The sequence below is a fragment of the Schistocerca serialis genome, chromosome 2 (genome assembly GCF_023864345.2).
Source record: "Schistocerca serialis cubense isolate TAMUIC-IGC-003099 chromosome 2, iqSchSeri2.2, whole genome shotgun sequence".
NCBI lineage: Eukaryota > Metazoa > Arthropoda > Insecta > Orthoptera > Acrididae > Schistocerca > Schistocerca serialis.
In genome coordinates this window covers 688,365,180-688,638,065 of record NC_064639.1, presented here as the reverse complement: position 1 = coordinate 688,638,065, position 272,886 = coordinate 688,365,180, and the positions used below count along the sequence as shown (strand labels likewise).

Sequence of the window (272,886 nt, the reverse complement as noted above, 5' to 3'; positions counted from 1 at the left end):
ACTCCTTGCCGACCTATTTCAAATTGCTGCCAACCTCAGCGGCGCCAAAGCTGTGACACTGTACCTGCCAGACGAAGTGCTCCTGTATTGTCTCTGTGAGCGGAAGATTAATTGATTAACAATAGTAATTGTGCTTATACAGGGTGATTCAAAAATAAAGAATAGAGTTTAATTGTTTATTACAGACAAACTATAAAAGGTAGGAGAAACACATAACGCGTGTCACAGGATAGGGGAAGATTTAAAGTATACGTTCGCACAGAAGCTATATCACACATTCAACATGAACATCATGCATTACTCGGGAAACATCGAAACGATAGTCCATTTAATTCCACACACAAAGCGTCGGGTCCCTGTTTATTGAATCAACAGCTTCAACAGTTCGATTTCTCACCTCTTGAAGACTAGCTCCCTTAGGTGGAACAAAGACTCTGTCTTTTATGTACCGTTACAGGGAAAAAAAGCTCACGGTTTGAGGTCTGGTGAGGTCAAATGCAGTGAACAAGGTCCTGTTGTCCATCTCTTCCAGACCAACGTTATGAGATGGTCTTGTTCAGCTAAGGCCGTACCTCGAGGTGAAAGTGATGGGGATTAAGGGGAGGGGGGGGGGGGGGCGGAAGCGGTCGGGTCGTTGTCATGCATAAAAATGAAATCATTGGAATCTTCGTGAAGTTGAGGAAACAACCAATTTTGCGGAATGTCCAGGTACAGCATTCCTGTGCCAGTTTCCTCTGCAGAGAAGGAAAGTCCATAAACTTCGTGAACAGAAACGGCACAAAATACATCCAATTTCGGTGAGTCTCTTTCACGTTCGACGATGACAGCAGGATTTTGTGACCCCCAAATTCTTACATTATACCGGTTTACTTTACCTGATAGTTTGATGACGATGTTTGATTTGTGATGATGATGATGATGTTTAGTTTGTAGGGCGCTCAACTGCGCGGTCATCAGCGCCCGTTCGAGGTTCCAATTGTTTACACAGTCCAATTTATTTCACAGTCCAATATAGCCACTGTCGCGAATGATGATGATGAAATGATGAGGACAACACACAGACCTAGTCCACGGGCAGTGAAAATCCCCAACCCTGCCGGGAATCGAACTCTGGACCACGTGATCCAGAGACGGCAACGCTAGCCACTGGATCACGAGCTGCGGACTGTTTGCTTGTGGGGCGCTCAATTCCGCGGTTATCAGCACCCGTACAAATTCCCAATCTTTACACAGTCCAATCTCAACACTTTCACGAATGATGATGAAATGAGGAAGACAAGGCAAACACACATACCACGAGCGGAGAAAATCTCCAACCCGGCAGGGAATCGAACCCGGGACCCCGTGATCCAAACCGATAGTTGAAACTTCGATTCGTTCGAAAACAGGAGTCGTTCATAAGAAGTATGCTATGCCATATTCTGGAGAACTGAAACGGAGAATTCCTACCTTCTGTTAGGGTCGCCGGAACGGAGTTGCTGCAGTTACAGCAACTTGGTCGGCTTAATATGCAGACGTAATTTCAGAACACGTCACGCCGTTGTCTGAAGAAGTTAAAGTTCCTGGCCCCCCGTCTTGTGGACTTTCGAGGGGCTCCATATGAACGCACCGAGGAATGTGCTCGACGTTTTCATCAGACATGCACGACTGATCAGTGCTCTTCCATTTGCATATGCAGTCAACGCCCAAGAATTTCGTATGCCAGTCATAAAACTGCTTATGCAGAGGCGGCTTCTCGCTGAATCGACGGCGGAATGCAGGTTGCACTTGAACGATCGATTGACTTCGCGCAAATTCCGGCACACAGAATTATTTCTCTTGTGGCGTAGTCGCGGTGTTGCTACAAAGAAACAACAGCGCAGTTGTGTCAAAACTCTGAATTTTCCTCTGTCCAATGACGCGCGCGATGTGTTTCTATCTTTCACAGTTTGCGCTAAATAAACAACTGAAATCTGTACTTTCTTTTTGAATCATACGGTATTTAAATGAACTGTGCAATATGAGACACGATCACAAATGCTTGTTAATTGTTCTGAATGCCAGTTTTCTACTACTCATTGCATCGTGTTACAGTTTCATGTCCCTGCCTACAAATATGTACTGCATTTGAAGATGACCGTCTCTGTAAAGCGCGTTCACGAATCCTAAAAATTTAAATCGAAGTAGCCAGCTGATCGCTACGAGTGGCGCACGCGTTTGACTTGTCAATGCTGAAGGGCAATTCAAAAAGCATCGTCACCGTGGCCGTGTTACTTACCCATCAGTCCCTGAACTAAGCGGCGAACTTACCCATGAGCTGTGCCCGCCCGGTTAGCCGTGACGTCTAACGCACGGCTTTCCAGATTGGAAAGGAGCGCCTGGTCCCCGGCACGAATCCACGCGGAGGACTTGTGTCGAGGTCCGGTGGCCGGCCAGTCTGTGGGTGGTTTTTAGGCGGTTTTCCATCTGCCCCGGCGAATGCGGGCTGGTTCCCCTTATTCCGCCTCAGTTACACTATATCGGCGATTGCTGCGCAACCAATTTCTCCATGTTCGCGTACACCACCATTACTCTACCACGCAAACATAGGGGTTACACTCGTCTGGTATGAGACGTTCCCTGGGGGGCTCCATCGGGGGCCGAACTACACAATAACACTGGAAGAGTGGTTCGGTGTGGGGCGGTGGAGACGTGAAGTGGACTGCGGTAGTCGTCGTGGGGTTGTGGACCACTGCGGCTGTGGCGGGGACGGAGCCTCTCCGTCGTTTCTAGGTCCCCGGTTAACATACAATACAATACAATACCTATGGGCCGAATTCACCAACGTCGGTTAAAATTAAGCACGTCTTAGTTTATTACTGTCTCTGTAAGTGTTTTTGTTTGTTACTGAGCAGGAAAGTTACGCACTTAAGAATTTCTTAAAGTTAGTTGTTCTTCCTTGATTCAGATGTTGGTTTCTAAATGCATATTATTATATTATATGGCTGAGCATCGAGGGCCACATAAATTACTTTCGTGCTGCAACAGTGGTCAACAGGGGGTATCGTAACTAGTAGCGAAGATTGACACCGTTGGAACTACATACGATAAAAGAATCAAAAAACGTCCCAGCAAACATAGAACCGCAAATGTGCCGTTTAATAGCGTCCTCTAACCAAATTGCGTGCCTATGGGTATAGCCTCAGTTGTGTGACTGGTTTCATGAGTTCCTATTAGAAAGGTCACAGTTCGCAGTAACTGATGGAAAGTCATCGGGTGAAATAGAAGCAATATCTGGCATTCCCCAGGGAACTGTTGTACGCCCTCTCCTGTTCCTGATCTTTATTAACGACGTAGGAAACAGTCTAAGCAGCCCTTTCAAACTGTTTGCAGATGATGCTGTAATTTGCCGTCTTGTAAAGTCATCAGATGATCAAAACCAACTGCAAAACGTTTTAGACAAGATGTCTGTATGGTGTGAAAAGCGACAGTTGACTCCAAATATCGAAAAGTGTGAAGTCATCCGCATTAGAAATAAAAGAAATCCGCTAAACTGCGGTTACACGATAAAACACGCAAATCTAAAGGCTGTAAATTCAGGTAACTACTTAGGGATTAGAATTACGAATAAATTAAACTGGAATGATGACATAGATTACGTTGTGGGCAAAGAAAAACAAAAACTGCGATGTATTGGCAGAACATTTATAAAGTGCAAGAACTCTACTAAAGAGACTGCTTACCGTGCACTACGCTTGTCTGTCTCGTCTTCAGGAGTATTGCTGTGCAGTGTGAGATTCTCATGAGATGGAACTGACGCAGGTTATCGAACAAGTTTAAAGAAGGGCAGCTCGTTTTGCATTATCGCGAAATAGGGGAGAGAGTGCCACGGACATGATATTTGAATTGGGGTGACAGTCATTAAAACAAAGGCGTTTTTCGTTGTGGTAGCATCTTGTCGTGCAACTTCAATCACCAACTTGTCCTCCGATTGCGAAAATACTCTGTTGGCGCCCACTCAGGTAGGGAGAAACGATCGTCATGATAACATAAGAGAAATCAGAACGCGCACAGAAAGAATTAAGTTCTCGTTTTTCCCTTGCGCCGTTCGAGAATGGAGCGGTAGAGAAACAACTTGAAGGTGGTTCGATTAACCCTTCTCTCAGACACTTAACTGTGAACTGCAGAGTAATAATGTAGATGTAGAATTGTGTATGTGAGGTTACGAAACGCCACTGACTTCACTGTGAAATATTCTCCCGTTAGAACAGATTTCACCTGAGGCCTGCCTTAACAAGAAGTACAATACCGCTTCGCATGTGACCATGCTATAATTTACTGTACACTCTTACCTGTTAGTGAAGGTGTTCCACGTGTCATCTTCACAGTTGTGTGCTATATTGCACTTATCTCTCCAGCGAGCTACAAATTATTTAACCACCGTCGACAACCCCCCCACCCTTCCACATCAAGACCATCTGGTAAATCTTGACAACACTGAACACTGTGTAATTCGCTGCTCCAGTTCTTCAACAATATCGTAAACGGCTGTTGTTACCGGAAGGTACGGACGAGCGGTTAACTGCTGGAGGTGCCGACGATGTAGACTGTCAGTCGATTGTCAGAACTCTTCATCAACGATCATACATGAGCGTAGATCAGTGCTTCTGCAGCAGGCAGACAGTAGACGACCGGCGGCAACGAGCCAGGTACTAGCCACAGCTGGGCAGGCGAGCCCAGAAGGACTATCCGGGCCATGAACACTGGACTGTCGGCGAGTGGGCGGCAGCGGGCGGCGGCCGTTGCTGGGCTGGCCGGAAGTCGCGGCTCGGCCTGGAGGTGGAGCCACGTGCCGGCAGCGCCGGGCTAAGGCGGCAGAGGCGGCGGTCGTTGCTTCCTGACCCGGAGCTGTCGTCGTAAGTAAGGAGACGACTGGCACGGGCTGTACGTCACAGAAGGGCCAAACTTTAGCGCTGAGTTTGCGGAAGAGTCGTGTTTTTGTGTCGTAGGGAAACTTCTGGAGCGGGGGCGGAAGACCAGTGTCCTGCTGTTGTTTTGCATCAGTCGGTCAAACGCGGCGGTACGGAAATGACGGCATCTGCTGAATTGGGGTATCGGCAGGGACAATGTCCGACGGATATAGTGCGTCCAAAATGTCGTGGCCGCTAGATGCGCTGTCGGCTGGGGTAGCTTGGGGAGCGCGGCAATGCTAGGGGGTCGCTCAGAAAAAAATGTTCAAATGTTTGTGAAATCTTATGGGACTTAACTGCTAACGTCATCACTCCCTAAGCTTACACACTACTTAAACCTAACTAACCTAAGGACATCACACACATCCAAGCCCGAGGCAGGATTCGAACCTGCGACCGTAAAGGTCGCCTAGAACCGCTCGGCCACATGGGCAGGCCATTAAGTTTAGTGAATGAGGAACTGAGAAAAGTAACATCAGCAGTTTATAAAAAAAGCACGTCTTCGATACAAAAAAAAACGTCTAATGTCTTCACTTATGTTGCAAAGTCCATAACACTTCTCGTTTCATCAGCTATCGATGGCCCTTAAAAATTACATTGTTCCATCAAAAAGTTTGTAGTTAGCGGAATAACATTGTAGACAATAAAGTTTTACCTAATAGTGATATGGCAAAATACTCTCCTCCTTGCGTGCTATCATTTGGCAAAATCTCTTTTCGATATCACAAACCGGTTATGAAATATGAGGAATGTTGTGGATATTTCACTCTAGCTTTATTGCTGACCCGGCACAACGCAAATGAGTGTGCTATGCCAGATCAAGTTTTTCGAGGCTGGTGACAGATGGATAACTCTACCCAAGTCTAAAGAAAAATTCAATACGTTAGCTGAATTTTATATGCAACAACGTATTATGTAATATGCACCAAATGCAAATCATAGCGACCTCTATTTTTCGTTACAAGCTTTTCCGAATTTCGTGTAGCTTCTTACTTCCACACAAATATGACAAAAACTACGACCATCAACGAAATGATGCGCACATCATCGTGAACCTGATATATACAGCTATAAGTAAAGCAAAAATAAAAAATTTTCACCGAATAGTTTCTGTAATATCATTTGAGAAAGATTGTAGGGCGTGCGCCTCGATTTTGTCGTAGCTGACGGGCGAAAGGTGGAAAACCCTTATCGGCCTGCCCTTCCGAACAAACGAATGAACTCGCGCAGCACTTTGGACGCTTTGGCCACTGCGCATCGGCCACCCTGTGCTGCGCGAGCTGTAGCACTTGGTTGCGCCCCTATTGCGGGTCTGGGCTGTTTTCTGTGCTGCTAAAGCTCTATTCTGCTACATGTCCTCTTTCCTTAGATTAATCCACTCACACGGATTACTGCTTGAGAATCCGGCTGCAGCAGAGACACTGATTTTTCCATCATCATTTCTACACTTGACGTTCTACTACAGCAAATCAGACTGAAACAGTTTTTCGTAACTTTTGATCTTTGCCAAGTGGAGACCAAGTGATACGTCGCTTGTGCGGGAAAATGTTCTCAAACCAGCCCTGCAGGTAACGTCACTGTTACCATACAGCTGGTGTTACGGTCTTGCTGGCTGATAGCGCTTGCGTGAGTTTCTACGATTTCAACCTCAATTTTCTTCACACACGTAGCAGTGTGTTGTGAAGCAGTTACTCTTCTACCATAATTTCACAAATTTAAAGTGGCAACGATACATATTTCCTTAATTTCTTACGTTTTTGAAAGTTAATAACTAGCGAAACATAAATCCCATAATCACAATCCTTCCAATCATACAATGAAGATTTGTACAACCAGTTGTTTCGGTTGCTGGTGAATCTTCCGAGCTGTTAAGTCGTCATCCATTAAGCATTTCCAGATTTAGCAGAACGAGGAGCACCTTTGAAGGTGTTCAACACAGCTCTCACAAAACGTCAGGAACGAAAAGCTTCACGGAATATGATGAAACAACCACAGATACGTCAGCAACATCGTCCTTCTGCCCGCAAACTCAGACTTGGAGCCAGGGGTTGTTCCTGCGGCGGTAACGGTTTGTCACTGCCTGCCCCCCCCCCCCCCCCCCTCAAATATCACTTTGTCTGCTACTTTCAATTTGCAAGAGACGCCTACCACTTTATTAATAATAAAAACAAAATAAATAAACCATTTAATTTCAGTACAGTGTATGAGATGTTTTAATGTGATAATAATAATATCTTTACATCAGTTCTTAGTACATCCCTTTGGTATAACTTCCAAAAAATTTCAGTTCAGATAAATAATGCATCTGAAAAGCATTCTTCTAAAAATTTGAATGTCTCAATGCAATTGATTTAAAAAGTATAATAAATTTGTTTATTGTGTATTGAACTGGCGACCTAGAAACGACGGAGAGGCTTCATCCTGCCGTAGCCCTCAGTGGTACACAATAGGCCACAGCAGTCCACCCACCCCATCGCCGCTCCACACCGAACCCAGGGTTATTGTGCGGTTCGGCTCCCGGTGGACCCCCCCTCCCTTCCCCCCCTCCCGCTTAACCCGGGAACGTCTAATACCAAACGAGTGTAACACAAAATGTTTGCGTGGTAGATTAGTTATGGTGTACACGTACGTGGAGACAATGTTTGTGCAGCAATTGCGGACTTAGTGTAACTGAGGCGGAATAAGGGGAACCAGCCGGCATTTGCCGAGGCAGATGGAAAACCGCCTTAAAAACCATCCACAGACTGGACGGCATAGCGGACGTCGACGCTAATCCGCCGGGAGGATTCGTGCCAGGGACTGCCTTCCCGCTCAGGAAGTAGTGTGTCAGACTGCGCGGCTAGCCGGGCGGACATACTAACTCTGACTAAGTCATGATTTACGCATTTTAAAATAAAATAGAAGTGAGCATTCACTGCTTTCAATATTTGATTTGGCACTACGACTGTGAACAGAATTCGCAGACAGTGGTTGTGTTATCGTGAATATGAGGAGAGAATATTGTTTCATTCAGTAAGTTCCACCTAAAGTCCGAAAAGTCAGTCTTCATTGTTTTTTGTTTCTTATTGGAGGGTTTTTCCTTTCCGTCTAGCCTTATCCTACTTCCTGTGGTTTGCCAGTTCTGCCTCTGACCTATTTTATTTACTTATCTGGCTTCATGTGTAAGGTTTATTCTCTAGTGCCTGTGGCAAACCTAGCTTACTACTACACAAAACAGAAAGGTACACAGTCTCAATTCTTACACAAATTGCAGCATATGATATAATACTGATAGACTTCAAGATATGCGTTATAAATTGTTTTTATGAAGTTAAGTTAAAACTACATACAATGTTTAATCATATTTCTTGTCTCTAACCGGTATCAGCACTCTCAGATGCTTACATCCAGAGCAGTCACAGCTGAACTGTTCCAGTTAACTGGATCATCTGTCACTGGTTCTCTGAAGCACAACAAAAAATCATAATCTGCATTGTCTAATGGTTCCAATTTCTAATAATCTAATAATATCGTGAAATATGTCAAATAATATGATCTATTAAATTTTTAAAAACACATTTATAAATGTAGCACTACAATTATAACTCTCTTTTCTATTCTCATAGCTAACGACAATTTTTTTGATTAACTATTCTACATTTGGGTGCCACATCACGATATCATCAATGTGTAACCCAATAGCAACCCTGTATAGGCACTTGTTCTCCACAGCTCCCCTAAGGTGCTTCCTCGCAACACTGCTACGTAAAATTATCTTTCAGGTGACTACAACGATGGACCATCCCCCTCGACGCGTAGATATCACCCATCAGAAATCTTTCCTCTATGTTAAGAAATATTTCGTAAACACGTCTTCGACTATCGCTGCTATCCCACACTTCCTGCCACTCTTTCCTTAACATGTTTCTTATTACTAATTTACTACAAGCATAATCGCCCACGATCTCAAGGACCTTCGCCCTGTGACGCATGCAGAGTCAATGCATCGCTCACCTACAAAGTGTGACTATAACTGTTTACAATGCACCTCAGCTGTGTAGAAGTCGAGGCGAAGAAAATGATGCAGAACGTTTTTGGTCTATCAACCAGGACACAATCTCAACTAGCGTACAGAAGCCGCCTAAGGTACAGCACATGTGCGTCGCGCATGATTTTGTATAAAATCGTCCTTTAATATCAAACAATAGCTGTTCTTGCACTTAACAAAATGTGACATCGACGACGCATGCGTAAATTTTATTTCAAGATGTAGTGAATATTATAGCATAAAATTAACAGTTAAACCGAAACTTCCTGGCAGATCAAAATTGTGTGCCGGACCGAGACTCGAACTCGGGACCTATGCCTTTCGCGGGCAAGTGCTCTACCAACTGAGCTACCCAAGCACGACTCACGCGCCGTCCTCACAGCTTTAATTCCTCCAGTACCTCGTTTCCTACCTTCCAAACTTCACAGGAGAACTTCTGTTAAGTTCGGAAGGTAGGAGACGAGGTACTGGAGGAATTAAAGCTGTGAGGACGGGGCGTGAGTCGTGCTTGGGTAGCTCAGTTGGTAGAGCATTTGCCCGCGAAAGGCATAGGTCCCGAGTTCGAGTCTCGGTCCGGCACACAATTTTGATCTGCCAGGAAGTTTCATATCAGCGCACACTCCGCTGTAGAGCGAAAATTTCATTCTAGAAACAACCCCCAGGCTGTGGCTAAGCCATGTCTCCGCAATATCCTTTCTTCCAAAATGGTTCAAATGGCTCTGAGCACTATGCGACTTAACTTCTGAGGTCATCAGTCGCCTAGAACTTAGAACTAATTAAACCTAACTAACCTAAGGACATCACACACATCCATGCCCGAGGCAGGATTCGAACCTGCGACCGAAGCGGTCGCGCGGTTCCAGACTGAAGCGCCTAGAGCCGCTCGGCCACCCCAGCCGGCCCCTTTCTTCCAGGAGTGCTAGTTCTGCAAGGTTCGCAGGAGAGCTTCTGTGAAGTTTGGAAGGTCGGAGACGAGGTACTGGCGGAATTAAAGCTGTGAGGACGGGGCGTGAGTCGTGCTTGGGTAGCTCAGTTAGTAGAGCACTTGCCCGCGAAAGGCAAAGGTCCCGAGTTCGAGTATCGCTCCGGCACACAATTTTGATCTGCCAGGAAGTTCAATATCAGCGCACACTCCGCTGTAGAGTGAAAAATTTCTTTCTAGGAACAGTTAAACCGTTTTGGTTGTCCAGCCTTCTTACTATGAATCCACTGTGCTTGGAAGAGATAAGTTTTGATCAAACTGTAAACGTAATTAGTTTTTGCTCAACGTTTACAAAAGGCATTTTTTCCTTCATAACCTTTACGGCGTATTAATGAAATAGCTGACTAAGCCGGTGGCGTAGACAGAAAGAGGATATTGAAAATATTGGGTAGCGTGCATGCACTGTAGCTTAGGTGGCTGTTGTAGACCAAATTAATATTGTTAGGTTGGTGCACAAGCTCGTAGAGTTTTTGTTTTCCATGTTGGTATTCCGATTGCTGTAAATTTATTTGTCGATTGTCATATTTTATTTTTAGTTCACTGTTGCTATCTAAGATTACTTTCTGTCATTTTGTCATTTGGAGATAGTGAGTGGAGCTGTGGACTCTAGAAAATGGAGAGCCAGTTGGAGAAATCGGAACATTTCCGACATATTCTTCTATTTGAGTTTAGTAGATAGGAGACTAGCAGCGGAAGCAGCCAGAAACACTTGCGGTATGTATCAGGATAATGCCAATGGACAGAGCACGGCAAGAAAATGGTTTTCTTGTTTTAAGGAAGATCGTTTTGACATTAGTGACTCCCCACGTTCAAAAAGACGTTCAGGGTTTGAAGAAGGTCGTTTGAAAGCATTAATCCACCATGATCCACGTCAGTGTCTTCGAGAAATCTGCGGGTAGCCATATGTGCATCCCTGCTTGCTGAATTGGCTCGTTAACAACACCGAACATTCCTATCCGGCATCGTTACTGGTGACGAGAAGTGGTGTCTTCATGCTGACATGAGGTAAAGAAAAGGATTGTTGAGCCCAAACAAAGCACCAACTCCCTGTACAAAGACCTGCGCGCGCATTCACAAAAGATCATGCATCTGGTGGATCAGAGACGGTGTGGTGTACTATGAATTGCTTCCACGCGGTGTAACCATTACTGCTAATGTTTATTGTCGACCACTGAGACGTCTTGCAGACGCAATACAAGAACAGTGACCAGGATGATTGGGTGAAGTGATGCTCTTCCACAATAACGCCCGCCCGCCTTCTGCTAGACTGACGAAAGACACTACTAAACAGGAGTTAGTTTGAGCTGTCATTCGGCAACCACCTCATTCACCTGATCTTGCACCGCAGACTTCCACCTTTGCAGCTCTGTATCGAACAGCCTTCAAGGAACTTCCTTTCCGGCTGAAAATGTGCTCCGAACACGACTCGACGAGTTCTTCGCCCCAAAACCGCAGAATTTCTACAGTCGCGGAATTGAAAAGTTACCCCACCTTTGTCAGACTGTTGTAGATAGTGAAGGAGATTGTGTTATTGATAACTAATGCCTCTGTTATGTGTACCTGTAGTGTTTATTAAACTCAGGGAAAACTATGAACTTATGCACCAACCCAATATGTCCCAGTTTGATAGATCGCAAGTGTCCTATAGCAAACTGTTTGTTTCGATTTCCCTATACCACTGTAGAACGTTTAAACAGTTACAGTTTACACCCTGTGTATAGTACGATGTAGTGTGTATGTGTGAAATCGTATGGGACTTAACTGCTAAGGTCATCAGTCCCTAAGCTTACACACCACTTAACCTAAATTATCCTAAGGACAAACACACACATCCATGCCCGAGGGCGGACCCGAACCTCCGCCGGGACAACAGCACAGTCCATGACTGCAGCGCCAAGACCGCTCGGCTAATCCCGCGCGGCAGTACGATGTAGTCAATTGGCTGGAACTGAATTACGAACGGTGTCGGATTTTTGTTGTTGGCAGCAGGAGCAGCAGCAACCTGCGAATGCGAATCTTTTCCTGGCTGAAATGTTCTCTGCAGACAGCCAGGCCGCTACCAATTCGTGTATGCCACGGCTCAGACAAGCAGTGGGAAAGTATCTCGTTTTAAAAAAGTACCCTAGTTTGTAGTTTCTAGAACTGCTTGCCACATTTGAAAGTCTTAGTTCTCAAGCTACCTTATTCTTCCAAAGTTAGCCGAAAAAATTGCAAGTTGTTATCTGTAAAAAATAAAGGCTTTTACTGAAAAAGTCTGTTCTTTATGTGGGGGCTGTGATCCATACTTGCATGGGCTAGTCGCCGACACTCGGATAGATTGTGACGGTCAGTAATGTAGGTGCACTGCACAGATGAAAAAAGTCATACATTTTACTCCATACATGCACTCTATACGTACACTTATAAACGGAATAGCCTTCCACATTTTTGGCTGAGACATACTGTCCCACAATTAAATTAAAAATTGTTTCCATTCCACAGTTCTTAATATGGTTCTTACTAACTTTCTCTTCGTTGTAAGGCAAACACTGGAACTGGAAATTCACTCCTAAATATTTCCGTACTGTCCCACAATTAAATTAAAAATTGTTTCCATTCCACAGTTCTTAATATGGTTCTTACTAACTTTCTCTTCGTTGTACGGCAAACACTGGAACTGGAAATTCACTCCTAAATATTTCCGATAATTACTCCCTCTGCCCCACCCATAAGCTCGTCTGCTATTTGGCTACTAAGACCCTTACTCTACAACAGGCCACAGTTTAAATAGTCTGCACTGCCTGTAGCGATATAGTATAAAAAGTATTAATAACAAAATATCCCTCCACGAATGACTGGCTTCTAAACCTCATCTGTTCTTATCTCAGTACCTGAACAACGATTTTCTTCTCTAGATCTAGTAAGCGCCTCCAACCACGATTCTGATCTTCAGCTTAAACTTCAAACATAAGCAGTACCAACCACGAATCTGTGTCACTGCCTCCTTCCCATCCCATCGCACTTCATACGCCACTGAGATCCACGTCTAATTCGGCATATTCCATCTATCTGCAGGAGTGTCCCAAGGATCAGTTCTATTCCCATAAATATACCTTCTTTACACAGCTGATATGTTCAAGTCACATACTGCAGTCCACCTACTCCAGAATGCAGACGTCATTGCCTTCTTGTCCTCTATTAAACAAACTTTTCTCTTCACAAAACATATATTCGTCTCCCCTTCAGCAGTTTCGCGGAATGATGGAAAAACAACCTGCCAACTCTGTCTTCCTGGCTTTTACCTCACGCCATAAAATTTGAACATTTATTTTATTATTTTATGTATTGTGTTTTCTTATAAAGTTTTGACATTTAGGCTAAGTTTATACGTTATATAGATCTGTAGCTGCTCCTCTTTTTCTCCAGCCCTTATAGTAAATCTTTCAAAAACTCCAATAAATATCGATCATCAAAATTTAGTACTGATGTCAACCATTGTATATTTCTCTTCTTCGAGAATTACTTTTTTTTTTTTTTACCGTACAGTTGATATGACTTCTTTACAGTAAATCTGACATCTAAGTATCGATGAATTTATGTTGTATCAGGTCTGTTTAGACTGTAAAGAGAGATGGGGCGCGAAATGGAAACTACAGTGAACACACAATTAAGCTTTGTGCAGACGTTTTGGGCAGAGACTCTAGTATCCCTGTCGTTCTCATCACATTGCTCTTTTCAGTTGTAAGCGCACACTGAGCATTGAAGGTGTCTAGAACAATATAGTCTCCCGCCAAATTTTAGGATCTTATGAGAGATTTTGCCTGATGCCATGCAGCCCGCATAAAACTGTCATGTTGTTTCTTCTTCATGACAATTCTCGCCTGCACTCTGCAGGGACAATGAAAATGCTCATGCAGCATTTTTGATGAGAAGTGTTTGATCACCACAACACAGCCCATCATTAGCTACTATGAGTTTCATGTCTGCTCACATGAACTGCTCACTATGAAGACAACGTTGTGGCACAGAAAACGAGCTGTAGCCTAGCAAAGAGAAATGGCAGAAAGCCCAGGCAGCTGCCTTCTATGACAAAGGTATTGGAAAGTTGGTACAATGCTATGACAATGTTTAAGTCAGAGTAGAGACTACGCAGGGAAGTAGCTGTAAGGTGTAGCTAACTGTTGCACATAAAACGTTTTTGATTTTCACAGTTGTTTCCATTTCACAACCGATCAGACCTTACTTTCTGAATAGACCCCATTTATGTAAAGCAGCATGTTTGTCAATTTGTATGACCGGAATTTCCTCAACCAAACTTGGCATAGAAACAACAGGCCTCACGAGTATCATCACCATAGAGTTTATATTTTCCTAGCTCTAATAGGATCTCGCATATAAGCCTTCCAAATCAGTCTCCTTTGCTGGCCAACCTACACGTCAGGGGCAAGAAACAGTTTTTCAGGCCCCAACATGTAGGTTGCCATGCTGACAGGCATATTGCGTTGGAGCAGTATCGGCCTGCTTTATCAAACCTGCTTTGCGTGGTGGCCTGTATTGTCAGTGCCAAATAAATGATTTTGAAGCCCCTGATGTCTAGCCTGCCCTGCATGACAGGTGTGCTGTGGAAATAATATTCGCCTGCTTTAATTAACTATATTGCTGGCGCTACATGTGCTGATGAGCACAGTTGGCGACAGGTTGAGATGGATAGAGGGTGGGTTTGACAGAGCAAGGCAGAGGAGGAAATGAATGGAAGAGGGGAGGATGGAGAGATGTATGAGACAGGTGGAGGTGGAGAGAGGTGCTGGGCAGGTGGAAAAGGAAGAGGGGAGACAGAGATGGAAAGAGAGACGTGGAGGTGCATCTGGTCAGAGGGAGAGCGAGGAAGATATGGTCAAAGAGAGGGATATGGTCAGAGAGAGGGGCTGGAAGAAATTATCAAAGAGAGGGTAGGAGGAGATGAAGAGGCAGAGATAGTGGGGAGGAAATGATAGACAGGTAGAGGTGGGAGGATGAGGTGGATAGACAGAAGGAGGAAGAAGTGGACACAGAGAGGGGGAGGAGATGTGTTCAATACATGTGTTGAATGACATGAAAATTATAATAAAACATAATCACTAGGGTATTTCTTAATGCTCTTCTTTCAAGGGCAGTTGTCAGCACACCTTACGGACACTGCTATTCAGCGACCAGCCCTCTGGTCTGACAGCTTCTGATGGTATGGCTGGCGCCTGGCCCAGGTCATGTGTCTTGGTTCAGCACCTAGAAGTTTCCAAAAGAAAAATAAACAAATATCAAGACAACAAAAATTACGCTAAATACATTTTAGTGCACACATTTGTGCCCCCAAGGATCCGTCCTGTCCTAGAACTATAACTTCTTTTGTCTCGTGGGGTGTGCAACTAACATATCGCAGTCCACCTACCGGTGTCATTGCCTTCCATCAAACCACAAATGACTCATTCACTTAATTGTGACGAAATTTTACTGTTTAAAATCTTTTACCGTCATTCATACTTGCGGCTAACCTCTGACCACAAAGTAACCTAGGAATCACCTGACCAGATGTCCACTAAAAATTCGTTAACATCTAAATCTATACTCTGCAAACCACCTTATGGTGTGTGCCGGTGAGTCCTTCTCGTAACACTGTAATTCTCTGCATCTTCAACACCACTCACTACAGTTGCGCGTGAGGAATGAGTACCAGTAGGCCTTTGTATGTATTCTAACTTATCTAAAGTTCTCTTCGTAATCATTTCACGAAAAATATGTCAGAGGAAATAATATGTTGCATTACTCTTCATATAACATACGCGCTACAAATTTCAAGATTATAGTTCTCCTCAAGAGCCTCTCTTGTAGCGTCTGCCAGTGGAGTGTGCAACTCTTTGTTGGATCTTTATCTGGCTTTGCTACTAATTCTAGCTGGTAAGAATCTCATACTGATGAGAAATACTCAATCAAGTATTGATCGAGCGAGTATTTTGTAAGTCACTTCTTTCATGGATGAACCACATTTCCTCAAGATTCTTCCAGTGAATCTCAGCCTGGCATCTGATTTTCCTACAACGTAAAGAGGCGTAAGATTTAAGTGAAATTCAATCTATAATTCAATGATAAACTAAGAATAATCGCATTTGTGTGAGCTCTAGGACATAAGCCATGCTGCCGTACCTTTAACGTTTATCTTTTAACAGAGCGAAGGGTATCGGGTAGCAACTGTCTGATGACCTTGAAACGTTTGCACTTGCACTCGAAATCAAAACCCGAGGAAAAACATCGTTATCTAGATCACCTCTAAAATCTGTCTAGACAGATGCAGCACGTGGTCTTTTTTTTCGATACACTGCGGTAAACACGACAGTGATTAGAGATCTGAGATACGTTATCTTAGTAAATGACAGCGGCGAAGACAAAACTTTCTTTCTCCCTGCGCTGAAGTGAACGAGTGCTTGGGTAGCATACTGCCTTCACAATGTCGTTTTCCACCCGAGGCTATCGAAACTCCACTACTGCCAACTTTTGTCATTTCCAGCAACGAGACTACAGTGCAGACACTTGCGTGAAGTACAGGTTTAGCAGTGTAAAGCTACATTCAAAACCAAGAAAATCAGTCGTAGATAAGTAATGGAACTCATTGTGACCACTGAAAGCAATCTAAAGCAACAGGACGAATTTATTCTGTCCTTCTCTTCGAAGAAAATGTGTCCCTCTATAGACGTTTCACTAGAGACTTAATTGTAAAAGAAGAGATATCAGGACATGTACCGAAGAACATGGCCAGGGTGCTTTCCCGCACACCAAACGCGAAAGGAATTTCTTTTTCTGCCGGTGTGCACTGAGGTAGTGTCAGGCTTAATGACGTCTATTAGCGTGCGTTTGTGTTCTTAACAAGCTTGGTAGTGCAGATTCTTGTCTAAAGGAGAACACGGCTCCTTTTTAGCGTTACGTGCCTCAAACGGTAGAAACGGAATACTTACAGGATCAGTTTGTTGTTCGTCTGCTTGTCCGACTGTTAAAAAACCCTTTTCTATGGAACACACAGACATTTCAGTTTGAAATTTATGCCACATTCTAAGGTCTACGGTCCCTTGGCGCTGTAAAAAAACACTAAAGCGTCCAAGTCAATGTAATGCAATGGCCATTTATGTCACATATTTTGATACTTGCAAACTCACTCATCAAAACGTTTAGGGTAGGCTACTTCCCGTTGACCTAGTATCATAAAATTTGGCAAGAAGCGAGATTTCGGAGTACAAGTGGAGGGAAAAAATCGTAAAACTGCCAATTTGTAATTGTATCACACAAAAATTTTTGTAATTTGTTATTCGAATTCAAACTTACAAAGTTCTCGAATGTTTTGGAATTCCTGGGACTGATGTCTTGCTAATATATATGTCGATAATAGGTAAAATTCTCGAGATGGATGGACTGTCTGTACACATAATTTAAGCTTGCACTGAACCATCGGAGCGCTAGTCCTACTTGCACTTGGCCATTTTTTTTATTATTTTTTCATTTCCATAGCTTGCAGTGTAGCTTAGCGGCGCATGCAGCGCCACGGGCGCGCAGTTTTGAATATAGTAATGTAAACACCCATACTTGCAGCCCTCGTCTTCCATGCGCAGCGTAGGCAGCTCGTGGTCGTGCGGTAGCGTTCTCGCTTCCCGCGCCTGGGTTCCCGGGTTCGATTCCTGGCGGGGTCAGGGATTTTCTCTGCCTCGTGATGACTAGGTGTTGTGTGAGGTCCTTAGGTTAGTTTGGTTTAAGTAGTTCGAAGTTCTAGGGGACTGATGACCATTGATGTTAAGTCCCATAGTGCTCACAAGGGAACCTCCCCATCGCAACCCCCCTCAGATTTAGTTATAAGTTGGCACAATGGATAGGCCCTGAAAAACTGAACACAGATCAATCTAGAAAACAGGAAGAAGTTGTGTGGAACTATGAATAAATAAGCAAAATATTCAAACTGAGTAATCCATTCGAAAGACAAGCAACATCAGGGATACTGGGAGTTCAGCAGTGCCGTGGTCCCTTGGTTAGCGTGAGCAGCTGCGGAATGAGAGGTCCTTGGTTCAAGTCTTCCCTCGAGTGAAAAATTTAATTTCTTATTTTCAGTTTATGTGACAAACTCTTATGTTTTCATCACTTTTTTGGGAGTGATTATCACATCCACAAGTAAACCTAAATCGGGCAAGGTAGAAGAATCTTTTTACCCATTCGCCAAGTGTACAAGTTAGGTGGGTGGACAACATATTCCTGTCATGTGACGCACATGCCGTCACCAGTGCCGTATAGAATATATCAGACGTGTTTTCCTGTGGAGGAATCGGTTGACCTATGACCTTGCGGTCAAATGTTTTCTTTTCCCTCTGGAGAGGCGCGTCCTTTCGTCTACTAATTGCACGGTTTTGCAGTGCCGCCGCAAAACACAGACGCTAAACTTATTACAGTGAACAGAGACGTCAATGAACGAGCGGGCAGATCATAACTTTGCGAAAATAAAGAAAGTAAACATTTCACTCGAGGGAAGGCTTGAACCAAGGACCTCACGTTCCGCAGCTGCTCACGCTAACCACGGGACCACGGCACTCCTAAGCTCACCCTATCCTTGACGTTGCCTATCTTGCGCATGGTCTACTCAGTTTGTATATTTTGCTTATTTTTTTTCATAGTTCCACAAAACTTCTTCCTGTTTTCTCGATAGATCTGTGTTCAGTTTTTCAAGGCCTATCCACTGCGCCAACTTATAACTAAATCTGAGGGGGGTGCGATGGGGAGGTTCCCTTGTCAGAGCCATTCCATGCGCAGCGGAGTACTGTCAGTGACAGGCTCAATATTTTCTAGTAGCTTGCGTATTTGATCTTAAGATGTCTGGTAGTGCTAATCAGCTTATAAAAGACAAAGGGCTCGTTTTTGTTTCCTTTCGAATCTTACTTCTCTTTTAGGACGCACAGGGAGTGTGTTTGCTATATGCGGACGCGGGAGGAGCTAGCCACACTTGGCGAACAGCTGAGGATGCTGTTGGCTAGTCAGCCGCTGCAGGCTGCTGCCTCAGAATGTAGCGGCAGCTGTTTAGCAACCTCTAGTGTTGCTTGTTTCGCCCATGGACTCTGCTGCAAAGGTGTACCTGACACAGGAAAACCAAGCCCACCTCAGGAAGAGTGGCAGGTTGTAAGACGTTTGTGTCGCTCGAGATTGAGAGTGAACTGAGGAAACTGGCTGTCTGGCCTCACATGTTCGAGGGTGGAGGGTGCAGTTGTCCGTAAGTTGTGGCTCACGTCGGCACCAATGACGTCTGTCACTTGGGTCCTGAGGTTATTCTCAGTTTGTACAAGCGACTGGCGAAAGGTGTGAAAACTGGAGGCATCTCTCACAGGGTGCAAGCAGAGCTCACAGTTTGCAGTGTCGTACTCAGAACTATATGGTGTGCTTTGGTTTGGAGCAGAGTGAAGTGTCTCAAGCAGAGGCTCCATCGATTCTGTCATGGATTTTGTTGCTGATATCTGAACCTGTGTTATGTGAATGGAGAGTTGTAGAATTCTCGTTGATAGGTCAGGGGTACATTATACAAAGAAAGCAACTACTTGGGTAGCAGAGTGCTTGTGGAATACGTATGGTGTTTTTCTTTAGGCTAGACTACAGTCCGCAATCCTCTGATGAACAGCAACCACTTGATACACAGCGAGCGAAATCAGACCGCGTAGAAAGTAAAGAGACATCAAGTGTCGAAATTTTAACTGTAAATTGCCGAAGTATTCGTGACAGAGTCCCTGGATTTACCAGCCTTCTGAAAAACTGTGGCGCTCAAATTATACCCTGAATCAATAGCTGGATGAAACCCGAAGTAGAAAGCTCCGAAATTTTTGATGTGGAATGTATAACAAAAAGACGGGTTAGGCGCCATAGAAGGGCAAGTGTTCACTGCAGTCGACAAAAATGTTATGTTTATCGAGGTCGAAATTTAGTCTGGCTACGAAGTTATGTGGATGTGATAATCGGCCTATGTGACCTACAGTTAATCATCGGATGCTTGTACTGACTGCTTGATACCAATGCAACAGTTGTTGAATCATACAAAGAAATTCTACGCTCAGTAGGGAGTGTATACCCCAATCATGCAACATTAGACGAAGGCAACTTTAACCTAACGAGTATAGACTGAGATGTCTATGGATTAATTGCAGATGGCACAGACAGACAGTCTTGTGAAGTAGTACTGAACGTATTCCTCGAAAACCGTATCGAGCAGCTAATTTGATAACCCACTCACAATGGAAATGTTTTAGACCTTGTAGCTACAAACAGGCATGACCTTATTGAATATGGTGCCAGTATATAGATAAGGATTAGTGACCATGTCAACACAGCAAAGATGGTTGCTGAAGTTAAGAAATCCATCAAAAAGGCTGGGAGAGTTTTTATGCTGGAAAGGGCAGATAAGCAGTTGTTAACATCCTGCTTAGAAAGTGAATAGACATCATTTAGTTCCAATGTGATGGACGTAGAGGAATTATGGGCAACATTTGAAATGACTGCAAATCACGCTCTGGAGAAAGAAGTGCCAAGTAAGTGGATTAAGAATGGAAAAGACCCATCGTGATTTATACCAAAATTTGGAAAATGCTGAGGAAATGATTACTGCGACGAGGCTATGGTTGTTTTGGTTGCGTATGAAGTACTACTGGGCTGTGCCCGTCTGACTTCAGAAAACGGTTGCTGCAGCTCATTTGGTTCGAAAAAGAAATGCAGAAATGTCAACAGGAATATGTTTGTAGAAGTCAAAAGTCTGTGCGTCAATAAAAAGATTGATGCGCAAAGCAACAGCAGCATCCACTGCCATAGCTGAGCGACAGATCTTACCGAGAACCCCTAAAAATGCTGGTCCTACGTTAACTCGCTAAGCAGATTGAAGACTTCTAATCAGTCAGTAGTCAGCCAGTCTGGTGTGGCAATAGAACAAAGCTAGAAGAAAGCTGAAGTTTTAAATATCGCTTTCTATAAATCATTCACTCATGAGAATTGTACAAATATACCATCGGTTTCCCATGGCTCAGACACTCATATGGAGGACATGGAAAAAGGTTTCTCTGGCGTTGACAAGCAGCTGAAGGAGTTGAAGATAAATTAATCGCCAGCTTCAGATGAAATCCCAATTTGATTTTGCAGAGTGTTTTCCTCATCATTAATTAACTAGCATTTACAGTGAATCTCTTGCCCTGCATAAACTCCCAAGCTACTGCAAAAAAGTGCAGGAGATTCCCATATATAAGAAGAGGAAAGAAGGACCTGCACAATCAGAGACTAATATCCTTAATGTCAGATTGCTGCAGAATTCTTGAGCACATTCTAAGTTCAAATACAAAAATTTCTTCATGACAGAAAAGGTTCTGTCAATAAACCAAGACAGATGTAAAAAAGCATATTTCATGTGGAACTACCTTGCTGTCACAATATCTTGCAAACCATGAATGAAAAGCAACAGGCAGATTTCATGTTCCTAGATTTCCAGAAAGCGTTTGGCATGGTGCCCCACTGAAAACTGTAAATGAAGGTCCAAGTGTACGAAATAGGGTCTATAATTAGGAAGTGACCAAGGAAAATATGATAGGATTGCTCTTGTTCTCCATATACATAAACGATCTGATGGATAGCGTGAGCAGTAATCTACAACTGTTTGCTGATGAGGCATCAGTGTACAGAAAAGTGTCATTATTCAGTGATTATAGGAAATGTAGGACTTAAACAGAAGTTCAATTTGGTATGATGAATGGCAGCTTGTTTTAAAGTAGGATAATCTAAGCTAGTGAATATAAGCAGGAAAAATAACCCTGTAATTTTCAAACACAGTATCAGTGGTATGATGCGATTAAATATGTAGGTGAAATGCTGCAAAATGATATAAAATGGAATGAGCACATAAGGCCAGTTGTAGGCAAGATGAGGGTCAACTTTGGTTTATTGGGGCTAAGGAAAGAGTAGCTCGTCTATAAAGGAGACCACATATAGAACACTTTTGCGATGCATTCTTGATTACCACCAGAGTGTTTGAGATCAGAGGTGAGCCCCTAGATTTGTTACCAGTTGGGTGGATCAACATGACAGTTTTACAGGAATGCTCCATGATTTGACACGGGAGTCCCTCAAGGGAAGAGAACATTATTTTCATGAAACACTATGTGTGTTGTTCTTATAACAATCACCCTAAGCATGTTGTGTTTTAAACATCTGGCAACAGAGGATCCTTGGCACCTGTACCATAAAACAAAACACGAGACTAAACAGAATTATCTCGGAAAATATAGAAATTATCCAGATATCCGTCACATAGTTATTATCTCTACTGATCTATGATAAATGTGACAAGTATGAAGGAAGCTAAGCTACATTATCTTGATAATGGACAGCAATAAAGCAAAATTTTTTGTTCTTGTATTTATGAGATCCAGACCAGAACAGGTAGAGTAGAAACATTGCCAAACTTGGAGCAGGAGCTATGCCCTTTAAGATGCATTCATTTTGTTGGTGGTCTGCATTACAAAGATATACTATAAAAGCCAAATGAATACTTACAAGAAAGACATCATACAGCATAATTTTGGAGGCTTGCTGTTAAAATTTCAAACATATCTCTTGGCAGTACATTCTACTTATACATTACGTCTGCACGCGTTTCACATGGAGACTGTGATGGTAAAAGTAGAGAGATTTGAGCAAGCATAGAGATGTATAGGGAGGCTATTCTTTGGGACACCAAACATGAACAGAAGATAAAGAGAGATAACTAATACCATAGGAAGTATCCATTGTCTTATAGTATTAATGATAAGATGTGCCTACCACAAAACACTACACAGTCACTTGTGAAGTATGAATCTAGATGTAAGTTCCAATGATATACCAAACCCTTACCAAGAAGTCATACTTCCTACTGTCCCAGGTCTCCAACTTTCTGTTAGATGTTCAGAGATGGGTGCCAAACGATAAATAAATCCTTAGCGAAATTGTTATCTCACCTAAACAGAAGTGCTCTACTTAGAGAGAAAACACCTACTTTCAAACTTTCAAAAGAGCTAATGATTTTTCAGTGGTATTAAATAGCTGCTATTTATCTTCAGCACGAGGAAGGAAGGGAGCAATATTTGAGTTCAACATCGTGACTGCAGCGAGATCATTAAAAGCAGAGCAATGGAGTATAAGCTTGCAAGAGCACCCCCATATAATAGTTTATAGGGGGAAGGGGGATGGCAAACTGGGTCAGGGTATTAAGCATTTTTAATGTTTAGGAAGACAAATGGCAACTTATAAGCATCCACAAAAAAGTTCCTGTTCTTGACCTGTGTAATACTGACATTTAAATCACTTTCCTGAAAGAAGAAAACCTAGGTACAGCACATTTTTTCTTTTCCTTGAAAGCTAGGGGGAAAGAAATTGGCCATGCCCTTTTTAAAGGAAACCATTCTGCCATTTACCTGGAATGATTTAGAGAAATCAGGGAAAACTTGAATCTGTATCTTCAGACAGGGATCTGAATCGTTATCCTCCTGAATGAACTCCATTGTGTTAATAACTTCATCACCTCACTATAACACGAGGGGCATATACCATATAATTGTAAGAATTCATGATTACATTTGCAGGTGATATGGGGTATACAGCATACAAAATTTACTCCACATATCTGCCTCACGTGGCAACAACAATGGCTGTTACCCACCTGGTCATCAAATCAAACTGAGCTCGCTCCTATAACACGCTGTTTCAACTCTATATCACAGTATATCAATCATAGTAGCTGGTAAGTGTTGTTTGGCAGTTTTGTGACAATTCATGACCAGATGTTTTGAGAGATATGCAGAACACCCTCTAGATCAACATAGGTCAAGAAAGTATTGGCAACAAGTAGTCTATGTTATGTTGTTGAAAAATAACATCATGAAGATGTCGAAGTTAGGCACAACACATCAAAAATGTAACAGCTACTGTCCACATTACCTGTTATATGAACCACATGTTATTGTGTTGTGTACCCAAATGCAGACCATACTGTCATGCCAGGTGCTGGGACTGTAGACAATGACATCTTCAGTCCAGCAATGTTCATTCACCTCTCACAGATGCATGTATAGTGATGCTGTGTGCAGGACTGGGACTCATCTTAAAAGATGAGGTCATGCCACTCCTGTAACCAATGTTGTACTTGGGTGCATTACATCAGTGCATCTGTCGCTGCTGTCTCATTAAAGAGAACAGCGACAGTGGTCACCATACTGACAATTTTTAGTGCCAGAGATGTATGTGTGCTGATAGTTGCCTTGCTGAAAAGAAGCTCATTTCCTGCTTCAAGATGCTTGATATAGCTGTGCGAGCCTACACAGCCAAGGGATCAATGTGTCTGTCCTCTCGAATGCCAACTGCATGGTGCAGTTGAAATTCTGCATGGCGTTGAATATGGTCCTCCTGAATAAACTGATTCCACGTCACAGGAAACTTGTGGGAACCTGACCAATGTGGGCTACAATATAGTGGAACAATAAATTGCAGTCTCAGCAGCCCACACTCCTGCTGTTTCCGAATTCCAACACATGGCTGTAGACATTTCTTCTGCTTACACAAGGCATAACATGATCTTCTCACAAACAATCATCTATCAAATGTGAACTCAGACTGAGAAACCTATTATGTAATCTTTCCTTATATGCAGAAAGTAGATGGTGTTACTCCTACCTACCATGAGAGACTGCACTGAAATGCTGATCATTAGCATATCCAAACATGTGTTACTACACTTCATGCCAATTTGCCATTTGCTGCACATCATCTTCACAGTGTTCTAACTGTATTGGCCACAAGTGCTTTTTCTTGATTGCATTGGTATTTTTCAAAGAAAACACCTGTAGTTTCCTGACAACAGAGACCTTGTATTAACAATTTAGGAAAAATAAAAATATAATCATTTTAATCTTGAGTCTGATGGACATAAAAATCGCAGTTGTCTATGGGCAAGAAGATGAAAAGTGCTAAAGTATTATTTCCTAGATGCAGAGATTCCCTGCAAACTCTGTCAAGAAAAAATGTCAAGCACAAATGTGCTAGGATAATAATTCAACATTCTAAGAAATTTTAGAGTATTAAAACTGTTTCAGTTGAAGAGTATTGTGAAGGAAAGAAACACTGAAAAAATAAAACAGATATTATAGAGAGGAGGAAAGAGAGCGGCAGTGAAAAAACCTCAGGAAAACCCAAACATTACAAAATGTCACTCGACTCCTTTGTCGACAGGGCAGTGCTGAGGGGACAGTACAAGGGAAAGCAAAAAATTGGGCAATGTTCATGTATAATCTATGAGGCAATGAATCACAGGCAGAGGAGAATCTATCTATAGTTTTGTTGTAATGTAGTGCTCACTAATATTTGTTCATATCATTAGGTCAGCATGAATTTGGAAGAATTTTCTCTATGACAAAGAAGTGATTACCAGAACAAAAGTCAAACCTTCGTCTCCTCAAGTCTAAAGAACAGAAAGAAATGTTATGACTAAAGTGATTCTGTAATGAATGATTACAGAGTTGTCCGAGTGTGTACATTAGGAAATATACACTAGAAACACGTAAGACGTCAGTCACAGATGTTATACAAGTAAACATGTTGCAAATCAGAGTGATATGGTGCTGAATATTTTGAAGCCACTTGTAGAACTATTAGTTCATCCACAATTACGACTGGTGTAAATCTGTTACCTTTGCTTAGCAACACTTGTTGTGGAGTCTCCTGCAAAATGACATGTACAAGAGTGGTTTGATAAGTCTGGTAAATTTCCATGAATGAATGGAACATTTTTGTTTCACCTTCATGCCTGGTAAGCTTGATTGTTCCACGGATTGCACAAAGTTCATTGTTGGTGTGAATCAAAGAGATTGCAAGCATGTGTTGCATATATCGACTGATAGGTGGAATGCTTTGGAGATGTGACACTAGTGTCAGAAATGCTAGCAAACAGACATACTGCCAGGCTGCAAGACATTGAAGGGATACGTGGCCATGTATGCCAACACTGGAGTTCCATATGTTTTACAGACACTAAGAAGTGCAGGATGGTTCTAAAAGATTAATTTGATTTTGCAGCACTATGTCTTCTACATGAATGAAGGTAGAAATTTGAGGTGATTTTTAACTTACACAGTGAAACTAAAAGTTTACATAAGTTCCAGGTGTAAGTAACTGGTTCATGTAGTTGCCAGTAGCTGGTGCAGCTGGCCCCCTAGCACACTTGTTTATCACACAATGTGAGTTGGTTGTTGAGTCAAAATGGTTACACATGGTGTTTTGCATTCTCCGTCTCAAGAGGTGCAATTCAGTTGTAACTGTGCTTCACCTTCTACAGCTCAAAGCATGCAATAAAGGCCACAGCAATTTAAAGACACTAGTTGTTCATGTAAGGGAAAATTCACAGGTGTCCTCGAGTACTCATTCAAGATGTAGAGTACACTTGACAAAGTTTTTCATATAGTCCACAGAGGTATACTGATCATACCAGTCGAGAGATAACTATTCCTTATGTGTCTGTCTAGTATGTTTTTCCACTACATTTGTGTTTCAAAATTTACAGGATTCAATTGCTGTGAGCCCTTAATGATACAGATAAAAACAATGTGTACAGTTTTGTGAATTCTTTCTGGTCTTGGAGTTGGAAGATAACAAATTCCTTTAATGTTCAGTGTTCAGTGATGAGGCTGCATTCCAAAACACAAGAACATGTGGAACTCAGCAGCCATGCACCTTAGTGAAGCACAAGAGACGCTCTCCAAAACTTCATGCATTTTGTGTTGACTAAGAAATAAGTTAATAACTCATTAATTAGAGCCAAATAGCCACTCAAATTCAAAATTCAATTAGACTTATACAATAAAGTAGAAATTTTACATACTGTGGTCTGCATCACTTATTTACTGGGTCCTTTTATTGCACATTTTTGTATGGCAATGTTTCCATATTCAGTTACACAGTTTACACTAACACATTGTGTTTGGTTCATGATATGTGTGTTGTTGCAGATAAGATGGATGAACCAATGGGCTGCCATTATGGTAATCACATGTCTCATGTGGAGGTAGACATACAAGTTTTCCATTGCCTATGTTTGGTCAATCAAGTTGCCTGTGCTGTAAAATTCTATAGGTATATATTCCCTTTTTTCCTTCAATATCTTCAGTAGTTTTCTGAAATGTTGTTGTTGGGTAGCATCAGGTTTTGAATAAGGATTCCCTCACCAGTGGGTATATCAGTCTGGATTACATAGTTTTTATAAAGATTGCCTTTGCTCTTTCTAGTCATGTCAGGATTTGCACTGTGAGATGTGGTCCAATGATTTATACGGGGTGTTACAAAGGGTATGGCCAAACTTTCAGGAAATATTCCTCACACACAAAGAAGGAAAATATGTTATGTGGACATGTGTCCGGAAACGCTTACTTTCCATGTTAGAGCTCATTTTATTACTTCTCTTCAAATCACATTAAACATGGGATGGGAACACACAGCAACAGAACGTACCAGCGTGACTTCAAACACTTTGTTACAGGAAATGTTCAAAATGTCCTCCGTTAGTGAGGATACATGCATCCAGCCTCCGTCGCATGGAATCCCTGATGCGCTGATGCAGCCCTGGAGAATGGCGTATTGTATCACAGCCGTCCACAATATGAGCACGAAGAGTCTCTACATTTGGTACCGGGGTTGCGTAGACAAGAGCTTTCAAATGCCCCCATAAATGAAAGTCAAGAGGGTTGAGGTCAGGAGAGCGTGGAGGCCATGGAATTGGTCCACCTCTACCAATCCATCGGTCACCGAATCTGTTGTTGAGAAGCGTACGAACACTTCGACTGAAATGTGCAGGAGCTGCATCGTGCATGAACCACATGTTGTGTCGTATTTGTAAAGGCACATATTCTAGCAGCACAGGTAGAGTATCCCGTATGAAATCATGATAACATGCTCCATTGAGCGTAGGTGGACGAAACTAAAATGAGCTCTAACATGGAAATTAAGCGTTTTCAGACACATGTCCACATAACATCTTTTCTTTATTTGTGTGTGAGGAATGTTTCCTGAAAGTTTGGCCATACCTTTTTGTAACACCCTGTATGATGTACATTAGTGGTGGCGAAATTTTGGCTGTGAATAGTGCCATTACATGGTGATGAATCTGATGTGTTCTACTTTGTGAATAGCCATTATTGCTATCTCTGTTACATGTTTAGTGAAACATTTTGCACTTGTTTGCATCATGGTGCCAATGTATTTAATGTCCAGCATGATTTTCATCTTTTTTTCTACAGTATGAAGACCTCTGCTGAGCCAGATGCGTTTCCTCCATTTCTGAACACTATCATGTTTGACACAAAAATTTTTCACTTCGTTTATTGTTTCTTGCAACTCTGTAGTGTCTTTTGAGTCTATTACAATACAGGGTGTACATAAAGTCCGTGAACACTTTCAATTATTTATTGCACAAGAACTAAACATTATACAGATATCATACATATGTCATTTTGAAGAGAAACCCTGAAAGTTTTTTTTCATGTGTACTGCCAGCAGCGTAGTTTGGTAATTTGCCGATAGTCAGCTCTAGTCACAAGCATGGCGAGTTCAGGTGTGGAGTGAGCTTTCTGTGTGTTGGAGTTCAACAAAAACAAGTGTGCTGCAGCTTTTCAATGGATGTTTAGAACCAAGGATGATAAGAAGCCACCAAGGAAAGCCATTTACAACTGCCACAACAAATTTGTTACAACAGGTTGCTTGTGCCCATCAAAGAGAAGCAGACATCCCAGTGTGAGTGACGTGAATGTGGAGTGCATATGAGAGATATTCATAAGGAATCCAAAGAAATTGGTGCATCATGCATCCCGCATATCAAATGTTTGTGAAAAAAACTTTCAGAGTCTCTCTTCAAAATGCAATATGTATGACATCTGTACAATGTTTAGTTCTTGTGCAATAAATAATTGAAAGTGTTCCTGGACTTTATGTACACCCTGTACGAATAGCATATGCATATGAGATTACACCCTACCTTTGAGGTGTTCTTCCACTTTCTTCCATAACAAGGATAAATGATAATGAACTTAATGGGTCTAGCTGAAGTATTCTGTTTGATTGGAGTATCAGCACTGATAGAGAGAGGATGTCTGAAATTCTTATTTTGCTCCACTGCAGTTTTGCACTGATAATTTGTGTCCATATGTTGTTCATGTTTGGGATTTTCTCTAGGTTTTTTTTTCCTGCTAGCTTTCTTTTTATAAAGTCGAATGCTTTAATGAAGTCTATAATCACTGCATAAAATTTTTCTCACTGTTCAATGGCTTCCCATATGCTCTTTAGCAGGAGTTCTTTTTCAATTAGAGTTTATCTTCCTTCTCCAAATGCAATTTGGTTTTCAGAGAGGTGTTAGTCAGTTGTTTCTTTACTCTTTCCTTTTATTATTATTATTATTGTGCATATTTTGAAAGGTATGTTTGTTAATGCTATGCCTCTGTATTTGGCGGGATGTCCTTGGAGATCTCGTTTTCCTTTATACAGCACTTTTATTATTGGTTGTTGCCACTGTTCTGGAACAGTGGCAGTTTCTATTCACTTACTGTAAAGTTTTGTCCACTCTCGTATTAGTACTTGGGTTGTGACTTATGTATTAACTATACAGTCTGTGAGGGCCTAACACTGTTTTGTTCTTGGTGCCGCTAATGATGTATTTGCAGGGCCAATTGAAGGCCCAAGTGACACAAGCCACTGTTTGGGGCACCAAGCTGAAAGGTATGCCAGAAGCATTAAAATTGTAAGATTTCTATACAGAAAATATCCAAATTAGCAGCTTCGGGAGCCAAGTTGAGAGTGATGCCAGAACACCTAAGTGCAAGAATTTTATACAGGGGATATCATGATCAGTAGTGAAAACTGCCAGTGGTGAAATTAAATGAGGGAAAAGGAGGGCTCTGGGGATGGGAAGAGAAAGGGGCAGGTGTGTCAGCTGATGAGCTGATTGTGTGGAAAAATTCTCAATCTGGCCCTTAATATTTGACCCCTTCTATAGTCAATGGGCCCCATTCCACAGTTATTTGCAGCATTGTCTCCTATTTGCTTTCTGGTTTGCCCTTTAGCCCCCCCTCATTGTGTATGTTGTTGACATTTGTCTGCCATTCTTTCATATTGATGTGATGTATTTCAGCTCATTTTCTGGAGAATAACACAATGTATCTTGTGCACCTTCCACTAGTTTCTTTCAGTGAATCACCACAACATGAGAATATGAAGAAAGCACACACATACCTCAATCAAGCATGAGAGATACTCTCCCAAAGTTCATGTATTCTGTGTCATTTACTGAGAAATGATTAATGCCCTGTTGTTTTTTGTGGTAAAGATGGTTACAGGAGTCACGTACCTGGGTATGTTAGTGAAGTCATTTCCTCAATTGCAAGAACACGCTGAACATTTCATTTACGAACAGCATGGAGCACTACCACACTGTTAACTGTATGTAAGAGCATTTCTTAATGATGATCTGCCTCAAGAACATATCGAGCATAATGTGCACATGGATCTTGCGCTGCACTCTGGGCCTCCGTTGTCGCCTGATCTCACAGTGTGAGGATATTTGTTTGTGGAATTTGTGAAAGACTCTGTCTACATGCCTCACCTTCCATTAATTTCATGTGAACTGTGACACTGCACAGCAACCAGTGATTGCAGTCTCTCCAGACATGCTTGCAAAAGTATGGGACGAGTCTGATCATCATATAGACATTCATCATATTGTATATCCAGTGGAGGTATGTTAAATAATTGTGAAAGGTAAATAAAAATTTTGAAGAGGGAAACTTTTGGTCTCTTATTAAGTATGTCAGCACTCCAATGTCACTTACAATATATTGCAGCAGGTTTCTTTCTTATGTAATTCTAATAATAAATACAGCCATGCAGATTTTAAACAAGTTTATGTTGCCTACCATAACTTCCATACTGAGTAGATGTAATGGTGCATTGACTTCAGTCAATTATTCACCTGCTTATTAAATAGAAGTGTATGTTATATTAATGAATTAACAGCACTTGTGACCCAGATGCCTCCTCTTTAGCCAAACAACAACAAACAAATAACAAAATGCACATAAGTTGTAACTTCCCTCCTGAATTGATATAGGGTGACAAAATTAGCAAATCTGAGGTAGGGACCTATTCTACTAGAATTCTGGGAAAGATCCATGGCAGTTTTTGCAAATAATGAAGTCAAAAATTACAGTAACAAATACTTATATTTAATGACAAGACATATCATCTAATTAGCAAGTATAATTCACAACTACACACTTAGTACAAAAGCTTTATAATCTTGTTCTGCTGTTAGAACATTCTCCCCTATTCCTATGCATTATTAAGCTTCTGGACTGATAAAAACTAAAAGACTCGCAGTCAATTTGGCTGACAATGGAGGAACAGTGTTCACCTGCACCTCTGTGAGCATTAATAAGGGCCATTGTTGTGGGTGCAAATATTAGTTGTCGATTCTCTCAAGTGCCTGGTATCATTTAAACTAAGTTACATACCTTCAAAGAACATATAAGTGTCAAATATCTCACAAGAACTATTTTGCTGTCAGGCATCACTTGTGGTGAAGTGCAGAAACAACCTTCAAATTGGCTTCTGGTAAGTGTTGTACATACAGTTTTACAGACAAATGCAGCTTCTCTTCCCTGGAGAGAAATACTGTTGCGTAATAGATTTAATGCCTCTAGATAATGAAGTTATTGGTACCAGAGAAATCCAGTCTACATTTTGTATGATGCTCAAATCACATAGTAGCTTTCACCGGGGCTACTTTAATGTAGCATATCTGTAATCCAATTATGATCCCTGATACATATAGTCACAGAGTCCAGTTGATTAATATGACAGTCACAGAAATATGCGTTGATGGCAACTGTTAATTATTTGTCCATCATTTAACAATTATGTTCATTTTACATTCATTATTTCCTTGAACACAACAGTAACAAACCACATGATTGGTATCAATTATTTATGCTGTTTGACAGTTAACATAACCGTATTTGTGGTCTTCATGCAACAGTCCTTTTAGTGTCCACGTATTACCTCCTGATGCATAATGGCTGGCACTCACATACTGTATCAAGATCTCACAATCTGCTTGCTACAAAGACCATGGTATTTACATTTATTCAGACAGCTTAATAGCTCTGGAATCTCTGTCTGCTACCGTAATGATGTCAAAGTTGATTGTAGAATACCACAATAGGTCTGGAATCTCAATAGCTCTAGAATCTCTGTCTGTTACTTAATGATGTCAAAGTTGATTGTAGAATACTACAAAGCCCTTTGAGGGCTAGGGGAAAGCAGCAGAGTAAACCTTCTGTGGGACCCTGGTCACACAGGAATCAGTGGCAATGAACAAGCTGATAGGCTGGCCAGGACAGGTGTGACAACTCCATTTGTTGGGCTAGAACCTATCCTAACCATGACAAAGACAATAGTACCAGAAACCTCATAGTTGTATTAGGAGACAACATGCAGAATATTGGACTAAGATCTAAAAAGAGAAACATTGGCAGCTAATGATGCCAAAGCCATGTTTCAAGAGAAGTTCTGCAATCCTGGGATTCAACAGGAGACAGATTAAACTTATGGTAGGACTGATGACTTGCCAACGGAACTTTAAAAAACACCTACACACAATGAGTATTAAGAAGGAAATCCCTAAATGCAGACTGTGTGGTAAGGGGGACAAAATCGCACCACATTTAATCTTACAATGCAGTGTTGGAGGCCAAAAGCCACAGAATAATTGGAAACCTTAACTGCTGAAGAAACTGTGCTTATTAAAGAACAACTAAAACTCCTCTTACTACTACTCTTTGAAGGTACTGGCTGACTTTACTAGGGAGAGAAACTGCAGAATAAACTCAATTTTGGTGGGAACAACAGCGTGCTAAGACCTCTGTTTTTTGCCTTCTTATGTAAATCAACCAATCAGTCAAGCAGTCACACTCTTTTGCTTCTCCAGAAACTGACTGAGCAACAATCATGCTTTTGTAATGCAGAAGGTGGACACATATACATCTGTTTACTGGAAGTGTGAACTTGTACCTAACTTGACAACCCAGCAAGTATCTCCCTCTCATATTTTACCATCTGATTGATTAGTGTTCTCACATTTTTTCATGGGAGATGAACATACAATATCTGGTTGGATTCCTTTTAAAATTTTATCATGTCTACAATGTTTCAGATTGATCATCAGTTATCTACATAATTTGTATCTTGTGAATTTCTACTTTCTTTCAGCAATCCTCTAGCCATGGTTAGAATAAATGAAATTATTCACACTAACATTCATTCTCTACTGCTTGCAACTTATCTTTGCTCCTTTTTATTTTAAATGTAAAATTGTTCAGTGATGGGGCAACAGATTGCGTACACTCAGAAGGTTCGGAGAATTGAATTTCAAACAGCCCCATCAGCACACACTCTGCTGCGGAGTGAAAATTTCTTTCTGGAAACATCCCCCAGGCTGTGGCTAAGCCATGTCTCCGCAATGTCCTTTCTTCCAGGAGTGCTACCTCTGCAAGATTCACAGGAGAGCTTCTGTGAAGTTTGGAAGGTAGTAGACGAGGTACTGGCAAAATTGAAGCTGCGGAGATGGGTTGTGAGTTGAGCTTGGGTAGCTCAGATGGTATAGCACTTGCCCGTGAAAGGCAAAAGTCCTGAGTTCTAGTCTCGATCCAGCATGCAGTTTCAATCTGAAAATTTCATTCTGGAAACATCCCCCAGGCTGTGGCTACCATATCCTTTCTGTCAGGAGTGAAAGTTCTACAAGATTTGCAGGAGAGCTGCTGTGAAGTTTGGAAAGTAAGAGATGAGGTACTGGTGGAACTGAAGCTGTGGGGACGGGTCTTGAGTCATGCCTTGGTAGCTCAGTTGGTAGAGCACTTGCCCGTGAAGGCAAAAGTCCCAAGTTTGAGTCTCAGTACAGCACACAGTTTTAATCTGCCAGGAAGTTTCAGCCCCAATCATGTCACCACTCACCAACCCAACGTCACTGTGCAAAACGAAATTTTTTTTTTCAATATTTAGTAGCTTATATTTACATTTGAATTAAATACTGATAATGATAACTAACACCTTAATTCTAATAGCAATAATGTTACATTTCCTGTTTTATTATTTCTCAGAAGTAGATATTTGAAATTACTATAGTATGAATTAAAACCTTCAGTAGCTTAGCATTCCCTAATCTGACTGGAAGCATACCACATATGCACTTTAGAAAGGGCAGTATACCCTTCCTTTTCTTTCAAGCACTTTCTTTGGGTACTACATTGTTGATAGGAGTCTAGGGCATTGTTTTGTGGAATGCCAATGCAGATTTTGAGTTATGTATGTGGTCATGCTGGAAGAAATACTCAGCAGCTACCGATCATACTGCAGAGTTAACACATGAAACTTATTTAATGATAATGCTGGTTATTGTATAGTAGTTTGCATTTAGATGAGGACAGAAGTACTGTGGAGATACACATTTACTGGAATCACTTGAGGTTTTGCTGAGCCATAAGCATGCAAAAGTAATAAACTTGATTGTTGAACATAGTCTGTTTTGCAACCACGAGCAGACTATTAAGGGGATTAAAGTTTATATCAGTCAATCCAGATTGTTACCCAAATTCACAGTTTTAGTAATGGACTAATTTGTGTGATAGAATTATAATTTTCAAATCAAGTGGGTGTGGTATCAGTCTGTTAGAAGTATTCAGCTTAAGTTTTGATAATGAATACAAAAAGTGACATTTGACTTACAAAATTTTCTCATTTCAAATCCCACTGTGTAAAGTTCTCATTGGTTGTTCTCAAAGTATATTATTCTCAAACTTTTGGTATATCTTGAGCATATTATTCTGCTAACCTTTAATCAACCATGGAGGCTTCTATTGTAAACTTCTTTACTGAATTATGCAGCCTATGCTGGAAGACAATAATATCAATTTTCTTTTTCCAAAAAATATGATGACTCTTCTCATAAAGATATGTTCCACGTATTCTTCAAGTCTTCTCGTGACAAACGTTGACTGTATGGGAGTATTACCAATAAGATTATAACACAATATTTGAATGTGAATCTCAACTCAATAGTACTGACTGACGGCACGAAATACTATTACCAAAGTCAGTCCGAACATTGTTTGACTTTAGTTCCTATTCCTGGACTGATGCATTACTCCAAACTGGGCTGGCAATACAAGGAGCATGCACAAATGCCTGTACTACTTCCTCTTGTTAAGTTGCTGCAATCACCACCCTGTTTTGAAGAAATGCATCATCCTTCGACATGACTCGGCACATGAAAATAAATAATAATTTCACACAGTAGTTGTGCTATCCTATTTAATAGTTTATTAAACTGTTGTATTGTTTTCAAGTATCATTCAAGTATTCATCAGAAACATCAGATTACATATCACTCTTCCATGTAACACCACACCAGTAGCATAGCACAGTATTTTATTCTCAGGTGTTAAATATTATTGTATTTGTTTAGGGTACAATGTATATTGTCAAATCCAATACAATTAACAGAGATGACAATCTTCCCGTAAATTGCAGATGCCTAATTTTTATAAACTCTAAATCAAGAGTTGATCAGAAAAACAGAAACACCAAAAACATAACACATTCCCATGCCTAAAATGGTATAGGAACCTGCCGCCATTCAAAACATCTTCCAGTCATCTCATAATGGGTACATACAGGTCCTATATAGCTTTCAAGGAGCTATACCATTCTTCCTGCAAAATAGAGGCAAGTTCAGTTAACAATGATGTAGGTGGATAGCAGTCACACACCCTTCTCTCCAAAATGGACCACAAAGGTTCAGTAACCATGATTTTGACAATGACTGACACTTGTAACATACTGAGAACATTGCACAGGTGCCATACATGGTCAAATACAACAGTGCAACCTGCAGGCTTGGCTAGCATCAGCATTTATGTTCAAGCATGCATTTCTTTCAGTGTTTCCAATTCTTGTCCAGCCCCTGTGGAATGTTTGACATATCAGGGAAAAGACAAAAGTGTATGTTAATGGTCTAATAATCTTTTGGCTGCATATCTTTGGTGTCTTTTGTGGCTTCAATTTCTCTATTCTATACATAATACATGCACTGTAAATATATGTAATTTCCAACCTCTTACCTGAACTGTATTTTTTAAAGCTTTATTATTCAGTATATAATTTACAGTTGGCTGATTACAATAGCGTAGATAATTCCCATAGAAACATTGTACTTAGTAAAATATTCATTTGCAATTCGTGGAAACAAGGTGCACTGCTAAAACTCATTTGTTCTAATATTTGCTGGTTTTAGGTTTTGGATACATCATTTTAAAGCCATCAGTCCCATATTTCTAAAGGCGTGTACTTCAAAAGTTATCTTTACTCAAAATTGTCTGTTTATAAAATGTTCTAATGTTTGATTTACTAGAAAAATCTCATCAGGCTGCACAAATGCAAGTGCATGCTCATACTTCTATCCCACAAAATAGAATCATTGTTTGTAGCAACTTAATGACATTCAGCCTGTCGGCACAGCTGAGATTAAGGCTGCTCGACTTTGTTAAGTGTGCTTCTTCAAGCCATCAGGCCATATAAAAATAATCCACCTCAATTAACTCAGAACAATAATTTTATTTATTAAGAGGTAAAATAATCCTATGAAATCTGTTTTATTAGTGAAAGGGCATCTTAAATTAGTGTAATATCATCCTTAAAACACTGGAAAGACTTATGGCAAATAGACAGTACAGCTTAAGTTGTCACTATGTATGATTACACAGAGTGAAAGAAAAGCAAAGAATAAAAGCACTATCACTGTAGCTCCATCTGAGGCAGTGCGTGCAATTTCACTTGACTGTGTGATGACCGCCCACAGGATATTGTGCTGGATAATAATGACATGTTGCCCCAGTGGTGGAAGTGGAGCATCACCTCTGAAACGTGCAGAGAAATGCACATGCCATGCAGAGTGGGTCATGCATACTGGCTGTGGAACTAAGTTGGACAGTTGCTGAGTTTGTAGTTGTGCTTGAGTCTGAGGTCATGGTTGTAGTTGTGGTGCTGGCATGGAGGGAGGAAGCTATCTTCTCAAAGCATCTGCTGGTGATATGTCTTGAAGTTGTATGCCACCTTGACACAGTCAGTGGATACAGCCATGGTCCTGCTGTCAATAGGAATGTCTACTGTTCATGCATCTCTTTGTACCACCCAGTGTGAGGCTGAGCTTGCAGAGAAGGCTCTAAACCATCTGCAAGACGTAGCATCACATGTGAACAGCTGGCTACATCATGATACACTTCAAAGGATGGTGTCCCATGTCTACACACTTGATGCCAAAGAAACCAAGTTGTGCATTCCATGCAATGAGTTAGAGAATTTGGCTGATCTCACACGGCAGACTTTACATTAGTGAGAAGACGCCTTACATGAGCATAATATCATCCTTAACACATTGGGATGGCTGATGGAGAATACATAGTAGAGCTAAAGTTGTAACTATGTACGATTACACAAAGAATGAAGAAGGGCAAAGAGTAAAACACTGTCACCATGACATAATCTATGGTTATGCATGTAATTTCACTTGAGTGTGCATAACAAATGATGATAATGTGTCACTACAAGCCAACTGTTATTCAAAATAGCATATTTACCTAATGCGGATCTATATTCTATGCTTTTTCTGTCTTTCATATTATGATTTTATTTATGTTTATATTAAAATTCACCTTATTACATTTACAGTGCCAGTAACTGTCACTGATTATGTTGACTTTAATGTAATACTTCAATATGAGTTTCTATTCGTGTCATCTGCTTTCCTGGAAGTCTCCATAAAGCTTTTACATAATTTGTTCAAGTGAATATCTTCTCCACTGTGAAATTTTTCTTAAAGAATTCTATCAGTCTATATGTGGCTAAGCAGTGACTACATACACTTCAGACCAAAACTATAATGCCAATATATGCCGCAGTGGCGTGGAGTAAGTCACATTTTCACTTTATCATATATTAATGACCAGTTTTGCAAGGCAATAACTATTTGAAACTTGGTAATGGATGCTTTTCATCTGAAATAAGTTTTTAATAAATTGTAATGTGCAAGTAAGACAGTATGGTACATAAGTTACTACAAAATTAATGATTCAAGGTTCCATTTCTGACTGATTCAAGGATTTTTTATTTTATTTATTAGCTTGACTATCATGACTGGCAATGCTCTGTGCATATGAAAAATTTCAAATTGTTCCATGATGCTGATTCTTTGTGACAGTGTAGGTTACCTTACAATTGGTTGGGTGAAACATTTTCCAGGTCAGAGGAAAGAGAAAGACATGCCACCTGCAAAATGATTTTGGGTTACAACTGCTAGCTTTTGAATCCAGAGTCACCTTCTCCTGGCAGAAAAAAAGGAAAGTGGTGATGGGTCAAGGGACTAACTGAACAGACTGAAAGGAAAACTTTAACATAGACATGTCATTGTGGACAAGCTGCAACTGATATTTACACATATGTTGATCTATTCTAATATATTTTATAGCAGAGAGTTGTCCAACTATAATCTGTATCAGCATGTTGATAGTTCATGATACTGAGCAAAGTTTCGTATGTTTGTGGCACGAGTCCATTTCACATGAGCTTTGTACGTTTTGCAACCATTTCATACAACAAAAAATCATTTGTAACACACGAGTATTTTTTGCTTCTCTTGTAAAATCTAGCTTTTGCAATTTATATGCTTTCCCATATCACGACCTTAATTATCTTGACATAATTTACAAGTAGTAAGTTCATGTGTCACTAAGTACTATCACTGAGGGAATCAGTGTTAATGTCACCACTAATTATGGCACACCATTGACATTTATTTTGTCAAGAAACAATTCTTGCTTAATTGCTTGAAGTTGTCCTGTGGCAAATTGACAACTACTTTTAACGATGAGATATGTTATGAAACTTCATTGCTTCCCCACTGGGTCAGAGACTTTCTCTGCTCAGGGGCTGGGTGTTGTGTTGTCCTTATGTTTTTATCATCGTAACTGATAAGAAACTTGTATCCAATACACTATCGTATCTTATTTCCATTACTGAGATGACTGAATGGACATGAACCAAATACCAATAAACTGAGACATAGAGAGAAAAAAAAGCTTCATTGACATTATTTCTTGCTAATTGATTACTGGCTGACTATATCGCATGATAATGACATAAATATTTTTCTTCTTTTTTCTGTTCAGCTGGGAATATTCCTGTATTATTTTTAAAAACAAAGATGATGTGACTTACCACACGAAAGGGCTGGCAGGTCGATAGAAACACAAACAGACACATACATACACACAAAATTCAAGCTTTCGCAACAAACTGTTGCCTCATCAGGAAAGAGGGAAGGAGAGGGAAAGACGAAAGGAAGTGGGTTTTAAGGGAGAGGGTAAGGAGTCATTCCAATCCCGGGAGCGGAAAGACTTACCTTAGAGGGACTTACCTAAGGTAAGTCTTTCCACTCCCGGGATTGGAATGACTCCTTACCCTCTCCCTTAAAACCCACTTCCTTTCGTCTTTCCCTCTCCTTCCCTCTTTCCTGATGAGGCAACAGTTTGTTGCGAAAGCTTGAATTTTGTGTGTATGTATGCGTCTGTTTGTGTTTCTATCGACCTGCCAGTGCTTTCGTATGGTAAGTCACATCATCTTTGTTTTTAAATATATTTTTCCCGCGTGGAATGTTTCCCTCTATTACATTGATTTCATTTTATAATTATATCTAAAAACAAAGATGATGTGACTTACCAAATGAAAGTGCTGGCAGGTCGACAGACACACAAACAAACACAAACATACACACAAAATTCAAGCTTTCGCAACAAACTGTTGCCTCATCAGGAAAGAAGGAAGGAGAGGGAAAGACGAAAGGATGTGGGTTTTAAGGGAGAGGGTAAGGAGTCATTCCAATCCCGGGAGTGGAAAGACTTACCTTAGGGGGAAAAAAGGACGGGTATACACTCGCACACACACATATCCATCCACACATATACAGACACAAGCAGACATATTTAAAGACATAATCATTTTATAATTATGTATTCTAATGTTACATCCGTATGCTTTGTAGTTAGTTACTTCGTATGACGAAACGATTTCACCTGACCCACGTTAGTAGTAATTTAGTTTGGGTCTGTCTTAAAGATGCACTTAATTTCTTAGTAGTTCACTGTTCAGTTTCAGTGCTTTTACACTTTGTGAGGAGATTTTTAGGCAGATGTGCTCAGTTTAGAGCTTATAATCATTTGATTCATTTTACAGTATGTTACGACAATTCATTTACATGCTAAATGTGCTAATTTCAGTTTGATAATATTATGAAAAGGAGCAAGACCTTTGTCAAAACACACACACACACACACACACACACACACACACACACACACACACACACACAAATGCAATTCATGACGCACACATGACCACAGTCCCTGGCAGCTGAAGCCAGGTGACCAGGTAGTCTGGCATCAGCTAACAGCGACTGTGATTGTGTGTGTGTGTGTGTGTGTGTGTGTGTGTGTGTGTGTGTGTTTTTTTGTTCCATAGACCCAAAAGATGAGATGATTCTAATAGGTGTGGAACATGTCAGAAAGTACGAGTATAACAAAAAAACATAAAACATTTGAATATAATACTTACTACCCTGATCATTTGTCAGGAGATTGTCGAAATAGGTGAGTACAATGCGGTAATCTTGAACAGCTAATATTTACAGAATTAACATGCTGCCACAATGAAACATTGCTATGCACTATTAATACATTTATCATACAAAAAAATACCTAATCTTGAGTGTTGTGACCAAGTGCTGTCAAAACTGAAATCTAAAAGACATTTTTATGTAAGCTGGCTTAACAGTCTCTGTTAAGATATTCATCTATAGAGTAGAAGGAGTTGCCTATCAAAAAGTCTTCCAAACTCTGTTTAAACTGTGCTTTAACTGAAACGAAGTTTTTAATGGTTGCTGGCAATTTATTGAAAATGTGTGTTCCTGAATATTGGACTGCTTTTTGGACAAAGGTACATGATTTTAGGTCTTTATGCAGATTGTTTCTTATTCCTAGTATTGATACTATGTATTGAGCTATTGGCTGGAAATAAAGATATATTACTTACAACAAATTTCATTAAGGAATAAATATACTGAGAAGCAGTGGTTAGAATACCAAGTTCCTTGAACAGGTTTCTACATAATGTTCATGAATTTACACCACAAATGATTCTTATTACCCGTTTTTTTACGCTAAAAAGTTTTCCTGAGTTTGATGAGTTACCCCAGAATAGGACCCCATATGACATAAAAGAATGAAACTAAGCAAAGTATGCAAGTTTTTTATATTTATATCGCCTACATCTGACATCATTCTCACTGCAAATAGAGACTTGTTTAGGCACTTAAGCAATTGTGTGGTATGCCCTTCCCAAATGAATTTATTATCGAGTTGCAATCCCAGAAATTTAACACTGTCATCCTCTTCGATCTGCATGTCTTCATATGTTATACACATGAAGGAAATCTCTTACAGGCTCTGGACTGCATATAGTGGGTCTTCTCAAATTTTAATGACAGTTCAAATGGTTCAAATGGCACTGAGAACTACAGGACTTAACTGCTGAGGTCATCGGTCCCCTAGAACTACTTAAACCTAACTAACTAAGGGAATCACACACATCCATCCCTGAGGCAAGATTTGAACTTGTGACTGCAGCGGTCGCGCGGTTCCAGACTGTAGCACCTAGAACCGCTCGGCCACTCCGGTGGCTTTAATGACCGTGAATTAGCTTTAAACCAATTATTATTGTCACTGAAAATTTGATTAGCAGCTATTTCTAAATCTGTACTTGACTTGCTACTTATTGCAATGTTTGTATCGCCTGAAAGCAACTTATAATCTGGCAATGTAACAGACAAGAGGTCATTAATATACACAAGAAAAAGCAATGGACCCAAGACAGAATCTTGAGGTACACAACATGTAATTAATTCCCAATCAGATGAAGACTAACTGCTTACTGTACAGGTATTTTGCAATGACACCCTTTGTTTCCTGGTAGATAGATAAGACTGAAGCCATTTTGCAGCATTGTCGGTGCCACCATAATATTCTAATGCTGTGTTTCTCACAGTCAAAGGCTTTTAACGGGTCACAGAAAATGCCACTAGCCTCTAATTTATTATCTAATGAATTAAGTACATTCTCACTGTAAATAGCTTTCTCTATTCCAGAACCCTTAATAAATCCAAACTGTGACTTGGACAATATATTATTTTTAGTCAGATGCTTAGAAGATGCTTGAACACACCCTTTTCAGATATTTTTGAGAAAGCCAGCAAAAGTGAAATTGGTCAATAGTTTGATGGTATCTCTTTGACAGCAGTAATGCTTAAACTAGAGAGACTAGAAGGAGAAAGGTAGCTATAAAGCTAGTAATATCTCTCTGCTATTACATGTGCCTAGATGCAACATCAATCAGCTACAGGTGAGTGGCTGTCTTATCTTATTTTTGTTTATTTTATAAAAAAATGTAATGCATTTCATTATTTATGCCAAAATACATATTTCCAAATTTAAAAAGTCTGCTGTTTTATTTTAAAGAATGAATTTTACATTTTAATAGGTAAACGGTCTAATGGTGTTTAAATAAATAAAAAGCATTTGCCTGATATATGATGAAACAGATCAATGAGTGAGACGAAACTGATGATAATTGCACACCATTCAATTTGCATACTTGAGGCAAGGAAGACTGTTTTATTTAATAACCAGTACTGACAAAAATAAAATAAAAAATTGTCAACCAGCACATAAAAAACATAAAATTAACTTATCTTTCAGTACACATTCTTTGTTATAACATGTAACAAAATTTTAAATATGGTTTAGACAGTTATGTTTATTTCTTTGTACAGCTTCTGGATCAAATGGTCTTTCTCCTTATCAGGCAAGAAACATGAGTGGGCTGCATTGAAATTCTGAAAAAACAAAGACATTACATTATTACACAAGCAGATATTTAGAGAGTAACAAACATTTTGGAAGAGTCTATGCACATAAAAATTTACTTGGTTACTTCAGAATGATTATTACTCTATCTTCCACAGAAGAGGTACTGTTACTTACTAACTAATTAACTTGGGGGAACTGGAGACAAACTGACAAACAAAGTAATTTAAAAATATAATTGAACTGAAGAAACAGTTCAAACACAAGTGGCGCAAAGTATAAGAAACAATTAGCGAGTAGCTACTAGCACACAACCAATGAAAATGACTTGGTTTACTCCTTATAAGACATAGTGAGCAAGCACTGCAAACAATTTAATAGAAGCTGTGTCCCAAAAATCCTAGTCAGCCAGTTTTTTACCATATAGCTCAAGTACTGTGGTATGAATGGGACAGTGGTTTAAATCATACCTAACTGGAAAAGTGCAGAAAATTGAAATAAACAGTTCACATAATGTGCAAAAAACTGGTGATTTCTCAAACTGGGGAACAATCAAGAATGGCGTGCTGCAAGGTTCGGTCTTGGATCCTCTGCTGTTCTTGATATATATTAATGACTTGCCATTCTATATTCACGAAGATGCAAAGCTGGTACTTTATGCCGATGATACAAGTATAGCTATCATACCCGACAGACAAGAATTGACTGGTGAAATTGTAAACGATGCTTTTCGGAAAATCATTAAGTGGTTCTCTGTAAATGGGCTCTCATTAAACTTTGACAAAACACAGTATATACAGTTCCATTCAGTAAATGGAATGACCCCATTAATAAATATAGACTTCGATCACAAATCGGTAGCTAAGGTAGAATATACAAAATTTCTAGGTGTATGCATTGATTAGGGGTTGAACTGGAAAAAACACACTGAGGATCTGCTGAAACGTTTGAGTTCAGCTACTTATGCTATTAGGGTCATTACAAATTTTGGCGATATAAATCTGAGTAAATTAGCTTACCACGCCTATTTTCGTTCTCTGCTCTCATGTGGCATCATATTCTGGGGTAACTCATCATTGAGTAAAAGAGTGTTCATTGCACAAAAGCGTGTAATCAGAATAATTGCTGGAGCTCATCCAAGATCATCCTGCAGACACTTATTTAAAGAGCTAGAAATCTTCACTGTAGCCTCACAATATATATATTCACTTATGAAATTTGTTATTAACAATCCGAACGAATTCAAAAGTAATAGCAGGGTACATGGCTACAACACTAGTAGAAAGGATGATCTTCACTACTCAAAGTTAAATCAAACTTTGGCACAGAAGGGGGTAAATTATGCTGCCACAAAAGCCTTCGGTCATTACCTAATAGCATCAAAAGTCTAGCATTTAAAAGGAAATTAAAAGAATTTCTTAATGGCAACTCCTACTCATTAGATGACTTTTTGGATATAGTAAGTGGGTAATCCCCCCCCAAAAAAAAGGAAATTGAGTGTCATGTAATATTTTGTCTAATGTAATATCTTGTATAGACATCTTTTATTAACCTGACATGTTCCACATCATTACAAAGTGTCGTATTCATGATCTATGGAACAAGTACTAATCTAATCTAATCTGATCTAATACCACATGGAACAATACTGATTGCATCGTTTGATGATTGGTAGCCTACATCCATGGCTTCAAACACATTAATTTATCTGAATTTGCAACTGAGGCACAAGAAATAGTCTGGGGGACATCATCTATTCCCTTCTTGGACATAAACGAAAAACTTCAAGCATTTATTAATAAACGTACCCGACTATATTCCCCAACATACTGGAAAAGTACAAAGGAAACCTGCACCTCAGCTAACTGAAGAACTTAAGCACCTCATGAATCTCAGAGATGCTGCATATTCAGCTTACAAACTATGTGCTATACCCGAAAATAATGTTGCTCACAAGCAGAAACAGAACAGAGTCAGTCACACTGTGATAAATACCAAACTCAAACATTCCCATACATTAACTGATTACAGAGATAGACCAGCTGCCTGTGAAAAAACTGCACAATCTTGATATAGGAAAAGTATGCCACAGCACCCTCTGATTGCTGTTGTAGTTGCATTCTTCCTGCACAGTCCAAGTCCTTAGAATGTATAGTTCATGACCATCTAACAAACTACCTCTTTACAAACAATGTACTACATGAATACCAACTAGGTTTCCATAAACACCACTGCACAACATCTGCCTTACTGAAGGCACCAGGCAACTAAAGTTAAGAGACAACTAAAGGTAAGGTAAATATCATGTGCTTCTTAGACTTCAGCAAAGCCTTTTACACAACAGATTTTGACATTTTACTTGCCAAACTTAGCAGCCTAAATTTCTTGCCAAGTGGAGTGCAGTGGTTTCAATCATACCTTAAATCTCACCAACAATGTGTTACGTTCAGGACCCTAAAGTCACAATGGAGGCAGGTAGTATCAGATATCCTCCAGGGCATAGTATTAGGTCCTATACTCTTTTCTTTGTATATACATGATGTGTCATCAGTGTTGTCCTACTGCAAATACCACATTAATGCTGATGCCCTCCAGTTGTAGCTAAGTGCAAAAACAATAAAACCTGAAAACAACTATCGAGAATTTCAATACTGACCTATGCGCATTATCATAATGGATGTAGGCTATAGGGTTTAAGCTCAATCCATCCAAAACCCAAGCAGTACAAATTGGTCATTCTATGTTCATTAGCCCAAAATATCAGGAATCCTAGCAATCTTCAACCCTAATTGGGACAAATATAACTTTTCTTCCTCAGAACAAAGTCCAGATGAAAATGTAAATTGGACTGAGCACATAACTGTAATGCGCAAGAAGAGATCAGCATCTCCTGACGCCCTACAAAAATATAAAAAACTATTCTCTCTTGACTTGTAAAAGAAAATTGTTCAAACACTTATACTTCAAATTACTTATTACAGTGATGTTATTGCGCTAGGCCTTTCCTGGTTGTTCATTATATGTATGATGTTTGACTCTTTGGCAATATTTCACTGTAATATGCTTAGCTATCCTGGATGCATGCATAGAAGTGCAGATATTTCCATACCGTCTGTCTCCTCTACTGTCTCATCAACGAATGCTGTCCCTCACATCACTCCTCAACCTTAATGCTCTTAAACATAAAAGAAACATCTGTTCTTATCAGAGCAAAATCCTTTCTCACCCACTCCATCATTCAGCCACTTTGTTGAATTCCTTCTCAGTTGCAGGAACCTGGCTCTAGAATAACCTCACACATTATATTAGAGAACTGAATAACATCTCCAACTTCAGAAGACAGTTAATGACATATCTACTAAAGCAACAATAAGGATTACCATTGTATGCACTCACCTGACCCCCTCACTGCATTACTCTTTCACCATACAGTTTTAATATTTCTAATCATTGATTTTTATTTTTATTATCTGACTTCACATCTTTCTTATTCCAGTTTCTTTTGTCTTTAGGATTCTACTACCTTTTTGATTAATCTTTCATGTGTTCCCATCCTCTCCCTGACAGCAGCTGTCTTTGGGAGCTGTCCCTGTTTTCCCTCTGCTCTGTATTTATTCTCTTTTTTTGAGCTATGTAAACTAAAGCTTCCATTTTCCTCCAACTTATCCTGCCTTCTTAGACTCCTCAGACTAGCCAAAATAGCCCTTCAATGGCATCAGAAGTGCATGCTATTAATTTTTTGTCCTGAATGCGAATAAGATATCACTATAGTAAATAAACAATCCCTTCTAGTTTTTGTTATTACCCAATACTCACAACTTCATCTTCAGGGTGTCTATCCTTTCATCCCTTTATTATCCGCAAAGGCAGTGTACTTTATTTTTAAAGACAAACTATACTGAACAATGAAAAGTACAGGTTAGAATATCAACAATATTATGGAAAGGATAGACTGCTACTCACCATAGAGATAACACAGCACAGTGAGCAATAGACAGGCACAACAAAAAGACTTACACACTGAGCTTTTGGCCAGTGCCTTCTTCAGAAAGGACACACACACACACACACGCACACACACACACACACACACACACACACACACACACACACACACACACACACACACATACATTCACACAAGCAAGCACACACGACTGCTATGATGCAGACATGACTGCTATCTACATTTACACTGGGCAGAGATTCTGGCCCAGAGATATTGGTCATGTGTACGTGAGGTGTGCTTGCTTGTGAGACTGTGTGTGTGTATTTCCTTTCTGAAGAAGGTTTTGGTCAAAAGATCATTGTGCCAAGTCTTTGTGTTGTACCTGTCTGCAGCTCAATGTGTCATCTTTACACTGAGTAGCAACCTATCCTTTTCATAATATTGTAGACAAACTATATTGTAACTTCCTGGCAGATTAAAACTGTGTACCAGACCAGAAGTCGACCTGGGTCCTATGTCTGTCACAGTCAAGCACTTTACCGACGGTGATATTCAAGCATAACACACAACCTATCCCCACAGCTTTATTTGCACCAGTCCCTTATCTCCTACGTTCCAGATTACTCCTGCATACCCTGTGAGACTAGCACTCATGGAAGAGAGGATGTTGCAGGGCTAAGCTACAGCCTGTGAAGGTTGAAAGCTAGGACATGAGGTAATAGTGGAAGTAAAGCAGGTCATCAATCATGCTTGGATAGTTCATTTGGTAAAACACCTGATCATGAAAGGCAAAGGTCCCAGGTTTGAATACCAATCTGAGACACAGTTTTAATCAGCCAGGAAGTTTCATATCAGTCCACACTACATTGCAAAGTAAAAATTCATTCTGGAAACAATCCCCAGGCTGTAGCTAAGCCATGTCTCCACAGTATCCTTTCTTCCTGTGGTGCTAGTTTTGCAAGGTATGCAGGAGACCTTTTATAAAATTTGGAAGGTAGAAGGTGAGGTACTGGTGGATGTAAAGCTGTGAGGGGGGCCATGAGGCATGCTTGGATGTTTGAGTCACGCTTGGGTAGGTCAGTAAGTAGAACACTTGCCCACACAATGCAACGGCCTCACATTCGTGTCCCAGTCCAGGACACAGCTTTAATCTGCCAGGAATTTTCAATCAGAGTACAATCTGCCACAGAGTGAAAATTCATTCTGTACATTCATTACATATTTTTCTGGTACAGCTACTCTTGGCAAGTCTCTTTCTTTAGTCTATGTTATCTTTGCACAAGTATTAAATGTCAGCAAGGGAATAAGGGTTATAATGAACGTCTATTCCTGATCATTTTTGTAAGTAAGAAAATGAATGCAATAACAATAGCATTAATATCAGTAGATTAACTTACTGCACGAATTGCATGGGCTTCAGTGAGGCCCCAACTTGCGGCGAGTGCATAATCATCTCTTAGCGTTCTTCCAGTCAGTGTAGTGTCATCAGAATTTAGAGAGAAATTTACACCTTCTTCAGCAAATCTGAAAGCAATGTAGAAAAAACTATTAAATTCTTTTATCACCAGGACCAAGATTCTTTTCTAATTTGTAACCTGAATTCATTCTTGCTGACAAGTTCTAAGCAAGGGCATAGTAGGGTGTTTGGCAAACTCCCTAACACATCCCTTTCCTTGGAGATATTAATTTCACTGTTACATTGGATAGTATTTACAGATTTTGAAGAAAAGAGGAAGATTTTATGACAAGTTGAAGCTCTGAGCTGTTTCATGAGGTGTACTCGTATGGCACAGCTGGTAGCATACTGTTCACAAAAAGCAGAGATCTGAGTATGAGTCCTAATCAAGCACATACATTTAACATTTTGCATACGATCAATTCACCATACACTCATCACAAATTGTATGTGTTGTTTTCAAGAATTTGTCTGTGACCGTGTGTCTCCATTTCTTTTAAACACACTAAAAAATATAGTTAAAGATACCCTTGCTCACATTTCATTATGGTTTAGAGCGAACGGTTTTCTACTAAATGAAAGTAAGACCCAGGCACTTTCCTTTAGCTTAAGAGAGAATCATGACTTAGAAAGTATAAAATTTTTAAGTGTTATAGTAGACAACAAGTTGACATGGGAACCACACGTCAAACATTTATCTGCCAGACTCTCAAGAGTTATCATTTAATTAGAAACTTAAACAGACATGTCTCTAATAGTTATATAAGATCAGCATATTTTACTTTCTTTCAAAGTATTATATCATATGGAATCTTATTGTGGGGCAATAGCAGTCACGTAAAGGGCATTCTACTTTCACAAAAAAATTAGTAAGAATAATAACCGACTCAGATAAGTTAGAACACTGTAAACCCTTGTTTGTTAAATTTCAATGCCTGATGGTGATAAATATATCATTACGAAGGGACAAGAAGGAACAAATCATGTTTAGATGTACCATACCAAAGACTATCCAAGTCACAGAATTCATATTTAGTTCTTGGACTTAAGTTGTACAATAAGTTCAGTATAGATTTAAAAGAGTTACCTGTCAATATCTTCAAAGCTAAGTTGTACAGAATACTAGTAAATAATCCTTTCTACACAGTAGACGAATTTTTTGAAACTGAAAATACTGTCTTTCAACACTGTATCTAGCAGATGACCTTATGTAATCCAAACTAAATTGTATTTAGTAATTAATGTAAAAATGTAAGTTATCTTGACTTCCAGAATGAGATTTTCACTCTGCAGCGGAGTGTGCGCTGATATGAAACTTCCTGGCAGATTAAAACTGTGTGCCCGACCGAGACTCGAACTCGGGAATTTGCCTTTCTCTGGCAAGTGCTCTACCAACTGAGCTACTGAAGCACGACTCACGCCCGGTACTCACAGCTTTACTTCTGCCAGTATCTCGTCTCCTACCTTCCAAACTTTACAGAAGCTCTCCTGCGAACTTGCTTCTGTAAAGTTTGGAAGGTAGGAGACGAGATACTGGCAGAAGTAAAGCTGTGAGTACCGGGCGTGAGTCGTGCTTCGGTAGCTCAGATGGTAGAGCACTTGCCCGTGAAAGGCAAAGTGCTGAGTTCGAGTCTCGGTCGGGCACACAGTTTTAATCTGCCAGGAAGTTTCTTATCTTGACTTGTCTATTGCTTTATGAGCTGAACAACAATAAAATTTGATTGATTGATTGATTGTCTCCTTGGTATTTTTCTTGCAGATGGTTTTCCATTTTACTCTGCCAATCTTCTAATGCTAGCATTTCTAAACACTGATCAAAAGGTCCCTGGTTTGAGTCCAGCTACTGCTTAGATTTTGGGTTAAATACTTCTGGTATAAAGTCACCCTCATTCTGCCAACAACCTTATCAGAAAGAGTGGAGGAGTGGACAGAAGTTCAAGGAACTCTCTTGCCATTGAGAACACAAAATATGTATCCTTAGTAACTGCAGTATGTAATTCTGCCACCAAAAAATTCTAGTTTATTCTTCCGTTCATATCTCTGGAAGGTGATTACCAAAGGGGAGGTGACCACAAGAAAATGATAGTATCTAAGCATTTATTTGGCTTTTCAACTGCCTGAAGTATGTGATATTAGATGTCTGAATGTTTTAAAGCCAGAAAATCTGAAAACAGAAACATGAAGGTTCATTTTAGATATAGTAGGTGTCAGTGACATGAAATGAAAAGAAAATGAAGTTCCTAATCAGGCAAATATTGGGTATTATCAAAGAATCAGAAAAAATTATACTAGGTGTAGGATCCACTATGAATAGAAAGGTAAAGCAAAGGCTGAGGTATTGTGAACAGTTTAGTGATAAGATTATTCTCGTCAGAATCAACTGCTGACCAACACCAATAATAATAGTTCAGATATAGACTTGACATCAAAAACTGAAGCTGTAGATGAAAAGGTGGAGAGAGTATATTTCAGCACTAAATGGGTAACTAAGTATGTAAAGGAAGACAAAAATATACTGATCACCGGGGATTAGAACACCACAGTAGGAGAGGAAATCAAGAACAGAGTTGTTTATTTTTATTCATTTTATTTATTTAGTTTTTAGTTGATCCTTCGTGCAACTGTTTTGATAGTATGTAGAACATGTCAGATTATTACAGTAATAACCATATGTAAATGGTTAACAAACCTTGCAATCTATGTCATATGCAAACAGATACATGAAAATTGAGGTTCATGTGCTCCAATAATAGCACAGATAATAGTAGTAATAATGTTCACATGAACAAATTGTAAGGCTTACATTCAAATTCATATGAAAATTATTCTGTCAACAAGTGATACATCAGTGATACATAGTAAGTTTACATAGTAATGCTTAAAACTAAACACATGAAGTACTACACATTGTCAAAACATTTCTGCAAAGAATAGAAAAAGGTGTATAAAAGATAAAGTTTTAGCTGTCTTTTGAATTTAGTCACATTCGCAATGACTGATTTGACATGAACTGGAAGTTTATAATAAACTTTTACGCTTGAATGATGCATTCCTTTCTGTACCATGTTAAGATTTTTTTATGTTTGTGAAAATCATGTTATCTTCTTGTATCATGAACATTATATGCAGTATTTATTTTTTCAATTGTATGATTCCTGTTCACAAAGCAAATTAGAGAAAAAATGTATTGGCGTGGCAGAGTGATGATCCCCAGTTGTTTAAATAAATTTCTATGAGAGCATCTAGGGCACAATTTACTCATAATTCTGATGACCCTCTTCTGTGCAATTATGACCCTCTTCTGTGCAATAAAGACTTTATTCGCTTGTGGCTGGTTTCTCCAGAATATCACACCATATGTTGTAAGTGAATGGAAATATCGTAGGTAAACAGCTTTGATTGATCCAAGTAACAAACAGATGCAACAGAGCAAATGGCAAATTATGCAAAACTGAATATTTTACACAGGTCGATGATTTGAATTGAACAGTTTAGGTTGTTATTAATATGTAATACCAAGAGTTTGGAAGACTCAACTCCCGATATTTCTTTATCACCACCTTTTATTTCAATGTTTTCTGGTTTTATGTTTGCTGTGTTAAAATGAGTGAAATGAGTTTTGTAATATTGAGGGACAGACTATTTGAAGGGAACCAATCTAGGACTTATTTGACTATAATGGTCACAGCGTTCTCTAAACTGACTTTGTCAGGCAGTTTTTTCTCCCCTACTGTTCAACCTATAGGCTGAACAAGCAATGACTGAAATAAAAGGAAGGTTCAGGAATGGGATTAAGATGCACTGATGACATTGCTACCCTCATTGAAAATGATGAAGAATTACAGGAACAAGCTATAAAAAACATCCAACAAATAACATCAGGCAAAATGTTCGGTGTTCTAAAGAAAAAAAAAAGGTATAAGCTATAGGGAAAGATGTATAATAAACAATATGTATGAGATCCAGTAGGAAACAATAAGAATGGAGAATGATGAGAGAAGAGCTCAGACTAGAAATGGGGGTAAAGTAGGGTTAATTGGGAACCATTTAGTAGAAAAAGTAAAGGAAATCTACTATCATGGGAGCAAAGTAATGCAACAGGCAAAGAAAGAAGAATAATTGAAGTAGTCAAGCAAAGGAAAGGAGGGTGTTCCTCACTAAAAGAAGTCTACTGATGTCAAACATAGGCTTCAATTTGAGAAAGAAATTTGTGATAATGTACATCTGGAGAACAACGTTGTATGGGAGTGAACCATGGATTGCAGGAAAAATGGAAATGAGGAAAACCAAAGCAGTTGGATTGTGGTGTTACATATGGATGTTGAAAATTAGGTGGACTGATAAGAAATGAAGAGGAGAATTTGTGGGAACCAATAACTACAAGAAGGGACAGGATGATAGGATGTATATTAAGACATCAGTAATGGCTTCCATGGTGCTAGTGGCAGCTTTAGAAGAAAAAACTGTATGGTAATGCATGAATTGGATAATATACAACAAATAACTGAGGACCTTGGGTGCAAGTGCTACTCAGAGATGAAGATGTTGGCACAAGAGCCATGGTAGGCCACATCAAACCATACAGACGAACAGAGACAAAAATGCCTTACTTCACTTCTTCTCTTGATATACACTAATGTTTGATAAATAGCAACACTGAGAAAGATATGAGTAACTTAAACAATCTTTATCCTCAATACAAGTCTCCAAACCATCAATTTTTGTTGCTAGGGAACTGTAATTAACAAACTGAGGAACAAGAATGGGAAGTACCTTAGGTTCAAAAATTTCCCAAGTGTAACAGCTGCCATTCAAATTTCCTCAATATTTAATAAGAGTTGGGATGGAATTTTGTGCTGAATAACATTCCAAATCACCACACTTGGTGCTTCCCTTGAATAAAAGTCTGCAGTGCATGACTTTAACGCAGTAGAGAGTGACACTCATAATGGGGAACCCCCCACCCATTTGCATATTCTTCCATTATATTCTATCTAAATCAGTGTGTTATATATGCTATATTATGAAAAGGGAAGTTGCCACTCACCATATAGCAGAGATGCTGAGTCACAGATAGGCACAACAAAAAGATTGTCACAAATAAACCTTTTGGCCTATAAGGCCTTCATCAAAAATCAACGACACACACACACACACACACACACACACACACACACACACACACAAATGGGAGGTTAGACGGTGGGCAGGGGAGAGGTGGGGAAGGGGTTAGGATAGTGGAAAATGATAGAAGTAAAAAGACTGGGTGCAATGGTGGAATGAGGGTTGTATAGTGCTGGAATGGGAACAGGGAGGCTGGATGGGTGAGGGCAATGACTAATGAAGGTTGAGACCAGGAATGTTATGGGAACATAGGATACATTGCAGGGAAAGTTCCCACCTGTGAAGTTCATAAAATCTGGTGTTGATGGGATTGATCCATATGGCACAGGCTATGAAGCAGTCACTCAGATGAAGGATGTCATGTTTGGCTGTGAGCTCAGCAGCGGGGTGGTCCACTTGTTTCTTGGCCACAGTTGGCTGGTGGCCATTCATGTGGACAGACAGCTTGTTGGTTGTCATGCCCACATAGAATGCAGCAGAGTGGTTGCAGCTTAGCTTGTAGATCACATGACTGGTTTCATAGGTATCCCTGCCTTTGATGGGATAGGTGATGTTTGTGTCCGGACTGGAGTAGATGGTGGTGGGAGGATGTATGGGACAGGTCTTCCATCTGGATCTATTACAGGAGTATGAGCCATGAGATGAGGGGCTCGGAGCACGGGTTGTGTAGGGATGGAGAAGTATATTGTGTATGTTCGATGGATGGGGAATACCACTGCAGGAGGGGTGGGGAGGATAGTGGGCAGAACATTTCTCATGTCAGAGTACGAGGAGAGGTAGTCGATAACCTGGTGGAGAATGTAATTTAGTCCTGGGTGGTACTGAGTTACAAGGGGAATGCTCCTCTGTGGCCGGAGGGTGTAACTCCCACCACCTCTCATAGTTCCACATGCAATTTGCACGATTCTACATGAAAATGTGGCTGAACTAAGTTGTTTTAGGAGTTTCAAAATGTGTATTTTCCAATTTAAATTCACATCAGTCCGGGCACGTAAGAACTTTGAAGTTTCCAGTCGTGTTATTATTCACCATGTTTTAAACATACCATTGGTGTAGTGCCCCTAGATGTGCAGAACTGAATATGTCGTGTCTTTTTAAAATTGAGGATGAGACCATTCATAGAAAACCAGTCAGTGATACTTTAAAGAACTTTGTTTACCATTTCTTCTGTCTCTGTACATATGCTTGGGCTTATTAAAATGCTAGTGTCATCTGCAAAAAGAACTAATTCTGCTTGTTGTATAGTAGTTGGAAGATCGTTTACAAATATGAGGGACAATTGTGTACCTAAAATTGAGCCTTGGGGAACCCCATGTGTGAATTATCCCCACTCAGAATTATGTCCCCATACTATATTGGTTGAATTACTAAATACAACTTTCTGCAGTCTTTTGGTTAGATATGACATTATCCACTGGTTGACTGTACCATTAATCCCATCAAAAGTCAATTTATATAGGGGAATACTGTGAGAACAGAGTCAAATGCCTTAGATAGATTGCAGAAAATACTAACCAGTGCTATTTTATTATTTAATGCTTGTAAAATCTGGTGAGTGAACTTGTAAATGGCATTCTCAGCTGAGTAGCACTTCTCAATCCAAACTGTAATTTGCTGAGGGTACTGTTGTTGCTCAGGTGAGATACTGGTATAAAATACATCACCTTGTCAAAAATTTTGGAAAATTATGTCAGCAGTGAAACACGTAAATAGTTAATGACATCTCTCTCTCTCGTATCACCTTTCTTAAAGAGGTGTTTAAGAGTGATGTATTTCAGTCTCTGTGGAAAATTGCCTTGAGTTACTGAACCATTACATATTTTGGATAAGACTGGGCTTGTTATATGGGAAACAAAACTTGAGCACTCTATTGGAAACACCATCAGAACCACATGAGCTTTTTATTTATTTACTGATTTATTTTTGGAGAAAGTGTATAATTTTCTGAATTTCAGCAGCATACAAAACCAATGGTTACTCTGTGACTATGATGAGTATTATACACAGTATATAAATATTATATTCAAGTATATATTATATATAAGTATTATATACAGTATATAAGCACCACCAGTCCCCTGACACAATAAGCTCTGGGCATGCTTCAGCAATCATCGTAAAAACCTCTATAAAAAAAACCTCTGTCTCAAGGTTTGCTGCACACTGGTGAGATGCATGGCTGTTGAGTTGGAACAGCCTTAGCAGGCAATCTCTGGTGAACCTGCCGCACCTCAGTTGTATAAGGCTTACTTAGGCACACGGAGCTCTGTCTAGGTGAACTTTTATTTCCTTAGCTGCTTGTGGAACTGAGGTGCAACCCTCGAAATTATCTCCTTCTCCTTCCAGTGGAAAGGGTGCATCGCTGGATAGTACTAACACCCAACCAAATAAGAAGGCTTGTGTGGCCAGTCGTCCTGAATCAAGAGTAAATTCTGAATGTTTTGGGTCTAGTAAAACAACACATTCTAGCAGTCAGAATGTGTTTTTAATAATAAAAAGGAAAGAGGGCAACTTTGTGAAAGTTCTGCCTTTCTGTATTCAAAATGGGTTGCTGGCAGTTCTAAAACCAGTTAAACGATTGTGTAATGGGGTGCTGTTGGTGGAACATCTAGTTGCCAACAAGTTAAGGACCTACACAAAGCTCAATGTCTCACAGAATATGCCATCAAAACTGAGCTGCACACAACCTTGAATTACAGCAAATGTGTTGTGGTGTGCAGGAATCTGGTGGACATCTCCAAGGAGAAACTAAAAGGTAATTGGGCTCCCAAAAGGTATAGTCGACATGCAAAATATCACAAAGAGGATGGATGGGTTTTTTATAAAGTCTGACTCCTTTATCCTGGCATTTAATAGAATAAAACTTCCTGAGCATGTTAAGACAGATCCCCACACCATCTTCAGTGTGGATTCCAGCATCTTGAAGAAGACATTAAGTCTATGAAGCACATCCCATATGTTGTTGTTGTTGTGGTCTTCAGTCCTGAGACTGGTTTGATGCAGCTCTCCATGCTACTCTATCCTGTGCAAGCTTTTTCATCTCCCAGTACCTACTGCAACCTACATCCTTCTGAATCTGCTTAGTGTATTCATCTCTTGGTCTCCCTCTATGATTTTTACCCTCCACACTGCCCTCCAATACTAAATTGGTGATCCCTTGATGCCTCAGAACATGTCCTACCAACCGATCCCTTCTTCTGGTCAAGTTGTGCCACAAACTTCTCTTCTCCCCAATCCTATTCAATACTTCCTCATTAGTTATGTGATCTACCCATCTAATCTTCAGCATTCTTCTGTAGCACCACATTTCGAAAGCTTCTATTCTCTTCTTGTCCAAACTATTTATCGTCCATGTTTCACTTCCATACATGGCTACACTCCATATGAATACTTTCAGAAATGACTTCCTGACACTTAAATCTATACTGGATGTTAACAAATTTCTCTTCTTCAGAAACGCTTTCCTTGCCATTGCCACCCTACATTTTATATCCTCTCTACCTCGACCATCATCAGTTATTTTGCTCCCCAAATAGCAAAACTCCTTTACTACTTTAAGTGCCTCATCTCCTAATCTAATTCCCTCAGCATCACCCGACTTAATTAGACTACATTCCATTATCCTTGTTTTGCTTTTGTTGATGTTCATCTTATATCCTCCTTTCAAGACACTGTCCATTCCATTCAACTGCTCTTCCAAGTCCTTTGCTGTCTCTGACAGAATTACAATGTCATCGGCGAACCTCAAAGTTTTTATTTCTTCTCCATGAATTTTAATACCTACTCCAAATTTTTCTTTTGTTTCCTTTACTGCTTGCTCAATATACAGATTGAACAACATCGGGGAGAGGCTACAACCCTGTCTTACTCCCTTCCCAACCACTGCTTCCCTTTCATGTCCCTCGACTCTTATAACTGCCATCTGGTTTCTGTACAAATTGTAAATAGCCTTTCGCTCCCTGTATTTTACCCCTGCCACCTTTAGAATTTGAAAGAGAGTATTCCAATCAACATTGTCAAAAGCTTTCTCTAAGTCTACAAATGCTAGAAATGTAGGTTTGCCTTTCCTTAATCTTTCTTCTAAGATAAGTCGTAAGGTCAGCATTGCCTCACGTGTTCCACTGTTTCTACGGAATCCAAACTGATCTTCCCCAAGGTTGGCTTCTACTAGTTTTTCCATTCGTCTGTAAAGAATTTGTGTTAGTATTTTGCAGCTGTGACTTATTAAGCTGATAGTTCGGTAATTTTCACATCTGTCAACACCTCCTTTCTTTGGGATTGGAATTATTATATTCTTCTTGAAGTCTGAGGGTATTTCGCCTGTTTCATATGTCTTGCTCACCAGAAGGTAGAGTTTTGTCAGGACTGGCTCTCCCACGGCCGTCAGTAGTTCCAATGGAATATTGTCTACTCCGGGGGCCTTGTTTCGACTCAGGTCTTTCAGTGCTCTGTCAAACTCTTCACGCAGTAGCATATCTCCCATTTCATCTTCATCTACATCCTCTTCCATTTCCATAATATCGTCCTCAAGTACATCGCCCTTGTATAGACCCTCTATATACTCCTTCCACCTTTCTGCTTTCCCTTCTTTGCTTAGAACTGGGTTTCCATCTGAGCTCTTGATATTCATACAAGTCGTTCTCTTATCTCCAAAGGTCTCTTTAATTTTCCTGTAGGCGGTATCTATCTTACCCCTAGTGAGATAGGCCTCTACATCCTTACATTTGTCCTCTAGCCATCCCTGCTTAGCCATTTTGCACTTCCTGTGGATCTCATTTTTGAGACGTTTGTATTCCTTTTTGCCTGTTTCTCTTACTGCATTTTTATATTTTCTCCTTTCATCAATTAAATTCAATATTTCTTCTGTTACCCAAGGATTTCTACTAGCCCTCGTCTTTTTACCTACTTGATCCTCTGCTGCCTTCACTACTTCATCCCTCAAAGCTACCCATTCTTCTTCTACTGTATTTATTTCCCCCATTCCTGTCAATTGCTCCCTTATGCTCTCCCTGAATCTCTGTACAACCTCTGGTTCTTTTAGTTTATCCAGGTCCCATCTCCTTAAATTCCCACCTTTTTGCAGTTTCTTCAGTTTTAATCTACAGGTCATAACCAATAGATTGTGGTCAGAGTCCACATCTGCCCCTGGAAATGTCTTACAATTTAAAACCTGGTTCCTAAATCTCTGTCTTACCATTATATAATATATCTGATACCTTTTAGTATCTCCAGGGTTCTTCCATGTATACAACCTTCTTTCATGATTCTTAAACCAAGTGTTAGTTATGATTATGTTGTGCTCTGTGCAAAATTCGACTAGGCGGCTTCGTCTTTCATTTCTGTCCCCCAATCCATATTCACCTACTATGTTTCCTTCTCTCCCTTTTCCTACACTCAAATTCCAGTCACCCATGACTATTAAATTTTCGTCTCCCTTCACAATCTGAATAATTTCTTTTATTTCATCATATATTTCTTCAATTTCTTCGTCATCTGCAGAGCTAGTTGGCATATAAACTTGTACTACTGTAGTAGGCGTGGGCTTCGTATCTATCTTGGCCACAATAATGCGTTCACTATGCTGTTTGTAGTAGCTTACCCGCATTCCTATTTTCCTATTCATTATTAAACCTACTCCTGCATTACCCCTATTTGATTTTGTGTTTATAACCCTGTAGTCACCTGACCAGAAGTCTTGTTCCTCCTGCCACCGAACTTCACTAATTCCCACTATATCTAACTTCAACCTATCCATTTCCCTTTTTAAATTTTCTAACCTACCTGCCCGATTAAGGGATCTGACATTCCACGCTCCGATCCGTAGAACTCCAGTTTTCTTTCTCCTGATAATGACATCCTCTTGAGTAGTCCCCCCCCGGAGATCCGAATGGGGGACTGTTTTACCTCCGGAATATTTTACCCAAGAGGACGCCATCATCATGTAATCATACAGTAAAGCTGCATGCCCTCGGGAAAAATTACGGCTGTAGTTTCCCCTTGCTTTCAGCCGTTCGCAGTACCAGCACAGCAAGGCCGTTTTGGTTATTGTTACAAGGCCAGATCAGTCAATCATCCAGACTGTTGCCCTTGCAACTACTGAAAAGGCTGCTGCCCCTCTTCAGGAACCACACGTTTGTCTGGCCTCTCAACAGATACCCCTCCGTTGTGGTTGCACCTACGGTACGGCTATCTGTATCGCTGAGGCACGCAAACCTCCCCACCAACGGCAAGGTCCATGGTTCCCATATAATGAGGCCAAAAAGATGTATAAAGCCATGCTGCCCCAGTGTTCCCCATCTCCTTTGCTTCAGTTCTTGAAAAGCCAGTGCAGAAAGCCGATGCTGCAACACAAATGGAAGTTGCTAGTGTCAGCACTAGTATTTGCATTTGTCCCTGTATTTTTGTTGCTGCAATCATTTCAAAGCCTGTCCCTCCCTCCAAGAACTTCAGAAAAAGCTGTGGTTGCTGACATTGTGGACCTCCCTGCCCCTCCAAAGATTCAGTCTGGGACACAGTCCAGTGCAGCTGTGGTTGTGGCTATGAAGCCTACATAGGGCAAAACTTCATCACTGCTGGAATCAGGAAATGAACAGTCAGAAGATGTCAACATCTTCGTTTCTGACATCTCTCTTAAGACTTTTTTGAGGCGATGGACTCTGATGTTGGCCTGGGGCAATCATCTCATCCAAAAGGCCAAGCCACCCACTGTGTGTTCCCTTGCACAGCAGAAAGTCAGGATGAAAGCGCTACCCCCCATGATAGATGGCTCCCATCCTACAGTCGAACATTAAAAATGAATTCAGGACATATGTGGAGGAACTGAAATTACTAGTACAGGAATACCCCCCGTGCTTGTCCTCACAGGAAATGCATTTTGAAGCATCCGATGCTCCTGTCCTATGGGACTACACACCCTATTGTAAGGATGACCTAACTGGGGAAAGGGCCAATGGAGGGGTCACTTTGTTTGTCAATAATGCACACCAGACCTCTGTTCTCCCCTAGCTATTGACCTGCAAGTGGCTACAGCTGCAGTTCATGTCTGTCAGAGGATCACAGTTTATTCGCTATATTTACCTCCATGTGATGTGATTCACTCTGAGGTTCTAACAGGTCTTAAAGAACAACTCCCCTGACTATTTCTCCTACTGGGAGACTTTGGTGCTTACCATATATTGTGGGTTTTATCTCTACTTGCCAGGGTTTGGAGAACCTCATGACGTCTCATGAGCTGTGCGTTTTCACCATAGGCACTCCCCCTAATTTCTGTGCTGCTACAGAGTTATTCTCAGCCATCACCCTTTCTTTCTTCTCTCCAGCCCTCACAGACTATGTTCAGTCAGAAATTATTCATTCTAGTGATCACTTCCAACTCCACATTCATCTCCTGGATGAAACATTGCCTATACAGAAGTCACTCGAATGGATGGTCAGAAGGTCTAACTAGACTTCAAATAGCACAATTTTGAGTGTTACAACTACCCTTCTCCATGTGGGAGCTGGAATCGGCAATGTCTGAGATTCATAACACTTCACCTAGTCACTACCAAATCCAGAACTGCATGCTTTGACATTTGCCAGCAATGTCAATGGAAATCCTCCAAAAATGTTTTAATCTTATATGGCAGAAAGGCACCTTTTTCAACTAATGGAGAGAGGCAATTCTGATACCTCTTCTCAAATCAGAAAAGGACCATACATGTCCCAGTAGTTGCTAGAGCATCACCTTAATGAGCTATGTAGAAAAGACCCTGGAGCGAAAGGTTAACTGTCATTTGGTCTGGCTGTTAGAGATCAGGCAGCTTCTCAGCTGCTCTCTGAATAGATTTGGAGATTTTGCTCCACTTTCAATGACCTGACCCTACTAGAGGTAGCTATTCAGCAAGCTTTCCTACATAAACATCACTGTCTAAGTATATTCTTCAATATCAGTAAGGCATATGATGTTACTTGGAAGCACATTATTCTCGTGCAACTACATGTATGTAGCTATTGTGACCACCTCCACATCTTATGAGGTCTTTCCACTTTACAGTGCAGAGGTTAGAGGAATGTGCTGTGAAGACAGGTTGTGCGCTGCAAGGATGGGTTTTCAGTTTTCTGCAGAAAAGTGTGTGTTTCATCATATTTTTAATTCGCCTGAGCTGCATATGAGGGATAGTATTCTACATTTTAAAGACTCGGTGAAGTTTCTGGGCCTCATTTTTTACTCCAAACTGTCATGGTTACCACACCTGTGAGATCTGAAAGCCAGAACCCAGAAGGTACTGAATATCTTTAAGTGCCTTAGCTACATGTCGTGGGGAGCAGGCAGGGCTCATCTGCTCCAGTTTTATAGGGCTCTTGTGCATTCGCGACTAGACTATGGATGCCCAGCTTAAGGATCAGCAAGGCCTTCTTATCTGAAAATCATTGATGCTGTCCACCATGAGGGGATTAGGCTGGCCATGGGTGCTCACAGGACCAGCCACATACCCATCTCTGTGCTGAGATTGGTGAACTGCCATTTACAATCTGATGGCAACTCCTCATGGAGTGTCAGGAATGTAAGTTTCTTGCAGCTCCAAAGTCACCAGCATACGATAATGTTATTCATTCACCTCTGGGATGCCTTTTCTCCAGTTGTCCATGAGAAACAGGGCCATTTGGGATCTGCGTGCGGCATGTGCTGGAGTGACTTGGTGTGGAGTAAGTACAACCCCAAATTTTATCGATCTTCTGCCCTTGTTACTGCAGAGGCCCACGGTAACCTTAGATATAGTGTAGTACAGGAGACTCCTGCTTCTGTCTTCAATATGATGTTTTGTGACATTTTAAATGAGCACCATGACTATGTAGCAGTCTTTATGGATGGGTCTAACAGGGGCCCTCTGTTGGTTTCTCTGTTGTTTTCCCAGATCTTGTCCTCCAGGTCCGACTACCTCAAGACTTTACCGTAGTCTTTGATGCAGCCTTAAATGTGATCTTGCAGGCACTGGAGCATATGAAACATTCTTCAATCGCTAATTTCCTTGTCTGTTCCAATTCTCTGAGTGCCCTACGCTCTCCACAATGCTTGCACCCAGCAGATAAGGTAGTCCAGAATATCTAGGATGCCTTCCTCTGACTACAACAACTGGGGAAGATGGTACCTTTCTGCCGAGTACCAGGACACATGGGTATTACAGGGGGAACAAAAGTGCGCATCTGGCAGCCAATGAGGTGTGTCATGATCCTCAGTTATTTCCTTGCTGTTGAGGTACGGAGTCTTGTGTCAATGGGAGGATGAGTGCCTGGAAGTGACAGACAGCAAGCTCCATCTAGTAAAGCCATCTATGTGGCTGTGGCACACCTCCTCCCAGCCATGTTGATCAGACAACGCCTTTGTATAGGCCACAGGCCTATGACACATAACTTCTTGCTTTGGCGAGAAGACAAATCATGTGTGGTGTTTGTAATATGCAGATTACTGTACACCATATTTTATTAGACTGCATTTGATTTTCTGAACAGAAGGCAGCAGTAGGTTTGCCAATAAATCTTCCCTCATTTTAAGTAACATTTAAATGAATGTGGTGAAAGTTTTAAGGTTCTATGATTTGTCAAACTTGTTTCCTAAAATTTTAGGCCAATGTTCTTAATGTGTTAACAGGGAGCCTGACTCACCCAATTGTTTTGTAAGTGGTCAGCCAGTCACATTTCCCTGTGCCATTCTTTTAGCTCTTCTGTGGTTTTATGTCTGCAAAGCACCTTTTACACTTTGTCCATTGTCTTATGGTGTGTGACATGATTGATAGTGTGAATGAATGCAATTGATGTGGGAGTGAGAGAATCCTTGTTATTTTGTGTGCTTTCTCTTTACTGTATAACAACAATTTTAGTCATTTTCTCCACATTTGTTTCTTTTAATATGCATAAGGGTGATGATAACCTTAGAGTTGAGTACCCATAAGCTCCAAACACACACAGAACTTAAACATATGTGTGCTGCAGATCAGTTATATGAGATCAAATTTACCATGTCCTTTATTTATTTTTACATATTTGAAGATGTTCAGTTTAGAATGAAAATTGTGATCAATGTAAAAATAAGTGACACAATAGATTGCATTGAAAGACATTAGTCAAATACTATTGAAACATTTAAATAACTAGGGCTCATATGGTATATAGCAGAGGTGCTTATACCCCTCTCCAACCATTCAGCTTTGCATTTTCCATGGTCTTCTTAAATCATAAGGATGAATGTCCGGACAGTCTCTTTGAATATGATAGGGCCAACTGCAGTCCCAATTCAAAATTGTGCTCCATGTCTTATGATCTTGTCACTGACAAGATACGATACTCTAACTTTTCTTCATTTCATAAAGCACGCGTTAGCACAACTAATAAGCATCATATAATGAAGAGTCTGCAGTAACCATGAAAACAAATTTGCATCTCTATAAGAACAGCAACAACAGAACACATAAAGAGCTTTATAATATAATTCAAGCTTAAGTTCACCCCAAATAAGTAAGTGTAGAGAGAAAAGAGAAGTAATGAACTTATTAAATCAGTGTTACCTGACAATTGGATGCTTCCTTGTACCTAATGGGACAGCTCCAGTTAGATAACTTGACCAAGGGCAAGTTTCAAAATGTATTTTTTTCTCTTTACAGCTGCTGTAAATTGCTTCACTTTCAACCACCCGATAACCATGTCCTACACGCTCTGTGTGATATACTTCCACTGCCTAAAACATAAGTAAGTCCACATGAAACAACCAGGAATTAATTATTCATGAAACAAACAAATTGGGACTTTTCATTTTACGTATTTTCAAAATACTTTTAACTCTCTCCCTTAATGACTATGAATCTTGTCATGAAGATAAAATAGTTATGTTATATGTGTATACATTTATAGAAAAAAATGGACAATAACCAACCACAAATAAGTGTCTTAACCAAAAATTTTACATTTACAGCAAATTAATGAACTGTGTAATAATGCAGTTTCTAACAGCAAATATTGTTTCAAAGTGTATAGCTTGATTCATTACACATTCCAGAAATTTCTGTTTCATCAAAGGATTCATAGAAAATTAATAAATGAACATATGGCCCCCTTAATGAAAGATTTCACATGATGAATGCTACAGATTTACACACCGTAAACACATAGACAGAAAATCAAACAGCAAACAATGGAAAAACAGCTAATAACCACATATTTCTCACTAACAAGGGGAAGGTCTCATACATGGGCAATCAACTTGGCTTATACATGGGAGGTCACTTGTGGACAAGCTAAAATGACAGACTCTAAGAAAGTCTGGCTCAAAACTACATCATTTCTGAGAAAACCACTCCTACAAAGTTCATGGTGAGCAATGGATTAAAAATCGATGGGATTGCTAGATAGTAGAAAATTGATGATTTTTCATCATCATATATGGGGTCCACAAGGTCATATTTTCCCATAAATCAAGGAAAGATTCTGTTACAACTGCAGCTTATCTATCCATAACTGCAGCTTATCTATAAATACAGTAAATGCTGTTCAACAAGAGTGCTGCTGGCATAGCGACCAAGGAATCTGGCTGTGGAGCAAAGAACCTCTGCTTGATTCTCAAATGCATACTGCAATTTTGTCGTTTGTATTTTTTTCCACATCAAAATTTTAGGAATAGGGGTGTTAATAAGGTAAGTAAATTGATAAGGAATAACAAGATGGTAAGCAAATAAATTTCTCATACAATCTGTATACAAATGAAAAAAGCTGCAGAATGCATTTGGGAATCAAACACAGGTTATCTGCTCTCTAACCAGATCCTTTGGTCGCTACACCTGTGGCACTTTCATTTAATAGCTCTTTTATCTCTTGGGTACATACGCAACAATTTCCATAGTTCATTTCTTCAATTTCTAGGAAACTATGTGTTTGTGGTACCCATATATGATGAAAAATGCTAAATTTTCAATAACCCATCAATCCTGTCAATTTTGAGATGACTGCACATCATGAACTTTAGGGGTAACTTTTTCAAGTTTCATTTTAGGTTTTACACAAGTGACCTGCCAAATATGAGATGAATCTGTTGGCCATGTCTGAAGTCTTCCCCTTGGGGGTGAAGTTACAACACTTGGCTGAAGGTAACACAACGGATTTTTAAAAATTGAATTCAGAATGCCTCATTCTAACAAAAAGATCTCATTGTTACTCTTATGCCAGCTGAATTTACTCATTAATACCAGATGTGGCCTGATTATCATCTTCTATTACTGTTAAGAATTCCATAATTTAAGTCTCATCATGCAAACCTTAAAGCTAACTCCTCAGCTATGTTTTATGAGTCACTTCTGATATTGTTATGGTATGGACTGAGTACCATGACACCAAGGAAATTTGGGACATGGTGTTCCAATTATCATCCCAAAGACATGTAGCTGATGACACAGCTAATCTGTAAAATGTCCCATTTGGTTCGTCAACATGTGGCAAGATGATCTTGATGACTTGTTGACATAGGATTGCAACAACTGGCAGTGCATGTCTTATGCTGCCAAACAACAGTCACTGGGGTATTATTTATACATGCTGAGCAAGGCATGAGGCATGTAGAGGCAACCACAACCAGAAGGCTACTATGCTGTTGGACTTCCAGCATTCATAGGACAGCCATCATCATCTCCAGCCAACTAGTCATATAATTAGGTCCTGAGTTCAGTGTGCTGTGTTGCCCTGCTTCTACACTGCTGTCCAGTGCTGTGAATGACACCTGCCAGCACCACCTGAGCCTCAGGTGCCTTGACTATTAGCCCCAATCTCAGCACCAGCAATGAGAAGCACCTACATCTTCTCTAACATATTGGAGCAATAGAGAGTTTTCCTTCACCTCCAATGGATTCCTGCCTCCCTGCTAACTAATTGAACACAGAATGCTCAGGCGGAAGAGCCGAACACCATCCCGGTCAACCTGAGAATGGCTCCTCCACCACCCACTGTTGTGGTCACCATACCCTGGGCCTCTACAAGTTGTGTTGGAAGAGATACTGGCAAAGGTGTTACTATCCTTATCAACAGCTCCGAAAGTGAGTAGCAGCACATGTGCTTTATAACCACTCATGGGTTCCTTGCGTCTATTGTTTCTGGATTTGTTTCCATCCTCATTTTCCAATTCTGTGTGGAAATTGTTAGGGAAGAAGATAAGTGTGTGTTAGAGATGAGCAAACAGACAAGTGTAGACGTAATTTAGAGTTGTCATATAAGTTATCAATTTAAAAGTCCTCAAGGGATCTATACTAGTACATATGTTTTTTGACATTCAGAGAGAATCTGAGTCTTGGGCAGAGCTTTTTTCTTTCTTTCCATTCCTGTGCTGTGCTCTTTCTGCATTATTGGTGATTCTGTTTTCTACTGAGGCATCTGAAAGCTGTGATACAGCACTGATGGGGAAAAAATTCTGTACCATAACAGTGTCCTGTGGTTTACATTATTTTGCCTTTTCATCATGGAATGCTGACTCAAAGAAGTACAGTAGGGTACTGAGATACCTCAAGGATCTGGGGTGAATCAATGACCCTGATGTCATCATTATACAGCTCCTGATCCTCGACATTCAGTCAGCACGACAGTGGAGAATCAATGCAAAAAATAATGGGAGAATGCATCAAGTTTCAAGGATGTATGTTGAGAATAAATTGTTATTTAAGTAGTAGGAGCTGAAATAAGGTTGCGAAGGTTAAGTCTGTGAAACATCTGTGATTGGACAAATAAATCAGTGTTATTGCAGAGTTTATGGAGTTCAGTACACTGAACAGGTCTCTCTCAGATGAGAAGTGAAGATTTGAGTGATAGTTCTGCAGACATTATGATGAGAAATGCAACTTTAGTGATGTTATCACAGATTCCTTTTGTAAACAGTTTAATTTCTTCTTGCCAAATTCTTGTGCTTGTACTTTAAGCAGCAAATTTCATGACATAGTGATAAAATATAATTGGTTAATGTGGTGATATTTAATGTGGGGAACAGAATGAATGTGTTGGTAAGGATGAGTGATATTTTGATGAAGTTTTGTATAGATTTAAGGGGTTAATTCACAGATATAAGTGAGTATTGTAAATTTGTAATTTTAGTTAGGTCAAGCTGAAGTATTATGATCGCATAATTGTAGGAAATCTCTTGGAATTCCAAAATACTGTCCTGATGAGACTGTCAACACTACTGCCAAACTGACAGTTGAATGTCATAAACTATAAGTGTTTAATGGCCAAACTTTGCCTAGAGACTGAGTGAGACAGCCTACAGAGTAATCATGAAGCAGTGAGTGGATTGCATAACAGTGGACTCAAGTGTGAATGGGGTGGACAAATGCAACCATTGGAGTCAAAGTGTAGTAACTTAGATCAACTTTCGTAGTGTGTGTTCACAGGACTTTCGCACACTTTTCTGAAACAGCCACTAACTATTACTATATGAACAATAGAGGGCTTTGTCATTTCTAATTCTGTCTGAATGTCTGCTCTATCTAACTGTCACTGGTGCAGCACCATGCTAAATTCAAGAATTTAGTTTCTACAAAGAGGGGAGTTAACTTGTGGTATGGATGGAGTACAACAAAACCAAGAAAATTTGAGGCATAGAGTTCCAATTAGCACCCCAAAGACATGCAACTGACAATGCAGCTGACTTGCAAAATGTCCCACAAGTTATCTCAACATGTGGAAAGACACTAACAATGATTCACTGACACAGCATTGTACCAACTGGCAGTGCATGCCTTCATTGCCATACAGTCAAACAAACAGTCACTGTGGTGTTATTTATAAGCGGTGAGCTAGTCATCAGGCAGGTTCAAGGCGACAGCCATAACCACATTGCTGCTGTGCTGCTTGACCCTCCAGAATACACTGGACATTGTCATCATCATCAGCTCACCACTGGTATGCCGAGGTCCAGAGTTCAGTGAGCCACACAGCAGCCCAGCAAGTGCCAACTGAGCAAAGGACTCCTTGACCACCAGCTGCTGTCTCAGTAATCATGTTGCTCCCCAGTGGTGTGTGTGGCCTTCAGGCACGTTGACCCCCACTGCACCAAACAAAGACACCATGGGTCAGGGCCAAGCTGTGCCACTGGATGAGGGCATACACTTGCATCTAATCCAGCTTGTAGGAACAATAAAGAGTTCTCCTGAATTCTGTTTCCCTTGCTGTAGCCTCTGTCACCTCCATCAAGTTCCTGTAGCCCCTGCCAACCCATAAGCCCATAATGTCCAGGTGGAAGAGCCAAATGCCATCCTGACCTCAAAGAACAGTTCCTCGACCATCACCCTCAGAGTCACTACACCATGGGTCTCTGCAATGTGCATCTTTTAGAAATTCTATCTTCTTCTGATTCATTTCCTGTTTTTACTGACTTTGCTCTCAACTCCCAGCAATTAGACATCAGTTCTGAATGTTCAAGATCTCAGGTTCTGAAAGTTCAAGATTTCTTATCTTCAGTTATTTTATGTCTTAGTGCTGTACAAAACATAACTGCATAATTAAGCTTTAAAGCAAATTCATCCAAGTTTGCTGGAGAGGAATTATCTTAATACTGCTTCCTCCACTGACTGGTATTTTTAATGTTTTATTTTATATTGGAATCCTATGATTACATTGCTGATCTGCAAACCACAGTAACTCTATAATCAGATCCCTTAAATTTTGAAAACTTATTCTGTATTTGCCCATTTATGTTAAGCATTATCATTAGCCATTATGCTAAAAATTTCATGGTTTAATCATGTTAACTGCATGTCATTAAATGTAAACTCTACTTGACTAATTCCTCTTTTTGTATCAGCAGTACAAAAATTCTGCACAGAGGATTTGTGTATCTGATATCTGAGTCATTATTATGTATCTATCTGCCACATCATTCAGAGAATTCCTTTAAGGGGAACATGCTATGGGTTTCAGGTGTAATAGCTCTCTACTTTTTCTTACACCAGCAGATTTAAGTAGCAAACTTTATCAAAGTACAATGATATCACATATAGGTTTTCATGTGCTCTAATCTAAGGGATATGGTTGACATTCTTGGGAACTGTGTACAGGTTTCATGTAAGTGCATTCTTCAGAAATGATAAGAGAAAGGAAAACCTCTGTTACTTACTCTTTGTACCATATCAGCTCCCCCAGCTTCACCAGCATGCAGTGTTCGGTGAATACCACATTTTCTAGCTTCTTCATATGCAGCAATCTCTTCGGGGTTAAGCGGCACTTCAACTGATTGAAACATTACTTGTAACAGTTATCACATGCTGACATGAATTACCTATCTGATGTAATCACAATTGAACAATGTCTTACTCTTCTCAGGCACTGTACTTTGATTTTGAAATTGTGAAATTGGCTATATAGTCAGATTCTATTATTTATTTTTTAAACCAGAGATTCCACTAATTTCAATGTCAAATAAGAGAAGAAGCATTATGTTTCAAAGCAATCTTTTTCTCCTTTAATTTTCTCTAATGAAAGCAAATAACTTACCATAGGTTTCTGATTTATCATACGCATTCATTGCTATGTCCATTCCAACAACACCTTCACCTTTAAACTTTTTACATAGTTCCAAAACATCCTTTATCATGCCTGTACCATTGAGTGCACAGAGTATAGTCTTTGCTTTGACACCAAAGTCAGTTTCTCCACGTTCAAAGCCACGATTTACAGCATTCACAATCTCCCCTAATTCTGAAATGGAATAAATGATGATTATTATTTGACTTTTACTTTGACATAAAGTGAGGACAGACATTCACTCGCCTGCATATATGTTGTGGGTGAAGCATAAGCAAACCCTAATATGAAAAAATTTTAAATTTCCATTATTCAGACACATGTAACTTAGTTTTGAGTATCAGATACAGGAACTTCTGAACTATGTTCACAAATGGGAAGAAACACAGTATGGCAGATGAAGCAATGGCCAAAGCAGAAGTGTCAAGGATGTACTGAGGAAAATGAAGATCACAGGAAATAAGCAGACACTATTTTATGTAAGATGAAGAGGAGGAGTTGGAAATGAACTTATTTATAACATATTTACAGCTGCTATCACTAAAATATCAGTGAAGAGTTTAAAAATAGCTTCAGTGACAGTGAAATATGATATTAACAGCAACAAAAAGAAAAGAAACAGAATGAAATCAGTAATTGATGTAAAAAGAGAGACAGAACAAGACAAATAAAGAACAGGGAAGAAAAAAGATAATGTAACATAGCATGTCTGGATTTTGTTGTCCACCACTACTGTCAATCATTCACTTCTGTGTGTTACAGTGACATGTATGGTTACTGAAGCAATGCCACTCCAAAAAAGTTACAATTAAATGATTATTGAGATCCCACTGTTTTTTATTCATATTATTATTTCCCAAAAGATTTATGAATACTGGTGAACTCATATAATATTATGAAAAGGATAGACTGCTCCTCACCATATAGTGGAGATATGAAATCACAGACATGCACAACAAAAAAGTGTAACCTTTCAGCCAGAAGGCCACCTTTCACAATAACCAACAAACACACACATATTACCCATATGCACCTCATACATATATGACCACTGTCTCTGGTAGCAGCAGCCAGATTGTGAGCAACTGTGCATGATGCAAGAAGCAATCTGGGTGGTAGGGGTAGCTAGGATTGGGAGGGGAGGGGGAGGGAGAGCAGGGTACAGGTGAGGGACAGTAAAGTAGGAGCATACGGGAATGAGATGGAGAGACGGTAGGGCACTTAGGTGCAGTTGGGAGGTTAGATGGCAGGGTTTAGGAAAGGAGGGAACTAAAAAGACTGAGGATGTGCTTGTGGAATAGAAGGTTGTGGAATGGGAAAAGGAAAGGGAATAGATGGATGAAGGACAATGACTAACAGAGTTTGAGGCCAAGAATGTTGTGGGAAAGTAGGATATATTGCATGGGGAGTTCCCACATATTGGTAGGAAGGATCCAAATGGCACATGCTGTGAAGTAATCATTAAAATGAAGGAAATTGTGTTGGGCAGTGTTCTCAGTAAATGGGTGGTCCAGCTGTTTCTTGGACACAGCTTTTTGGTGACAATTCATGTGAACAGACAACTTGTTGTTTGCCATGCTCACATACAATGAAGCATTGTGGTTGCAGCTTAGCTTGTTAATCATATGGTTGCTTTCAAAGGTAGCACTGCCTTTAATGCTTGTGACCAGACTGGAGTAGGTGGTGGTGGGAGGATATATGGAACAGGTCTTGAATCTAGGTCTATTACAGAGATATGAGCCATGAGGCAAGGGGTTGGGAGCAGGGGCTGTGTAGGGATGGACAAGGATATTTTGTAAGTTTGGTGGACAGTGGAATACCAGTGTGGAAGGGGCGGGGAAGAATAGTGGGTAGGATATTCCTCATTTCAGGCCACAATGAGAAGTAGTCGAAACCCTGGTGGAGAATGTAATTCAGTTGCTGCAGTCCTGGGTGGTACTGAATCACAAGGGGAATGCTCCTATGTGGTCAGATGGTGGAACTTTGGAAGGTGATGGGTGATTGGAGAGATAAGGCACAGATTTGTTTCCGTGCAAAAGAAAGTATTGTCCTTCACTCACCTATTCCTTTCCATTGTCCCACCCCATTGCCTCCTAATCCACAAGTGCATCCACAGTCTGTAACTTTTCCACTCCCTTCACCCAACCTCCCAGCTGCACCTTCATGCCCTACCCTTTCTCCACCTCATCCCTGTATGCTCCCAAAAATAACATTTTACTGTCCCCCAACCATACCCTGTCCTCCTTCCCCCTCAGCTAACCCACCACCCAGACTACTTCTCGCACCATGCACAGCTGTTCACAGTCTGGCCCAGCAGCCAGAGACAGTGGTCGTGTGTGTATGAGCTGAATTTACGCGAATGTGTGTGTGTGTGTGTGTGTGTGTGTGTGTGTGTGTGTGTGTGTGTGTGTGTGTGTGCGTGTGTGTGTGAGTGTGTGTGTGTGTGCGTTGTCTGTTTTGGGAGAAGGCCTCCTGGCTGAAATATTACGCATCTAGTACTCTTTTTGTTGTGCCTGTCTGCAACTCAACATCTCTACTGTACATCTCTGCTATATTATGAGTAAAAATCTCTTCTTTTCATAATACTGTCATTAGTCCATCCTGGATTTTCCACTGTTTGGTGAACTCATACAGTTATGTGTGATAGTAAGAAAGAGAAAAAGTTGTTACGCAAGCAACTCTAGATAAATCGGATTGTCTTTCACTGACTTACATTGGCCCTATTGGTAAATCAAATGCACTGGGTAACTGTTATATCACTTGATTTAGATATCTGCTTTATCAGTTGTACATGTAAATATCTGTCTAAATTGTGTTATACTGTGAACTATTTTATTAATAATTACATTTTAATGAATAAATTGTGAGGAAAACTTAAGATAGGCATAAAAAAACCACAAACAGATTAACAAAAATGAGCAGAAAGTTAATTTGGTGCATACCTCAAAATATAGTTTCTACATAATTTCACACTGCAAATTCACAACAGAAAATTTTAGAACAGAGATTAAAAATACACAGAGAATTGACAGTAAAAGAGAAGTATCCAACTAGCATACAGTTGAATATCTGGTTTTTACAAACTCCTAAAGTTCTTCCCTCTGACTATTGATTGGTAACAAACAATTAAAAAAGAAATATGAATAAAGGGCACAGAAAAATGAGTGGGAAGTAAATTAAGACTAACAGCCAAGGTGCAATTTCCAAAATACTGTGAAAAATGAGCTGCCTGTGGATATTAAGTCTGAAATGAGGTTTGAACTTGTCAAAAAGTGCCATCAAAACTGTAAAGGGAAACAAAATATAGCTAAATACACAGATGATGAAAACAACAAGAAGGACTTTTGGCAGAAAGCATATGCGATTCAATATCTCCTCTATATGGTGAGTGGCAATCTGTCCCTATGTAATAAAAAAAGAAACTGAATGGGAATTTTCATAGGCAATAGATAAGGAAAAGGCCAACAGAAAGCAATAATTAGAGTTAGACCTGAAGCAACGTGCAAAATTAAATGTGAACTATCAAACTGGAAAATGCAGAATGCAACTTACAACATTATATGCATGAACAGATTGGGCAGATCTAAATTATATCATCCACGTTAGTTTCTTCTTTCTCACTAATAATGTGCAGGAGAATATGTGAACAAATTACATCTGCATTATCACTCTGCATTCACAATTCAGTGCCTGGCAGAGGGTTCATCAAACCACCTCAAGCTATTTCTCTACCATTCCACTCATGAAGAGCACATGGGAAAAATGAACACTTCAATCTTTCTATGCAAGCTATGATTTCTCTTATTTTATTAAGTTGTTTCTCTTATTTTATCATATTTTCACACTCTTGAGGAGAAAGTTAGTGATTGAAATTTCATGAGAATCTACTGCAACAAAAGTCCTTGTTTTAATGACTGCTACCCCAATTCGTTTATCATATATATGGCACTCTCCCCCCCATTTCATGACAATACAAAATGAGTTGCCCTTCTTTGAACTATTTTGGTGTCCTCTTGTCAATCCTATCTGATGTGGATTACACACCTCACAGCAGTGCTCCGGAAAAGGGTGCACAAGCATAGTGTAAGCAGTCTCCTTAGTAGACCTGTTGCATTTTCTAAGTGCTCCGTTAATAAACTGCAGTCTTTGGTTTGCTTTCCCCACAACCTTATATAAGCGATTGTTCCAGTTTAAGTTATTTGTGATTGTAAACCCTCAGTATTCACTTGAATTTACAGCCTTTAGGTTTGTGTGATTTATCATGTTATCAAAATTTAGTGGCTTCCTTTTAGTACTCATGTGAATGATTTCACATTTTTCATTAATGAGAATCAATTGCCACTTTTCACATCACACAGATATCATGTCTAAATCATTTTGCAATTCGTTTTGACCACCTGATAATTTTACAAGATGGTAAATGACAGCATCATCTGCAAACAATCTAAGAGGACTGCTCAGATTGTCTCTAAAATCATTTACATAGATCAGGAAGAGCAGAGGTCCTATAACACTTCCTTGGGGAATGCCAGATATTACTTCTGTTTTACTCAATGACTTGCTGACAGATAGTCATGAATCCAGTTGCACTTCTGAAATGATACTTCACATGCACATAATTTGATTATAAGTCACTTGTGAGCAATGGTGTCAAAAGACTTCCGAAAATCTAAAAATATAGAATCAATTTGGTATCTCCTGTTGATAGCACTCATAAGTTTGTAATGACTAAAGAGCTAGCTGTGTTTCACAGGAATGATATTTTTTGAAATCGCATTGGTTGTTGGCAATAAATCATTTACTTCAATGTATTCATAATGTTGAAGCACAGTACATGTACCAAAATCCTACTGTAAATCAGTGTTAGTGATATGGGTCTGTAAATCAAAGAAAGTTCTCCTATTTCCTTTCTTGGGTACTGGTGAGACTTGTGCAACTTTCCAGTCTTTAGGTACAGATCTTATGGTGAGTGAGTGGATATCTTGAATGGAGGCCTTGCCTTTATTAAATGATTTAAGCTGCTTCACTATGCTGAGGATATCTACTCTTAAGTTACTCATGTTGGGAGTTGTTCTTCATTTGAATTTTGGAATATTTACTTCACCTCCTATGGTGAAGAAATTTTGGAAGGTTGTATTTAGTAACTCTAGTCTAGTGGCATTGTCATCAGTAACATCAACATTGTTATCACGCAATAAAGGTAATGATTGCCTCTTGCTGCTAGTGTACTTGATTGATTGATTTATTTATTTTATTTATTTATTTTTTTCCCCCAGATTTCGAGACAAGTTTTCATCATAGAAACTATTAAAAGCATCTCACATTGAAGGTCCTGTTAAATTTTGAGCTTCTGTAAAACTTTGCTGATCTTGGGGGTTCTGCATACATTTTTAGATTTAGCATGCTTGTTTTGTTGCACAATTTTCATAAGATAATTTTGTTCCTTTTGGAAGTGAATTAGTTAGTTCAGAACCTGGATAGTGTTTTATTCAGTTCAGAAACTTCCTCTCACCATTTGAAACTCATCTTTATACTCACTGCTGATGTCTATCTCTTTCAACTACAACCTATTTAAATCTATGCACCTGGAAAAGTTCACCAAGGAGTTGAACCAATAGCACAAAAGTAATTTTCCTAGAGATGTTACATTTTCAAAAGTAAAGACATACTACACTCCCAGATGAAGTTATATCTGTGAATACTTTTGAACAATTAAGAAATGAGCTATCTGACAAAATGCTATAAGAAAAACGAAATACTAAGAAAGAAATCTTCACCATGGTTCTAAAACTATCTTCTAGTAGCCTGTATCAAAACACTGGTAATAAAGCATATACCTATTAAGATAATTTTGTATCTAAATATTAACACAGATTTCTTTGTCAATAGTTCCAACAATTACCTTTCAGTTTCCCATGGTAGTCCTCTGTGCCCAACCAAAAGTGTGGACAGTATCGTGCTTCAACATAAGTTACTCCACTTTTGGCTTCATCTTCACAGAATTCATATGCAATTCTCTCCATGGCATCAAGATCACCACTGTGAACATTATTGTTTGCCTAAGGAGCTACATAAAGTAACAAACATATTTTAACAAGTATGTCTTAGAATTTTCCTGTTTTGTGATAAATGTATTTTCTGTGTCTGTCAAACACAAACTACATAATGCCAAATATAAGCAGAGTCTCATATTTCTGATCTCTTCCCACAGCTTCAGTAATTTCAGATTACATTAGTTAATATAGGCCTCCTCAAATTAAATTCTTCTGGAACTATAACATAAGCATTGAAGTGTTTCTGCTGTGATGCATTTGTTTCATTGCTCACATTTTGTGAATAATTTTGAGTAATGGAGACCACTCACCAAATAGCAGAAGCATTCGGTTATTGATCACACACACACACACACACACACACACACACACACACACACACACGCTCTACAGTGCAATGAATGGATATACACAACGTTGAGATTTCAAACTGACAGGTGGACTAGGTTGGGGTTGTGTCAGATGGGGTGAATAGAGGGAGCAAAAGGCAGGTAGCAGGAGGAGGGGCCTGTTGGCTAGCAGCTCAGAGGAAGGCAGAGGTAATCAGGATAGGAATGAAGAGTAAGACGAAGCAGGAGCATAGTTTAGGTGTGCAAAATGTGGGCACTGGAACCTGTAATTTCATATGACGCATGATTAAGATGACATGGAGTTGTGGACTGGGAGGGGATGACAAAACAAAGGAAGGGAAACTGTTGGGTAAAGAGTGTGGAGGCAGTGGGCTAGCAGAGATTGAGGGCAGGAAGATTATGTGTGTGGTTCAGAAAAGCTGGTGCTGGAAAGAAGGATCCAGATGGTACAAGTTGTAAAGCAGCCACAGAAATTGAGCTTGTTCTCAGTAGTGTGCCACTGGATGGTCAATACTGTTCTTGATCACACATCGATGTTTGCCACTGATTGTGGTGGGCAGCTTGTTGGTGATCAAACTTACATAACATGCTGTGCAGAAATTGCAGCAGAGCTGGAATATGACATGGCAGCTTTCACAGGTGGCCCTGCTCTGATCGGATAGCATAAGTCTGTGACAAAGACAATAGCAGGATGTGCTGGGTAGATGAATGTCTTGCACCTGATTCTTCCGTAGTGATCTGATCCACGGGACAATGTGTTTGCGGAGGGAGTGGCATAATAATGGACCAGGATTTTGCCAGAACTTTCCTTACTGTTCATATTTTCATAACACAGAGTGTCCCGGGAGGAATGGTCAATATTCACAGATATGACGAAACAACCATTCAAAGCAAAAAACTCTAATAAACATGAGCTCTCAAATGTATACCTTAAAAGTTATGAGCACTAATTTAGTAGAAGAGACATGTTTCACAGTACCAAAGATGAAGAAGTGCTCTAAAGGTATGCATTTAAGAGCACATGTTTACTGGACTTCTTTGCTTCGAATGATCATTCCTGTTGTATCCCTGAATATTGACCACTCCTCCTGGGACACCCTGCATACTTTCTGCTGCAACCTATGTTCCATTATGTGCTTGGCAAATTTATAGCTTTCTTTCATCTATTTACTGGTCCTCTGAATAATTTTTTGCGCAAGGTGTGCACATGGTGATGTACAAAAATGCTTTATGATACTGAACAAGTATGATGGACACACAAACAAACACAAACACACACACAAAATTCAAGCTTTCGCAACCAACGGTTGCTTCGTCAGGAAAGAGGGAAGGAGAGGGAAAGATGAAAGGATGTGGGTTTTAAGGGAGAGGGTAAGGAGTCATTCCAATTCCGGGAGTGGAAAGACTTACCTTAGGGGGGAAGAAAGGACGGGTATACACTCGCACACACACACATATCCATCCACACATATACAGACACAGACACAGATGGATATGTGTGTGTGTGCGAGTGTATACCCGTCCTTTTTTCCCCCTAAGGTAAGTCTTTCCACTCCCGGAATTGGAATGACTCCTTAACCTCTCCCTTAAAACCCGCACCCTTTCGTCTTTCCCCCTCCTTCCCTCTTTCCTGACGAAGCAACCGTTGGTTGTGAAAGCTTGAATTTTGTGTGTGTGTTTGTGTTTGTTTGTGTGTCTATCGACCTGCCAGCACTTTCGTTTGGTAAGTCACATCATCTTTGTTTTTAGATATATTTTTCCCACGTGGAATGTTTCCCTCTATTATATTGAACAAGTATGATGTTATACAGGGTGTTTCAAAATGAACACACAGGTTTTAAGGCATTGTAGAATTTATTACGTTCATTACATAGCACCATGTCATCAAATACAGAGTGTTTCAAAATGAATATACAGTTTTTAAGGCTTTGTAGCACATATTACATTCACCTTACAATTATAAATAATACACCAAATAAAAGAACAACTCAAACAGGTTTGTTTGTATAGCTGTGCACAATGGGAAGAGCATGGAATGACAAAGAGTGACTGAAAAATGTGCTGAACGAGTGCGGGTCTTTCACGTTTAGCCCCAAGAAATATTCCCGTGGAAAGTTTATTGAACTTTCTTATATGGTGAATCAACTGTAAATGATGTTTCTTATCTTGATGTGCGACAGCTATGGCCCATTCCTCAATGGGAAGAAGGTGTACAACACATCTTTATTTGGGAGCAAGATGGTGCACTGTCTCACTGTCGTAACTTAGCACGCGACTGGTTAAACAACATTGTATCCGACCGGTGGATTGGGCACAAGGGGCTGGTTGACACAGCAATTTATGCATGATCTCCACGTTCACACATGATCTGACGTGATCATGTGTATGTGCCTCTGATACCAGTTGATCTATCTGGCCTTAGAAACAGTGTTATTGCAACAGTTACTCCTAACACGCTGATCAACTCGATGTGTGATCAGTGTTCACACTGAATAAGTGTAAGAAAAACTGCTTGTTTCTCTTTCATTTGGTGTAGTATTTATAATTGCAAGGAGAATGTGATATGTGCTACAAAGCCTTAAAACCCTGTATATTCGTTTTGAAACACTCTGTATTTGATGTCATGATGCTATGTAATGAAAACTTGCAAATTGCAACACAGTTTACGTAAGTACGCACAGTAAATTTGTTACAGTAATTACATATGTGGCATACATACAAAACTAGTTTGACACAGCTACAGACTGCAATATCCTCTCTCTCTCAGATACACACACACACACACACACACACACACATAGAGGAACTCCAAGCCAAAATGGAGTCTGGTGTCAACACTTAAATGAGCTAATCAGAAGCTCTGTTCAGTATATTATCCCCTTAGACGTACATCTCACTCTTCATGATCGATAACATTTGCTAGAGTTGTAAAAGAAATTATTTTCCAATAAAAGGAAAGCACCTTTTTTGGAAAATAATTGTCTTTACAACTGTAGCAGATGTTATCAGTCATGAATAATGTTCATAACAAATGTGGATGTTCTATTGAGAGAGAGATATCTATCATTGTATTGGACCAAAGACAACAGAACTGCCTTATTTTTCATATTTTCAGTCCCTATTGTCCTGTGGAATTCCATTCTTGGGCAACACATCTAAAGATAGGCACAACAAGAAGGTTATCAAACAAGCCAGCTTTCAGCCAAAAAGGCCTTCTTCTGAATTAGAGAAAGCATGCACACACGCACACACACACGCACACACACACACACACACACACACACACACACACACACACACACACACACACACAAATGCAAGACCTGGTCTGGCCTTGACATCTGGAAACAGTGGTCATTTGCATGAGAGTTGTGTTTGCCTGTATGTGTGTGTGTGTGTGTGCGCGCGCGCACGCGTGTGTGTTTGTGTGTGTGTGTGTGTGTGTGTGTGTGTGTGTGTGTGTGTGTGTGTGTGTGTGTGCGTTTTGTCTAAGTCAGAAAGGGCCTTTTTGGCCAAGAGCTAACTTGCATGACACTCTTTTTGTTGTGCCTATCTGCTACTCTACATATCAAAAATACACCAAAAAATCATTCGAAATATGTGCAGTGCCAATCACAAAGAACCATGTTGACCATTATTCAGAAAATTTAAAATATTAACTCTGCATTCTTATACGTATATGAGATTATTATATTTTTGTACACCAGACATGAATTATTTGAGTGAAACCATTTTGTCCATTCACACAATACTAGAAACAGAGAAAATTTTATGCTTCCCACCCACCACCTCAGATTGTATGCCCAGGGACCTCAATACATGGGAGTGAAAATTTGTGATAAATTAAAAGGGAAAAAGTTGACGCGGATGAGTTTAGGTTCACTTAAAAGAAAGCTATATGAGGCACTGACACTTAAGTGTTATTATTCAGTGGATGAATTCATGCAGGACAAATTGGAAATTTGAGCTGGATGCAATGTGTTACATATTTCAAGACATTTCCTTATAGTGTTATCATTTACTGTAGTGCTATTATTTATTAATGTGCAGATCATTGTAACTGTATTATAAATTTTTGACATGTCTCCTGTAAGCAAACTAAATGGATTGCAAATATATGTCATGAGATTAATAAAACACAATTCACAATAAAGTGGTTATTCAGCAGAAGTGAGCTGTAAGATAACCACCATTTTGCCTTTTTAAGTATCTTGGAATTCTTACACTCACTTCCCAATACATTTACCCCTTAATAATTTTCACAGCTGATGAGAAAGATCAGTTTTAGCTAAATTTTGATCCACACAGCCAACAATCAAGACACAAAAATAATTTTCATGTAGACTTTGCACCATTGTCTAGAGTTCAGGATGGTATTCATGCTTGGATTGTAAAATATTCAACAAGCTCTTATCTAACATTAAGCAAGATATTGGGATATCCTACCAATTTAAAAGATAAAAAGGAAGAGAGACACGTCTCATTAGCCACTCCTTCTTCTTCAGTTTCTCTGAATATCTAGATTCAGAAATTGTAAAGTTCTCTGAGCTACATGGGAAATTGTATTGCCCATTGTAAAGCTGCATTACATGCTGTAGTAACGTGCTTAACTAAGGAGGGAGCAGCTTTTTTTATAGTGAAGTAAGTCTCTTACTTTCTGAATAACTACTGCAACCCACATCCACGTGGAGCTGCTTGCTGTATCAGTATCCTTCTACAATTTTTATCTCCCATTCTTCCCTTCGTTATCAGATTCATGTTTTTGTTGGTGGTTCAGGATGTGGCTTGTGACATAATTTTGTGATCAGTTGCAGGTTAGTGAAGCAGAGATAATTGTGAGAACTAGCAACACATCCTTTGACCTTAACTTAAATTGATACTGTATAAATTCTATTTTTTATTCATGAGACATATTTGAAATAATGGCACAACATTACATGCTGTAGTAACGTGCTTAACTAATGAGGGAACAGCTTTTTTTATAGTGAAGTAAGTCTCTTACTTTCTGAATAACTACTGCAACCTACATCCACGTGGAGCTGCTTGCTGTATCAGTATCCTTCTACAATTTTTATCTCCCATTCTTCCCTTCGTTATCAGATTCATGTTTTTGTTGGTGGTTCAGGATGTGGCTTGTGACATAATTTTGTGATCAGTTGCAGGTTAGTGAAGCAGAGATAACTGTGAGAACTAGCAACACATCCTTTGACCTTAACTTAAATTGATACTGTATAAATTCTATTTTTTATTCATGAGACATATTTGAAATAATGGCACAACACTGCCTAGGGCCATGCAAAATCACTTGGGCACCTACTCCATTCTTCATACTAATAGCAACATTATCAGTAGCTTTATATACTGTAAGGCGTGAAGTCTTCTCCTCCTATAATAATGCAGCAGTTTTCTTAAGACGGCGTCAGCCGTCGAGCAGTCGCACTTGCAGCAGCATTGACACAGACTAGTGATGATGTGTAATTATAGGAGGAGAAGGCATTCCCACCTTACAGTATATACAGCTATTGATAATAATGCAATTAGTGCAAAGATGTAGTAGGTGCGCAAGTGATTTTGCATGGCCCTTCAGTCTTTTGCGGATACTTATTGAATTTTATCACACTTATGAACGCAGACACTAATGGACATGGTAATGGTTGGGTTACTGTGGCTGTAGTACATGGTCCTCAAGAAGACACTGCAGCAGGGCTGGAGACTTATCTGATGAGAAATTATTGCTTATGGACATTTCAGATATATGAAGTCCATGACAGAGTTAGAGATACATCTTGTTATATGCATACAATGCCATTGGTTCTCAGGATGAGGAATTGTCATAAAATAAATGAGTCAGACTCTGTGTCCATATGGCTTACAGGAGCTCTTAATTGTAGCAAGATTAAAGTTATTGGTGCTGTGACATATTATTATAGAAACTGAAATAAACTAGCTACCCTTTCCTTATTCCCGTAGATCCTTTTTCTTTTAAAAACAAAACAGTCTACACATTGATCTTGCCAAATGCCGAGAAGTGATTCTTCTTGGTGTTGTAGCTCTCAGGGGCACCCTGGGATGCTCTCTATGTGAGGCACCTCTGGGCATCTGTGTGAGTCTTGCTGCTGCGACATATTTTGATATACAGGGTGATTATAATTAAAGTTAAACTTTCAAACCACTATAGAAATAACACCACTGGTCAGGATTATGTCAAAATGTAACGGAATATTATCGGAGATGGGGGAAAACATATGGCAGAAGAAAAATAAATAGTTATAAAATGTAGCAATAGATGGATTGTAAGTACCATAATTTAATAGTGGTCAACTACAAATGATAAATGAATCATACAACAAGGTGTGCGTTTGACATTAAACAAACATGGGTGTACAGGTGTGAGACTGTTAGTTACATAAGCCCATCCACCACAGAAGGGTCATATCACATCCGATGGGAAAAATCAGTTTTTAATTGTACTGAGGCCAAAAACAGCATAAAAAGCATCACTCACATCAGTTTTTAATTGTTCTGACGTGCCAAAAACTGCATAAAAAGCAGCAATCAAAATCAAATTGGATTATTAATTTCTGTGTGACTGGCGCAAAACATGTTCAATATGCTGTCTACCATTTTCTGCAACAAGTTGAAATCAAGAAACAGCATGTTCCACAACTGATCAAAGTGTATCCAGGGTCATGTTTAGAATGTGTTGCGAAATGCGTGCTTTCAGTGCAGCTAAGTTTTCAATCAGAACAATGAACACAACATCTTTCAGATAGCTCCACAGCTAGAAGTCACACGGGTTAAGATCAGGTGATTGGGATGCCCAGGCTGTAGGGAAATGGCGGCTTATAATTCTAGCATTTCCAAAATTGAGTTTCAATACCTGTTAACTGGATATGCAATGTGTGGAGGTGTGCCACCTTGCATAAAAATGATCCCATCCACACATCTACGCTGTTGGAGAGCTGCAATGATGTGGTTGTGCAAAAGATACCCATAGCACTTACCAGTGATGGTACAGGTAACAGGACCGAAAGCACCTGTGATAAATGGTGCTGTAAACCAGCACCACACAGTGACCTTTTCAGTATGAAGTGGTACTGGTTGATTTGTGTGTTGATTTTCTGTTGCCCATATTTGACAATTCTGTGTATTGATGTATCCTGTCAGATGGAAGTAGGCTTCATCTGTCCACAAAATCTTCCATGCCCAATCATTGTCCACTTCCATGTGAGCAAGAGATTCTAAAGCAAAGGTCTCTCTTGCTGGCAGGTCTACAGGAAGAAACTTGTGCACATAGGTAATTTTGAATGGATAGCAAAGAAGGATGTTTCGTAGGTTTTTACGCACCATGCTGACAGGTATGTGCAATGTTCGGGCAATTCTCCATGCTCTTTATGTTTACACACCACTACTTGTCTCCTTCTGCATTACAGTGGCCACTGCTTCCACTGATGTCAAATCAATTCATTTTTCCCTCTACCAGGTTGCACACCAAAAGAACACGTCTTTTCTAATTTCCGAATCATTTTCTCTAGACCCATGGCAGTCATCAGACCAACATCTTTTTCCAAACCCTTCAGTGTCCAGAACTTCTGCAGAGCAATGTGTGCACAATCGTCATTCTTGTAATACAGCTTTCCAAAGAAGAGCATGATCCTGCATTGAGACAGTCATGGCGAACGTCTCAGACACGAAAGGAGGAAAAGCTGTGTACCCGGCGTGTTTATGCCAATTTCAATGGGTCATCCACATGACATATGTTTTCATTTACGTGTTCTGACACATACAGTGTCCTCTATTGATCAATTTTCACATTATTTTTTTCTTCTGCCACACATTTTCCCCCTTCTCCGATAATGTTCTGTTGCAATTTGACATCAATCTGGCCAGTGGTGTTATTTTTACAGTGGTTTGAAATGTTAACTTTAATTATAATCACCCTGAATATGTGCCATAGAATAGTGTAATATGCTTATCTCCAATACTTACAAAAGAGCATTAAAGAAGGAGCCCAGCAGGCAGAGCTCTTATCCATATGAAACTGTATTTTAGGATACATGTAAGAAATCCACATTTTGAATGTGGAAACCAGTTAAACCCACCACCTCATATTTTGCTACCTTGAATGGAGGACATATAACATCTACAGAACATAATAGAATAATAGGTTTCGTGAGGGCCACATGGGATTAGCTGAGCGGTCTAAGGTGTTGCAGTCATGGACTGTGCGGCTGGTCCCGGCGGAGGTTCGAGTCCTCCCTCGGGCATGGGTGTGTGCGTTTGTCCTCAGGATAATTTAGGTTAAGTACTGTGTAAGCTTAGGGACTGATGACCTTAGCAGTTAAGTCCCATAAGATTTCACACACATCTGAATATTTTTTTTTTTTTTTTTTTCTCTTTTTGTTTCATGAGGGACCCACTCCTTTGGCTAATTCCAAAATTTGTCATGTATTAACAGAAGAAGTTGTGATGCAATACTGAAATTACATTAAATGACTTTTTTCATAAGTAAATTTCATTAAACCAATACTAGAGGACAAAAGATTGCATTTCACACATACAATTGTAATCCAAATGCATCAGGTGAATTAATATTAATAAAAAACTAATCATAATATGAATTTCTCCATCACTTTGGTAATATTACAGACTAACAAAATCTAAGACCAGTTTTGGAAACAGCACAAAAATTCCTTTAAGATGAGACATTTTACAAGTAATTTTGTGGTCACCCTATATTTAATAAAAATTAAATTTATTTTATTTTGCTAAGATGACAGAACAAGTTGTGGAAGGAACAGTTGACTCAAATATGGTTGCTACCATAGTAATAGATATTACGATTAATATAAAAATGATAAAAAAATTTATCTTAAAACTAAATTTATACTAGCCATCTGGAAGCTTACTTCTACTATGAAGTACAGGGCTATTACAAATAATTGAAGCGATTTCATAAATTCACTGTAGCTCCATTCATTGACATATGGTCACAACATACTACAGATACGTAGAAAAACTCATAAAGTTTTGTTTGGCTGAAGCCGCACTTCAGGTTTCTGCCGCCAGAGCGCTCGAGAGCGCAGTGAGACAAAATGGCGACAGGAGCCGAGAAAGCGTATGTCGTGCTTGAAATGCACTCACATCAGTCAGTCATAACAGTGCAATGACACTTCAGGACGAAGTTCAACAAAGATCCACCAACTGCTAACTCCATTCGGCGATGGTATGCACAGTTTAAAGCTTCTGGACGCCTCCGTAAGGGGAAATCAACGGGTCGGCCTGCAGTGAGTGAAGAAACAGTTGAATGCGTGCGGGCAAGTTTCACGCGTAGCCCACGGAAGTCGATGAATAAAGCAAGCAGGGAGCTAAATGTACCACAGCCGACGGTTTGGAAAATCTTACGGAAAAGGCTAAAGCAGAAGCCTTACCGTTTACAATTGCTACAAGCCCTGACACCCGATGACAAAGTCAAACGCTTTGAATTTTCGGCACGGTTGCAACAGCTCATGGAAGAGGATGTGTTCAGTGCGAAACTTGTTTTCAGTGATGAAGCAACATTTTTTCTTAATGGTGAAGTGAACAGACACAATGTGCGAATCTGGGCGGTAGAGAATCCTCACGCATTTGTGCAGCAAATTCGCAATTCACCAGTCTCACGGTTTAAAGTTTACGGCCCCTTTTTCTTCTGCGAAAAAAATGTTACAGGACACATGTATCTGGACATGCTGGAAAATTGGCTCATGCCACAACTGGAGACCGACAGCGTTGACTTCATCTTTCAACAGGACTTCCATCATGATGTTCGGCATTTCTTAAACAGGAGATTGGAAAACCGATGGATCGGTCGTGGTGGAGATCATGATCAGCAATTCACGTCATGGCCTCCACGCTCTCCCAACTTAACCCCATGCGATTTCTTTCTGAGGGGTTATGTGAAAGATTCAGTGTTTAAACGTCCTCTACCAAGAAACGTGCCAGAACTGCGAGCTCGCATCAACGATGCTTTCGAACTCATTGATGGGGACATGCTGCGCCGAGTGTGGGAGGAACTTGATTATCGGCTTGATGTCTGCCGAATCACTAAAGGGGCACATATCGAACATTTGTGAATGCCTGAAAAAACTTTTTGAGTTTTTGTATGTGTGTGCAAAGCATTGTGAAAATATCTCAAATAATAAAGGTATTGTAGAGCTGTGCAATCGCTTCAATCATTTGTAATAACCCTGTACAAATTTATGCTTTGTTTTTGTGGTCTCACATCCCTTAATGACCTCACATCCTTCAAGTGGTGTGAAGAGGCATGTTTATGCTGGGTGAACATTAATAAAACTGACAAACTGCAGGGACAGATTCCTGACTGGAAATGAAGGAAAAAAGGTCCCATGACCATGTGTCCAGAAATGGACGTTGTGCATGCAATGACGACGTATCATCCTGCAACACAGCATAGAGCTGCATCATATCCACGTCACAACAGACGTTCAAAGTGGCCTCCATGGAAAGCAATGCATGCATTCACACACTGTATAATTGATTGCCCCATTCTTTCGCACATTCTGGCCTCTCTCCAAATAGCGTCACAGGCATCAAAAACAGGCTGCTGTAGGGTCTGCACATCAGGAACTGGTTCACAGGTCCCCACAGGCTCTACTGCATACTGAGACGAAGCCTGGTACAAGCTCCAGCCAAGTGGCCCACCAGTATGGTGTGATACTTTGGCTCACACCATACTGGTGGGCCACTTGGCTGGAGCTTGTACCAGGCTTCGTCTCAGTATGCAGTAGAGCCTGGTCCTTCAAATCTGGAGTATGCACAGTCTGCCACTTCCCTGCATATTTGTCTGAAAGGATATATGATCACACAAACACCCAGAAAGGGCTTGAAATATTGTGTGATGTGGTTGAGGTCTGTGAGAGTACTTGTTTTCATACAGCCATTATGCCTCTTGACCATTTCCTTCTGCTTGGACACACACACAAACATCCTCTCGGCTTTCTTCCAAAATGAATATTGGACCGTTTGACTGCTTACAGTATGCGGCATCAATTACACAGTCTGTGAGAGACAAGGAACACATGGTATGTGGTCAGAGGAACTGTCATTTATCAGTGCCGTCTACCATGACAATGATGCATTCATAGGACCTTTTTTCCTTCTTTTCCAGTCAGGGATCTGTCCCTGCAATTTGTCAGATCACCTTGTATACTGATTTTTGAGAGGTGACAGAGGACCAGTTCAGTGAGAGTTGGTGCTGAGGTAGGCCGATGAGACCAACAACTTCTGTATTTTTTTTAATGTGTTCCAAAAGTAAATTGGCAACAATGAAGAAACATGGGCAAAGGCTGTGGTTATAGAGAACTTTGACTGTGAACTATGTTCACATAATAAACATCATCGTGTGAATACACAGCTCTGACTTAATAATATTCACTTAGTGTTAGTGAACTCTGGGACCAATCTCCTATAATGGACTGCTGGAAGTTTAAAACATCATGTTATTGATGTAATACAAAAGTTGAATTATTAATGTTACTTGTATAGGGATTCATAATTTAATTTTTTATTGTCCTCAAGTTTAGAAAAAGGAAGTCTTACCAACTGACCCCCTTCTTTTAGTCATGGTGTATGAAGTATTATATCAAAAGTGACCAAACAAATCAGTAACTTTGTGTTCAAGAAATTGTGTTTTCTACAACTACCCATTAAATTTAAAAGAAAATTTTTGACCTGATGAAAACCTTGCAAAGAAGAGAATTATATGCTTTAATTCCTGGTACTGTATCATTTTAGCTGCCTGACTGAAGATCATTTTAAGCATAAAATATGAATATATATTGAGTGTGGCTCATTTAGGCCAGAATCTAATGAAGAAAGACTGGTTTGATGAAACCATCACAGTGTCAGTGGATGATATCATATACCTGAAACATGAATACAAAATACTAGTACAGAAACAAACAAGAAGCAAAACAAATTGAAAAATATGTGTAACAAACAAAACATACAAATAATGAATAGAGTCAGCCAACTGTTTGGGAATTTGTACCTCCAAATTAGAAATTTCATCCACCTGTGCTCTTACCTCACAAAATTGACCAACTTTGCTGCTTGTAGAAGCATGCTGATTACACATTTACAGTCCTCTTATCATTAGTGCCTCTAGATGGTGGGATCCCAGGTTTGAAACCTGTCTGGGTTGGAGATTTTCTTCCCATGTCTTCACTCGGGAAATGAGTGTTTGTGTTATCCTACTCATTTCAACTCATCTTCATTATAAAGATGTGCAAGTCGCCAAAGCAGAACAAATAAAAAGACTTTCACCAGGATGCCAGACAAACCCAAATGGGGTCTTTCAGCCAACAATGTCATACAGTCATTTCATTTTCAAACATTTTTAAAGCTTGAGGTTTTTTTTAACAGTTTACTTCTCCAAATCCTTTTCCTGATTCTCAACACAAGAGATGCTGCTCTCAAAATTTTGATGTTGATCTCCAAGATCAACAAAACTGTCAATGATAGTGAACTCTAAGTAGAAGAAAGCTACCTATTATTTGTAAAAGAGTAAAGAAGACAGAATGCAGCATTGTGACACTACGGTCTGTGTAGGAAGTATGTGACAATTCAGAACAAGATTGTAACTTTGTAGGGATTGATGTACTATTACCATGGATCATTGTGTTAGTTCTTGCCAAATTCCACAGAATCCACAATTTGTTGTTTCATATATGTACAAAATGTTGGATGAAATAATGTTCAGCCAGAGTTATCATTTCTTTGTTACTGTAAGTAATGGTCTGTTAGTCAGACAGCATTTAAAATTTTCAATAATTTTTTGAACCATGGAGTACACAAAAGTAAAGCAAACAAGAATTTCTGTACATACATACAAAATATTTCTTTGCAAATACTTACGCAACATATGGAGTAAATATGAGGAAGGGATGTAAGAAATATTTCAGATCAACTGGATCTTTTATCACTAGTGCATCACGTAACTCTTGAAAGGTCCCTTTGCCTGGTAATTGGAGGCCTTTTTTCCTGTAATGACAAATTATAAAAAGCTGAGACCAAAACATTATACAAAATAACATACAAAAATGAGTAATTGACAGAAATATATGATTTGAGGTGTTAAATGTATTCAGTGAAACACCCCTCCCCCTCTGCCCCCCTCCGGCTGAGGGCATGAGTTTTATCTGTGGGACTTACATAATCAGTAATAAGTAAATACAAAAAAATTAAAATATGTATTTGAATATTTGTCCCATTTTGCCTTTTTTTCTGCAGTGGCAGGAACAATCTAAATGACTACCTATAGCCCAAATGCAAGCATGAAATTGTCTTATTAAATTGTGGACTTTGTTCCATCAAATGGTCAAAATGTCTATAAATAAAAGTTTACAAACAAATACATGTTTTGTGCAGAACTATTAGAAATGTTGAGCAGTCTGATAGTCAAAGCATCTCACTTTTTTAAAAAATTTGGGGGCCACTTTGCATTACATTTATTTCTGAGTCTACATGGAACAGATCTATATAGTAGTAACTTACCAGTCTGGATTTTAAATTCCAAAGAGATTTTACATATACTATGTTTAGGAATAGAAATTGTCACAGCGGGGAAACTGCTTTCTTTCCATTTTAGACTAAATTCATTTGAAAGACAGAATTGCAGAATAAATACAATTACAGTTCAGTTCAAAACAGCTACTAGTACAACGAAATATTACAACTTGGACAAATTCAAGGACGTTAAAGAAAATGCATTTAGCGTCTTCTATAAAGACATCAGCCTTATAAATAATAAAGGTTGTATATTGTAAGGTGTAAGGTTGTAGGCAAATTCCCAACTATAAAGTATTTGATACCACACATTATATCACCATCTGATACATAATTGTCTTTGTATTATGCAATACATTTGGCCACAAAGTAAATAGTTCATTTATAATTAGCAGAGATTAACATTCACATTTCATTTAGTTAGTGATTTGCACAGTACACAATAATAATGTTTTCTCAAAAGGTTTTATCATCTGATCATTTATTTAAAACAGAAATGGTTCTCAGAAACAAAAACAAAGCATTATTTAAATGCTTTTCACTCTAAATTTTGTTTTATACTATCTGATAAATGTGCATTATGCAAATTTTATAGTTATAAGCATTTAATTAAAACACTGCCAATGGAAATTTATCATTCAAGAAGTAAAGTGTGGTTACCTGATCAAAATATGGTAATTGGTTTCTGTGAAAAAATTCTTGTTACAAGGAAATTCATTAAAGTTATAAAGCAAACAAATTCATATACTCTACTCTTTTAGACCATAAATTTAAAATCATTTAAGGAATAACAACCTTTATTTTGTAGCATCAAAATAGTCATTAACGAAAGTGTATTATTTTGTCATAATAGAAGCCTTATTTAAAAAGTTGTTGTAGTAAAAAAAAAAATGGTTTTGCTGTGTACAAGGAGTAGTATGACCTTCTGTGATACAGTCATGTCTACAAGGCTGCCCACTTGACAGACATAAAAAACATAACAACAACATAGTTCCAGTCAGGCTCACGGATGGCACCAACTCTGCCTTAGTGTGACAAAGTGGTTGCACTACTTTACAATGCCAGTCACATACAATGAACTAGAGTGCAAAATATTCTTCCACTCATCAGGGAGCTTCACAGACCAATGACAGTGAATCTTCAAGTTATCAGCAAAGTTGTACACAAGTGTCATCAAGAGCTCTACAATTGTCTATGAGTGTCTACTCCCTGGATGATGCACTGGAAGCCAGTGCCCTCTGAATTGGCTTATATTCTGGGATGAAGGAACTACTCTGTTTAGGACTTTTTGTCTAAGTATCATTGGTGGACTTGTGTGTTTTACGTTAATACCCTTCATAACAGAACTGTGTTTACTGTATTTTTAATAAATGTGGTGACTTTGATTCAGTTTCTCACTCAGTAGCTTCATAGGCACATTAAGAAATGCAGATTATGACATAGCATGCAATATAACACATGGTAATAGTCATAATAGTCATCCTAGAAAGTTCTGGCATGAATGTATAGTTTGTATATACAGCTCTCCAATTTCACCTCAGTTGTTCTTGTGTTTACAATGCATTCAGACGTTATGTTAGGCTATGATAAGAAGTTAAGCTGTTATGAAGCTATCAAAACATTATCTCACATGAAGGACAATTGTTTCAGAAAACCACTTTAAAACTGAATCTTTGATTTTATGGTGTACAAAATTATGCAGAATGTTATGCAAGAACATAAACAGGAAACTCAAGAAGCTGAATTTCAATCTAATATAACAAACTGCAGCTTGTGGTGCATGCTGCAGCAAACAAAGCATGTTGTCTGGTCTCCAAGGTCATACTTGGATCATTCCAGTGACTGGAGGAGAATGTTGGGAAGAACAGACTTCGCATGGAGTTTCAATGAAGTTCACAACTTGCAGCATTGTCCCCAGAACTGATCGTCGCCCCTTGGTCCTGAGTCGAGTGGAAGGCCTCAACAAGAGACCTTTAAGATTATGTAACAAACTACGCTGCAATTTCATGGACTTGTGTCATAGAGGTTCAGAACTGTAGGGTGCCCCTAAATGGGTCAGGTGTGCACTACACATCAAAGGCTGCTACTCAGGTAGCTGACTGTGTGCGGAGTGCACACAAGGGTTTTTTTAGATCCAATCCACATAACGGTAGCTGTAGGAAACCCAGAAGTATCAGTGTAAGATTGAAAGAAACGCCTCCCACAGGTTAGAGTATTCCTAATGATTAACTGCCGGGGCAATTATTCACAAATTTCCAATTCTTAAGCACTTCTGAAAAGCAGTGAAGCTCACATAATACCAGTTACAGAAATCTGGCTAAACCTGAAACTGGTACCAGTGAGGTTTTTGGAGAACATCTGAGTGTATATTGAAAGGATTGGCAAATGGGAAATGTAGGTGTCATATTTGTTACAGTACACAAAAAACTCAGATCTGCCATGATAGATACTGGAGCTCCATGTGAGATTGTTTGGGCAAGACTCAGTATGAAGGAAGGGCATGAAATTTACATCTACATCTACATCTACATTTATACTTTGCAAGCCACTCAATGATGTGTGGCGGAGGGCACTTTACGTTCTGTTCCAGTCGCATATGGTTCGCGGGAAGAACGATTGTCTGAAAGCCTCCATACGTGCTCGAATCTCTCTAATTTTACATTCATGATCTCCTCAGGAGGTATAAGTAGGGGGAAGCAATATATTCGATACCTCATCCAGAAACGCACCCTCTCGAAACCTGGACAGCAAGCTACACCGCAATGCAGAGCGCCTCTCTTGCAGAGTCTGCCACTTGAGTTTGCTAAACATCTCCGTAACGCTATCACGGTTATCAAATAACCCTGTGACGAAACGCGCCGCTCTTCTTTGGATCTTCTCTATCTCCTCTGTCAACCCGATCTGGTACGGATCCCACACTGATGAGCAATACTCAAGTATAGGTCGAACGAGTGTTTTGTAAGCCACCTCCTTTGTTGATGGACTACATTTTCTAAGGACTCTCCCAATGAATCTCAACCTGGTACCCGCTTTACCAACAATTAATTTTATATGATCATTCCACTTCAAATCGTTCCGCACGCATACTCCCAGATATTTTACAGAAGTAACTGCTACCAGTGTTTGTTCCGCTATCATATAATCATACAATAAAGGATCCTTCTTTCTATGTATTCGCAATACATTACATTTGTCTATGTTAAGGGTCAGTTGCCACTCCCTGCACCAAGGCCTATCCACTGCAGATCTTCCTGCATTTCGCTACAATTTTCTAATGCTGCAACTTCTCTGTAAACTACAGCATCATCCGCGAAAAGCCGCATGGAACTTCTGACACTATCTACTAGGTCATTCATATATACTGTGAAAAGCAATGGTCCCATAACACTCACCTGTGGCACGCCAGAGGTTGCTTTAACGTCTGTAGACGTCTCTCTTGATAACAACATGCTGTGTTCTGTTTGCTAAAAACTCTTCAATCCAGCCACACAGCTGGTCTGATATTCCGTAGGCTCTTACTTTGTTTATCAGGCGACAGTGTGGAACTGTATCGAACGCCTTCCGGAAGTCAAGGAAAATAGCATCTACCTGGGAGCCTGTATCTAATATTTTCTGGGTCTCATGAACAAATAAAGCGAGTTGGTTCTCACACGATCGCTGTTTCCGGAATCCATGTTGATTCCTACAGAGTAGATTCTGGGTTTCCAAAAATGACATGATACGCGAGCAAAAAACATGTTCTAAAATTCTACAACAGATCGACGTCAGAGATATAGGTCTACAATTTTGCGCATCTGCTCGACGACCCTTCTTGATGACTGGGACTACCTGTGGTCTTTTCCAATCATTTGGAACCTTCCATTACTCTAGAGACTTGCGGTACATGGCTGTTAGAAGGGGGGCAAGTTCTTTCGCGTACTCTATGTAGAATTGAATTGGTATCCCGTCAGGTCCAGTGGACTTTCCTGTTGAGTGATTCCAGTTGCTTTTCTATTCCTTGGACACTAATTTTGATGTGTGGCAGGGGGCGAAAGACATTCCGGAGGGCTGAATGGAAGGCCTCTCCAGTTTGTCTGACGAACCGGTTTCAGGTTCTATCTCAGGCTGATGCTGATCTTCGGTTGGACATGGCTGCTTGTGCTGTTCCAGAGGTTGCCCCTCAGTCTGCAAGATCCGGGCGGTCGCAGAGGGTGGGCTTCGTGGTAGTTGGGAGCTCCAACGTCAGGCGCGTAATGGGGCCCCTTAGGGATATGGCAGCAAGAGAGGGGAAGAAAACCAATGTGCACTCCATGTGCATACAGGGGGGAGTCATTCCAGATGTGGAAAGGGTCCTTCTGGATGCCATGAAGGGTACAGGGTGCACCCACCTGCAGGTGGTCACTCATGTCGGCACCAGTGATGTGTGTCGCTATGGATCGGAGGAAATCCTCTCTGGCTTCTGGCGGCTATCTGATTTGGTGAATACTCCCAGTCTCGCTAGCGGGATGAAAGCAGAGCTCACCATCTGCAGCATCGTCGACAGGACTGACTGCGGACCTTTGCTACAGAGTCAAATGGAGGGTCTGAATCAGAGGCTGAGATGGTTCTGCGACCGCGTGGGCTGCAGATTCCTCGAATTGCGCCATAGGGTGGTGGGGCTTCGGGTTCCGCTGAATAGGTCAGGAGTCCACTACACGCAGCAAGTGGCTACATGGGTAGCAGGGGTTGTGTGGCGTGGACTGGGCGGTTTTTTAGGTTAGATGGCCTCGGGCAAGTACAGAAAGGGCAGAAGCCTCAAAGGGTGCGGGGCCAAGTCAGGACATGTGGGGGCCAAGCAGCAATCGGTATTGTAATTGTTAACTGTCGAAGCTGCATTGGTAAAGTACCAGAACTTCAAGCACTGATAGAAAGCACCGAAGCTGAAATCGTTATCGGTACAGAAAGATGGCTGAAGCCAGAGATAAATTCTGCCGAAATTTTTACAAAGGCACAGACGGTGTTTAGAAAGGATAGATTGCATGCAACTGGTGGTGGCATGTTTGTCGCTGTTAGTAGTAGTTTATTCTGTAGTGAAGTAGAAGTGGATAGTTCCTGTGAATTATTATGGGTGGAGGTTACACTCAACAACCGAGCTAGGTTAATAGTTGGCTCCTTTTACCGACCTCCCGACTCAGCAGCATTAGTGGCAGAACAACTGAGAGAAAATTTGGAATACATTTCACATAAATTTTCTCAGCATGTTATAGTCTTAGGTTGAGATTTCAATTTACCAGATATAGACTGGGACACTCAAATGTTTAGGATGGGTGGTAGGGACAGAGCATCGAGTGACATTATACTGAGTGCACTATCCGAAAATTACCTCGAGCAATTAAACAGAGAACCAACTCGTGGAGATAACATCTTGGACCTACTGATAACAAACAGACCCGAACTTTTCGACTCTGTAAGTGCAGAACAGGGAATCAGTGATCACAAGGCTGTTGCAGCATCCCTGAATATGGAAGTTAATAAGAATATAAAAAAGGGAGGAAGGTTTATCTGTTTAGCAAGAGTAATAGACGGCAGATTTCAGACTACCTAACAGATCAAAACGAAAATTTCTGTTCCGACACTAACAATGTTGAGTGTTTATGGAAAAAGTTCAAGGCAATCGTAAAATGTGTTTTAGACAGGTACATGCTGAGTAAAACTGTGAGGGATGGGAAAAACCCACCGTGGTTCAACAACAAAGTTAGGAAACTACTGTGAAAGCAAAGACAGCTTCACTCCAAGTGTAAATGCAGACAAAACCTCTCAGACAAACAGAAGCTAAATGATCTCAAAGTTAGCATAAGGAGGGCTATGCGTGAAGCATTCAGTGAATTCGAAAGTAAAATTCTATGTACCGACTTGACAGAAAATCCTAGGAAGTTCTGGTCTTACGTTAAATCAGTAAGTGGCTCGAAACAGCATATCCAGACACTCCGGGATGATGATGGCATTGAAACAGAGGATGACATGCGTAAAGCTGAAATACTAAACACCTTTTTCCAAAGCTGTTTCACAGAGGAAGACCGCACTGCAGTTCCTTCTCTGAATCCTCGCACAAATGAAAAAATGGCTGACATCGAAATAAGTGTCCAAGGAATAGAAAAGCAACTGGAATCACTCAACATAAATGGATCCTTCTATAACCCACCAGACTCATCTCCTGATGTAACCGAAAACTTTAGAGAAAACCTCAGTTTCCTTGTACTTAAGTTTCCCAATCATATTGTAATCATCAGTGATGACTTTAATCATTCAACAATCAACTGGGAAAATTACAGTTTTGTTAGTGCTGCATGTGATAAGACATACTGTGAAACATTATTAAATGCCTTTTCTGAAAACCACCTAGAACAGATTGTTCAAAACCCCACTCATGATGCAAATGTATTGGATCTAATGGCAACAAATAGACCTGACCACTTTGAGGATGCCCAGATCAAAACTTATATCAGTGAATGTGAAGCAGTTGCAGCAATAATGATTACCAAAGTACAAAGGACAACTAAAAAAAAGCAGAAAGATATATATGTTCAGTAAACTAGATAAAAAAGGTCAGAAATGTCACATCTCAATGAGGAACTTGAAACTTTCCGCACACATCAGGAGCATGTAGAGAAACTCTGGCTCAACTTTAAGAGAATAGTTGACTATGCACTGGAGAGATATGTAAGAAGTGGTACAATTCACAACGGGAGGGACCTCCAGGTATACAGTCACTGTAAAGAAACTTCGAAAGGAAAAGAAATTACTGGATGATAGATATAAAATTAAGCATAGGGCTGTAGAGAGAGAGAGAGATGCTGAATGAAATGTGTTCATCCATCAAGAGAGTAATGCACAAAGCCTTCAATGATTACTGCAGCAGATTGTTGTCAAATTGTCTTTCACAAAACCCAAAGAAATTCTGGGTGTAGATGGGGGTGCCAGTTGCATGGGAAAATTATTGGTTTCTAGTACCTTCTAGAACAATTTCAGCATTGTAATACTGTTCTGGTATCAGAAAGCATGAGGGATTGTGAATGGTGGAATGTGGAATGCTGGGGGGGGGGGGAGACCCCCTTCCACAACTTTGATGGCAACCCTTCAGGTTAAGAAAAATATCTTTCAAATGTACTGTAAAGCACATAATTGAGTGTGCCAGTGTGCCTTCCCTCTCGAGATGACTCAGAGCCTTCTATACTGATAGTTTGAGTATGCCTGCCCACTGCCTTCTCCATAATCTCATTTACATTTACTTTGGTTAATAACAAAAATTTATTAATTCATGTAGCCTTATGAGTGATGTGAATTATTTTGGTTTAAATTTGGGTAAAGCCCCTATGTTATTATTATATTATTATTATTATTATTCATCTACATCTACATCTATGTGATTACTCTGTTATTCACAATAAAGTGCCTGACAGAGGGTTCAATGAAACACCTTCAAGCTGTCTCTCTACCGTTCCACTCTCGAACGGCACACGGGAAAAACGAGCACTTAAATTTTTACGTGCAAGCCCTGATTTCTCTTATTTTATTGTGATGATCATTTCTCCCTATGTAGGTGGGTGGCAACAGAATGTTTTTGCAATCAGAAGAGAAAACTGGTGATTGATATTTCATGAGAAGATCCCATCGCAACGAAAAATGCCTTTGTTTTAATGATTGCCACTCCAATTCACTATCATGTCTGTGCCCCTATCTCCCCTATTTCACGATAATACAAAACGAGCTGCCCTTCTTTGTACTTTTTCGATGTCATCCGTCAGTCCCACCTGATATGGATGCCACACTGCACAGCAATACTCCAGAATAGGGCGGACAAGCATGGTGCAAGCAGTCTCTTTAGTAGACCTGTTCTACCTTCTAAGTGTTCTGCCAATGAATCACAGTCTTTGGTTTGCTCTACCCACAATATTATCTATGTGATCATTCCAATTTAGGTTATTTATAATTGTAATCCATAAGTATTTATCTGAATTTACAGCCTTCAGATTTGTGTGACTTCCTGCAAAATCGAAATTTAGCTGACTTCTTTTAGTACTCATGTGAATAACTTCACACTTTTCTTTATTCAGGGTCAATTGATACTTTTCCCATCATACATATATCTTATCTAAATCATTTTGCAAGTCGTTTTGATCATCTGATGACTTTACAAGAAGGTAAATGACAGCATCATCTGCAGACAATCTAAGACGGCTACTCAGACTGTCTCCTATGTCGTTAATACAGATCAGAAACAATAGAGGGCCTATAACACTTAATGGGGAATGCCAGATATTACTTCTATTTTATTATTCTGTATTATTACTAAAATGACTACTGAAGCCTTTAAATAAAATTGCAAAATAGGATGGGTATGTTTATAAAGTACTACATAACGTAATTGCTATGTTACAATCCGGCCTTATAGCCTCCCTACAATGGGTCATTCCAAGTGTTAAAAAGTGGCAGCCACACATTCGATATTGATGTCAGTGGCAACCATATGACAGTCTTCATTAACAGAGTAAAACCAGCATGGAGCCTCATCACCATGGTGGATACAAACAATCGCAAGACGACAACAATCCAGATGTCTCACATTCAACCGGATCTCGACCCACTAATCAGAAATGGTCACGGCCAACATCCATGACTTTCAACTTGAAGAAGTTGTGGTCAAACTGATCAACACTGACTTCTGGGTGAAGCAATGCATGCAGCCTTTGATGCAACAACCAAGGCAATCACTACTAGTTCTGTAAGTATCTCTGCCTCCCTGAAACAGTGGATGTCATGGCAGTTTCTTCATGAACCTCCTCAGCAGGTGAACTCAAGATCACTCTACCGGTTACCATTCTGAACAGCCTGTTCTGTGGTGACATTGAGGCAAAGAATATCACTGACTTACACAGCTGAGCAGAGGTGTGAAGTGTCTGTGCTTCAGACAGGCAGTTTGTACTGAGCAATGGAAGACAGAGGTGATTCTGTAGTGCGCAGTCACAAATAACACTTGTAGCCAGTTAAATTTGTGTTCGTGTATTTTTGGTACGTTCTATCCTACTACACAGAGGAAATAATCTACAACTTTCTAAGGATCTAGGAATTCTTACACTTCCTTCCCAACATATTCATTTCTTAATGGATTTTGTTCCCAATAGTAAAAGTCAGTATCAAGTGAACAGTGGTTTACAGTTGCAGAAGAAGACACAAAAATAATTTTCATGTAGACTGCCTCCTTATCCAGGATTCAGAATGCAGTTACGTACTCTGTTGGTACGATAATTCTCATCTAATGTAATGGAAGAAATTGGAAATCCACATCAATTCAAAATAAAATTAAAAACCTACCTCATCAACCACTCTTCCTACAAATTATCTGAATGTCTAGATTCAGGGACTGAAGAGTTTTGTTACCTACATGGCAAGTAGTAATGTACTATAAACAAGATTTAGTGTCTCTAGATATAGAAATATTTCCTTATCAAGTAAGTGAATATTAAGCTACAGACAGCAGATAAACAGCAACTACACAATAAAACTGAGGAGGCAGCAGGTTTTTTTTTCTTTTTTCTTTTTTCTTTTTTTTTTTTTTTTTTAAAAAGCCAAATACTGATAATTTATTGTTAATACAGTATGGAGATTAAGTTTCTATGATGACCTTGATTTGTATTAATGTATACTATGACCCTGAAATGTGCCTACTTCTTTGAGAAAATTGCACAAAGGAAAAAAAAATCCTCCTGTTAAGTGACATAATAAGATGTGAATAAGTCAAAAGGTTTGTGTACACATATTTTGTCATGTCAAGAATGCACATTCCAACAGTGATGGGATTATTTTTCATTCTTATAGTTTCTCTGACTAGCTTCAGTAAGAAAATTCAATTATTCCAATGTAAAAAAAAAAAAAAAAAAAAAAAAAAAAAAAAAAAAAAAAAAAAAAAAAAAAACACATTACTCTTCTCTAATCAATGGATGTTCAGGTCAATGCATTGTGGATGGCTCCTGTCACTGTTCGTTGACTAACTGTAAGATTCTTGCACCACAAAAGTTTAAAAAATTAATAAGCTCAGACATTGTCTCTTATGAAGATAGGTTATTTCTCTAATGAGAGGATGATTAACAAAAGAGTCAACATGAATCTCAGATCGTTTTGTCATTGAACAATGTGGTTGCAATCCTACTGAAGTTGGCCTCCTGTGAAAATATGAGTTTACAGTTCTGCAAAGACATGGAAAGTGGATATTTCAAATGTTTCTACCAAATAAAAAAGTGTTACATAATTTGAGTCAGAAATTATTCAGTAAACCATTTACATTGCAGAACTTACACTGTGCTTCCATCCAACATAAAGATGTAAGAGAGTGGGAGAGTCTCCACAAGACAAGTGAAGTATTCTACCATTTCCTTGTTTTAAAAAGGTAAATGAAAAGAGATGCAAGCAGCAACTTAGAATGAAATAAGAAATTTCTGGCGTTTAACTTTTTTTAAGCACTTTATTTATGAACAGTAAAAAAACAGTAATATTTATTGAATTTGAAAAGGTAATGTTAGAACTTGTTGCACATCCCTATGGGTTCTCCTCCTAATGGAATCTACAGAACATGATGAATGAATGGAAGAATATAATGCTACATAAAGGCCATCATGTATATGAAATCAGAAAAGAGCAATAGCAGCCACAAATAATTAACACAGTGGTAAACAAACATGTTAATCAGTGTAAAAGCAGGTATAGATACTTCCAAAAAGCCTCATTAAAAGATAATAGGTTTCTCTCCAAGTATTGATAAATTATAGGAATGGTCTAGCTTTAACAGTAAGCTAATAAGAAAAGAATGAGACACATTCTCAATAAAGGAACATTGCTAAAATTATAGATTTTACTGGAATCTCAACCAAACTAAATGATTCTGGACAAAAACTGTAATAGTCCTGTATGCAACACACAGTCAGGCAATTTGCCTGGGCTCTGATTACTGACTGTTCAAAGTTTGTTAAATGCTGAATAAAACTGAGAATAGAATTGATGTAATAAGTGTAAAAGTAGATGACAAATAGTAGCAAGTGTCAGCCAAATATAAAACATAAGGAGGGTTGGTTAAAGCAGTTTTATGGCAAAGCACACTATTTCTGTGTAAGAGAAATTATATTCAAGCTTTGGTGAAGTTGTACTGCCTCACATTCCCTATTACTTCCTCAAACCTCACCTGACAAACACTGGGATGACCCTTTCAACAACAAGGTCACATTCAGTTATCCTCCCAGACTTCTTAAACATTAAAATTAACTCAGCTTTCTCACTCTACATTCTCAATGTTAAAGCAATCTTCTTCCCCCGCCCCACTTGACAAGAAAGGTAGATAAATAGAGAGGCAGAAGAATGGGAGTAGAGTTAGACACAATGAAGCAAAACATATAGTTAGTTTAATTTTAATCAGTTTTAGACTACAACAGAAAGAAGGCTGGAGCAAAGCAAATAAGTCCCCACTTCTCTCTTCTAGTGCAGGTAGCATGTATGCAAAACAACCACGTTAATGCACCTACAAAGGAAGCTCCCCCTCCCCCCACTACCACCACACACACACACACACACACACACACACACACACACACACACACAAGACTAGGAACAGTTTCAACCTCATCACCATTTTCAAATAAAATAATAGATAATTATAGACAAAAATAATGTTGTTAACAGAATACAAAAGTATTCAACAAAAATAATAACTTGAAGAAAGAGCTAAAAACAAAATAATTTGAGAGATGCGCATACGACAGGAAAGGTGGTAACATACTGTATTTACTGAATTAATTTGTATATGTAAAAAATAAACCATGAGGACAATAATTTGTGTAGAATAATTTCTTTATAGAGATTGAGGCTGAATTATTAGAGTGCCACAGTACACAGATGACCAAATTAGTACCTTGGCCTCTTATGTTATGGTCTGGCATGATAACAGTGATTATTCTAATGCAGATAACAGAGTATCACAAATAATTATCATACAAACACTTTCACAAGATTCTACATTCTGAATATTAAGGACATTAGCAGAGCTGCTGATGGAATATGCAATGATATACTGACATATACAAGGGTGTACTGAGAAGTAATGCTTTCAAATTTTTTATTCTCTTCTCAACATTGGTTGAGATATTACATGTCATGCATATTACTCAGTCAACTTTCCCACTTTGTTGATGGAAGTTGCAACCCTCTGCCAATACAGAGCTCTGAATTGTAGCATGTAACATGGTGGTGTGTAACAAACTATGTCAGTGTTAGAGAACCTCAGAAAATTGAAATTACAAATTCAAAGAGTTCACCCACACATGCAGCACCCTCTCCTTTTGAATGACAGTGCCAGACCAAACATGAGGGCTGCAACATTTGCAACAATATGATGTCTTAGGTTCACCGTCATCGATCATCCTACATATAGTCTAGGCTTGCCCCAATCTAATTTTCATCTGTTTCCAAGAGTTAAAGAACTTCTTTGAGGACTTCACTTTGATAGTGATGAAGTAGTCCATGCAGAGATGAGGTAGTGCCTCCATCAACAAAGTCAAATATTCTACAATGATTGTACCAGCAAAATACTATTCTGTTGTTGGGTAAAATATGTTTGTTGCCTGGGTGACTATGCTGAGAAACAAATATGTAGACATGCAGAATAAAGTCTATTTCATTTAAACAGCTTTAAGAGCTTCCACATAAAAAATTCAGAGGCATTACTTTTCAGACTTTTTGTGAATACTTGTGATTGTGGACTGAGCTTATAGGTCCACCACTCACAGAAATTTGAACTTTGTGTGGGCTCTATCACTCAGACTGTGACAATTTTTCATGCAGTTTTTCGAACTGTGAACTTTGCTTGTGCACTAGGACTGTGCATTCTTTCATGCAGTGACACCTGGACTGTGAATTATTCTGTGAATTGTGGACCTTGAGTCTCTGTGCTTTGAACTGTGAACCGTGTGTGTTTCTCCTTCTTTCCAGACATCATAGACAAACCGTCTATGGCAGCTACACTTCAGCAGCTAATGGCTCAACAGGTGGAAAGTCAAAAATTTATTTAGGAGCTTCTGGCCAGGGTGTAGCAACAGATGGCTAATCCTTTGCCATTTCCACAACACAAGGAGAATTCAGAAGACTTGGACTAATACGAAAAATGGCTACAGCAGCACTTTATGATGTTTAAGGTAAAGGACAATGATACAGCTAAATCTTTTTTCATACACTCCTGGAAATGGAAAAAAGAACACATTGACACCGGTGTGTCAGACCCACCATACTTGCTCCGGACACTGCGAGAGGGCTGTACAAGCAATGATCACACGCACGGCACAGCGGACACACCAGGAACCGGGGTGTTGGTCGTCGAATGGCGCTAGCTGCGCAGCATTTGTGCACCGCCGCCGTCAGTGTCAGCCAGTTTGCCGTGGCATACGGAGCTCCATCGCAGTCTTTAACACTGGTAGCATGCCGCGACAGCGTGGACGTGAACCGTATGTGCAGTTGACGGACTTTGAGCGAGGGCGTATAGTGGGCATGCGGGAGGCCGGGTGGACGTACCGCCGAATTGCTCAACACGTGGGGCGTGAGGTCTCCACAGTACATCGATGTTGTCGCCAGTGGTCGGCGGAAGGTGCACGTGCCCGTCGATCTGGGACCGGACCGCAGCGACGCACGGATGCACGCCAAGACCGTAGGATCCTACGGAGTGCCGTAGGGGACCGCACCGCCACTTCCCAGCAAATTAGGGACACTGTTGCTCCTGGGGTATCGGCGAGGACCATTCGCAACCGTCTCCATGAAGCTGGGCTACGGTCCCGCACACCGTTAAGCCATCTTCCGCTCACGCCCCAACATCGTGCAGCCCACCTCCAGTGGTGTCGCGACAGGCGTGAATGGAGGGACGAATGGAGACGTGTCGTCTTCAGCGATGAGAGTCGCTTCTGCCTTGGTGCCAATGATGGTCGTATGCGTGTTTGGCGCCGTGCAGGTGAGCGCCACAATCAGGACTGCATACGACCGAGGCACACAGAGCCAACACCCGGCATCATGGTATGGGGAGCGATCTCCTACACTGGCCGTACACCACTGGTGATCATCGAGGGGACACTGAATAGTGCACGGTACATCCAAATCGTCATCGAACCCATCGTTCTACCATTCCTAGACCGGCAAGGGAACTTGCTGTTCCAACAGAACAATGCACGTCCGCATGTATCCCGTGCCACCCAACGTGCTCTAGAAGGTGTAAGTCAACTACCCTGGCCAGCAAGATCTCCGGATCTGTCCCCCACTGAGCATGTTTGGGACTGGATGAAGCGTCTTCTCACGCGGTCTGCACGTCCAGCACGAACGCTGGTCCAACTGAGGCGCTAGGTGGAAATGGCATGGCAAGCCGTTCCACAGGACTACATCCAGCATCTCTACGATCGTCTCCATGGGAGAATAGCAGCCTGCATTGCTGCGAAAGGTGGATATACACTGTAGTAGTGCCGACATTGTGCATGCTCTGTTGCCTGTGTCTATGTGCATGTGGTTCTGTCAGTGTGATCATGTGATGTATCTGACCCCAGGAATGTGTCAATAAAGTTTCCCCTTCCTGGGACAATGAATTCACGGTGTTCTTATTTCAATTTCCAGGAGTGTATATTGGATCCAACCACAGACTTATCAATTGCTGAGCAAGCTAGCCTCTCTGACAGAACCTGATAAACTGACATTTGAGGAAATGTGTTCCTCAGTTAGTGCTCACTACCAAATAAATTGTCATGTGATTTCTGCTCGTCCTGGGTTTTACCAACACTGCAAGCAACCAGGTCAATCCTATCGACCTCAGGCAGCAGAACTAAGTCACAGAGCCAGGTTTTTTTAATGCCAAAAGCAAATAATTGTCTGCAGAGGTCTTGATTAGAGATGCACTTATCGATGCAACATCTGATAGAATTTCACTTATAGTCTTCACAATTTGGAGACCCGTCTTTAGATGATGTGTTGCCTCTAACACAGTCATACTAAGTCACACAAGTGGCAGGCCAACACTTAAGACTCCTGGACAGAAATTGCTGCAGTAAACAGATAGCCCAGCAAACTTTACAATTTGGTGGCCAAAGGGGAAGTGTGGCAGTCCACAAACAGCAGCAGGCCTATCCCCCCGCATGTAAACAGTGGTTTTCAAGATGCCCCAGGTTTAGACAGGCACATCCTTCCTGCCTAGACTGTTTGCAGAAGTAAGCTAGAGACAACAGTCCAAGCAGATCGGCAGTGCACTAGATGTGCAAGACATTGTCAGCTTCCTATTACCTGCAGGGCAGCCATTCCATCTTCACGATCGTGAGATCAAATGGACATAAATGTTATCAATGATAACTCTTCAAATCACAGAAAATCCTCCAATAAAATACACATTTCCCTGCAAGTAGCTGGGAAATCAGTAAACTATGAGGTTAATACAGGTGCCACCACAAGTTTCATTAACTATAAAACATATTTACAATTAGGGGCAACTGCACTAACTCTATCTGCTCAATGACTGGTAAATTCTAGCAAGCAACAAATTTTGTTGAAAGATCAGTTTACCACAGGAGCCACTCACAAAAAATGAGAAGAGAAATGACTTTTTAAATTTTAAACAGTGATTATATGGTGAAACTTTTTGGCCTGAAGGTATTTACATCTTTGGATTGCCCATCAATGACTCAAGCAATCTAGTACTCGAGAATGTACTTACAAACAACTGGAGGAGCTCTGTACAGAAATCCCCAGGATTTTTTCTTCTGATCTGGGAAAGAAAGAATATCGAAGCTCACATTTCACTAAAACCTTTGGCACAACCTTGATTTTTCCACCCCAAGTCAATTCCTTAGGCACTCCATGAACAGGTCACAAATAAATTAGGCAGGCTGCAGGAATTGGATGTGATCGAATATTATCTCATCAAGCCAGTGGGCAACTCTCCTGGTTATCATCAAGAAGCCACGTGGCAGGCTCATGCTTTGTAGGGATTCTGATGTCAGGGTGAATGCTCAAGCTAAAGTGGACATGTACCTGATTCTGAAGCCTGATGAACTATACACAAAGCTGAAAGGTGGCTACTTCTTACCTTAAGTTGACCTCACTGACATGTAATTACAGTTAGGTAAAAGTGCTCAGAAGATTTTAGGAATCTGCACAACACACAGTTCATCATGGAAGTTCTACCAAGCAGCATTTAGTAAACCTGAAGACCCTCATTTTATTTTGCAGGCAGCAGGATTAAAATGCAGTCTCAGCAAATGTGAATTTTTTCAACCTTTAATGGAGTACTTAGGCCAAGTCTTTTCTCAACAAGGTATTTTACCAAAAAAGAATCATGCTGAAGCAACTGCATCAATGCCTCAGCCAGCAATGCTAAAGCAGCTCCAGGCTTTTCTAGTGAAAATTACATACTACATAAAATTAATTCCTGCTGCATCCCAGACAGCTCATCCATTACAAAACTCGTGTAAGAAAGGAGTGGCATTAACTTGATCCACAGCATGGGAAAAGGCATTCCTTAAGCTCAAATGGCACCTCCTCTCAGCACCTTGTTTAGAGATGCTCCAATCCAGAAAGCAGCTAGTGGTGGCAACAGATGCATCAGAATATGGGTTGGGGACTGTCCTTGCTCACAGAGATGATGATGATGATAGATCAGATTTCAGAAACCCTAATCTCAGTGGTAAAAAAACTCTGAAAATAAGAAATGGGCACAATGATTATCGTTTCTGGTAAAAAAACTCTGAAAATAAGAAATGGGCACAATGATTATCATTTCTTTAAAAAAATAATTTATTTCTCTATGGTAGCAGGTTCCAGCTGGTGACAGACCAGAAGCCATTGACCTCATTGCTCAACCCAGCAGCTCATTTACCAGATCATATGGTTATCAGCTCCACCGCTGTGCACTGTTCCGCTCTAGATGTAAGTAAGAGAATCATTTCAGAAACACAGTACAGCACATCAAACGCGACACGTTTTGCTGAGCAACGAGTTCAATCAGGAGGAAATCCTTTGCTTCTTCCTGGACAACAAGGCTCAACAAGCCACGAACAGTTTTCCAGTTACAGGAATCTCAATTGCCAATGCCGTGGGAATGGACACATTCTCCAACAAGTTCACACTTTCATTTTGAGGGGGGTGGCAAGAATAACTGGCCTATCAATAATCTAATCCCCTTCACCATTACTATGTGCTGAGACACAGTTTGAGCCGGGTAGATAATGTGGTCCTTTTAACAATTGACCACAAGTCATCACGAGTGGTAATTCCAACATCACGATGAAGACAAATCATTCAGTTTCTTCATCAAGGACATTGGGGTATATTCAGAACCAAGCTGCTCACCCGGTGGTTCACTTATTGGCCTGTCATCAAATGGAAAACAGAGTGCCTAATCTGTCAATGCAACACACATTCAGAACAGTAAGCAGCCCAGCATCAGGTTTTTTTGTCAATGCCAACAACCAACAAACTTCAGAATCAGTTGCATCTTGATTTTGCCGGACCCTTCCTAAGTACAACATGCCTCATCATAATAGATAGTTTCTCCAGTATACATTGTCAACTGCCGTACTATCATGGCAGAATATACAATAATGGTGCTGTCCAGGATTTTCACCAATGAGGGCCTGCAGCAGGTGATAGTCACTGACAATGGTCTGCAATTTTGGGCATAGGTCTTTGAGAACTTTCCACTAAGAATCGAGCAAAGCACGTCTATTCACCTTCCTTTCACCAGAAACAGCTACAGTTATGCAATTTCAGTCCACATTTCTCTTCTCACTAATTCTTCCCATGCTCCCGAAGTTTCCTGTCCTTCGGTGGAAGACGAGCTCAACCTCGAGTCCATTCTCCCCCCCTCCCATTCCTCCTCCACCCATCCCCTTCTCACCCCAATGTGAACTGTTCTGGGTCACCACAGCAACGGGAAGGCAGAACCCAGCCTCACCTCCTGCTTCTCCACCATGAGGCAGACTGACAATTTGGGTCCAGATACCTTAGTTGGGGACCTCAACAGATGGTGCACCACAGAGATGGCCACAACTCAATAGCCCAAATGTCATCATGGCGTCACCTCTGGCTTCAGCCACCACACCCATGTCGCCACCCTGTGCAGCTATCGCTGTCATGGCCACTTTTGGCCCTACCCTCAAGTGTCTGCAGACCAGGGGCTTCTGCTGCCTGAGGCCTCAGGGAGGGTAGAGGGGAGGGGGGAGAGCAGATGAGATGGAGGTTGCACACCTTGTTCTATGCCCAGCAAGGGGCTGGGCCAATGTTCAGTGTTGTTGCACCTCCCCACCTCCTTTCCAGTAGCGGAAGAGTGTGGTAAATCCCCATTACTCTGTTTCCAGTGCAGTACTCTGCAATGGCCACATGAGCAACACAGCATGTTGGCACACCACTGTCATGGCTCCTCACGCTGATCTAAGGCTCACTAGCCAAGGATTTGGGGTCAACACCAGAGGCTCTACCTTTGCCCCCCAGTGTGAGTCTATAACACTGGATACATGTGCCAACTCAACACTAGCACGAACACCGCTGGTGACCATTATGCTGGCCTATATCTCTGTGGATGCCAGCTTCCAAGATATCTTCATCGTACTGTTCACTGTCATCATACCATGCCACATCTGAGATTTGGAAACGCCTTGCTTTTTGGACTTAACTCTTAGTTACTCTACGGATCTGCAATGCTATGCTGGACTAAACTTTGCTATAGATTTGGTATCGCTTCTGCTGTAGCTTCCCTGTTGTTACACTTTGTACCATGTTGTATTTGGTTCAATAAACGAGTTAACTGTACACTGTTCATTTGTATTGTGAGCCACAATGTAACAAGAGTATCATCTAACTAAATATGGTGCACCACAAGGATCAAAAATGGGACCATTTCTGTTCCTTTTGTACATTAATGATCTAAGGTGAAAGTAAGAAGCATTACGGCAATTAGTAAATAGTGTCACAAAACAACTAGCAACTAAGCACAGAATAAAAAACTTTTAATAAATAGTAAAAAAAATTACTGCAGTATAATTTCATAATGTTCTGAATAAGGATATTCTATTAAAAGGGAAAGTTAGGAAGTATTACAGATATCATTAAACACCCTCATAATACGACTTAGCAGCTGGGCACAGAATAATCAGCTTTTAATAAATTGTAAAAAAATATCGCACTAAAATTTCACAATGCCCTGAAAAAGGACATGTACATCTTATTTCTCTCTAATATGATGAACCAGTTGATAAAAGTACAGAAAGCAAATGCTTAGGATAAAGGGTGCAAAGGGATACAAAATGGAATAAGCTTACTTAATATCCTAATGCAAAACTGAGCAAGCCTTGCTACTTTCTTTGCTCACTAAGATCCTGTTGCTGTGAGAAAACAGTGAAGAGCCATTCCTACTTTCATTCTCATCTGAAATAAAGGGTAACATTTTGAGGAAAAACTGTAAAGCAGTTATCAGCACATTCAAACTGCAAAAAAGAGCTATTATAATTATGCTTGGATGCAAAACTTGATATTCATGTAAAGCTCTGTTGAAAATCTCTAGTAATCCTCTTTTTATCATTTATCTACATTATGGAAAATATTAGATTGCAAAATGACTGTGATATTGATGATCACTTTACAGGCAAAACAAAAACTGTCATATCACTTAAATCAATGCACCTCTACGCCAGATCAGTGCTTTCCCCATGAGCGTTGAACTTTCTAACAAACTTCAAACTTGGAAAAAACTTAAAGACATATTTTGTAAGGGATAGGACATGTGATGCACAAATGCCAGAGCTGACGGGGAGGGATGCACAAAGAAAGTGACATAGAAATGTGGATTGGGAGGGAGTAATACGACAGGTGCAGAGCCACCTAAGAAAGCAGCCATGTCAAAAGAATTTGGAGGGGATGATAGGACAGGTGCAGGGCTACCTGTGAAAGCAACCATGTCATATACCAACTTTGCTGCAATCACTGCACAGCTTTTTATGTCAGTATGACAACTAGTCGGCTGCCCACCAGAATATATGGCCACCACCAAACAGTTGCCATGAACAAAGTTGATGAACCAGTGGTACAAAATGCAGCTGGGCACTAAATGCTCTATTTCAACGGCTGCTTCACAAGCAGGGTCAACTGTATCCTTCCCTCCACTATCAAGTTTTCTGAACCATGTAGGTGGCAGCTATCTCTGGAAAAACACATTCTTCACTCCAAAACCCCCCTGGCCTAAATCTCCATTAAGCCACTTTCCCTACACCCTCCATCCAACAGATCTGTCCTATCCGCCCTCCCAATTCATGTCTCCATGTGACTTCATCATGTGCTGCTCGCCTCTGGCTCTGGAATCCATGTATCACATGTCCAGCCCATACTCCTGCCAACCCTCCCTCCCATATTCCTAGCCAGCAATATTTGAACAAAAGGATAAGAACAAAAACGTTTCAAACTAATTTCTTCACCATACTCAGTCACTTGAATTATTCTGTAAAACTGAAATTTAAGAATATCATGCTGCAGTGGCCCTCAGCCACACATCAACCCTAGCATTCCCACAGGTTACTACATCACTACGGCTGTCTGGTAATGCAGAGATGTTTCTTGGCCAGCCAGAGTGGCCGTGCGGTTCTAGGCGCTACAGTCTGGAGCCGAGCGACCGCTCCGGTCGCAGGTTCGAATCCTGCCTCGGGCATGGATGTGTGTGATGTCCTTAGGTTAGTTAGGTTTAATTAGTTCTAAGTTCTAGGTGACTGATGACCTCAGAAGTTAAATCGCATAGTGCTCAGAGCCATTTAGAGTGTTTCTTCGTGTGCTGACTTCCATCACAAGCTATCAATTTTACCATACGACCAGATACCTGGACACTGTAGCCACTGGCTACCGATTCAAAGAAGGCTTCTGCCAGCCTAGCTTTGATCAGCCTGGCTCTCATGGTTTCAGCATAAGTTCCATCTGATGCTCCTGTCATGACAGACACACTAAATTGTGACACTTGCCACTGAGTTTGAAAGTTCTCCCATGCTGCGCTGCCTACATACCCACTACAAATCCCAGTGAGTGACTGAAAGTTAATGCCACAAACATTCTGACCAGCATGTGTTTGCCCATCTCCTCTGTTAACACGCATGTAATAACTATGCAAACTTTGTTCTTTATCTCATCGTCAATATTTTCCATGTGAGACAATTACTATGTGCTGCTTTACCTAGCTTTGTAGAAATTACCCAGTAACCTCCTCCAAGGACAGTTAATCTACGAGAGTAAATCATGTTCCTTTGGTGTAACAATTTGATTTTATATAAAAGTGTCATTTTCGAACCACATGTAGAACTGTTCTTTATACAGCACCTAGCATGCCGAATTCTGCTACATTGTATTCAGTTTTAGTAAATTAAGTAGAGAAACAATCCCCCACAATGCAAGTAATTAATTGACTTACGTTGTGTTTTACAGAAATGTTTCACATAAAATTGTACATTTGCAGTATGCAAAATATACTAGTGTTTCTTTCTGCAAGTCAATAGCACAAAAAAACCACTCTTCTGAAGGCAAGAACGACAAATGAGAGTGTATTGTCAGATTATGAAGTCAGTTTGTTACCCACCAACACATAAAAGTATATTATATATGTAATTATGGTTTTCACTTGAAATAAACTGTTCTTATGTCTCTGCTGCTGCTTAAGGTATGGTTTTAAGTCATGCTACATATATTTCCTACCAGAGAAACCACATGGAAAGAAGTTACATGTAGATAGGTCTGAGCATTAAGGTAGTCAAGTTACATTCCTGCTGTGCAATAAATCTTCTCAAGACTCTTGTCTTCCTCATTACCACAGAATACATTTTGAGAGAAATATTGATTAATAGAATGGAATCTAATACAATCATTACATTTAATATATCTAGCAAAACAACAGAAACTAAATACACTGATAATAAACTTACTTTGCAAGTTCCCATAATGTTTCATGTCTCACACATCCATCCAAGTGCACATGAAGCTCGACCTGTGGAAAGAGTGACAGTATGTTACCGACAAATTGAAATTTATAATGATTATGCTTTTGAAATCTATACATCTAAATTAAATATATAAAACTTAATTATTAATAGTGCATTGTGTAGAAAATAAAACAAACTGATTTTCAAGATCCCAAAGTACTGTTCATTTAATCAACATCACCATGTAAATTTATCAGCTGTCACTGTGTAAATTTATGAGGCTGAGAAAAAAATGACTTTCTTTTTAACCTCATTTCTATTTCCAATAATTATAATTTCATGTTTATGATATATAGCAGCTGGGTTATAATTGCCTGCACTGTTTATAGTATGAGATGACTGTTGTTGAAATAAATAAAATATTTATGCAATGTAAATAAGAATAAATCATAATCACCACGTAAGAGGAGGTGCTGAGAACCAGACAAGTGAAGCAGAATTTTACATGTCCATTTGATATAGCTGCCCCAAGTTAGTCAAGTGCAATATTAGTTTTATCCAATATGTATTAAGAGGGGCAGTAAAACATGAACAATAACCAGTACTCCAGCAGCAACAGCACCTCTCAGTCTGCACTGACAGCTAACACCATGCAGCAGCACTGTTCAGTTGCTGTTGTCATTTGGCACAAGGCATAATACTTGACACAATAAGGTCTGTGTATGTGAATTTATGTTTGTTGGATAGCTCTTAAACAGACTCTCTGAAAGCTAAGCAATTTTTCATATTTATTTTTAAGGCCTGTCCATCCCTCAGTATCCTCAATACCTAGTGAGTAATCATGGATCCTGTATTTTCGATCAATGTGAAGCATTTTGGTTAAAGAAATAAAAGTTTGCAAAGATACAAAAACATTCGAAGCCTGAGGGTCTGATAAGAATTGAAATTAAAAGAACAGTGTAAAACAGCTAAAATTATAAATTCATAGTTCCAATGGACTGTTGATCACTGAGTAACCAGCCACTCTGACATCCATTAAAATATCCTGCTTAAAAATTTGGGCAGGAATGTGGACAACTCAAAAAAATCTAACATCATCTCCATTCATCTCATTGCTAAATAAAGTAGAGAACAGGTCATCATCAAGTCAAATTACCATCTCCTTATTAGAAAATAAGAGGTAGTTTTCAGCTGCACTGAAACTGATATGCCACATGCACATCACAGCGCTTGGTTCTTCCAGTTGGGGAGGCAGCACATTGCTGGATTGATAATGTTGTGTTAAAACCATTCCTTTCTATATGTATAATTGGAGCTGTTGAGTTTTCAACTTTACTTTATCACAGGAATTACAATTAACATTGATAAACAAAGAAAGAAAATTATCAAATTTTATAGTCATACATTCTCAATACATCAGTGTCAGCCTAGTGACACTACTCCTTCCTCTGAAAGTGACAAAGATAATTGGTATTTAGGGTTAAAATGCATTTAATATCATGAGAGCACAGTCAGTTCACTCTGGTGTTGCTGGTCAAAAGGTATGTGCTAGCTGCATATTTATATAGTCAGGTGCATATAGTCTTGTATGCCCTTCCTGGTCTTGTGAGTATTTTGTACTTTTGCAGTAAAAGCTGGTTCTTACCTATTGATCAAGATTGTGGTAGGCAAATTGTGTATGACAATATAAAATGTCTTTCCCTGATGCATGACAACTTTAAAGAGGCCATCATATGGCGGCTGAGTGAATTACTAATCACATTAAATGCATACATACGCACTCAATTGCTCACTAATCTTGAAAACTGAGTGGACATTTGGCACCGTCTGGGTACTGCAGGATGAAACAGTTTTGTTTCTGTGCATACCTGATAAACATTATTGAGAATGGCATCAAAACATTCTCCTAGTAAATGTAACATTTGTCCATGACCACCTCTATGGTTGTTGCATTCAGGTTCTTTTTGAAGGAGGTTCAGATGATGAGTCAGACAATCAGTAAAGCCTCCATCCAGCATTCAGAAGTGTGGTACCTGAGAGAGGCCTTTAGCCAAAGATATAAGTGCTCTAATTGTCCATTTGCTGAAGGATAGTAAGTTACTGTCCAAATTCTGTGCATTGTTAGGAATTTTTCTAGGTCCTTAAATAAGTTAGACTCAAATTGTCAGCTGTTATCTGCACCTACACACTAAGGTACACCAAGTTGCAAAATCCATCCATGAAAGAGTGTTTTGGATGTGATCTGAGCTGTAGCATTTGCCAACATAAGGGCTTCTGCCCAATGTGAAAAACAGTCAGCTCAGCTGCCATTAGGGGACATTTATAGCCTGTCAATATTTAAACTGAACTGAACCAGGTGTCACAGTGTTTAGCACACCGGACTCAAATTCGAGAGGATGATGATTCAAACCCCCATCTGGCCATTCACATTTAGGTCTTACATTATTTCCTTAAATCACTCCTGGCAAATGCCAGGATGGTTCCTTTGAAAAGGTGTGTCCGATTTCCTTCATTATCCTTGACACAATCCAAGCTTGTGCCTGTCTCTAATGATCTTGATGGAGATGGGACATTAAACCCAGTCTTCCTTTCTTCTTCCCTGTTAAACTACTATGTCTATATCAATGTGTCTGAATTGCTGGTTTGACAGAGCAAAATTGCCAAGGGGGAAGGTGACTTGGCGACTTTACTTTATTCATCTGGCATGTGTTTGAATGCCAGATGAAACTTATGCAGTTCCTGTCTATTCCATGCCTGACAAGTGCTCTCTTGACAGTACACATAGTCACATTAACTTCTAGAGGGGCCAGAGCATAAAGTCAGATGATGGCTTGACATTAAAACTCAGCTGTAACACACAGTCATGCATTCAGTGTTGAGACATTATAATAAAAACTTGGCTTTTAGTTGGATACGCAAATATGTCAAAGTTGCAAGCCAGATGAAGAAACAAGGAGAAATTTTAATTCATGTACTTATGTGTCCTACATGGTTTCTTGTTTATGTAACTTACAGAAAAAATGAACTTACTAGTATTGGTATACAAAATGAAGTTACTAGTGTATGGATACAAAGTTTTCTAACATCTTTACACTATTAAAACCATATTTTGAATACAAACTTCCTCTCCCTAGTCTCTTACAGACATCAAGATTTGCAGGAAACACACATCCAATAAAAACAGGAGAGTATAACAGCAGGTCTGCAGCATTTACTGACAGATGTGAATTTTACCAAAATATCAATTTAATAACCCATGGTTGCAAAATACTGACAAGAATTATTTACAGAAGAATGGAATGATGGTAGAGGCTAGCACTGGTGAAGAACAGTTTGTGTTCTGGAGAAATGTAGGAACATGTGAGGCAATACTCGACTTACAACTCATCTTAGAAGATAGAGTGAACAAAGACAAACCATTTACAGCATTTGTAGATTCATAGAAAGCTTTTGACGTTGCTAACTGGACTACATTCTTTGAAATTCTAAAGGTTGGAAGAATAGAATACAGGGAGAAAAAGGTTGCTTATGACTCACACAGGAACTAGACTGTAGCTACTAAAGTCAAAGGACATGAAAGGGGAACAGCAGTTATAAAGGGAGTGATACAGGGCTGTACACTGAGCAAGCAATAAAGGAAACCAAGGTAGTTGAATTGTTTCATTATTTGGGAAGAAAAATAACTGATGATGGCCAAAATGGAGAGGACATAAAATGCAGACTGGTAACAGCAAAAACTTTGTTTCTGGAAAAGAGAACTTTGTTAACATCAAACATAAATTTAAATGTTAGGAAGTCTTGGCTGAAGGTGTTTGTCTGGAGAGCAGCATTGTATGCAAGTGAAACATGGGTGACAATAATTTTAGTCAATAATAGAATAGAAGCTTTTGAAATGTGTGCTACAAAAAGATTCTGCAGATTAGATGGGTAGATTTAATAACTAATGTGGAGGTACTGAAATGCACTGGAGAAAAAAGAAATTTACAGCATACCTTAACTAAAATGAGAAATCAGTTGATAAGACATGACCTGAGACATCAAGGAATAATCAGTCTGTAATGGAGGGAAGTGTGGAAGGTAAAAATGTAGAGGGAGACCAAAGTTTAAATGCGCTAGGCACACTCAAATGGATGTAGGCTGCAGCAGTACTAGGATGAAGAGGCCTACACAGGATAGACTAGTGTGGAGAGCTACATCAAACCACCAAAATGAAGACCACACCAACAAAAAGAGCTATTAAAAAGTATTCCTACACCATTAAACATTTCAGTTCCATAAGAAAGTTAACAATGTGCCAGAATTCATTAACTTTTATCACTGTCACAAAGATTTACAGTGGTATACTGTGCAATTGTAAGAAACCATATTTAATTCAGCAAATAAAATCAAAGCAGAGTGGAAAGTCATAAAATAGGAACCTTTGTTATTCTGACCTTGTTAATTAATATTTTTATGTATTTTTTTAGAAGTCCACCTGTGATCACATGGTCCACGCAAGTAATTTTGCATCAAGGAACCAAATGATCACATATGGGTATTTTGTTTTTTACTTTAACACGTTTATTTCAATTCCAACTTTGAACTAAAATGGCTAGCAGGTATTTCACAGATTCAGAAATCACTGAAATGCTGGTTAATCTTTCTGAAGATGCCACATGCTCTGTTGCAGATCCGAATGTTTCGCCTGATGGTGGTTCCAGTTTGAGTTCTGAGCATGATGATGATGATGATGAACATAATGCAGGATCAACTGAATCTGAGGCAGATGACATTCCTCTTGTGAATCTTGTAAACTGGAATAAATGGGAACCAGTAGCAGTGGATAATTTTGAACACTTCATAGAAGATAATATTATATTTCTATTAGTTTAAGAGACTAATAGGTTTGCTGTGCAAAACATTGCTGCAACTGGTATTCCAAATCAAAGGCTATCAAAATGGTTTGGCAACAATACTGACAAAATGTGCAAGTTTTTGGGGCTCATTCTCTGAATGGGATTTATGCAGTTTCCCAAACTGAGGCACTACTGGTCCACAAAAAGAATGTATGAAAATGAGATTCCAAAAATGAGCCATAACAGTTCTGAGTTGTTACTTTCACTGTAGCATTTATCAAATAATGAGCAAGAAAGAGATCCAGAGACAGGCTCATCAAATTCTCAGAATTTTTTAATATTCTGGGGAAGAATTCCAAGGAATCCCACACTCCAGAAGAAGTTATCTGCATAGACAAAATCAAAGTAGCATTTTGTGAATGTATTTACTTTTGACACATCACTAATAAAAGATATAAATATGGGTTAAGGTTTTCAAGCTTTTTATTAGTGGACATTATACTTGCTCAAAGTCTAAACTGGCAAAGAAAGAGCAGACAATATATCTGTTACTGAGAGAGTGGTAACACAATGAATCGATGAACTCTTGTGTAGTGGTAGGACATTGTACACCAATAACTGGTATACTAATGTTTCACTATCTAAAATGCTAATCCAGCGAGGAAAATACTTGGAAGCCATGTTACATGCGAACTGAAAGAATAATCCTTCAGATGTGGTCAAGACAAAATTGGAAAAAAGGGATGTTATAGCCCAATAGAATGAAGGCAAAACTGTAGTTTTGAAGTGGAAGGATAAATGAGATGCACTAATTCTTAATACAAAACATGATGACCCAATGGTTCAAGTTACCCAAAAATGAAAAAGAAACAAGTAAACCTGCTATGGTCATCAACTAATCCAGATGACTTTGTTTTAAAAGATGATCAAGGTGTGCTAGTCAGAAATCGTACTTTAGCAAATTACATTAATGGCTACTTCATAAATAGTCCAATCAATCTGCATAAAAATTGTTCTAAGATTAGTAGAACATCAATCCCAGAAGAACAAAGTGTTAATTCATTATTGCTACCTCCCACAAACAAATTGGAAGTTAATCGAATAATAAAAACAATGAAGAATAAAATGTCCTCAGGGATTGACGAGATACCTTGCTCAGTCATGATGAGATGTGCTAAGGTCATATCAGACCCACTCTCACACATCATAAACATATCATTTTCAGAAGGTGTCTTTCCACAACAATTAAAAATTGCAAAAGTAAAACCATTGTATAAAAAGGGCAATATACATGAAGTGGGAAACTATAGACCAGTTGTTTTATTATCGGTATTTTCAAAAGTAATAGAGACAGTCATGAAAAACAGAATTACAAATTACCTCGAGAAATTCAATCTATTGTCTGTAAACCAACACGGCTTTCGCAAAGGAATGAGTACAGAGTCAGTCATCATCCAATTCATTGAAAATATTGTAACGGGGCTAGATAAGAACAACAGTACAACAGGAATAAATCTGGACCTCTCAAAGGCATTCAATACTGTCCAACATGATATCCTGCTAGACAAATTAGAATATGTCGGTATACGAGGAGTAGCTAAAAAGTGGTTTCAGTCATATCTCCATAATAGGAAACAGGTAGTAGAAATTGCAACAAACAGTAAAAACCAAAGTATTGTTTACAGATCGGATATTCAGACTGTGCCAATAGGGGTACCGCAGGGGAGTGTTCTAGGACCTCTCCTATTTCTTCTTTACATAAATGATATCAAGATTCCAGTAAATGGTACTCATATAACCCTGTTTGCGGATGACACAAACATTGTAGTAACTGACATAAACTGGGTATTGCCAACATCTGCAACCAGAGTTATAGAATATTTGCAAAATTGGTTTGAAGTGAACAAATTAACCATAAATATCTCTAAAACTAATTATATCCATTACAGGAAAGCAAAGTCACACTCTGATCTAGATCTCAGAATACAAAATAAAGAAATTGTGAGAGTTGCTACCACAAAATTCTTAGATGTACATATAGATGAAAATTTAGACTGGAAATCCCATATCATGTATCTCTCGCATAAGTTAAGCTCTGCTTGCTTTACTTTACGCGTTATTAGCTTTGTATGTAGTAGGGAATGTAGCAGAGCTGTTTACTTTGCTTATATACATTCTGCTATTACCTATGGCCTCATATTCTGGGGTCATAGTAAAAAAAATCTCAAAACCATCTTCACTCTACAAAAACGAGCTGTTAGAATAATTACCAACAGTTCAAGGCTAACTCCTTCAAAGCAATTATTTAAACAGCTGAATATTCTACCCCTACCGTGCCTCTATATACAGAAAAGCATAATTAATGTAAAACGAAATATTAACAATTTCCAATCCAACTCGGATCTACATACTTACAACACAAGAAAGTGCTATGACATTCATATAAAAAGAGTTAACAGGGCTTTGGCGCAGAAACAAACAAACATACAAGGAAGTAGATTGTATACCAAACTACTGGTAAAGATAAAAGAAATAAAAAAATTGTATTCATTTAAAGAAGCAGTATTCAAATTTTTAATGACCAACTGCTATTATAGTGTAAAAGAATACCTGGAATAGCTTCATACTAAACAATTATATTTATGTACTCTGTGCCAATAGTAATTTGTACCTGACTGTTGCTATGATCTAAATAAATAATATGTACAAAAGTGCTAGAATTGTATGTGTTATATCTAAATATCAACTGTGTATTCCATGTAAAAAGTCTTTCTCATATATCAATGTAAATAATCAAAGTTGTGCATGCTATTTCAATGTGGTCTGATGTTATGTAGTCTACTATGCACATCTGTATTTTGTATAGTATTGTTCACCCTATATGTGTGTATATATATATACCATGTATTTTTTGACGAAATCCATGCAATGTAAATTGCCTCTGGATGAATAAACTACTACTACTATTATAACAAAGGAAAGGCCTTATTGACCTCTCCAACCAGATGGCCTCATATGTCTCATATATGAGAACTAACAAATGGTACAAGAGACTTGTCTTCCATTTCATGAGTTCTACTTCTATTGTAACTGCTCTGTCTTTGTACAATAAGGTAAAAAATAAGAAAATCGGAATCAAAGATTTCAAAGAAACTCTTGTCAAACCACTCATGTATCCTACGTTGGATCCAAACTTGCTAAGACCTTTCAGCTGCTTGCTGAAAGAATATGAGGGGCAGAAAAGGGTTACCAGCAAAAGGTGCAAAAGCATAACACAGTGGCAGAATGCTGCTTATACTTGAAAAATGAGAAAAAAATTAACATCTTCTGTAAAACATTCAACTTGCCAACATGTCTTGAATGTTTCCAAAAACATCACTAAATGTATGTGTAACAGAAGTTTGTTTCACATTTCCAATGACTTTTGTTTTCATCAAGGACATTGCTAAGAAGCAGCATTAGTTTGATTTATGTTTCACATTTTCCTTACATTTTATTTATGTACTTATCTGCTTTTGCAATAACAAAGGAAATGTCACTCATTTTCTCTTATATATTAGAATAAATAATATGTTATTAGTTTAAGGTCTAGTTCACAAATTATATTTTTATTTTATGAGCGTTTTTGTAATCTTCTCTGAAGCATTCATGAAAATAAAATAAAAAAAATTATAATAATACATTTATGTCAGAACATGTTTCATGCTCTTGATCCTTAAAACTCAGTATCAGTACATACATTCTGCCAGACTGCATATGATTTTGTTGTTAACTAGGACCACAAAATCCTCTGGTGTATGCTTGTAACATATAAAACATGCCCACAGGTGAACACACAGGCTTGAAGTATGTCACTCCGAATGACCAAGCGTGAGCACACGGGCCAACAGAGATATTTCAAAGTGCCACCGATGGGCATATAGCATTCAGCATGTTAATCTGACTTGGTGCAGATCCCAAAACCTTGGGCAGTACCGTATTCAAGAATGGGTTAACACTAGTGTCCTACATGTGGTCTCTTTTTAGATATGAACTACACTTCTCGAAAAGTCAGTCACAGTCACTGACAATGATATTGTCACTGACTATGCAGTGTTGGTGGAAAAGATACTGAATTTGTAAATATGGCACCATGCTGCTGTCTATAGTTTTGATGACAGCGGGTTGTAAAACTGATTAACCATGTTGCAGTTATTTTCTGGTAAAATAATAGATGATCAGAAATTTACTGTAAATCTCTCACCATTAACTGTCTTACTTGTTGACCACATAAATCCATTCAGGAATTGCTGGCACCTGTGGAATGGACCACATTGAGTGGAGCCACTTACCGCACATCCAGAGTACGTCTCGCATGGTGGGTGTGAGTGTATTTGATGGAATGAGAGTGATCATGTTCAAGTCTAGAACAGTAATCTGCTGTAATGCATTTCCTTAGATACATTGAAATGTCTGAAGTTGCATAACATCTAAGTGATCTACTTCTATTACAGAGGGAGTCAATTTAAGCTCAGAGACTCTTCAGTTGTCTGGAGCACTGAGGCTGGGGTGATGCATTTGATACCTTCATGTTGTGAAATGTATTCCAGCCATTGTTAGTGGAGACATTGTCGAATGCATATCAACATTATATCATGTTTGGGACAGGCTCTTCAGTGTGGTAGACAGTTGACAGCACCGGATGTTGAGCTTTTTTACACAGTAGCTCATTTAAAAGCTACTATTAAATAGTCAGAGAATAAACTAAAAAATGACTCCACTGTATAAACACAAGCTCAGTAAAGTTATGTTGTCTTCTCAAATGACAGAACTGGACCTCTAATGATGGGAAGGTATCATGTCTGTTAACTGAAAAGCAAACAGCACTTGTGGTGGGGGAAGTTGCCCCTCTAGCAATGTAGAACAGTGTTCAGAGATTTATACAGATTCTGTAAACATGCATTTCTTGCGTTGGTGTTATTGGTATTTCATATGATTATTCCATGAGGTGTTAATATGCTTTGTGGAGAATAAATATCCTCAGCTATGTCTGCGCACTGCATCATAAGTGATTCATAAGGTGAGCTTCTGAAGGGTTAGTATAACTTTGTGAAATGCCTTGTGCTTGCTTTCTGTGGCATATTGGGACAGAATGGAAAGAGCCATGCCACAGCTGGGCACCAGGTTCAGCAGACGGCAGCTTCTTATCTTTCACTTCCAACTATTTTCCTTCCCCTGTTACATGAATCTGTGGCCTGTCAACTCTGTTCACAGAGTGATGGTATACTATGTTATCATAAATGCTGTGCATTGCTCTTTGGCTCCTGTATCTGCTAATTCCTCCATATCTACTAATTCCTCCAGCCTTTGTAACTAGCATTATATCATGTGCTTCCCTACGTGTTGTAGGAAAAATTGTGCCCTGGACTGGTTTCTTCTCCTGGCTACACATGTTGAACAGTTTGTATTTAGAGATCAGCAAAGAGAAGAGAAATGAGATCTTCATCTGCATATGATTGCCCCTGGCTTGAATTTTCATCTGCTGAAGGCAGACCTTGTAATTTACATCCCATTGATTAAGAACACAGAGGCTGATAAAGACCAGATTTTAAAACAACATTGCCTGTCATACTTTTGGTATCCTTAGTAAGTTACAACTTCCTGCCATAATTATGTGCAGCATTTCACCATTCATTGGAAATAAACTGAAGTCATGTTACAAGCAGTCGTCACATACAGCAAACTGTTCAAAATTATTCATATAGTTAGTTTATCAAATGTATAATTCACTGTTAACATCTAGGCGAGGAACTCTTTACCAGTGTTATTTACAAACATTGAAACTTCTTTGACGATGATAGTCAGTTAAAGTCTCATGATGGCCTTGTAAGCCAAAACCCTATTAATTAAACAAATTAATCTTGTAGACCATACACAATATTGCAATTTGATTTTTTATTATGTTGCTCTACCAAGGAGCAATGGAAGAATCAGTTAACACTTTTTTTGTTGTTGTAGGAGGAGTGGTGGTGGTTGGGAGCATGTGAGTAGTTGGACAGATACTTGTCAGTATCACTGTTGACTTGGTAACAATATGCGAGTGAATCTCATTTATTACTGCAGTTGATTTGGAGACATCAGTTGGCACATTATCAACATCACTCATACAACTGCACTTTCACTTACAGTGTGGTAAAGTTTGACATGATTGCACCCTGCAGTATTGAAGTGCTTACTTTAGAAACTGACATATTAAAGGTTGAAGTAAAAGATACATAAAATATGATAAACTGGGGGGTCTTTAAGTGTCTACCTGACCTTTCTGCATAGAAAATTTGTGTACATCCTCCAGTTTCTTGTGTTTTTCTTTCCTCCATTAACACTTTGCACTCCATTCTCCAAGCTCACTGACTGTAAGACCAATTCACACATACTTACAGTAATGGATAATGTTCTGTACAAAATTCTACCATTAGACTCTTTGGTGGTTGCTGAAGCAGTTCATAGCTGATGGTTTCAGATGTATATTGGTATTCACCCTCAAAATGCCATGGTAGCAGTCTCTGTAAAAAACCCATAGTAGTAAAATACCTGACCAAACTTTTAACTGGCAAGCAACTAAGTACTTCTCAAAAGGCCATCACAATGTATGCCTGGACCAAAACCTTCATCAGAATAAGCCACCTCAACACATCATCAAATGCATACAGGGCTAGAAGCAGCAGAAGAAAATAGCGTGCAAGTGGAGAGCTTCTGCAGTTCATTCCAGATTGTATATAAGGCATTCAATATTTTGTTGAAAGTGTCAAAAGTAAGGCGATAACTTCCAGCATCTGTATACCTAGGCATAGTAATGTGTAAGGTAACTGGAATTATGGTGTTTTCTTATCACTTAATATAAGGGGTGATAAAAAGTTTCTGTTAAAGGCCGTACAGTCCAGAATCAGTACACCAATTAGTCAAAACTGCTGTGAGCACTCAGGCAATCATCCCACTGGTGCACAAGGTTGAAGTTACCTATTTGGTAAAACACCACATCCTGCTGCATGAAGAACTCTGTAACTATGTGTTGCACATCCTCATCCGACAGGAATCATTGATCCTTCGGGATCTCTACCATCTTTGTCACTGGGAAGACAAGAAAAGAATAACAGCATGTTTGTCTTGTTTGAACATATTTGGTAATAATGACACCATAGTTCATCTTTCCACATTTACCACACACACGTCAGAAAGACACAAATGCCACACTAACTCCTCATCCACACACCAGTGCTTATACACACACATTGGCATCATGCTGTGTTGCATATATGCTGCAGCAACGCCCTCCAACAGAAACTTTTTGGCCACCCCTTATATTTGCATGAAGAAGATATTACATCTACATCTATCCAGATACCTTGCAATCCACCATACCACGCGAGGCAAAGGGTAGCCCATACCACCACTAGTCATTTTCCTTCCTGTTCCACTCGCAAATAGAGCGAAAGAAAAACAACTGTGTATAAGTCTCCTATGAGCCCTAATTTTTCATATCTTATATCTGTGGTCCTTATGCACAATGTATGTTGGAAGCAACGGAATTGTTCTGCACTCAACTTAAAATGCCATTTATTTCAATTTTTTCAATAGCATTCCTCCAAAAGAATGTTGCCTTATCTCCAGGGATTTCCATTTGAGCTACCAAAGCATCTCTGTAACACTTGCGTGTTGTTTGAACATACCAGTAACATGTGTATCAGCCTGCCTCTGAATTGCTTCGTTGTCTTCCTTTCATCTGACCTGGTACAGATCCCAAACATTCAAGCAGTACTCAAGAATACGTCGCACTAGTGTCCTGTATGTGGACCCCTTTACAGATGGACCACATTTTCCTAGAATTCTCCCAATAAACCGAAGTTGCCCATTTGCCTTTCCGACCACAGCCCCCACAAGCTCGCTCCACTACATATTGCTTTGCAACGCTATGCCCAGATATTTGAAGGATGTGAACGTGTCAAGCAAGATACAACTAATGCTGTATCTGAACATTACAGGTTTGTTTTTGTTACTCATCTGCATTAACTTACATTCATCCACATTTAGAGTTAGATGCCATTCATCACATCAACTAGAAATTTTGTCTAAGTCATTTTGTTTTCCCCTACAGTCACTAAACTTCGATACCTTACCATGCACCACGGCATCATCAGCAAACAAAATGGTTCAAATAGCTCTCAGCACTATGGGACTTAACTTCTGAGGTCATCAGTCCCCTAGAACTTAGAACTAATTAAACCTAACTAAACCACACACACCCATGCCCGAGGTAGGATTTGAACCTGCGACCGTAGCTGTCGCGCGGTTCGAGACTGTAGCGCCTAGAGCCGCTCGACCACTCTGGCCGGCATCAGCAAACAACCCCAGATTGCAGCCCCCCTGTCCACCAAATCATTTATCTATATAGTGAGTAATAACGGTTCTATAACACTTCCCTGAGGCACTTCTGACGATTTTCTTGTCTCTGATTAACACTCACCATCAAGGACAACATACTGGGTCCTATAACTTCCACTCAACACATCTGTGAACCTATTCCATACATCCATACCTTCTTTAACAGCCTGCAATGGGGTGCCATGTCAAATGCTTTACGGAAATCTAGAAAGATGGAATCTGCCTGATGCCCTTCATCTATAGTTCACAATATATCGTGTGTAACGAGCAAGCTGAGTTTCGCATGACCAAAATTTTCTAAAACCATGCTGATTCATGGTCTAAAGACACTCGGTCTAAAGAAAATTTATTATATTCGAACTGAGAATGTGTTCAAGGATTCTGCAGCAAACCGATGTTAGGGATTCTGCAGGTGCGTTCTTCTGACCTTCCTACATGCAGGAGTCACCTGGGCTCTTTTTTCCAGTCGCTTGGGACTTTGCGCCAGGCGACAGAATCGCGATAAATACAAGCTAGGCAAGGAGCCAATGCTGTAGGGCACTTTTTGAAAAACCGAATGGCGATTCCATCCATCGAACTTGGTGATTTATTATTTTCATCTCCCTCGGTTGCTTCTCCCCGCCAGGGACGCTTATTACTACCGTACTTTACGGACTGTAAGACGCACTTTTTTCTTAGAAAATTTGCCTCCAAAATTCAGGTGTGTCTTATACTAGAAATTAATATAAAAATGTCCTGTGCCTGATTTAAAATTTCCGACAGTCTTAAAAATGGCCATGCCACGAGACCTGTCTATCTGGCAACAGCAGCAGCAGCAGCAGCAGTGCACCGATGCGACGAACATGAGTTGCGGGGATTCACAAGCTTACTAATAATGTCTCCCTCCTGCCCTGCGATCACACACCCGGAACACCATGTAACTTATGATGCGTCAGGCGTCACTGCAGTCTAAGGTGCCAGTGAACTTTAATTGAAAGTGGTTTGTGTTACCGGTAACAGTACAATATTTTTGTTAGTAGCTAGTTTCGCAATGGAAAAAATAAGAGGTATTCATATGATTCGGGCTATAAATTGAAAGTAATAGCATATGATAAACAAAGTAAGAGCCTACGGAATATCAGACCAGCTGTGTTGCTGGATTGAAGAGTTTTTAGCAAACAGAACACAGCATGTTGTTATCAATGGAGAGACGTCTACAGACGTTAAAGTAACCTCTGGCGTGCCACAGGGGAGTGTTATGGGACCATTGCTTTTCACAATATATATAAATGACCTAGTAGATAGTGTCGGGAGTTCCATGCGGCTTTTCGCGGATGATGCTGTAGTTCAAATGGTTCAAACGGCTCTGAGCACTATGAGACTTAACTTCTAAGGTCATCAGTCTCCTAGAGCTTAGAACTACTTAAACCTAACTAACCTAAGGACAGAACACACATCCATGCCCGAGGCAGGATTCGAACCTGCGACCGTAGCGGTCGCGCGGTTCCAGACTGTAGCGCCTAGAACTGCTCGGCCACCCCGGCCGGCGATGCTGTAGTATACAGAGAAGTTGCAGCATTAGAAAATTGTAGCGAAATGCAGGAAGATCTGCAGCGGATAGGCACTCGGCGCAGGGAGTGGCAACTGACCCTTAACATAGACAAATGTAATGTATTGCGAGTACATAGAAAGAAGGATCCTTTATTGCATGATTATATGATAGCGGAACAAACACTGGTAGCAGTTACTTCTGTAAAATATCTGGGAGTATGCGCTGCGGAACGATTTGAAGTGGAATGATCATATAAAATCAATTGTTGGTAAGTCGGGTGCCAGGTTGAGATTCATTGGGAAAGTCCTTAGAAAATGTAGTCCATCAACAAAGGAGGTGGCTTACAAAACACTCGTTCGACTTATACTTGAGTATTGCTCATCAGTGTGGGATCCGTACCAGGTCGGGTTGACAGAGGAGATAGAGAAGATCCAAAGAATAGCGGCGCGTTTCGTCACACGGCAATTTGGCAAGCGTGATGGCATTACGGAGATGTTTAGCAAACTCAAGTGGCAGACTCTGCAAGAGAGGCGCTCTGCATCGCGGTGTAGCTTGCTGTCCAGTTTTTGAGAGGGTGCGTTTCTGGATGAGGTATCGAACATATTGCTTCCCCCTACTTATACCTCCCGAGGAATTCACGAGTGTAAAATTAGAGAGATTCGAGCGCGCACGGAGGCTTTCAGACAGTCGTTCTTCCCGCGAACCATACGCGACTGGAACAGAAAAGGGAGGTAATGACAGTGGCACGTAAAGTGCCCTCCGCCACACACCGTTGGGTGGCTTGCGGAGTATAAATGTAGATGTAAATGTAAATGCAGAACAACATGGAAACAGAGCAGCTGAGCGGCATTTCGGTCCTCTAACACTAGAAAAAAATCATTCGCGATTGGCGGGCTAGTAAAGCAGAAGTAAAAAATACGAGGAAGACTAAATGTGCAAATCAAGATGGCCATCTGAATTAATACAAAAATGATTCAAATACACGCTCGTAAACTAGCGTTAAGTGAAACTTAACAGAGTAGTTGGTTGGTGGTACAGGTTTAAGAAGCATCAGGGACTGTGCATGAGGACCAAGACCAAACTATCTCAGAAAATGCCACAAGAGTATGAAGAGAAAATCTTTCCATCACTTTATCATTCAACATTGAAAGAAAATCTGTATGGAGCTAAGCCAGATAGCGAATGTGGACCAACTCCTCTGACATTTGATGTGTCGAGTAACAGAACTGTTTCCATGAAAGGTGCAAAAACTGTAACTATAGAAACAAGGAAACGTGCAAAAATGCACTACACTGTTGAGCTTTCATGTTGTGCTGACATTACTAAACAATCCTATGATCATTTCCGAGCGAAAAACAGTGCCAAAAGCTTCTGAAATACCACCAGATGTTGTTGCTCACGTACATAACAATGGCTGGTCGGACGAGGCTGGTAGTAAGTTATGGATTAACAGAGTGTGGAAGAGAAGGAAAGGTGCTTTACTGAAGAAGAGTTCTCTCCTTGTGTTAGATCAGTTTAGTAGTCATCTGAAAAATTCTGTGAAAGAGAAAATGAGACAGGGAAATACAGAGATTGCTGTTATTCCGGGACGACTTACTTCACAATTGCAACCTCTTGATGTCTCGATAAATAAACTATTTAAAGTGTATATGAGAAAAGAATGTAGCAAATGGATGATGGATGAAACCCAACATGAATTCAAGCCGAAGGGAGCTTTAAAAAGACTTACAACGAAACAAGTGTGTCAGTGGATGAAACAGTCGTGGTCTTGAGTGAGAGAAGATATTATTGTTCAATGTTTGAAGAAGTATGGCATAAGTAACGCTCCTGATGACAGTGAAGACCATCTTACATATGGAGAGGACAACGATGACAAAGAAAAAGAATAACAAAGGGTTCAGATGATGATTTTCAAGGATTTTAAACGTCAGTTCGATTTTATAAATTAAGAATTTTTTTTAGTCTGGCTCTGCAACCTAATAATAAAAATAGTAAAAATTGTTATTTTTTAAAAAAACTGTTTAAAACTGAAGGTGCACCTTGTTGCCATAGCGTCTTATCGTCCATATGGAAGTCCGTTCAGTGATCAAACGACGGTATGTTTGTACAATTCTTCTGCGAGAACGATTTCTTAAACGCGAAATTTACGACAACGGCTTTCTTTTCACTATTTTCAACTGCCACACCAGACTGGTCAACAAGTGACTGGATGGAAGCCTTACAACCACTCTGCGATTTTACACAGGACCAGGATGTTCTCGGGTTCTCTGCCAGACTTTTGATAAAATGTGACGGTGGTAGTTGTATGCTTTGTGCATAGATCTTTTCACAGGCGCACGAACCTCTACTAGCCTTTGCTTGTCGTCAGTTGCGCGTTCTCCTTTGAGCCTCTGCTTCCTCAGCATTTTACGAATCTTGTTATTAAATCATGGTGAGTCTTTTCCGTCCTTAACCCACTTACTAGGCACATCATTCTCCAGACCACGATTTTAAAGCTGCTTAAACTTTGCCCGTAATTCTTCTACGTCCACCTTACTACAAGATCTACGATATTTCCATTGCGTGTGGGCTGCCAATCTAGCTGCTCAATACAGTTTTCAAAAAACATGTTCAAAAGTCATTCGCAAGACTGTCTGTGGCCCTGCAAAGAATCCACTGACCTACCAGTCTATCTATACTCGGTAGGTTAAAGTCGCCTCCAACTAGTATTGCATAATCTGGGTATTTTACGCGCTACTGACCGTAGACTTTCTTTGAATGACTCTAAGACTGTCACAGCAGAATCGAGTGGCCGGTAAAAGCACCCAACAATTAACATGGCTTCCCCTACACCTGTCATACGAGACCAGATAACTTCATTCTCATACTCAACTTCGACCTCAATAGAGACAATACTTTTTTCAACTACAACGAACAGCCCCCCCCCCCCCCCCCCTATGGCCTCTAATGTGTCTTTCCGATGTTCCGTGACTCCGATATACACTCCTGGAAATGGAAAAAAGAACACATTGACACCGGTGTGTCAGACCCACCATACTTGCTCCGGACACTGCGAGAGGGCTGTACAAGCAATGATCACACGCACGGCACAGCGGACACACCAGGAACCGCGGTGTTGGTCGTCGAATGGCGCTAGCTGCGCAGCATTTGTGCACCGCCGCCGTCAGTGTCAGCCAGTTTGCCGTGGCATACGGAGCTCCATCGCAGTCTTTAACACTGGCAGCATGCCGCGACAGCGTGGACGTGAACCGTATGTGCAGTTGACGGACTTTGAGCGAGGGCGTATAGTGGGCATGCGGGAGGCCGGGTGGACGTACCGCCGAATTGCTCAACACGTGGGGCGTGAGGTCTCCACAGTACATCGATGTTGTCGCCAGTGGTCGGCGGAAGGTGCACGTGCCCGTCGATCTGGGACCGGACCGGAGCGACGCACGGATGCACGCCAAGACCGTAGGATCCTACGCAGTGCCGTAGGGGACCGCACCGCCACTTCCCAGCAAATTAGGGACACTGTTGCTCCTGGGGTATTGGCGAGGACCATTCGCAACCGTCTCCATGAAGCTGGGCTACGGTCCCGCACACCGTTAGGCCGTCTTCCGCTCACGCCCCAACATCGTGCAGCCCGCCTCCAGTGGTGTCGCGACAGGCGTGAATGGAGGGACGAATGGAGACGTGTCGTCTTCAGCGATGAGAGTCGCTTCTGCCTTGGTGCCAATGATGGTCGAATGCGTGTTTGGCGCCGTGCAGGTGAGCGCCACAATCAGGACTGCATACGACCGAGGCACACAGGGCCAACACCCGGCATCATGATGTGGGGAGCGATCTCCTACACTGGCCGTACACCACTGTTGATCGTCGAGGGGACACTGAATAGTGCACGGTACATCCAAACCGTCATCGAACCCATCGTTCTACCATTCCTAGACCGGCAAGGGAACTTGCTGTTCCAACAGGACAATACACGTCCGCATGTATCCCGTGCCACCCAACGTGCTCTAGAAGGTGTAAGTCAACTACCCTGGCCAGCAAGATCTCCGGATCTGTCCTCCATTGAGCATGTTTGGGACTGGATGAAGCGTCGTCTCACGCGGTCTGCACGTCCAGCACGAACGCTGGTCCAACTGAGGCGCCAGGTGGAAATGGTATGGCAAGCCGTTCCACAGGACTACATCCAGCATCTCTACGATCGTCTCCATGGGAGAATAGCAGCCTGCATTGCTGCGAAAGGTGGATATACACTGTACTAGTGGCGACATTGTGCATGCTCTGTTGCCTGTGTCTATGTGCCTGTGGTTCTGTCAGTGTGATCATGTGATGTATCTGACCCCAGGAATGTGTCAATAAAGTTTCCCCTTCCTGGGACAATGAATTCACGGTGTTCTTATTTCAATTTCCAGGAGTGTACGTTCCGTGACTCACTAAATAACTCAGAACTTCCCATTTCGGCTTTCAGCCACTTCTCGGTCCCGAGATTAATCTGAGCGCGAGAACGTTCCTGGACGGCAGTAAATTCTGGAACCTTGTTACGAATACTTCGACAATTTACTTACGCAATTTTGACAGTCGAAGTATCTTTACTCTGAACGCAGTCTGACTTCCCTTGCTGCCTATCGACTGACGAGTGTTCATCGGAGTACCTCAAATAATCGCCTAGCCTAAAAAAGCATCATGTGTACTCCACAAGTGCTCTGCTACCCGAGTAGCTGCTTCCTCCGTGTAGTGTGTCCCTGATCTGTCAAGGGGAGTCCTACAAAACCCCAACTGACAATGCAGGTCTAGAAATCTGAGACCGTCAACTCGGCTCCGCCAGCCACTTGCATGAACTGAGGATGGACTCAGAACCCATGCGACAGGCGTTCTTTGTGCCTACGTGAGCCACGACTTGCAGACGACTGTACTTTGCACGCTTGATAGCCACAGGCAAATCCGCCTCCACATCTCGGATGACGCCCTCTGGCAGACATGCTGAGTACACACTGGCTTTCTTTCGGGCCCTGGACGCTGTCTGCCTAAAGGGCTCCATAACGCGACTATCGTTGGAATTCTCAATAACTACTGAGCCCTTCCCCCCGTGTGCCTGCACGGACTTTGCTGAAGGAGCGGCCACCTGTCCACTCACCGGGTGAATGAGCGAAGCCAGACAGCCAGTCTCCACACTGGCCCTCCGCCTCGAGCGGCGCCAACGCATTATCACCCGCCACTCACTCTGCAGATTCATCGCGTCGGGCACACTAGGAGGTGCCTCCGCAGCAGAGCCCTTGGTTGAAACAAGCGACACCTGAGGTGTCCCATGCGATGCACCAGATTCTCTGCCAACGCTACACCCCGAGATAACAGCCTAAAGATGACTGCCCGTAACCAAAATCACATTCTGCTGTTCATGAACCTACTCATCTCACCAAGATTACCAGAAGAAGTAGATTATAAAGGCAGACAGAATCCTAGATATGCCACTTGCTACCCTCCTGATGTGTCACCAATGGCCGCTGATTCCTCAATGAGCTATGAAAACTGTGCTCCAGACTAAATCAATTTACACATACAAAATGCGAACTTACACTTCTTAAATAGAAAAACACGAACGAAATTTAAGAAATATATTACGAGGAAAACACAAGAAACGCCTATTGCAAATTGTGATTCACATAATGTGTTTACTGAACTGAAAACTTTCAGTATTAAAAACTGTGTAATAAAAACGGACTGAAGGACGCCAGTTTAAAAGTTATTATTCAGCAACAGAACACATATGTCAAGAGGAGTCGTAATGTATAGTTTCACTCTTGTCATTACTACTGAGACAACATAGGGGTTTGCCGGCCGGAGTGGCCGAGCGGTTCTAGGCGTTACAGTCGGGAACCGCGCGACCGCAGCGGTCGCAGGTTCGAATCCTGCCTCGGGCATGGATGTGTGTGATGACCTTAGGTTAGTTACGTTTAAGTAGTTCTAAGTTCTAGGGGACTGATGACCTCAGAAGTTAAGTCCCATAGTACCCAGTCATTTGAACCATTTTTGAACCATAGGGGTTTCATGACCCTAGTAGCATTCAGTCCCCATGTATGTACGTTTCTACCGTACACATAATTCATTACGTTATTCCTCTCATTTTTTTATTTGCCTTTGTGTACACAAGTGTAAGGTCCCTCAATTCTCATAAATTAATGTTAGTGTAAGAGAAATAGTGTCATACCCGAATGCGACAATGCGTCTCGCTCTGGTACAGCTACTAGACAGTGGCGTCACGCGGAAACGCCCTATCACTGCTGAATACTTTAATCCAACTGTTTGTATAGTAACCTTGACAGTGGCAATCACCAAATCCGAGGTCGTCAGCTTTGCGTGCGTCAAAGCAGTACCCACCCACGACTGGCCTAGCTCCCTGATGTGCTCGCCATTTAGAACGACCCCGGGGACGCGTTTGGTTTGATCAAAGTACCACCGACAGGGCGGTGTATCTACAAAAGAATTTTAGACATAGGATGTAAGGAGAAGGAGTGACCAATTTGTCATGAACTGAGACTAAAAACGTCTAAACTGATATTTATTTGCAGTTGGCGACTGTTTTGTTTTACATAACGACCTTCAGCCCAAAACACTCAGAGAATTTGCAACGCTGGTAAAATCTTTTACCATGCATCAGTCAAATGTGTGAAGTAAACCTCGAGTTCTGCGAGCAGAAATCTTCTCGAGAGTGGCTTGTATCCGAGGCAACATGTTCCACGTTCGAGGCAGGAGAAAAATTTGTAGACAACAAGCCAACATGTGCGCTGCACTCATCAGTAGAGCACAGCTCTCTTCATGGATACGTCTCTTAACTTTTCAGGCTGATATTCCTTGATTTATTGAAAATTCGGAACCCGTCACCATCCATCAAACACTGGATGTCTTCGGGAATTGTGCGGGGTTTAATGATTGTGCAGATTTAGAGAGACAATATTCTTTGAGTGTCTACGTCCTTGTGTTGGAGCAAGAGGGCATGATTTTGAAAGAGAAAACAATTTTCGACCACACAAGGCTTGTTTTGAGGAGGAATACCTTCAAAAACAAACAATCTAGTCCGTGAAACGGTCAGCTCGATCTTCCAATCTGAATAACAAGAGCAGGCTTGGAATGCTCTCTGTAGGCTTGTGGCTGCTCGCAATCGTCTGACCGTTAGTGCACTAAACACAGGTTTACAACAAGAATGGCCTTCACCTTGTCATAGATTTTAGCATTAACACGATGACATCACTATACTACTATGTGCTACACTGTTGCTTGGAGTAATTAAACTCTACATTGGCGTTAATTAATACTGCGCCAGGCTGACATTCATTTCGTACGTTTGAAACGTATTCCAAGTATGAAATGGTATTTTACTGTTTTATTAAAGATGCATCGCGTGTTGTGCACCACAGCGTTTTGGGTCAATGGCGTTTTTCATCCTCTCTTGATTCATGGAAACCAGTGCTTTTCAGTAGCTTTGCATATTCGACTTACTCATTCTGAATTAGTCTGTTTGCTTTTTCGGTTAGTCTAATTCCTAAGCAAGCTACACAACTGCATTCCTACCTCACACGTAAGATTCGCTCGAGATTTTCTCACGTCATTCTATGCTTCTTATAATTTAATTTCGCTATACCGACGGTATGCTGTCCTGCCTTAATTATTTCCTTCTGTATTATACAGTATTCAACTCTTCATCAGCTGAACTTCTCTCGACGCTTTTGCATACGCCATTGGTCACTGTCTCCTAAAATTTCCATTTCGTCTCACTGTATCATAAATTTTCAATATTCCATTATTTCATTAACTGCTTTTTCCTTATCTCCTTCAATTTCAGCCTGCTGTTCATCTGTGCGCGGTTATGGGCTGAATACCAGGTCTGAATGTGGTCTGTACTGGGTATGCTTTGCAGTCGGTTGTCTCCTGGTCTTTTCCAAGTATAACCTTCTCTCGTCACTCTGAAAGGGGCAGTTTGCTGCAATAGTGATTGTTTGATGCAGCTCTTCGCACAAGCCTATCCTATGCAAGCTTCTTCATCTCTGATTAACTAGTGCAATATACACCCACTGCGATCTGCTTTATCTAGACAAATCTTGGTCTCTCTCTGCGACTTTTACTTCCTACACTCCGTTACCAAATTGAAAATTTCTTGGTGCCTCGTGATGTGTCGTATAAAAGAACCATTCTTCTGGTCAAGCTGCGCCATAAATTTGTTTTGTTCCCTAGTCCATCCAGAATCTCTTCATTAGTTACAGAATGTGTCAGTCTAAACATCAGCATTCTCCTATAGCATCAAGTTCCAAGAACTTCTAATCTCTTCTTATCTCAACTGTTTATTTTACATATTTCTCTTCCGTACTAGACTGCATTTGAATTTACACTGAAGCTTCACAAATTTTTCTTTGGTAAAAAACGATGTTCTTGGTATTGCCAGTCCGCATTGTTCAGCTTACTTCTGCCATTGTCAATTTTCTGCTACTGAAAATAGCAAAACTCATCTACTTCTAGTTTCTCATTTTCTAATCTACGCTACTGGTCATTAAAAATTGCTACACCACGAAGATGACGTGTTACAGACGCGAAATTTAACCGACAGGAAGAAGATGCTGTGATACGCAAATGATTAGCTTTTCAGAGCATTCACACACGGTTGGCGCCGGTGGTGACACCTACAAAGTGCTGACATGAGGAAAGTTTCCAACCGATTTCTCATTCACAAACAGCAGTTGACCGGCGTTGCCTGGTGAAACGGTGTTGTGATGCCTCGTGTAAGGAGGAGAAATGCGTACCATCACGTTTCTGACTTTGATAAAGGTCGGATTGTAGCTTACCGCGATTGCGGTTTATCGTATCGCGACGTTGCTGCTCGCGTTGGTCGAGATCCAATGACTGTTAGCAGAATATGGAATCGGTGGGCTCAGGAGGGTGTTACGGAACGCCGTGCTGGATCCCAACGGCCTCGTATCACTAGCAGTCGAGATGACAGGCATCTTATCCGCATGGCTGTAACGGATCGTGCAGCCACGTCTCGATCCCTGAATCAACAGATGGGGACGTTTGCAAGACAACAACCATCTGCACGAACAGTTCGACGACGTTTGCAGCAGTACGGACTACCAGCTCGGAGACCATGGCTGCGGTTACCCTTGACGCTGCATCACAGACAGAAGCGCCTGCGATGGTGTACTCAACGACGAACCTGGGTGCACGAATGGAAAAACGTCATCGTTTCGGATGAATCCAGGTTCTGTTTACAGCATCATGATGGTCGCATCCGTGTTTGGCGACATCGCGGTACATACATTGGAAGCGTGTATTCGTCATCGCCATACTGGCGTATCATCCGGCGTGATGGTATGGGGTGCTATTGGTTACACGTCTCGGTCACCTCTTGTTCGCATTGACGGCACTTTGAACAGTGGACGTTACATTTCAGATGTGTTACGACTCGGGGCTCTACCCTTCATTCGATCCCTGCGAAACCCTACATTTCAGCAGGATAATGCACGACCGCATGTTGCAGGTCCTGTACGGGCCTTTCTGGATACAGAAAATGTTCGACTGCTGTCCTGGCCAGCACATTCTCCAGATCTCTCACCAATTGAAAACGTTTAGTCAATGGTGGCCGAGCAACTGGCTCGTCACAATAAGCCAGTCACTACTCTTGATGGACTGTGGTATCGTGTTGAAGCAGCATGGGTAGCTGTACTTGTACACGCCATCCAAGCTCTGTTTGCCTCAATGTGCAGGAGTGTCAAGGCCGTTATTACGGCCAGAGGTGGTTGTTTTGGGTACTAATTTGTCAGGTTCTATGCACCCAAATTGCGTGAAAATGTAATCACATGTCAGTTCTAGTATAATATATTTGTCCAATGAATACCCGTTTATCATCTGCATTTCTTCTTGGTGTAGCAATTTTAATGGCTAGTAGTGTAATTCCCTCAGCATCGGTTGATTTATTATCCATTATTCTCGTTTTATTTTTTATGTTCCTCTTATAACTTGCCTTAAAGACACTGTCTATTCTAGGCAACTGGTCTTCCAAGTTCTTTGCGGTCTCTGACAGAATTACCGTGTCATTGGAAGACCTCAAAGTTTTTATTTCTTCTCTCAGAAGTTTAATTTGCTTTCCAAATGCCTCCCGTTGTGCTCTCGTGTTTCACGAGTCCTGGAAGCGGCAGGTTGTAGCGACGCCGCGGCTGGTGCCAGCGCAGTAGAGGCGGCGTGGCCGCGTTCCAGTTGGCCAGCATCGGCTGTCGCCGGTCCACGCCTCGCGGCTCCGCGGCCTTGAATGGTGACCGGTTGGCGAAAGTAGCCCGCTGCCGCATACCGCCGCACCGCTACCGAGAAATCTTCGACTTCGCTAGAGTTCACTGTGGTAAGGCGACGGCTTCCAGACACTCCGCCCACCACTCACAGCTGCTCCTATTGCGTCTTCAGGTGCCCAATAAAATGAAAGTAATCATCCCCCTAAAGTTGGTTCCATACTAACGAGCTTGAAGGAAAAAAGGTCGCGGTTCTCCAACACTAGAATGCTATAGTTGGAGTCGAGGACGATGGCGGTCGAATTTAGAATTGTTCTGCACACCTACGTCAAGCATTCTCCGACAGCCAATAAGCGTTCAGTAGTGTTCTGAGCAGAAAAAATTCCGCTACCAGTCACAATAAATGGTTATTTATTCGTCACACGACCAGTTTCGGGCTTGTGCCCATCCTCAGGTGTTTATACATTCATGTACATGTTTATATTGCTGGAGATCAAGAAAGATGAAACATCATTATTATAGTTACGATGTGGTGACAGTTTTTCCACTTAGTTGCACACTAGTTATCATTTTCACGTCCATATTTCAGTTATATAAAGTTTAGCTGTATATTTCACTATTACAACGTGCACTCGTGAAATACGCTGTGTTTATCTACAAACTGACTGGTAACGGAAATTTTTCTACACCCTATAAAGGAACAGTCACGGAGTTCAACAGTATCCACTATGGATAAAATTCATTTAGTGTTCTGGGCTCCCTGCTGTGAATGTGGTAGCCAATGCGAGCACTAAACGTGGTCGTAGCGAATTATTTCGTAACTTGTTATTCCATTTCTTGTTAGTTGTCATGGCTGATTGTGGTGGTAAGCGACGAAGTCTAGAAAAGCAAGTGAGAGAAATAATTTGCAGGATACTCTCTTTCATGAAGCTCAAAGCACCTGTGTGCTTGTCTTGAGGCAGTACAACTGACGGCATGCAAATACTCGGACTGCATTCGTCTAGTATTTGAGAAGGCGCGCACTCAGTGACTTCCAAGCACACATTATTTAAAACCTTTATGAAACGTTTTCTCGTTAACATCTCCCACAAAATGATAAAAGGAGAAAAACTAAATCATAAAAGGGAAAAATACTTTATCGCTTACTACATTTTCGCTGTTCATGCAGTAAAACTTCAGCATGACGTTTTAATTTATTACTTCTTTTCTGGCAACTTTATTTGCAACACTGTTTTCAAATAGTATCAACATATAGCATTTAATGTATGTGCAAAATCATATCATTGTACGACACATAGTTCAGGAGATATGTCATCACAAACGTTTACACTGAAGCGCCAGATGAATTGGTGTAAGCATGCGTATTCAAATACAGAAATGGCTCTGAGCACTATGGGACTCAACTGCTGTGGTCATTAGTCCCCTAGAACTTAGAACTAGTTAAACCTAACTAACCTAAGGACATCACAAACATCCATGCCCGAGGCAGGATTCGAACCTGCGACCGTAGCGGTCTTGCGGTTCCAGACTGCAGCGCCTTTAACCGCACGGCCACTTCGGCCGGCTCAAATACAGAGATATGTAAACATGCAGAATACGGCGCTGAGGTCGGCAACGCCTACGTTTAAGACTACAAGTGTCTGCCGCAGTTTTAGTTCGGTTACTGCTGCTGCAATGGCGGTTTATCAAGATTTAAGTGAGTTTAAACGTGGTGTTGTAGTCGGCGCACGAGCAATGGGACACAGCATCTCCGAGATGAGATGAAGTACGGATTTTCCCGTACGACCCTTTCACAAGTGTACCGTGAATATCAGGAATCCGATAAAACATCAAATTTCCGACATTGCTGCGGCCGGAGAAAGATCCTGCAAGAAAGGGACCAATGACGACTGAAGATAATCGTTCAATGTTACACAACCGCAGTCCTTCCGCATATTACTGCAGATTTCAATGCTGGGTCATCAACAAGTATCAGTGTGCGAACATTCAACGAAATATCATCGATATGAGCTTTCGGAGCCGAAGGCCAACTCGTGTACGCTTGAAGACTGCACGACACAAAGCTTTACGCCTTGCCTGGGCCCGTCAGCACCAACACTGGACTGTTGATGACTGGAAACATGTCGCGTGGTCGGACGAGTTTCGTTTCAAATTGTATCGAGCGGACGAACGTGTACGGGTACGGATACAATCTCATGAATCCATGGACCCGTCATGTCAGCAGGGGACTGTTCAAGCTGATGGATGCTGTGTAATGGTATGGGGCGTGTGCAGTTGGAGTGATATGGGATCCCTGATACGTCTAGCTACGACTTTGATAGGTAACACGTACGTAAGCATCCTGTCTGATCACCTGCACCCATTCGTGTCCACTGTGCATTCCGACGGACTTGGCAATCCCAGCAGGACACTGCAACACCCCACAAGTCCATAATTGCTACAAAGTGGCTCCAGGAACACTCTTCTGAGTTTAAACACTTCCGCTGGCCGCCAAATTCCCCAGACATGAACATTATTGAGCATATCTGGGATGCCTTGCAACGTGCTATTCAGAAGATATCTTCACCTCCTCGTACTCTTACGGATTTATGGACAGCCCTGCAGGATTCATGGTGTCAATTGCCTCTAGCATTAGTCCAGACACAAGTCGAGTCCATGCCACGTCCTGCTCCGGTACTTCTGAGTGCTCGCGGGGGCCCTATACGATATTAGGCAGGTGTACCAGTTTCTTTGGCTCTTCACTGTAGATGCGTGAAAAACTAGCTTCTGCTTAAAACGGCGCACAGTGAAACTTCAACATCAGGCGTGACGACTTAGAAACTTTTTCTCGTTTACATGCTTAACGCCAAATGTTGAACACATTAACTCATTTGTAAAGTAATGAGACCTTCGAAGCTGTTTTACAAATTTGAGTTTGATTCTTTAACGAATTAGGGCTTGATTGGTACTTACTAACTACGGTCGCATTGCAGGTAATATAGCATCATCTAATTTATTACGATACTAATTTATTACTATGATCAGCTCATTCGAGCCATTATAAGTAGACCTAGAGTTTAATTGGATCGGAGCCGTGGTGTAATTTGACATTTATTCAGGCATATAAAGATTTGTCAGAGACAAAAGACATAAAACAAGAACGTAGGAACTCCAGAAAGTAAGTTGCACATGTCGTCCCACACTAAAATCAGTGGGCAACAAGTGTGGCGTACTGTCGTTGGAGTACGAATAACAGATGCATTACAGTGTGCGACTGAAATGGCACAGCAACCGGACACGTACTCCAAAGTTGAAGTCGCGGGACAGTATGATTTATGTGGAAAAAACTTCTAAACTGCACACAGATTCACCGTGAAATTTCGGCGGTGTATGGACCAAATGCAGTATTGCGTCCAGCGGTAGCGAAATGGTTCCAATAGTTTGACCATCCGATTTCCAGATTTCCAACGAGCTGAAAAGAACATCTGGGAGGAGGGGAGATTTTTTCCAACTCCCAACGATGAGGGGGTCCACAAAGCGGTTCTGGGATGGCTCCGCAACCAAGGAGGGGATTTATATTGTCGAGGAACTGAACGTTTGGTAGAACCATAGCGAGTGGTAGAACGCTGTGACCGTTGTTTATAGATTCTTGGTGACTCTGCTGAAAAACCGTGTCATGGTTCTATGTCTCTTTAAATGCAATGCAACATTCAACGTAACTTACTTGGCCTATCATAACAAAGTGTAATTTACTTTTTAAAGTATTTTCGTAAAAAAATTTTTTATTTGCACTCGCGTCTCATTTAATTTCACTGTTTGCAGCAAGTCTATTCTTCTTTAATTAGCGGTCTTAGTATTTCAATTGGCAAAATTTGATTTTCCATCAAAAAAGTGGTTATCCCGTACGCGTGCTGTAGTAGTACTAGCAGCACGCGCGTACGGTAGTACTACTACAGGACGCGTACGGGATAACCACTTTTTTTTATGGAAAATCAAATTTTGCCAATTGAAATACTAAGACCGCTATTCAGTTCTAGTTTCAACGCGGATTAACCTCTGTCCATTATCGTTTCTCTAAATTAATAATTACTATGCCAAAAACCTATTTTGAACTTTGACCAACTTTGGAACAACTTTAATTCTTTAGGACGCGTAGACATGGGCACTGAGTTCTAGATTGTTTCTACATCCAACACATCACAATGAAACAATCTGAATTATTGTACGTCATCTCACCCAGCGTACTAGCGACTCGGATGGTGTCATCAAAAGGGATGTGCTGATCGTTATTCCACACAGAGAAGACCATAAGTAAGCAACAGTAAGACGTCAAAACACTGTCCAAAAACGCCGTAATGCACCCCAAAAAGTTACATTCTGCGGGGAAATGCTGCAAAAGAACATAGTTGCACTAAAATTATTTTCTCTGTGTAAAAGTAAAGAAAGGCAAGAATTCTACGTATTTAGATATTTCGCATGAGTTTCACAGTTTCATCGCTAAGCAAAATGGCAAGCCTTGACGGTGAGGCCTATTTAAACTGCTGTATACATATAGCCTTCCTCCCTTCAAAGTATCTGTTCTTTATACATCAACTCTCATTCAAATTAAAAATACGTCACTGTTTCTAAATTTGCGGACTGTCGAAACTAACTGCACGGGCATAACTGATACCGTATTTCCGCAAGTAGCAGCAACAGAACAAAGCCGCGCAGAGACTTGTCGCTGGCTGATACTGTGCTACAATCATCAATGAGATTTGAAATGCACGAACAGGCTCAAACATACCCTTCCCCTTGTTCTTTACCCGATCATTGATATTTTAGGGCAAATAAACGGTAGGAAATTGAAAGTATAGAGGAAGTTTAAGGTTTAGCGGCCCTTGGGCAGTGGTATCGCTAGAGAAGAAGTACGTGTGTGTGTTTTGGGATCTTATGAGCACCCAAAGGCGAGTTATCAGCGCCCTGACATTTATTGTAACAAACAAATGTGGATAAGAACTAAAATTGTCATATACGCATGCACTCGAAATGACCAATCACTCTATCGCGCAGGCACTCTCACATGCACTAAAACCAACGAGGGGGGAAGATAGCTAATCAGGAAAGTAAAACAGAGGGAAAACAAAACACGGAAGAGCTAAAAGAACAACATACGGAAATATGACCGGCTGACCACTTACAAAAAACCTGGGTGAGCCAGCCACCCTGTTGACACATTAAAAACATCTCCCCAAACTCTTGTTAAAAACGTGGGACAATTCACAAAACTTTAAAACACGAACCACATTCGTTTGATCGTTACATAAAATAGACTGCAGATCCGCCGGCAAATCCGCTGCAGTCCGCTGGTCGGCAAATAAAATGCAGTCCAATAAAATGTGGCGCACCGTGATCTGCATTCCACAAGCATCACACATCGGAGGGTCCTCTCGCCGGAGTACAAAATCCATGCGTCATAGGGCTGTGGCCGATGCGAAGACGAGTAAGAAGGACCTCGTCCCGTCGACGTGGCTGGGAGGAAGTACGCCACGGCCAAGTTGTGGGCTTGACGACACGGAGATTGTTGTCGATCACTTCTGGCCACTCATTTTCCCATCGACACAGGACTTTATACCTCAAAGGCGAGGTGAGACCATCCAGAGGGATAGCATACCGAATTTCGGATCGGTGGAGTATAGGGAGGGAAACTGGAGGCATAGGGCCTACACTTCAGAGGAACCATCTCGGCGATAGCCATAATCGATTTAAGGAATCACAAAAATCAAATCAAATGGTTCAAATGGCACTGAGCACTATGTGACTTAACATCTGAGGTCATCAGTCCCCTGGAACTCGGAACTACTTAAACCTAACTAACCTAAGGACATCGCACACATACATGCTGAGGAGGGATTCGAACCTGCGACCGTAGCGGTCGCGCGGTTCCAGACTGAAGCGCTTAGAACCGCTCGGCTACTGCTGCCGGCTCACAAAAATCCTAAACCATGATAGACGTAGGGGGTTTTGAATCTCTGTCCTCCGAAGGTGACTCTAGGGTCTTAGACACTTCGCCACCTAGTTAGATTAGAGCAGTAACGTCGGTATTCTCTATACGTCGGTATTCTCTATACCAGAACAGGCGCAGTACACAAAAGTGCTCACGTGCAGCTAGAACAATCTAGGCCCTGAGGAAGACTGGTGCAACACGGTGGAAGCTCTGGTTAGTTCAGCATTTTCCGTAGTTTACATCATAATGCGGTAACATACCTCACGTGATTACGTTTCACTTATGCCAATTAAGGATAGTATAGGACTCCTAAAACTGGATGTGTACCACGTTCTGTGAACATGTAGATGTAATATGAGGGGCAGATCGTTAACATGACACATCTGCATCGTGCACTATGCAGGAGCCAAACAAATCTCATGTCGCAGGGCACTACCTGGAGCTGATATAGACAAGACCAGGATCGTAGTAGAGTTCTAGGACTACGTAAATAATAACATTATTGGAAACGTAATGAACAGTAAGGAAACTTACGGTTTCGGCAATGTTTGAGCTCCAGCATTCGCAGGTCCCTCATTCACCACAATCGAAATCACCGAAGAGATGTACTTTCTAGCAACAATGGCCTGACGCCGGAAAACAAATGCGCGTAGCAGCCGCCTGGAATTGAACTATGGTGTACTGTTGCATAGCAACGGCCGTACTATAGAGGCGCTATTTAAGTTGGCTGCTGCGTTCGAGAACAGGGTCAGCTAAACAATTCGCTTCGAGTCGCAGAAGTGTGTGGACTTGCCTCAAGAAGCGGTAGCCATTAGTACTCACGTTTTATCGATACTACGTCATTTAGTGTTCCCGCCCTATCGATAAACTGTCATGTTTGATGGAAACATTGTACTATGGTTCCAGGTTTCTGCGAATCCTCCTACAGCGCCGCAACTGTCATCAGATGCAACTCTTCGAAACTCACTAGCTGAAAAGTTTGACTAAATCCACAAAGTTCTCAATCAAATGAAGTGCATCGAACAACCGAAAGTCTCACCATCACATAACGACGAACATCGCGAAGGCCGACTGAGCCCAAGACAAACGTGGATATCGCCGAACAATGCAGCACAAAATCACGGTAAGAGAACACTGACGAATTGATTGAACGATCCACCGGTGTACTGCCGGTTCTAACGGGCACAAAATTTTGCGATCAGACATCACCCTGACGAACTCCTGAGTCCCCCCCCCCTGATGTGGGAGAGCGGGCTGTTCGAAGGCTTGCATATGCCCTTTTCAGCTATACGAGGTTTTACATGTATGCAGTTCGTTAGAAAAGTGCATTGTCATTATACGTAAATTACATCTTACACATTGGTGTATTTGGAGGTGCAGGCAGTTGACTTAGTTTTGTGTGTGTGTGTGTGTGTGTGTGTGTGTGTGTGTGTGTGTGTGTGTGTGTGTGGGTGTGTGTGCGTGTGTGTGTGTGTGTGCGTGTGTGTGTGTGTGTGCGCGCGCGCGCGCGCGCTCGTGTGTGTGTGTGTGTGTGTGTGTGTGTGTGTGTGTGTGTGTGTGCGCGCGCGCGCGCCTATGTGTGTTGTTTCATGGCTCTGGTAGTTCGTCTAAATGTGAATGTTGTGCTAAGTTTTGTATAATGTGTTCCATGGTGCGGGCGGTTTCTGGAAATATTTTCGATATGCTATGTGCTACTGTACAAGCTGGCACTGTGTATTTATGTCGGGGTATTCTTTTTGGCGGAGGTCTAGTTGTAATTAGATCTTCCATGTCAGGGCGTCTTTGTAGGATTTCTCTGCCATAATTTGCTCTTAGTCGAGTAAGTCTTATTTGTAGAGACTATTTTTGTGGTGCGATATTCATCACTGAAAGGGGTTAGCGGGGGTAGTCAGTGCTGTAGAGTCGGCTTGCAACTGGTCTTGAGATGCCTCCTAGGGGTACTGTGGCGTACTCTATTAATGGTCTAATGAATGTTTTATACTATGTATTGCCGTTTTGTTTTCGCATTCGTAGAGGTGTCCTTGGATTAGTCCTATTAGGTTTTGTCTGTGTCTTATTTTATCTACTAGGTGAGCCAAATGAGCGCTCCAGTTCATGTATTTGTCCAGGTGCACCCCCAGACATTTTGCTGTCCTGCTTAGTCTTAGTGTTGCGACCGATAGGATTGGTCGTATGTCTTCGTTTTCTTTTCGCATTTCTATGTCTGAAAAGGATTGTTTGTGTTTAGTAGGATTTGGTTTTATTCTCCATTTTGCCATCCTTGTTTCTAATTTTCGGAGGTATGCCCTTGCCGTCCGATGTATTGCTGCTGTTTTTAGTCCGGTGCACCAGTATGCGGTGTCGTCCACACGCATTGCAACCGTCTCGTCTGGTGTCGTGTCATTTGGTATGTCTGTAGTGTACAGAGTGTACAATAATGATGATAGTATTCCTCCTTGGGGGACTCCTTGCTTGTGGGTTTAGTCTCCTATGTATTTTCTGCAGGTTCTGTTAGTTACGTAAGCGTTTATTATCCTTATCATTCTGGTTGGTATTCCTAATTGCGAAAGTTTGAACAGCGATGCCACAGCTTATCAAAAGCACGCTCGATGTCTAGGAGCCGGCGGGTGTGGTCGAGCGGTTCTAGGCGCTTCAGTCTGGAACCGCGCGACCGCTACGGTCACAGGTTCGAATCCTGCCTCGGGTTCGCCTTCTTTGTGCGCGTAATCTATTATTACTCCATTGCTCAGGATGGCGTCTATTATGTCTTTGTTGCGGTGAATGCTCCGTTTCTTTTGTTACAACGCATTCGCCACACTTTATCTACTTTTAAGTCTTGAGTTATTTGTGAGTCTCCTCGTATTCCACGTCAAGTGGTATTCTGTTTATTACTACGCTAAATGCTGGCTGTTGGCATTGTTGGGGCCGGTCCCTTGTATTCTATCTTGGGGGCAATTCCTTAACTATTGTTCTGGTATTCACGAACCTTCGGCGTTTCTGATTGAATTCGGCTTGCGATTCTCCACATTACTATCCTGATGAATGTTTCACCGTATCTCGTCATTCTGATTGATTTGGTGGCGTATCTGATGTGGGTAGTTTGTGTTGCGTGAAGTCTTTCAGAAGTTGTAACACATATGAAGTAACACATGTGGTGGTGACTTATCTCGTCGTGTCCGGTGGTGGGCTCCGAGTGTCGTTGGCTCGTCTTCAGCTGCCTGCTGATGCTGTTGGTGTCTGGAGTGATTCCACTCTATCGTCCGGTTCTGGTATCTAGTGGCGCGGTGGTAGGTTCCGACCGTCGGGCGTAGTCGGTCGCGAAGGTTCACAGTAGATTTTCCCGTTCCGCTCCACTATGTTCCATCCATTCTCCGAGGGTGGATGATGTGTTCTGTTGAGTGCGGTTCCTGAGCTGACGCCGACGCTCCATTGGCGAGCTTTCCTTGGCTTCATTGGCGGGCTTTCCTTGCTCCGCATGTCGAGCAATGTAAAGCATAAAAATGGTGTTCCTGTGGGGAAGAAAAGAAGAATCTTACCCCTATACGAATTGTCCTTGAGTGATGTAGTGATTATATCATGTGTCTTTTGCGAGAAAATTATTCTCGCAACAAGTCAGGCCAACTTGTTGTTGGTCTGTGATAGGGTTGGTGGCCCAGGTCACGGACGAGTCGGTTGCGGGATTTTCCCGCCTTCTCGTAGAAGGACCTGGCATGATCCTAAACCTGTTCTGCAGGAGCGGGAAGCCTGTGCCCCGTACAGCACACGAGTGGAGTATCCACTCGGAAGATGTAGAGCGGTCTTCAGAGATCGGTTCTGGATCCTTTGCAGCGTTGCGTTGCGATGAGCGAATCTGCGCCCTTTCCCCACACCACAGCTGCGTATTCCAACACTGGTCGGGACTGTGTTAGGTACAGCGTGATGCCGTGTTGCGGCAGAGTGCCGACTGCGGGTTCAGTAGCGGGTATGAGGCGCCCAGGAGAGTCTTTAGTTGAGGATGATACCTAGGTACTTCGCCGTCTTGCTGCGTGGTATACAGGGTGGTCACGTCAATTGATCGTGACCGGGCCAAATATCTCGCGAAATAAGCATCGAACGAAAAAACTACAAAGGACGAAACTTGCTTAGCTTGAAGGGGGAAACCAGATGGCGCTATGGTTGGCCCGATAGATGGCGCTGCCATAGGTCAAACGGATATCAACTGCGTTTCTTTAAATACGAACCCCCATTTTTTATTACATATTCGTGTAGTACATAAAGAAATATGCATGTTTTAGTTGGACCACTTTTTTCGCGTTGTGATAGATGGCGCTGTAATAGTCACAAACATATGGCTCACAATTTTAGACGAACAGTTGGTAACAGGTAGGTTTTTTAAACTAAAATACAGAACGTAAGTACGTTTCAACATTTTATTTCGGTTGTTCCAATGTGATACATATACCTTTGTGAACTTATCATTTCTGAGAACGCATGCTGTTGCAGCGTGATTTCCTGTAAATACCACATTAATGCAATAAATGCTCAAAATGATGTCCGTCAACCTCAATGTATTTGGCAATACGTGTAACGACATTCCTCTCAATAGCGAGTAGTTCGCCTTCCGTAATGTTCGCACATGCATTGACAATGCGCTGACACATGTTGTCAGGCGTTGTCGGTGGATCACGATAGCAAATATCCTTCAACTTTCCCCACAGAAAGAAATCCGGGGACGTCAGATCCGGTGAACGTGCGGGCCATTGTATGGTGCTTCGACAACCAATCCACCTGTCATGAAATATGCTATTCAATACCGTTTCAACCGCACGCGAGATATGTGCCGGACATCCATCATGTTGGAAGTACATCGCCATTCTGTCATGCAGTGAAACATCTTGTAGTAACATCGGTAGAACATTAAGTAGGAAATCAGCATACATTGCACCATTTAGATTGCCATCGATAAAATGGGGGCCAATTATCCTTCTACCCATAATGCCGCACCATGCATTAACCCGCCAAGGTTGATGATGTTCCACTTGTCGCAGCCATTGTGGATTTTCCGTTGCCCAATAGTGCATATTATGCCGGTTTACGTTACCGCTGTTAGTGAATGACGTTTCGTCGCTAAATAGAACGCGTGCAAAAAGTCTGTCATCGTCCCGTAATTTCTCTTGTGACCTGTGGCAGAACTGTACACGACTTTCAAAGTCGTCGCCATGCAATTCCTGGTGCATAGAAATATGGTACGGGTGCAATAGATGTTGATGTAGCATTCTCAACACCGACGTTTTTGAAATTCCTGATTCTCGCGCAATTTGTCTGCTACTGATGTGCGGATTAGCCGTGACAGCAGCTAAAACACCTACTTGGGCATCATCATTTGTTGCAGGTCGTGCTTGACGTTTCACGTGTGGTTGAACATTTCCTGTTTCCTTAAATAACGTAACCATCCGGCGAACGGTCCGGACATTTGGATGATGTCGTCCAGGATACCGAGCAGCATACATAGCACACGCCCGTTGGGCATTTTGAGCACAATAGCCATGCAGCAACACGATATCGACCTTTTCCGCAATTGGTAAACGGTCCATTTTAACACGGGTAATGTATCACGAAGCAAATACTGTCCGCACTGGCGGAATGTTACGTGATACCATGTACTTATACGTTTGTGACTATTACAGCGCCATCTATCACAAAGCGAAAAAAGTGGTCCAACTAAAACATTCATATTTCTTTACGTACTACACGAACATGTAATAAAAGTGGGGGTTCCTATTTTAAAAAACGCAGTTGATATCCGTTTGACCTATGGCAGCGCCATCTAGCGGGCCAACCATAGCGCCATCTGGTTTCCCCCTTCGAGCTAGACGAGTTTCGTTCTTTGCAGTTTTTTCGTTTGATGCTAATTTCGTGAGATATTTGGCCCGGTCACTATCAATGAACCACTCTGTAGATGCTCCCAAGATTTCGATGGGCGAGAGATCTGGCTGCAGCATTCTTCGAGTAAAGATCACTGCGTGGCTCTTCACAGCGTTGAATTTCAGCAGCCATATCGTTGACCACGAACCAAGAGTGTCGCACCCGAGTTGGAGGCGGCGTTATATCGTCTGCCCGTTCATGCTGCGGGCACACACCGCTGCGTAAGCGGCGTAGAGTGCCAATTCGACGCGCGCCACTCGCGGTTTGTTGAAAGTGTGCAGTGAGTACAGCAAGGGGCCGAACACCGACCCCTGTGGCACCCCAGCACGTATCTGTCGGTCTGTCCTGACTTGGAAGGATCGCTCCGCTCGGTAGGATCTTAGGAGGTGTCCCGAGTACAAAGTGTATGTATATGAGACCGTTGTGTCAGACGCAATCGAAGGCTCTGGAGATATCGAGGAACACTGCTCCAAGCTATTATTGCCAGTGCTCTCATCGCCGTCTCTACCAGCCTCAGAAACTGCAGAGATGTCGAAAGGCCGCTACGGAAACCAAACTGCTCGTCTGGAATAACACCCTCCCGGGTGACTTGTTCATCAGCCTTTTCGCGTAAAGCATCTAGAAAACTTTCGAGAGCGACGGGAGCAGGTTGATGCGTCGGTAGCTAGTGGATCTTTGACGGTCTTCAGGATGGCTACAACTTCAGCGTGTTTCCACGTGCTAGCTGCCTGTGCGGAGTAACCCGTTGAACACGTCAGCTAAATGCTGGTGGGGTCGGAGGTTCTTCAGCAGTTGGTTGTTTATTCCGTCGCTCCCTCCTGCCTTCCTGGTGTTCAGGGAACGAAGTTGCACCACGACTTGTTCCTCTGTAATCAGCTTGATTATGTCTTCTTCATTTCTAGCTGCTAGGGAGATTGGGAGTTTCTGGTCGATCCCACGGCTGTGTGCCTCGTTCACGACGTCGGCCACTGGCGTGAAGTTTGCGGCGAATGCGCCGGCCAGCACGCTGCCTTTTGCATTTGGCTCGCTGAAGTATTCGTCGCCGATTGGTAGCGTTGGTACCGCTGTCGGCGCCGTAAGAGGTTCTTCGCGATTTTCCAGGCGCTGCCGTCGTCTGGGTTGAGGAGAGAACTGCCATTCACGGAAGAGTCGGTTTCTCTCAGTGATAGCCGCCAGGATGTGTGGCGCTAACTGACGCGGGAAGTCTCGTCGTCGCTGCGTTCGTCTCGGGATGGCTGCATTTGCTGCTCGTAGTATTCCTCGGTTGAGGAACGCTAGGACTGCGTCGGCCCCGAGTACTTCGGCATTAACTGCGTCTTCGAGAGACCCTAGTATTTCCGCGTGGAAACATTCGTAGTCTCAAGTTACTGTAATTCGGACGAGCGGCCGACTAATATCCCCTGCTTCCGCGAGCTGCTCTGTCTAATATCCCCTGTCCCCGCGCCCGCGCCCACGCGTCGGCTGTCGCGGAGACGCTAGCGTGTGACAGTGCTGATGTTATCTGTTCGCCCTGGTCATCAGATCGTTTTGTTTACTGAGAGTCTACTTAATTAAGCTCAGTGCTGGTTCCAAGCCTTGCTAATATTATAGCCGCAATGTCGATTGATGAGATCGCCCCTGCTGCGAATTTCTGTGGCCTCTCTAACGACGCTGTCCCAGTGTTTGGAAGTCTGTGCCAAGATCCTGGTACGTTCATACTCCATCGCGTGATTGTCGTTCAAACAGTGCTCTGCGACCGTTGACTTGGGATACATCAGCCGAGTTTGCCTCTGGTGTTCTCGGCAACGAACTTCGACGGTGCACACTGTCTGTCCAATATATGTCTTCCCACAATGACATGGAATATGGTATATGCCGGCCTTCCGCAAACCGAGATCGTCTTTGACGCTTCCCAGTAATGTTCGTACTTTACTGGGCGGGCAAAAGACAGTTTTTGCTCGATGTTTCTTCAATATGCATCCGATTTTTCCCGATAGTGCGCCAGTATACTTTATAATGGCAGCTGCCTCTTTCTCCGTGACGTCTACCCTCTCCATAGGTTGTGGAGAGGCTCGCGGGGGCAGGAGATATTAGTCGGCCGCGTGCCAAGACGTAAACAGTTCTCTTCTAACACAGACACTGACCTAAAACCGACAACAAGACAATAACGACATTCAACTATCACTATGGGACTCCCCCCTCATACTCAACAACACAGCTAAATACCTACGAGCACACCTCGACCGCCACCTCAATTGGAAAACACACATGAACTACCTACGAAACAAAACACGACTCATACGAAACCTGGTAAGACGAGTACAAGGACGCTTCCACGGCTGTAGCGACGAAACAGCACTACACATACCTGTAAGACCTGGCTAGAGTATGCGGTTGCCCCACTCGGAGGAATACAGGCCCACATTGCTGAAACACTCTACAGAACAGGAAGAAGACTGCTCAGTAGCATCACCAAACTACCACCCACAATTTCCAGCAATGAAGTCTTGAAAGCATTGGGATCGAACCACTGCAAACAAGCGAAGAGCGAGATATATCAGTCACATATGCCACACAAGGCCCAGTATGGGGAATATACTCACGATTAACCACAGAGGAAACAGAAAACCGATATACAAATACATACCACCCTCACGCACAACAGCCCATAACACATCCAAATCACTCCCTGACCTTGCCCCGAGCCTACTGCCCCTAACTGAAAACACAACACCCACAACACAACACCACAAAGAAAGGATAATAGATTAACCTCACATGCACGAGCAAGCAAACAAACACGACACCACGCATTAGCACAAGAAACCAACAGATCGCAAGAACACGACCTCTCGACAACTCTGAACGTACCCCTCTCAAGGGTCAACTAAAAATGGCAAGGAAAGAGGCGCAACACCACCAACGAAACCAATACTATTGTATTAAAACATACTACAATGTTTACTATGTTCACGTTTGCCATATTGTATTAGATAGTCACAAGATACACTATGTGATCAAAAGTATCCGTAGACCCCCAACAACATACGTTTTTCATATTAGGTGCATTGTGCTGCCATCTACTGCCAGGTACTCCATATCAGCGATCTCAGTAGTCATTAGACGTGAGAAAGCAGAATGGGCCGCTTCGCGGAACTCACGGACTTCGAATGTGATCAGGTGATTGGGAGTCACTTGGGTCATACGTCTGTACGCGACATTTCCACACTCATAACATCCCTAGGTCCACTGCTTCCGATGTGATAGTGAAGTTAAAATGTGAAGGGACACGTACAGCACAAAAGCGTACAGGACGACCTCGTCCGTTGACTGCCAGAGACCGCCGACAGTTGAAGAGGGTCGTAATGTGTAATAGGCAGACATCTATCCAGACCATCACACAGGAATTCTAAACTGCATCAGGATCCACTGCAAGTACTATGACAGTTAGGCGGGAGGTGAGAAAACTCGGATTTCATGGTCGAGTGGCTGCTCATAATCCACACATCACGCCGGTAAATGCCACACGGCGCCTCGCTTGGTGTAAGGAGCGTAAACATTGGTCGATTGAACAGTGGAAAAAGTTGTGTCGAGTGACGAATCGCAGTACACGATGTGGCGATCGGATGGCAGGGTGTGGATATGGAGAATGCCCGGTGAACGACATCTGCCAGCGTGTGCAGTGCCAACAGTAAAATTCGGAGGCGGTGATGTTATGTTGTGCTCATGTTTTCCAAGGAGGGGGCTTGCACCCCTTGTTGTTTTGTGTGGCACTATCACAGCACAGACCTACACTGATGATGTTTTAAGCACCTTCTTGTTTCCCACTGTTGAACAGCAATTCAGATAAGGCGATTGCATCTTTCAATACGATCGAGCAGCTGTTCATAATTCACGGCCTGCGGCAGAGTGGTTACACGACAATAACATCCCTGTAATGGACTGGCCTGCACAGAGTCCTGACCTGAATCCTATAGAACAAATTTGGGATGTTTTGGAACGCCGACTTCGTGCCAGGCCACACCGACCGACATCGATACCTCTCCTCAGTGCAGCACTCCGTGAAGAATGGGCTGCCATTCCCCAAGAAACCTTCCAGCACCTGATCGAACGAATGCCTGCGAGAGTGATAGCTGTCATCAAGGCTAAGTAAGGGTGGAACAACACCATACTGAATTCCAGCATTACCGATGGAGGGCGCCACGAACTTGTAAGTCATTTTCAGACAGGTATCCGGATACTTTTGATCACATAATGTATGGACATACACCAAAAAACTACTCTACTGTAACTTCATTATCTTTGTAACGCTTATTATATTCGGTAACTTATTCCTTTTCGTAATTTTATCGTATTCTATTACCTATGTACAAATCCTACTCTTTCAATAGCTAATTTATCATTTACGTACCTTCCACTATTATTTATATATATCCTTCTTGCAACTATAGGATACTAATTTTCTGCGTTTTGTACAATGCACAGTTTTACATCACTGAACATTAAAAACAAGTTGCCAACTTCGCATCACTTTGAAGTCTGATCAACAGCTGACTGGATGTTTGCTTTTCTTTCAGATAGTACTTCATCATAGATAATTGCAATATCTGCAAAAAGTTTGAGGTTACAAATAATATTGCCCTCCAGGCCATTAATATACGAGATGTAATAAAAAAAAATACGGTTTTAGCAGCACCTGCTGACGCTACAACCATTTGATGTAATCTGTCCGATATCTTGTTCCGTTGAGACAGGCAGCGTCAAGTTGGAACAAGTTCTGACTTGTCACTCAGCGTCCAGAGACGCCAGAGTGAGATTGTGTTTACCGTATCTCTCGCGCATCATGGCTTAACGCGTGAGCATTAAGTATTGTTTGAAGTAGCAAAAAGATGCCAAGAAACTCATAACATGTTGAAACAGGTTTATGTCGATATTGCTGTGACTCTAAAGACTGTTTACAAGACATGATTTAAAAACCGAGATAAGTCGGTAGAAGACGAGCAACGTTTCGGACGTTCATTAACCTCAAAAGCAGAAAACGTGCAAAAAGCAGAAAAATTGTTCGTTCAAACTGTCAAATAACGATTCGGGAGCTTATTGAATAACTTAGCATCTCGTATGTGTCAGTGAAAAACATTTTAACTGATAATTTGCAAATGAGACAAGTGAGTTCAAAATTTGTTTGCAGACTATTGAGTGATGGAAGAAAAATCGTGTGTCAGTTTAAAGAGTTGAAGGATCGTCTTTACTCAAATCCGGACATGATGTCCAAAACTGTAAGTTGGGATGAAATTTGGGTCTATGGATATGATACGGGGAGGAAAATTCAGAGTTGCCAATGGAAAATCCATAAATATCCTCGCCCTAAAAAAGCACAACAGTCAAAATCAAATATCAAAGTCATGCTGACTTTTTTTTCCGACAGAGGGCATAGTGCGATAAGAGTTCCTTCCAAGAAGGATAACTATCAACTCTGCATTTTACAAGGGCGTACTACAACTTTTGCGAAACGATGTACGAAAAAAGAGACCGGGAAAATGAGGGAACGGCTACTTTTTTCCTCACAACAACAAGCCATGCCAGATCTTGATTTTGATTCGCTAGTAAAAAGTGTTCCTGTCTGATCGTATCTGATTTACTCGCCAGATTTAGCACCATGCAACTTCTGGCCATTCCCAGAAATTAAAACCGTGCTCGAAGGAAATGTTTTGACACCATTCTGACACAGAGAGGGCCACGACAGAGCAGCTGAACGCCCTTCCAGAAATGTTTCCACTCATGGATTGAACGTTGGGATAACTGCATTGAAGTGCATTTCTAGCCAAGGACAGTACTTTGAAAGAGATTAAATCAAATTCCATGTAAACTTATTATTTTGTTTCTAGAAAAATTATTTATCGTGTTTTTTGATCATGCCGCGTACTACATTTAAGAAGATTTCCGACACACTTCTCTGGCGCACGCATGAAGCTGTTTCTGCTGTTGTTGATGACTCTCCATCCAGGATAAAATACTGTGGCCTTCCTAACAAGAAATACTCAATCCACTCATATGTTTTGTTTGCTACACCACACAACAGTACTTTTATAAAGAAAGGTTGGTGACCATGCAAATTAACGGAGCTTTGCGTTCTAAGAATTGCAGATACATTCATCACAGGTATAGACGGCCCTCTTCACAATCGGCGGTCGTACATTCAGGTGAGAAATAATACGGCAGGCTTACGCAGGACATCCTAATTTTTTTCCTCAAAAGGCGTCCAACAGTCCGATAATGTACACCATAAATACTATTGATACTGAAATATACTATTATCTCCAGCTGTTATACTATTCACATATGCCGACGATATATGTCTCTATTCAAACGGTAGCGTCTCTCCATCATATCTGCTACAGAATAGATCGTTCTGTCATAGTACTTGACAACTGGCTGATAAAAAATGAGTTAGCAATATCACTAGGCAAACGACAAGTCGTGGTATTTACTTGCTGAAGTATTTCTAGGCAGATGGGTTTGAGAAACCATTAATTAGATATTGATAACTTCGACTGAACCATTCCTGGGACTAATTTATAACTCATAGATGACGTGGTAGATTTACGTCAGACGTCTTCTTCCGAGGCTAGCACTCCGCCTTCAGGCCACAAGTGGCCAATCGGGGCCATCCAACCGCCGTGTCATCCTCAGTGGAGGATGCGGATAGGAGGGGCGTGTGGTCAGCACACCGCTCTCCCGGTCGTTACGATGGTTTTCTTTGACCGGAGCCGCTACTATTCGGTCGGGTCTTCCGAGGCTTGAACAAGCAATAAACATTCCCCGAGCGTTAACGCATACTTGGTGGGGCACACATCCCACCACAGTGCTCAACCTGTATCGACTGCTGGTGTAGTCCCTGGTGCGATCTCTCATCACAGTAGCGTCAAGTTAGCACTCGTCAAATTAAACAAAATATATTACCGCTGCGATGCCTTCAACATCAACCAATGCTCTGCTTCTCAAAGAAGAGGAAATGACACTTCACAACCGGTGCCGGTTTCTGTGGGGAATCCATTCTCTGGAGACACCACGATTTTAATAATTTGGCCGACATTCCTATGCTCATACAGTCTAGCTTTCATCTCTATTGAAACAAAAAGTGCGTTGCACAGTAGTATTCGCTGTTTAATATGAACGGTTCCTTACTACTCAGTTTCTCCAGACAAACCAGTACATCAAAAATTCCTTTCTCTCAGCTGTTGACTCCGTCTGCTTCTCACACGTGAAACTTCTAACGCCGACAAAATGTTCACGACAGTCGTGCAGATACAGTAGGTAGATACGATTAATGTTCACCGCCGGGTCGAAAATGTCTAACAACCATATATGAGCAGCGCTTTCTTTTTTCCTGAATTCCAAGCAGAGCTGTCACTCTCCCTTCTACAGGAACACGGCGTATTTACAGCGGAAAATTCTCCAGTGCATCGGACTGCTAAACTGAACTTGGTCATGCTCATAGCTGTGTACTTTCAGTTCTAAACATATCAGAAATACAGAGAGACAGAAACATTCTCTTACGAATGTACAGAAACAGATGGTTGAGCTGCGGCGGTATGAAATTTTCTGTGGACACCGGCGCAGCGATGTATCCAACAAAATGAGTATGCGAAGCTCCTCATAAAGGACACACAGCACCGCACACTTTTGCTTGTTCCCTGTTTCGATACATTCGGCCACATCCTTGAATATACATCGACGGTATATAATGCGTGCGGATAGAGTGGGAAGAAACAGAACGGCACAGAGACCGCTGGTAGGCAGTAGATCACGGCTCAGACACATTAATGTGACCACCGCCTATATTCGACAACTACGTGCAATAACCACTCACCGACAGCAAGTGGCAGCACTAGCAGTGGAGGGTATATAAAGCATTCAGTGGACGCGGAAAACAGTGCAGCCGTTGTCCTAATGTGAATTACTGAACTGAACAGAAGTTAATCTTGAATGACATATCGGTGTGTGTGTGTTGTAGGGAGAAACAATTAACTACCGAAAGAACAATAAAATCGGAGTGAAAAGAGAAACCTTACGTGTCGCCTAACTCTTTAAACATTTTAAGTGACTAAGTGAGTACATGAATAATGGACAGTGAAGTGTGATTAGTTTAAACCAGTATTACGGCGTATTAAAAAAAGAAAACAAACATTTACTCCAACATGAGTTATCTCTGGAGTTACGTCAATATAAGTTATCTCTGGAGTTACGTCGGACCGTAGTTAATAACTGGGCGTAGTAACGGCATAGCAACGGAATAGTATACAGAAAATTCCATCCTCCCTATGTATGATGTGAAAAATGACCGTACTGATAAAATCAAGAATCAAGATTTTATTTCATCACGGAAATAACTGGGCATAAAAATAAAAATATACGATTGCAGTTTATCAGTTCGCACAAGCTGAGAAGACTGATGCGAACAGATAACAGAGTATTTCTAAACCACGCGAGGAGTTCTGTTCTTACGAAAGTTACAGGTGCTGTTCCACGTCACACCGACGGTGACGAACATCGCTACGAGTCGTGTCTCTTCCCGGCGAGTGAAGAAGGGGGCAAGGGACGTCACAAAACGGAGCGATTTATTAGATCTCAGTAACGACATAATCACTGGCTTTCGAGCCACGGGTACAATCATTTCCGAAACGATTAAGTTTGTAAACCGTTCGCGTGTTGCTGTGGGTAAAGTACAGTGTATGGCAAAATGGCGCTATCCAAAACCTGTGCCGTGGCAACTGTGGTACACACGACAGACAGTAGCTAAAATCGGTACATGACAGTTGAGAAGAGGTGTGCGGGCGAATAAACGTGCAACTGTTGAGCAACTGACCGCCCAGATGAACCAAGGGTATAAAAAGTCTCCTCAACGACCTTTCAGCGAATGTTACTGAGTAAGAGTCTCCACAGCAAGCGCGTAGCTGATGCACCCATGCCTACGCCAATACCGCAGCTGGACGTCCACTGAGTGGCGACAGGTGGCTTTTTCAAATTAATCACGTTTTATGCACTATCGAGCAGATGACCGTTGCCGTGTACAGCCCTACAATCATCGGAAGGGTCCAGGCCGGAGGAGGGAGCATTATGATCTGAGGAATATATTCGTGGCATTTCCTTGGCGATATTGTCATTATGGAAGACACAGTGGATCAATACACGCATGCATATATCTTTTGGGACCATGTCCACCCCTGTATTCAGTTTGTTTTTCCTCGGTGCCATTTGTTTTTCCTCGGTGCAATGGCATCTACCGGCAGGACAATGCAACGCGTCACACAGCTCGTGGAGTACGTGCGTGGTTCGAAGAGCACAAGTATGAGCTTACCGCCGTGCGGGATTAGCCGAGCGGTTCAGGCGCTGCCATCATGGACTGTGCGGCTGGTCCCGGCGGAGGTTCGAGTCCTCCCTCGGGCATGGGTGTGTGTGTGTTTGTCCTTAGGATAATTTAGGTTAAGTAGTGTGTAAGCTTAGGGACTGATGACCTTAGCAGTTAAGTCCCATTAGATTTCACACACATTTGAACATTTTTATGAGCTTACCGGGCTCCTCTGGCCACAAAACTCCCCAAATTTAAACCCAATTGAGAATCTGCGGGATCACCTCGATCGGGCTGTTCGCGGCATGGATTCGGCCGAGAAACCTAGTACGGCTCGCCACGGCAATGGGGTTGGCATGGCTCCACATCCCTTTGGGTACCTTCCCGAACCTCAATGAATCTCTTCCTGCACATCTAGCAGCGGCCCGCGCTGCAAAAGGTGGTTATTCAGGATTCTGACAGGTGGTCACATTAATGTGACTGAGCCATGTATAGTTAGCAACTTGCTCCATTCCTGAAGATCGTGGTTTACCGATTGTATTTTCTGTAGACGGTGCCCCAACTTCATTATAAGAATGAGCTTCCGTCACGGATACTTCCTCTGTCACCTCTGTAAAGTAGGTTGCAAAAACTATCCAATTTGTTCTTGTGCCTGAATATCAAAAGGTGTTGTAAATCAGTTATTCTTTTCGTGTGAGTGATGTGGCGATTAGTAAGTCACTTTGCGCGAGAGACTAAGAAAGCTGAAACAACAATTTCCCAGAAGAAACACCATTATCTTCACAACTGAAGTGTAGCTCCAAGAAGAGTTTCTGTACGACCCCGTGAAGTGTCAGCCAATATCCTACGGAAGGTCAGCTGATAGTGCAACTATATCTTCGTATTGTTTGGTACGTAGGAACTTCAGAAAGCAGGTTACACGTGTCGTTCCACACTAAGACCTTTTCGTAACACATGTGTCACATTGTCACAAGAGAAAACGTGGTATTTAAATGGCGTGGCAACTGAAAATATAGGTTGACAATTACTGAACTATATGAAATAAAATCGTCATAGCTTCTGAACGGTTGCGTCAGGACGTTCAAACTGCACGGTTGACCGCGGGGCATAATGGGAATTAGTATGCGCATGCTTGGTTTAGATTGGCGACGGAGCCCACTTTCATTTGGATGGGATCGTCAATAAGCAAAATTAGCGCATTTGGGGAACAGAGAATCAGCATTTCGCGATCAAGAAGTCTGTTCACTCTCAATGGGCGACTGTGTGGTGTGCGATGTCCAGACACGGAGTGATCAGTGCGATATTCCTTGATGGCACGGTGCCTACCGAACGGTAAGTGAAGGTTTTGGAAGATGATTTCATCCCCATCATCCAAAGTGATGCTGATTTCGACAAGATGTGATTCAGGGAAGACGGAGCTCGACCCCATAGAGGGAGGAGAGTGTTTGATGTCCTGAAGGAGCACTTTGGGCGCCGCATTTTGGCTCTGGGGTACCCAGGGGCCACTGGTATGGGCCTCGACTGGCCGTCATATTCTCCGAATCTAAACACATTCGACTCCTTTTTGTGGGATTACTTTCGTTTTTTTCATATAGTTCAATAATTATCACCCTGTACACACCAAAGCTAATGAACGCGGTACAGTAGAATTCTTGTGAGCGGAACGTCTAAATTACACAAAGATTCATCGTGAAATTCTGGTGGTGTGTGGACCAAATGCAATGACAGGTCCAACTGAGGTGAAATGTAGCATGCATTGGATCACGCTGATCTGGAAGTACAGATTTTTCACCACGCGATTTCCATTTTTTTTCGGCAAGCTGAAAGAAAGTCTGAGGAGAAAGAGATTTTCAGCGATGAGGACGTTCGCACAGCGTTTCTCAAATGTCTCCGTGACAAAGGACAGGATTTCTATCACCTAGGAATTTAATAATTGGTTAGAACGTTCCTATTGTTGCTTACAGCGACTTGGTGACTAGGTTGAAAAATAGTGTCATCTATCTGTGTGACTTTGAAGTGTAGTGCAACATTCAATAAAAGTTACTTTGCAATAGTACACTGATAAGCCAAAACCTTACAACCACTGCCAACCGCGACTTTGAATGCCGCCGGGTGGCGTTGCGGCCATGTGACGCGGTAACAAAAATATGCAAGCGGAGCAGACACGGATGGGGGATCACACTAGCGAAAATATGGGCTGCAAGTGGGAAAATCCATTGAGAAAAGCGACTTTGACAAAGGGCGGGTTATTATTACGCAGAGCCTGTGTACGAGTATCTCGAAAACGGCGAAGCTGGTCGAATGTTCAAGTGATATTGTCGTGAGCATCTACGGGAAGAGGTAACTAACACTAGGCGCTAAATGGTTGGACGTCCACGACTCGCCACAAAACGTGGAGTTCGGAGGCTTATCTGCCCTGTAAAGTAGTATAGATGGTGGTCTGTGACATCTCTGCCGAAAGAGCACAATGTTGGTGCACGCGCAAGTGTTTCGGAGCACATTGTTGAACATAGAGCTCCGCAGCAGACCACCACTACGTGTTCACATTTTGGTACAATGACATCATCAACTACGATTGCAGTGGGCGCGGGACTATCGGATTCGACCGTCGATCAGTGGGAACATGTCGGCTCCTCGGGTGAATCACATTTTCGCTACACTAGGTCTCCACGAACTCCACCAACGCCGTCATCGAGGTGAACGGCGGCTCGAAACGTGTAGCGCGCCATGGACACAGGATGGTGGAAGCAGTGTCGTGCAATAGGAGATGTTCTCCTGCGCTTGCTCGGGACCTGTCGCAGTAATCGAACCATCTGAATCCCCCTCCATGACTGATGTCTTCCCCAACGGCGATGTCATCTTTCAGCAGCATAATTGTCCGTTCCTCGGAGCCAGAACAGCGCTACAGTGGTTTGAAGAGCATTGTAGTGAACTCAGTTGATGTCTTGGCAACCAAATTCGCCTGACGCACATCCTATGGAACCCATCTGGGTCACTATCGGGCGCCATCACCCGGTACGCAAATCTGCGGCCCGTTATTTACGCGAATTACATGACCTGTGCGTAGACATCTAACGCCACATACCTCCACAAAACCAACAACAAGCTATCGGATTCGTGATACGCAGAATCCGCGTTGTTTTCATTCCAAAGGCAAACAAACAAGCTATTAAGCAGGTGCTCATAATGTTTTTGCTCAACACTGTAATGCGTAACACACGTCTCGAAGTCGCTTGGCGTTTACTCTATGGAAAACATGGACGGTTATAATATTACGATATTCCAGAGCATGTGTCATTTCGAATACGATGCACTGCGACGACTACAGCCGTTATGAAATACATTAAATGTATTCGCAATTGCGAATATGGGCAATCATCAGCGAATACGGGCAATCGTCAGCTGTAGAATGGAATGACGACAGTGAAAATTTGAGCTAGACCGGGACTCGAGCCCGTATTTCCAGCTTATCCGGTCGCCTTACTATTTAGCCATCCGTGTACGACTCATGGCTACATCCAAACTTTCATATGTCATTAACCAGGTGTCGACGACCTGTACTCGTACATCCATTATGTATATGCCCATACAGGCGAGACATTTTACTTGAAAGTCACTTGTCTGGTGTCGGCGGAAAAATACGATATTACAGTACCTGTGTTATTCCGAATACGATGCAACTGCGAATATGGACAACCATCAGCTCGAGAAAAGCGGGAAACCCGACTTCGAGTCCCAGGCCGGACCAAATTTTCATTTCATCATTCCATACTACAGCTTACGTTTGTCCATTTAATACATTTAATGGATTATAACATCATGTCTCAATGTCACTTCAGAAAAAATAGTTTTATTCCTCAAAAATCGAAAAGAAGAGCACTTGTTCCTAGCTATCATGCTGTGTTATCAGCTACAAGTGCTCTGATAGGACCTAGCTACTAAATGCTATGGTTGTCCTTACACACAGTTAATCATTATATATACCACTTGAGTAATAAGGTACTGGGTACATGTTACGAAACGAAACGTTGATGGAAGCACTAAAAGAAACGTGATGTTAATAGGAACATGGCAAGTTCAGGCAGCGAGCACCCGCTAGTGCATGATTCACAGCACTTGTCGAAACAATGAATAATGGAACAGTGAACTTTGAATGGCAGAAAATACAGCGTCTGATACAGAAGGCGCCCAAAACTTTAGTATCAAAGTTATAGACCCGGTAGAAGGCCTAAGCTTAGTGCACTGAGATAAGGAAGTAATGGTCGGAAATGAATATTTAGTTTTCTACTGATGTTTGAACTACTAGTCGTTACAGCGACAACTTAGCGCCAAAGCAACTGTTTGAAGTGACGAGCGCGATTCTCAGTGCATTTATTACCACAAGATCCACTCACAGAAGTTACCTCTGTGTTCAAAATTATTTGGCCGAATATTTGCACTCTTTGTTTCTGACTGCTGCTCCACCAGTGTTCTCCACCCTGTATTACTCAAAGTGTAAATTTCATGGATGGGTTGACGTTTTCTTATCGATGAATCTTTTTCCACTCAATTCAACGCCTTCTCCTCAAGTTATACTGTAAGAGTAAACGTTTCACGAGAATCTCTGACCAGCTCTCTTTGGTTCGAATGACTTACATTCTGTTCGCAGTTATAAAGGTCTTTCAATAAGGTGGCCGCGCGGGGTAGCCGTGCGGTTTAAGACGTCTTGCCACGGTTCGCGCGGCTCCCCCGTCGGAGGTTTGACTCCTCCCTTGGGCATGGATGTGTGTTGTCCTTAGCGTATGTTAGTTTAACTTAGATTAAGTAGTGTGTAAGCCTAGGGTTCGATGACACCAGCAGTTAGGTCCCATAGAAACTACCACAGATTTCCAATTTCCAATTACGGTGACACGTGTTGCGGTAACATTCCTGTATACTGTCATTCGGCTATACGGTCACAGCATCCTCCGCGCTACACATTAAATGCATGTCTGAAAAAGTTCTCGCAACGAGTAATGCTCTGTCTTCGGCAACCAGTCACGTTCTGTAAAAAGGGATAAAATCACAGACACCTCACGAGCTAGTGCATATTGTTTTTTCAAGTGGTTCAAATGGCTCTGAGCACTATGCGACTTAACATCTGAGGTCATCAGTCCCCTAGAACTTAGAACTACTTAAACCTAACTAACCTAAGGACATCGCACACATCCATGCCCGAGGCAGGATTCGAACCTGCGACCGTAGAGGTCGCGCGATTCCAGGCTGAAGCGCCTAGAACCGCTCGGCCACTCCGGCCGGCGCATATTGTTTTTCAGGTGTGCTACTAAAGCTGATGTGGCCAGGTAGGTGATCGTTATGAAACATCTGCAGTTTTTAAACACGTGCCGCACATACAATGAAACCATTACACGACCATGATTTTATTTGTTTTTCTCTGATGGTCATTGACTCCAAGCTCTCAAGCGAGTGTAACTGTACGGAGAAAAAGGGCCATCTGCTTCCCTAGTTAGTTAGGGATAGGAGTGGCGTGTGATGCTTATTAAGCCAAGAACAATTCAACAGGGTGATGGCTGCACACTAAATGAGCAGAGGACGTTCCTGTGTAATTTACAAACAGGTTTTTGCTTGTGAAGTGTTACTATTAATCCAAAATCGATCCCACATGCCGAGTACGTGTTGCTGCCATTGTCTTCTTCCAATCGTTCGCATAGTGTTAAATACACGGTCACTGCAAATGCAGATTGATTGACCCTGTAGAATTTCAAGTAGGATACACATGTGATCTTGTGTAGAAATTACTAGCATATACTGATGATATATATGTATTTTATCACGTGTGTTTTTGCCTGCTTAATCTCCATCTGCCCAATTTTATAATATCTTGGAGTTATGCATTGATTATTACAGCCAAAACTATTCACCACCTCCCCCTCAACAGCCATGTTGTGTAGATCATCATTAGAAACAGCAGCTACTGGACAGTACATGCATGGCATGAGTATGGAAATTACGTGTCAGAACCACTTTAATAAGCAACATAATTTTCCTGCCAGTCCCATGCATAATAACATACAAGACCGCTTAGGTTTATATATTATACACACATCTAAAAAAATTTTGCATCACCCCATTTCCCAGAACTCCTGAAGACAGATGTTGTATCACAGACCCAGTCCCTTTGACTGTTCAGAGATATCACTAAACACGCCCAAAGATGTAAAAAACCATGCAGGAGCAGCGCCTATTAGACGGAGGGGGTCCGACAGTTCCAGTCATTCCACCAGGAAGAGGTACATGGCTCGTGTTGTCTGTAATTCAGCCATACCTAGACGGTCAATACCGCGGTTCGATCGCGTCCGCATTGTTACTTTGTACCAGGAAGGGCTCTCAACAACGGAAGTATCCAGGCATCTCGGAGTGAACCAAAGCGATGTTGTTCGGACAACGAGGAGATACAGAGAGACAGGAACTGTCGATGACATGCCTCGCTCAAGCCGCCCAAGGGCTACTACTACTGCAGGGGATGAACGCTACCTACGGATTATGGCTCGGAGGAACCCTGACAGCAACGTCACCATGTTGAATAATGCTTTTCGTGCAGTGCGCAATAGGCTGCATGATGTGCCACTTCACTCCATCTTCGCAACCACGACGCCATGCAGCGCGGTACAGATGGGCCCAACAACATGCCGAATGACCACTCAGGATTGGCATCACGTTCTCTTCACCGATGTGTGTCACAAATGCCTACAACCAGACAATCGTCGGAGGCGTGTTTGGAGGCAACACGGCCAGGCTGAACGCCTTACACACACTGTCCAGCGAGTGCAGCAAGGTGGAGGTTCCTTGCTGTTTTGGGGTGGCATTATGTGAGGACGACTTACGCCGCTGGTCATGGAAGGCGCCGTAACGGCTGTACGATACGTGAATGCCATCCTCCGACCGATAGTGCAACCATATCGGCAGCGTACTGGCGAGGCATTCGTCTTCATGGTCGACAATTGGCGCCTCCATCGTGCACATCTTGTGAATGACTTCCTTCAGGATAACGACATCGCTCGTTTTAGAGTGGCCAGCATGTTTTCCAGACATGAACCCTATCGAACATGCCTGGGATAGGTCGAAAAGGGCTGTTTCTGGACGACGTGACTCACCAACCACTCTGAGGGATCTACGCCGAATCGCCGCTGAGAGTGGGACAATCTGGACCAACAGTGCCTTGATGAACTTGTGGATAGTATGCCACGACGAACACGGGCATGCATCAATGCAAGAGGACGTGCTACTGGGTATTAGAGGTACCGATGTGTACAGCAATCTGGACCACCACCTCTGAATGTCTCGCTGTATGGTGGTACAACATGCAATGTGCGGTTTTCATAAGCAACAAAAAGGGAGGAAATGATGTTTATGTTGATCTCTATTCCAATTTTCTGTACAGGTTCCGGAACCGAGATGGTGCAATTATATTTTATTTTATTTTTTTTTTTTTTGATGCGTGTATATTCTTTGATCTCTACTGACACCGGGGCCAAGTGATAAAATAAATTGTGTCTTTAATGAGAATCAACGTTATTGTTCACGGTAATAATTTCAGTCTCCTGAACCCATCTAATAATTCAAACCTGAATAGTTTTACCTCCAGATAATGTTGAAGCAGTCATTCTTTAAATGATAAACCCATGTGGTTATTGATCGTGCCAGACAGAGGTGTAAATACCTTCGTTTACCTGCCTCTTTTGGTTGCTTGCTCCCTCCCACTGCATTAATCGTTATGCTTAGTTGTTCAGCTCAAGATTTAGCTAGTTAATTTAGTAAATAAATATTCGGAGCGTCCCCTCTGTATTATCAATAACAAGCATAGAATCAAAGTGGGTAGCACGCCTGGAATATTCAATTCCTACGAGTTGTTCTTTATCTCAAAATGAACTGCTCGTATTGCTTTGAACACAACGCTCCTACGCCTGTCAGCGTAAGTGTGTTGCAGTTTTGTACACTCATTTGTGCAAATGTTGGGGTGGCCCCAAAAAATAAGATACGAAAGCGGATGAAATATGACAACACAGAACACAGTTCAATCCTCTACAAACACTTACAAACTCAGTCTAATAAGGTTCACCAGCCTCGTTTTGATCCGCGCAAAAGGGTTAAACTTCCTACCATTCAAAGTTCAGCGAATAAAGTCTTGCACTTACGTAACTTGATAAAAAAGACTGGAATATACTGTATATAACGGCAACAGTTCACACACCGCTTCCAGTTGGCTGCAAGCTGCTTCCGCCATGATCTCCGTAGCAACAAAACAGGAATACAGTTCAAAACAAGCACGCCAAAAGGGACTCAGATTTTCACGGAAACAAAAGGAATTTATTTGGTTCGATTAAACCTCGCGAAGTTCGCTTCTTTCATTGAATACTGCCTCCATATATACAATGACTCCACACACGGACTAAAGACGCCTCTACCTTCCGTGCCCTTGCACGTCTACTGAACTCAAAGAGGTTCAAATGGCTCTGAGCACTATGGGACTTAACATCTGAGGTCATCAGTCCCTTAGAACTTAGAACTACTTAAACCTAACTAATCTAAGGACATCACACACATCCATGTCCACTCGCGCCAGGACCAGAAGTCCTGCTCTGATACCAGCAACTCACTTTTTAGAAAACTTCTCGCAAAAGGGATAATTCAGTGCTATTACCAACGCAACTCGGAATGCCCAACGGTGTAACCGCATCCGGCCATCGTGATTTAGTTTTTCCGTTATTTTCCTACGTCGCTTCAGGCGAATGCTGGGGTTGTTCCTTTGAAAGGGCACGGCCGACTTCCTTCCGCATCCTTCTCTAATCCGATGGGACCGATGACTTCGCTGTTTGGTCCCCTCCCCCAAATCAACCAACCAACCCAAAGATACCTTCCGACCTGCGTGTCACCCTCAGCTGCAAGTATCACTGAATGCGTATATGAAGGGTATGTGGTCGGCATACCGCTCTACCACCCGTTGTCTGTTTACGTGACCAGAGTTGCTACTCCTCAGTCACGCAGCTCCTCAACTGGCCTCACGAGGGCTGAGTGCAACCCGCCTGCGAAAAGCGCTCTGCAGACCCGGACGGTCACCCATCCAGGTGCTAGCCGAGCCCGACAGAGCTTAACTTCGGTGATCTGGCTAGAACTGGTGCTACCACTGTGGCACGGCCGTTGGCCACTGCCAATGTGCCTACCGAAATATTTCTTTTTATCGTGAATACAGGGGAACGGCGCAGAAATTTCCCATTCTCGGCTTACAGAATGCATCTTGTAGCAAGAGGTTGGTATCTATCGACTGCTAGCTAAGTTCCCCTCATTGGTCGATCACATCGCACTAAGGGGACAATACGCATTTGTTTGGATGACAAAATCTGGAGTGTAAGGTTACGAATTTTCTCATGGTGGTCAAGCAGACCCCCACCAGACCGTTGTTAACTCTGTGTGTAGAGAGGTGAATTCGTAACGCCAATGATACACTACGGACATGCAGTGGTTTAGCGGCGGACTGCTTTCAAAGGAGAAAACCGCATTTGCCGACAAAGTGCGGGGCAGGGGCTTCACAGCAACCGACTCCTGCAAACTACAGTGCCCTGGGAACCAGTGTTCCTTCTCTAGAGCCTCTGTGACTGATCTCCTGTGGTCAAGCCAGACCGCAGTACGAAAACCTGGACCCATTCGTTTCTAGCAAGAAAATGTGAAGCCTTCTTCCTGAGTTAGCAAGCCACGTACTCTTCTAAAAAATAGTCAGCAAATAATCTGAAAAATAATCAAATATCGCACAGCGATATGTGACTGTCATGCCACACGTTCCACATGTATTAAAGAAAATTTTGCTATCATCTTACGAACTTAACATAGTTAATTCGACAATGTAAATGGGAAATGATTCGAAGCTTAATACATTCCATTGTGACTGGGTGCTAGTAGCAGGGGTTGTGTCGTTCATCCGTGTGCCATTGCGTCTTGATGTTGATAAGAGCCTGCCTGTTTCTTGTTGGTAACAGTTTCTTACCTGCTTCGTAGCCGACGTTCACTACAATTTTTTTGAAGGTTGTGTCTAATGCCATGATTTTAAAAAAAATTAAAAAAAAAACAAAAATTTCTTCTTATTTTGGTATATTACTTGTTTCCTCATGTTGCTACCAAACACTGTAATTCATCATTGTGTCGCAGGTGACAGATGGGACGCGCTGTGTGAGCGAACGTCTACTTGATGACAGATCTCTTGCAGGCAGGGAATGGATTAAATTCTGGTGCCATGACTGTTGTTGGGGCAAGATGACTTGGCACGAACGTCTGCGACCGTTCAAAACAAAATCCTATGCCTCAGAGTGACTGGTTTGTTGCACACGTCGCAGACGTCTGCTCTGATCCAGTGTATGCTTGGTAGTTTTACACTGGTACATATCGTTCTGTTAAGATCTTTGCACTACGTGTTGCGGACTTCTGGAGACAAAAATCGGACACAGACATTTTGCGGTACTACACTGAAGCGCCAAAGATATTAGTATTCAGATACAAAGATATGTCAACAGGCAGAATACGGTGCTGCTGTCGGTATCGCCTATATAAGACAAGTGTCTGGCGCAGTTGTTAGTCGGTTATTGCTGCTACAATGGCAGGTTACCAAGATTTAAGTGAGTTTGACGTGGTATCATAGTCAGTGCACAAACGATGGGACACAGCATCTCCGAGGTAGCGATGAAGTGGGGATTTTCCCGTTCGACCAGTTCACTAGTGTACCGTAAATATCAGGAATCCGGTAAAACATCAAATCTCCGACATCGCTGCGACCGCAAAAAGATCCTGTAAGGACGGGACCATCGAAGACTGAAGAAAATCGTTCAACGTGACTAAAGTGCAATCCTTCCGCAAAATGCTACAGATTTCAATGCTGGACCATCAACAAATGTCAGCATGTGAACCACTCAACGGCACATCATAGATACGGGCTTCCGGAGCCCAAGGCCTACTTGATGACTGTACATCACTAAGCTTTACGCCTCGCCTGGGCCCGTCAACACCGACATTGGACTGTTGATGGCTGGAAACATGTTGCCTTGTCGGACGAGTCTCGTTTCAAATTGTATCGAGCGGATGGCCGTGAACGGGTATGGAGACACCCTCATGAATCCATGGAACCTGCATGTCAGCAGGGGACTGTTCAAGCTAGTGGAGACTCTATAATGGTGTGGAGCGTGTGCAGTTGGAGTGATATGGGACCCCTGATACGTCTAGATACGACTCTGATAGGTGACACATACGTAAGCATCCTGTCTGATCACCTGCATCCATTCACGTCCATTGTGAATTCCAACAGACTTGAGCAATTCCAGCAGGACAATGCGATACCCCAAACGCCCAAAATTGCTCCAGCAACACCCTGAGTTTAAACACTTCCACTGGACAACAAACTCCCCACACATGAAGATTATTGATAATATCTGGGATGCCTTGTAACGTACTGTTCAGAAGAGATCTCCATCCCCTCGTACTCTTACGGATTTATGGGCAGTCCTGCAGAATTCATGGTGTCAATTCCCTCCAGCACTACTTCAGACATTAGTCGAATCCATGCCACGTTGTGGTGCAGCACTTCTGCGAGCTCGTGGGGGTTCTACACGACATCAGGCAGGTGTACCATTTCTCTGGCTCTTCAGTGTATGTTCCACCGCTATAGCAGAAGTTTGGCGCAATGGCATTCTTGAGTGGACTGCCTCCAACTGCGTCATATATTTTCCTTGCAGTCTTCTCTCTGGGACTGAGGGCGCTTCCTATTATGTAGCTCTGATGCGTGTAGTATTATCGCATGTAGCCGAGTGTAAAAAGAATCTTTTTGAGGTCCACTGGCGCTGTTTTGGACCCTGGCCAATATTCATGGATTAAGACCGCTGTCGGGCTGGCCGAGTTGATTTCTATAATTCTGAATGTCCTGTCGTTAAAAAGAGAAGTGAACCTCTAAATGAGATCAGTTGGGCCAACGCCTCCTTCTTCTGGTTTTAGAGTGCAAGTGGACATTCTCTCTCCTGCGCCCTCTAATGGAATTAATCTAGAAGGGCTGCTCCCATCCAGGAACTGCAGGAGTTTATTTGCCCCATTTGCTGTAAAGCACTGATCGTCACGAGAAAATTACTCGCAGGGCAAGGTCGAGTTCGATCAATTGTACACGATGCTTTACAGGGAGTCTGGCTTGAACCAGACGCTAAGAGGTAAATAGTACTGGAGCTGGGTGGTAGTCAACCGGTACAACAACGAGGCTGAAGTAGCGAGCGGCGCAGGAACAACGCCTACGGAGTGAGTGGTTAGCGAAACCAGATAAGACGAGGCGGCGGAACTGAGCAAGCATCCCGTCAGCGCACACAGGAGCGGAAGGATGCTGCGGCGGGAGCATCACTAACACAGTCGCATAAGCGCGCAAAGACCATTGTGCTTAACTCACAATGGAATTCCACTGACACGACTAGTTTGCGGACCTCCTGATGAAAATCATTACGAAACTTTATGGTATGAACGGGCTAGGAACCAAGGGCGGCGTTTCGCAGTCACCGACGTCATTACACACAATGGACCACCAGTAGTCCTCATCCGACCGTCTCCAATTTGAATGATATTTGCACAAATGTTCTCTACGGAATAAAAAAGAGCTGTGTAAAATTTGAGCTCGATATAAAGAAGTCATAGTTTTACGAAGTTTTCAATAGTAACGCTGTAAAATGTTGTGAAATTAAAACTGGAACTACCAAGGATTTATTCGTATTAGATTCACAATGTTCAATGTTCTGAGCTAAGTATGCTGTTAAAATTTCAAGGTAATGTCATTCACTACCGTTGTGCTATATGAGGTCAAGTTTGGGAAAAATCAACTGCATTCGTTTTTCTACAATTTTGTGACTGCAATTAATTTTTGGACTACAAGTGGATATTGAGTACTCTTTAATAGTTCCACAGAGAAGTTGTTTCTTATCGATTCTACAGAAATGCAGCAGTTGTCACAAATCATAAATATGTAATCATGCCAACGACTCTATTTATCAGTTTTATGCGTATGTCATATGCAAAATAATATCACTTCCTATTTTTTTATTTTTGTTTGAAGGGACAATTCAAGTGTTTTGTCCAAGAAAAGAATTTTTTGTGGGCGAGAAGCGAGAACGCTACCGCACGACCACGAGCTGCGGACAGTTGAAATATTGTCGCGACTGAATTGCCCCCAGCTTTGACCTTAATTAGCATACAAATACTTAATGGGAGAACCTTGAAATTTTAACAGGTAGTTTAGCATGAAGAATTGTGTAACTGATTCGGCTATCTCGTTTGGATTACATCTAGTTTCAATTTTAAGTCCTACTGGCTCTGACCACAATGTTCGCAGATCTCACACTACATTTTGCAGCCCCTTCCTGAAATCCTTGTAAAATCTTGAACATCGATGCAAAACTTTATTCAAATTGGAGATGGTCAGGTGGGGATAATTTCTAAAATCGGTTCACTTGTGGAATGATTCATCTGTAAATCTTGAAACAAGGCATTCATAAGTTGCCCACAACGGTATACCTGTGAAATGTGAAACATGTAAACAGCGGGGGTACGCACATCACTTGTTTTGTTAAGTTCCACATGCCGGGGAGAAGATCCTCCGAACCATGACGTAATAGTGTTTTTGCGTGTAACGTCTTAAATACGCAAACAGAGATATATACGATCCCAGAATGACATTTTCACTCTGCAGCGGAGTGTGCGCTGATATGAAACTTCCTGGCAGATTAAAATTGTGTGCCCGACCGAGACTCGAACTCGGGACCTTTGCCTTTCGCGGGCAAGTGCTCTATCATCTGAGCTACCGAAGCACGACTCACGCCCGGTACTCACAGCTTTACTTCTAGCAGTATCTCGTCACCTACCTTCCAAACTTTACAGAAGCTCTCCTGCGAGCAATTGACAGGAATGGGGGAAAGAAATACAGTAGAAGAAGAATGGGTAGCTATGAGGGATGAAGTAGTGAAGGCAGCAGAGGATCAAGTAGGTAAAAAGATGAGGGCTAGTAGAAATCCTTGGGTGACAGAAGAAATACTGAATTTAATTGATGAAAGGAGAAAATATAAAAATGCAGTAAATGAAGCAGGCAAAAAGGAATACAAACGTCTCAAAAATGAGATCGACAGGAAGTGCAAAATGGCTAAGCAGGCATGGCTAGAGGACAAATGTAAGGATGTAGAGGCTTATCTCATTAGGGGTAAGACAGATACAGCCTACAGGAAAATTAAAGAGACCTTTGTCGAAAAGAGAACCACTTGTATGAATATCAAAAGCTCAGATGGAAACCCAGTTCTAAGCAAAGAAGGGAAAGCAGAAAGGTGGAAGGAGTGTATAGAGGGTCTATACAAGGGCGATGTACTTGAGGACAATATTATGGAAATGGAAGAGGATGTAGATGAAGATGAATGAAAGACCTAAGTCGAAACAAGGCCCCGGAGTAGACAACATTCCATTAGAACTACTGACAGCCTTGGGAGAGCCAGTCCTGACGAAACTCTACCATCTGGTGAGCAAGATGTATGAAACAGGCGAAATACCCTCAGACTTCAAGAAGAATATAATAATTCCAATCCCACAGAAAGCAGGTGTTGACAAATGTGACAAAATACTAACGCGCATTCTTTACAGACGAATGAAAAAACTAGTAGAAGCCGACCTCGGGGTAGATCAGTTTGGATTCCGTAGAAATGTTGGAACACGTGAGGCAATACTGTCTCTACGACTTATCTTAGAAGAAAGATTAAGGAAAGGCAAACCTACATTTCTAGCATTTGTAGACTTAGAAAAAGCTTTTGACAGTGTTGATTGGAATATTCTCTTTCAAATTCTAAAGGTGGCAGGGGTAAAATACAGGGAGCGAAAGGCTATTTACAATTTGTACAGAAACCAGATGGCAGTTATAAGAGTCGAGGGGTATGAAAGGGAAGCAGTGGTTGGGAAGGGAGTGAGACAGGGCTGTAGTCTCTCCCCGATGTTATTCAATCTGTATAATGAGCAAGCAGTGAAGGAAACAAAAGAAAAATTCGGAGTAGGTATTAAAATCCATGGAGAAGAAATAAAAACTTTGAGGTTCGCCGATGACATTGTAATTCTGTCAGAGACAGCAAAGGACTTGGAAGAGCAGCTGAATGGAATGGATAGTGTCTTGAAAGCAAAACAAGGATAATGGAATGTAGTCGAATTAAGTCGGGTGATGCTGAGGGAATTAGATTAGGAAATGAGAGAATTAAAGTAGTAAAGGAATTTTGCTATTTGGGGAGCAAAATAACTGATGATGGTCGAAGTAGAGAGGATATATAATGTAGACTGGCAATGGCAAGGAAAGCGTTTCTGAAGAAGAGAAATTTGTTAACATCGAGTATAGATTTAAGTGTCAGGAAGTCATTTCTGAAAGTATTTGTATGGAGTGTAGCCATGTATGGAAGTGAAACATGGACGATAAATAGTTTGGACAAGAAGAGAATAGAAGCTTTTGAAATGTGGTGCTACAGAAGAATGCTGAAGATTAGATGGGTAGATCACATAACTAATGAGGAAGTATTGAATAGGATTGGGGAGAAGAGAAGTTTGTGGCACAACTTGACTAGAAGAAGGGATCGGTTGGTAGGACATGTGTTGAGGCATCAAGGGATCACCAATTTAGTAATGGAGGGCAGTGTGGAGGGTAAAAATCGTAGAGGGAGACCAAGAGACGAATACACTAAACAAATTCAGAAGGACGTAGGCTGCAGCAGGTACTGGGAGATGAAGAAGCTTGCACAGGATAGAGTAGCATGGAGAACTGCATCAAACCAGTCTCAGGACTGAAGACCACAACAACAACAACATTGCACAAGGACTAAACATTGTACAAAACATTGTACAGTTGTCATACATATTGATCTTTTGAAGAGAAACTCTGAAAGTTTTTATTTTTTATTTTTTTTTTTTTTTTTTTTTTTTTTTTTTACAAACATTCAATATGCGAACCGTGAGTGACCCGGCAGATGTCACTACAGCAATCGAATTCTTGCCATACCCATCTTAGCAAGGCATCGTTGACTGGCAGTCGCTTCCCGTTTTCTCTCCCGGAGCTCTGCTACATCACGTGGTAGAGGCGGTACATACACCAGATTTTTAATGTGTCCCCACAGGAAAAATTCACACGGAGTGAGATCTGGTGATCGGGGAGGCCATTTCTTGAAACAGCTGTCCCCTTCTGCAGCACGGCCGATTCATCGATGCTCCAGCTCCATATTCAGGTACCCACGAACTTCGCTATGAAAATGGGGTGGAGCCCCATACTGCTGAAAGATGAACGGAGAGTCCGATTGCATTTGAAGCATCAGCCATTGCTGCAACATGTCCAAGTAAGAATATCAAGTGACAGTGGTCGTGGCGAAGAATAATGGCTCGTACAGTTTTCGACGTGACAAGCCACAAAAAACATTTACCTTTGGGGAATCACGCACAAATTCAATGCATTAGTGTGGATGCTTTGCACCTCAGATTCGACAATTATGCCTTATCACTTTCCCATTAGTGTGAAAAGTGGTTTCGTCGCTAAAAATTAATCGATCAACAATGCCATCCCCATCCTCATTCATTTGTTGCAACTGCGAACAGAACTCAAAACACTTGTCTTTGTCGTCATTGAGCTTCTGCACTAGCACCAATTTGATTGGTTTCATAGACAGCTTCTGTCGCAAGACTTTCCACACTGTCATTTGAGCTAATTCGAGTTCACGGGATGCACGACGCACCGATTTCTTTGGACTCCTTATGAATGTCTCTCGTACGCGCTTCACATTCGCTTCACTCACACTGGGACGTCCGCTTCTCTTTGCCGGGCACAAGCAACCCGTCGTAACGAATTTGTTGTGCTAGTGGTAAATGGCCTTCCTTGTTGGTGGCTTCTTACCGTACTTGGTTCTAAACATCCGTTGAGCAGCTGTAACACGCCGGCCGGTGTGACCGACCGGTTCTAGGCGCTTCAGTCTGGAACCGCGCGACCGCTATGGTCGCAGGTTCGAATCCTGCCTCGGGCATGGATGTGTGTGACGTCCTTAGGTTAGTTAGGTTTAAGTAGTTCTAAGTCTAGGGGATTGATTACCTCAGATGTTAAGTCCCATAGTGCTTGGAGCCATTTGAACCATTTATTTGAGCTGTAGCACACTTGTTTTAGTCTAACTCTAACAGACAGGAAGCTCGCTCCGCTCCTGAACTCGCCATGTTTGCGACTAGCGCTATCGGCAAATTACCAAACTATGCTGTGGCGGTATACATGAAAAAAAAAAAAAAACTTTCGGAGTTTCTCTTCAAAATGACATATGTATGATATCTGTAGAATGTTTAGTTCTTGTCCAATAAGTAATTGAAAGTGTTCCCAGACTTAATGTACATCCTGTATAGAGGACACACAAAGGAGGTAGCTTACAAAACCCTCCTTCGACCAATAGATGAATACCGTTTGTCAGTCCGGGATCTGTACCAGATAGGCTGATAGAGGGAATAGAGGAGGTCAGAAGCAGCGCAGCACTTATCGTTACTCGTTCATTTAGCAAGTGCGAAAGAGTCACGAAGATGCTCAGCCAAATCCAGGGACAGACGCTACAAGATGGTTCAAATGTCTCTGAGCACTATGGGACTTGACATCTGTGGTCATCAGTCCCCTAGAACTTAGAACTACTTAAACCTAACTAACCTAAGGACATCACACACATCCATGCCGGAGGCAGGATTTGAACCTGCGACCGTAGCAGTCGCGCGGTTCCGGACTGAAGCGCCTAGAACCGCTTGGCCACCGCGGCCTGCAGACGCTACAAGAGAAGCGTTCTGCGCCGCACTGTGGTTTACTGTTAAAGTTAAGAGCGCGTACGTTCCTGGAAGAGTCAACCAATATACTGCTTCCTCCTACGTATACCTCACGAAAAGACCATGAAGATAAAATTGGAGTGGCTTGCAGGACATGTAAACAAGAACTAGAAACACAGTAAGTAATGAGCTGTGCGCTGTCGCTTCGCGGGAAGAGTAGTGCCTCCCTGGTTATCGATGGTCGTCCAAGGTTTAGTCTTCCCATCAATCACGCTGGTCTGAGGGTCTTTGGCTGGAAGACTACTTAAGGGCAGACGTAAGGCAAAATGCATTCTTGTACGTAAACATACAGAGGGGTCCAAAAAAATGTATCCACTGTTTAAAAGTTCATAACCGGCAAACTAATTGACGGAGTTGTCTCATCTTTGGTAGTGTGATAGTCTGCAGTTCCGGCAATCGCCACACAAGCGTTGTATTGCGTTGTTCTGTTTTGTCAGATGACAGTCGTCAGATAGTCAAGTGTTTTGTTCTTAGTTGCACCTAGTTACTAGAGAAACATGGCTGGCGCAAGGCTGACATTCGATGAAAGGAAGTCAGTTTTGAAGTGGTATTTTAAGTACGAAAACATTAATGAGGTTCAACGGCAATGGCGAAATGAGTATCAAACAGAGCCACCGACACGTTTAACGATTCGTCGCATTCGAGACAAATTTGAAGCCGAAGGCTGTGTGGAAGATGAACACAAACAACTATCTGGATGACCTGTAACAAGTCCAGCTAACTCCCGTCGTGTATTACAACAATTCATTCGCTCACCACAGAAGTCTGTGAGACAATGTGCCCGTAAAACTGGAGTGAGTCGCTCAAGTGTTCGGCGAATTTTAAAGACAGCAAACTGGAAGTGCTACATCCCACGATTGCTACACGTAATGAACGAGGACGACCCAGATCGTAGAATGGAGTACTACGAGTGGTTTACTTACATGGTGCGCAACGATGAAGAGTTTGCAGAGATGATTGTGTGGTCTGATGAGGCACAGTTCAAACTCAATGGTACAGTAAATCGCCGCAATTGCATCTACTGGGCCGCCGAAAATCCGGGCGTTCATGTAGACAAAGTCGTGAATTTGCCAGGAGTAAATGTGTGGTGTGGGTTGTCTTACCGTGGCTTGATTGGGCTATTCTTCTTCGACGGCACTGTTACTGGTGAGGTGTACCTTCAGAAGCTTCAGACATCCATTTTACCTGCCATCCGAGACTTGTATGGAGACGGAAGAGTTTACTTTCAACTATGTGGTGCCCCAGCCCACTACCAGCATCGTGTTAGGACGGATCTCGACGAAAATCTACCAGGAAGATGGATAGGCCGTTGAGGTGCTATGGAGTATCCATCAAGTTCCCCAGACCTAACTCCTCTGGACTTTTACCTGTGGGGAACACTAAAGGAGGTCGTTTATCGACAAAAGCCACGCACATTGGATGAACTTCGAGAATCCATCGTACATTCATGTGCAAATATCCAATTGAACACGTTGCAGTCAGTATTTCGTGCTGCAGTTCGGCGGCATCGTTTGCGTTTGGATGTTAATGGTGACCACTTCGAACACCTACAGTGATATCTTTAAGTTGGACTTTAAGCTACACTTTCACCGAAAATGAGGCAACTCCGTCAATTAGTTTGCAAGTTATGGACTTTTAAACAGTGGATACATTTTTTTGGACTCCTCTGTATATATCTCCAAAACTATTACAGTTAAACTTGAGACTTAACGTACAGAATAATGCTTGATATTCTGCGCAATTTTTGTTTGAAAATGCTCGTCGACGTACACTTTATAAGGATTTGAATATTTAACTACCATTGTTTGTATGACGTACCTTTTTTCGTAAACTAATCAAGCAACAAATTTTTTGTCCAGTGTGGTACCTTTTTTCGTAAACTAATCAAGCAACAAATTTTTTGTCCAGTGTGCTAAGTTTTCACCTGGTGCTGCGGATTCTTAGGGTGTGGGTCATCTCCGGACACGTGAGAAAGATATATTGTTGATTTTATTGTTAATCGCAGCTTAAAGTTTGTTTAATATGAACATCGGAGTTCTCGAGGAGATGCTGTAGTGCCAGATTTGTACCTAGTGGCCAAAATCGGTACCAAATTTTTTCAGCATAAATCGGTTCCGCATTAACGCATTAGCATATCTACTAGGTTTCGATGCGTATTATAATTACAGTCCACAATGGACCTTCGTGAGTGGCTGCACTCTAATTATAACCACTCGGTATAACGTCCCTATAGTTTCACTGTTTTTAAGTCAAGTCTTTTCAGTAAGTCTACGGGAACGGCGCTGCTCTTCGTTACCAGACGAAAACTCCCGAGCAGGATGGCGGTGTGGGCTGAGAGGTGGCTTCACATGTCTGATAATGAGTTCATTAACACCGCCGCAGAACCGCAGCGGGCCGCTCGCTCTAATCAGGAAAAGGCGACTCGACGGCACACCTCATGTACGACCACATTCACACCCCTACTCTCTCTCTCTCTCTCTCTTCAGAAAATAACGGAACAGTCGTAATTTCGCGCCACTGATGTGTTGGAGCGAAATCCAGTTGGCATACCTGCACACGCCTGTGTTTAATGTGTAACTGCTAGAAGTTTCATTGTTGTATGTCTGTTAGTTATTGTTCAGTGCTGTATTGCTTAAGAGAACCTTTACAAAGACACACCAAATGATGTAGGAACCACGGTGATGAGTGCTCATACCGCACTCGGTGTTACGAATGGTTCACACGGTTTAAAAATGACGGGACGGAAGTTGAAGATGACCATCGCCCGTCGACGTCTACCATAGACGCTCATGTCAGGATCGTCAACGAAATTGTGCGTGCCAATCGAAGGCCTGACTGTCCGAGGGATTGCAGAAGAATGCAAAATTCCAGTTGGATCATGTCATGATATCCTGACACAGCATTTTGGAATGCATCGTGTTGCCGCCAAAGTTCGCCCCACGGCTTATGAGTCAAGAACAGAAAGACCTTCGCCTCGCAATCTGTGAAGAGCTTTTCGATGGCGCAAATGAGAACGAGATGTTCCTTAAGGAAATCATAACTGGTGATGAGACGTGGGTCTACGGTTATGATGTTGAGACCAATGTTCAATCTTCACAATGGGTCGAGAAACGTTCTCTAAGACCAAAAAAAGCTCGTCAGGTCAGGTCAAATGTCGAGGCCATACTGGTAGTTTTGTCTGACTTTGAAGGATTAGTTCATCAAGAATTCATGCCACAGGGACAAACTGTTAATCGATGGTACTATCGGGACGTGTTGCGACGCCTGCAAGAAAATGTGAGAAGGAAACGGCCAGATAATTCATGGCTCTTGCATTTACGATAACGCACCCGCACATTCATCCCTGTTGGTGCGTGACTAGTGCACAAAAATGAAATCACTGTGCTGCTTCACCCTCCTTACTCTCCAGACCTGCCCCCTGCGGACTTTTATTTATTTACGAAGTTGGAGAACCCATTGAAAGGACGAAGATTCGCAACGACAGACGAAATAAAAGAAAACTCACAGACGGCGCTTCGCGCGATCCAGCAAGAGGCGTACCAAGACTGCATAGCAAGCCACACGTAAGCACAGAAGTGGACAAAGTTCAGGAATTATCTGAGCAGACCTTGTACATATAAAATTTTGTTTTTTCTCTGGGACAATGAACAACGTTGACCCACACAATGCCTCTGTTCCAACCAAGGTTTTTGGGAGATTTACCTTTGCTGTCAGGCAAATGTTGGAATTTGTAGTCCTCTCCCAAATATTCCCAGCTTGGTTTCCTTCCGGCCCATTCCTAGCCTAGTGGGATCTTTGGCTGAAGCCAGTCGTGACCCTATAACGGACAGGAACTCAAAAGCCCAAACTGCTCCTAGGATTGGGAAAAATAAGATACGGTCAGCAGGCAGTGGTCGTCACGTGTCGCATCGCTCGACGGCATCCGCTGGCCGAGTTTCGCAATTTCTTAGTACTCACCAGTCTATCTATTACAAGAAAGCTTCTCAGTGCAATTAATTCTGCGCCTCCTTCCGGTTCACATCGCGCTTGCGTATAACAAGACTGTTTCACATTCTTCCTGAAAATGACAACACATGCATTGATGGTCTATAAATATATATGTTCATAGTGACCACGTTGGTGAAGTATTTAATCAAGGTGTATGTTACAAAGATTGGCATATTAAGCACCCAGTCAAAAAATCAGACTCCATGAATAAAAAATTAGCTGACTCCAACGACTCAAGTGAAGTTTTAAATAGAGACCTGTAAACAGCTCTAGGTGTCCAGTCTACAAACCTCAGAGCTGTAGTGTTACATAAGACCGCAGTGATGGAGGACCTGTACTTTAAAGCTATGCGTGTTGTCCCTGTACAAATTAGGTCGAACGGGATAGCGTACAAGATGTTACAGAAAAAGGCTAACTGGTTGTTGCTGATAATTTCTCGACGTTGTTGTTGTTGTTGTGGTCTTCAGTCCTGAGACTGGTTTGATGCAGCTCTCCATGCTACTCTATCCTGTGCAAGCTTCTTCATCTCCCAGTACCTCCTGCAGCCTACATCCTTCTGAATCTGCTTAGTTTATTCATCTCTTGGTCTCCCTCTACGATTTTTAACCTCCACACTGCCCTCCAATACTAAATCGGTGATCCCTCGATGTCTCAGAACATGTCCTACCAACCGATCTCTTCTTCTAGTCAAGTTGTGCCACAAACTTCTCTTCTCCCTAATTCTATTCAATACCACCTCGTTAGTTATGTGATCTACCCATCTAATCTTCAGCATTCTTCTGTAGCGCCACATTTCAAAAGCTTCTATTCTCTTCTTGTCTAAACTATTTATCGTCCACGTTTCACTTCCATACATGGCTACACTCCAAACAAATACTTTCAGAAACGACTTCATGACATTTAAATCTATACTCAATGTTAACAAATTTTTCTTCTTCAGAAACGCTTTCCTTGCCATTGCTAGTCTACATTTTATATCCTCTCTACTTCGACCATCATCAGTTATTTTGCTACCCAAATAGCAAAACTCCTTTAGTACTTTAAGTGTCTCATTTCCTAATCTAATTCCCTCAGCATCACCCGACTTAATTCGACTACATTCCATTGTCCTCGTTTTGCTTTTGTTGATGTTCATCTTATACCCTCCTTTCAAGACACCGTCCATTCCGTTCAACTGCTCTTCCAAGTCCTTTGCTGTCTCTGACAGAATTACAATGTCATCGGCGAATCTTAAAGTTTTTATTTCTTCTCCATGGATTTTAATACCTATTCCGAAATTTTACTTTTGTTTCCTTTATTGCTTGCTCAATATACAGATTGAATAGCGTCGGGGATAGGCTACAACCCTGTCTCACTCCTTTCCCAATCACTGCTTCCCTTTCATACCCCTCGACTCTTATAACTGCCATCTGGTTTCTGTACAAATTGTAAATACCCTTTCGCTCCCTGTATTTTACCCCTGCCACCTTTAGAATTTGAAAGAGAGTATTCCAATCAACACTGTCAAAAACTTTTTCTAAGTCTACAAATGCTATAAATGTAGGTTTGCCTTTCCTTACTCTTTCTTCTAAGATAAGTCGTAGAGACAGTATTGCCTCACGTGTTCCAACATTTCTACGGAATCCAAACTGATCTTCCCCGAGGTCGGCTTGTATCAGTTTTTCCATTCGTCTGTAAAGAATTGGTGTTAGTATTTTGCAGCTGTGACTTATTAAACTGATAGTTCGGTAATTTTCACATCTGTCTACAACTGCTTTCTTTGGGATTGGAATTATTATATTCTTCTTGAAGTCTGAGGGTATTTCGCCTGTTTCATACATCTTGCTCACCAGATTGTAGAGTTTTGTCAGGACTGGCTCTCCCAAGGCCGTCAGTAGTTCTAATGGAATGTTGTCTACTCCGGGGGCCTTGCTCCGGCTTAGGTCTTTCAATCCTCTGTCAAACTCTTCACGCAGTATCATATCTCCCATTTCATCTTCATCTACATCCGCTTCCATTTCCATAATACTGTCCTCAAGTACATCGCCCTTGTATAGACCCTCTATATACTCCTTCCACCTTTCTGCTTTCCATTCTTTGCTTAGAACTGGTTTTCCATCTGAGCTCTTGATATTCATGCAAGTGGTTCTCTTTTCTTCAAAGGTCTCTTTAATTTTTCTGTAGGCAGTATCTATCTTACCCCTAGTAAGATAAGCCTCTACATCCTTACATTTGTCCTCTAGCCATCCCTGCTTAGCCATTTTGCACTTCCTGTCGATCTCATTTTTGAGACGTTTGTATTCCTTTTTGCCTGCTTCATTTACTGCATTTTTGTATTTTCTCGTTTCATCAATTAAATTCAATATTTCTTCTGTTACCCAAGGGTTTCTACTAGCCCTCGTCTTTTTACCTATTAGATCCTCTGCTGCCTTCACTATTTCATCCCTCAAAGCTACCCAAACTTCTTCTACTGTATTTCTTTCCTTCATTTCTGTCAATTCTTCCCTTATGCTCTCCCTGAAACACTGTACAACCTCTGGTTCTTTCAGTTTATCCAGGTCCCATCTCCTTAAATTCCCACCCTTTTGCAGTTTCTTCAGTTTTAATCTACAGTTCATAACCAATAGATTGGGGTCAGAGTCCACATCTGCGCCTGGAAATGTCTTACAATTTAAAACCTGGTTCCTAAATCTCTGTCTTACCATTATATAATCTATCTGATACCTTTTAGTATCTCCAGGGTTCTTCCATGTATACAAGTATTAGCTATGATTAAGTTATGCTCTGCGCAAAATTCTACCAGGCGGCTTCCTCTTTCATTTCTTAGCCCCAATCCATATTCACCTACTATGTTTCCTTCTCTCCCTTTTCCTACTCTCGAATTCCAGTCACCCATGACTATTAAATTTTCGTCTACCTTCACAATCTGAATAATTTCTTTTACCTCATCATACATTTCATCAATTTCTTCGTCATCTGCAGAGCTAGTTGGCATATAAACTTGTACTACTGTAGTAGGTGTGGGCTTCGTGTCTATCTTGGCCACAATAATGCGTTCACTATGCTGTTTGTAGTAGCTTACGCGTACTCCTATTTTTTATTCATTATTAAACCTACTCCTGCATTACCCCTATTTGATTTTGTATTTATAACCCTGTATTCACCTGACCAAAAGTCTTGTTCCTCCTGCCACCGAACTTCACTAATTCCCACTATATCTAACTTCAACCTATCCATTTCCCTTTTTAAACTTTCTAACCTACCTGCCCGATTAAGGGATCTGACATTCCACGCTCCGATGCGTAGAACGCCAGTTTTCTTTCTCCTGATAACGACGTCCTCTTGAGTAGTCCGCGCCCGGAGATCCGAATGGGGGACTATTTTACCTCCGGAATATTTTACCCAAGAGGACGCCATCATCATTTAATCATACAGTAAAGCTGCATGCCCTCGGGAAAAATTGCGGCTTTCAGCCGTTCGCAGTACCAGAACAGCAAGGCCATTTTGGTTTGTGTTACAAGGCCAGATAAGTCAATCATCCAGACTGTTGCCCCTGCAACTACTGAAAAGGCTGCTGCCCCTCTTCAGGAACCACACGTTTGTCTGGCCTCTCAACAGATACCCCTCCGTTGTGGTTGCACCTACGGTATGGCTATCTGTATCGTTGAGGCACGCAAGCCTCCCCACCAACGGCAAGGTCCATGGTTCAGTGGGGAGACGTATCGCTACTAAATTCATATCGTTCGTCACTTGGCCTTGACTTCTGTCCAGAATCCGAAAGAAACTCTATACAGAGGCACTTCTGTTCCAGGACGAAAGCTGTTAAGTCCACTGAGCCAGGACGTGACAGCAATGGGCTAAAATGGCTCTGAGCACTATGGGACTTAACTTCTGAGGTCATAAGTCCCCTAGAACTTGGAACTACTTAAACCTAACTAACCTAAGGACATCACACACGCCCATGCCCGAGGCAGGATTCGAGCCTGCGATCGTAGGGGCCGCGCGGTTCCAGACTGTAGCGCCTAGAACCGCTCGGCCATTCTGGCCGGCCGGCAGCAATGGGTTCGAGATCGAAATTCACTGCAAGAATCGTCAGGAAATGTAGTCTACTTACGAAAGAGTTAGCCTTAAAAACACTCGATCGACCGATACTTCGCTGTTCATCGTCATTACGTCATCCGTGACAGATAGGGCGGATAAAGGAAATGGAGAATATCCAAAGAAGAGCGGCACGTTTCGTTACAAATCGTTCACTATGCGTGAAAGCGTCAAGAGATGAGCAACAAACTCCAGTGGCAGGCGCCACTAGAGAGGCATTATGTATCATGGCGTAGTTTACCGTTAAAATTACGTGAGCATACTTTCCTAGAAGAGGCAACCAATATATTGTTTCCTCCAACGTACATCTCGCGAAAACCATGAAGATAAAATTAGAGAAATTCGACCTCGCAGGGGTTTTTTTTACTAAGAATCGTTTTTCCTGTGCACCTCTGACGACAGGAACAAAAAAGAGGGGAAGCGATGGTGATACATAAAGCATTCTCCATCAAACACCATAAACTGGGTTGCAGGGCATAGATGTAGATCTAGAGGAGTGTACGTGGACCTTCTCACAGATCCAGCCGTAGGATATAGCCACTGACTTGTGTTTTAGAGCGAATGAACGGGATTATCTCGAACAAGTTTCGCAGAAACATAGCAGTCCACGAAACTTTTTGAAACCATAGGAGGAACTGGTGTTCTAGCGTATTTGCATTGAGAATAGTCTGTCTAGACTCGATGAATCTATGCAATTCTGAATTTCTGCTGTTAATCACTCCAAAAGCAGAGAAACAGAATATTAAGATACGATTTCATGGGACATAATGGTCTGTTCACGGTGTTACCTGAAGTAATAGGAGGTGCGGCCTTCATGAGAGGATATAGAAGCAGCCCCGATTATTACACAAAAATGAGGACTGCCAAATACGCAAGTCAACTATAGAAATGAATCGCTGAACCACTTCAGAGCAGATACAATAAAAAATAATAATTTCTTCAAGAAATTCTAAAAATCAACGATTGCGGTGGAGCTGCAATGCCGTTCCCGAATCCGTTTTTACAAAAGATAACAGTTCGGAACAGAAAGTTATGGCGCGTCAAATATAAGACATGGAGCGGTGACCTTTGAAGACAAACTGTTGAATTACCTTTGGCACGGCTTTGACATATATGAAAAACTTTAGAAACTTCGCCTAAAGAGCATTTTTGTCCTACTGTAAAGGACGTGGATCCATGCTCTTTTGAGCAGCACTTCTGATCATCATTATTACTCTTAAAAGGCAAATTGCTGCCAGTGATCAGGCCAGTACTTCGATATAGATTTTGCAGTCTTACAATGGTATAGTTTTTCACGCTGACAATTACCAACGCACGAAGGTAAAATTTGTGAGTTATTGTTTGATGAAAAGGAACTTGAGCATCCTCCCTAAAACAGTGCGTTAGCCTGAGCGAGGTACTGTTGGGTTTCTGTTACTCGTATTAGGAATTAAGTTAAAAACCATTTCTTTTCGCCCCTCTACTCTGCGACAAATAAATGATACACAGTATTTCGCGAAAATAGTACTAAATTTCACTCTAGATTATTGTTCATGATTTAAATGATTCTGTACTAAAACGAATAAAATCTGTAATAAATAAATCATATGGTAAAACATGACTGATAAATATCTAACAGTTGTGTACCCCAGCAAACGTTCTATACCTTGGTCACAACAAGTTCGAATGTTTTCTGTTAATCAGTAACAAAAGCTAAAGTAGAGGGCTTTTAAATCTGTATTGAATTAAAATGGGTAGGCATGAAATAATGTCAGTTCTGGCATGAAAGAAAGTATTAATGAATAATGCTGACTCACTTGTAATCTTTGACAAAGGTATAGCCCACTACCATCAATAGTAAGAGTAAACCTTGTGCCTGGCGAAGAAAATTAAATATGGGTACTAGCGAGGAAAAGCTAAGGTTTCCAGTCGGGTGACAGCGCTTAAGTTCCTCGTCGTTTCTACGACTATCATACCTTATTCATTGCCAGTATACAACGGAAAAATCTATAGTCATACATATGGAAACACTAAGTTATCTTTTTATAGAAGAATCTCTGAGAAGAAGAGATTCATAAGAAGAAACAACAAGAAGAAGAAAACCTATGCATAATATGGCTAAAATATTTTCAAATTTATCGTAGTCGTTCCCAGAACAGATTTCGCTTTGCTGGGCTAAAAATATCACAGTAAACTTACTAGTGGTATTGCGTTACTACCCCTATTATGTACGTTAGCCTGCATCTTTGTTAATGGTCAGCATTATTTTCTACGGTATGAGAACTAAAAAATCATAATCAGTTTTATCCAGGCTATTGGGCCTGATCTGCATAATCCCACACAATAGTTTTCACTGCCTTTAGGATTAAATGGACACAATAGGCCTCCTGTCAAATTCTGATTAATTTCATGGATTTTAAAATTATCGATATCCAATTTCATGGCTATTAATGTTATCTATGTCCGAATTTAGACCTATGCATCGGTTGCGCCTTATGCGCTCGGCCTTCCTGTAACGTCAGCTTCATCAATAGTTATGCACTTTGGCTGTTCTTTAACTGTCAGATATATTGCCCAATTGGTAAAGATGAAGGGCAAGCGTATAGTGGCATCTCCAGCGTACTGCTTCCTTCCATTCCTGGATACTGCAGCTGCAGAATCGTCCAAAACAAATCATACGGACACCATATCCCACTCCACAGTGCGACTGTTCCTCATTTGCTGCCGACCTTAAAAGGAGACCGGAAAGTCGCTTCATCACTGAACACAAAGCGTTGTGCGAAAGTATTATCACTGTGAATAGCAATAAGAATCTCATTACAGAATGCCACACGTTTGCGTTTGTCATCAGGACGCAGAGCTTGTAACAGCTGTAACCGACGTATCAAAACACGCCAAATTGTTGTTGTAGGCAGTTGTAGCTCCCGACTGGCAAGACGAGTTGATTTTGAAGGACTACGTTGGAAAGCAGTCTGAATTCGTGCAACATTTTCTTCAGGAACACGAGAGCGGCCAGGACTCTTTCCTTTACATACACATCTGCGTCTAGAAACTGTCGATACCATCTGCGAATGTTCCACCCATTCGGAGAACTAATTTGGTACCTCAACCTGAAACGTCTTTGCACTGTAATCACGGAATTGGACTTCTCAAACTCGAGAACAAAAAATGATTTATGCGTCGGAGCAACCATTTTAAACATGTGACGGTTACCAACCAAAACAGAAGACAACTGGCACCTAGCGGCTACTAATATAAACTAGACTATGTATTCGTTTCTCCAATAACCGAACCGAGGTGCAGCGATCGATAGTTTGGACAAAATAATATTTTGTCATACGTATATTCTTTTTGAAACAGCCTGTATATTGAAGCCGCCCGCACCGTAGTTGCATACGCGCGAGTTCTTTGGATGGTTCTAACAACAAATTACCACGACTGTGAAAATTAGCAATACTTCATGATTAATTTGTTCTTTACATAACACTTATCTTGAAAAAAAGGAGGAAAAATTTTTTTCGTAAAGAGGTTGGAAATAAAAAAAGGGACGTACCGGTACGAGAACTTTCAGTTAGATCAGTATAGTCGTTTCATTTATATTATTGTATCCACATTTGTGACAAGTATAATTTGTAGCCTTTGGAGCAGTCCACGAATCAGGATGATACTCATCGTAGAAATATGAAAACCAATAATTATTGCGACATACAGCATGTGTGAGGTACGCCGAATTTTTGCATGTAGGCTACACATCCCAATTCAAAAATAACAGCGAAGTGCATAGCTACAACAATAGAAGAAAGAATGGTCTACGCTATTCTGGGTTAAATCTGACTTTGACAAAATGTTTTAACGTTTGCCAAATAGCGTTAAAAGTTTGACAGACAGCCAACCAACATTTAAAAACAAATTAAAAGATTTTCTGAATTACAACTCCTTCTACTCAAAAGATGAATTTTTAGGTATGAAGTAGTAGCTGTAAAAAAATAATAAGTGCTATTATTAGACAATTTTTGTTAAAGCGACACGTCCCACATCATTACGTTAATGTATGTATGCATAATCTTTCAGTGTCTCTACTGAAAACCAAACTTGGGTAACGTGCGTAAACGGTCCTAGATCTTCACACAATTTAGCGGCTTACCACGCATATCGAAGCATTTCACCGAATATTAATACAGACGACTGATGGCGTACGACTGACTGAATTTTTATGCATTCTTCTCTAGAAACTATCCCTCTGTTCTTTTCAATGAAGTGCGAGCAATATATAGTCGTTTTAAAAGTTCTTCGCCTGCATGTAAAAATAAACGTCGCAAGGCTGCACCAGCGTAGTACATTTGGGAGGGATTAATTTAGCACTGCACGTTGGCAAAATAATGTGGGAATGGATGAAAATGTATCTATCTACCTGTTGCCAGATTCGATCCAGGTACCGCTTACTCACTCCGCTGCGGTCTAGCGACCATACTAAGTATATCGAGAGGTCTAAAATTAAAGCTCGATTTTCTCGAAAACGGTTGGGAGTTGCATCCTCCTATTTACAAACGTTTAAGTCCTAGTCGTGCCCTATACAGGGAGTTACAAAAAGGTACGGCCAAACTTTCAGGAAACATTCCTCACACACAAAGAAAGAAAATATGTTATGTGGACATGTGTCCGGAAACGCTTACTTTCCATGTTACAGCTCATCTTATTACTTCTCTTCAAATCACATTAATCATGGAATGGAAACACACAGCAACAGAACGTACCAGCGTGACTTCAAACACTTTGTTACAGGAAATGTTCAAAATGTCCTCCGTTAGCGAGGATACAAGCATCCACCCTCCGTCGCATGGAATCCCTGATGCGCTGATGCAGCCCTGGAGAATGGCGTATTTTATCACAGCCGTCCACAATACGAGCACGAAGAGTCTCTACATTTGGTACCGAGGTTGCGTACACAAGAGCTTTCAAATGTCCCCATAAATGAAAGTCAAGAGAGTTGAGGTCAGGAGAGCGTGGAGGCCATGGAATTGGTCCGCTTCTACCAATCCATCGGTCATCGAATCTGTTGTTGAGAAGCGTACGAACACTTCGACTGAAATGTGCAGGAGCTCCATAGCGCATGAACCACATGTTGTGTCGTACTTGTAAAGGCACATGTTCTAGCAGCACAGGTAGAGTATCCCGTATGAAATCATGATAATGTGCTCCATTGAGCGTAGGTGGACGAAACTAAAATGAGCTCTAACATGGAAATTACGCGTTTCCGAACACATGTCCACATAACATATTTTCTTTATTTGTGTGTAAGGAATGTTTCCAGAAAGTTTGGCCGTACCTCTTTGTAGCACCCTGTATACCATGTCATTATGAATCATATCGGTGAGTAGTAGTTCGTAAGTTCTCCTTGCTATCTCGGAATATCTTGGCATAGAGCTATTTCCGCTACTGTTTGTTCAGGTGTTCCCGCACTGCCACAAGCGGAAGTAATGTTTGCCTGTTCTTGATTCTGTACTGCTACTCTGCGTACAAAAGACATCTACTACTTTGTGTCTAATTTCCTAACCTAATTCCCTCAGCGCCACTTTATTTAACTCTACAACATTCCCCGTCTCGGGCATGGATGTGTGTGATGTCCTTAGGTTAGTTAGGTTTAAGTAGTTCTAAGTTCTAGGCGACTGATGACCTCAGAAGTTAAGTCGCATAGTGCTCAGAGCCATTTTACAACATTCCATTATCCTTGTTCTAATTTTGTTGATATTTGCTTACAACGCTATTTTAAGACACTAAACATCCCGTTGAACTAACATTCCAAGTCATTTTTCGTCTCTGACAGAATTACATGCCGTCGGCAAAACCTCAAAAAATTTTTTCTCCTCCGTGAACTTTAATTCCCTTTCCAAATTTCTCCTATGTTCGCAGCTTGGTATATATATAGATTGAGTAACATCTAGGAGAACCTACAATCCTGTCTCCTCTCATCTCAACTACTGTCTTCCTTTACTGCTCTTTTACTTTTATATATAGCTTTTTGCTTCTTGTTATTTGATTCCCGCTACCTTCAAAATTTCAAAGAGCGCAAACTAGTCAACAGTGTCAAAAGCTTTCTCTAAATCTATGAATGTTGTAAACGTGGCTGTTCCTTTCTTCAGTCTATCTTACAGGATAAGTCTTAGCGTCAATACTGCCTCATGTGTCCTTAGATTTCTCCGGAACCCAAAAGAATCTTCTGCAGTTTGGGTTTCTACCATTCTTCTGTAAATGAGGAGGACTAAATCGAATCGGGGAGAGAAGAAATATCTCGCACAACTTGAACTTGACTAAAACAAAGGTTCATTTTGCAGCACAGTTCCTGAGGCATCATGGGATCATTAGTCTGGTAATAGTGGGCACTGCGAGGGTTAACAATTGTAGAGGGAGAGCAAGGCTTGACTAAACTACGCAGGTACAAATATGTGTAGTTTGCTGTAGTTACGTAGAGGCGACGGGACATGCATAGGATAGGTTACCTTGGACAGCTGCACCAAACCAGCCTTTGGACCGATGACCACTATAACAAAAACTTAAACAGATATCGCACACGAATTTCGTCCCAAAAGGTAATTGACATTTTTGGGTATGGGAAGGGCATACGACAAGAGCATCGAAACAAAACTAACTTGCGTAATGCTTGCTGACTTTCATCTCTGGATCTTCGGATGAGCGAGTGGTTGGCATTGTCAAGATTCGTCCTCCATTACCACCAGCAGTCGAGAGTGAACCTTTGACAAGGACAGCCCCTTGTGCTTGCGAAAGGCCAGTAAAATCATTAAACAAAGGTCAGCCGCAGATCCCGAGACGAAACTATTTACGACTATATGCCAACAAGCGGCCTCGAAAACCTCAACAATGAAAATAAGTGTTCAGTTGTCGATCTTTCGCAGATCCTACATTAAGAGGAACAACTATTGAGAGAGAGAGCGGGGGAAGGGGCGGGAGGTGGGAGGGGGAAACCCGGGAAGGTACTTTTGCCACACGACTTTAACCTCTTCATATAAAAACCATATCAAAATCACAGTACCTCAGAACTGGACTTGGAAAGCTTCCGAAAAGAGCACTAGGCAAATATTATGGTCCGGCTTTCGTGAGCAGCCTGTTCGTGTTGCAGTTAAGCAAAACTGATTTTATAAGTTTTTATTTCCTCAGTTCTCTTTGGGCGTACGTCGTAATGCTCTCTCCGCAAAGACGAAACCAATTTTTGTTCAGGCCTTGTCCAGTTGCAGCAGTCATCCGTCACTGTACTACCCTGATTACAATACGATTCAGAAACAAACAAACAAAATATCTTATACTCTATGCAGAATTGCCGGGATGTGGACTCATAAGGTTCCCGGCCCAACCTAAGCCATTGGTCCATGATGCCACTTACGGAGGATTCGCTCATGCCACAGTCTCATTTACCGTGAGTTCCTATTACTTGGCAGTGGTGTGTGTGGCGCAGGCTTCAAGGATTCCAAAAAACTGAAGAAAACCAACGGAAGTGACTACCGCAGCGCGAGGGGACTTGTATTGCTGCCTACTGCGTGTTCACCTACTTGGCGCTGCGTCTAGTATGCCAAGCAAACTAGTTTGTTCGCGAGGAACGTGTATGTAGATGCCAAGGTCAAGGAAGCCCGGTGCACTAAAAGTTACGTAAGTATGGGATGGCAGAGGCCAACATTTTTCGTACTATTACTTTGGTGTTTGACAAATGATTTGTGTATAGGTATACAGTATGGAACGGTATAAACATATGGAAACATCAAAAACACAACACATTGCCATGTCTGACACGGAGTAGGATACCCACAGGCATTTAAAACAGCTTCCAGGCGTGTCGAAATGGATAAATACAGGTCCTGTGTCTTTTTCAAGGGAATCTTGTACCAGTCCTCCAGCAAAATATTGACAGGTTCAGATGCCGAAGATGGAAGCGGAAGGCGACCACACACCCTTCTCTACAGATGAGATCACAAAGGCTAAATAACATTGAGATCTGGTGACTTGTGGCTAGGGAGATGCGACGCTGCATCCTCGTGCTCACGAGATCAGTCCCGGATAACGCGAGCCGTGTGAACAGGGGTCCTGTCATCTTGGAATGCAGCATCACCATTGGGGAACAAATTTGGTACAATGGGATGGACCTAACCAGCCAAAATGGTCTCATAAACCTTGGGAGTAATGTGACCTTGCAGAGTAATCATGAGACACATGGAATATCACGATATACTCCGAAACGCCAAAGAAGCCGGTACAGGCATGCGTATCCAGACACAGAAATATGTAAGCAGGCAGAATACGGCGCTGCAGTCGGCAACGCCTATACAGGGTGGTCCAATGATCGTGACCGGGCCAAATATCTCACGAAATAAGCGTCAAACGAAAAAACTACAAAGAACGAAACTTGTCTACCTTGAAGGGGGAAACCAGATGGCGCTGTGGCTGGCCCGCTAGATGACACTGCCATAGGTAAAACGGATATCAACTGCGTTTTTTTAAAAATAGGAACCCCCATTTTTTTTATTACATATTCGTGTTAGTACGCAAAGAAATATGAATGTTTTAGTTGGACCACTTTTTTCGCTTTGTGATAGATGGCGCTGTAATAGTCACACAACAATTTTAGACGAACGGTTGGTAACAGGTAGGTTTTGTAAATTAAAATACAGAACGTAGGTTTGAACATTTTATTTCAGTTGTTGCAATGTGATACATGAACCTTTGGGAACTTATCATTTCTGCGAACGCATGCTGTTACAGCGTAATTACCTGTAAATACCACATTAATGCAATAAATGCTCAAAATGATGTCCGCCAACCTCAATGCATTTGGCAATACGTGTAACGGCATTCCTGTCAACAGCGAGTAGTTCGCCTTCCGTAATGTTCGCACATGCATTGACAATGCGCTGACGCATGTTGTCAGGCGTTGTCGGTGGATCACGATAGCAAATATCCTTCAACTTTCCCCACAGAAAGAAATCCGGGGACGTCAGATCCGGTGAACGTGAGGGCCATGGTATGGTGCTTCGACGACCAATCCACCTGTCACGAAATATGCTATTCAATACCGCTTCAACCGCACGCGAGCTATGTCTCGGACATCCATCATGTTGGAAGTACATCGCCATTCTGTCATGTAGTGAAACATCTTGTAGTAACATCGGTAGAACATTACGTAGGAAATCAGCATACATTGCACCATTTAGATTGTCATCGATAAAATGAGGGCCAATTATCCTTCGCCCCATAAACCCGCACCATACATTAACCCGCCAAGGTCGCTGATGTTCCACTTATCGCAGCCATCGTGGATTTTCCGTTGCCCAATAGTGCATATTATGCCGGTTTACGTTACCGCTGTTGGTGAATGACGCTTCGTCGCTAAATAGAACGCGTGCAAAAAATCTGTCATCGTCCCGTAATTTCTCTTGTGTCCAGTGGCAGAACTGTACACGACGTTCAAAGTCGTCGCCATGCGATTCCTGGTGCATAGAAATATGGTACGGGTGCAATCGATGTTGACGTAGCATTCTCAACACCGACGATCTTGAGATTCCCGATTCTCGCGCAATTTGTCTGCTAGTGATGTGAGGATTAGCCACGACAGCAGCTAAAACACCTACTTGGGCATCAACATTTGTTGCAGGTCATAGTTGACGTTTCACATGTGGCTGAACACTTCCTGTTTGCTTAAATAACGTAACTATCCGGCGAACGCTCCGGACACTTGGATGCTGTCGTCCAGGATACCGAGCATCATGCATAGCACACGTCCGTTGGGCATTTTGATCACAATAGCCATACATCAACACGATATCGATCTTTTCCGCAATTGGTAAACGGTCCATTTTAACACGAGCAATGTATCACGAAGCAAATACCGTCCGCACTGGCGGAATGTTACGTGCTACCACGCACTTGTACGTTTGTGACTATTACAGCGCCATCTATCACAAAGTGAAAAATGTGGTCCAACTAAAACATTCATATTTCTTTACGTACTACACGAATATGTTAAAAAATAAGGGTTCATATTTAAAAAAATATGCAGTTGATATCCGTTTGACCTATGGCAGCGCCATCTGGCGGGCCAACCATAGCGCCATCTGGTTGCCCCCTTCAAGCTAGACGAGTTTCGTTCTTTGTAGTTTTTTCGTTTGATGCTTATTTCATGAGATATTTGGCCCTGTCACTATCAATGGACCACCCTATATAAGACAACAAGTGTCTGGCCGCAGTTCTTAGATCGGTTACTGCTGCTACAATGGCAGGTTATCAAGATAAGTGAGTTTGAACATGGTGTTAAATAGTCGGTGCACGGGCGATGGAACACAGCGTATCCGAGGTAGCAATGAAGTGGGGATTTTCCCGTACGACCATTTCCGAGAGTACCGTGAATATCAGGAATCCGGTAAAACATCAAATCTCCGACATCACCGCGGCCGGAAAAAGATCCTGCAAGAACGGGACCAACGACGACTTATGAGAATCGTTCAACGTGACAGAAGTGCAACCCTTCCGCAAATTGCTGCAGATTTCAATGCTGAGCCATCAACAAGTGTCAGCGTGCGAACCATTCAATGAAACATCATCGATATGGGTTTTCCGAGCCGAGCTCCCACTCGTGTACCCTCGATGACTGCACGACACAAAGCTTTACGCCTCGCCTGGACCAGTCCACGCCGACATTGGACTGTTGAGGACTGGAAGCATGTTGCCTGGACGAACGAGTCTCGTTTCAAATTGTGTCGAGTGAATGGAATCATGAATACATGGACCCTGCATGTCAGCAGGGAAATGTTCAAGCTTGTGGAGGCTCTGTAATGGTGTGGGACGTGGGAAGTTCGAGTGATATGGGACCCCTGACACATCTAGATACGACTCTGACAGGTGCACGTGCGTAAGCATACTGTCTGACCACCTGCGTCCATTCATTTCCATTGTGCATTCCGACGGACTCTGGCAATTCCAGCAGACCAATGCGACCCCAGACGTCCAGAATTGATACAGAGTGGTTCCAGGAACACTCTTCTGAGTTTTAACACTTTCGCTGGCCACCAAACTCCCCAGACGTGAACATTATTGAGCATATCTGGGATGCCTTGCATCGTGCTATTCAGAAGAGATCTCCACTCCCTCGTACTCTTACGGATTTATGGACAGCCCTCCAGGATTAATAGTGTCAATTCCCTCCAGCACCACTTCAGACATTAGTCGGGGCCACTCCACGTCGTTTTGCGGCACTTCTGCGAGCTCGCGGGGGTCTTACACGATATTAGGCAAGTGTACCAGTTTCTTCGGCTCTTCAGTATAGTTGCCCAAACCATCAGCAAACCGCCACCACGAAAATTCGGCCAGAAGTTGGAAACAGTGTGGACCGAGAATCATGCGTCCAAACGACTTTCTCGCATTGCTCCATAGCTTAGGTTTTAGGGCTTCGGCACCACGTTTACCTGTAACGGGCAGCTCGTCCTGCAGTTCCTTGCTTTGTATTGTTTGGATGCTGAAAAGAGTTCACCAGTGCTAAATTCAGTTCTGCGGTGCCTTTCGGGGCTGTCGTCCTCGTACTTTGCGTCACAATTCTCATCAATGACCGTGTGTCACGATCACTCAACACACACATTCGTCCGCGTTATGACTTAGCGGTTGATGTTTTTCTGCTTCCCCTGGATGTGGTATAAGTCTCTGATACGTTGCCTCTTGCCCGCAAACACTTCGGCTACCTCGGTTACGAAAGCTCTCACCATACGAGCTCCAACAATTCGCTTAGCTCCAACATAATGCTTTCACGCCTACACAGAAAACGGTTCTGACGACGACTGATATTTTCAATGTATTGAGGACGCATAGGTGCCGTTCGTGGTCAAATGCTGAATACCAACTTGCAGGCTTGGTTAGTATTTGCATGTATGTTCAAGCATACATTTCTCGTGTGTTTTCATATTTTTGTCCAATCCTTTTATGTTTTCAATAGCAGAGACATTTAAAAATCTTAAATAGAATTAATTCTTAGAAACCTATATAGGAAATATTAATTTTCAAAAGAAAATACAGGAATATTCTGAGCTTGCCCGCTCAGAAATTTTTCACCTGGTCCATTCTTGAGTGGAGTGAGCATCAGAGTATTTAGCTTACAACAATTTCTGTCCCGCAGTACAAAGGTTTTGTGCGGATGTCTGGCGGCAGAGGCCGCGCGGCACGCCTCGTGTAGCCGTTGGCTCAGCTGGCGACCCTGCTGACCGCACCGCTACTGCGTGTACTGACCGAGTTTCTGCAGCGCGTGCTGTGGGCATATCTGCCACTGGATATCACCGACTAATCGCACGGCCAGCTGACGGAACATTTACGGCGCAACACTTTGCTAGGCTTTCTGTCTTTCAAGTCAGTCAGGCGAATCGTTTTTCCTCATTGCAAGTCTTATCCTGTATTTAATTTCCCATTTCCCTGTCGCTTCTGACACGAAACTGAAGCTTACGAACACCGGTTCACCTAGCTTCGTTTTTCCGTATTCTGTGACGACCGCTCGGTAAAAGGCCAACGTCATGCGACAGAAGCATGTTTTCATAGTTGGGATCAGTTATTGAAGAAGGCAGATGATTGGCGTATCCGTAGTTATATGAGTTATTGCAAATAAGTAAGAACATGTTTTCGGATGATTTTATTTACATCACTAACGGGAAAATATACGGGCTGAACCGAATTTCACCGACATGTTTTCTGAGACCGTTCACGGATGTTTTATGAGTATTTTGGTATAAGGGTCTCTAGTAACTCGTTATAGAGTCGTTACTATAATTGCAATTTGAGTTATAAGGAGCATTTAAATGAAACCGAGGCAGGTGGAAAAATGTAAACTGTTTATTGTTTCAGAAGTAATCCCATAACTGTTAATACATTTATCCCACTGTGAAACGCCGGTCGCGGTGGCCGAGCGGCTCTAGGCGCTTCAGTCCGGAACCGCGCGATTGCTACGGTCACAGGTTCGAATCCTGCCTCGGGCATGGATATGTGTAATGTCCTTAGGTTAGTTAAGTTTAAGTAGTTCTAAGTTCTAGGGGACTGATGACCTCAGTCTCATAGTGCTCAGAGCCATTTGAACCATTTTGAACCACTGTGAAAGAAGACAGAGCCTTCATTGAAAAATGTTTGCGGTTGCCTATGGAAACATGATTGTACGCAGGTTTGCACCTTTTCGTCCGAAGGAAGTCGATGGCTACGAATGTCTCTCTCCAAGACGCCAAAACTATAAAAATCGCTTGGGAACTGTGTGGAAGATGTGGAAGGGGTTCCCAGCAAAACTTCTGCAGCGCAATCGAAACAACCTTGGTAACATATGAACCCGCCTCTATATAGTTCCGATCTCTCCCTATGCGTTTTCCATATTTCTGGAGCTCTGAAGAAAGACATTCGTGGCCATAGGTTTGCTTTGGACCAAGAGATCCACGTCTGGCCACAATCATGGTTCCTCAGGCAACCGCAAACATTTTTCCATGTTGGCATGGGCCGCCTTGTCTCACAGCGGGATAAATGTATTAACAGTTATGATGATTGATTTTGAAATAATAAACAGTTTACTTTCTTATTTCCATCTGCCTCGTTTTCAGTTGGTGCCCCTTGTATTTGGTTTGTTACCGCAATTAGCTTAGTTTCCGTGATTTTACAACTGTAAGAAATCCTTTAATATACGATCATCAAACCGCACAACACAAAACACATAGTGAAGCAACAAACCTCAGATGCAAAATTATATTTACGGTATTATCGCTGCGGTAGCAACTCAGCGTAGCGGCGTTGTGCCGCTCTTCAACCACATTCATTGAACTTATCCACGAGATGCATGTCGGCAAACTCTTCACTAATAAACCAATCTGCTCTGCGGTGTATCACTGTTAACGTACAAGTAACCATGACGGAGAACAAAAACAAAAAATGTCCAAATGTGTGTGAGTTCTTAAGGGACCAAACTGCAGAGGTCATCGGTCCCTAGAATTACCCACTACTTAAACTAATTTAAACTAACCTATGGTAAGAACAACTCACACACCCATGCCCGAGGGAGGACTCGAACCTCCGGCGCAACACTGAATGCAAATTTTAGGCGGAACAGTATAGTGGGCAGTACTGTAGTCAATAGAATGGAGTAAATTTGTTTCCCAACAAGACACACAATGCACATTTGTTCTATTGGAATACAGATGCAAAGATAAATGGGTGTAATGAATCAAAGGAATTTCAACTACAGGGTGTCTCAAACCTTTTGGGTAAAATTGAAACACATGATAGTGGATCTTCAACCGATTATGTTGAGATAGGGAATTAATGGTCTAAAATGCATATTTATTGTGTTATGGGCATACGCAGCGCACACCGCAACATAGCTCATACTAACTGTTCGCAACGGCGCATTCTCTCAAAGATCCCCGGTGACTTTTGTACCAGGAGACAGGGAGCTTGGACGCTAGCAAGCAGGTCTTCATCCGTTTCTAAGGGGTTTCATACACCAACAGCTTCACGTAATCCCAGAGGAAAAAGTCCACAGGTGTGAGATCCTGCGATCGTGCTGACCATGCGAGAGGACCTTCCCTTCCAGGCCAACGATGAGGCTACGTGTCATTCAGGACATTAATTTCGGACTGGGCTGGTGCACCGCCCAGTTAAAACCACACCCTTTCACGGACAACAAGGAGTACTGTCTCCGAGGATGGCGCTCGTCGCATGACACGCGTGCTCTGAGCTAAGTTGTGTCAGTATGTCTGTTTGGTGGTCAGTGGCGCACGCTGTTTATCACCAGCTGCCTGTTCCAGTGCACAACAGACAACCGGGATCTCTACAAGAATGCGGCAGAACTGCTTGCCCCATTGCAATACATGCTCTGAGGCGCGGTTGTCGCTTTGAACAATTACTGCCGGCCGGAGTGGCCGAGCGGTTCTAGGCGCTACAGTCTTGAACCGCGTGACCACTACGGTCGCAGGTTCGAATCCTGCCTCGGGCATGGATGTGTGTGATGTCCTTAGGTTAGTTAGGTTTAAGTAGTTCTAAGTTCTAGGGGACTGATGACCTCAGATGTTAAGTCCCATAGTGCTCAGAGCCATTTTAACCATTTGAACAATTACTATGAGCTGCGTTGTTGTTATCCAGCGTTCGCTGTGTATCTCATAACATAATAAATATGCATTTCCGACCCTTGGTTCCCTATCTCAATATAATCGGCTTTGGACCCACTATCACCTGATTCAATTTGACCCAAATGGTTTGGGACACCGTGTTTTCTGTGACGAGCCACTGGAAAGTACATCTACATCTACAGTGCATGGGAAATAGTATGTCCCATCGTACCGGCAATTAAGGCTTTTTCCCGTTCCGTGAACGTATGGAGCGCGGGAAGAATGACCGTTTTTAAATGCCTCGGTGCGTTCTGTAATTAATCTAACCTTCTCCTCACGATCCTTATAGGAGTGATATGAAGGGAGGTCCTTACACCAAAATGCTCGAGAAATATCCCGAAACAACATCAGAAATTGTGTTGGCGATGTTCGACTTCACTCTATGTATGTGGAAATTACTATTGTAGGATGTAAGGTCCGCCAGTTAAGTGGAAATTACTGTTATCTGTAGAGGACTGTTATTTACATTTGAGGATATCTTTCGAAACTACCGTAAGAGCACGAGAAACGCCACTGGTTATAAAATAATTGTACACATATTGAAGAAATTGCACACAATGACCGTAAATATGTTTCATTTCATCGCTAGAGAAAAAAAAATTCTTTTATTTCACGCAACGACCTTGCCACAGGAGACAATATATCCAAATGTATAACTATTCATGTATAAGAAACTATTCGTAAGTTGACTTCAATATATTTACTCAGCTAAATAGAAAACTTATGAGCAACAGTATTAAAATTGTTTCTTGCCCATAATATTTTGTTTTGTATCTTGAGATTATTACAGATAATTGAAATACACCATCAGAAGCAGGATTCTGGAAATAAGATTCTGCCTTGAACAAACAAAAGTCCTCTTTGTTTAACACCTGAACACGGCAAAATTTTACCATCGTCAGTGGGTTCGTTTATTATCTTATTGTCACGTACTGTTGTTTATGTGGCTGTCTGAGATTTGCAGTACATTATATAATAAAATCCAGATTGCTGCCATGGTAGTTAAATGATATATTTATTATGATGTGTCCATTTCGGCTAGAATGCCATCTCCAGACTATCTGCGAAAATGATGATGATGTTTGGTTTGTGGGGCGCTCAACTGCGCGCTCATCAGCGCCTGCACAAAGTTCCAATTTTTACACAGTCCATTTTCTTTTCACAATCCAATCTAGTCACTCTCACAAATGATGATGATGATGATGATGATGAAATGATGAGGACAACACAAACACCCAGACCCTGGGCAGAGAAAATCCCCAACCCGACCGGGATTCGAACCCGGGACCCCGTGATCCATAGGCAGCGACGCTAAGACTATCTGCGAAAGTGACATAATATTTTATATTTTATTGTAATGTTAGTTAACCATATTTTCTGATAAACTGTGCAAATTTGGTAGTTATTTCAATACATCACCAGTAAGCACCGTTATTCTGTATCATATTACAACATGGTGTAGATTTACGACTCCTATGCTATGAGCTGTTTTGCGGTTTGCCCCTATTGTTTGATCTTTTCTTGTAATTTTTTATAATTTGACGCTTTATCATATATGACAGAGGGTCCAACTATCAATCTGTCAAATCCGACGATAAAACTTCATATTTTACAAATTACAGTAAAGGACCATTAACAACGGGAGCAAACCACAGAATCGCTGATGATATATGGACGTAAGCACCTAATTTTTATGTTAGAAAATATGATTAACAAACATAATAATAAAACAAAAAATGATATCTCACTTTCATAGATTGTGTGAAGATGGCATTATAGCCGAAATGTATGCATCACAATAAATACATCATTAAACTACAATAGCAGTTACGTAAATTGTATTACATAATGTCTGTAAGAGATATCTTCTACGCCGCAGGCCAATTTGATGGTAAATTTAATGTTTTGTTCGAGTTTGTCTTTTTTGTTGATTCCGCTTTTTCATGCCTCAACAGGGTATGTAACGAGTGCGAGGTACAAGGCCCAGCTTACACACCCTGTGGAGGCATGAGAAAGCGGAGTTAACAAAAGATGATAAACTGGATCAAAATATCAGCCGCACAGCAAATGTCATTCAGTCACATAAATATCAGAATGTGATACTTAGAAAATAAATGAACCCACTGACGATGATGAAAGTTCACAGAAACATGTTTGGGTTTTAAACAAGAAGAATTTGTGTTCGCTCAAGGAAGAACCGTATTTTAGTTATTACATATTAGAAAGCAAACTTGGAGCAGAAGTCAGCATCAACCACAAGATGAATAGAACTCTATTTTGACATCTTCGGTGCAGCTGAAAGTCCATCACTTCTCACTGAGGGCCTAAACAGCGTCGCGATGCCAAGACTGACAGTCAGTTTATAACTGGAATATTTCGAAATTGCGGTGAATACACAGAAATTAAAGTTGGAGACTCCAGAACTAAATTTCAGAAAGCACTTACCCTAGATTTGGGCAGATTTTTGAGAGCGTTTTGGGATGGATTCATATTGGCAAGCGCAGGTGTGAAGCAGAGTATGTGCGATCCAGTACTTGCGAACGCGCCGAGTGGCAAACTAAGACTGTGAGCATAGATTATAGCGCGATCAGTGCTTCTGGCAGCGTGGTTTTTAACGTCACCTCGTTCCCGTTGCGCCTCTGGTTGCGATCTTTTTAATCCTGGCGCCAATAGTTTTCTCCGTCTCTGACAGGTGGTGACACTGTGCTGAGGGCAGCTAGTACAGCCATCCTGCCGGCAGATGGCGACTGCGACTGTACCTGCAACTCGCGCAGTTACTTCAAGTCGCACTTCTTTTCACTGAGCTTTACAGAATTTACTCTACTACAGTAAAAAAACTATTCAAAACCGAAGTTTGCATTTTGTCGTTTCAGCACTTCATGTTAACTTTAGAAGGAACGATATCTCTGTTGAACATGTACTTCCTTAGACAGACATTAGTAACCTCGTGCTGCAATGATTAATTATTCTGTTTTTGTTCAGTAAATGCTCAGAAGGAATGCACACTTGCAGACAGAAAATCATAAAATAATACAGTTTTTACCGTTTACGTAGTGTCTGTATTTCACCGCACACCGGAGCGCAAGCCGACAAGTGCTTCATGTTTGCAGGAGCCCTCACCAGTCAAATTTCGCTATGTTTTTTTTTTTTTTTTTTTTTTTTTTTAAGTTTCCGGCCATTTTCTGATGAGGTGAAGATTTTCTAACGAAGCGGTCGTCAACGAACCCTTCATGAAGTTTCTTGAGTACAGAATGTTCAACTTCCAATATAATCGGCACAACCGCCTTAATACTAGGTTTTGAGGAACGAGTACTACATACAGCACATAGTTACTGATGGTTGATCAATGAATGTTCCATTCCGCCAAGGTACTACTGAAATTTCCTGAAGGATTAAGAGTATGCCCCAGACAAGGAATCGATGTACTGAACACCATTACATCAGTATTTATTTCATTTGCGGATTAATAATTGTAACTATTACGAGTAATATGTTTTTAGGTTGGTTGGCACCTCCAAGCAGCGTGGCACAAGTAAGCAATCAATGATCATTTTCCCCTAGGCAGCAGGTCAGGTGTTGAAGTGTGGACGCATGGCCGCAAAACCGACAGTCTATACTGAAGGCGTCGTCCACTTCGCGACACTGTTACATCCGTGCAGAAACCTCCAGATAGTAAATTATTTGATGTGTTTATGGGAAGACTCTTAAAACTACAGTACGTCACTGAAGTGGGTATATATTAATCACTACCTACACCCCCAGCATCCTACGTAAATGTACGATCTACAATTAATATACAACAGTAACCAACAAAATTTCACTTTTTTTCTGTGTCTTTAATTTTTATACTTCCGTAGGTGTATACTTCAGTAATTATGAAATGGTCGTTGAGATGCAAACTATGCTCTAGTTTGTTAGCTAGTCCATTTTTGCCGAATTACCCTTAAAATATCCGTATTTAGAGAACGTTATAATGTCGCAGAAAGTAAAATCGATTCTCCTACATTTTTTATAAAGTTACTGGAGATTCTCTTAAGACTGAACAGCAGTAATCAGCCAGTATTGGTGTACAGCGGTAATCAGTCAGCACTGGTATATTCCACTTTACCTTTGTACATTTCTTGCATCTCAGAATTTTCGTGGAGGAAATGTTCTTCATTTTCGTCGCCTGCAGTTTTCGGGGTAGACGTCCTAGTCACAACGCAAGAAGGGTAGCTTTCATGACGAGTTTCACCTTAGATTCCCATATCAGTGCAGAATATTTTCGGATAGATCCTTGTAGTTGGTGCCTTCACACTTCTAAAGAAGTTGGCAGATTTCTTGAACAAAGAAATTAGCTGGTCAACTTCTCATTACCTGTAAAAATGCGTCTGAATTATTAGAATTGTCAGCAGTAGGTGGATTGTTCGTGAGTATTTTGTGTAATATCGATGTAAGTAACTGTCCCGCAGGTCCGTCTGACTGATTCTGTTAAGTAACGGTTCAAACTTGAAAGACTGTTCAGAGAGGATGTGGTGATATTATAGTGGTGCAGTCTAATGTTAGAAGTCGATTTTCGGTGATAAGTACTGTGACACGGAAAAATTACATCTCTTATTGTAGCTGGAGATAAGGATGTAAAAGGCCTATTACGTCATCCCTAAAATCACAAATCTACTCTACTCGTCAAATTGCTGATTGAAAACGAACTGTTGAGATAAAATTAGTAAATAACCTTAAGAAAACTGATCCTTCACCTACATTGTTTATGTGGTTGCAGCAAATGCATAATGGTTCGTTGTTAGTGGGAGACGAAAGCGGTATGTGTGAAGGTTAGCCCGCATCTCGTGGTCGTGCGGTAGCGTTCTCGCTTCCCACGCCCGGGTTCCCGGGTTCGATTCCCGGCGGGGTCAGGGATTTTCTCTGCCTCGTGATGGCTGGGTGTTGTGTGCTGTCCTTAGGTTAGTTAGGTTTAAGTAGTTCTAAGTTCTAGGGGACTTATGACCACAGCAGTTGAGTCCCATAGTGCTCAGAGCCATTTGAACCATTTTTGTGAAGGTTAGTGCGTACATCTGAGCTCCCCGACACTGGCGTCCCGTCCACGCATTAGAGCGACTCTGGGGCGGAAGCTACACGCACGTGGGACATGGCAGGCAGCCCAAAGCCAGCACCACGAAGAGGAAAGAATATTGCACGTTCTTATTGTAATTCGCCTCTGATGTTCCCTGCATGAAAAAAATAAACGGATTGAGGAGGCGTGGAAATATCATGCCAGCAATATGTGGAAGACAAATACCTAAAGGTACTGCTACGCATTCTCTTAGAGCAAGTTCCTCTAATTTATAAATAAGACTCAAAATTAAAGGAAGAAGATTCAAAATACATCTAATGTCTGGCCAAGGGCACTTCAAAAAACAACTGCACATGGTGGTAACATAGAAAGAGGCTCTAAGTGCAGACTATGTGGTGCGGTGGATGAATCAGCACCATATTTAATCTTCCGATGCGAAGCACTGGAGGCCAAAAGAACAAAATACTTCAGACATTAATTGCATGAGAAACTGTGACTAATGGAGATCTAGTAAAGTGACGATTTCTGGTTATTTTTTCTGGAATGTCAGGGAGAGATACCGAAAAATAAACTTAATTTCAGTGTGAACAACAGGGGTCTGAAGACCATTGTTCTTTTGTCTCCCTGGCTAGATCAAATGAAATCAAAAGAAAGAAGAGGGTTAGGAGAAAAATTATGTTTCTCACTAACTGAAACATTTGTGATCATTCATTTGACTATTTTATTGCCTCATGAACTTGTTCCAGCGCTCTACATGTCAATGACGTTATCTGCTTATATCTGATACACTCAAAGTCCTCGGCAATTCGAACAACATATTCTAACATTTCTCCTCTTTTACTACTTGCATCATTACCACATTATTTTTGCTTCTTATCTCTGAATGCAATCAACAAACAGAGCTTGTTTTCCAGATTTTTTCCCAAGTTCCTCTTAGTATGTCTTCTCGTCTGCCCAGCAGTTTGTTACTGTCAGTTTAGTTCCTCTTCAGTAGTTTTCCACCAGTACCTTAATTCTAGGGAATATCCTAGTACAGATCTTCGAATTTTTTCGTGAACTAGAGAGAACCATTTGCGAACCAAGGTACACTATCAGATCAAAAGTATGGAGACAACTTTTAGCTAACATCAATATGGGATGCGTCCACCCTTCTCCACCTTTCTGGTGCTGGAGACACTTTCAATAAAGTGTTCGAATGTCTGTGGAGGAACGGCAGCCCATTCTTCCTCAAGAGCCAAAACCAGAAAAAGGTAGTGATGTTAGACGCTGACGTCTGGAACGAAGACGATGTTCCACCTCATCCCAAAGGTGTTCCATTGAGTGCAAGTGGGGACTAAGGGTAGGCCAGTACTTTTCAGGAATGTTATTGTCCACAAACCACTGTCCCAGAGATGCTACTTCAAGACAGGGTGCATTATCACGCTGATACATTCACAGTATCCGAACATTTCTCTACTGAACGTAGCACACAATATTGTCAAACGTTATCATATTCTCCCGCAAAAAAGTTTTTCTTAAGGTAATAAAGGGACCATGCCACAACGACGAGAAACACTCCAATACCTTAACATCTCCTCCCAAGAAATGTACAGTTAGCATTACACACGATGGCAGGTAACGATGTCCAGGCATTCGCCAAACACTAAGCCTTCCATCGGATTGCCACTGGGTATAGTGTGATTCATCACCCCAACTACACTACTGCCCATTAAAATTGCTGCACCAAGAAGAAATGAAGATGATAAACGGGTATTCATTGGACAAATATATTATACTAGAACTGACATGTGATTACATTTTCACGCAATTTGGGTGCATAGATCCTGAGAAATCACTACCCAGATCAACCACTTCTGCCAGTAATAACGGCCTTGATACGCCTGGGCATTGAGTCAAACAGAGCTTGGATGGCGTGTACAGGTACAACTGCCCATGCAGCTTCAACACCATACCACAGTTAATCAAGAGTAGTGACTGGCGTACAGTGACGGGCCAGTTGCTCGGACACCACTGACCAGACGTTTTCAGTTGGTGAGAGACCTGGAGAATGTGCTGGCCACGGCAGCAGTTGAACATTTTCTGTATCCGGAAAGGCCCACACAGGACCTGCAACATGCGGTCGTGCATTATCCTGCTGAAATGTAGGGTTTCGCAGGGATCGAATAATGGGTAGAGCCACGGGTCGTAACACATCTTAAATGTACGTCCACTGTTCAAAGTGCCGTCAATACGAGCAAAAGGTGACCGAGACGTGTAACCAATGGCACCCCATACCATCACGCCGGGTGATACACCAGTATGGCGATGACGAATACACGCTTCCAATGTGTGTACCGCGATGTCGCCAAACACGGATCCGACCATCATGATGCTGTAAACAGAACCTGGATTCATCCGAAAAAATGACGTTTTGCCATTCGTGCACCCAGGTTCGTCGTTGAATACACCATCGCAGGCGCTCCTGTCTGTGATGCAGCGTCAAGGGTAACCGCAGCCATGGTCTCCGAGCTGATAGTCCATGCTGTTGCAAACGTCGTCGAACTGTTCGTGTAGATGGTAGTTGTCTTGCAAACGTCCCCATCTGTTGACTCAGCGATCGAGACGTGGCTGCATGATCCGTTACAGCCATGCGGATAAGATGCCTGTCATCTCGACTGCTAGTGATACGAGGCCGTTGGGATCCAGCACGGCGTTCCGTATTTACCGTCCTGAACCCACCGATCCCATATTCTGCTAACAGTCAATGGATCTCGACCCACGCGAGCGGCAATGTCGCGATACGATACACCGCAATCGCGCGACCCACGCGAGCGGCAATGTCGCGATACGATACACCGCAATCGCGATAGACTACAATCCGACCTTTATCAAAGTCGGAAACGTGATGGTACGCATTTCTCCTCCTTACACGAGGCATCACAACAACGTTTCACCAGGCAACGCCGGTCAACTGCTGTTTGTGTATGAGAAATCTGTTCGAAACTTCCCTCATGTCAGCACGTTGTAGGTGTCGCCACCGGCGCCAACCTTGTGTGAATGCTCTGAAAAGCTAATCATTTGCATATCACAGCATCTTCTTCCTGTCGGTTAAGTTTCGCGTCTGTAGCACCTCATCTTCGTGGTGTAGCAATTTTAATGGCCAGTAGTGTAAATTGTTTCCAGTCATTCACTGCCCAGTGTCATCGCTCTTTACACTATCCAAGCGTGGCTTAGACTACATGCGTGGCTTATAAGGAGCTGCTCGATCATTGTGCTCCATCCTTTAAACTCTCTACGCGCAGTCACTGTGCTAGCTGGACTGTTGGTAGCATTTTGGAACCTATGGGTAATTCCTTCCGCTGTTTCTATGCGATTTTTACAACCACCCTCCGCAATTAGACTGTTGTTTATTTGCAGTGTTACATTTATACGATCATTATATTTCAAAGTGCCATTATCAAGTGTTTCCTCCAGTGCACGTTTAGCTGGTCTTGAAGTAGCTTTAGTCTTAATGTTAATGTAATTTGGTATCACTTGTTCAGTTGTGCATTTTTTGTTAAATCTAATACACTCAATATCTTTCAATAATTTTATCTTCAGCCGTCGGAAGCGAAGTACATTCCCAAATGCTTGGCTAGGCAGACATTTAATATTTTTTTTCATAACGCGGGGTCACAGTCATAGTATAAAGAAATATATTATGACTGTGGCCCCGCATTATGAAAAAATTATTAAACCCTCCGCAAAGCTCGATAGTCGCTGCCCGTCTGCACATGAGGTATGCCTGTTCTCGGTTTATCTGTGGTTATATCTTCGCGAAGCCGCTGATCACATCACCAACAGTCGACTGGTCAGCTGTAGAATGGTTGGAACGTCCCCAAAGCATTTGTTACTCATGTGGAATCGAATGACTAGTAGGCCTTGACGTCTGAAGCCACTGAGCTCTCCTGATGGCCGCTCTGCTGTTACTGCTTCTCTACCGCCAACACAGTACTCCCTGCCTTCTTTTACACCAGCGAGTCCGCCTCTCTCGCCATCTAGTGGACAATTTCGAATTACATATGACTGTCCGGAAACTTCTAATCAGATACAGCATTTTAACCAATTCTTCTAGCACTATTATTTCTAATAGTGAAACAGTATTAGGACGAACTCAATTAATTCCTTTTTATTTCGGTTCTGCACAGCATTATTTGTTGGACTTACCCTTCCTTCGAGCTGTAAACTGACTAACACATCCAGTTATAGCTTCACGTCTCGCTCGGGCCCGTCAACACCGACATTGGACTGTTGATGACTGGAAACATGTTGCCTGGTCGGGCAACTCTTGTTTCAAATGTATCGAGTGGATGAACGTGTACGGGTATGGAGACAACCTCATGAATCCACGGACCCTGCATGTCAGCAGGGGACTGTTCAACCTGGTGAAAGGTCTGTAAAGGTGTGAGGTGTGTGCAGTTGGACTGATAGGGGACTCCTGATACGTCTAAATGCGACTCTGACAGGTGACACGTACGTAAGCATCCTGTCTAATCACCTGCATCCATTCATGTCCATTGTGCATTCCGACGGACTTGGCCCATTCCAGCAGGACAATACGACACCCCACACGTCCAGAACTGCTACAGAGTGACTCCAGGAACACTCTTCTGAGTTTAAACACTTCCGCTGGACACCAAACTCCCCAGACATGAACATTATTGAGTATATCTGGGATGCCTTGCAACGTGCACTCTTAGGGATTTATGGACAGCCCTGCAGGATTCATGGTGCCAGTTCCCTCCAGCACTACTTCAGACATTAGTCGAGTCCACGCCACGTCGTGTTGCGGTACTTCTGCGTGTTCTGCTGTTCAGCAGGTGTACCAATTTCCTTGGCTCTTCTGTGTGTACTTATACGTAGGAAACAATTTCGTTCTTCTTGTCCCGTGAAATTGCAGTACAAACATACTTTCCGTTGTGTCTGTGTAGTATACTTATTAACGGTGTGTTGTCAGTTTTTACTTATAACACATTTAATGGGAATACCATCAAAAACTGGCGGCTGCTCAGTGGACGAACAACGAATGTATGGTCATAAAATAAACAAACTTGTTATGGAACAGACTGGACTGGAAGACATAACTTCAGTGAATATGAAATGGAGAGGTTGGAACGTGTAGGCCTATGCAGGTGAGTGGATGGTCGTAGCGCCACGGATGTTTCTGGTAGATTCCGAAAGGCAAGAAAAAGGTAAGAGACAACAATTTAATGCGAGGTAGATAGATGGCACTGGAAAATATGCAATAGCACCTTGGTTGTCTATAGTAGTGGATGGAGAAATCGTTGAAAGACTTTCCAACATGGATGACGATTATGATAATGACGTGTGTGGCTGAGTGCTGATGTACAGGATGATCCATAGGTGGGGAACCACGCCTCTAAAACAATAACAGGTGAGATAAACAGAAATTTAAAGTCAATTAATATGAGATGGGAGAGGGGGAAAACCGATGAAGCTATGTTACCAACATAGCGACCATTTTGGAGGCTGCCATCTTTGACTCAACTAGCAATTTTTAAATGTAAGGGGCTTCGTGTGACATATCAAACAGATAGAGAGTTACACGAGGATTACACTGGTGCCTTTCATTTGAGTACTCATTCTCGAGTTACGACAGATGTTTCTTCCTTACGGCTGGTGCGAGAGCTGATGGCGTCAACACAAGCCAAAAGCATTGAGATCGTCCTGATATCAAGAAAGAGGGGCAACCATGTTATCGCAGAGGATTTCAGCTAACGCCATCCACACTGAACACTCATTACCCAAAGCGCGCTGGTGACACTAATCGCAAAATTACGTGAAATTGGCTCTTTTGCAGACAAACGGGCTGCTAGACGATCGAAAATGGTTACGAATGAAATAACATCAACCTCTATTCTGGCATCGTTCTGTAACGGTTCGGAGCGATATTCGCCGCATCTCGCAGAAACTGTGGTCAGTCGAACAAGGTTGCTTTTTTATGCTTTTGTTCAGATTCAGGTACATGTGATGGTCGATGTCGATGAGGAATGGGTGAAGCGGATAACAATAACCTTACAATGAGCTAGACAACGCGACGAGGCCACCATGTAGCATCTGCCTAGCTCTGTGCCAAATGCGACATAACTCGAAAATGAATAAAGCTCTACCCAGACGTTGTCCATAACTCTGATTCCATTTGACAATCACAAGCTGCATCGAAGACGGGAGTTTCCAAAATGGCCACCAGGTTTTCCTCCACTTCTATGTCATATGACTTCATTTTAAATTTCTGTCTATCCACCTGCCTTTATTTTAGATGTATGGTTCTCCACTCACGAAGCATTCTATTAGTGTACTCATAAAATCAAGTTGGGCTGGCTTAATGTATGTACAGTAAAAACCATAGCCCTTTAGAACTGTATGCAACAGAGTTAAAGATGCACAGAGGCTGACCTTGATCGTAACCTTGGTGTACAGACCATTAACGTTTCGAACGGAGTTTCAGAGTGGTTCACGACACAACAAAACCATACACGTCCAGTTCTGTATTCTAGACACTTCTTGATAATGGCCTAATGAGCAGGAAACAGGTTAGTAAGAAACAAATATCAGTGGAACAAAACGCATTTGTTACGCACTATCTTGTATGAGGGACAGCAGCAGTCATAAGTAGACATCTTGAGCAATAACCTCTTGGCTGCTCTTGTAAATAATTTATTAAAGACGGTTTTGTAGCCTAGAAGCTAATCATTAGGTTAAATATGGTGAATCATGACATTATAGTTGCAGCAAGGGCAGGACGGAACGTTTCTTGTCTATGAATAAATAACGCAAGTAACGTTCGTAGTACGCTTGAGGAACCCGAAGATCCGCCAGTTGCATCACTTATTCATATATAGGAATGTTCCATCCCATCCATGTTGCAACTATGCAACTATAATGTCATGATTAACCAGGTGACTTCCATTTTACGAAATTAGTCGTTAAATAAAATATTTACAAGAGGTGCCAAGCGGTTATTGTTCAAGGAGAAAACGATTTTGGTCTGTTTTTCACTCTCAAATCCTCCCAGAACTATACCATTTTGGGTCTCGAGGTTTGAATTACGACCGCCCTCCTCTGTAGCCAGGCGATAGCTTAGCGGAGCGTCCTGACAATTTTACAGTGGTTTCCGCGGACAGACTGCAAAATCCGCATTCGACTCTTGACACTTACCATTATTCTTAAACTCTCAGAGGACAATGACTAGTTGTCCGAGACAGCTGTCCGGATGTGATACAATGTAAGCCCTTAAAACTGAAGTTCACTTAAAGGGGTAGTACTTTCTGAAAATTTAAAAAAAATCTATTTTTGGGGGGATTGAATGTTTTCTGGGATGCCTACATTATTGTAGTGTTCATCCCAAGTTCGCCATAAACTTCGTTGTAGAGTAACAAGACGATTTGCGAAAAAGTGTCTCCTGAAACTATTCAAATATCGACATCGCGACCAATGTGGCAGCATATAATGTCAAAGACGACGTAGCAGGCGTTATGGAAATTATGAACGTTCTCTAACTCGAGATTCGACCATCACGTTACAGCTTCTGCACAAGAGCGGACGAAAAGCGCATTGAACGAGCAGAGCAGCGGATGACAGAAGCTGCCAAAAAGGTCTTCAGGTCCATCATGTCCACGAAGAAGACGAAGGAGGACCTCCTTTTGGATATGGAATGCTCGCTTTATAATCCAAGGATCGCTGAATAGAGACATGTTTAACTTAATAAAAAAATGTAACCCGAACTTTAAACGCGTTTTTCTCGAAACGGTATTTTGTTAAATTGACGAGAAACATAACATGAGAATGTTTCACACGACTTTGATCTGAATTTGGCGCCAGCATTCTAAATTGAGTTCTCTGTCAGCGTACGTAGCCGTTTTTCGATGTCGGTGCACGCTTTCGTTTTGGACGAAAAACATTTTGTTAGAATTTTAAATTTTTCAATTATACTATATATGCTGATAGAAAATATACTGAAAATGAATTACACAAAATTAGTTTGTTAGGTATCCATTAGGAGAGCTTTGTGAATTTCCGTCTATGTCCAACGTTCCGGCTGCAAGTGGTCCATCTACCTGGTGCAGTGGTTAGGGAGAGTGCCAGACTTGGGTATAAAAAGATTTCTTAAATACAAAAGTGTTTAGAAATAAAACTGTATCATCCGATCGATTAAGCATTACTTTTTATTTTACCTGAGAAACATCTCAAATCACCCATTTTTCAAGCTTTCAAAGAGGGCTACCCATTAATCAGTGGTGTCATTTTAAATAACTCCGGGTTTCTACGGAAATTGTCCTTTGAGATCTTTTTAATGCTGGACGTATTTATAGACAAGTTATCGGAATGCTTAACACATGAAGAAGTAATATAATAAATCTAATACTTCTCCAAAAACTTAAAATTTTGTCTGCCTGTAGGTCCTCGTACACAAGCATCGACATATATGTAGTATTTCACTGCTCCTGGCGGGGACAGAAACGTTTTCGCTCAATTTCGTGAGTTAATTAATTATTTTTCTATTAAGTATGTCTGTGAGATTTGATCCGTTCTACTTACGATGATTATAGATCTTTGCTGAACCCACTTAAGACAGAGAACAACAAGATACTCAGCGGAAAGTATGACCTACATTGCGCACGAGTTCTAAGCTAACCCAAGCTGAAGTGCATGTTTTACTGTAAACATGACCTAATAACTGAATATAGGTTTAAATTACCAGAAAAGTTCATTCTTTCGGAGAACAGTTCTTCCTCCAGTTTCTCAACATCGCGTTCGCAAATGCGGTGTTAAACCTGAAACATCAGCATCACCCGAGCTGTTTGCTTGGTATGCACGCAAGAAACTGCGACCGTTATCCGAGATACAACTACGTCCGTCCGTTGTCGGACGAGCTCGGCATTGTTTCTTAATGTCCGCAGTTGTTAGAATGGTGTCCATACTTTGCTTATTGTTTCTCTTTTTGTGTGTAAACTCTTGTGATGGTTCTGATTCTGCAATGGTTGCCTTGATAAGTGATGATCGTAGTTGCTTACGGTAACTGTAAATATAGTCCGCAGAAAATCACGGTTCTGCCCGTTTTAGAGCATGTGCGGTCACTGCTGATTTGTTCATTTCGCCTCTGCAAAGATGCCTTTTGAATTTGCTGTGGTGCTGTTACCCCTTTTTATTGTTTCTGTATGTTCTGTGGGCCAACCACAATAATTCATGTTGGTATTCACTTAGCGCGATGCGCTTTACGTTGTTAACTCAAATAATTTTCGACTAGTTAAATATACCTGTATTCTTTTTCCACCTAGACGAGTAGATCACGAGACGGCGAAACACAGATCAAACCAAATGACTTTCTGGAACGCAGCCGGGTGACGTCGACAACCGTCGATATTTCGATAAGACCACTCAAAAATGGTTCAAATGGCACTAAACACTAAGGTACTTAACATCTGAGGTCATCAGTCCCCTAGATTTAGAACTACTTAAACCTAACGACATCACACACATCCATGCCCGAGGCAGGATTCGAACCTGCGACCGTAGCAGCAGCGCGGTTCCGGACTGAAGCGCCTAGAACCGCTCGGCCACAGCGGCCGGCTAGGATCACTCCCTGCCATTTTCAATGTAAAACTGCAGTAAGTAATCGTTGTGCAAGGGAACTTAAAACCTCGGTTTTCAGAGAAACACCGGAAAGACAATGCACACACACACACACACACACACACACACACACACACACACACACACACACACAGACACACAGACGCGCGCGCGCGCGCGCGCGCACATATACATACACACCAAAGAAATAGTGAAATTAATAATAATGGATGAGGTAACATAAACTTTGTCCTCTGTTTTTTTTTTACAAGGGAGAGATCAGGATACGATGCAGAATTTAAACAAAATTACCATCTCTTTTCATAGGGTTACTTGCTAATTTAATTTCAATAGCTTCCTTAACAACACTATCCCAATAGCTGGAAGTGCATGCCAGAAACTCCGTGTTGTTATATTCCATAGGATGACCGGTGCCAAGACAATGTTCTGCAATGGCGGCTGTTGTAAACGTGTCAGCCACTTATTGTCAGTACATCGGATCCTCCACAGTCCTGATAGTCTGACCACTATATGACAAGCAGTAGCTGCAAGGAATACGGTAGACACCCGCCTTACGCAAACCAAGATCATTCTTTACGGGACCTAAAAGGACCCTTATCATAGATGGTGGTCGAAAAACACACTTCACATCATATTTCCACAAAATACGACCAATCATGTTCGAATTGGTCCTTGCGCAAGGCAATAAGGCCGTAGACTTAGGTGTCACCTCGGTATTATCTTCGCTTACCGGTGCACAGTTAGCCGATGGCGCAACGCACATCTGATCTGTCTTTCACTATAACCATTCTAACAAAAAGGTAACTTCGAGATTGGAATAACTCAGCTGACAAACTCTAAGGATCCGTGATGACATGGGCCCTGTGAACCAAGTTACGAAGTACCCCTTCCCATTGAGCCGGATGGTGACAACTGTAAGCCTGCAGATACAAGTCAGTGGAAGTAGCGTCCCTTGCCCCAGTGTACCATCCACTTTCCTCCTGACCACCACATCAAGGAAGGGCACCACATCAAGGAAGGGAAGACAGCCATCCTTTTCCACTTCCGTCGTGAATCAAACATTTGGGTAGCTCGAATTCAGGTACCCTAAAAACTCCTTCAAATTCTCACTGCCATGAAGCCAAACAACAAAAGTATCGTCCATATATCTGAAAAAATACGCAGGTTTCAAGGCTGCCGAAATCCCATGTTATCAGGAACTTTTCCTCAGGAGGCTGTTATTCTTTCTCTCAACACTTTTTGGCGGTCAGCACAGATCCTGCGATACGCTCAATCAGAGAGTAAACACTGCATCTTTAGAAATTAATCCTGCTTGTCCAAAACAATGGTAGCATTGCCCGTGTCCGCAGGTAAAATAACAATATCCGGATCAGCTCTAACAAGTCAACGTACAGCAGTGCTCTCAGCTATTCGTTTTGCTTAAAAATGGCAGGGAGTGCTGCTGTCGAAATACCGGCAGTTACCGAAGAACTGACCCGGCAACATTCCCGTGAGTTTTCTGAACATTGTACGAGTATACATGGGAGAAATTCAGGCCTCACAGACCAAAACGTTTCCACAATTTCATTTATCATCAAAATACAGCACTAAATTTATTTTAATGGAACTATAGTTCTTTTGCGCCAATATAACAGATCTGTATGAGACGTATTCAGAGATGTAAACTTTTGTGTGTCTGGTAAGAAAACTACTGTGTGAAAATACACAGAAAATAGGGATTTTTGCGCTTGTGTTGCAACTGTTTGAATGTCGTGCTGCACGTAAGTTTTCTCTCCTGTCCCCATCGAGTGCGCCGTTAAAACAACTGCACAAAAATTCCCGTACGGTTTTAAACGTAGTTTTACTGAGTCATTTCTTGGCAAACCAGCAAGACTTGTTATCTCTAAACTAGTTCGATACAGATCTGTTATACTGGTGCTGAAGCACTTGTTCCTTTCACAAAGAATAGCCTGTTCGATAATGTTGCAAAAACGTGTTGTCATTAGTTGATGAGCACTAGTTAACATTCGTGTAGACTAAAAGAATACAAATATCTCTAAGGCGGCAAAACGTGGAGTTAAATAAAATAAGGTTGAAGACTTTGCACCAAGAGAGTACTTCAAACGATTCTTCCTTTAATGGCTTCCATTGCCTTCCTCATATTTTCCTCTGTCCAATACTTTCTTTTCTTCCCAGCCATCTGCTGAAAAGAAATAAAAGACCTGTACCACTTGGCAAACGTTGCCGAACTGCCGAAACACATGTAATGAATTATTGCATTTTTAAATGCTACTCACAATGCTACTCACAAGTTTCATTAAATATGATGTATCACTAATAAAACTAAAATATCAAACTACTTACCATTCAGCTGTGATGCTGAGATTTGGTCACGAGCCAGTCTACAGTCATCGTTGACTGTATTCCTTTGCCTGATCGCTTCTAGGGTTTCAGACGGCAGGGCGTTAAGTCCCTCCGCGTGGCAGCACTGAATAGACCAGCATTTGTTTTATGGCGGTGTTCAAATGGTTAGCGCAGTGCACAGTGACACATATCAAAACTGTCTGATGCAACGAGTAACTGGCGCCAGGGGTAGTGGGTGCGTGAGCTACATGTTTATGCGCCGGTGCGATGCAATGATGTTCCCTGCCAGAGACAACCGTATGCATTTGGTATCGCTTGATAAGGGTTGGTGTCTCCATATAGCTCATAATGCGCCTATCAATTCGTGGTCCTTGGAGATTTCAACGCAGTTACCAGTTTTATCTCTAAGGAATCTCCCACACATGGCGATGAAACATTTGTAAACAGTTTTACACATCGAGCACGGCCTGTGAACCCGGAAGTATTGGATACAATCCTGCACTAATACATAAACTAATCTATACAATAACATTAAACCAACCAATTATTCAATAACCACCCACAAACCCACATTTGTAAGCTTACCTTTCCTAAAGAAGATCTCTTACCAAACTGCCAACCTCTTTAAGGGGGGGGTAGGACGTCAAACGGGCCGACTTGGAGCAGGAGAGGCATCACAGGACATTTTAATTTCCAGTGTCTACACTTCTACAAATAAATTCATAAAACTTTGTCAGCATCACCAGGAAGGATTCAGGATTCACACTCATTGCAGTGGAAGTTCGAAAACATAACAAAATAATTTTTTACGTGTGAAAGTTCATCATTTTTTCACTTACTAATGGCTGCATTTGTTGCTATAGGTACACTTTTCTTCATAAGTTAGAGAGATTCTTCAATGAATTTTGCATAGCATACATACCATACTTACAGATGTATGAAACTCTAGAATTTATTTAATTTATGAAAAAACGAATGATCTGTTGTATTTTAAACTTCATGTTTAGAAAAAACACAAATTTTGTAGTTAATTACCTCAATTTTTTCTATAGTTTTTAATAGATTTGGAAAATTCTAGAGTTTCATACACCTATAAGTATGGTTTGTATGCTGTGCAAAATTCATCGAATCATCTCTCTTACTTATGAAGAAAAGTGTACCTAAAGCAACAAATGCTGCCATTAGTAAGTGAAAAAAAATGATGAAATTTCACATGTAAAAAAAAAAAAAAAATACTTCGTTATGTTTTCAAACTTCCACTGCTATCAGTGTGAATTCTGAATCCTTCCTGGTCATGCTGACAAAGTTTTATGAATTTATTTGTAAAAGTATAGACAGTGGAAATTAAAATGTCCTGTGGTGCCTCTCCTGTTCCAAGTCGGCCCGTTTGACGTCCTACCCCCCTTAACACGAGCTTCTTCACAAAAAAAAAAACACAATATTCGAACTACTATCCAACATTATGAAAAGACAGGTGTGTGCAAACTAAACTCATGTCCAAGGTTCTACAATGGACAAACTGCTAGCAACTTCACAACAAGATCAGAAGAATACATGGATTCAATCCGCCCGAACAATCCAAACGAAGCCTGTTTTGCCACACAGCTTGCCCAACACATTCTGCAAATAGCACATGACAGAACCATAAGGTACTTCATATTCAGTCTAAACAACCTAAGCAAATCCAGGTATGCTGAAAATCTTGCCCATCACAGTCATGCTGCCAGTAGCATAGGACAGAACCTTCAGGTACTTCACGTTGCTAACAAAGGCATAAAACTTGACCTTGTTGAAGAAACTGAAATTTTCTTCAGCACACACACAGCATCCGACGACCTTCTCGATGACCAAACTGAACTGAGAAATAAATTTTTCGTACATATATTCGAAGGCTTACCCAAAAATGGTAAGCATAAAAATTTTAATGTTTAGATGGCATAAAAAAACGCTTTGTTATGTGACAAAAACGTCTCAGGTGCAGCTTTTCTCCTCTAGGAGTGTTTCACGAATAATGGCTGCAGCTTCAACCAAACGGGTAGCCAGATTTTCTGGAGTGTCTATCGGTGTGTCTGGAGAGTCTACACCAAACGTTTCATCTCCAGTCACAAAAAGAAATCCATAGGTCAGCAAAAATTCTAGAACCATATCCATCAACGGCAGTTCGAACACCGTTCGAGGACTTCACTAGTGTCAAAATCTTCATGGAGACGTAGTGGGGGAACGGTGCACCTTTGAAATTTTTGTCACATAAAAAAGTATTTCTTTTTATCGTCACTAAGCACTCTAAAATTTTATACATACAATTTTGTTTATATCCTATTGTTGCAGCCACATCAATTCTATAGTAACCAGTCGAGTATATCGAGAATAGTAACGAAATTAGTTAATGAATTAGTTGATGTCAAAGAATTTCAACTAAAAAACACAGGGAGAAGAGGGGAGTGAATGAAGGGCATGTTTAGGTTTCCTTCGGCAAGTACTGTGACTTGTTGAAGGACAGAATACTAGGATTTAATACACTGTCGTCGAGGTGAGCTGAGACGAAACCAAGAAGAAGTAGTGGAAGAAATTAGCCATGTCCTTTTCTAAGGAGCCATTCCGGCGTTTGCTTAGGACCACTTACGGAAATCGTGGGAAACCTGTATCTGGATAGCTGGACGGTTGTTTGAGTGATGGCACTCTAGAATTCAATTCCCACAAGGTTTGTCAACTTACTAAAGTTTGTCGACCTAAAGCTCTTCTTATTCATTACAACTTTTGTCCTGTCAATGTGTAAAGATAATAAAAAAGCATCTATTCATACTCGTAACAGGGAAAGTTTCACATGAAAAAAATTGCACTGGAAAATGACATTGAAAGGTGAAAGAGGGGGAAAGGCGAAGAACAGTTCGAATAATGAATAGCGCAGTTCCATAAACAGTTATTACAATACGTAGGATAACCACGCAGAGTGACCTTAAACAAAAATAAAAGGTGATCAAACAGTTTCCGTTCGAAAGCCGAACAGTCCAGAATCGGTATGCCCATCAGGCAAAATCGCCGTGAGCACTGAGGAAATCTTCCCACCGGCGCACCAGGTTGAAGATTTCCGTTTGATAAAACACAGTGTGCTGCGTGAAGAAGTCCGTAATTGTCCGCCACACATCCTAGTCCCGACTGGAATCGTCGACTGTTCAACGTATATTTTAAGGGACCGATGGCGTGATAATCGCACAGGGAGAGATAAGGAGCATAGGGCGTGTGTTTGAGTGCCTCCCACTCGAACTGATGTAACTTCTGCGTTAACGATATTTGCGATAAGGGGACGTGCTATCATGAAGCAGCAGCACCCCATGGCGCACCATTCCACAACGGTGGTTTTCGTCAGGCATGTTGCCCCACACACATTCTTCATTCTCCTTTAGATTTCTACCGGCATCTGTCCTTCGACAGCCAAGAAAAGAATAGTAGTACATTGGCCCTGTTTGGACGCATTTGGTAATAACGTCGCCATATATACGCTGCAACTTTTCGATCGCCCGTTACAGAGTGACCACAAAAATAAACTGTAGGAAAAGTAGATGTCAGGAGGAGACTTACTGGGCAAATTTAAGGAAATCTATTTCATCCACAAAAGAAGTGGCTTACAAAACACTTGTTGACCGATTCTTGTGTTCTGCTCGTCCTTACCCCGGCTAATTAATACAACAAATAGAGAGGATCCACCTACGAGCGGGACGATAGCCATGGGATCATTTAGTCGGCGCGGAAGTCTTATGGAGAAGCTCAGTAAAAAACGTTGGCATACAAAAGAAGAGTCGTAGATCACCAAGGGCTTTACTTTTGAAATTCTAAGAGTAAACGTTCCAGGAAGAGTAGCAAGGTAGTACCTCTTCCCACCAACGTCTCATAAAATGACCACGAGGCTAAACTCAGAGAAATTAGATCGCATCCGTTCGTACATTCATTAGGAAAGGTGGGAAAAAATAGGGGTATTAAAGTAACCCTAGTAGAGTAGCTAGTGGAGTATAGATATATTCGAGAACGCATGGAAGCTCATGAACAGGATGAAATGCTTCCATAAGCAGTTGCTGGCTTGAAAAAGGCGAGAAATGAGGAGTCTCGTCCGACGTGCCCTCTAGAATTTATTCAAGGTAGGAGACCTCGTACAAAAATGGAAGACGTGTACAAACTTCTGCCTTGTGGACGAATGATGGACCACACAATTCCAGGGAAGCGGGATAGAGGAAATTCGTCGAAAACAATTTTTTCTCACGTTGCCGCCGACAAGATCCCTTTTTTAGTCGGCTCTGTGAGGTTGTTTGCGACTGTGGGTCCGGCGGCAGTGAGCTCTGCGTGGGAAAAGCCTTTGGAAGTGCGGAGAGCGGGGGCAGAGGGTTGTCGGGTTGTCGTTCCCACGTCGAGGCGGCCACCCTCCCACCACGCTTCCGCTCCCTGCAGTGGCCACTCACCTCTACCTGGAAACAGCGCGGTTGCAATTACTACCTCTTTCGGCAGCCATACTGGCATCTAAGGATCACAATCATAAAACAGCGCTACGCGTTACTGTTCCATTAAAATGCTGCCTCTTGCGTTATTAGTCCAGAAAGTAGACACAAAAAAATACGGTAAAATTTGTAAAGTACTACATGTACAAAATTGTTGTCTCGAGTTCTATTCTCTCAGCCATTTAGTCGCCTTCAACTGCTTTATTCATTCTTTTATGGTCGTTTTCTTAACTATTGTAAAATATTCCTAACTTTCTGAACAGTTTCATTTTATGACAATTGTTCATTTCATGGAATATCTCAGAATCTGCAATTCTCATCTTGTAAGGTTTTAACAGATATGAAATATTCTCTATGTGTCTACATCTGCATGGGTGCTCCGCAAATCACACGTTAAGTGCCTAGCAGACGGTTCATCGACCCCAGCTTCACAATAATTCTCTATTATTCCAATATCGAACAGTGCAGAAAAAATGAACGCCTGTATCTTTCTGTGCGAGTTCTGATTTCCCTTACTTTATTATGATGATCGTTTCTCCATATCCGTGCCAGTGTCAACAAAATATTTTCGCATTCGGAAGGGAAAGATGGTTATTGAAATTTCGTGAGAAGATTCCGCCGCAACGAAAAACGCCTTTGTTTTAATGACGTCCATCCCAAATCCTGTATCATGTCCGTGACACACTCCCCTATTTCGCGACGATACAAAACATGCTGCTCTTCTTTGAACTTTCTCGATGTACTCCGTTACTCCTATCTGGTAAGGATCCCAGACCGCGCAGCAACACTCCAAAAGAGGTTGGACAAGCGTAGTGCAGGTAGTCTGTTTAGTAGGTCTGTTATATTTTTTAAGTGTTCTGCCAATGAAACGCAGTCCTTGGTTTGCCTTCCCACCAACATTTTCTGTGTTCTTTCCAATTTAAATTGTTTCTAATTGTAGTTCCAAGGTATTTAGATGAATCTACGGCCTTTAGATTAGACTGATTTATCGTGTAACAATATTACGGAAATGGAAGAGGATGTAGATGAAGATGCAATGGGAGATACGATACTGCGTGAAGAGTTTGACAGAGCACTGAAAGATCTGAGACGAAACAAGGTCCCGCGAGTAGACAACATTCCATTAGAACTACTAACAGCCTTGGGAGAGACAGTAATGACAAAACTACCATCTGGTGAGCAAGATGTATGAGACAGGCGAAATACCCTCAGACTTCAAGAAGAATATAATAATCCCAATCCCAAAGAAAGCAGGTGTTGACAGATGTGAAAATTGCCGAACTATCAGTTTAATAAGTCACCGCTGCAAAATACTATCACGAATTCCTTATAGACGAATGAAAAAACTAGTAGAAGCCGACCTCGGGGTAGATCAGTTTGGATTCCGTAGAAATGTTGGAACACGTGAGGCAATACTGTCTCTACGACTTATCTTAGAAGAAAGATTAAGGAAAGGCAAACCTACATTTCTAGCATTTGTAGACTTAGAAAAAGCTTTTGACAGTGTTGATTGGAATATTCTCTTTCAAATTCTAAAGGTGGCAGGGGTAAAATACAGGGAGCGAAAGGGTATTTACAATTTGTACAGAAACCAGATGGCAGTTATAAGAGTCGAGGGGTATGAAAGGGAAGCAGTGGTTGGGAAGGGAGTAAGACAGGGTTGTAGCCTCTACCCGATGTTCAAAATGGTTCAAATGGCTCTGAGCACTATGCGACTTAACTTCTGAGGTCACCAGTCGCCTAGAACTTAGAACTAATTAAACCTAACTAACCTAAGGACATCACACACATCCATGCCCGAGGCAGGATTCGAACCTGCAACCGTAGCGGTCACGCGGTTCCAGACTGAAGCGCCTTTAACCGCACGGCCACACCGGCCGGCTGCCCGATGTTATTCAATCTGTATACTGAGCAAGCAGTAAAGGAAACAAAAGAAAAATTCGGAGTAGGTATTAAAATCCATGGAGAATAAATAAAAACTTTGAGGTTCGCCAATGGCATTGTAATTCTGGCAGAGACAGCAAAGGACCTGGAAGAAATGAACGGAATGGTCAGTGTCTTGAAAGAAGGATATAAGATCAACATCAACAAAAGCAAAATGAGGATAATGGAATGTAGTCGAGTTAAGTCGGGTGATGCTGAGGGAATTAGATTAGGAAATGAGACACTTAAAGTAGTAAGGGAGTTTTGCTATTTAGGAAGCAAAATAACTGATGATAGCCGAAGTAGAGAAGATATAAAACGTAGACTCGCAATGGCAATTTAAGTGTCAAGAAGTCGTTTCTGAAAGTATTTGTATGGAGTGTAGTCATGTATGGAAGTGAAACATGGACGATAAATAGTTTGGACAAGAAGAGAATAGAAGCTTTCGAAATGTTGTGCTACAGAAGAATGCTGAAGATTAGATGGGTAGATCACATAACTAATGATGAAGTAATGAATAGAATTGGGGAGAAGAGGAGTTTGTGGCACAACTTGACAAAAAGAAGGGACCGGTTAGTAGGACATGTTCTAAGGCATCAAGGGATCACAAATTTAGCATTGGAGGGCAGCGTGGAGGGTAAAAATCGTAGAGGGAGACCAAGAGATGAATACACAAAGCAGATTCAGAAGGATGTAGGTTGCAGTAAGTACAGGGAGATGAAGAAGCTTGCACAGGATAGGGTAGCATGGAGAGCTGCATCAAACCAGTCTCAGGATGAAGACGACAACAACAACAACATCGTGTAGCCGAAGTTTAGCGGATTTCTCTTAGCACTCATGTGGATGACTTCACACTTTTCATTATTTAGGGTCAATTGCCAATTTCCGCACCATTCAGATATCTTTTCTAAATCGTTCTTCAATATTCTTTGATCTTCTGATGAGTTTATTAGACGATAAACGACAGCCTCATCTGCAAAACAACCTAAGACGACTGTTCAGATTGTTTCCTAAATCGTTTATATAGAAAAGAAACAACAGAGGGCCTATAACACCACCTTGGGGAACGACAGAAATCACTTTTGTTTTACTCGATGGCTTTGACCTGTCGACCTGACTCTGACGAACTGTGGCCACTCTGACAAGAAATCACTAATCTGGTCACATAACTGAGACGATATTCCACAAGCCGCTTGTGTGGTACAGCATCAAAAGCCTTTTGGAAATCTAGAAATACGGAATCAGTTTGATATCCCTTGTCAACGGCATTCAATACTTCGTGTGTGTAAAGAGCTGCGTAGTTGTGTTTTACAAAAACGGTGTTTTCTAAATTCATGTTGACTGTGTGACAATAGACCGTTCTCTACGAGATAATTCATAATGTTAGAACATAATATATGTTCCCAAATCCTGCTGCTATCGACATTAATGATACGGGCCTGTTATTTAGTTGATGCCTCCTAACATCCTTCTTGGATATTGGTGTGAACTGTGTAACTTTTCAGTCTTTTGGCATGGATCTTTCGGCGAGCGAGCGGTTGTATATGATTGTTCAGTATGGAGCTATTGCTATTAACTGGTATACAGTCTTGATCAGAAGACTTGCTTTTATCAAACGATTTAAGTTGCTTCACTACTCCGAGGATATCTACGAGGGTTGGAACTTTAATAGTGGCAACTATTTATTTACAGCTCGTACAAAATAGATACTTGTTTCAAAATTTTACTGACCTTCAGATTAGTCACCAGCATTGTGTCTAACCCGTTGCCAGCGATGTGGAAGCCGTGGGATACTCTTAGCAGTGCCATTTTTGTTGACAGTTCGAGCGGCGCTGTCTGTTGCCCGACGAATTTGTAGCAGTTCTGAAGCGAATGCCGTGAAGTGTTTCCTTCAGTTTAGAAATCGAGTTGAACTTACGAGGGCTTAAGTCAGCAGCGCCATCAGTCAAACAAATCAGTAACAGCTTGCACTGTACATGCTTGAAGATTGTCCTGCAAAATGATGGTCAGGTCCTGCAGAAAGTGTCATCACTTCTGTCTCTATGCTGTTCATTTTTTGAACACAACCTACGACCAGCTTAAAAATCGACGTCAGTGCCAGGTCTGACAATCGACATTCAACATAAACTAATGTAACGTATCACTCACAAAAGGAGGAAAAAACTCGTTTTTGTTTGATTAGAGTATTTGCGATCAAATAATGGAAACAGTATCAACCGCAAAATATCTTTCAATATGAGTTGGTAGCAGCTTTAAATGGTACAATCCAATAAAACTAGTTATAGGGAAATCAGATGGCAAACAGAGATTCTTTAGAAGAATTCTGCGGCAATATCATTCATCTATGAAAGAGTTAGCTTCAAATAAGTCAGTCGGCAAGTTCTTGAATAATGCTCTACATGGCAGCCATACGCACGACAGTTTTCACACACAATGCATTTCTGGCGCGTTGAGATCTCAGGCCCTGACATAAAGAGATAAAGCCCTGATTATGAAACTGCGACTTTCAAACGTACATACACACAGTAAAACCAATATAAAAGACAGCAGTTAGAGTTTTATTAAGTTTTTTATTTACTGCTCTTCAGTCTGTGAGCCGGCCGGAGTGGCCGAGCGGTTCTAGGCGCTACAGTCTGGAACCGCGCGACCGCTACGGTCGCAGGTTCGAATCCTGCCTCGGGCATGGATGTGTGTGACGTCCTTAGGTTAGTGAGGTTTAAGTAGTTCTAAGTTCTAGGGGACTGATGACCTCAGCAGTTAAGTCCCGTAGTGCTCAGACTTTTTTTTCTTCAGTCTGTGATCATTAACTAGAAAGATTAGCAGAGGATATAGAGAAATTTGGAAGAATAGCAGCACGTCTCGTCAGAGGATCGTCTAGTATGCATAAAGGAGTCAGGAAAATGCTAATCAAACTCAGGTAGCAGCTGTTTAGTATCCTGGAGAACTATACCGTTAAAATTACAAGACAGCACGTTTCAAGTAAAGTTAAACATTACATTATTTCCTACCACATAGGCCTACATGTCACAAAATGACCACAACACGATAATTAACATCATACGCAGCAGGTCCACCGTCGGTTGGTCTTCCCACGCACCACTGGCAAATGGAACAAGGAAACGGGCAATTTTTTCTGTTTCTCCAAGTACACGACCGCCACACACAGTTAGATGGGTTACGAAGTATAAATGAAGCGATAAATGTAGAAAGCTTAATGTTCTCCAAGGTCGTGTTTTTAAAGTGTTACGGTGTGTTTTACTGCAGAAAACATACAGTGGACGTAGGTAAGTATACATTATACTGAGCTGTACGTCTTCTGATTACGGTAAGGTTATCATTTTACACTCAACGTTCTAGAATCATAGTAGGCATCAGTGAATGACGTAACCCAGTGTCAAAGATAACGCTTACTATATGCATAATAGGTTTTTAAGTGAGCGCACAATCAACAGAAAAAGTTTTCGTTTCGTCTAGTCATCAGAGCTACCCCATTAGCTGGAAATACAGATTTTATTACCTCCAAAAACGTTCACAACAACGAACACAAACGAATAGCGGCCGTCGTGGCCGTAAATCTGTGATCACTACAAACATCCAAAGTTGCCTTATGAACAAGAACGGGAAAATATATATCCATCTAGAATTATTTCTGAAGTCGTAATAGACACTGATAAAACAAAAAGGAACAAAAAATTCATACGATATTAACTGAGGTGAGGAGGAGAGGGAAAAAATAATTATCTTTCAATAGGAATCATCTGAATCGTACTTCATTTTATGATTCTTATTTTACTCATTAAATATCGCATAACACGGTCAACATTAAAGCTTAGACAAAAATGATGTGCACCCAATACACAAACACCTCATTTCCAGAGTTTCTTTTCTGATATATTTGTAGAATATAGTAGCTGCCTCCTTTTCCTTCTGCTATAATATCTCCAAAAAAATCTTAGAGTGTCAGTACCCCTGCGATCGTCCTATTATTATGTTATTCTATTACCACGTGCGGTATTGCAGACTTCATATTCGTGAAAATTGCCAGAGCACACATTTTTTTGTAACATTCACGAAGCTACAAGGGCTATATAGTGTCATCACAGTACAGAGATTTTATGGAAAATTTCGGCTGCCAAATATAAAGCAGAAGATAAATTACAGTTATCGATGAAGTCGTGAGAGCATTAAAATGATGTTTACACTTAATTAGATGACCATCATTACCTAAGTGACTTCCGAGAGTAAGGCGTCTCGAGTACACAATGCCAACGACAACAGTGTGACGGTTACCTTATGCAGAAAGCATATGTTAGCTTATGCAGAAAGCATATGTTAGAAGTTCTACTGCCACATCTCTCGTAAACTATTTGAAAGAGAAGATCAAAGGCTGGTTCAAAAATGGTTGACTTGGCTCTAAGCACTATGAGACTTAACATCTGTGGTCATCATTCCCCTAGACTTAGAACTACGTAAACCTAAGTAACCTAAGGAAATCACACACATCCATGCCCGAGGCAGGATTCGAACCAGTGACGATAGCAGCCTAGTGGTTCCGGACTGAAGCGCCTAGATCCGCTCGTCCACAGCGGCCGGCTCTGGTGGTTCACTTTTACTCTCTGTCCCACCATATTAGATGTACACGTTTAGAGAAAACATGGGCCAAGGGTACTTTCCAGATTTCCTCCTTCCAAAGGTGAATCACGGTGTAGTCCCTGTAATTGTTTTCCTTCCCTCTTACGATCTCACCGAAGGAAACGCATCTGGCTAGGTCCCTGTAACCATTTTATATGACCACTATCGTTTAGTGTGACTCCGTCCGAATAGGTCTCGGAAGACCCTAACGGTATCGTTCATTGTGGTAGTAATTAATCCCAGTAGGTTGCTGGATGTTCTAAGATGATAATTCCCACTGTTGAAAATTAGCAAGGTAACTGTGATGACCATGAGGATGAAAAGAGACGACTATTATTATCCCCATCATTACACCATTTGAGTTCTATGGAGCTATTTTTTTATATTGCCTCCTCCTGTAAGTATAAAGGACATGGAACAATTTCTTTTCAAGAAATATTATAACATTTCATTAACTACTGCCAGTGTACATCCATATTTTTCGACCACTATTAACAGTATTTCATAAAACTGTATGAGGTTAGGAGAAGAAGCCCACTGCGCCACCCGAAAGCGTCGATGTGAGGGCCACTTTTCTGAGCAATACCCCGTTCAGTATCATCACATCTCACAGCATACCCATTCCATACCACAACCCTGCCATGCCCTGCATTTGTTGCCTCTATACTGGACATTATTCTCTGTGCATTGGATCATAGCAGATGCACGGAACTAGGAGGGCTGAACACACAGGAACAGTGTCTCTACATAACTACCAGTTGTTTCATGTGTTCGTCAGTAGTAGGGTGATTTTACGAGTTTTCACCTTTTTATGTTTCATTGGTACTCCCTATTCAGACCTGTAACATAAACCATGGGGATGGATCTGTGAGCGACAGTGTAGTGAGATGCAGCTTCCGTTACTACTACTATAACGTTATTATTATTATTACTGCAGTAGTTATAAATTTCATTTCGGGACCAATCCCTCTAAGAAATTATGTTTACAGGATTGCGTAATTTACAATGAGCATAGGGGAAAGAATTACGGATAAGAAACAGAAAAGCATTATGCCTGGTAAATATAAGTGTGTCACTGACGAAAAACATTGGGGCATTAGTAAAACTGGTAACTAAAACATTGCTAATAACAATACATGCAGGAAATATGATTAGTATGGTGCTGAAGGACTGCACTGCTACAAATTTCGGGCAATCCAATGCGTAGTCACAATCAGCATCACGGGCTTTTCGATGGATTTTTCTGGAAGTCTTTAGCGACGTATCACCTATTTCATACAATGACTGGAAGGATTTCGACATCAGTAAACTTCCACTTTTCCATTATTTGAAGCCTGCTGACAAAGCAGGCATTGCCCTCGTATTCACTTTGCCAATCTTCTATTAGAAACGAAAACAAGTGAAGTAAGAAAAACACCCATTTCCATGTATTTGTGAAAACATCTTTGAAATTATGAAACAGTCATACAAAGGAAGGGACTGATGACCTTGTAGTTTGGTTCCTTTCTCTCCAAACCAACCAACCAACCATACAAAGAAATATGCATGTCGTGTAAATGTATAAGTACAGTATCAAAATTAAGAAACATGATCCCAGAGGTTCGAGTCCTCCCTCGGGCATGGGTGTGTGTATTGTTGTTAGCGTAAGTTAGTTTAAGTAGAGTGTAAGTCTAGGGACCGATGACCTAAGCAGTTTGGTCCCTTAGGAATTCACACACATTTGAACATTTGATCCCGGATTGTTTCTGTACGCTGTGCGCAGCTGCCTCGCGTGTCTAGAACGCGATTTTGTAAACGTCTAAATAGCAACGCCTCTTCATAACTCTATAGACGGCTATCGTTTTCGCCTACAACCGTTTGAACTTCGCAGTTGAAAGCTGTCAAAAGCGCTGCGATGCGTCGGGCTTTTCCTTTAATTGAGTGTAGGAGTGTCTTAGTAGTAAAGAAGTAATAAATTTAAAAGTCATACACAATGCGACATTTTTTCACGTACCTTCATGTTTATGACGTCATATCTCCTGAACTATGTGTGGTACTGTTAGATACCGGGTGATCAAAAAGACAGTATAAATTTGAAAACTGAATAAATCACGGAATAATGTAGATAGAGAGGTACAAATTGACACATGCTTGGAATGACATGGGATTTTATTAGAACCAAAAAAATACAAAAGTTCCAGAAATTTCCGACAGATGGCGCTTCATCTGATCAGAATACCAATAATTAGCATAACAAAGTACGATAAAGCAAAGATGATGTTCTTTGCAGGAAATGCTCAATATGTCCACCATCATTCCTCAACAACAGCTGTAGTCGAAGAATAATGTTGCGAACTGTAAAGCATGTCCGGAGTTATGGTGAGGCATTGGCGTCGGATGTTGTCTTTCAGCATCGCTACAGATATCGGTCGATCACGATACAATTGCGACTTCAGGTAACCCCAAAGCCAATAATCGCACGGACTGAGGTCTGGGGACCTGGGAGGCCAGGCATGGCGAAAATGGCGGCTGAGCACACGATCGTCACCAAACGACGCGCGCAAGAGATCTTTCACGCGTCTAGCAATATGAGGTGGAGCGCCATCCTGCATAAACATCGTACGTTCCAGCAGGTGTTTATCAGCCAGGCTGGGGATGATGCGATTCTGTAACATATCGGCGTACACCTCACCCGTCACGGTAGCAGTTACAAAACCAGAATCACGCATTTCCTCGAAGAGAAAAGACCCGACAACGGTAGATATGGTAAATCCAACCCATACCGTAACTTTCTCGTCATGCAATGGAGTTTCCACGACAGTTCTAGGATTTTCGGTAGCCCAAATTCTGCCGTTGTGGGCGTTGACAGACCCTCGGAGTGTGGAATGAGCTTCGTCGGTCCACAACACGTTACTCAACCAATCGTCATCTTCCACCATCTTTTGAAACGCCCACACCGCAAATGCCCTCCGCTTCACTAAATCGCCAGGTAACAGTTCATGATGCCGATGGATTTCGTACAGATAGCATCGGAGGGTAGGCCTAAGTGCCAACCAAACAGTAGTGTATGGAATGCCGGTGCGACGTGCCTCTGCACGAACGCTGACTTCCCCGTGCACAGACGTCTCCATTTCTTCCTGAACTGTCTCAGCAGCATTACGCCTTGTGCTCGGTCGGCCACTACGGGGTCTATCGTCTAACAACCTGTGGCTTCGAACTTCGAAATCATTCTCGCCACAGCTGCATTTGTCAACGGACCTTTACCCGTTCGAATCCCCTTCCTATGGCGATAGGATCGTAACGCTGAACTAGCACATTAGCCATTCTGATAATACAGCTTCACTAAAAGCGCCTTTCCAGGTAACGTCAACATGCTGCGACTGCTGGCGCATCTGATTCTCTCTCTCATTACAGCTCCTTTTATACACGATTGTCACGCGCAGTCACTGACATTGTACTGTCCAGCGCCATCTGCCGGACATTTTGTGAACTTCGTTTTTGTTGTTGTTGTTGTTGTTGTTCTAATAAAACCCCATGTCATCCAACCATGTGTGTCAATTTTTACCTCTCTATGTACATTATTCCGTGGTTTATTAAGTTTTCAAATTTATGCTGACTTTTTGATCACCCGGTACTTTTGAAGGTACATTTAGCGCCATATGTTTGCGAAATTTATGGCGAATACGGTAAGTAGCACTGAAATAATACATTTAAACGTCACGCAAAATGCAGCAGTTTTGCACGCATCTCACTGTTTATGACGAAACATCTCTTGAATTTTAATAAGTACCCACACAGTCATTGTTGTCTGACAGTAAGGGATATGTATTCCGCGTTTGGTTGAAGCCGGGCCACTGGTTTAGTAGGAGATGGGTGAAAAACACACACACAAATACATTTTTATAATACGGATCAATGTCTTGTTCGTATTTCTATCTTTTACATTACGTTATCTTCGAGTTTCTAATAACTGAAATCTGAATGAGGAGAGCAGTTCTCCGTTTCTGGTGTACAACAATGATACCTAGTCTCGTTTCTGGTGTACAACAATTATATCTAGTATATTATGTTAGACCACTCTTTCATTCAGAACGATACAATCAGCTTAGACCTAAAAATCTGTGTGGTCATAGCTAGGAGATATCATGTTTTCGAAGTAAGGCATTTTAATTTTTCAATGCACTGTGGCCTCCACGGTCTTTTGATATAACGTGGTGACTATCTGATAGCGTGTTCTGGACGAGTAATTTGCAACTGCCTGTGATGTGAGGAGTTGTTTCGGACAGAGCGCCACGCTTCACAGAAAGAATTCATCTTGTCGGAGCATCTCATCCCGAATCACAGGTCACTATCTTTTGATTTCATTTTATCATATAGAATTTTGCAACAAATAAGGAGGTGACTGACATCGTATGCTAGTTCTATGAATTGGTTCTGATGCCTTTTTTGTTGTGCGTTGTGCTATTAAACAGTGCACACACTCCTTAGAGTCGTCAGGCGCATTTTCACTGACGTTTTTGCAATGTGTAGCTGGAGTAAGCCCAAAGTAACATCGCTCATCGTGTCTTCCATGCGACGCCCAGCGCGATGGAAAGCGTCTGTTTATTTCCCGTTAAAAATAAAATGATTTTTAAAGTGGAATTTTACATTCCAGTTCGGTAGAGATGTCCCAAATTAGTCTATTGCGATATTTGTTTTACCGATATGTATTAATAGGGACAGTAGAACACGAAGAATAACAGCACTTCAGCAACGACGGCCCGCGCTGACTGGTGCCACCATGCAGAAGTCTTGCTCAGTCGCAGCTGGAGTGCCCGTTTTCGTCGTTAACTGTTCCTGTTAATTCTTGTCGATTAAACGAGTAACGCTCCAAGCTAATATGGGACCGACCTATTGAATGGGCACGTAAAACTCCGATTTAAAAATCTTTCTGTTTGTAACGGGGAACAAACCCAAGCTTTCTGTGGACGCTGGCCGTCGAATGAAAGACGTAATGGGCAGGATTTGTTTGCGCTGGCTCCACCTGCACGTTGCAAAAACGAAACTGCAAATATCAGTCGAAACACAAATGCATCTGACAACCCATAGGAGAGAACAGAAGTGATTTCTGGCGTTCCCCAAGGTAGTGTTATAGGCCCTTTGTTGTTCCTTATCTAAAATAAACGATTTGGGAGACGATCTAAGCAACCGTCTTAGGTTGTTTGCAGATGGCGCTGTCGTTTACCGACTAATAAAGTCATCAGAAGATCAAAACAAATTGCAAAACGACTTAGGAAAGATATCTGAATGGTGCGAAAATTGGCAGTTGACCCTAAATAACGATAAGTGTGAGGTCATCCACATGAGTGCTAAAAGGAATTCGTTAAACTACGCTTACACGATAAATCAGTCTAGTCTAAAAGCCGTGAATTCAACTAAATACCTAGGCACTACAATAACGAACAACTTAGATTGAACAGAACACATAGAAAATGTTGTGTGGAAGGCTAACCAAAGACTGCGTTTTATTGGCAAGACACTTGGATAATGTAACAGATCAGATCTACTAAGGAGACTGCCTACACTACGCTTGTCCGTCCTCTTTTAGAATACTGCTGCGCGGCCTGGGATCCTTACAGGATAGGGTTGACGGAGTACATCGAAAAAGTTCAAAAAAGAGCAGCACGTTTTCTATTATTGAGAAATATGGGAGAGAGTGTCACAGAAATGATACAGGATTTGGGCTGGACATCAATAAAAGAAAGGAGTTTTTCGTTGCAACGGAATCTTCTCACGAAATTCCAATCACCAACTTTCTCCTTCGAATACGAAAATATTTCGTTGACATCGACCTACATAAGGAGAAACGATCACCACGATAAAATAAGGGAAATCAGAGCTCGTACGGAAAGATACAGGTGTTCGTTCTTTCCGCGCGCTATACGAGATTGGAATAATAGAAAATTGTGAAAGTGGTTCGATAAATCCTCTGCCAGACACTTAAATGTTATTTGCAGAGTATCCATGTAGATGTAGAATCGCTGTGAATACTTCTCTGGAAAAAGGATTTATGATAATTTGTTGGTTAAAAGAGGACCCAAGTCAGTTAAAAATTCCGTACAAATTATGACACGGAGTCCATCGGGCCGCAGAGTCACGATGAATTTTGATGCTTTCGCCGCTACTCTGTACTGATAGCCGTATAAGCTATCTTTTCAGTAAAACGGCATTAGAGTGGCAGCTATTATCTTAAAGTTATCTCTCTGTGCGAATATTTAACGACAGAACTGAACAATCCGACTTTCAGTTTGCAAACTGCACAAGCAACGACAATATGCAGCGTGAATATTTGGAGAAACAGTGTAACAGTGTAACTCATACGATAGTATGATAGTGAATATTTGGAGAAACAGTGTAACTCATACGATAGTATGTCATACAGTTTCTGATGTGATACACACACTGCAACTCGCTATGAAGTGCGCGGCAGAGGGTACTTAGTATGGCACCACATGTTTGTATTGTTTCCCGTTCCGATCACGCATGGAGCACGGGAAGAACGACTACTTAAAAGGCTGTGCTCAATCTCTAATGCGTCTAATATGGTTTCCGCGGTCTCAATGAGAGCGATATGTATGGAGCTGAAGTGTCTCGTGACCATTCATGCTGCCCTTCTTTGTACACGTTCTATCCCGTCCTATGTGGTATGAATGTCACACACTTGAGTAATACTGTAAGATGGGAAGCACAAGTGATTTGTAAGCAGTCTCAGTTGTAGATTGATTGCATTTTCTCAGAATTCTACTAATGAACAGAAGACCGTTCCTACGACGGGCCTATGTAATCATAACATTTCAAATACATATATATTTTTACACCCACGTATTTGTTTGAGCTGACTGATGGCAGTTTAGATTAGCTGATATTGTAGTCTCAAGAAACTACGTTACTTCGTTTTATAACGTTCACAATTTTACATTTCTGAATATATAAAATCACTTCCCAATCATTGTAACACTTTGGAATCTTGTGAAGATCTGCTTGGATCTTTGTGCTGTCTTTTCTCAGATAAAACGTCACTACAGAAACCAAAATCGTCTACAAAAGTTTATTGTCTGGGAGTCTTCAATATACAGGGTGTCCCAGCTATCTTGTCCACCCAAAATATCTCTGGAACAATAACAGCTATTGGAAAACGACTTTCACCGGTATCAATGTAGGGCTGGGGCCCATGAATGTACATGTTTGGAACATTCTAAAACGAAAGCATATGTGTTTTTTAACACAAACTTATGTTTTTTTAAATGGACCTCCTATATTTTTTCTTCAGCAATCCATAGCATGACAAAGCACATACACAATGGCGTTGATTGCATCGCAATATTCCCATTACATCCCGAGATATTAAGACGCGAAGTTGACGCTTGAAACACCCGACATGCGCTGCTAGCGCACGTCCTGAGGCTCAGGCGTGAACCCCATGCTGCCCGTAATCGCGATGTGATTGACATGCATAATCACACTTCCATACTTATCAAGAGGTCCGAAACGAATAATACGGTCTGCTGCCATCCTGCATTAACGTCGTACATTCCAGCAGGTATTTATCCCATATGCGGTTCTGTAACATATCTGTGTACCGCAACGTTAGTCACAAAGTTAACTTCGCTTATCGTTAATCCGTTACTAAAAAGGTAATGCCGTTCAACGATAAAACTTTACTTTACTGTAGATCTAGCGCAAGTGACAGTTAATCATTCACTCGTAACAGTAAAATTCATGTTGATGGTTTTAGTGAAACGAGCAAGTGGATTAAAAGTTTTACCGTTGTTTAGGTAAAAATGTTTTGATTTGGGAAGTTCAGGTAGGACATAGAAGATGAATGTAAACATGTTTAACCAATTAGTTTTATTATCACATAATTATCAATGTTATGTTTATCTAATGCGTTAAATGACAAATTGTTGCAAGCAAATGTTTCTTAACATCACTGGGTAAAATGGCCCTTTTTAGAAACTTCCACTGTGATACCAGCACTACATACTAACCATAGCGTTCACAACTCATGCTCAAAGTGATGCCGATTGGCTTGCATACATAGGGTCACTCTGCGGATGAAGGATGCCCTACTTCGTGCTACTGTTTCCTCTTTGATGGCTGTACAAGCATCAATAATGCGTTGCTTCATGTCCTCTGGTGTTGTTGGTTCATGTTGGTAAACAGCATCCTTCACTGCTCCCCAAAGAAAATAATCCAGCGGTGTAAGATCCGGAGATCGGGCAGGCCACCTAACTGGGTCATCTCGTCCAATCCACCTACCAAGGAACTTACGGCTCTGAAGTCGTCGTGCTCGTAAGGCGTTATGTGCAGGGCATCCGTCATGCTGATACCACATGACCATTCTCCGGTTCAGAGGTACGGTGTCCAAGAGAACAGGAAGATTGTGTCGTATAAATCTGGAGTATTGTCTGCCATTTTGGATGCCATTTATAAAGAAAGGTCCGATAATGGTATCTCCAATAATCCCACACCAAACATGAACTTTCCACGGAGATTGATGCTCTACCTGACGGAGCCATTTTGGATTGTCTGCGGACCAATAATGCATATTCCTCATATTGACAATTCCTTTGTTGGAGAATGATGCCTCGTCGGTAAAGAGAACATCTGCAAAAAAATTTGGATTAGTCAGAAGTTTTTGCTGAGCCCAACGAAAAAATGTTACCCTATTGCGGAAGTCATTTCCATGAAGATCCTGGTGTAAATGAACATGGTAAGGATGAAATTTAGGACGTTAAGAATACGCTGTGCACTTGATTTCCACACACCAACTTCGTTCAATTTGACGTGTGCTGATTTGAGGATTCACAGCTATGGTAGCGAGCACAGCAACTTCAGCACGTTCATCTGTGCGTGTTCTAGGACATTGTCGAGGTCTTGCATTTAAGCTTCCCGTTTCACGTAGACGAGATGTGAGACGACCAAACATCCGGCGCGAAGGCGATGACTTGTCGGGGAATTGTCTTCTGTACAGTGGATCTGCCTGAACAGCATTTGGTCCACCTACAACAGGGTACAGTACAGGTATGTCGAGCAGGGTAGAAAACAGACATATTAACTTAATAATCATAATGTTCGCTAACAGTACTATCAACAAACAAGCAATCTCATAACGTATTTCCCGACAACGTACATTCTCCATAGATCAGCAGCATTTCTACTATATCTTCATGTGTGTACATTATACTGTACAGTATAAGTTCCACAACACAACGTTTATTCACAATGTGTACTACCTCCGTGCCGTCACTAGATTACTTTGATTCACGACTACACTGGCAAGCGGCGTACTGCACACCAAAGCAACAACAAATGGGGTGCTCGGAGGGTGGTGGAGTACAGGAGTTTGCATGGGTCGCAAATCATAAACAAGGCGAAGTGGTAACTGTGGCAGTAGTGGGACCTACGTTGGACACTTGACTAGGGAGAGCCAGGCCCTGCGCGACAGGCACAATGGGTCATATAACGCATTAGATAAACCTTATTTTGGGTGTGCAGGATAAATAAGACAACCTGACGGGTGTACACCGATCGGTACTGGTTCATATTGTGTACGTAGATACGTAAAACGTGCAAGAGGGAAACCATTATGTGCTTATGAGAGTTGATGGCAGCAGACCGTATTATTCGTTTCGGACCTCTTGATAAGTATGGAGGTCTGATTACACATGTCAATCACATCGCGATTACGGGCAGCATGGGGTTCACGCCTGAGCCTCAGGACGTGCGCTAGCAGCGCATGTCGGGTGTTTCAAGCGTCAACTTCGCGTCTTAATATCTCGGGATGTAATGGGAATATTGCGATGCAATCAACGCCATTGTGTATGTGCTTTGTCATGCTATGGATTGCTGGAAAAAAATTTAGGAGATCCATTTAAAAAAACATAAGTTTGTGTTAAAAAACACATATGCTTTCGTTTTAGAATGTTTCCAAATATGTACATTCATGGGCCCCAGCCCTATATTGATACCGGTGAAAGTCGTTTTCCAATAGCTGTTATTGTTCCAGAGGTACTTTGGGTGGACAAGATAGCTGGGACACCCTGTATAACATCAACTGTCAGCCTCCCCATAGAGTACCTCGGGGCATGCATGAAGTTACCTCTACTTCTGTTGATGATTCTACATCCAAGGTAACTTGCTGCGTCGTTGCTACCAAGAAATCATGCATCGAATCACATATTTTATATGATACGTACTTTTGTTAATAAAGAATTACTTTTTATTCGATTTGTTTAAATACCACAGGGATGATGCAGTTGCTTACAGGATTCCGGAAGCTTACGTGACTTTTGCTAATGATGATGAGACATTTTTAACAGTTACCGAAGCGCGGGATACCTTTCTCAAGCTGTAGGTAGAAACAATAACTTTCGAAATACAAAAGCCGCAAAACATTTACGGAACAACATATGATAAGCAGAAGCGAGCGCTGTGACAGTTTACAGCAAATTACACACACGTATTAGCACAATTATCCTTGTGAAACATTCTTAGAAACGAACATTATCATTATACGTCGAGCCATTGTTCAGCAGCGCGCCAGACGCGCAGAAATATGAATACAAGCTATTGAAACGGTAGCTGCGATACTCTACACTCACAATCAGCGAAAAATGAATAATGAACATACCAGTATCTAAAGATGTGACACAGAAATATCAGATTATTTGCATGGAACACTGACACAGTGCAGTATGGGCGATGATTCAGAGTGCCAAATTGCTGGCAGTGGGAAATTCTAGCTAAACATAAATACGCTAAGCTCATAGTAACTGTACTTCAGTTGATGAAACAACTGTCTACTGTTTTTATTATTAAGCATTTTAGGCGTGCCAGGACAACATCGACGAACACAGCTCATGCAATTAAATGAATCAACAAGGACTTGTAGTTAATGTGCTATGATTGGGTGGTCCAGCCTAAAAAATGCCAAATACGTTGGACGTGGTGACCGCTGGGTATCACTGTAGGTGTCGGTGGTATGAGGAAGGTACACGTGCAATTCTTTGATTCGATACAGCGTCTAATGAGTGTTCCACAGTAGCTCACACCTTTACCTCGCTGCCATCCTAGCCTTACGTAGTTGGCAGACAGCACTGAGTTCAGCGTATGGTCGATGTCTGTAAAACAGACATTACGTGAGATGTTAACGACACACAGGTCAAAACTCAGAACAGCGAAGACCACACAGAATTACGACAACAATGCCTATGAAATTAATATTGAAACATTCGCAACCGATACTTTCGCATTTAATTTATTTATGCAACTAGTTTCTGTGTTCCATCACACAAACTTCAGGCACATTGAAGAATGTAAATTGGGAGGAATCTTCACTCGTGTGCAGTCATAAAATGAGCCAGATTTCTGGTTTACACGACACTGTCCACTCGGCCATCTGTGCGGCTGGTCCCGGCGGAGGTTCGAGTCCCCCCTCGGGCATGGGTGTGTGTGTGTGTTCGTCCTTAGGATAACTTAGGTTAAGTAGTGTGTAAGCTTAGGGACTGATGACCTTAGCAGTTAAGTCCCATAAGATTTCACACACATTTGAACACCACTCGCTCATCACTGTCGATTGATGGACGCAAGGACAGTGTCGTGTAAACCAGAAATCTAAGAACACCCGTTAAAGCTTTCCCTCACTGTCAACCTAGTTTGACTTAATGATAATTAAATCAAGACCCTAAGCTGTCGACAGACGTTGATATACATCAACGGGGACAGTTGAAAATGTGTGCCCCGGCCGGAACTCAAACCTGGGATCTCCTGCTTACATGGCAGACGACACTCTCCATCTGAGCCACCGAGGGCACAGAGGACAGTGTGACTGCAGGGATTTATCCCTTGCACGCTCCCCGTGAGACCCACATTCCCCACTTAATGTATACACACTACATTCGTAGTGCCCCTGCCCATTACACTCGTTACTCGCGGCAGACAATCTTACCGAGTCCCGTTTGGGCAATGCATGTGTATCCAGTACAGAAGGAGGAAGTCAATGGCAGGTTAGCCTTAACTATATGAAGATGGTACCTGTTCTTTCGGACATGTCCGAAAGAACAGATACCATCGGTGACCATGCAGCTCTCTTAGAATGAAATGATAATTAAATCAAGACTCAGATGCGCAGAGTGTCTGCCATGTAAGCAGGAGATCCCGGGTTCGAGTTCCGGTCGGGGCACACATTTTCAACTGTCCCCGTTGATGTATATCAACGCCTGTCGACAGCTTAAGGTCTTGAGTTAATTATCATTGCATTCTAAGAAAGCTGCATGGTCACCGATGTACCATCTTCATATCGTCCGACTTAGTTGGCAGACAGCACTGACTTTACCATGCAGTGTGTTTTTGTACATGAAACCAGACGTGACATGTGGAGTTAACGAAGTACGAAACAAAACTCAACAAAGCGAAGACCACACAGAATTGCGACAATAATGTCTATGAAATGAAAACTGAAAGACCTGCAGCCGCCACTTTTGCATTTAATTTATTTATGCGATCAGTTCCCGTGTTTCATAACGCCATCTTAAAGCTCGTTGTCCAACGTAAATTGGGAGGAATCCTATTTCGTGCAAACATAACAGCAGCCAATTTTAAATAACTAATGTCCGTGGACCTCGACATAATATTGGCTCTTGTTATGACAGCACACGAGATTGAATTCCTCCCAATTTACTTTGGACACGGAGTCCGAAGACAGTGTTAACGGAACACCGAAACTGGTTGCATAAGTAAGTTAAACGTAAAAGTGATGGTTGCAGATGTTTCAATTTTCATTTCATATTGAACAGCTGAAGCATTGGCAACCATCCATTACAAGGATGGATAAAAACAAAAAATTGCCATGTACACTGCACTGTATGCTGCGCTTCTGTCATCTAGTAGCGGTAGGAACCGTTTGCCATACTCCGTCTCACGTCTCACAGCCGCAAATTCGTTCTCCAGTACTGTAGTGACAGACGCAGCTAGAGTGGCGAATGGTTGGGCTTGTGTTTAGTGATCCGAGCAGAGTATGTCTTGACGCCACTGAAGGCCGTTTACTAGAGCGCCGTTCAGCAGAGGAGCGGAGTAGTATCAGACAACATGTAAGTGCGGAAACATGATGTGTCGAATCACGATCTACATTGATCTCACACCTGCAGTGTTGGTTGAGAGAAAAATGATCAACCGGCCACGGTGGCCGAGCGGTTCTAGGCGCTTCAGTCCGGAACCGCGCGACTGCTACGGTAGCAGGTTCGAATCCTGCCTCGGGCATGGATGTGTGTGATGTCCTTAGGTTAGTTAGGTTTAAGTAGCTCTAAGTTATAGGGGACTGATGACCTCAGATGTTAAGTCCCATGGTGCTCAGAGCCATTTGAACCATTTAGAACTATGATCACGATGTACACGGTGTTGGGGAGGAAAGGTCAATATTTTAAACAGTGATAGTATAAGTAATTCTGAACAAAAAATTTTATATGAAGGTAGGTCCGCAAATACTTCATTAGATAGGTATGGGTATTGAAAGGAACTTTAACTCTGCAAAACTGATGTGCACAACGGGAAAATATACGCGATACATCTGAACCGCAATGCGATTTTCTTGCAAACAATGCACGGGTAATATGCCATGTTTACGCTTGCAACCTACCACGTATTATGGTCATGTGGCGTACGTAGTACAATCACCCGTCGTTTGCGCACTTGGGCCGTGTAAGCCGCATTGTGTAGTGTACCGACTACGGATAGGTTAGCTGTGTAGTGTATGGTGTTAACTGTGTTCGTACAAGCGCTGCTAACAATGCCACACTACAGTAATGAGGAATACGCAGATATGGTGTATGTTTATGGCTTCTGCGACGGTAGTGCTATCGCTGCAAGAGAATAATACCACAGCCGCTTTCCGACTAGACGATTACCAGATCACTTTGCGGGCAACAGGCTCTCTTCCAAGTAGACATTTTTCATCCGATCGTGCACGTCATGAAACTTTGCAAGAACAGGAAGAAATTATCGCAAGTGTTGGGCGACGTCTCGGTAGAGCATACGAAGAATGTCCCTGCGTATGAATGTCCCACAGACACGTGTATGAGAAACATTACATGCGGAAAACCTGTATCCATTTCGCATACAGCGTGTCCAAAATCTCCACGTTGGTGACAGTGCCCAATGACTTCAATTCTGTCACTGGGTAATTGAGATTAGTCATTTGCTTCCATACATACTATTCACTGACGGAGCCCAGTTTTCACGACATGAAATAAACAACACACGCAATAAACATCGATGGTCACGGGAAAATATACACGCTTCAGTTGATAGCAATTTTCAAGTTCGTTTTGCCATAAATGTTTGGTAACCTTTTGATAGGTCCATTTATTATCAACCAGCGATTGGTGGAAGAGAGGTACCTGCATTTTTGGAAAATTCAGTTGTGGAACTATTGAAAGAGATTCCTTTAGCCAAGCGAACTGGAATGTATTTTCAACATGACGGTGCCCCTGCACATGTTACCTTACGTGTGAGGGACCATCTCAACAGCATCTACCCTAATCGCTAGACTGGCCGTGGCGGTGCTATTAACTACTGGCCCCCACGATCACCCGAACTTAGACCTTTAGATTTCTGTTTATGGGGTTGGATGAAATCAGAGGTGCACAAAGTGAAGGTAAATACACGAGATGGACTGCTTCGTCGCAGCATGGACGCTGCTGAATTGATTAGGAACCAACCATAGGTAATTGAACAAGCAACACAACATGTTGTCACCAGAATGCAAAAGTGCATTGACGTTCATGGTGCGATATTCGAACTTGTTCTGTGAACTGTACAACATTTGGAACAGTTCAGTGACTGGTAAGCACGGAGTGCTGATGAATGGTGTCGTGTTGTGTTCAGCGGTGAATAGCGGCACTGTACTACCCTGGGTGACCATCGTCAGCGAGTATGCGGCCACCTGGGGAGTCCCACGCTCCGAAAGTTTTGGAGAGGCACAGTGGTATTACTTCTGAAGTCACGAAGTGGCTAGCCATCGGGTATGAATTCAGATCACAGTGGCAGCGACTGAGGGAACTATGAAGGCACAACGATATGCCATGGGCATCCTGCATCTTTATGTTACCTCTCAAGCAACAGCATCGTAGTGCCGTTCTTCATCAAGACAGTGCTCGCCCACACATGGCACGTGCGTCTATGAACTTTCCATGCAATATTGAGGCACTCCCACGGGCATCTATCCAGGATAGGGAGTACCAGTTATAACAGTTGTGGGCCATCTTGCTCAGGAAAGGATACAACGGCTTTGTGACAACCTTCCCAATCGAATCAGTACATGCATCTGGGACACAGCGAATGCAATGTAATACTGACGTGTGGACTCATGCTGCCAAGTGAAGAATTTAGCTCGATTTTGTAATCACTGAAATCACATTATCACACATCCTCACTAACTAGTGAGTTTTCATTTAATTTCCTCCACCCTTTCTGAATGCTTCTCTTCTTTTGTCAGGCATTGTATTTATGTCCGTTTTAACGATGACAGTTTTTTTCTCATCGAATTCCAAAGGGTAATCGTTCCCTTACACTGAAGAGCCAAAGAAACCGGTACACCTGCCTAATATCTTGTAGGGCCCTCGCGAGCACGCAGAAGTGCCACAACACGACGTGGCATTGACTAATGTCTGAAGTAGTGCTGGAGGGAACTGACAGCATGAATCCTGCAGGACTGTCCATAAATCCGTAAGAGTACGAGGAGATGGAGATCTCTTCTGAACAGCACCTTGGAAGGTATCCCAAATGTGCTCAATAATGTTCATGTCTGGGGAGTTTGGTGGCCAGCGGAAGTGTTTAAACTCAGAATAATGTTCCTGGAGCTACTCTGTAGCAATTCTGGACTTGTGGGGTGTCGTATTGTCCTGCTGGAATTGCCAAAGTGCGTCGGAATGTACAACAGATATGAATGGATGCAGGTGATCAGACAGGATGCTTACGTACGTGTCACATGTCAGAGTCGTATCTAATGTATCACGGGCACCATATCACTCCAACTGCACACGCCCCACACCATTACAGAGTATCCAGCAGCTTCAACAGTCCCCTGCTGACAAGCAGGGTCCATGGATTCAAGAGGTTGTCTCCATACCCGCTCGATACAATCTGAAACGAGACTCGTCCGATCAGGTACCGTGTTTCCAGTCATGAACAGCCCAATATGCCGGTGTTGACGGGACCAGGCGACGCGTAAAGCTTTGTGTCGTGCAGTCATCAACGGTACACCGAATTGGCCTTCGGCTCCGAAAGGCACTATAGATGATGTTTCACACGCTGACACTTGTTGATGGTCCAGCATTGAAATCTGCAGCAATTTGCGGAAGGGTTGCACTTCTGTCACGTTGAACGATTCTCTTCCGTCGTAGAATCTTTTTACGGCCACAGCGATGTCGGAAATTTGATGTTTTACCGCATTTCCAATATTCACGATACACTTGTGAAATGGTCGTACGGGAAAATACCCACTACATCGCTACCTGGGAGATGCTGTGTTCCATCGCTCGTGCGCCGACTATAACACCACGTTCAAACTCACTTAATCCTGATAACCTGCCATTGTAGTAGTAGTAACTGATCTAACAACTGCGCCAGACACTTGCCGCCCACAGCGCCTTATTCTTCTTGTTTACATAGCTCTGTATTTGAAATACGTACGGCTACACTAGTTTCTTTGGCGCTTCAGTGTAAGAATACCAAGTTCGCTTCAGCATTACAAATTTCGAATAAAGCTGAGTTCATCAGTTTGATTTTATGTTTATCAAAAGTTCCAGAGAGGACGTCTAGCCTCTTAGCAGCTGTGTGTGCGAGTAAAATCTTTGCCTCGATATATCTCAAAACTTGTGTGAAGAGGCGAATACAATCCCCGTGCAAAAGATAAGAGTCACCAGGGTGTGGCGGGTATCACCCGGACGTCACAGGGATGAAATCGGTGTTGGCGGTCGGCTCCCCTCCAGCTAGCGCGGCGGTGGCGCCTGTCAGTGCGAGTATCGGGACGTGGCGGCGCGTGCGCGGCAGACACGTGGGCGGAAGTCGACCGCCTCCACCTGCCCAGGGCGGCAGCTGCTCGCGGCCGCAGCTTCACTTTTGCAAAAACTGTACATCTCTTCTCTGCAGGCGACAAGAGGGCCGATGGGAAAACGCAGCCACTGCAATAGCAGCAGTATTACCCTACGTGACAAGTATCCTGTGTCCAGAATGAGATTTTCACTCTGTAGCGGAGTGTGCGCTGATGACAGTTTTTTTCTCATCGAATTCCAAAGGGTAATCGTTCCCTTGTATAGATATACACTGAAGAGCCAAAGAAACCGGTACACCTGCGTAATATCTTGTAGGGCCCTTGTATAGATATACAAGATTAGCAGATTAGAACTGTGTGCCGGACCGAGACTCGAACTCGGGACCTTTGCCTTTCTCGGGCAAGTGCTCTACCAACTGAGCTACCCAAGCACGACTCACGCCCCGTCCTCACAGCTTTACTTCTGCCAGTACCTCGTCTCCTACCTTCCGAACTTAACAGAAGCTCTCCTGAAGGCCTTGCAGAACTAGCACTCCTGAAAGAAAGGATATTTCGGAGACATGGCTTAGCCACAGCCTGGGCAAAGGTCCCGAGTTCGAGTCTCGGTCCGGTACACAGTTTTAATCTGCCAGGAAGTTTCGTATCAGCGCACACTCCGCTGCAGAGTGAAAATCTCATTCTGGAAACATCCCACAGGCTGTGGCTAAGCCATGTCTCCGCAATATCCTTTCTTTCAGGAGTGATAGTTCTGCAAGGTCCGCAGGAGAGCTTCTGTTAAGTTTGGAAGGTAGGAGACGAGGTACTGGCAGAAGTAAAGCTGTGAGGACGGGGCGTGAGTCGTGATTGGTTAGTTCAGTTGGTAGAGCACTTGCCCGAGAAAGGCAAAGGTCCCGAGTTCGAGTCTCGGTCCGGCACACAGTTCTAATCTGCCAGGAAGTTTCAAGTCTCCTGTGTGTCAGTTGTGTTCTGGTAGCACGCTTGCAGTTTCAGTGAATACTTCTGAAAGGGACCTGCTCTGTGAACCCTTACCTCGCATCCGAAGCCTGGTGGTGGTGGTGGTTAGTGTTTAACGTCCCTTCGACAACGAAGTCATTAGAGACGGAGCGCAAGCTCGGGTTAGGGAAGGATTGGGAAGGAAATCGGCCGTGCCCTTTCAAAGGAACCATCCCGGCATTTGCCTGAAACGATTTAGGGAAATCATCCGAAGCCTGGGGCGTCACTATTAGATTCAGAGCATCTCCTTTCCTGGCAACACATTATTATTCTTTAGCGTTGAGTACACTACATTATGCATGGCTCTTATTATGACAAGTATGGCAAAAGTTTTTGTGAGACCGTTACCACTCACAAAATGTTGTTGTATTACGTAAGTTATATAATGAAGTAACATGTTTCGAGGTACAAACATATCTTCACGTTACAAAGGCAGTATTTTTGTATTGCCATTGTAGGCTGAAGATCAGTTTTGTACTACGAAACACGTTACTTTATAAAATAACTTATGTTAGGTAACAACATCTTGTGACTGATAGTGGCCTGTGGAAAACTTTTTCATATCTTTTACAGTCACTGTCGATTAATTGTCAATAAAGATACTGTGTAATTAATTATTTTTCTATTGACGGCAAAACAGTAATCAGCTTGTCATAATGCAGAATGCACATCTGATATTTACAGATATTTTGGTGAAATACCTCTATATGGAATTTGATTGTTGGTGACAGTAATGACCATTATTTGTGAAGAGCCCTACTGTTTACATTTTGTTACCGATGCCATCTAACTATTACTGACGATTTCAGATTATTGTATCTGTTGCTATATGCGGTCGAAACAAGTAGTAATTTTTATTATTTTTGGTCAATCAGCCACGTATCTTGGTGAATATGACGTTCTTTGGTTTTTATTAATGAGATGGCCTTAACTCCAAGTAATGCTTTTTTATTTTATTACACTGTTCTGCATGTGTAACGTTACGTAGTTTGAGAAGCTAACCTTCAATTGCTATTGCACTGTACGTAGTCGAGAAAATGTTAATAATGCAAATTCAGTACGTAAAACAGAGCTGTATGAACGTTTGCCCTAATTTACACATGGTGCTGTTATAGCGTTCATTCTTGAATCTCTTCAATTTACAAATGCAATTTCTGATTTTCAAAATTTTTCCCAAATATGCAGTATTTCATTTTCTACTATTTAACATTGAAAATCCAGTCTTTCTTTTAGATTGCATTATATATCACAGCCTTTATATAAAGTTATGTATATATTCTCACTGTTGCTTTATGGTTGAATATTACAGATCTTAAAGACATCGAAACATTAAAGAAATGAATGGTTGCAGTACTAAGCACGAGAATATCATGCCACTGCATAGTTAACAAAACTATCTTTATATTTTCGTTTCTTTAACAGTACATCGCACACTGTTCCTAGTCTATATTTGAATTTCAAGAGTTCTGGGTTGTTCACGCTCATTACTCAATGAACAAATTCACCCGATAGTCATATTGTGTTTATGGATTGGAAATCACTTTACAACTCCCCATAGTACCTGTTCTATATGAATGTGTTGTATAGCCGTTCTTAGCATGATAGCAGTCTTCCTCGAAGCCACTGCCATACTTCTTTGGCTGTGCTGCATGTGTTCACCACGCATCACCCGTTGAGGGTGAAGAGAGTTCTCGATCGCGAAATGCGGATTCACAATACCCCAAATGCACGAATTTTCCTTATTTACGAACCCATCCAAATGAAAGTGGGTTTCGTCGCTAAACCAAACCATATATACCAGTTTGAACGTCCTAACGTAAACCGTTCAGATTTATGACGATTTTATTTCATATAGTTCAGTAATTGTCACCCTGTAAATCTGTGTGGTAATGTGTCTTCCTTCTTACATTTTACACAGTTGGGTGAACCGGTTAGGTGAATAGCATGTAGCTGGCTGCTTATTGGAATGGTTTTGCTGACAACTTTATACCACTTCCGCCTGGTATCTGTTTTTAGTTCATGGATACTAACAGTTTTGCAAATCTCAGCCCAATATAACGGACGGTACTCGTTCTGGATGGTGTCCGAAGATGATGTGGCCGAACCATTTCCTTGCAGTGCGTTCTAGGACCATGGACTTATGACCCCCGTAGTAGAATTGTAAATAAATAAAGAAAACAAACAGAGAAATAACGGCGTTATCTAGAAGATTTAAACACTACTTACACTGCTGTTTGCGACGTACTGTATTCATTTTTCCTCGTCTCCGACGATTAAGAAATCTGAGATAGGTTATCGTCGTAACAGACAAGGGGAGAGCAAAAATTTCTTCCTTGAACGAACTGAAGCGATCGTATCCTCGGGTTCCAGCCCACATTCAAAACCTTACCACAAGTTGCTTCAAATTTCATGGAGGGATGTTCCGTCTTTGCATCTAAATGGAAGACTTATTTGCCATACGCGTTTCGCTACTTTTAATTATGAAGTATCTTCAGTGACCTGTTTGTTTATATATATATATGATAATATAATATGCAGTAGTTACAAGTATGTTGCTATGTTACGTTTTCTTGTGTTATTCTTTGTTTTTCAAGTTAGAAGCAACTTCTGCAGCACATGTTTCGTGTGATCAAATTATCGTTTGGTGTTACGATTTTCGGTGATGCTAGTCCATGTGTGTAGTCCTGGAGATATGTTTACTCGGTCTCCATATTCCAGATGTCCGATTTTCGGCGTCGCTTCACCCATACTGATTACAACACTTCACCTCCACTTTTCGCTGTAAGTTGAACGTGTGTGTGTTTTGCGGTGTAGTGATGCCAACTGTCTCTGTGCGTTTATCTTTCGTCTTTTGCTTCTGCTGTGTTAATGCAAAGTAATATCAATAGTACACACTAAAAGTTTCGAATCATTTATTAATTTAGAGGATACTGACAAACCCCCTAACAATATCAATAGTACTATTCTTTTTTGAAAATATTGACGAACTTTCTAATCAATATCAATAGTGCACACTAATACAGTATATATGCATTTATTAATTTAGGAGATATTGACGAACTTTCTACTCACCGTGTGTTCCTTTGTTTTGTATGTGTGTGGGTGTATTTTGTTACCTGTGAATGTCACCATATCGAAAAAATTACAGTTATGTAATTAATATTTTCTTTGTGATTCTTCAGTTTCTCCCGGCGAATTTGTTGCTCGAACAGTCCACGGGTATACTGCCGGTTCATAGTGTCATAGTGCCCGTTGGACACTATGAACCGGCAGTATACCCGTGGACTGCTCGAGCAATATTTTTTTCTTTTTTTGAGGCAGATGTCTGCAGCCCTGGTAATCCACTCGACACAGTACAGTAAGACGCTGCTGTCTATCGATAATGTGTACCTGGGCTGCGATACTCTATCTTGGGCCCTCTAGCGGTGTCTACGGCACTGGGATTTCAATGGGCACCAAGACTGCAGAATGATCTTTTTCATTCTTCAACGGAGTGTACGCTGATTTGAAACTCCCTGGCAAATTAAAACTGTTTGCCAGACCGACACTCGAAACTGCGATCTTTGTCTTTCGCGAGCGAGTGCTCCACCCGGTTCGGCACACAATTTTAATCCGTCAGTAAGTTTCATATCAGTGTACACCTCGCTACAGAGTGAAAAGTCATTCTGGAAACAGTCTCCCAGGGTGTGGCTAAGCTATGTCTCCATAATATCTTCTTTTTCGAGGAGCGCTCCTTTCGCAAGTTTGGCAGACGTTCTCTGAAGTATAGAAGGTACAAGATGAGGCACTGGCGAAAGAACATCTGTGAAAATCAGTCGTGAGACGAGCTCGGGTAGTTGAGTTGGTAGAGCACTTGTCCGCTAGAGGCAAAAGCCTGCCTGTAAATTTCCAAGAAAATATTAATCATATAACTTCATTCGTTCGAGGTGATAACTAAACCTTTATGACTTGTCTCCTTACATGTCGAAAAACTACCTCATAAGAATTTTCAGCATGCCTGAAGTTCGCTGACTTCTGAATTATAAGTCACATATCCGTAACTGCGGCAAGTGGACTTAATCGCAATGCACAATCGCGCAACACCGCCTTTCCTCACAGTCTGAAAGTCAAAATAAGTTTGGCAATATCCAGCTACTGCGCCGGCCGAAGTGGCCGAGCGGTTAAAGGCGCTACAGTCTGGAACCGCACGACCGCTGCGGTCGCAGGTTCGAATCCTGCCTCGGGCATGGATGTGTGTGATGTCCTTAGGTTAGTTAGGTTTAAGTAGTTCTAAGTTCTAGGGGACTTATGACCACAGCAGTTGAGTCCCATAGTGCTCAGAGCCATTTGAACCATTTGAACCAGCTACGGCAAGGAGCATGTATACTTGTAGGAAATAACATATTCGAGAATGTCTCAGTAACATATTCATATCGTAGAATGTTCAGTTGACGGCCTCCAACAGCAGGATGGAAAGAGCGGCACTTGTACTGGGGTGGAGGATGTGTCGGTTGTGGCGCTACGGGGCTGAGCGAGATATGTGGGCACGGGGAATGTCAGGACGGGACGAGAGAGAGCGGCGCGGCGGTGGAAATAACCCCAGAAGAGTCCCAGAGCGCTGATCTGACGGCGGGGGCTTCTTCCCACAAACGCCAGTCTATTATTATTCACAGAACAGAGATGTATCCCGCAGGCGCACACCTTTGATCCCTCTGTTGTTCTTTCGCTTGTCGCTCCGTAACCGCAGATGGAAGACAGAAGGAGCTTCCAGGCGCATCAGTACACCGAAAACTACTACTAGTACGCCGAATTACAAAACTGTACACAAGCATTAGCACTTTCTTCATACATCGCTAGTCTCGTCCCGTGTTTTATGCTTACAACAGTCATTCTTTCTCAGTTAATTTCTCTGATATAATCTTCTCGGGTCATCAACCTTGAAGCAAGCTTTCAAAAAGTTTTCTACTCGCCAACTGTTGGGGATACTGACATTATTACTGGGATAAATTCCAAATTTATCCAAAGTGATTAACAGCTACCACTGAAAACGTAAACCAGGTTATTCATAATGGAATCTGAAGCCCGATCCTCCTTAGCATAGCACCACAAATGCAGCAAAAGTATTTAAATCGCGAATGAAGGCAATGAATACATAAATAAAACTTAGTCCCAGAAAAGGTTTTTAGAAGTAAAGTGAAGGGGCGAAGTAGCCATAATAACACTTACATTACGCCAAAAGAATTAATTGCAACTATTCAACTGCTACATTAACATAACAAACAGCAAAAGATTTGATAAACGTAATAAGTATCGTGTCGTTCATCATACAAAATTCTCTGAGAATAATAACGAACAAATGAAACAATAATTTCACTTTAGTGGCAAGTTAATTAAAGGATACAGTGCCGTTATGCTATAAATTTCCGACTTTTTCTGCCCTTGTAAGTGTAGTGACATGCAATGTTATGCAGCATTCAGGAATGTGACGAAATTTTTTGTTTCTTTTGTGTTGGACGAAACTACAGCATCAAACAAGATAATGGGTGGATTTTAATACATATCATCGTGCATGCATCGCTGCTAGCTGGAACTGCTACTTGATTGTAATCATGTGGGGAAAAAAAAGCTAGGTGCACGTCGACGTCTTGTTGTAATTTGAAACTGATACCCTTTATTACGTCTGCAATGACAAGGTTACACAGCTAGAATTTTTTTAAATTAAACGCACTTTGACGCTGAAAGTCTCTCTTCATTGATTCCAATTACGTTCTGAATCTCTTTCCGACACGTTGGTTGGTAATTTGAATGTTTTAAGACAAGTAACTATTACATGCATCTATACCTCGTAATTGCTTTACGTCTCGCATTACAATAATACATTGTTGTCGCAATGGTCGTCGGCTGGAAGATTGGTTTCATGAAGCCCTCCAAGCTAGTCTACCCTGTACAAGCCTGTTCATTTCTGCGGAGCTACTACTTTCTTACTGTAGTCAAGCAGTGGTGTGTCTCTATAGTTCTCCCTCTTTCCCCAATACTTATCTCTGTTAATAAACTGACATGGCTGAAACAAGAGGATATAAAATTCAAATTGTACGTAGCAAGAAAAGCTGTTCTGAAAAAGAGTAAGATTAGGTTGGTGCATAAGTTCGCAGCGGTTTTCTTTTGCTTCTTGGCATCCCGATTGCCACGAATTTATTTATCGGCTGTCATTTTTTATATGTAGTTCTCTGTTGTTATTCGCGTTTCATTCGAGTTGTTATTCATTTGGAGATGATGACTGGAGCTGTGGACGCTACGTGGAGAAATCGAAACATTTCCGATATATTCTTCTGTTGAGTTCAATAGAGGGGTGACAGCAGCGGAGGCAACCAGAAACATTTGCGCCATGTATGCCATTGGGCAGAGTACGACAAGAAAATGGTTTCCACGTTTTGAGGAGGATCGTTTTGGCATTAGGGATTCTACACGTTCATGAAGACCTTCGCGGTTTGATGAAGATCGTTAAACGCATTAATCCAAAATGATCCACATCAGTATACTAGAGACCTGGCAGATGTAATGAACTGTGATCATTCTACCATCGTGCGACATTTGTATGCAATGAGGAAGGTTCAAAAATCGGGTGTCACAAAAATCGGTGGGTGGCCATATGTGCATCTCTACTTGCTCGTCATCAATTGGCTCGCGAACAACACCGACCATTCCTATCCTGTATCGTCGCTGGTGACGAGAAATGGTGTCTTTAAGAAAAGAAAGGAATGACTGAGTACAAACAAAGCAACAACTCGCACGCATCTGCAAAACATAACGTTATGCATCTGGTGGAACAGCGACGCTGTGTACTACGATTTGCTGCCCAGAGGCATTTTTGCCAACAACTGCGACGTCTTGCAGACGCAGTCCAAGAACAACGGTCGGAAAGACCGCTTGAAGTGATAGTACTTCACGATAAAGTCCGCACTAAAACACTATACAAGAATTGGGTTGGGATGTCATTCCGGACCTACCTTATGCACTTGATCTTGCGCTCTCAGATTTTCCTCTTTTCCGCTCTCTATCGAACAATCTTCGACGAACTACTTTTCCGGATGAAAATGTGCTCCTAACATGGCTCGGCGAGTTCTTCGCTTCAAACCACCATGTGAGTTCTACAGTCGCAGAATCGAAAACGTACCCCAGCTTTGGTAGATTGTTCTAAATAGTGAAGGAGAACATATTATTAATGACTAAAGTCTCTGTTATAAGTATCTGTTGTGTTTATTAAACTTATGGAAAAACGCTATGAGCTTATGGTTCAAATGAGTCAAACGGTTCTGAGCACTATGGGACTTAACTGCTGAGGTCATCAGTCCCCTAGAACTTAGGACGACTTAAACCTAACTAACCTAAGGACATCACACACATCCATGCCCGAGGCAGGATTCGAACCTGCGATCGTAGCGGTCGCGCGGTTCCAGACTGTAGCGCCTAGAACCGCTCGTCCACTCCGGCCGGCTATGAGCTTATGCACTAACGCAATACGTAACATGTACGATGAGCATAATAGTCAAGAAGCTGATCAAATATGGTGCTCCAGGAGAATGCTAAACATTAGATGGGTATATCGTCGAAATAATCAAAAAGTTCTGCATGCATGGAAATGTTGAGAAATAACCTTATGGTGCAACGTGGCTAAAAAAAGGGATTGTTTGACAGCTCACATCCAGAGGTATCAGTGTGTAAGATGGCTATAATTTCGCACGTAACAAGCAACCATCCACGTACTTTGCTGTGATCTACAAACACAATTACGTATCATGTGATAGGTTGTACATCATATATATGAGTATGTAAAGGAGACTGACATTGTCACGTACGCCTTGTAAATAATTGTTAACGCTTATTGCATGAAAGGTGACAGAGTGTCTTTATTATCATACTAATAGCGGTTGGAGCGACAGTGGAAATGAAACGGCAGGTTGGACTCAAGCCCTGAGTGGAAGGCCCACACAGGTGTGTTGGTCCTGCTTAAGCACAGGAAGTAGCAAGACGGACGTTGGGACACCTGATCGCTGGGGCACAACAGAGTCGCGACCGGCCAGTTTAGTAGCTGGACGGGAAGGATTATATTTCGGAAACTACGAAAATCTTGGACGCAGCTGAGAGAAACGAGGAAGAGTCATCTCCGAAACCACACAGGCTGGGTTATTTCCAAGGATTTTTATTCAGAAGCGTACCACTGTACGAGTTTAGGTTTTTCCTCGCAAACTTTCCGCGCTGGATGACAAAAGACTAAAATATGGTTTGTCGGCGTTCGGAAGAATCTGTAGAGAGGGAGAAGATTCCGTTGTTTCGGGAATATGATTCGTTTTTCGGAATTACGAGGGTGGGGAGCAGAGCCTTGCTGGGAGGCCAGCGGTGGAGAGACGAGGTCTTCCGTTGTGAGCGCCCGTGTGTGACGGACGCTCAATATCAGCTTTTTTGGTACAGACGGACTTGCTGTCTTTGCTGTCAGGAGAATCTATAGTTAGAACAGTTAGGCACTGTACTGTTGCGAACCTATACGATTCTCGACTTCGCCTCCGGGTTGGAAGTCGTCGCTGAGTACGCAGCGTTCAGTAATTGAAAGCACTTCCTCTGCCTATTCTTACGTTGAGACGTTATCTGAAATACGTCCTTGTGGCTGGGAGTTCGCGTTTCGTGTCTGCAGAACACAGAGAGGAGAACGTATTAGAGTATATTAGTCAGAGGACCGCCTTCTCCGTCCTAGTGTTTGAAAGAGTTTATTTGTGGCTGGAGTTCTTCCATCGCCGCAGGCGAGTACGACAACCATCACTTCGACACACCGGACGTAGTACATGCGGGATATCGCAAATTGCTTCAGCTTATTTGCGCTATAAAAGCTAAACAGCTGTGATCACGTTAGTTTATTTCTACTGAGGTTCCACACCACCGTAGATCATCTTTGAAAGTTGTGTCTTCTAGTGTTTGGTACGTAGATTATGTCAGTCATTTCACGTTATTGAAATTAGATCGTGCAGTCATAATAAGGGGCAGAGTTGAGCAATTGATTATTAAATTTACTTAGAAAATGTAAACTTTGTAATATAAAGTTTTTTTTTTAAATCTACAATACACATATAAGCCGGAACAACGTTAATCATTTAGTAGTGTTAGTTGCCTTAATCATTCATTTATGTTTAGGTTGTAATTTATATGTTAAAGTCCATTAAGAGACCCTAAGATCTGCTTCAGGGGGTAGTCAGACAGGACCAAATCTTCATTTTAGCGTTTATTATTTTCCGTTGCGAACTTTTATTTTTACATCCGCCTGGAATAGCAGCTTGGAAGTGAAGTCAGTCTGATTGTGGGGTCAGGAACGTACATAGGCAAGTGAAAGAAGGGGAGGGGGGGGGGGGGGGGGGGGAGAAGGAAGTTGTAGAGGTAATCAAAGCTGGACTACAGAAACTGCTTCAGATGGCTGGGCTGTAAGGTGTAATGATAATGTAGAAACGAAGAAGCTTGCAAAAGGGTAGTCCAGTGTACAGAGCTGCAGCAAACCAGTCTTCGAACTGGAGAGCACAACAATAGGTGTAATCAGGCTAACATGCGGCCGCTGCGATATCTGTTCTGCCTCTTACATCATTCGACTAAACTTATAGGGCACGTTTGCTCGCTGTTGCAGCAGAAAATTGGAGTAGTGCTTCTGCTGCCATGACGGAATTAAGGGCTGCACTGTACGAGCAATTGGGTTCAAAAATGGTTCAAATGGCTCTGAGCACTATGGGACTCAACTGCTGTGGTCATAAGTCCCCTAGAACTTAGAACTACTTAAACCTAACTAACCTAAGGACATCACACACATCCATGCCCGAGGCAGGATTCGAACCTGCGACCGTAGCGGTCGTGCGGTTCCAGACTGCAGCGCCTTTAACCGCTCGGCCACTCCGACCGGCAGCAATTGGGTTTAGCGTCCTTTTGACGAAGAGGATATCAGACACGGAGCAAGAGCTTCAATTTGAGAATGATGTTACTCGCGTGCTTTTCGAAAGAACCATACCGCAATTTACTGTAAGCGATTTAGGGAGGTCACGGAAAAATTAAATCTTATAAGAGGGACGGCAATTTAAATCGGTGTCCGTCCCAATGAAAATCCATCTTCTTAACTACAGCGCCACAGCGTTTACTGCACCAGCACTGAGGCTAAGCTCAGAAGAACTGCAAAGTTTGCAGTAATGTAAGTGTAAATACGAAAATATCAGCGGTAAACACAAAAATAACAACGAAGTGTTTAGAATAAAATTTAATACACGGTCCAGTCATATTAATATGACCACTGCCTATCTTCGGTGCCAACGTGCTATAACCTCTGACAGACGGCAGGTGGCAGCACGAACAGCGGACGGGATATAAAGTGTGTCGGGAGGAGGGAGGAGGGAGGAGGGGGGGGGGGGGGGCTCTGCAGTCTTTGTCGTAATGCGGAAACGGAGTGATGCATCTGACGTCCACCGGGGCATCATCACTGGCTTTTGACTCAAGAGTGGAAGGGTTCGCGCATGCCGCCGTGATTAAAGTATACCGAGCACGACAAAATGACGCTACCAGAAACCGGCACCGAACCAATTATGGTACACCACGGGCAACAGACGACAGGAAATTTTGGAAATTTGTGATAAGTTACTATGGACTAAACTGCTGGGGTCATCGGTCCCTAGGCTTATACTGTACTTAATCTAACTTAAACTAACTTACGCTAAGGACAACTCTCTCTCTCTCTCTCTCTCTCTCTCTCTCTCTCACACACACACACACACACACACACACACACACACACGCATATACACACACAGGCACGCACATGCCCGAGAGAGGACTCGAGCCTCCGACGGGGTGAGGTGCGCGAACCGTGGCAAGGCGCCTGAGATCACGCGGCTACCCCGCGCAGCACAGACAACAGAGCTGAACGATGGCTGCGGAGATGTGAACCGTCGAACAGACGTGTAACTGTTGAGCAACTGACTGCCCAGATGAACCAAGGGGTTACCAACATAGTCTCCTCAAAGCCCATTCAGCGAACGTTGCTGCGTATGGGGCTCCGCAGCAGGCGCCTGGTTCATGCACCTACGATGGCGACGAAGGCTGCAGTTTACACGACAATACCGCAAGAGTGCCAATAGGTGGGCTTTCCAGATGAATCACGTTTTTTATGCTACATCGGGAACGGGGTGAAACGTCTGAAAGCAACGCCCTGCATTGAGTGACTGTTTCGTCGGTTCTTAGTAGAATATTTTACACATTATGAATTAAATTCATATAACACTGGAGGGATATTCTACAATATTTATTATTTGTTACACGAACCGGCTTCGGCTGTTACGTCATCATCACCTACGAAGATAAGTATGTTGTGCAGTGAAATAAATTTGGGTCAAAGAATTTGAACTAGTGCATCAACAGAGTATTTCAATTTGTAGTGATGAAAAATTTAATGTTGGAAGTAGGAATGAAACAAGCGGGGTTATTTCAGTCCAAGTGCGATGTAAGATTATTTGACTAAGATAAAACATGTGAAACACTAACCAACGAACTATACGTAAATTACAAGAGTTATACATGGAAGAAAATAATTGAACCATAAACTTTGGTGACATATTCCAAAGATGTGCCTGAACAAAATAATCTTGTCTCTAATACATCCTAAATTACGAACAGGTAAGATATAATAGTGATTTTAAGCAGGTGAGTGATGCAGCTGTGATTATACAAAGAACATTTTTTAACACAACGAGAGAAATTATAGTCACTGAAGTAAAGAAAATGGGGCATGTGAATAAGACGGACAATTTACAACGTCGCCTGGATGAGATTATAAGTAGCATCTGCAGTTAGAAGTGGCGATAAGGGAACTGTGTCTGGTCATTCAGTACTGACCTTGGGTCGGTGGACATGTGTTGATTAATTTATATTATTTCAAGATAGTTCATCTTTCGTCTTTTATGGATGTTGTAACGATTCATGTTGAATATTTAAGTTTCTTCTGCCTGGCCCATTGATAAATGAATGCGAAATTTTCATGCTTCACAAAATTTATTGACATTAATTGACATCCGAACTGCGCACTCGTCATGTAAACAAAACATGGAGAGACTTCACTGATATCTTTGACTTCCAAAAGTAACTTCAAAATTGACTCCTCGCAGCATCGCTTTATATAGAATTTTTACAATAACTTCCAAAATAAAGCATTATTAATTTTATACAATTTTGATGTTAAAATTAAAATTTACAAAACGTAAAGAAACTGATGTTACAGTCAAATAAGGTATAAAATACAATATTCAATGACAATCTTTTAAAGTAATATCTTTAGTTTTCCATAAGAAAATCATTCTGAACTTTAATTACAATAATGTCTCTCGTATTATTTTAGTCACGTAATTAATTACAGTTTGGATTTGGTTACTAATATTTAATGGTAGTACAGAGATCGTGCTTTATCCGATTACGTACACAAAATGCACAAATAAGTCCTCAAATTCTGGAAACTGGAAAACTGTGAGATGTAAACAATTGGAGAGTTAATTAGAAATGTAATTACAATGAATATTAATTACAGAGGAAGACATAAAAATAAATAACAAATGAAAATACATCGCTGGGTAATAACTTTTAAGCTGTGAGGTCTCCTGTTACTGGATTTTTAGATTACCATTTTGTTAATTAGAAGCATTGATTTTTCATGCTAACATCTCTGCAGTTCCTAGTTCTTTATTTCTAAGGACTTATTACTTCAATTTCTTGAGTAGTTACTTAATTTAGTATATGTACATAATTTTGTCAATGACAACAATCCACCGATAATTATGATAACGCACCTTCTTCCAGAACATTCCATATGCTTTCGCAATGAATATCAAGTTTTTTATCAAATAGGACAGAATGATATACATAAAGACACACATACAGGGCCTTAGGAAGTACTGAATATTGTCCGATAACTATCCGGATGCATATTTTAAAAAAAGGTGGTATCGGACATTTCATATGAGGTCTGGGGGAGGCTGCATCCTCATAATGTGACACAATACTTCAGGTTCCACTTTGTAACCACGGCCTTCATTAAGCAGGCTGACTGCAAATCTAGTCTCCTGTCCTAAGTTTCCAGCTTCTGTAGTGTTCTTTCAAGTGGGTACACATTACCCTGCCAGACGGGCAAGTTCCATATAGGACCAAGCTTAGTACTGAATGACCCTGCAACAATCTGCGTAAGGGTCCAGTCCAGTCCAGAGGAGGGAACGTTATAGTGGTAGGAATGCTCTCATAACTCTGGAAGGCACGATGGATCAACACTCGTATGCATCTATGCTTGGGGACCTTGTCCACCCATAAACGCAGTTTGTTTTTCCTCGGCACAATGGCGTCTACCAGCAGAACAATGCAACGTGTTACACAGCTCGCAGTGCAGGATGAGTTCATTGTACTGCCCTGAGCACGAAACTTCCCCGGTTTAAACTCAATCGAGAATTTATGGGACGACTACAATCGCGCTGTTTGCCTCATGGATTCTCAGCCTAGAATCCTAGGGCAGCTGGCCTCGGCACTGAAATCGGCATGGCTCCACATCACTATCGGCATCTTCCAGAACCCCACTATCTTCCTACACGTCCGCAGTGGCCAGCGCTGCAAAAGGTGGCCGCGCGGAGTAGCCACGCGGTTAGAGGCGCCATGTCACGGATTGCGCGGCCCCTCCCGCCAGAGGCTCGAGTCCTCCCTCGGGTATGGGTGTTTGTGTGGCTCTTAGCATAAGTTGGTATAAGTTAGTTTAAGTAGTGTTTAAGTCTAGGGACTGATGACCTCAACAGTTTAGTCCCTTAGGAATTCACACACATTTAAACTTTTTCCCCCTCAAAAATTTTTTATTCATGCTTTTGACAGGTGGCCACATTTATGTGACTAGACAGTGTAGAAACCCACAAACACAATGCATCAACCTCACAGTAAGATTACAACTGAAAGCTTTCAAACATATGTATAACGAATATTGTGGATGATATCAGTACTGTACTAATGTCAAAACAACAATATCGGCAAATCTCTCTTCCGTCCACATGAAACCCCATGCGGAAAGCGGCTAACGAGACAAGAGTTTCAAAGTCAAGTGTCCAACGGATTTTGAAGTTAGGCATTTGAAGAAAAAAGGTGCATTCCAATATCACTCCACGCGTCCGATGAAAGTGATCGTGATCACAAAACTAAATTTTGTCGGTACGGCTTGGACCGTTAGCGGCATCCCAGACAAATCCGTATTAGCGATGAGAACAGATTCGAATTAAATGCTACAATTAGGAGACACAACTGCAACTATTGTACGCTTCAGAATCAACTGTTAAGTTGATATGTGATCGGAGGCTTTCCCGGCGTATGTGTTGTTACCAGGGCTCTCGGGTGTCAGCCGGATGCGATCGTTGAAGTCCCATCAGAACCACCTGATGATGGCGGAAAGGTTATTTGCCGAAATATCGTAAGACTTCAACGATCGCATTCGGCTGGACACCCGAGAGCCCTGGAAACAACTGTTAAGTTGCTCAGAAAGAATTTCAAATGTCATAATTACCAGATACAACTCTAACAAGCGTGTTATACTAAATATAAAACTGTGCGAACAGGCATTGGAAGGCCCAACGGCACTGACCGACCGCCGTGTCACGCTCAGGCGATAGGCGTCGCTGGATGGGGATATAGAGGGACAGACGCCGATATGGATGGGCGTGTGCCCAGGACACTGCGCTCTCGGCCGTTGTCAGTTTTCGTGATCGGCCCCTCAATTCGCCTCACAAGAGCTGGGTGCAACCTGCTTGCCAACAGCGCGCGGAAGACCCATACGGTCACCCATCCAAGCAATAGCCAAGCCCAACATCGCTTTCTCTTTGTGATCTGACGGGAAACAGTATTGCCACTGTGAAGAGGCCTTTGCCAAACGTGTTATACAGTTGCAACTATTCTGAGCCTCATAATTGGTGTTCCTGCGGGGCATCATGTGGACCTAGCATGGATTACAATGTGGTATCGAACAACAACGTATCTCTAATGACCATTCCTAATTGTTAATAACGTTGTTGCTACAACTCGACTTAACGTGTTCCATGAAACTGTCTGGTTACGAAATATACTTCCAGAGAGGTTCAAATGGCTCTGAGCACTATGGGACTTAACATCTGAGATCATCAGTCCCCTAGAACTTAGAACTACTTAAACCTAACTAACCTAAGGACATCATACACATCCATGCCCGAGGCAGGATTCGAACCTGCGAGCGTAGCGGTCGCGCGGTTCCAGACTAAAGCGCCTAGAACCGCTCGGCCACACGGGCCAGCATACTTCCAGAGAGTTGCAGCTCTTCCATCTACCCACACCATGTAAGAACCTTCCGGTATCTCGATACAACTCTGCTATAGAAATGGATTGAGAGAAGACATCCTGTTGAAAACCCAGCACCCAATGGAGACACCATCAAGAGTATAAAATAAAAGTTAATGTCTTACATTTCTAAATAAAATTACTCATAAAAATTTTGATTCCACTGCCCTGCCTGGACTAAAATAATTACCAGTTCCAACATTTGCAAGCAGGCGTCATATAAGAGACTCGTGTCTTCGTGAATGAGATCAATCACTGTTCACTTACGCTCTTCTCACGATTGATCGGTGTTTGTAGAAAAACAGTAAGGGACCTGCGCGTCCGTATTGACACATCATTTTGTTTATGATCTCCAAATTACTTACAGTGGCAATTCGCTGTCATTATTGATTTCTTATTTTAAAACACACGATATGAAAATCTTTATGTTTATGAAAAAGGTAGTAATGATACATGTAATGTGTTTTACAACTGCAAATCATTTAACACGTCATCATCATCATCATCATCATCAGTGTTCTGCCTAAAGGAAAGTTTCACATGGTAGTTCTCCAGGCTGTCCGGTCTTCTGCCATCCTCTTCAAGTCTGCATAATTTCCTCTTCCCTTTATGTCGTCTATCACCTTGTATCTCATTCTTCCTCTCAGTCTTCTCCCACAAACCAATCCTTCAAAGCATTTACTAGCAATCACTTCCTTCTCAATAAATGTCCCAACCAGTTCTTTTTCCTTTCTCTTACAACCTTCAGCAGACATCTTCTCTCACCAACCCTTTCCAATACTCTTTCATTACTCACTCTTTCCATCCAGCTCATTCTCTCCATTCTCCTCCACATCCGCATCTCAAAAGCTTCTAACCTTTTTTCATCCTCTCGTCTCAGTGTCCATGTTTCTGTCCCATATAGTGCCACACTCCAGACAAAATATTTGCCAAGCCTTTTCCTTAGTCCTTTATCTAATTTGTCACATAAGAGTCTCCTCTTACAGGTATTCCTATAATTATTTCCCATATGGCCACAGGCCGTGTTCTTTGTCAACCGAGAAGATTTTAACGCATCGGGTCTTCACAAGCCATGTTCGACCAGAAACAGTGCTGTTACACAAATCAGATCACTGAATCTGACCTTCCGGAGAATAAGTGAAACGCGTTGCCTCCGCACTACTCCCGTTGAGTTTGGTAAGAGTCACAAGCAGATCGTTTGTACCGACACGAATGTTGGCCCCAACGTAGTGAAAACACTTGAGGCGAGTGGAGTGGCAGCACGTGGTGGGCGCTGGTTTTTTGCCGGTGTTTTGGTGGCGGTGCCCCGCGCGACCCCCGTCACCAGTCGGTTTGTCAGGCGCCGGAAGCGATCCGGGCGTGCCGGCTGCCAGGCACGAGAAGTTTCGCAGCCCTCGCCACCATATGGCACGCGGCCGGACCAGCATTCTCCCCCACGTCCATTGCAGAAACATCATATAAATGCTAATCACATTTCCATTCAGATTTCAAGTTCCGCAAGGTCTTCAAGCCTACCTCAAGGGAAGGCGTGCATTTCATAAAGGTACAGCCTACTCTGGCGTAAATAAATACGTCACTAAATGCAGTAGACGAATTCAGTCACAGAAAATTGTTCATGTAGATTGCACTGTATACAAATATCATACTGAAGATGCCATGACGACTGAGCCGTTCATGGTTCGTACTCGTGCCATGTAACTTTTCAATTTGTGAGGGTACAGTGCAATTTTTTCTTTGCGAGAGAGTGTTCGAGTTGGAGTAAGTCATGACATGCACAGCGGCACATGTGAAGTACTTATTTCTCAGCACCAACGGCTCGAAACAGGTAACCATTTTTGCAAAAAATTGTTCAAATGGCTCTGAGCACTATGGGACTTAACTGCTGAGGTCATCAGTCCCCTAGAACTACTTAAACCTAACTAACCTCGGGACATCACACACATCCATGCCCGAGGCAGGATTCGAACCTGCGACCGTAGCGGTCGCGCGGTTCCAGACTCTAGCGCCCAGAACCGCTCGGCCACCCTGGCCAGCCATTTTTGCATTTTTACAAGTTCCTTATTAAATACTCATCATGTACTCTATCTACCAACTTGTCAGCGAATCCTAAGAAGTTCTGGTCTTACGTTGAATAAGTAAACGGATCGAAACCATCTGTCCAGACACTGTGTGACCATAATGGCACCGAAACACCAAACGATAGAAAGAGTAGAAATATTAAACGTCTTTTGCCAAAGCTTTTACACAGAGAAAGATCGCACTGTAGTCCCTCCTTTAAATCGCCACACGAAGGACAAAATTACAGATACCGAAATAAGTCACCAAGCGATAGAAAAGCAACTGAAATCGCTCAATAGAACAAAGGCCACTGGACCTGACGGGATACCATTTTGAGTCTTCCAGCAGCAGTGTACCGTTGGCTTCTAGATGAGCAAAGCGTTCCTAATGATTGGGAAAAAGCACAAGTAATTCCCGTTTTCACCAAGGGTCGTCGAACAGACGCACAAAAATGCAGCGCTGTATCTATAAAACACGTCAGTTGTAGAATTTTGGGACATGTTTTATGCTGGTGTATTACCGCATTTTTGGAGGCAGAAAAATATCCGCAGTAGGAACTGACATGGTTTCCAAAAATAAAGATCTTGTGAAACCCAGCTCGCTCTGTCCGCTCACTAGACCCAGAAATCAGCAGATACAGACGTCCAGGTAAATGCCGTGTGCCCTGCCTTCCGGGAGGCATTCAATACTGTCCCGCATTGTTATCTAATGAACAAAATACGAGCGTATGGAATATCAGACACCAAGTGTGTGACTGGATTAAAGAATTTCTAGCGAACAGAAAACAGCATGTCATTCTGAACCGAGATAAGTCTTCAGACGTAAAAGTAACTTCGGGCCTGCTCCAGGGGAGTGTTAAAAACCATTACCTTATCACAGTAAATATAAACGCCCTAGTAGATAATGCCGGAAGTTTCATGAGTCTTTGCACGAACGATAGTGTTGTACACAGAGGAGTTACGACGCTAGAAAATCGTAGGGAAATGCAGGAAGACCTGCAGAGAATCGACGCTTGGTGTGGGGAGTAGCAACTAACCCTCAACATACACAAATGTAACGTATTGCGAATATAGACAGAAAGACCATTTTCTGTACGATTAGCCAATTGCTGAATAATTAACGGAAGAATTTACAATATCTAGTAGTATGCGTACAGAGCAATTTGAAGTGGAATGACCAAATAGCGAGTAAAGCAGATACCAGACTGAGATTCATTGCAAGAATCCCCAGGAAATGTAGTCCATCATCAAAGGAAGTAGCTTACAAAACACTCATTCGACCATTACTTTAATACTGTTCGTGAGCATTGGATTCGTACCAGCTAGGACTGATAGAGAAAATAGAGAAGATCGAAAGAAGATCTTCAGGTTCGTTGCAAGTTCGGTCAGTAAGTGCGAAATTGTCCCAGAGACGCTTCAGCCAACTCCAGTGGCAGACAAGCCGAGGTTAAAACACCGCTTCAGTTGTGACGTTCTTTCTATTTTGCAATGCTTAAACCACGACCAGCTTCGGACTTTTACATGCCCACACCGCGTCCTGTACTCGTCCATCATGGCGCTCGGTGTTACACCATAAATTTGTCACATGCGTTGATGGGTGTGAAAGAGCCCGAAACCGGTCGTGGTTTAAGCACTGAAAAATAAAAGGAACGTTAAAATTGTAGCGGCATTTCCAATCTCTGGTATAAAGCTCAGTTGCAGATGTTCCTGCAGCAGGATTGTTTCCAGTGGCAGACGCTGCAAAAGAGGCGTTCTGCATCACGGAGAGCCGGCCGAAGTGGCCGTGCGGTTCTGGCGCTGCAGTCTGGAACCGCGAGACCGCTACGGTCGCAGGTTCGAATCCTGCCTCGGGCATGGATGTGTGTGATGTCCTTAGGTTAGTTACGTTTAACTAGTTCTAAGTTCTAGGGGACTAATGACCTCAGCAGTTGAGTCCCATAGTGCTCAGAGCCATTTGAACCATTTTGCATCACGGAGTGGTCTACTGTTACAGTTCCGAGAGTGTACGTTCCTAGAAGTGTATCAGTTCCACCTTTTTCTTTTTAATTATTGTCTACCTGACCTGAAAGCACCTTTCACGGGCCAAGAAAATGATTGATGATTGCTGAGCATAAAAGTGGCATAGATTTTTGCGTAATTAGTGGAAGCGAAGGTTAGCCAGAGCCAACATGAAATGTGGCTGAATACAGTGGCAAAGTAGTCCTCGAGACATATATTTTTCTTTGGAACATCGATGCAGCTAGACCTTAGGGCAATGGCGTAGAGAATTCATCATCAATTAGAATAAATGTTCTGCAAAACGTTATATTTTGTATACTGTTCCATCACGAAATTATAATAAATTCTTTATTGACTTCAAAAAGAAGAGCTGTTACTGCATCCTTTACTAAAATAGCTCCTTTCAATTGCGCTTTTGTTAAAGTGGCTGTTATTTGGGGTACTGATTTACTCGTAATTAATGCTTGTCGCTGCTAAATGGCAAGCTGCTTATTTAAAGTTATTACTAGTATTAAGAAGCTGTTGAACCACATAAACTATGGCAACCAGGTGAAATAAATAAAAATCACGAAATAAAATACCTAATACTGAACAATATGGTACCGATACTACCGTACTGCTTGTGTCAAAACCATCACAACTTAAAATGTGTCAGATAAAATTTTTCTAAGGTTCCTTTCTTTTATATCTTGGTGATTTAATGGTACACAGAAATCCTTAAGAAACGACGATTGCTTCAGCGGAACTAACTGTGAATTGTATGGTCATAATGCTATGACGTCATTATTGAGATAAGTCAAATCGGTTTCCTGAAATCGAAAAAAGATTGACTATGCTGGCATTGTACTGCATCAATGAAACTATGTATTCGAGATCATTAATAATAATAATAATAATAATAATAATAAACCTGTATAAATCAGAGTTGCGTGTCTTTGAACTCTCTACCCGCAACGAATTAATCTTTTTATTCAACATGCTACAACAGCGTATCACTGCTAAGTAAGTAATTTTTTTCCCTTCTTTTAATAAGGAACCATCTACATTTACATTCAACATCGGCGTTTGCGCGTATTTGGTGGCAATGAGTGCTGCGAATGACAATAAACGACGTTTCAATTATAAGTAGCCCAGCGTTTCAGACATATTCTTCTGGCTGCGAAGGCGATTATTACTGTTTTACAGTGATTATTTAGGTATACGTTCTTGAAAACAATATAGAGAGTGAATCCGAAATACGTTATTGAAAACAATATAGAGAGTGAATCCGAAATGCACTGACATAATTTCGTAGTAGGTTGTTCGGCCATATTTTCTGAGTATTTTCGTGTCTTATTACACAGTAACTGAATTTTGTTTGTTTTCTCGTCCCTTCATCTTTGCATCTATACTGCACTGAAAATGTCTTTAAAACAGATTAAATTTCGACGGTGTAGGCTGTGTGCTTCGTTACAAACAGGCTTTGTCCATTCACTCTACAGTACTTGCTTTTAACTGTAGTAACACCCACTTTGCTCTTCACCTTGAAGCTTGCGGTTCTGTCCATACATGCCAACTTCCAAAAACAGGAATTCAGAAGATACCAAGACGCAAAAATTTATGCGTGCATGCGTCGCAAGGTGTTCAAACAGAGCGAGAAAAGACTACACAGAAAGAGACTAAAGTTAACACATATAATGTAGGCTACATTTTAAGATCACTATTTTCGAACTCTGAATTAGGTACTTACACAAGTTACTTGCTGATGAGTGTTAATTTTTTGTCACTTAACATTGGGAACAGTTTACACACTACACAGAAATGAGCTTTTATACTCATGATCTTGCCAGCTACAATACGAACGACACCGTCAAAACTACTAAACTGAACATTTATTTACACTTATTTACAAAATTTTCTCAAGTTCACAGAATACTGGCTTTATTCCATCACAGGTTGCAAAGGAGAAATGAAGATGAAAAGCTTTTTTTGCTTTCTACAGAAATTCTGAAGGAAAACTATTAATGTAACCTGGACCGCTGATTCTTATTTTCAAAACAGAAATGGATGCTAGATTTTCATTCGACACGGAGGACCTAAACTGATTGCGATTCTTCTTCACCAAGCTGAACACATGCTCACACTCAGCACTGGTGTGCGGTAGAGTCAAAACAGAAAGCGTAAGCCTGGATAACCTATCGTACTTAGGAACACCATCAGCTCCACGAATGCTCGTCAAGCGAGCCCATTTGGTATCATCTGTCAAGTTCTCGCTCTCAACAGTAACAGAGTCATCGACCTGCAAAATGAAACAATTTTCCTACGGCTATCCTTCACAATCGTATTGGAGACGTGTGTATCGGATTTAATATGATTTGTTAATTCAGTTCTTCCTCTGTAAGCAATGTTTATATCACACGAACACATGGAACAGAACGCGAATGTTTCATCTTTCCATCACCGCATAATACACGGAAATTCAGGAGAATATGCATCCCTGAAAGACTGATGCTATCGTTTCTTAGTTGAACTTGTCACGAAAACACTAAATCGCACAAAAATTCGTCACACAGTTGCACGAATACCAGAACATACAGCAAACACCACACGAAAGCAAGCATAAACAAACCTTTCCCGCTAACATGCAGTCGAAGCACAAAGAGAATGCAGCAAAAAACTGTGCGATGTGATTCTCGATAGAACGTTCGATCCACTTTCACCGGCAGTGTTTCAAACACATAAATTAAATGACAAAAGCGCAGCGATATTCTGGGAGAAGAGATTGTCGATAACATTATCAGTGGACTTCCCGAAAATTTCAAACACTCGCATCTCAGAATAGTAGCTATTATCGAAAGTCAAAACTGAAATGTGATATGAATGCAGTGGGTGGGAAAAATCCCGGGATTTGAAAATCCGGAAAACCGGAAGATTACACCAATACCCGGAAATCCCGGAAAACCGGAAAACTTGGCAGGTAAGTTATTCCCCTGTAAGAAACGTTAAGTTAAACTAAGCGCTGAGATGCGTAATCATTCTGCGGAGGTTTGGGACTGCTGAGACAGATTGCCGGAATAGAGGCGTAGGTTGCCCCCACAAAGGATGACGCTTTTTCAGTTAGGCAGCCGTTTCGATATAATTCAGATACACCGTCGTGGCCCAGGGCTGAATGGAGTTTGTCATTAAGGCCGGCACTGTGAGTGAACTGAGCATGGCAAACTGGATGACCGTCCCGGGCAGAGATGGGAGCGATACGCGGTATTTGTAGCAGAATAGCTTTACAACTTGCTCCACCGTGCATCCGGCTTAGCAGTACTTCAGCAGGCGAGGACAGGTAGACCGCAGCTCGTCTTTGTTAGCCCCTGACTGCGGAACCTTTATAAAGACAACCAGGGACTGCCATGATCTCTCACAGACCACCACTTTTTCCATTTTACAGCTTATTTTTAGGATCTCGAATTTAGTATTTTGTTTATATTTGACACAAGTGGTCATACAGGATTATAAATAAGCCCATGAAATATCTCAGAAACTCGCTACGCAGGCAATGGGTCATCAACAGTTGTTGTGGTCTTCAGTCCTGAGATTGGTTTGATGCAGCTCTCCATGCTACTCTATCCTGTGCAAGCTTCTTCATCTCCCAGTACTTACTGCAACCTACATCCTTCTGAATCTGCTTAGTGCATTCATCTCTTGGTCTCCCTCTATGATTTTTACCCTCGACGCTGCCCTCCAGTACTAAATTTGTGATCCCTTGATGCCTCAGAACATGTCCAACAAACAGGTCCCTTCTTCTTGACAAGTTGTGCCACAAACTCCTCCCCAATTCTATTCAATACCTCCTCATTAGTTATGTGATCTACCCATCTAATCTTCAGCATTCTTCTGTAGCTCCATATTTCGAAAGCTTCTATTCTCTTCTTGTACAAACTATTTATCGTCCACGTTTCACTTCCATACATGGTTACACTCCACACAAATACTTTTAGAAACGACTTCCTGGCACTTAAATTTATGCTCAATGTTAACAAATTTTTATTCTTCAGAAATGGTTTCCCTGTTATTGCCAGTCTACATTTTATATCCTCTCTACATCGACCATCATCAGTTATTTTGCTCCCCAAATAGCAAAACTCCCTTACCACTTTAAGTGTCTCATTTCCTAATCTAATTCCCGCAGCATCACCTGATTTAATTCGACTACATTCTATTATCCTCGTTTTGCTTTTGTTGATGTTCACCTTATATCCTCCTTTCAATACACTGTCCATTCCGTTCAACTACTCTTCCAAGTCCTTTGCTGTCTCTGACAGAATCACAATGTCATCGGCGAACCTCAAAGTTATTATTTCTTCTCCATGGATTTTAATACCTACTCCGAATTTTTCTTTTGTTTCCTTCACTGCTTGCTCAATATACAGATTGAATAACATCGGGGAGAGGCTACAACCCTGTCTCACTCCCTTCCCAACCACTGCTTCCCTTTCATGCCCCTCAACTCTTATAACTGCCATTTGGTTTCTGTACAAATTGTAAATAGCCTTTCGCTCCCTGTATTTTACCCCTGCCACCTTCAAAATTTGAAAGAGAGTATTCCAGTCAACACTGCCAAAAGCTTTCTCTAAGTATACAAATGCTAGAAACGTAGGTTTGCCTTTTCTTAATCAAGCTTCTAAGATAAGCCGTAGGGTCAGTATTGCCTCACGTGTTCCAATATTTCTACGGATTCCAAACTGATCTTCCCCAAGGTCGGCTTCTACCAGTTTTTCCATTCGTCTGTAAAGAATTCTGTTAGTATTTTGCAGCCATGGCTCATTAAACTGATAGTTCGGTAATTTTCACATCTGTCAACACCTGCTTTCTTTGGGATTGGAATTATTATATTCTTCTTGAAGTCTGAGGGTATTTCGCCTGTTTCGTACATCTTGCTCACCAGATGGTAGAGTTTTGTCAGGACTAGCTCTCGAGCGAAACGTTTTCGGCTGGCAAGCCAGTACAAAAGCAAAAAAGAGAAGGTCGAAAGACGGATGAAATATGTAGAAATGCTATACAAAGAAACACATGATATCAGTATTATGGATTTTTTTTTCATTTTTCATACTCCATTCCGAGAGCTAGAGCGGGCAGTTTTACATCCGCTTCATTATAAAAACGTGGCTCTCGACAGCCTTTTGCCAGAGAAGTTGTTAACTGAGCAGAGGCGTTACCAGTTGGGAATAAATGCGAAGCCATTACCAGGGTCGGGATTAACCTGATTAACAAGGGAAAACTCCCAAAAATATTGGTCGATTACAAATGCTTTAGTATATTTCTGGGACAAAATTGCCTGTTGACCCAGATAAAAATAAATGTTGTTTTTCGGACGGACGTACGAAAACTGAAGTTGATGACAATGGGACATGACACAGAGAGAGGAACTTGACAGAACACTGCGAGACTTAAATCGCGACAAGGCCCCTGGAGTAAACAACATTACCTGCGAATTATTGAAAACTTTGAGAGAACACGTCATGACACAACTACTCCAACTTAGATGCGAGACATATTAAGACAGACGAAATACTCCATAAATCAAGACGGACGGAATGATTTCAGTTTCGAAAAAGGTCGGAGCTGACACATGTGAACATTATAATAAGTCGTGGATATAAAATGCTGACTCGAAGTATTTACGGAGGTATGGAAAACTTGGTGAAATCCGACCTTGGGAAAGATCAGTTATGGTTCTGTAGAGACGTAGGAACACGTGAAGCAAACTTGCCTCACGACTAATCTTAAAAGACAGACTGAAGAAAGGCCAACCTATGTTTAGCGTATTTATCGATTTAGAGAAAGCACGTGACAATGTTCACTTTCGAAACTATGGATGTAACAGTGATGAAAATACAGAAAACAGACTGCAATTATAAGACTCGAAGTGCGTGGAAGGAAATTAGGTTATAACCTAACTGCAGTGTTAAACAATTCGTACATGAGCACGCCGTAATGGAAACCAAGCAATATGGAAATGGATGAGAGTTTCATGTCCACTTTATACAAAAAAAACATTATCTTAAAACTAATCAATACTTTTAGGAATTTTTCTGTTAAAGTGGTTAGAAATGTGTAACCTACAAACTTTATTTAAAAAAAATATATTCTCGGTAGTTTCTGATAAAAGCTACCTTTCATATGAATAGCTTTAACATTATTTAAGATAGGGATTACCAACCTCCCCGGCTCTCTCCCTCCCTTAAGCAGGGAATATATAGCAAGCTGTCAGAATATACCAAGAAAAATTTATTCACGCGTGTGCATAGGGCTCTGACTGGGAGTCTCCAAGTGACCAGTGTTTACGTTTCGCAATTTTGTTATTCTCTGTTTTTACTTCGTGTACAAATCTCAAGTCAAATGAAAACAAAACGGATTTTCGTGCCTGGGAGCTATTAAGTGAATTAAAATACATTCACATAATCGCGGAAGACTAAAATAATATGTTATTAGTTCCATTTTCTTTTTTATTTTATTTCCATGTTGTTAGCAGTATTTGTCGTCTTACACAACACTGAAGTTATTTTACCGGTATGCTAAAGAAATTTGGCTTTTATTGATCAATTAGAATGAACTGTTCTTTTCCGCTGAGGAAGTCAATTTATTTGGAACGAAGTATTTCATTCCATTATTGGTTAATTTCAACTGTTCGTCCAATTTGAAGGACACATTTTAATTTCCTCGTGCGTATAGCGTTAACAGATCACATGCTATACTGCAGTAAAAAGAGCCGAACATGATAATATTCTCAAAAAAACTGGCATTCCTAAAATCACACGTATACAAGCTTAATATCAAGTACTACTTCAGTGTGAATGTAGACAAACGAGTGTAAACTTTAAGATGAATTATGATTTTTAGTGAGGTTTACGAAATTCCGATGCACTGATATCTTGTTTCTTTTACGACATAATGTACGATCTATTAACACTGTACGTACGATATACGTAAATGTTCACTTGAAGATGACTAAATACGTGAATTTGATCGTTAGTACGGAATAAAATACTTTGTTTCAAATATATTGACAGCTTTAGCAGAACAAAAGGATTCTTTTGTTCTTTTACTAACCTGCCTTCCGCGAGACACAATGGTTTCCTATCATAAGACTTGAAACCTGTTTGGTACCTTCTGTACGACTCACGTTACTTCTTGATTTGTGTTGTTTACGTCTTAAATTTGGAAAACGTCATTCTTTGGTAAATTATGGACCGCCAGCGTACGGCGTTTTATCGTTGTACAACATGTTCTGGTTGATAAATATGATATATTTTGTGAACAGTTTTTTCAGAACGTTATACACCTCATTTTTATCTTGGTTTCGTTAACGCTGACTCATAAAAGAACGAAAAATCTTTAGACCACATATTCTAAGAGTTATTTCGGTGCTGTTGCTGCTCTGCATAACTGACTGGTATTACACATAAATGCTGAAAATTTAGTGAGGTAGAAATTAATTTAAACTTGGAACAACGTAGAGTCATTTTCTTGAACTTTAACATCTAAGAACCGGAATTAAGAGTGATGTAGTGAAAACACAACAACACAACATGGTTTAATAGCATAATACAAACTGCGATTGCTCTCTCCACCTAGCGCAACGAAGAGCAGAAAGCCAGCAGATATAAGTAGAAGGGCTGCTTTTCCAGTATTCACGTATTTCAGTCCTTAGCAGTTCTGCATTTTGATATAAACTCTGTCTGTTGGAAGCAAAAGCAAAAAATTAAATGCCCATACAAGACATAAAATGAATCTCAGTGTCCATACAACTTTACCTTTACAAAAATGCCCTTTTCATCAAGATATTCAGTTGCAAAACTTACTACCACAAATACAATACATGCAACACTTCTGCACTCTGAAAGAGTAGTGTGCTTGCTCCAAGTGCAAGCGTAGGATTCATGATGTACAAGATTTAAAAAGTAGTCTGATTCCTAAATGCAAACAAAGGTAGACTGAAGGTAACACTTTTATACGC

At 41.7% G+C, this 272,886-nt stretch overlaps 1 protein-coding gene and 1 non-coding gene across 2 annotated transcripts; both read right to left on the bottom strand.

Moving 5' to 3' along the window:
- Window positions 1–42,817: 42,817 nt before the first annotated feature.
- LOC126457817 (adenosine deaminase-like) lies at window positions 42,818–201,942 on the bottom strand. Its single transcript, XM_050094435.1, has 9 exons — window positions 201,786–201,942; window positions 112,023–112,084; window positions 89,404–89,529; window positions 75,988–76,124; window positions 70,056–70,259; window positions 69,679–69,791; window positions 64,103–64,272; window positions 48,376–48,502; window positions 42,818–43,058 (listed from the first exon to the last, which is right to left on the bottom strand). The coding sequence occupies exons 1-9, from the start codon at window positions 201,828–201,830 to the stop codon at window positions 42,966–42,968; spliced, it is 1,077 nt and encodes a 358-aa protein (XP_049950392.1). The 5' UTR covers window positions 201,831–201,942; the 3' UTR covers window positions 42,818–42,965.
- Window positions 201,943–244,833: 42,891 nt separating this feature from the next.
- On the bottom strand, window positions 244,834–244,908 carry Trnas-aga (transfer RNA serine (anticodon AGA)). The gene has a single exon. It is a non-coding gene; the product is annotated as a tRNA-Ser (tRNA).
- Between the last annotated feature and the right edge of the window lie 27,978 nt (window positions 244,909–272,886).

Bases quoted from the DNA above. Each gene is read 5' to 3' on its own strand.
- LOC126457817 (XM_050094435.1), bottom strand. From the start codon at position 201,830: ATGAATCCATCCCAAAACGCTCTCAAAAATCTGCCCAAATCTAGG. The intron at 76,125-89,403 runs GTAAGTATTTGC...TAATGTTCACAG, and splicing joins ATATTTACTCCATATGTTGC to TGGTGATCTTGATGCCATGG. The intron at 64,273-69,678 runs GTAAGTAACAGA...CTTATGTTTTAG, and splicing joins GAGCTGATATGGTACAAAGA to GCAGTGGAAGTATATCACAC.